Source organism: Poecilia mexicana, unplaced genomic scaffold (assembly GCF_051168715.1).
Source record: "Poecilia mexicana isolate PSO_F unplaced genomic scaffold, ASM5116871v1 scaffold_14, whole genome shotgun sequence".
Classification (NCBI taxonomy): Eukaryota; Metazoa; Chordata; class Actinopteri; order Cyprinodontiformes; family Poeciliidae; genus Poecilia; species Poecilia mexicana.
This window is the reverse complement of record NW_028263383.1, coordinates 18112628-18392310: the sequence shown is the minus strand read 5'-3', so window position 1 is coordinate 18392310 and position 279683 is coordinate 18112628. Positions and strand designations below refer to the sequence as shown.

Below are 279683 nucleotides of genomic sequence, written 5' to 3'. Positions count from 1 at the left end.
AGGCATTGCAATAATAAAAAAAAAACCCTGCATGGCTGTTTAAAAATTATAATCTATTGAAAACAGTGATTTTATTTGTTAAGTTCTTGATCTTTTTCTAGTACAAACTGAAGTGGCTATAATTTAAGTGTAAAACCTGCATTACTTGTAGTAAAAACATTATTAAACATTTTCCAAAAGGTCCTTGGTATCAATATTAGGCTACAAATTTCATTTCTGTAAGTGGTAAATCTTTTGCGTTTGTTCATTCATCGCTGATTTTTATAAAGAATGTCACTTCAGTTTGTTTAGTCACAGTTCTAACGTTTTTCATTTTCTCCCCCCACAAATTTCAGTTTAATGTTCATAGAGAAAATATTTCTGTTACGTTAACCTCTGAGTACTTTGACATGAGAATGTGTTTTTATTGAAGTTGGCTCGAGAACAGGGAGTTCAGCACTAAATTAAATACTATTAGACGTTTCTGTACTGTCGGAACGTGCTACAGTAAGCTAATTTAGATGTAAAAGCAGGAGGCTTTTACAGCAGTGACATCTACGTTACTAGGTCAGATCTGTGACTTTAATAAATTGACATCAAAATTGTTTTAAGAAGGCTTTAAAATAAAATTGAACCCGGTGAACCTTTCATAAACCCTGCTCTTTGCTCTCCACCAGGAGCTAAACATCTGCAGGCCGTGCTGTATTTGTTGACCTTTTTAAATGTCTGTGCTCAGGCTGCTACAGGTAAAATCTCAGGTGTGGCCTGTGCGTTTGAGCGTGAAGAACACATCCTCCCTCTCTAAGCAAAACAAGGCATTCCCATAATTGACCTCTGCAGCAGGCTTCCTGTTTAATGTCAAGGTCCTGTGCTGATATAAGAGCCGTGGCAGTCTTGTAATCATATCCACACACGGCTGGGATTTAACTACACTTGCAGGAAAGACAGAGGGGCTTAAATGGATTTCATTTCAAGGTTCTCTTTCAGGGAGATTTGACAGCACAGACCGCAACGCAGACCCGTCAGCAAGCAGAAAAACTTTTGGTTTGAGTTATTCAGACGTCAGCTTGTTCATTGTACCCTCAAGAAACACTTCATTTTTATTTGCAGTTGTAAAACTGTACGATTTGAAACAGTAAGTGAAATGTGAGGGATAGTGTAGGTATTGTTGGTGAGATGGGATCGCATAAATTACCCTCTGGATCGACAGTAAGAGGTTTTTCGATTTACGAGGGATCTCGAGGTTTATCTAACTCCAAAGTTATTGCTTTCAAATCCTAGATCTGGATCCGCATCCGTTAGCGGTTATTTTTTGACTCTTGAGAAGTCTCCACTGAGCAATGTGAATATACAGAAGAGGAACGTCCAAATCTTTTGTAATCCTTAAAAACCCAAGCTTTAATCCGTTATGAGGATGTTTTGGTGTTCCGGTCTAACAGTGTAAATATTCACAAGAACCAGATGTATCTGCACAATTTATCTAGCGTGGTGTTTAGAAGCCAGTGGCCCGGTCGATGGCGAGATTAGTGATCCTGCCGTCGCTCCTCGGCTTTGTGTTTAGCAGGAAGTGTGGGAGCAGAGACATCTGTAAATGAATGGAGTGTCTGAGAAGGTTGGAGTCGTCTCCCCACCCCTCCTGGCCAATTCTAACCCCCAAGGAACTTGACACATTTTGCTCCTCTTCAGAAACACCTTTAGACATAGTAGGGTGTCGTCGTACGTTGTGATGAAGGACCTGTATGACTGATGCTCTGACAACGGGACCTCAAACCTCGAGTTGGACTCACTGAGATGTAAACGGCACCGTGTTGGCAGGAAGATACTGATCCCAATACTCCTCTATCAAGAATGTAGACAGTATTTTCACCCATAACGTTTTAATTTAGCATGTAAATATCAATCGTAGCAACACAATGTCGGCTTTTGTTTACAAGAAGTATTTGTTGAGTGATGATACAGGTCTGAAATGGGCTGCATGGTGCCGGAGTTCAGTCTGAAGTGCTTGTGAAGGACCTCATGTTGAGTTCTGAAGTCTTTCCCCCATCTGTCACTTAAAAGCATCCCCATCTGTCCATACTCAAAGCACAAAGATGACGAGGGTGTATAATGATGTGTGTGAGACGACGACTGGACGACGCTTGTTGTTCCTGTGGAGGTTTCAGACACAACAAAGTTTGGGGATTTTCACCTGGTGAATGCGAGGCTCTCGTCACTCAAAACTAAGCCGCGATCCGCAAAAACATTTCGAAACCCAATCTGAACCTAAGCTCCGATCCAGAATGTTCTTGTTATTTGTCAATAACCAGCTGGCAGCACATCCACATGCCTACGTGTCATGCACGAATCGGAGATAAGAGGCTAAATGAAAGCTAGCTGTTACAGCTGCGGTTCGCTGACTGTTTCCATTTGAAAAACCCACTTTTAAGCTCTTGCTTCAATCCAGAAATGATGGATTTTAAGAAAAGTCCTGCTTTTCATTTGACAGGAGAATTATCTACGGTTTTCTGGGGGCTTGGCCGATGATGAACAGCAGGCAACGATGAAGGTATCCTCGTCAGAAAGTGAAATATGTTCGTTTATTAGTTTATTGTTGTGGTTTTCTTGTTGCGGGCACTGACAACATTAAAGGGAAAACAATGTTTTTTTAAATTAAGAAAAATTACTAGGTCCGTAAGCTGTTCTACTCTTCTTCTTCTTTTGAAATTTGAACCTACGGATAATTAATTTTTCCAATGAATATGGACTACTCTCTTCAACCCTCTATGTTGGTTTTGTGAATATATCCTAAGCCATGAAAGTAACTGTGCACCATTCGGGCTGGGATCCTCCTGGGTGAAAGCTGAGGGTCCTCTGCCCCATTCATGATATTATGCTTGATCCTCTTGAGATTACAGGGACAACAGCCTGGAGCTGTTAAACCTCTTCCTCCTCAGACATTAGCACACAGAAAACCTTCTAAATCATTTGCGCAACACAAGCAGTTCCTCAGCAACACTAAAATACAGTTACACATAAAGGGTATGACTGAAGGCTAATAAATTGCAGTTTACATTTTTTTGGTTTCTGAAATATTTCTTTGGGATTTAATAATATCCACCCATCTGAGGGTATTTGTCTCAATTACATGACATCGCAGCTGAAAATAAACTCGAAGCTCTGGATCAAACCGCATCTGATTAAAAATGTATTTGAACATTTCCAAACCGTGGAGCTGGAGCCGAAGTTTAAGAGACACTGATGCATGTTCGCCAGTAATCCAGCCTCGGCTGCAGTGACAGTTTTAAAAACTCCGATGCAAATGTAACATTATCTCCGCAAAGCTGGTTTTCATCTTCGACGTGGATTATCGATCATAACTCCGTTCTGGCCCTGCTCCTCCATGACGTGAATTATTTCGTTATAATAACCCCCACTCCCCCTGCCACCCCTCACATCTCCTGTGTTGCTTGGAAGGTGAGATGTGAAGATCAAGGGGCTGCATGTTGATCCTAGCTCAGGAATGGAGAGCCTGTGTGTAAAAAGTCTGTGGACAGGCCCGGTCCTGCTGGAAGCTCCACAACTCCCACACACACTCTGACCTCGTTGCCCATTCACAGCCGACTGCCATGTAAAACACATCAAGCCTCTCTGACACCATCCCCCCCGCCACGCTGGCCCTGTGTATTCTAAACAAGGTTCATGCATATGGAGCTGTTGTAAAGCTGTTTGGCAAACACATATTGAAGCCAGCGGTGGGTTCCCAGAGGAAGAGGGGGGGATTGTTTTGGTCAAAAGCAGCATGACAACACCTGGCCCGCCGCCGCCGCCGCCGCCACTCCCCGATGGCGCAAAAGGCCAGCAGTGGAAGCTGCAAGGTCAAGGCCTGGACAAGAACTCAGCTCCAGTCACTTCCTGAGCCAAAGCCATACGTCGCATTCCTGCAGCCGCGGTGTATCGCTTACAGCCTGGTTAATACTGGAGGAAAACAGACCGAGCAGGAAAGCTATGTAACATTAGGAAGCTTTTCTGCTCCTTTTTTAAAAAAAAAAAAAAAAAGATTTTTAACAGAACATGTGTTAGAGAGTGTTTGTGTGTCTAAATGTGGACGGACCACAATATCCTGTCACACTGCATTACGGCGCATATACTGTAACTGTTATATATGGTGTCCGAAATGATTAAAGAAAGATGTGCGTCGTCCTGCGAGGAACTCGAGAACGTCGTTTTATATTTTCAAATAGCTTGGGTTTGAAAAATTTGGAGAAAATTAATCTCAGTTGGCATAATCTGTATTTATGTTTCTATATTAGCTTTACATTTTTTTACTTGATTACATCTGAAAATTGGCCTGCTATGATAATACATTTTGCTGGATGAGAAATTGTCCCAGAAAATATTTCAATAAATGATAATATTGTAGTTTTGAGAACATTGAACATTTTGAATTAATATAATAATCATGGCATAATAATGCAAGTTTGCCCTCTCAAAGATTAATACACTTTAATTTGGTACAGAACATTTAACACTGAAACTGTATGACATTTTGAACATCTATGATGAAACACGACAACAAAAAGCAAAAAAAACAAAAAAAAAAACACGCACACACACACACACACACACACACACAACCGAAATCATAAATAAAATGGATTATGAAGTTTCTAAACACTTTAAAAAATACTAATCATTAGACTGGAAATTACCGAGCTCATTTGAGTTCATCATGTAATTAATTGCTCATTGCGACGGGCTTTTGGGAAAGTAAAGACGATTTAGAAAAGCCGAGTCCCTGAGTTCGTTCATTTGTTTCGTATGTGTTCAGAGAATCCAGAAATGCCACAAAGTCTAAATGTAAAAATATTTTTTAAATAGTAAATTAAAAAAAGACATTAATGATAGGAGTTATTAGAGAGTTTCGGTAACCCTTCAAGGCTCGACCATGTATATATATGATCTGACTACATTCATTGTCTGAGTTTGGTGTTTGGAACAACAACGGTACTTTTGTTCACCACTACTCCCGCTCTGGATTCGGATGTAATGTAAAATAAAATAGATAAACTGCATGTCAAGTTAATAGGAATCGTCTCGTTACCTCTATCAAGTTGTTATGGTTTGAAAACTGGAGTACTATTTTTTATTATACTATTCATACAATTTATAGCATAAATAAGATGCCAAGAGTCCCCAGAAAATTCTCCAACTGTATGGAGCACAAAGTAACACAGCACCACCTGTTGCTGTGCACTGCTGGTCAGCTGACTGTAAGAGAACATTTTTATCTTGTCTGCAAGAAAGAGAAAGATATAATTTGGCTCTTTGGAAATGTTTGCAATCATAAGAAAACCTGATATATGTTTGACTATGTGTATCAAAATAGTAAAAAAATATAAACTAATAAATTTTTATAGAAACCTTTACGTAAAAAGTACTCTTTTATCAATTTATAGGAATAATTGTTGCTGCTTCTTTTTTTTCCAGAATTATCAAACCATGAGAATATGATAAAAGTAGAGAATGAGAAATGAACCATTACACAGCCTGACAGTAAAACTGCATAAATATATATTTTTTGACTGGCAGTTGAAAAGACAAAACATATTGTTAGACAGTTTTAGTCCCCGTACAAGGCGTTAGTTACCCTGGTCGTCTAAGGCATTGGTTCGCAAAGTTGAGACTGGGTATAAATGTGGAATGACAATCCTAGAAAATAATAAAAATAACAGTTGGTAATACATATTCCGGCTAAAAATGTTAGAAGAGACAGAAAACCGCTTCAGGGTGGATAAAACAATATATTGGCTTTGCTGTCTTTGTATCCCTGCAGAAATAAATAAAACGTTTAACTGATTCTCAGAGTAATGAGTGTTGTCCTCTGACATTTTGCAAGTCATAAGCTTAACAGTTTGAGAACAACTGATCTGAGATTTGAGTGGATTTACTGAGCTTCAGTGCTCGGAACAATAACAGGACTTCTGGATCGGCTCGGCGGACTCTTTGGACTCGGATGCCTTTGTGATGCAACATAAAATAGACAAAAGTTTCCCCCTTTCTTTACTATAATACTTAAGTCCCAGCAGGGTTTTCACAAATAAATCATTAAAACTTAGTAGTCTTGCAAAACGTTCATTTGCTTTTATTCCCCGAAGAGGACCTTAAGATTAAACCTCTACAGGTGTGTCATTTTAAGAGTAAAAAATAAGATTCTGATCTAATGCATCATATATAAATAACATTTACATTTACAAGACAATATCTTAGTGGTGACATAATGCAAAGCTCGATAAGACACCACTAAATATCCTCGCAGGGATCTGTAATGGACTTTTACTGGCGTTTGTTAATAAAACCAGAGAAACCATAAAGATGTCACTGAGCAGAAACGTGAACGGACTATTTATCATCAGGGGCTGACTGGAAGTCTGTCCTCTCCAGCTCCCTGTGGGAATATGAAGGTGTTTCGCTCCGGGTCCAAACACCGGTGCAGCCCGCGTTCTTATGCTAATGCGGTTCTGACATCAGCAGTGAGATCAAAGCGGGGCAGGGGTATTTTAGAGCTCAGTCTGCCCCCACTCAGCTCACTTCCACTCCAGCCTCTCTGTCTGTCCCACACACACACACAGGCTGCTGGCCGGACACCGCTCTCACACACCATGCGTACCTGTCCGGAGCCGATCCACCGCCCCGTCTTGGATTTTACTAAAGCTTCCGGCTGATAGGAACCAGGACAGCTGACCTGAAGGATAACGCGACCCGCTGAGATTTAACTTTTTTTTCCCCTCCTGGCTGCTTGTGCGGACTTGTGGAGCGGCGCGGTAAAGGTGAGCCGCGGAGACACGGCTGGAGGAAAAGTTCAGCTGCTGCTTCACAGCGCGGTGTTCGGTTTAAATAATGCGCTGCTAAACAGCATCGGCGGAACCGTAGGCTGTAATAAGGTCTTGTTGTCGCGGCGGCAACCTGCAGTTTATCATTTTATGGTAGGTGATGAGACATTCAGATGGAGGTGATTTGAAGTCTTTCGGTAGAAATATTTGGTCTGCTTCGACGGAATGTTTTGTCCTAAAAAGTATTTTTAATTACATTTTGATTCGTTCATTAACTTTTAAAATGTAGTTAAAACTGTTAAAATGACCAAAAAAAAAAAAAAAAAAAAAACACGAAACAAAAAAAATGCATCTTTCCTTTAAAAGTAATACAGCCTACTTAGCTAGTCTCCAATTGTTTATCCTAGATATTTTAACTACGCTTAAACAGAGAATGTAGACTGAAAAGAAAAACTTTCCTCTCTCTCTCCCTCTGTGTGTGTGAGAGAGAGAGTGTGTGTGTGCGTGTGTGTGTGTGCAGACCTACCTTTTAAACAGGAGCTACCTTATTGGGTCAGTCTTGGTCACATGTAAATGTCGGAACGTCATTTAAAACGTAAAAGCTTCAAATAGGCTTTCCTCGAGGATTTCTCGTTGTCCATCGATTAGCTAAAGATTGTATTGTATTTACCTCACAGTGAAAACCTGCAGAGCTTGAATAGCTGCTCCCACACTCTCACAAACACACACACATAAATCTACACCAAGGCTACAATTAATATCACCCAATTTAGTTAAAATAGCTTCCAAAGAGACTCCAACCAATCAGCGCCGAGCTGCGGACCTCGCGCTTTACGTGCGCGACTTATCAGCGGCGTGCACGTTTCACGCGCTCTCTTCAAAGGCTTTGAGTTTATCAGTGGCTGTTTTTATCAGATCAGGCCTCAGAGGATCTGCCCCGTCCCCCTCTCTCTACACAAATCACTGCCTTGATCTGAGCTGCTGTCTTGCTAATGTGATCCTGATCTGGAGCTTCTCACATCTTTCCTTGTGACAATAAATTGAATTAAAGGAGTGAAAATAAACTGAATATACATGGCGTGATGGTACGGAACAATCCCACACTGCAGATTCCCTTAATTAGAATGAGTAGAAAAATTAAAGTATGACACTATTTGTTTGTGTTCAGTTTTAGATTATGTAAACAGTAAAGTCAGTTTATTATTTTTGGTTGTGCCGTTTTGAGCATGTTTACTGTTGCAGAATAAAGATTTTTGTGAAAATGCAAACCGTTCCCTTGTCTTTAAGTTTCACTGCTGTTGCTTTTGTTTTCCCTGTGTTTATTGGCTGGAACGAGCTCCGGCAGAGGATTTTCCGTGCTGTATGATTGAATACTTGGCCTACAACAGCTGCTAGTGGACTCTGCCTTGAGAAATTTTTCCCCATATTTGCTGTATTTATGTAGTTTTTGCTCTTCTCTCTGTTTCCCATGTCAACACCCCTTGATATTTTAGAGACGGATTTCACCAAGTAAAATTAAGCCTGAAAATAAAAAGGCAAAATAATCCAAATGGAAAATAGTACGACTTAATGCACTTAGTTAAATTTATCCTAATGTGAATTCTTCAAGTTGAAGTTGCGTTTTACATCTCATGCTGAATTTCTTGTGTGCGTTGCACTGATATTCTCCTGATTTGCTGCAGGACTTTGTGACTGTGGGCCGGGCCATGCGCGTTGACCTCTGAGTGTGAGCTCTTTGTGTTTGCGTCCCGTGTGAACTGGAAGCCATCATGAGGAGCAGCTCTCACATCCTGCCTCTCGGTGTGCTCACTGCTCTGCTGCTGTCTCAGGTCTGCTCGGGCATCAAATGGCTGTAAGTATCCTCTACAATCCTACCGTCTTGTTCCATAAGCAGAAAGTGTGTGTGTTTTTTTGTTTTTTCCCCCACCAGCTTAACGTGTAAACTGTTTTCACTGAAGATTTGGAACTTTGTTTGCTGGATGTTTTCGGAAAGTGGAAAAGCTCACGGCAGCTTGGAAACAGACACCAGCTTTCCGTGAATTTCCACTGTGTTTTCCGTGTGTTTGTATTCGATGACGGGGGGAGAGCGACTGAGCCGCTGGTTATCGAAATTACAAAGGAAATCGTAATTGTTTCATTACTTGTAATGCGGCCTAAAGTAAAATCTTACACAATTTATGTCGCACGTTTTCACATCGGAGACGGCGAACGTGACGAATTCTGGCGGCAGAAGAAGAGCAGGAGGGCAAAATGAGTTGGCGCCGCGGTGGTGTCACCGCTTTCTGTGTGTAGTCTAGTTAGGCCTCAAATTATAAAAAATGGCTCGCTGTAGCTGGAAGACGCAATGCCGAGGCTGATTGCTTTTACTTGCTGTAATGTGAAAGCAAACAACCAATTTTCACAAGAGGTTTGGAAAGTCCATAAAATTCCCAGTTTGCTATTTTAGATTTAGTTTATGTTTGAGGTGAACGTTTGCTATTTTCTTCTTCTTTTTTGCAGAGTTTACAGAGATGCACTGATGTGATTTCTGATTTTGTTGCAGCTCAAACCCGCTCTTTTTCATTCTGTGTATTTTCCCGGATAACTTTAATGCATATAAACTCATTTGTGTAAAATGAGCTGGTTTGATAACCTTAAGTGAAAACACGACAACGTAAAGTTGTGGTACAATAAAGATTTTTAAAATAATAAAAAAAGGATGTTTATAGCATGACTAAATCACTTTATTTAAATAAAGGGCCAAAAAAATTTCACACTGCTTCTGAAAGAAGACAACTTATTTATTATTACGTTTGGTGCCGTTATGATTTTAATGTGTAGACTTAAGCAAAATGAAAAATGTATTTTTAACTGCTTATTGCACAGAATACGGTCTCGTTTTGCTGTGTGTGTTTTTGGCCGCTCTACTAGTCACACTTTTTGCTGCTTTAGCTTGACAGCCGTGGTTTTAAGGCAGCACTACCTTGATAATGAGGCTAGTTGGTTTTGTTTGAAACTGACAGATTAAGCGATCTGAATCTGTCTTAAAGTGAGGGGAAACGTGTGCAGCAACGGGTTGGGGAGGGAAGCACAGCTCTACTCTCCACAGAGTTGGGAAAAGCGCTGAAAGTCTGAAAGACTGAAACAGGTTTCACAGTTTTGAAAATATAACTTTTCAAGTCAAGTTTATCTGTACAGCACACTTCAGCAACAAGGCAGGTTAAAGTGCTTTACGTCATAAGAACATAATGCATGTTTTTTGCTAGTTTCACCAATTATGAAACCAGAATAAAACATTATATTTTGACAAATGACATCATCACAAACGCCAAAAAAATAATCAGAATCAAATTAGCGGTGAGGGAGGTTGACTTATAATAATAATAATAAAAAATAACAATAAAAGTGATGAGTAAAGCTGTTTGTTACTTCTTTTTTTTAGGTAACTGCGTGGTACGGCTTTCACAGCGCCACAAATATTTCTCCTGAAAAATATTCCTATTTGAAATAAGCTTCTTCAGGACGCCACACAGAGACGTGTGATTTATATCACTACACTGCACATAGAAACGTCATGTAATCATATTTTCGAATTTACCGATATTTGTTGATGCTCTCGCGAAAAAACAGTAAAAAAAACAAAACATTTACATTAACTGGAATTTCTCGTGACAACAATAAATCAAAATTCTTATCATGACAACAAATCTGTCATGATAATTGATATAACCCCTAAATAAAATATTAAAGATATATATTGATCAACGTTCCAGTTATCACAAATGAAGGGGAAAGCTTCGATTTAAAATAACTCAGTGTTTCGACAGTTTTGCTATTTTCTATTAGTGAACCTTAAAAACTGAACACTACCTGCTTGGCTCTGACTCTGGGGATGCCGAGTAGAACTTTGGTATTGTGTAAAATTTGTTTCAACAGAAAAACAACAAAACAAAACTAGAAAATATGCATCAGTTCATGCATCAAAACATGCGTTACTTCCAGTTTCAATCACCGGCTGATTGATTCCTGCTTCACTGTGTGTGTTTGTCGTGAATCCTCGCCGTTGTGCGTTCCCCGTGGCTGCAGGACGCGCTGGCAACACCTCAGCAGGTGTGCCGGTCAGAAGCCTGAATGCCATGTGGTGAATCTAAGTGGGAAAGCTGCAGAGCCCCGATTGCGCTCAGCAGCACAACTCAAAACAGATGCAGCTGTAAACACCTGCGAGTGCTGGCTCGGTTCGAGCCCGGCTCAGTCGCACCAAATCGCCAGGCACATAGCGGCGGCCCCTCTAATGCGGAACAGGCGCTGCGAGCTCGGTCCCTAACCTGCTTTAATGTCTGAGATCGTTGCAAACCGAATCCGTCCAACTTCTCATTGTCTGTGCTCTGCTGATTCATGTCAGACTGAAGCCGCAGAGGACCACACTTCCTGCGCTGGGAGCTTCTCTGGATGTTTTCTTTCACATTTTTTTTTAATTTTTTGGCACATCTTCAGTGTTTGAACAAAAGAAAATGCCTGCGCCAAGACGAAGTCACTTGTATATTATGAATATGCATCTGACTTTACTTTGCAGGGTGTGACAGACCCGTGCTTTTCTGTCTGTGCGTGACAGAGCAGGGGTTAAAGTGCAGGCAAAGACAGAAATCAAACACTTGGCACAATGAAAGGAATAAATCTCGCAGTTTTATCCTCATAAAAGTAATACTTTCGCACATCAAGCAATCAATATATTTTAACCATCACCATAATCAAAATATGCGGAGTAATCCAGTCAACAATAAGCTATAAATCAGTTAATCCCATTATAAATTAAAATGAGAGCAATCATTTACATTTGCGTGCTTGTTTGTCTCGTTTGCTTAATCTTTAAAGAGATGCTCCACTTTAATGTTATTAAAAAGCCGCCATTTTTGAAAAATGCTGCAAACATTTCACATGGTACAAAGTTTTCACATTTTGTTTTGGTTTTACAAAAGTCCAAACAGGCAGTTTTGCCAGTTTTCCCTGGCTGAGCCTCATGTTTTAAAGGGCAATTTTGTATTGTTTTTACTCCATAATCAATTGTACTTATTCTTTCGGTTGTTTCATGTATTTGCTTTGGATGTTTAAAATGTCTACCAGTTTCAGAAATAAATGTCAGAAATCAATGTTCTTTTTTTCAACCTTTGAGAGGTGTACTTGCATCAATATGCCATTATTATTATTATTTTAAGAGCTAGAAAAATGGTCTCAAAACGACAACATCATCGTTTTTTATCTTCCGGCCAAATGCGCTAACATTTCAGGCTTAACACGGAGCGTATCACGAGAACACACTGACTGAAAGTGCGTTTGTTTTTTTTTTTCTCTGGCTGTTTGCAGAGCGCTGTCACACACACCCGCCTCTAGACCCGTCAACCAGACGCAGCACTGCAAGCTGCTCCCCGGCATGGTGTCCTCCCAGGCGCAGCTGTGCCGCAGCAACCTGGAGCTCATGCAGACCATCATCCAAGCCGCCCGCGAAGTCAAGAAAACGTGTCAGAAGACGTTCGCCGACATGCGCTGGAACTGCTCCTCCATCGAAATCCCCGTCAACGCCACCAAGTATCGGCCGGACCTGGAGAGAGGTACGGCTGGCATCGAGAGAGAGAGAGAGAGAGAGAGAGAAACCGCTGTGTTTCAAACATGGATGGGCATTTATCGTATCGTTTATCACTTATCGTGATAAGTTCAAATTATTGCCCATATTATTAGTTTTACTATTTTCTTCACAGTTTTTTTCATTGAGATTATCAATAAACATCAATAAATTTGGAAAATATGATTAAATTAAATTACTATGTGCATTTAGTGACAGTAATCATACTTCTTTCTTTGACTGGTGTCCTAAAGAAGCACATCACACATTTTTTCGAGAGCAGTATTTGTGTTTGTGGAGCTCTGATTGCTGCGCCATGCAGTCACAGCTAAAGTTCCCCTAAAAGAGAATGAATAAATTCTTATTTCCGTCAATTTTATCATTATCACAATAGTACCACAAAATATCGTGATACAATTTTAAGTCCACATCGCCCAGCCCCTGTTCCAAATCAAAGCAAATATTTAAAGCCAGACTCGTTTGGATTAAAAGCACGTTTTCCATGATCGCCGTATAATTTTGCTGCCAGGAAAATAATTCCCATCGCTTTAACACGAAGAACCCCTAGAAAGGAATTGAACCGAGGCTGTTACTTGGTGTGGTAATTTGGCTTGGTATGTCTGAAAGGCTCAGTTTTCTCAGGCCGCATGCCTGCTTGAACTGCAGTTTGATCCAGCAGTTTCCCATCGCCAGAGAACCTTGAAACAGTCAGTGGTAGTTTCAGGGACGGCGCGTCGGGAAAAGCGAGGAGGCGTTTTGGGGCGTACAGCGCTCATTGAACAGGACATGGCTGCCTTGGGGTAAACGAGCAGTCTGCACCGGACAGGAAATGGCTCATCGCTGACCGGGCCTGGCTTTGATCTAACCGTGATTTCTTCCCGTACCTCCGATTGCTCCCATGCTTTGACATAATGTGTGCGCACGTCACTGCCAATCACATCGGCGCTCACTCTACATTACAGCATGAGAACCGGTGGTTGTGCATGCAGGTCTCTGCTTTTTTGCTCTAACAAAACCAAAGAAAGCACATAAGAAAAGTTAGAACAGACATTAGAGAGGCAGAATAAGAAGCAGAGCGGGTTTAAATATGGCAATCAAAAGTGGGCTTTTTATCCTTTTTCCTTGATATTTTCATCTGAGCATCTTTAAATGAGTGAATCTTGTGAGCATCTTTAAATGAGTGAATCGTGATGAAAGCTGCAATGTAATGCTTTTAATTGTTTTTATACAGAGCCTTGCAGAGGCAGGCCTTAAGTCAGGGGTGTCAGACTCATTTTCATTTTGGATCAAATCAAGATTGTGAATGACCTTAAACAGTCGGCTGCGGCAAATTGTATCTATAAAACCCATTAACTAACTGTTAGACTGTTAATAAATAGCTGCCTCTGTTTGATGAGTTCTTAGAATTAAATATTCATGAAAATAGAAACTTATTGAAGATGAAAACATTGATTTCATTCATAAAATGATGTTTAAGCACACAACTGTTTTTTTGAAGTCTCTAGCACAAAGAGGTCCACATAAAAAGTTATGGTGGGCCCGATTTGGCCCCTTTTCTGTGAGTTTGACACATCAGTTTCCTAAGAGTGAAATCTGAAAAGTGTGGTGTGCATTTGACTTTACACCCCAGCTCAGTCAACTCATGGTAGAACCACATTTTGTTGCATTTACAGCTGCAGGTCTTTTAGTGTATGTCTCTAACAACTGTGCACATCTAGGCACTGAATTTTGTACCTAATCAAACCTCAAGCTCAGTCAAGCTGGCAGGAGAGTCTGTGAATAAACGTTGATGAGGTCATCGTAACACCTGAGCATGGATTGATTCAAATATATTTTCTTACTGCATGTCAGTAGTTGTTGTCCTGCTGGAAGGTGGAGCTCTATCCCCTTTTGCAGCCATTTTTAAATCCAGCATAATTATTTGCTTCTCATTTGTGTTTTTCTTCTTGCAATAAAAATAATTGATGGTAGTGGTTGTTGAGTTAACACAATGTGAAAATGTTGCAGGAGTGTGATGACTTTTTCAAATAAAACGTGTCTCCCTATGTCAGGGTGTACAAGTTTTTGTAAACTTGAGGGCACTGAATAATTTTATTGTCTATTATTTTCTTATCTTCTGAACAATTAAATGCAAATTCAATAATTTACTGAAACAAAGTGGAAAAGAAAAAAATTATTGTAGGTAGAAAAAAGGGTATTTTCTCCTAATACAGGGAAGTTGTTCTGTTTCAGAACTTTCTGGGTCAAATGTTTTATAATTTGTTGGTCCAGAAAATGTTTTTAATCTATTTTTAGCAACAAATACAAAAACTTTAAAGCCCAAGTTTGTACTTTTGAGTAAATAGTTGCTGGACGTTTGTGACATGACTTGGGCTGCAACTAACGATTATTTTAGAAGTCGAGACAATAAATCGGTAAAGATATTAGTTAAATTTTCCATTTAACCACTTATGCCTTTTTTATATAATATATAATATATTAGAAACACATACAATAAACCAAATAATTCAAGAGAAGAAGATAAACATTTTATTGCCTAAAATGCTGTGGCAGGTGAAATTAAAACTGTTCCACTTGAGGGGTTTGGATAGAACATGTGTGCAGTCAAAAATGATTTATTGTAAATGCAAAATATATATGCATATATTTTTCAAATTACTGATCTGAATGTGCTGATATCTCAATGCAGCTAGTGGTCAATCGATTAGTAAATTAGTTGACGATTATTTCAATAACTGATTCATCACAATTAATTGTTTAAGCCCTAAATCATGATATTAAAATAAAAGTTAAAAAACAGGTAAAAACATTAGGTCCATTTGTGGCCAAAGAGGCCACACAAACGTTATTGCTAATACTCTGATCCGTCTCTCAGGAACGAGGGAGGCCGCCTTTGTGTACGCGTTGTCGGCGGCGACCATCAGCCACACCATCGCCCAGGCCTGCACCTCCGGGGATCTACGGATGTGTTCGTGTGGCCCCATCCCCGCAGAGATCCCAGAGCCCGGCTACCGCTGGGGCGGCTGTGCCGACAACCTCAACTATGGCCTCTTCATGGGCTCCAAGTTTTCAGACGCCCCCATGAAGATGAAGCGCTCCGGGTCCAGTGCCAACAAGCTGATGCAGCTTCACAACAGCGAAGTCGGGAGACAGGTAAGCGGGTGTTAGAGAGGAGGAGTTCTGCTCAGTTGTTCTTTCTAGATGTGGTGAGTTAATCCAGATTCGTTGGTGTTCAGGCACTGAGAGAGGCGCTGGTGATGAAGTGTAAATGCCATGGTGTTTCTGGGTCCTGCTCCATAAGGACCTGCTGGAAAGGCCTCCAGGACCTCAGGGAGATCGCCATGGACCTGAAGTCCAAGTATCTGTCTGCTACCAAGGTGGTTTACCGGACCATGGGCACGCGCAAGCAGCTTGTCCCCAAAGACATTGATGTCAGGCCGCTGCGGGAGAATGAAATGATCTATTTGCACAGCTCCCCTGACTTCTGCACCAAGAACGAAAAACTGGGTTCTGTTGGGACGCAGGACAGGTAAGAGCAGCATTTGGGTTTCTGTCTCTTTCATTCCTAAAACGACCTGTGCAGCTCCACGTACCGTTACGCAGTAGAAATGGGTCATTGTCGCAGCAGTGCCATCTGATTTACTCAAAAGTATAAAGTGTTAAAGTACTGATCCAAAGGCTTTTATTTAAACTGAAAAGTAAAACTATTAATCGGCTTAATCATGATGATTAAAATAATCAACTAATCTATTATTTGATTTGTAGTTACAGTATATTTGTTAAAAAAAAGGCACTTGCTGAAAAATAACATGTCCAGAGCAGTAATTAAGCCAAAACTGTAATACATTTTGCACTACTGATAAAAAGAAAGCTTTAGTTTCACCAAGTCTTGTAAAAATAAATTTAAAAAAAATAAAATAAAATGTTCCTATTAAGCAACTTTTGCTTTCTAAATACGAATCAGTTAATCTAAAAAAAAAAAAAAATTAGCCTACACTGTATTGATTAGTGCATAAATTTGAATTTGTTTTTTTTGTATGTGCGTCTTTTAATCTATTTTTGTAACCATCTGCTTAGCTTGTATCGATCAAGAAATGTTTCCAAACAGCTGATTTATTTTCTTCTCATTTTTCTAACCAACGATCAGGGCTGAGTTGTTTTTAACCAGCAGTGCTCAGAAAACAGGTGGGAGACGGTGTTGGCACCAACTCACTGATCCACAGGAACTAACTTTTATCCCCTTCATCGCAACATGAAAACTTTAGCCGTTAATGACTGAAACTGCAGAGGCGTGTTTTTCAGATCAGGATAAAAACTCACCAGCCTTTTGATAACTTGTGGACCTTTGGAGTTTTGTGGAGGGAGAGAGCAAAGCATTTCTAATGGGCTGCATTTTTCCAAAATAATCATTTTGTCATATCACTTTGAAGTAGTCAGTTCATATTTTATGTTAACTTGAATCATAATGGATTTTAAACCATCAGCGCTTGATTAAAGCCATCTGTGGAGAAGCAAAGAAAGAGAGAGAGAAAGAAAGAAAGAAAGAATGAAAAAGAAAGAAAGAAATAAAAGCCTCCTCTGACTGAACTGATTATAATACGGTTTCACAGTGTAAATGCTGTAAAATAATCACATTTATGGCTAAAACCTCGGGATTTAATCACGCCCACAGCTGTTTCATCTCTTCTATCGCCACAAAAACAAAAGAACACGGAGGTCTAACATGTATTTTCTATAACAACATTATCACTTATAGCTTTATTACATAAAAACACGACTCTTAATCTCGTGATTTGCCTGTACGGCTTTGTGGCTCCGTCTCGGACTCCCCGGTGGAAACGTTAACCACGTCGAGCGTTTGTTTTTTAGCTCGCCCAAAGAACCTTGACGAGGTCCGGAGATAAACGCTACAGTTTTTAGCACAGCTTTTTGCTGGAGGCGTCACTGTTCAAAGCAATGTTTGAGGTAAAAAAATAAAAAACAAATCCATCATAACCTCCGATGGGTTCTGGGTTAGATTTGTAAGCGTGACTCATATCAGCACCAGACAAAGGAGGAAATGACCAGTCCCGAACGTCTGCTCATCCAGGAAGTGAGCTCCAGCGAAACGCCGCCCGCCGTGCCTTTCAGCGGCGTTTATTTTCCAGGCCCGGCTGATAAAAAGCGGAGTGCCGTCTGCGATCCCCGCCGCCCCCCCGTCTGAGCATGTGCCGCTGAAAAGGCCACTGTGAATGGAGCGCTTGTGTTGTTATCTAAAACAATTACTAATGGAGTTATTCTTAGCGCCGAGGGCCCCTGGAGCTGATACTGCTCTGAGTGGGCGGCAGAAACGGGGATCTAGCCAACGGCGGCCAGAGATAAAGATGGACCCACGCCGTGCTCGTTTTCGGAGAAGACATCAGGCAGGAGAGAACCCGTAGAATCACAGATTTAATTAAAAGTCGCTAATTTAAACGTCTCTCTGTTGCAGAGGATTACAAACAAAGGAGTGGAAGCAAAAAGTCCAGATTGGCTCCTGTGTCGACGTTTTGTTTCCTTTTTTTACGGATCACAATGAATCTTTCATCCTTCAGGAGGCAGAGGATGGTACCTTGGTACGGACACCATCACTGCCATATTAGGCCGTCTGAGCAGCTGACAGATTTGTTTTGTTGTAAATGTCATAGAACACATGACTGTTAAATCATGAGTCCTGCAGTCTTGTGCCACTTATCACAGATAAGCAGAGGACCGGCTTAATGTGGAGGACACTTTCAGAGTGCAGTGCATGGTGATAACACACCAGAAACACAGCTTATAACATCATGCTTTATACTCACAAGTGTTTACACTATGACTGCCACGTTGTTACTGGCTGATTCTCGACCTGTTGGGCATGTGTGACGCTCTCGTTTTCTTGAGCTGAGATTTGTTTTTAAGATTTTAAAGAAAGCCAGTAGTTCTTATCCTGAAACTGAACTTGAAGAATGCACTTCACTTATAACTGTTATTGTTTTTTTGTATTTCATTCATTTATTCATTTGTTTTTTGACTTCTGAGGCCAGGTGAAATCTGTGGTGAAAAAGCACCAGGAGCCTCAAATAGACCCCAGAAATTTGCATTTTGGCTTGATTGTAATGCAGCAGGATTGTCATTCAAGGTAACATTAAAAAGATCTAAAAACGTTTTAAACTTGACTTGCTGAAACTTGCAGATACCATATATAATAGGCCACAGCTAAAAGTTAGTTGTTCTATGTTATTTCAGAGAGGTCTGCAGAGCAATGGATATTGTTCTGGGAGTTTTTGGGGGGCAGTCCGGTCTTGGGAAAGTTCACTTTTGTGTCATGATTTTTAGTGATATTTTAGTGACTAAGGTCACCGAGAAGTTAAAAATTTGACTGTAAAATATTTTTTAAATGATTTTTGTTCTGTGTTGCTTTATTTGGGCCTATGACAGATGTCTGAAGCACAGAGGGGGTATTATGTATTTTCCAGACACACAGTGCCATTTTATAGCACAATCAATTAACTATGTGACCTTCAGTTGTTATGAAAATACTGTCTATACAGAAAAACTATTTTAAAATATTACGGCCATTTCTGACGCCTTGAAATTGGCCTCTGTCTCTTTAAGAAGCTCCTACTATTTCCGACACTCCATCTTTAAAATGTCAGCACAGCAATACCTCTCTGTGATGCCATTTGCAGTTGTTATTAGGAATGTTGTAGTTTGTATGATAAGCTCAGGTGTTTGCTAACCTGTGGGTAAATAGGCGGAGCATTGTATGAGCAGGCATTTAGGCACTTCTGATTGGTTGCCATGGGAGATTCAATGATTTCTGATACATGCACAAATGTATCAGAGCAAAACTCCAGTTAAGTTTTTGAAGAGGGAATAACGTTATAAAATGACATAACGCTCTAAAAAGTCAACTTTGCATAATACGCCCCCGTTAAGAGGACATACATGAAAAAATAATAATAATATTGGATGGCATCTATTGATACCAAAGCTAAAATTGTCCAGAATTAAACAGTTTGTGTTCTCCCACATAAAAAAATCACCAGAGGAAATTGCTGCCTCTCTGTAGCCATCTAATTTCTGATTTCAAGCGTGCCAGCAGTAATCTGCGTATTTCTTTTCTTAACACCATAGTTAACTTCGTTCTTCCCTTTCTGCCAGGAAAAAAAAAAAAAAAACTATCGCCTGCTTAGTGAAAATCCAAGTGGGATTCTGCCAGCATTCCCAATAGCTGAAATGGGATCACTTGCTGCATTGGCTTGTCATGTCCTGGAAAGACCTGATATTTTGACCTTGAGCAGAATCCTGATGTTTGCATCTAGCCATGCAGATGTTTTGTCCTCTTACTCCTGACTCTACTAACGTGACCAGTGTGGCGGGCCGCTGGCTCCCTCTGATGCAGCAAACCTGACGCTCTCAATCCTCGCTCTCCCTGCCTCCCTCCTGCAGCGGTCATTAGTTTAGAGGCTCTTTTACCCGGCTGGTCATTAACACCCCGCCACCATAAAACCAAACAGTTACGTTCGGAGGGGCGAGCCAAAGAAAGGGAGGGTCGTGTCCCGTTTGATTTATGACAGGACTATTCTTTGCTCATTCGGGATGCCTCCGGGCCTCTGGAATGAGAGGCGCCAAAGCAGCCATTGCTCAAAGACAACAAAATGGACGAAAAAAATGTCTGGAATAAGGAGAGCACGAAAGGTTAAAGCCCAACAGTCGGTCACAACCTCTCAGAAGATTATTGAAGGGCCTGCAAGGGGGCGCAGGAGGGTTTTTTTTAGAATTACAGTGTAAATTAACCCTGTCATGCATGAATTATGATCCTTTGTGTCAGGATATTTTTCCAATTTTTTAAAAATTATTTTCTTAAGGCATAAAAAAGGTAGGAAAAATAAATAAATAAAATGTTTTCATTTTATTTTTTTAGGTGATCAATTGTAATTTTCTCCAAATACAAAGTTGTTATCTGAAACATACATTAGTAGTGTTGTTCTTTAGGGCTTATCTGATGTCACAATAATTTTTTTTACCTGCCAGAGTCATCTACAATAGAAGGAGGGACCGGGTCGGTTGCCATGCTTTTTTGTCTGTCGGCCATATTGGATTTAACAAAGATAATTTCTTGTATTTGCAGCTGATGGCCAGTAGTTGAGAGTGTATTTTATGATGCATTAGCGTCCACTTCATTGGTCATTTAAAACATAAAAATCCACAAGAAGCCCAAGAACATGGCTTTTAGACAGCTGTCCACTGTAGTGCCCATTATTTATGAAAGGATTAATTGGGTTGAAAGGGATTTAAAAAAAAAAACATTCATTCACCTCTTTCTAACTAGAGATAGAAAAATCTATTTTCCAAAGACAGAAACATTTTTAGGTACAATCCTTTGAAACCCCTTAAAAAGTGTTCAGAGATCAGCTTCTGCTATAATTCAGACGTTCTGTAATTGATTCCAAACATAGGAGCAGTTTGTAGCAAAGACCTCTTCCTCAGTTCAGATTGGACCCTCGGGACCACGAGAAGGTATAGGTAAAACCTCACCGTCTGGTGGTCGATTTAGCTTAGCAGATACGTACGTAGATTTCCAAAAATGGATTTATAAATCTGTGATTTAGTCTTCTGGTAGAGACCAGCTCAGAGAAAAAAAAATCTGTGGAGAGAGCTTTGAGATTTGTTATAAGTCTAAGACAGCCATGCTGGGCCGAGTCTAACATGCAGACAATGAGATGCATGTTTCCAACATGTACAACCTCTTATAAGCTATTCTTCCCTGGCTTCAAATGGGAACAGGGTTGATTTCTGGGGTTGCACTGATTACAGTTTTCTGAATACCGATTTTTTTTAAACCAATACCAAATTTGGCTGCCGCAGATTTTTTTGTTTGTTTGAAAAGTGACTAAATATAGCGACAATAGTTGCAAAGTTGGCATCGGTGGGGTGACTGTTGTTAACCAGACGTGTTAAGCATTCTTAAAACAAACCTGCTTATACAATCAGACCCATTCAATAAATTAAAACATTAAAAAGTTAACTTATGTCAGAGACTGTATCAGTCTTTATGCATGTTAATTACAATAATTTTCTGCTTACGGCCAATAAAAACGTTTAAAATTAGAATAGTGCATAGACCATTAAAAAACTACTTTTAAAAACAGAAACGTTAATGAAAAGTATGTTTAATACCTGGTTAAAGGCTATTTTTGTAGTTGTACTGTCATTGTTTGCTAAAACCAAACGTACCGTCAGTACTCTTTGAGTTTGCTTTTATTTGTTGTGCCATAATGTATTTTTATTTTTGCTATTTTAGATGTGAAAATGTTTCATTTTAAAACATTTTCACTGAGGGGGAGTCTTCCCATTTTTTTATTTTATTTTATTTTTTGTTTTTGCAGGCAGTGCAACAAAACATCCGTCGGCAGCGACAGCTGTGACCTGATGTGCTGCGGCCGCGGCTACAACCCCTACACGGAGACGCTGGTCGAACGCTGCCACTGCAAGTACCACTGGTGTTGCTACGTGACCTGCAAAAAATGTGAGCGCAACGTGGAGAGATACGTCTGCAAGTGATCCACCGGCGGGCGCCCCCCCCGTCGAGCCCTCTCTCCCTCCCCAGGCTACAGATTAACCAAAGCACTACAGTACCCAGAAGGCTCCAGTCTTCAGCTTTAGCATGCGTATCTCGACAAGAGTTGGTATATTCTTGTGCAGTATCCGTATCACGTTTCATCTCCAAAACTTCCAACTGGGCTTCAAGGTTTGTTGATGGGAAAAGTGTGGAAAGAGGACCATCCTAACGGGTGTTATCCGCTGTCATGTTAGTAATCGTAACCCCTCACCCTGTGACAGAGGTACGGAAAGCCAGTTTAAACATATCTCTAGTAAAAAGAAATAATATTGGATATTGGATTTTATGCTGGAGGATATGTTTGGCCTCCTTCCCTGGATATCAAAGGGCTCTCATGGATTCAGATTTTTTTTTTAGGTACTATCGAAACTATTTTTTTCTTTTCCTCTGGAGCAATACCCCACAGAGGAACACAAAGGGAAAACCTCACATACTTTTCAATCACGGATCATTTCTGTGGTTGATGCCTGGGACTCGTCACGTGCCCCGCCTGGACCATGACGTGCCTGATTCCCTGTGGAACGAGAGAAGAAATCAAAGAACTTTGTGAAACGGTGCATTATCTCAATTTCATGCAGGCAGATCAAAATATATTCTATTTTTCAGAGCATATGAGCGTAACTCATGGGTTTTGTAAACCACTTTTGCGTGGGTGTATATACTGTTATTTTGTATACTGAAATAAAGAAATAAGTATTTATAAAATATCCCATAGCCTCACAGACTCTTTGCATTTTAAATTAAACACCATTAAGAGTCATGTTGTTTCATACCATTTAAAGCAGCTGCAGTATATTTTGTATTAAAGCAGATCATCTCAGCATTTCCTCGCAGACATATTCATACCACTTGACCTTCAATATTATTTACTGGACTTTAATGTGAGAGACCAACACGAGGCAGTGCATGATTGTGAAGTGGATGGAGAATGATAAATGGGTTCAAATAAAAATCTGAAAAATGTGGTTTGGATTTCAATGAATTCTCTCTGCGTCAGAACAATTACAGCAGCAGCAGATCTTCTGGGGTATTTTTCTGCGTGTTTTGCACATCTAGAGAGGGACATTTAAGCCTTTTCTTCTTTTCTAATCAGCGCAGGCTCACTCACGCAGTACAGAGAGATTCTATGAACAGTTGATGTATACTTAAGATTGCTGTCCTGCTGGAAATTTCCTTCTGACCAGCTTCCCTCTCCATGCGGCAGAAAAGCCGCTAAAGCGCTAATAGCTGACATAATTGTTCTCTTCACCTTTGCTAATTTTAAAAACGTTTAGTGCTCTTTGCGTCCATTAATATATAATTTCAGGACAAATCCTAAAATCGCTAATTTCCTTGACTGTTTTGCAAATTTCCCATTTAAAATAAAGTTTGATGTCGGTGTTTAAGTTTTGGTCACATAGACGTTTATATTCATGCTCTTCTTTTTTAAGAGTATGTATCCTGCTTATGCAGCTCTTCTGTTTCCTCAATTTCTCTCTGTTTTTCCCCATATGACTTTATGTCAAATAAGAAATGTACTGGAACAAAATAAAACGTGGACGGTGATATAAAGATATAGAGCATGTAAGTTATAATGTCAAAATTAAACTGGTGCTCGAGTGAGATCATTTGATTTGAAGTTAGCGCTTCAGCATTAGCTTCTGCTAAATAGCGTGTTGATGTAGCACTTTAGCGTTAGCGGAGCTAATGTTTATGAGTTAGCACAACGAACCATTTATTTAGAGGGGCCACCACCATTTTTTATTCACAATTATTCACTTCTTTATGTTGGTCTATCACACAAAAGCCCAATGAAATACACTGAGGTTTCTGGTTCTGCAGTGATGAGACATGAAAAGATTTGTAACTGAGTTGAAGGGTTTAACCTGACAGACTGTTTGGATTACTGAACGTTTTACCTTCTTATAAACCATTAATAAAGCAACTATCTCATCTTTAGCCTTAACTCCTCAGCTTCCTATCTGTGTGAGACCCCCACTTCCGGCTGTAACATGAAATAAGCCAAGTTGATTTTTTTTTTTGCTAACATAAAGGCTTAGTTCTGCCGGCCTGAAACAACAGTCCTCTAAGGGGGCTGCTTATGATTTTTAGTGGTAGATTTCTAAATTTATGAAAGCAGAAAAATTCAGAGTATTTCCCTTCCTTCACTAAAAAGAATCAATCTTATGCGAACCTCCTCACCAGCACTTTTTTTTTAAAACCGCATATTCAATGACTCAGGAGTTGCTTCACAGCTGTAATCATCTTTTTTTTCTCTTTTATTGCGTTCTTGGCTTCAAACCCAGGTTAAGCGGATCCCATTAGGCGGATCTATTTCAGGTAATGAGAAGAAATGTGACTCCACATCCAAAGCCAAGGCCCTGAATACACAAACTTATTTAATGTTCCAACAGGAAAGCAATGACGATGCATGCTAACAATGTGACTGGCTGTTGGAACCGAGCAGCAAATGCTTAGAGGGCTCACACCGACAGAGATGAGTTTAACAGGGAGGGCATCGTTTATTTTGGGGCCGGAAGGGAAGGAAATAAATCTACGTAGCTGAACATAGACAACAACACATTAGCTTATAGGCTATTTGTTAGCAAGCTTAACGTTCTGTATAGCTCGTCATCTTTTAGCTAACATTACCAGCATCCAACAGCTTTACTCAACTCATTCGGTTATTTTGGGGGGAAAACTGTGCCAAGTTCTTCGTTGGTTTTGCAGCCATGATTCAAACACATGGCTGCAGGTGTGTGCAGAGCTACACACCTGCGTAGCTCTGCACAGCAGCAGGGTTACGGAGTGTTAACAACGGATTAAACAGTTTTTGCTGCTGAAAAAAGGGACAGAGGACACAGATATGGGAAGTGCGGAAGCCCCTACTGTATCAAATCGATATAGGAATAACAGAGAGTTGGCCACTTATAGGTAAAAACAACAAACAGCTTCCAGTCCAGGTGGCACGGCTGAATCCATGCCGCTGGGTCTGTACAGCTACAAGCTAAAGGCTTTAGAGGTGGTGTTGAGTCTGGGTGGGTGATTGGTGGGGTTGTTGGGACTTTTTTCTGTCTGTACTCAGACCTGCATCATCAACCCCAAGGACTCTTAAATCATCAGCATTCCTTCTTATGTTCCTATCAGGAGAAAATAGCTGATGACTCCATCGACTGCTCTCAGTCACTTATAATTCATCCTTGTAGAAACTGTTTTAACCCGCCACCTTCTGCACTACAGCTGTATCTGTTATTGACAATGAGGAACATTATTGTACATGAAATTATATTATTTGCATTTAAATATTTTATTGAATGTTTTGGAATATATACATTTTAAATTTATTTTAAATAATTTGCAGTCAGTTTATAGCAATATTCAAAAAATTCCTTCATTCATCCTGAAATCATTTAAACTGCCAATATGGCTTGTGAAAAAGACCCTCGCATTTGATTGGTTAAAGCTGCAGAAGGTAACTTGTAAAAAAAAAAAAAAAAGGTTTTTATATATTTCTTATTTGTTGAAGGGGTCACCATGTAGTATGATATGAGACAGATAATCTGTGAAGAAATTAAGATCCTCTGCCTTCTCCGAGTGCAATTAAAGCCAGGAGGAGGTTCTTAGTGCTGTCAATCACTCCTCTGTGTGCGGCTGCTCATTCCTTTTTCTTCCCGCCTTGTTCTCTGTTATGCTCCAGCTAGCACAGCCTGCCATGAATGCTCAGTTAACATGGCAACCGGTCACGACAGATAAACTGTTTTCCTATAAAGCAAAGTTGTTTCTTTGCCTTTAGCACATTCAGCAGCGAGATTTCTTCAAACAGCTCAGGGAGGATGTGGAGGAGCTCGATCTTTCCACAGATAGTCTCATAACAAACTGTCACGGCATGGTGACTGTTTTAACAAGCGTGTTAAAAACATATATATTTTTTTAAATAAAAGTTACATTCTGCGACTTTAAGGAGCCACTATCATGATGCAAACATGCAAAATTCAATTTTTGGATGTTTTGTCTCCAAGATTACTCCGGCCAAGCCCAGCCTCTCACTTGACAACCCACCCACTTCATTACAAGACAACGCTAAAGTTTGTTCTGTTGTTGTTCTGCATAATGGCTGCTGGACAACAAAAATATTTTATCATCGGCTGCAATACAGAGCACTTGTCCATGCGTTTCCTCCCAGTCACGGAGAACAGAGCTGCATGGCTTCATTTTACTTTTGCTTGCAATGTCCCTGGGATATTGCCAAAGAATGTTGTAGTTTGCACAAATCAGTTTAGGAAGGAGTCCTTTGAAAACTACCAACAGTAGTCGGACTTAGACGGAGGATTCTGTTCCTATTATTCATCACAAATCTGCAGATGGTGGCGATGTAAATATGTAATGATGTCTCGTGTGTCCCACCGGGAGGAGACCCAGAGGAAGACCAGAGACAAGCTCGAGGCCTGGAGGGTCTATGTTTCTCGGCTGACCTGAAAACGCCTCGTGGAGGAGCTGACCCAAGTGGCAGGTGGAGAGAGAAATCTTGGAAAGTTCTCTCTTCTTAGGCTAATGCATACACTTAAGATCCTACAGCTCTCATCCTGAGACGTAATGTAAATTGTTTAATGTTGGGAATGTCTTCTGCCGTGTTTTTTACCCTAAAGCCAAGCATGAGGTTTGACTAATTCCCTCACACCTCCTCTAGATTAGATAGTGCTCCCACCTGACCTGGTTCAGTGTGGAAACGCTGGACATCGCCGAGTTACCCTCCTGAGCAACCACCGTTATCATCAAGCCGTGAAAGTATTCAGCTGACCTCAGCCTCACCCCGCTTAAATTATCGCACCTTCAGATAGTTCACATAGCAACGAGCTTCATGTGAGGCCCGATTGTGCCGCCACAATTAGAACCTGTTGTTACTCAGTTGTATTATTACACTTTCCAGATTTTGCTGAAATGTGAAGAGATTTGGCTAAAACCGTTTAACAAATAGCCTCAAAACTAGCGCTCAGTTGTCCAAAACAGACCCTAAAAATAGAATTACTTCCATTGTTCTAGTTTTCTTTCTGTCTCTCTTTGTCTGAATATCTAAGTATCTGCTCATGGTTTGCGTGACCCCTTGCTCTGTGGGAAATGCCCGGTAATGGAGGAGGAAAAGAGGGCTTTAATGGAGCGGAGTGAAAATATATCGGAGGCTAATGTTGACCCGGACAATATATTGCCGATTGCCTTTGTGCAGCCTGCAGTCTACATTCAGTCTGTGAATGAGGGCCACAAAGAATTTGGCTGCAGCAGTAAAGCCTTTCAGATGTACTGACCCGTACTGTAAATGGACTTTTGTGGACCATCACCCCCAGCCTCACTTTGCAGCCTTTAAAAAATGAGCCCAGCACTGTGTGCTGTTTAAATGGTGCTTATGTGTGTTTGAGAGTCTCTGGATGTGTGTGTGTGTGTGCGTGTGTGTGTGTGTGTGTGTGTGTGTGTGTGTGTGTGTGTATGTTTGTGTTTGTGTTTGGGCAAGTTGCTGGGAGATCACGGATAGTGCAAGGCATGCACCTCTTTTAGATAAAGACAAACAAGTGGACAGCCAAGATACAAACAGCGACACCAGCAGCAGCTGATGGTGCTTAGTCACAAACCAGTTCAAATAAAGACCCGTAAGTGGACGCAAATGAGAAGCCAGAAGTCCACTGTGCCAGATGCTGAGGTTTTTCCTCGTCAGGTCAATGTCACTGACGAACCTAGACGGACATGACCCATTAGTGGTCTTGTGACTTTAAGATCAGAAAAAGGTGGGGTGCTCCTTGCAGATCAGGTTTTCACCAGCGATGGAGGGATTGAGGAGGAGATTGGTAAATAGATGAGGGTTGTGTCTGCCGTAATCTATGCAATTCTGCAGTTTTTTGTAATGAGGAGAGAGATAAGCCAAAACAGAAAAGGTTCGGACTCTCATATGTGGTCATGTGATACAGATAATGACGAATAGAATGAGATCTGATCGGGTTAGTTCTGGTAGAAGACCCTATGGTAGACTCGGACCTCGAGGGGAAATATCCTACAAAGCCTGGAAAGACATTGGGATGCTCTGGACTGAGCTGGAGAGTTTAGTTATTTATTTATTTTTTTTGGTTTAGGTCTAGCTAAGCTGGTTTATCTTGCTCTCATGCAGAAACTTAAAGTTCAGATTGTAAAAAATATATTTTTTAAAATGACCAGTGATTCCAACAATTTAGTATTACATCTTTTACAAAAAAATGACCCATCATTTCAACATCATTTTATCGTTCTACTTTTAACTGAGATTTATTTATTTATTTTTGTTTGTTATATTGTGAATATTTTGACAACTGTGCATGTGATTCATTATTCACAAAAAAAACAACAAAAAAAAAACCATAAAAACATTTCATTTACTTTACAAACTCAGAAAATCTGGGAATGGCTCTCGGTTTAAAAATACAACTCCACTCTGTCTCCAAGAGACTTTTGCAGTATTTTATTATTTTATTCCCTCTACCAGCTGCATTTCTTTGAGTATGATATAAGACACTGGAACAGATGAAACTGTATTTGAGAGATTTAAGACGATGCTAACGTGTGTGGTCGAGCTAGCAAAGGAAAGCCAGAACTGAAGCCCTGCAGGAAAGGAAATAGCAAAGGCAGAATTAATATGAATGAATGAAAGGAAGAGGAAGCTAAGTGTGCTGGGAAAAGTAAACAGCGGCCCGCATAATCGCAGTAAATCTGGTCGGGGGGCCACAGAGCAGTCTGTGCCTTTAGTCAAGGAGTCAACAAACCGGGAGGGGAAAAGCAGCTAGCTAAGCAACATTACTGAAAAGGGTTAAAGAGACTTTATTCATGTGAAGATCAGCAGAACCCTGATGTGTTTGCAAAGAGTCTTACTGGGTTAAACCGGCTAAACCTTAGCAACAGAAATCTGAAGATGACTCTTGGTTCTACACAGTGTGTGTCCGGTAAAATTGTTTTCAAGATAAGTAGGAACTTTTACTCATATTTCTGGTAAAAAATATTTGATTTCAAATTCCAGCAACAGAAACGCCGTACAGCGTGTGTTTCACGTTCTTCGGATATTGAAGCTTGGAGCCGGGAATAACGTCAACAGCTGATCAATCACAGTCTTTGTTTTCACTATGGCACGATAAAAAACCCGAATCATTTCAATGTCATCCAGACGTCTCTTTGCTGCTTTGGGATGATAAAAAGGGAAACTGTCACACTGTGTCCTGGAAACGTATCCTTACAAGAGCGTTATGTAGTAAAACAATTTGTAGAGATGAATTAAGAACACATTCTGTGGAATCTGTGATTTACCATCATACTTTATGTGGAAAAATAAAAGGAAGCAAAGATCATCATCTCCTGCAGCGTGCTATCCAGTCAAAAAACTGACCCAGACTGTGTTGTTTTTATCTCGCTGCTCCACGTCACCACTCTGCAACTCACGTCCTGTTTTCAGAAGCCTCCAAAACCTTCAAAACCAATTTGTAAAGCTGTGTTTTACAATTACTCCGAGTTATATTTGTACCTCTACCTCCTCCAACATAGAGTCAGTGCAGCTTGTGAGATAAGAGTGTTGAGAACCAGGGTTCTCAAGCTGCAGTAAAAGTATCACTTGTGTTCCCTTTTTGTGGTACTAAGCAGAAAGTCTGATATCATTCTCAAGGTATTTATGAAAACAGTGAACCAGAGGTCACCTGGGCTCAATTGGATTTGATCAAATCCAATTGAACCCAAACTCTAAGTTTGAACACTAGTGGGATTTGCTAAATGTTACACTGCATGTCCAGGCTAAATATTAGCAGACTTGTAAATACATAAAAAAATAAATAAATACTTCTTCTAACAGTTTTATATCAGGAGAGCCTTGTTGGACTTTGAGGTCGGGTGATGGTGAAAAAAAAAAACTCCAACTGTACCCGCATGAATTTGAACTTTCTACTTTCTCAAACTTCAAGTTTGGAAATTTCATCTTCATTGTAGACACGGAAAGTATAATTATGCCAGATCCTTTAACCAATCAGTACTGACGCCTACGCATGTTTCTACTTATTTATTCTTTTTCTATCTTTTCTGTTTGGCCTTAATTAATCTCCCACTTACCAGAAAGAGCCGTTCAGGCCCTGTTTTGCTTTCTCTTTAAACACTCTAGAGAAGCAGAAGACTGGAAAACGCAGCGTTCATTAAAGCTGATCTGGGGAATTCGTGTTACCAGCCACAGTCTGGATGCCACCCAGAGCTTCAGACCAGAGAGAAACATTCGTCCATCCAGCAGCTCTGGGATCAGCCAACACAATCTGATAAGTGCAATTGCCCGACCCCGTTTTCCGACCACAGATCAGCTAGGCGGTCGGGCCATTAGTCTGTGTGAGGCATATCGTTAGTCTCCCTGTTGTGCTTTTTTTTTTATTTTTTTATTCTCATTTGTTATTTTTCCCGTTAATGTCTTAATCTAACAGGCTGCAGTCACACAAAGCTGATCATTGTCATTTAGGTATAATCTGTTTGGAGTGAATAAGGAGAACAATATTAAATGAAACATTGTCTGTGATGATTAGTTTTTTTAAATAATTGGTTTTCAAACAGGCAGCTGGTTGGAGAAAACAGAAAAAAACATTCTAGTTGGGGATTCATTTTTTTCTAGCCCAATTCCTTGAAATCCCTTCAAAAATAATTCATTGCACTTTTAATATTTCTGTGCAGGGAGTCACAGACTTTTCTGAGCAGCAAACAGAAACATCTGCCGTAAACAGAGTGTCCCTTTCTTTACTGATTAGTGCGTCTCCATTTGAAGCGATTCCGGTGCGCTCTTTCTGTTTCCAGTTTTATAAAACAAACTGACAACGTTGGACGCTGTCGGGGGAAAAGCTCTTTGTTTGTCACATATACTGACATATTGAAAGCAGATGTGGCTCTTGTTTATTTCTCGAAGAGTACCCCGTTCTCATGGAGGCCGCGCGCGGCCCAAAAGGTCAGCAGACGTAAGCGTCAATCTTTATCTCACGTTCGGGAGGCTGCTGCTGATTTTCTGTTGACCTCCGGCCGAAGCGCGAGGACGCGAGTCCAGGCCCGGCAGCTCAAACTGCGACTAGACTTCCCTAAATTAGAGCGCGTAAACAACGGGAGCCATAAAAGCTGATTCCAATTCCCTTCGATCCGGTTAAGTTGTCCAAACGAATGGCTGGGAACTCAAATTCAGACGTTTCTTCTCAAGCGAATCACAGCAAATCAGCCTGTTGCTCTCACAAATCTTTCAACTTGTGCTCTCATTTGCAAGAACCATATTTTACAGAACAAGCAAGCAATAGATGTGGCAAAGGAATAGACCCGGCTCGTATATTTATCTCATTCTCTCGACCGTTTCTAACATCGGGCTACATCTGAACAGTGGCCAGATTACCCCCTTGATTTAATTGCTTCCATATTTCTCAGCCTCGGTGAGGTAATTCCATTTTATTCGAGCGCGATAGGCAGCAAGCAGAGCCATTTTGTGCTATTAGCCATGCTTGAAGCGCACACTTGATTTGTGACTTTTCTGAATAAGGGAGCTGTGTTGTGGGAAAAATAAAGGTTTTTCCTTTTCCACTCTCCGAGAACATCGAGCAGGAAACAATGTGCCAGCATCGATAAGCTGCTCCTGAATGTGGAGCAGCTGCTGAAAGGGTTCGAGCTCCAGGTAAACACCCAAGGCCAAATCAGCGCTGACATATTTTACACGTTCTGTCAATCCGAAACCTTCGTTCTGGTTCTGGTTCCGTCTGTTTCCATACAGGCTGAACTGATTTCCATCAAAACAGAGGGATATTGAGTTACGAAAGGTTTTTAGAGTGCATTAAAAATTTATTTAATTACCTCAGTAGAACATATAGAACCTATAAATGCTTCAAGTGCTGAAAGGGCAATTACTCACAAAATAAAATAGAAATTGCATTGAAATACTGGGATTAAATGTTCTTTTACTACTACTACTACTAATGTCAGAAATTATAACATATATCATCAAATTAACTTAATCAACGTGAATTTAAAGCACAATTCACATAGTTTTTCATTTTAAAACAAATCAGGTTTTTCTTCTGACGTATTTTTAGGAGGTTTTCATGATTGATTTCACGTAAGCTTATTTGTAATTTGTTTTATTTGAAACGTGAGTCTGCCTTGAGGAAGCATTAGAGACATGTTGGACTTCCTTTGTAACCGTTTGCTGTCATGGCTTTAGAATAAAAAAATCACACCCAACCAGAACTGAGAGCTGCTCCTGTCAACGTTATTTTCTTATTTAATTTAGCATTATGTTATGTCTGTGCAGCCCACGTTGTTTTCAGGACGCCTCTGAGGACGTCATGTGGTCGAACATGTCATCGTCACAATGTTCAGCAATGTTTCTGCACATAAACACACTGTCTCGTCGTTAGACTGATGACATCATTCTGCTTCATAAATCTCAGTCATGATTAATTATTCATACCTGCATAAACATATTTTCTGTTCCCTGCTGTACAGATGAAAAGAGGGAGGATTTCTTTGAGTTTTGCAACAACAGAGTCGGTTCTAATGATCCAACTTCTAAAATTAAACCAGAATTAAAATATGTCAAAATGTAAGAGCAATTTAATTTATTTTCTTTTAGCACTTTATCACAGGTGGGATTTTAGTTATTGCTTCAATATCTTTCGTGCAGGAAAAAAAAACAATATCCCTCATCTGTTTAATTCATTCATGGCTGTCTACTTACGAAACAAGATGTTAAGTGGAGAATGAAAAAGCCGATTGATCACAATTTCAGAGAAATGCTAATGGAGTTTGGAGACTCTTGTTCTGGCTCTGGACCCAAGTCCACACGTGAAGCCAGACTTATAAAGAGTCTGTAAAATGAAACAGTGAATTTTCTTTCTCTTTTAGCATAATTTGACAGTGACTGCTCATCAAGCACAGCTCCACTTGTATCTAATTTATATACTTTGGATCAGCATTATTAGATTCTTCTTTTTTTGCTCTTTCCTTTGGTTTGTTATTTTGTTTGTATTTCATTTTAATTCACGTAAAGCACTTTAAATTGCCTTGTTGCTGAAAATGTGCTACATAAATAAAATTACCTTAGAACTTGTTAAGACAGAGAAGAGCTCAGTTTGTTGTGTGTTTCAGACTTTGGATCTGAACTTTCCCAGTTAAGTTCTGCACTGTAAAGTATTTTGAAAAACACAAATAAGCAGATAAAAAAAAACAAAAACAAAAACAAACTGACACAATAAAAAAAAGCTGAAAAAATTGTGGTGAAATTACGTTCATAAACTGAGACGCACCAGGAAGCTTTAAGTGATTCTTGGGTGATTTATATGATGCTGGGAAAATCTAAAACAGCTTTTCTGAAGCACATTGCTGAAATTGCTCAAATTTAAAATGCGTCTAAGAAAGAAAAAGAAGCTATAATATGAAGGATCCCGGTCTGTGAAATTCTTGTTGTTTTTTTTTTTAAATATATATATATTTTACTTCTTTACGTTTAACTAATGTTTAACTTTTCCATCTCCTCATATGGAGTGAAAATAACTTGAGAAAAACACGAATACTTTGCAGTTTTCCGAGTGAGGTGCATTCCCATCCTTCCCCCTTTGTAAATACCCTCATATAGGGTGTAGAAAAATGGGCCATCACGATGTTGATGCGCACATTTGTATAAAGTTCATGCGTTTGGTTTGGGTCCCCGCTGTGCAATAAAAACCTTCAGCCGGGGCATCTGAATCTACGCTACCAAGATGGGAGCAGGCAACGCTCAGACTCCCTCCGTCCAACTCGGCATACATCATGGCGGGAGGAACTTGTTTCATCCACCAATAAACATTTTAATGTGTGCGGTCACAGAATCTTGTAGTGATAAATACTCCTGGAAGAGCTCTCATTAAACCTGCACTAAAACATTTCGCAGCAGTCTGTGTGGTCTTGTTTGGACCTCTTGATGAAATGATAACCGAGCAGCTGGAAAGTGTGAACGCACCGGAGCAGCCGGGGAACCCGGGGGCATTTACTGCCCCGCATTAGCTCATGTAATTGTCCCGATCAATGCTCTAAATTAAACGACAGGGTAGCCATTAAAGGTAGGGGAAAAAAAAGCAAAAACAAAATGCAATCGAGTGGTTATAGGGGTATTTTTAAAGGGATAGCTTGGGTTTTCTAAAGCGAGGTGAGGTTAAGCTCATTATCAGAATGAGTTTCTTTAGTAGTGGTGAACAGATGTGAGTTTGTAGGAAAAGTGAGTAAATCCTGACAAATCGGCTGCTTTAGGTGATAGAAGCACATCAAACAGAAAATGTTAATGTCTGAGGGAGAACAATAAAAAAAAAATTATTACCATTGACTCTCAACATTTTGCTAAGTTTAGTCCTGTGCATTCGTCCTGATCCAGCCAAAGTTACAGTAATGGCAACTCACTGCAAAATTTATTCAGCATTTTCTTCATAACGAGGGAGTTGTTCAGCAGCAACGAAGGCCTGTAGGGCATCATCATCCTCTAACTGTATCACACAGATATATACTTTTTCTGTTTGAGTCGTTTTCAACTCCAAATGTTTATCTTAAACAAGTTTGTCTATCTCATTAGCTGTTAGGATTGCAACAGATTTCTTCACTTCTCAACAAAACCACTGTGATTTGATGTCTTTATGTACAAAAAACATTTTTTAAAATTCCTTTCAATTAATCTTCAATTAATTCATATTATTAGTATCCCAAATTTTGTTAAGACATGTAACAAAACTATAGATACATGTGGTGAGCTGCATGGAAGCTTGTTTTTTTTTTTGTCTTTGTTTTTTACTGCAACTGTTGAAATATACAAATCATTCATACAAATTACTGAGGAAAGACACTGCCACCTTCCTTATTGGCTTATTTTACTTTTTTTTTTTAACAATTGCATATGAGAATAGCAATCATAAGTATACTGTGGATATTGAATATGCGAGTATTGAATAGGTGAAGGCAACATTTTGTCCCACAGCTCATCATTATTGAGAGCTGAGAAGTAAAAATTTGTGGATATCTCAGATTTTCTGCCACAGCTCCCGGTTCTCCTCACTTGTCCTTCTTCCCCCTCTCGTGGCCCTGCTGCTCTTTCCACATTTCCAACTCGTTCTTAATGGCCAAATCCTAATATTTACATCTTTTGTTTTTGAGCTGAGGCCAAGCAGAAGCACGGAGCGGTGCATGTGTGCAGGATGCTGGAGGTGGCAGGAACTAATGATCTCATTAGATCTCCAGAAGGGAAATAAACATTTGTCCTTTTTTCAGAGTCTTGCATTACTGAAAGGTGCAGGAGCCCTTGGTGTGTGTGTGCATGTGTGTGTGAGAGAGATTCCTTCTAATGGGTCATGTCGGGGTATTGTCACAGATCTCTGCGCCCGAGTTAAAACAATTCAAACTGCAGCACGGCTCAGAGGATGACACGTTTTTGTTCTTGCTCTGCGCTGAGCCAGTCGCTGCTGTCGCTCAGCACTGAGACATGAATGTCCCTGCAGGTAAAACGTCACCTCGTCCTCCATTTTCTCTCCAAAGAGGTTTTTATAAACACAAGCGGGGCAAACGACACGCTTTTCAGGATGTTCTTTAACACCTAAGTATGCTCTAAAAGTGACAGTCGTGTCCAGAGCAGCAGAATCCCCGGTTCTCCGTGCTGCATGCCCGCTGCAGATTCATGGCAGATTTCTTTTCTCTTTCATCTCCTTTCCACCCTGATCTGCAGCAGAAAACACAGCATGGCTGGGAGGATTGGACAGCGGTGCATTCCTTCACGACTCTCTGCTCCCTGAAGCATTTGCATCACAATCTTCACTCCGCAGCTCAACACAATTCACAGCTGTGCTGGTTCAGCATCCCGCGATCTGAGATTCCAGAGGAACACGCTTGGCTTCCAGCAGATCCTTTCTGATGACAGTTCTTAATGCTGTTGAATAAAACTAGAACAATAGAATAAAAATGTTACTTTTTTTTTCATTTGAAACGATAAGAATGACAAAGAACATTTTCCTCAACAAATAATGGAGCATTGCACTATCCTAAATATATAGTAGTTAATGTTTAACTTCACAGAAGCATTATGTGAAATAAAACAGCACACAGATCTGATCAAACATCAATGTTCTTCTGCGCCAAAGTGAAAAACTAAAAGTTAAGATGTTAAAATGATTCACTATAGCAAACTCCATCAGTGGGGTTGAATTAAGGACTTTAGTTCATAATAATGAATGAGTTTATTCACTTAAAATTACATAGAGACATTTTATTTGGCATCCCTAAGCTAGCACTGGGTTGTGTTTGCTGAGTAGCTAGCACAAGCTCGCGCTAGCTTAGTTTAGCATTCACTTACATCAAAAAGTTAATTGGAAAAAAAACTGTAGTTTACAAAGTGTACACTTACGACAGATTCTTGACTTAATCTGATAGAAAATCTGTGGAGACAGCAAAAGATTAGGGAAATGGCAAGGAGGCCAGCCTCAGAGATTTGGAGTTCATCACCAATGCTAGTTAGCATGCTATTTGGCAACGCTAGCTTGCTAAAGGATTTAAGGGCTTTAATGCCCATAAATATTTTTCTCTTGATAAATACATATTTTAAAGTAGATCATTAAATGTTTTGTTTTGAGTAAAAAATAACTTAAAATGTAAATTTGTAAGGGCTATGAATAATTTTAGGCTTCACTCTGTTTTAAGTATGAATTTTGTTATTCAGATTCAAATGATTGAAAAAGTCTTGTTAGATATAATAACTTTTTTACAGTACATGCTAGGCTAGCAAAATAACTGACTTAACTGGTTTTAACCAACAATTTAACAGAATTTTTCTGACAAAACAATGCAAAATATTATATTACTTACTGGTTAATATTCTAGACATTAAGGACACTGAGTTTCAGATTTAGCTGGCGTCCTCAACACTGAGACCTTCACACTTCTCTCCGGCCGAACAGTTTGGAATTAGCACCTCGGCCTCAGTTGCTCCCCAAATCCCCCCTTTTAAAAACCTCTGCTAAACTTGCTGGTTCTCCACCTGTGTACTCCAAACACACACGTCTGGCTGACCCCCTCCGACCCGACACCACACTCCAGCATTCCTCTTGGTGTCACATGGCTGCCGCTGAGCTCAGTCTGAGTCGAACAGGCCGTTTGATTTGTGTACCAACACGGTGCCAACATTCCAGCCTGTCGGACGTTTTGTTGGAGGGATTTCCTGTGTGCTCTCGTGCCAGCACGTTTCGATCACTGCTCCGCCGTGACAGGTGGACGCAGGGCCAGGGGTGAACTGCTAATGTGGAGGCTCCACTTAAACGTTGAGTGCTTCTCTGGGAGATGAGACTAAAGTGTTGTACCTGCCTTTTGTTTGCAGCTGCAGACAGGAGTGCACTTTTATCCCTTTAAAGACCTTTGCGAAGTTCTTTACCTCGTCAGAGGTCACTTTTTCTTGTCGGCTCGACTGTCGTACCAAACTTCAGCCACACCAGGGCCAAATTAACTCTAAATCAGATCATGTTTAGCTCAGATTAAATCAAGCCAACTCCCCAACTAGCTGCAGCTGTGAGCCCGGCTCTGTTTTGGCTGGCGTTCCTGAGAGCGCTTTGATGAGGACTGTGGCATGGCTCTCGAAACCAGTCATCCCAGTGATATTTCACAGATACGCCTTGAGTCTATCAGACCGAATTGGGTTGACTTCGTATTTAGACTGCTGAGCCTGTCCTGGTCAGAGAGGAGCTGTCTGGTCAAACACACACTGGTAAAGTTTACAAACCGGTCGGAGGTCAAAGCGGTGATGCCATTTAAACAACTACAGCAGATGCTGATCCAGAGATGACAAACAGAGGATTGTTTAGAACGCTGAAAGGAAAGGGGAACCGGTTCTTCGCCCTTTGAATTCGTCAACAGGGCTGCAAAAAGGGGCGAGTTGTTATCGTGAGTACGGTACACGTTCCTGAACGCCCCTCTGTACCGTTTCAGCTTCAGCTTTGTCAGTCTGCATTCCTTCTAGGCTTTAAATTAGATTCAAACATCTGTGTCTGAGACCTTGGCAATGGGAGCCATTCTTTCCTAACTGCCAGTTAGAGATTGTTGCCGAAGGTAAATAGATTACGGGAAGAAGGTTCCGGGGAATCTTTCTCGGGCGCCTAATTCTGGAAAACGCCGCGACCTCAATAGCTCTCAGATTTGTCCTTTGGTCTCTGCCAAACGACACCTGGGGCTTTGCTAAGGCCTGTTAGCTGTGGCACCACTCAGAATAAAGAAGGAGGCTAATTATTTCCAATGACACTTTAAGTTGCGAGCTTAAACTGTTGACCTGAGGGTGTGGAGGAAGAAATTATCAACTATCTTGTCAGTGTGATAGATGTGCCGCATTTGTGGAAGTTGAAGGGGGGCCACGTTGTGACTGTGTGGCTTTTTGATTCAGACCCGTCTTGAGGGGGTCCTGCATGCATGTCTGGAATCTCAGGTTCCCTCTCTGTTTGTTATTTTCTGCTCTTGTTTTGATAGATGATAGTCAGCTTGTGCTAAGCTGCTCTGAGTGTTGCCTACTGAGTTAAATTTAAACAGGTCGAGGGCAAACTTCTCAATTTCCGGGATAAAAGTTTTCACTTTTATTGCTCGTATCAGCGTAGAAAAATGGGCCTTCGAATTCATTTGCACATTTTAATCTGAAAAATGTGCTGTGCATTTCTACGTTGCCCCCTGACTCAGCTTATGGGTATTTTGGGTATGTTACTTTCAGCTTTAAACTAAAGTTGTTTTGCCAACTCTTCTTTACAAAATAGCTTAGTTTCAGTCAGATTTAATGGAAGGTATCTCAGAACGGTACGATTTTAAAGCTACTGATTCTAATTTAGATTTTGGTTTGAACTTTGACTAGACCATACACTCTTAACCCGTGTTTGTTGACTTTACTAGAAAACTGCATGCGAACACGTTGCCTCGAACCATTCTAGTTTTTACACATAGATGGAACCAAGCAGGTTTAGCTGTGGTAACTTTGTAGCAAACACATTTATCAGTCTTTACCAAAAACGGTTTAGCTTGCAGAAATTTCTTCATATAATAGTACTATTTTAAGGTAAACTAACATAACCACATTAAGCAAATTACCAGTATAACATTATTTAAAGCTACTTATAATATTTTGTTTATATAGTAACCATTGAGGGACCCTAAAGATCTAATCATAAACATTAGTTCTTCCTTTGGTAATTTAGTAATTAACGTTGAATCACAAAACTGTTAAATTTTGACTGATGACACACGTCAATGACACATCATGTGTTGTGACCCAGTATCAGTTTTATATTTTTATTATTTATGTATATGTATATATGTTGTGCTCAAAGGAATTTCTTGAAAATTGAAAAACTCAGAGCTATGGATGAACTTGCAGGGCTAAGTTTGAATAGGCTCTAAACCTCTTAGTTATCTTTGTACAACTGGATCTTTACATTCTGCATCATTTTTGTAGAACATTAAAGTAAATTAATTTGATTACTTAATGAGACAACATTTAAACCAAACGTGAAAGAATAGTCAATCACTAAAAACTTTAATTACAATTAATATTTAGATTAAACCTGTATTAAGAAATATGTATGCATTGGTCCAAACCATTCCACTGGAGCTATTGGTGTATGCTTCCCTGTAAAGAAACACATTCCCATAGTATGATGCTACCACTACCATGTATGATGGTGGGGATTGTGTTAGCTTCCTGCCACAGGTTTGGCGTCATCAAATCAGAGCACCATTTGTGTTTTGTCATTAAATATCTACGAGATAGTCAGCGTTTCTGGTTGGTGTGTGGTCAAAAGCTGAAGGGGTGGAAACACTTTGCACACGCCGGTCCAACAGTGAGCCCGATTCCTCCTGCAGGAAGCGGTTCCCGTCCTCCGGGGGCTGGCCGCTGCTCATGAAAGCTCAGTGAGTCAGAAAACACCTCGGCTGCACGGGGAGTGATGTGCCGAGGAATCAAACTGGTTTACTTCCTCTGTCTCCACATGCCTGAGCAATGTGTGTGAGCAGCCAAACCGGAGAGATTTATCAGCACTTATGAACCACTACCCTCTGCCTGACCCCAAGAAACCTCCAGAACAAGGAAACTTAATAAATCAAGGGGTCAAACCTCAACATTAGGCTCCCCAGTAGATGTATGTCATGTGCTTGAAAAGGATTCCAGTATTTACCATAGTTCCTTCCTTCTTTAAACCAACTTTTCCTCTCCCACTGTGTCAAGGTTTTCCTTTTGTGACTTCTTAAGCGTTTATGTTATTTCTCTTCTCAGCGTTTCTCCTCTTGTTCTCCTGGTTGCAGCAGCTGGTCTGGTGACTCTGGCCCCTAACCTGCCTGCATGAGGCCGCGATCATTTCCTGTGGACCCTCCTGGCCCCGTCTGCCTGATAGCAGCTCTAATCCCCTTTGCTGAACTCTGTCTGCTTACCGCCTGCCAGCAAGAAATAAAAAATACGTACATTCAGTCATTTGCTGTCATGAAACAGGGGGTAGGAAGACTGTCATATATTTCACATAAAGTACTTTTTAGGAAAAAAAAATGTAAGAATTTGTCTTGGTGAGATATACGCTATTTCCAAAGCATTTTGGGCCTTAAGAGAGCTTCTAATGTGATAAAGTTAACATGATAAACACATAAAGTCGCTAAAAACAGTATAAAAAAAGTCAAATCACCTTTGACTTCATTTCGCTAAAGAAGAAAAAGGCTGTTTTATGTATTTTCTTGGTGTGATTTCTCTCAGACTCTTACGTACAAATGCAGTTCAGGATGAAAATTAACCGTTACAATTTCACCTTTCACGGCGCAAACTTGCCGTTTTTGCACACGTTCGCCAACGTACTCGTGATACTTTCATAAAACTAAAAGCTGACCATCAGCTGAACGTATAGATGAGGATTGTGTTTCTTTTTTTCTTTACCAGTGACTTTCCAGTGTGTATTTAAAGTTATTGTAGTAGCCTAATGACACCCACACTTCCCTCGTCCATCATAATCCAACGTTAGTCGGACAAACAGTCCAGTTTACTGCATGCAGCCGCTGCCCAAGGAGGATCGCTAAAACACATGTTCACAGAGTCAGGAGAAACATTAATCAGTTGCACCTTCTGCTCCCAGAAGACGCCTGGGGCTGAAATGAAATAATAAGAATAATACATCACATACGGTTCAAAATTATTTGTACAGTGTACATCCGTGGGATGTATGCTAAACCCCCTGATTGAGATTTCTGGACCCGCCGGATCATTAATAACTCGTGCAACAGAAATAATCTGTCAGCGTGCAAATTATATTTACTCAACCACAGCCATGTTTGGTGAAATTCATGTCTTTCATGTCATTTTCACTTTGGAATTTCTTTTTAAGTGGACTGACAAATTGAGATATGACTACAAATTGTAATCAGAGCGTTCTTGTGGTTCTCCACATTCTCCCTGGAAATAACTACAGTTCTGGGGAAACGTACGAACTCGGCTTATGCCATGAGGTCTAACAAATGTCCAAGCTGCACGGAGAAGGAGAGACGCGATTTTTAATCTGTCGATGCTTTAAAAAAATAGACAATCGTCAGTCGTTTGGGTTTTAAGATCTGTAAATGATTTTTTTTTTATGCGGTTTACTCAGCTGGATGCTGCGTGTTTATTCATTTATTAAAGTTTGCTGATTTCATGAGATTGTTATTGTAGTTCTTATTTTGGCAATCTGTCTTCAACTTCTTGTAAGCATATTTAAAAAGACAAATTCAGAGGGAAAACTTCTCTGTGTTTTTATAGTTTTATTAGCTCTGATGGCCTTTATTTGTGAGACAGCAAAGTGAGTTGTGAGAAAAGTGGAAAGATCATTGAGCTTTTTACTCAAACCGCTGACTGCTGCATCAAAGACGAGGCCTCTCCACTAACGCAGCGCATCGAATGTTTTGTGGGGGTTTCAAATAATTTTTTTGGCACCAGTGGCTTTTTTACGACAGCAAACTGACAGAAAAAAAGAGGTAAAACAAAAAAGGAACCAAAGACTGGAGTCTAACTTTGGACAGCAGCGTTGGGATCTGTAGCCTCTTTAACCACTTCAAGCAGTGCTTTATTTTTTTAAAGAAGAAAATCTACCATTTAACTTGTTTTATTTATTAAGTGTAGGAAACAAAAGAAGAAATAAGATATATATATTTTTAGTACCAGCTTTAAATTAATCTTCCATGACTTCCTGCTTCCCTGGTTTGCAAATCTGACAAGACCCAGTGGCCCATTTCCCTCAGGCCTCTGAATATCCACCGTTCTTCCAAAAGTCTCGTCAAACACAGAAGTTTGCATCCCCATACCACCACTGCTGCTGTTTGCACACCTTGCCAATACAAGTTCAGGCGCTCTTCCTTTCTAATCTTTAGCACGTTCAAACCTGCATCCTTATTATTTCACCCCAAAACAAACAAAGCTGAAAAGATGAAATAAGGTTGAAAATAGAGCTTTTCCTGCGTCAATCATTTGACTTTCTTCTCACCTAATGCAGCTTAAAGTTTTGTAGAAGATGACAAACTGCGCTGGGTTGGTGGTTTTTCTTGGTATTTCTGGAGCAATGTGGCTGTATTGATTTGTGTGACATGACGGTTTCTCAGGCGAAACTGTCTCTGCCTCACTGACAATGTGGTGAGCCACAACCAGTGCTTGCTGGGAACTGATGAAGCCCTGATGTTTTTAAATCTAATCCAAACCCGCTCACCCCATCATCAGATATTATATTAATTGTAAAACCTTCAGGACAAACTAACAAACATTTGATAAGCTGTTCCCGTTTCGTATTTGGACGTCTCCTTATTTCTTGAAGGAATGCCAATAGTATGATGTGTGTGTGATAATTACAGGTTCAAGCTAATTAATAAATCAACATTTCTTTTAACTGCGTCAGCGACTGACACACACTCTGAGCAATACACTTCTTCAAGTATTTACTTAATAAAACGAGTGCAATAAATTACTCAGATAATTGCCGTGACACAGTTGTTGTAAAAATATCGCACTGTTAGGTTTAGCTCAACTTATTTTGTCATACAAAAATGCAATTACCTTCCTGAAGTATGTTTTGAGATTGAATCTACTCGTTCTTTCATATGAGTTCTCACAGAAAGTATTCAGACTTTGTAATAACCCAGCGGGGTAATTTAATGGGTCCAGTAGGCGAAGCTTTTTACGTGAACCCAGCTGAGGCCAGTTCAGCACAGAGTGAAACAACCGAGAAAAAAACAAAAAACAAAAAAACCCTAACCAATCTAACCGCTCTGGATACAGAGGTGAAAAAAATTAATAAATAGGCAGTTATTTAAATGTATCAACATTTAATTAAAAGTTAACAGACGTAAATATATATAAATATAAAATTTATATATATTTTATTTCCAAAATAGATGTTTTTTTTGCTATATATGTAACATAAACTAACCATAAATTCATCGTCACTTATCTGATGACCTATGAAAATCAGTGGACATGGCTAATACTGCCTCTGGTTGGGTTAGTCGGTTGCTATGCAACCAGATATTACAGACCATCACTCTATTGCTCGTCTAACTTGTGATGCATTCGGTAAAGAACGACTCAGCTCCTTCATTTTGAATAAATAAAATGATTGCTACAAAAGTCAGTGTGCTGCAGTTTTTAGACAAAAACTTTTTCAGCTCACAAATTCCATGTATCAACATTTTCCTCTGTGCTGTTGAAGATTCACTCACCTCGAGATGCCAGATGCTTGAAATCGAAAGTGATGGCATGACTTAGTTTAGGATTAATTTGGGGAATACCTATAATGGTGGCCAATTAGGGACACTCAGAGGATTTCAAAATTAATTCCCAGATGGTCAGTTAAGAGAAAAGAAAAATGATTGGGTGATGTCACTGTAAAATTAAGGCACTCCACGCTGTTGACCCCAGCATACACGCACTATTTTAATCACAAACTTTGAAGGCATGAAAGGACATTATGTTCCACAAATTTCTCATTATTTATATAATTTTTAGAGCCACTAAATCTGTTTGTTTTTTTATTCTACCAACACACATGGTAGGAATCGGTCTACATAATTGGACGGAAAGGACTTTATTTTTCTGAATATTCACTTTACATGTTTGCCCTGTAAAGTGTATTGGAACAACATTATTTATAAGAGATGCTATGCGAATAAACTGAGTATTCAACAAATAAGTGGCACGTGGGAATGCATAGAAAGAAAGTAATTTGTTTCTCTTAAGGTTTGCAGTTACGACAGACATAGATAACTAAAATATAATCATAAAGATAGTTTATTTATTAATCAGATTTCGTCTGGATTGACTCTCAGTACTTCTTAATGTAAATGTGACTTTGATAGTTTCTTCCATTGGATAAAATGCACCCCTTGAAGCACACACCATTTAAAGAAATCATACATTTGCCCAAATCACACAGTAGAGCAGTGGAGTGTGGTCAGATAATGCTGCATTTTAACGGAAGACACATTCTGGACAAAACATGAAGAGGACCCTTCAGACAGCTATCAGCAGCGACTCCAAAAGGCAGGTCCTGTAATTTTACTGGGTGGTTAATTTATATTTTCTGTCATTTTAATTTTAGGAATTACCCAGGATGGTGGGAATAAAGCAGAAACAGAACAAGGGTTTTCAAAGCAAAGCATGATTACATATTTTTCAGGACATCCATTAACTTTTGAACCCGACAGAGTAAAACCACACCCTGCGCACATTATAAAGGCCCAGGCTGAGGGAGAACAAAATGTACTGTGACATTAAAATAATAGTAGTTAAAACACTTTGTTGCTTAATGCCTGGACGCTAGCTTACTGTCGTTTCTTCATGTGACTCACATTGCAGTTGCAAAGACACGAGAGTCAAAATACATTCAAGAAATCCTGTTTTTAAATTGATTTCTTGTTTTCAAAACTTTTACATTTCAATTTCCATGGCTGGGGGAAAAAAAAGTATTCAGACTCTTTTGAACTTTCCCACAATTTATCACATCGCACATAAACTTCAAGGTATTTTGTAGTGATTTTACACAAAACACACCCAAAAGAAACACAATTATAAAGAGGAAGGAAAATTATAGTAGGCTTTTCACTATTATCTTTTTGCGTCTAATAATCTGAAAAGTGTGGCACGTCACAACCTAAAGATACAATGCCCACGTTTAAATGGATACGGTAGGAAGATGGTTTGAGCTTCATACAGGGGCAATACTTGAACCTGTTACAGGCAGATAAAGAGTCAAGACCGGGGCAAATGTTTACCTTCCTGCAGGACAGGGACAATAGAGTTACAATGAAATGGTAAAGCAGGTGTTAGGATGGCCCAGTCAAAGTCTGGGCCTAAATTCAAATAAGAATTAATGATTTACAGACTATCTCCTTGTTCTTCCAAAAAAAAGGTAATTTTCCAGATGTGCAAAACTGACACATCCTGCAAAAGAGCAGCTGTAACTTCAGTAAAATGAGGTTCTATTGACTCACATTGTATGTCTAAAAAATAGAAGAAAGCATTTAATTGTGTCTCCTCACTTCTACTCTTTACATCAGATAAATCTTGCAAGTTTTAGATTTTGAACTTAAATGTGTGAATTTGTGAACAATAAACTGACAGAGTAGTAAGTTGTGTTACCTTTTTATTAATATGTCTCCAAGAGTAAAGTAAACAGGGGTTTTTAAGTTAGCACTAAAAATAACTGAAAGAAAAAGGCAGGAGTGAGAACTGGCTCAGGTTTCTGGATCCCGTGTTGCACCGTGTGAGGTGGAAGTGGGATACACTGACCTCTCTTGTGTGTTTTCAAGGCAAATATTCATTGTAAAACAGTTTACACTGGTTGAAGACACTGTCCTCTCACGTTGTGTTGCTTCTGAGCAGAAGTCATTGTGATAAATTGTGTTGAATAAAATGGATGAGACATTTTTATTCATTCAAATTGGATCAAGAATGTGTATCCTTCTAACTTTAAATAAATATTAATCTTATAGTACAATTGAAAATAATGTTTAAGTGTGTGCTCGTTCAGCTAACTAACACAGGAGGTTTGGAAGACTTTCATTGTAGCCCAGAATGAAGAACAGAGCCTAATTTAAAGTGATGCTGAACAGAACAAAAGCGGTTTGTTTCTGAGCGATCCGGCTCGGTTTCCGCTGCAGGCCGAGGCCGCCACGACTCACCGATGCTCCCAGCTAACCGGCTCCTGTGGGCCCAATATCTGGACTCTACAAGTGTCCCCCCCCCCTCCTCAGCGGAAACCGAGCCGAGTAATGAAAAGTGGCTGCCGAGACACCCCCCCGCTGACAGACAGCCATTGAACAAGATGTGTTTGTTTGCTTGAAGGATTCAACAATGAAAATTTGCTCATCAGCTGAAGGTAAACACTATTAGCCGTCTCTGATAGCGACCGCAGCTGTACACAGAGCCTCGGCCGTGGCTTTGATGTGTCTTCCATATAGGAATAAACATTTAGACTCCAATTAAAACCATATTTCATTTCTCACACAAGCTGTTTCTGAGTCGTTATACGCTCACGGCACGCAATGTTCCGAATCCCCCCCGTCCCGCCATCCTCCACTCGGACTGACAGCTGGACACTGAGTAGATGAAAGATGGATCAAATATTTACTCTCGCTATTGTTCTCCTGGTGGCCTCCCCTCTTTCACAAGCTGATCTATTCATTAGATGTAAACAGGTCCATATGACGAATCATTAACAAATGCAATCTGGCAGTTTTTTATGGTAGTTTCCTCTGTGTTTGTCCTTTCGGCTTAATGAAGCTTAGACCACTGTCAGCCTGTGATAGAGAGATAAACGAGCCGAGCGGATTCAGACTTGCAGGGCTAATGCGGCGGCAGCAGAACAAATATTATTGCAATTCCTGCTGGAGAACGAAACTCCTCTCTGCTCTTCTGAGCTCTTTACCAAAGAGGAAGAGGTGATAATTAGACGGTTTCAGCTGCTTGCCTACTGAAACTCAGAGTCTGATTTAAAAAAGAAAAAAAAGAAAAACTGCATTCACCTGCAGAAGCCCCTCAGTCGTCTCCAAGGCGACGAAACCAAACATACTTTAAAAATCGCATCCAAAAAAAGGGGGGAAGTCACAATTTTCTATAATAATACACAATTACGTATGTCGTGATTATTTGTCGTTCTGCCTGCAGGGAGAAATTTTATTGTAAAGAATAAAAACGTGACATGAGTCAAACGGGAGCAGTTGTTAGCACCTAATAATTTAGTCCAAACAAAGACTTTAAACGACTACCATTATGTTTATTGGGTTTGCATAGCAAAAATGGTGTGCAACGCTTTTTGACTTCTGAGTGACCTCAAAAAAGAAATGAACGGTTGGAAGCACATCTACTGTTATTACTAAGCTATTCGTGCTATGTGGGGAAAGAGGATTTTTGTTTTCTATCAAATAATAATTTTGACTAAGTCTTAAACTGGATTGACTGTTGATTAAAATCATTTGAATGTATATTACTGAAATGACACATTTTATGTTTTACATTATTTGTTTCCCCTTTCAGTCAACATTAAGGGTTTTAAATTCATTGCTGTTTTTATAATATGGAAATAAACAGATTATATTTGTTTACACCCAGATTGTTTTTGTTTTATCGTAAGATGGATAGAGTAGAATAGAAACAGTGTTTACTGTCATGCAGAGGGGATATTCAGGTGTTACAGTAGCTTCAGGTGTAAAGACTCATGCAAGAAAAAGTTCTTCAAGTGTTCAAAACAATATAGAAAAAACTAAATTGCAATGACAATAACAGTAGTAGCAGTGGGAATAAAATAAAATAAAATAAATAAAATAAATAATAATAATAATAATATACTGTACAAGACTGTAACAGAAAATAATGTGTTTTCATTACAAATAAATCCAAGAAATGTGCAAAAGAGTCAGATCGCGTCTCCATGCATAATGTGCATGTGTGCTGAACACTGAAGAAGTCTGTCATATTAGTAATGAACCCAGAACGAACAGTCCGGTCCCACTGTGATTTACTGCAAATGGCTGACATGCATCCAGAGATACTGGTTCACAAGAATGAGATGGGATGAGATTTCAGCAAGAGATTTGGGAAAAGTTAAAACCACAATTTCTTTGGCTTCAAAACTAAGGTGACCAGTTTCATAAATCCCAACCTGTTTTAAAGCCTCTCTAATTAGTGTAGAGTAATTAAGTGCAGTGGATTTTACTTTTCCTTATTTTTTATTTTAGTGTGTTCTCGTTACCAAAAAAGGTTAAAAAACATTCCTTTTGCGAATCTTGAGCTGTTTTTTAAGGGGGTCTCTGTTCAGTGCAGAATTGATCAGTTCTGTGTTTTAGACTTTGAACAACAGATGATTGAATGTGGTTCAATCATCTGAACTGTTAAAGGACTGAAATGTGAAAAAACTACAAACTGGGAAGCGTCTGAGCACAGAAACTAGCAATAGGACAAGTTCCACCTTTGATTTGTGAAACTGTGTGTACACTGGCCAATGCAAGCATGCAAACAGAGATCTGACAGCTGGAAACTGTTGAGATTTTTATTCCACGTCGCTCTTTATTCATGACTCCAGCTGCTTTGGTGACACTGGAAAACAAGAGACGAGAAAAAGAAAATTCTCTAAAACTTTAATATGAAAGCCTCACAACCGAGTTTTGTTAAGAAACAAACAGTGACGCGAAGATCAAGGGACACAGCCGAAACATCAGGGAGAACGTTGGGGAAACTTTTAAAGCAGGGTTAGTTTATAAAACCGAATCCCAAGCTACCTGCACCGTTTCATACGTCTGAATACGTTTCGTGTTTGCTGTGTCCTCAGCAAACATTCACTGTGTTTGGTGATTCAGAAAGGACATCCGTAGGCCTTTGCAGTGGACGACGTTGAGTTGAGAAACGTTCAGTCTTGATTTACTGTTTTAGCGACGACATTCACCTAACCTCCCAAAATGCAGCTGAAATAATTAACGTAATTGTTAAAACTGCCACAATGAGATCGAACCGATAGGCCGCTGGTTTGGTCGACTCTGTCGTCGTATCCTTGGCTTTCCTGGTGAAGTGGTCCAGGAGACCCTGAGGAAGACTCATGGTTACCCTGGAAATGCCTTGGGATTCCTCCGGAGGAGCTGACCCAAGTGGTCCTGGGATAAGTGGATGATAACGGATGGATGATTGGCTGGGAGGCTGTGGATATTAGCTTATTCGGTAGCTTCTTCACTACTGCTAAGACAGTTTTCATTGAGTGTATTAAGGCATATTTGGTGTTTGAACTACTAAAATAGGCAGAAATAAATGTATTTAGACGGAGTCTCGAGAATTCACGGATTTTGGATGTTCGCTGATCCTAACCCCCTTGAATGCTGGGGTCCGCTGTACCTCTTCATGTTGACATCATCTTGATCCGCGTGAGACAGACGTCCCTTTGATGAGACCCTAAATGTTTCTCTACAAATGACAGATTTGATCATGGTGATATTTTGGGCTAGCGTGAGACATAGCGGTCATATCGTACAACTGAGGAAAGTAAGGGCGTCACTGTGACCAGATGTTGGAACTGACGTCCCCACAAGTTATGTAATCATGAATCACGTTGTTGTAAGTACCCAGCACATGCTGGGCAATTGCACCATCCAACCACCAGGGCTCATACAAACCTTCAGCGACCCAATGAAACACTGGTAACTGACTGATCCTTATACACCCTGGGTCTCAAACTCTGCTGACCTGAAACTTAGAGATGTGTCTCTGCTTGACCGCTCATCGACTGTTTGGCTTTGAGTGATATATGGGAGAGCCTTTACTCTCTGTGGTGTTTATTTGAACAAAAGCAACAATATAGTGTGTGTGTACTGGACCAACACCAACTCTAAAGGCTAGGATGCACAACTGACAATATTGGATGAAAAACAAAATAATTCACTTCAGGCGTCCAAAGCCTTTTGTGTCACCCTTTAAAAATGTGTGATGGTTTTTTTCACACGAGGAATAAGCAGAATGGTTCTCCTTTTATAAGACTAAAAACTGCTTTAAATTAAATGTTCCCAACACGACCGCAGCACTTGTAAAAATCCTGAATCTAAGGGATGGAAGTGAACTCGGCGTCGTCCTGCGCCTGGGCTCTTTAACAAGTTATCACTCAGCTCTCCCTTAATAAACTCAGTAAGAACTCTCTGAGCAGCCTAATAAATCTACACACTCTAATCTTCCCCTTCACTCAGAGCATGAGGCAAACGCAGCCACGGGGTATTTAGTTTCTCTTGAAATCCCAAACCAGAGCATTGATGAGGACCTAAGATGTAGCGCTCCCTGGGGAACAAAGGCATTTTATTGGAGTCCGTCCCTGCAGGGAGTTTCTTCTCTTTCAAGAGGCCGAGCTACCAGAGCCGTCCCCGCTGCTCCCTGTTGTGGTGGGATTACAGGGTGAAGGTCTATCTGCCTGCTGCAGAGAGTCGTTGAGGTCAAGCAGGGCTGTGCTGATGGCCCCTGCCCCCTACAGCATTCCTCTGGAGCCACGTTTGGCCTTGCTTTCGAACTACACCTGAGAGATGAGTGCGATTCAGAGACGTTACGGACACTGGTTTGTATTTGACATCCTGGAAGTCAAAATCATGTTTGGGTTTTGGTGAAAAAGTCATAAATGTGTCTATAGTGATACTTACCGGGTTCCTACAGGGATGAGACTTTTTATGAAGTGAATTGTACCTACATGCCACCAGAGAGTATTACAGTGTTACTCTATGCAAGATCTGTTTACTCACAGAGTATGAAATACAGGGTGCTATTTTTTTCAAGGTACCTACAGCAATTTGGTTAACAGGAAACACTTCTGTAAATTACTTTAAAATATACTTCTCAGTATTTGCAATAAAATATATTTTTTAATTTAACCCTTTCATGCATGAATTATAATCCTTTTGTGTCAGGATTTTTTTTCCATTTTTTTAATTTTCTTAAAGTGTAAAAAAAATTAGTAAAATGTTTTTATTTTTATTTTTTATTATTATTTTTTGGTGATCATTTGTAATTTTCTCCAAATACGAAGTTGTTATTTGAAAAATACATCAGTAGTATTGTTCTTTAGGGATTATCTTCTGATGTCACAATATTTTTTTTACCATCTACAGTAGAAGAAAGGACCGGGTCGGTTGGCATGCTTTTGTCTGTCGGCCATATTGGATTTAACAAAAATAATTTCTTGGATTTGCAGCTGATGGCCAGCAGTTGATGGTGTATTTTATGATGCATTAGTGTCCACTTCAGTGGTCTGTGTGCATTTATAACATAAAAATCCACAAGAAGCACAAGAACATGGCTTTTAGACAGCTGTCTACTGTAGTGACCACTATGCATGAAAGGGATAAATTACGTGAAAATAAGTACTAACTTCAGGTAGCAAACACAACTAATATCAACAAATGTCCCATTAATATCCAGGACTTCCTCTGTATCCATCACACTGGTACCCTGTAAGCATTTAGCTCTATTTTTACCAAATTTCTCTCTCTCTCTCTCTCTCCCTCTCTCTCCATGACATCATAATTAAAAGAACTTCACATGTGGGAGCAGTTCCAGTTAAAATGCTCAATAGCACTTTATCTTCTTTTAATGCAGTTTCCTTTTTTCAACTGGCTCATTTGCTCTCAAACGTCCTCTGTCTTTCCATCTGTTAGGTCACTTATTAGCAAAGCACTGCGGGGATGTTGTGAGCCCAGGACACCCACAGCTGTTAGTTAGGGATGATTTGTTTAGCTTGCTGTAATCAGAGAATGAGGTCAAATGCTTTCACTCACTGAAGAGAGAGAGAGGCACTGAAACGGTGAGCATCCGAAATAGAACCGAATCCAGCAGGTGCGTACCGACACTAACTGTGGTTCCTTTGACCGCATAATTTGACATTTTGAAAATAATTTAGCCTAATTAAAACAAAAAGAAAATGTTGGTGCGAGGATGAGGTGGTTTTTCAAAATCATTTTGCAAAAGTGCAATGGAAACACTTTTTTCACATCACATGAGTCACATGATCAACAACAGGATGTTGCCACTGGCGGAAACCACGAAGAAGAAGAAGATGACAGGAAGTAATTGAAAGATCATAGTTTGGCATGCTTGTTAATGACTTATCGTGTAAAAAAAAAAACATATTTATTTTTGTTTGTTTTTTTAACTTGTGTTTCTTATTTAATGGAAACAACGCAATTGCAAAATTGTGTTTTGTCAACAGTAGTGGAATATTGACAAGGTTTTGCACACGTTTGTAATGGAAACACAGCTGTTTCTTTTTTAAACCTTTAATCTTATGTTTTTTCTTTGAAAACTTTTCCAAAATGACAGGTTAGATTGTTTCTAATCACACCGACTAAGTGTGACTATTGTCTGTAATAGATCTTCAGATGAGCAGGATTAGATCCTCCTTTATTTCTTTCATCTCCAAGAGAGAGCAAGATGATGAGGTGGTAACCGTGGGAGAGCTTGTGCAAACTTTGGTTATTTTTACAGCTCCCTAATGAAATAATATCACAGACATAAGCAAACCTGTAAAAAAAAAAAAAAATACAATCATAAAGTCCAGCGCAGTTATCAGAGGGAACGTGAAACATTGGTTTCCCCATCAGGGCAAGTTACGCTCCACCGCTCGGCCCGCACCGTCCACCGCTTGCCATCTCTGAGTGTGAGTGTGACTTTTCCCCGAAGCTGTTGCGACTTGATTCCTCCTGATCGGCAAAGCAGGAGGTCGTCGTGCCGCGTTGTGTGCGTGTGTTGTGTTTGCATGCCAGCATCCAGCGCCTCTGTGGGGGAGCTGCCGCTATTAGCGCTCAGATCCGGCTCGGTCTGGGGTGAAACTGCGCACAGACACAAGCGCTCGGCGTTTTGGGAACAACTTTTACAGGTCCTAATTGTACGCTCCAAATGAGAGGCTGTAAATCACATCACAGGAGGACAGTTGGGCCGTTCAATGATACAGGAGTCTGTCAGCGCAAATAGGGCTTTGAAGGGACTCCAGTCTGACTGGCATCCTCTGCCACTGAGCATTTGGGTAATTATGGTCTGTATGCGTTTGTGTGTGTGTCCGTGTGTGTGTGTGCGTGTGTTTTCTCTGTTTATTTTTCTGAGCAATAATACATTATAATTTTATGTTGTTATTGCCATGTTGCCACACTGTTGATGGAGAATTTCTTTTTTTGGCTGCAAATTGAAAAGCTGGCTACATACCAAGCAGAGATCAAACAGCACGAGCAACTTTCAAGTTTTCTTTTAGTCATAAATCTACACGAGAAACCCGTCATGGTTAAGAACACGCCGTTTCTCTCTTAATGTTTCGGATATAAATGTAAAAGAGAAAAATCTTAATTTTATTAATTTTGAACATATTATAACCATGCAGACAAAATAAATGAGAATCAATAACTGTCGTGTTGAAAAAGGAAAATTGCTTATTTATTATGCCGCGTCTTTGCTATGTGTCATTAAAAATCCCACAATATTTTGTTTGTTATTGAGTCCTTCTTTATAATTTACTACATGGGTAGGACATATATAGATAATATTTATCGGTTTTAATGAAAACAATACAACATTTGGAGAACAAAATTAAGAAACGTCTGTTTGCTTTGACACAAGAAACTGTGTACAATTAGCTCCCTTTTTACTGTGTACTTGTATTTAATTATATTTTCAGGATTACAGGACTGTGGATTGGTGCAAGCTCCGTGAAATCATAGAAGATCTGTTCGTTCTTCCGAAGCATGTGTGTTTGTTGTTGTTGTTGTTTGTTTACTCTGGGTAAAGAGTAAACAAACCTCAACCAGTAACTGTTACAGCTTAATTATTAACACTATTCGACAAAAACATCATTGAGAGATTGTGAGCTTTATGAAACTGCTGCACTAACTGTCATTGTAGTATATCCACTAAATGCTGAGAAAACTGAATCTGGAAGGAGGAAATGAACAGACTATCTTTCAATATGATCTAAAATTAAAATCGGCAAATCAAAGAATTTATTCCACATCAGTTTGATGGACTTCTATTTTGGGCAAAAGTACAACAATCGGTTCAAGCCAAATGATAATAAACGAAAACTCGCTTGATTCAGTTATTTGTAATGTGGTTCTGATTATTACAAATGGCAGGTTGGGTTTTTCAGTGCTGCATGCTGCGCGGTTTTCTAACAAACACGTCCGCATTTGTCTTCATTTCTGTGAATCCTGACGTCGGACTTCCCTGTAAGAAAGACCACCTCACGCTAACTGAAGCCTGACTTTCTTAAGAAATGCCACTCGATTCTCATCTCCCTTCAGCGCTCCTTAAACCGGGCCAGTCGGCGAACAGGAGGACGGGTTGTGACACAGGTGGGAGAGGAGGCTAGGGACCAGGAAATGAATCTAAACATTAAAAAATAACAGAACTAAACAAGACCTAATCAAAGAAAGAGACTAAAGAACACAGACCCCAAAACCTGACATAGAACCCGCTGACTGGCTGGATTTGACATCATTCCTTGTCACGATGTGAAGCTAACCATTTTTTTTTTTTTTTTGCTGCCGTCTCATTTCCAGTTCCACGTGGACGAACAGAAGACTCCCTGTGCTCGACACAGTGAGCCGGTGCCTGCTAACGACCTCTGACCTTTGACTTTTGTTTTGGTTCAGAACGTGGACACACGCTGCCAGGACCTGAATGGCACCCTGCCCTCCTCTGGTGATTGGAGGGGGGGTCAGGAGGTAGAGGGACTTCTGACATTCCCCTTTGACCTCTCGAGCGCCTCGTGCTGCGTGATCGAGCTGAGGCAACGTCAACAGAGAGATGGACGACCAGGCAGGCTGGCGGTCAGCCGTCTTCGTGCTTTGCGACTCTGTTGGTCCTCACAGTCCTGTGAGGACCAACAGAGTTTAGGTGGACTTTTCCTTTGAAGCCTCGGGGGAGCAGAGCTCTGAGCTCGGCTTTATTGCGGGGAAATGGATGGGTCAGGTACCTGCTGTGACCTGTCGTTAGCCTGAAGATAGCCTTATCTGCTTAGAGTCAATCAGAGCTCCGAGCTACTGTGATTACATTTGCAACCACCTCTGTCGGGGCTCTGCGGCCCATTCTGCTGCCGAACGCCTCCTGCTGCTACTGGGCAAAGTCCTCAGAATAATGGATCCCAGCGAAGCAAAGTAGGAGAACTGCATGGGATTATCAAGCCCCATTAAGGAGTTGTTTGTCAGCGCCCAACATGACATGACTCCCTTTGGTGCTACTCATGCCTCCTCTGAACCACAGCATTGCAGGAAACAGATTAACTTCTGTAATTGAGGCTTTGATTTGATGTTCTGTGAAAGTGGGTAACTAGCTGCTGCTGATTGTCTGCTGTGATGATGACAGGACTGACTCAAATGTGGAGTACTTTTACCCGCTTGACACACAAATATAAAAGCAAACCTGCTCCATTCCAGCAAAATCTAAACTATTTTGACGGTGCAACACCGATGTCCAAACATGGTGCTGAGTCGACAGCCATACTGTTTCCCCCCTTTAATTAAAAAAGATAATGTTTTTGCGAATACTTTACATTTTTCTTTTTATCTGCCTTAATTAAAAATGCATTTTTTTTCATGTAACAAAGAAGAAAACAATTGATTATTGTAGATCTGAAAAGAGTCTCAGACATTTCCCTTATGAAAAGAAAGGTACATTCTGGTTAGTTTTTGGGTTGACTGTATAATGTCTCATGATGTTAAAATAAAATAAAATAAAATAAAAAATCCCCTAAACATGGATAGAATTATAAAAATGCTTTCTGTTGTACCTAATATTTTCCACTTTAAAATAAATAAATTTGACTGAAATTGTAACTAAAATTACAAAAAGTGTCCATCTGCATCGGTTTTTCTGGAGACCCAAATATGAAACATAAGCACAATACCAAAAATTATTCCAACGGTCACAAAGGGTCTCAATCATGAGACCATTATGGTCTCATGATCGAAATGAAGTCAACAGACATCACTTTCATCTTAACCACATTTATGTTTAAAAATGGAGTTTTGTACTGTTTTAAAAAGCAGGTAACTGTCAGGTGCAGCAACAGGAGGAGACGGGCTCTGATGAAACCCTATTTGCCCCAACCAGTTGTGTTCACTTTTTTTGTTTTAAATTACGTGAACCAGGAAGTAAAACCGGAGTCAATATTTTAAAAACTCCTTAGTTCAAAGCTAAGATATTAAGATAAAAGCCAAAGTAATTTCAGTAAATAGTAATCTGAGCAGAGTCTTATCACACTCTAGATGTTTAAAAACTAAGTTTAAAAGTGTCCCTATTGCATTATCTAATGCTTATTTAATCTCCCAGAAAGTACAATCCATTTCTTTTGCACTTTCTAAAGCGTTGAAGTAACCAACTCTCTGTGTTGATTTCTCATCTGCTAACTTCAAAAAGATAGCAGAGAGTTGAGTAACAAGACCCAAAGACGTTACATACGACAGATGGTGGCCATGTAGATTTGTTTTTTGTTTTTTTTCTTTGGCATTGATTTTAATTTTTCTGTTATTCTCACAGAAGTACTTTGCCTCTCATGTCTTTGTTTGGACATTGAAAGAGAAGAAGAAAATCTGCTAACAATTTCCAACTTGGAAAAAAAAAGGAAAAAAAGACACTACTTGTGACAATAAACCAGAATTCTTCAATCAGTGATGCGTGAAGCTGCGGTGCCGGCTCTTTGTAGCAGGACAAGAGCATCAAATATCAAAACACTTTGTGTCCTTGTAGACGTTTAACAGGTCCAAAAATTCCCATTTGGTCCTAATGTTCAGCTCATTCCCAGGGAGGGCGAGTTAAAACGAGCAGACAGCGGGGTGAAACATCTCGGGCTTTCTCTTTCTCGGCTTTATTTGCTTTGGTTTAACATTTCCCATTTTCAGAAAGACCACGCAGGCTGCAGCACAGTTGAGCCAAAAGAAAAGGAGCTGTTGTTCTTTCTAGACGTTTTTTTTCTTTTGTGTGTGTGTGTGTGTGTGTGTGTGTGTGTGTGTGTGTGTTTGCTTGGAATACAAACCTTGTGTGTTTTTCATTTCCATTCTGTCCTTTTTTCCATGCGCTGTAGTAAGAGGTTTAATTTGCAGATAATGCTGGGATGGATTTTTCTGACAAACCTAATAACTGATTAAACACAGCCTGTCAGGGTGATTGGTCTTGGGTTTTTGGCTAATAACTGCCAGAGCTGCGAGTCGCCGTTTCTCTGCCGCTCATTGTGCTTTCAAACAGGCATCGAGTAAATTGTGAGTTGTCCCGATGCCGGAGTTACCGCAGCTTTTCTTCAATGTTTAGCTAGATGTCAGGGTCTGATGATCCGTGACAGGAAAATATAGCGAAACCAATAAGAATGAAGACAATTTTTTGAAAAGCAAAACAGCTGTTTGGACGTTTCATTACACAATACGTTTTGCAGTTTTTTATTTTTTAAAGTTAGGATAAAGATTTCTTCAAACAGTTTATGATTTCTGATCAAAGATGGATTTTTTTTCTCTTTGCTCTAGAGGCTTCACTGTCAATTCTTTTTTTCCTTGTTTGTCTAGAAAACACTCAGAGATTTAGGACTGGCACAGGTTTCAGCACTTCTGCAGTGCACAGACACGGTTCCTCGCAAAAAGCCCCAAACTTCTGTCACACGCATATGAAGATAGATGTGCTTGTGAGGCGACCCAAAGCCCACAGTGACCTGGCAGCGGATTGGAAGAAGCGCTCCACTTGCTCTCAACCAGAGAGGATAAATGGAGATTGAGGAATGATCTGGTGCTATAGTTGGACCGGTGGCACAGCTGGGGTTGGCAGAAAGAGAAATGACTTGAGCAGGAGTCAGCAGGCTGATAACAAGGCAAGAAGAAACAACGTCTAAACAAGGAACAGGTGGATGGAACCTCATAATCAATCCCAATCTCCATGGCATTTTGTGATTGATCAACAGAAAGTAGCACATTCTGATGAAGAGGAACAGAAAACAATATGATATCCTTAAACTCATATCGTTAAACTCACATTGGGCCGTAGCAAGATCATGTATATCCTCAAAGGGCCAGTTGTAGCAGAATGTATTAATAAAATAAGATTACTGTTAATACTTCTTAAAAGGTAGCAATTTTTTAACATCCAGTGACTTTTACTAAAATGCAGATTTGGGCATGACCATTTAATACACTTTAGTTTATTTCACTGAGTCATTAAAATAACACAAAATTAAATCTGGAAAAAGATGATGAACCTGAAACGTTAGGACATAGTTTGCTCTTTTTTTTTTTTTTTAAATCTGCCAAAACTACAGTTTTAAATCCACAATTGTTTACAGATCCCCTGTCTGCACTGCTTTGCTTATGTCAATTAAAATATTGTTAGTTCAGTTTATAATTGAGAAGGTAAAAGTAAAAAGTAAATTAGTTTTTGGAATTATAATTAAAAAGAAAAATACAAAGAATACAAAGTTTCAACTTGACATTTTTGGACACGACTGGTTATTAAAAAATATACTTTTTACATATTTATTGAAACTATCACTATGTTGTGATAGTTTGGTGCAAAACAAATAATCTGTGCAAAAAAATCAAGGTCCTGTGCTTTCTACCAGTGGTAATTAGGCACAACCAATCAGAGCTAGGAGGCGGGTCTTAGTGCTGTCAATCACCCTCGCCTGCACCTTCACACCCTCACTTTTCCCTCCCCTTCGTCTACGAGGGTTGTGCTAGCAGGTTGTGCTATTAGGAGCTCATTCCTAATAGCACAACCCTGTTGTGAATGCTAGGCTAGTTAGAGTAGCCACAGTTTTTCCTGTAGCGGTAAGTCGTTTCTCTGCCATTAGCACGTTGAGGAGCGAGTTCATGAGGTGACAGCGCTAAGACCCTCCTCCACCGCTCCCGCTTTTGGTCGGGAGCGGCGCATTTTTCAGGAAAAAGGTGGAGGAGATAAATCTTCTCACTGACACAACATAGTGATAGTTTTAACAAATATGTACCGGTATGTAAAAACATGTTTTAAAATTAAAAAATGTACTCCAACTTTAAGGAATTGCAGGTCAAGGTAAAACTAAACAGCGAATGAACTCGTCGGGGTGTATATGGGGACAAGGGTTCACTCCACATTCCAGGCAGGAATCCACATAATATGCAGCAAGTTGTCTGCCGTGACTAAAGACTACAGCTCTTCCAATAAATGCTCCCACTGTCCTGCTGTGGAGCGGCCAGGAGACCAAAATAAAAGTCGAAGCTAGCTTCTCCTCCCCCGACCGCAGGTGGAACCACACGCCTTGCCGTGTGCTTGGACAAATGTTTTCACACAGGTCGTCTCCCCTCACGCTTATTAAGATCACAGCTTATGTCACCAAATGCAACAGTGAGCGCGTTAAGGCAACGGGGGCAGAAATCTGTTTATTTAGCATCAGAGCGCTCCGTCGCCATGCGGGGATGACTGAAATGGAGGTCGCAGCTTTAAAATACGCTCACCTCATATTTGACTTGTGCTGACCAGAAGCAGGCATACAAACCTGCTTCTGGTTTGTATGCCAGAAGCATACAAACCAGATATCTGTCAACAAACAGATATCTGGGGCCTTATTTAGGCCTTTTCTTTGCTCTGCAGAGCATTCAGAGCTGATAGCTTCGCATCTCCAGGGCAACTCTGACCTCGTCGTCGTCTCTCCCCTGTTCAAGAAGTGATTGACAGATTGGATAATGATAAGACGGACACAATCAGGTGGTGATTTGTTTGGGTGAAATGCTGCCTGAACCCAGATATGTTTTGGCCCCTGGAGGAGCATTGGGTGCTCTTTGATGTCTCACAGGCCCTCTGTTCGCCTCGGTAGGTGGGAAAAGTAAAACCAGAGCCGGCTGCCGAGCAGTTTCGGAGCGACACTGCAGAGCCTGTTTGGACTTCAGGTTTCATTGCTGCTTTGTTTCTTTATTTAAGAAGCTTACATTTAAATTTACAAGGTTTTGTTTGAGGATACGGCACGGCGCAGGGTTCTGCTAACCATTTAAAACAAAGCAGGCCTCTCATCGGCCACTTTTCCATTCTACATCCTTCAGATGTTTAATTAAAGGAGGACCGTTAAAAGTTCCCCCAGTCAAATATTTAATTTGAAATTGAAGTGTTGGGGTTCCGAATTAAAATATTTTCTATATTGGTGGTGCGCATGAGATGTTTCCATTCTGCGGCAGCGTGTTTTAATCCAGATTCCTTCAGACCCCCATGCAGGAATTAACTGAAGGAATGTCTTAATTCAACATGTACCCGCTAAACGCTGCCTGTTTTTCTGGTTAAAATCTGTCAGCTGAGGGTTTATTTTTGGTGCCGGGCATGCTGCATAATTGTTAATAGCCTGATTTATCCCGGTCCAATTGAACAGGAACCACTCTGGTGGAGGCTGCAGGAACACTCCGCCTAGACTGTTTAATGTGTTTTAAAGCTGACTGAGTCAGATTTCAGTTAAAAGAGAAGTGCAGCCATCATCGTTTTACATCAAGCAGGTCTGGTACGTAGGAAGCCGTTGTCTACATAAAGTGACAGAAAGTTGTGGGACAGATATTTCGTTATATTTTCTAATATCTAATCACAGATAGATAGATTAGATCAATCTCCTCCACCACCTCCCTGAGCTACTAGTGTTGTCTGACGAAAGGCACCGCTCCCGACCAAAAAGAACCAATCAGAGCCAGGAGGAAGATCTCATTGCCTTCAGTCCAACTCATTTATTCTTTCCTAAATGTGCTAATAGTAGAAGAAACAACTTACAGTTGTAAGAAAAACATTTATCCGTTATAGAGTCATCCGTGGCCATGCTAACTAGTCTGAGCCTTCACCATAGGCAGACAGCAAGGTGGGAAAAAGAAGGGCAAATGAGCAGCAGGACACAGAGGATGATTGAGAGCGCTAAGGCCCGCCTCCTGGCTCTGATTGGTTGTTTCTGGGAGCACTGGGAAGAGGCGGAGGAGCTCAATTATTTTTTCCCAGACTATTTGTCTCATACCAAACTGTCACGGCATAGAGACAGTTTCAACAAATATGTAGAAGCTACATACTGCAGCTTTAAGGCAGCACTCTGAAACCAAAGTCACTTTCACAAGCATGGCTGAATAAAAACAAACACAGCTGCGGTTGGTTTTTGTGGTGGAGATAGAGGTACGGTGAGGGGCGATCTATATTCCACCCCTCACCTATAATCATAGGTCCAGACCAGAGTCATGTTGCCACCAGGGCAGAGCTTGTTCAATGCCGGCAGCACGTTTTGATTGAGGAGAAGACTTTTGAACAACACACACCAAAAAATAAAAAATAAAAAAGTCACTTCTGTTCAAGGCAAACATCAAGGACAGGTCCACATTCCACAGGAAGTAGAAGAACGGACGGCAGGAACGTGGATAGGAGTCACTATATTTTGTTGGTTGAATCCTCCCTCTCATCGTTTGGGCCATCTGGAAAATGTCTCGTCCAGAACAGAAAAGGTGAGAGATCCAGTGAGACCCGTGTTGTGCCAACAGTGATGCTCCTGATCTGATCCATGTGTGAAGGTTGTTCCTCGTCCAAGGGAGTGAGCTCACGTTTCTGTCCAGGACCGTGAAATCTTCCCCAACAGCAATGTGTTTAATCAAGAAACAACTTGATGAACTGTTGATCTTAAATTAATAAAGCAATGCAGTAGAATACAATACGGGTTGCTATGGCTACATATGCAAATGTAATGAGTTTGTGAATGTGATTTACTGGCCCTGAACCAGACTGCTAGGAACTCTATATTTAACACTTTTGACAAGAAGGTGTGACTTGTGTGTCTGTGTTCAAAAAATATGAAATAAAAGTAGTAAAAAAAAGAGAAATATTCTCCTGCAACGCACATCTTAATCTTTATTTTGATGGATCGTTACATGTTTCTACTGCTGTGCCCACAGTATGTTGTGCACTAATTTAAATTAATTGTATTCTTCTTATTACTAATGATAATATTATTATTATAATCACGATTATACCTCCAGCATATTGGCTTTCTGCTGCATTTTTCTTTTTATGGCCGCTCTGCTTTCCGACGCTCTCCATGACGACAGACAGTGACTCACACAAAGTCCTCATTCAAATCGGGGGCCGATCTGTAACAACTGTTGCTGCTCTCATCAATTGTGCAGTCAATCTTTGTAGATCGCGTGCAACACACCCACTTACTGCGCATGCCAATTGTTTTTCTTTCACAAAACTTCCCCATCGTTATTTGGGATTTGTGCAGACCAGGCCCTAAGAGAGCATAGTTTGATATTTCAGCTGCTTCCTCATTCAACATCCAACCATTTTCTCCACCTGCTTATTCCTTGCAGGGTCAAATTGTCCCATATATATCTGCTTCCCCCCACACCTTTTTTTTTTTTTAATGACATTTTAAACAATTTCTATATGTTTTGTTCATCCTGCTTTCACCTGAGATTTGGTTCAATCCAAACTTCCACATGAAAGTTGGTTGCTCACGTATCATAACCCTCCATTATGATTGAATTAAGTCACTTTTTCAACTTTGAGACACACTTCCTCCTCTGTGAAGCTTGATGACAATCACTCCATCCAATAAATCAGTTATGTTTCAGGAACAATAATTTTTTTACAGGTTGACTTAGACAGCCTTTTCTTCTTAATGAATGAAAGAAATCTTCATTGAAAACAGAGGTTTGTATTTCCTCAGGTTTTCCTTTTCTGACATTTAGAATCATTTTTGATGATCTGCAACATTTAATTGAGACTAAAAGCAAAAGCAGAAGGAGTCCGTCGGGGCAGAAATATGTTTTCTCAGCGCTGCATTTGTTGCTCCTGGCAGTTCTTAGGCTGCAGTTGTCAAAAAAAGCTAACGCGAGAGCGAGGCCAATTTAGGCTTTGATTGAATAACCAGAACGGAATATCGCTATTAAACTCTAAAAGAGAAACTTTAACAACTGCGGGGACATTAGAGCACATTTCAACAGCTTCCTGAAAAAGGCCACGCGCGCTCTTTATTACTCGAGACTCCATCTTTGGTCAAACAAAGGCATGCCTGGTCTATTTCAGACGCTGCTGCAGGTCACATGCGGGGGGACCTCTTCTTCTCCTTCCTGCAGAAAAAAAAGGACAGGCATGAGGAGGACAGACCTTTAGCAGGGGCTAAAGGAGGAAAAAGATGGAGAGCAGCTTCAGAGACACGATATTACAAAGCAGACATGCTGCAGAGGAACGGAGCATGATTAAAATAAATTAATAAAATATATTGTCGCGGTAATAGGGTGACAACATGTTTTATTATTTTTTACAGCAACAATTTTTTATTGGTGTAACCTTTTTTGCTAAATGTTTATTGGTATAAAGAAAATAAAGTTATTTTTATACTAGCAACAGTTATGGCTGACAGTTTTACAACTGATTTATTTACGTAAAAAACAAAAAAAACAAAAAAAACAACGTCCTTTTTAACAAGTCTAGAACAGGCCATAAAAATGATTAAATCTAAAAACAATACAAACAATATAAACGTTCAGCTTTATATATATATATATATTTTTTTTTTTTCTACAATCACAATTTTGAACGAAGCAGAATTGGAGCCGTTTAAAAATTGACCAAGAAAAAACCCTGTTCTTTAAATATTTAAACTGTTTCTAAAACATTTATTGTTCACTAAATGAAAGTGATGACCCAAGTTAACATCAACACAAAGCTAACATTCAAGGAAACTCTGTGAGTCGGAGGCGTTTGAACCTTAAAACCAGAAATACTTCTTCTTTTTTTTTCTCTTTCGAAAAATTAAAGAATTACGCCGTGTTTCGGTTTACTCTGAACTTGAGCACGTCATCGTGCTGAAAGATGGCAAATGTTTTCCTAAGGTTCAACAGGGAAAGTCTGACTCGGCCAGTCTGAGCCGAGCCTGTTCCCATCTCCAACTTGATTTTAAAGCATTGAACACCTGGTGGCTCCTGTGGTTTTCTTGTGTTGACCTTGGTCAGTTTCCTAACCGTGCAACCACAGAGGTTAAAATACTGCGATGTAGCATACCAGAGCAAGACAGCCAAGTATTTTCCAGTGAAGTCCGTCGAAACCAAAACCAAATTAAGAAGAATATTGGGCATACTTCTGGCCAAAATTTGTCACATTAACTTTATAGACCAATAATAAGCCAGTTTGCCCTGCCCCAAGAGATTGAAAGCAGAAGGCTGAATTAATCTCCAGATAATTATGCACCAATATATTTTTATTCCACCTTCTGCAGCCGGCCATCGTTCATTTTCCAGTTTCACACTGACGGCTAAAAATCCTGACATTTTCAGTGGCACGTGAACGAACCATTCGCTCTAATTGACTTTGTGGTATTTGAGCATATTACCAACCTGCAGGCCGACGAGGTCAACGTTTTTCTCACCGTAAAACCACCGAATACAAGGGAGCACATTGGGAGTGTAATGGAGGAGACAGGGATTGGCTCTGCAAATCTGGAGCAGGAAAAATCTATAAAATGCACTGCCAGTGGATGACAGCGATGCAAAGGAATTTGGTGTTTTATAAGCTTTGACACTTAGAGGGTCTTTTGTTTGTGAGGAATAGTTATGCTCCTATAACGAGAGGCTGAAAACAATTGCCTCCGTTTCCACATCAGACATCTTATGAAAAAAATGGTGTCAATTATGGTAAAAAAAAAAAAAAAAAAAAAAAAGGAAGCAGATCCTCATCTAGTTTTATGATTCTCCTGACATTTATTTTTAAAATAGTCACACTTGTAGTACACCTTTGGGGACAGTAAACAGTTTTTGTTCATACCTGACTGAGTTTCCACCATAAAATCCATGCAGTTCTCAGGTTTGATTGTTCCTCTCATGCCATTCATTTGCTAATGGGTTTGAGCTGGCTTGGCATCTGTCCATTTCATACCTGCACACATTTTCACTACTGCTAATAATCAAATGTGATTAATAACGATTTAGCACCATGCTTAACTTTTTAAGTTTGAAATGTTTCCCAGGTCTTCATATTCAGGACCGTGTTGCTGCGTGTTTACCAGGCGTGAGTCGTTAGCGTCTAATTAGCCTAGTTATGGTTTTTTTCCCTAAAGCTGACGAGGCAGTTTTAACACTAAGCTTTTCAGCTTAATAGCACATGTTAATGTGCTGATGTTCACATGCATAACATAAAACCATTACATACCAGTCTATTTCTTAATCAACTTAAGCATTTTGACAAATTGTGGAGATCAATGAACTCAGACATGTTCAAATATCAGGTGGTTTTTATCTGAACTCTTTGCATTACACACACTTCTCTTTAATATATGTTCTGATCACTGACTGGCCCTGTTGATTCTTCTATAATAGATCATGAACCCACGTTTTACCAACTCCCGGTGCCATTCTGGTGGATATTTTTTATTGGAATCATATAAGCACGTCCTTTTCTTGATCAAGTTTAGTTAAGCTATTGTGTTACTCTACCCCATTAGCATTTTGCAACCTCATTTTGTATTCCTGCGTTGCCCTTTCATCTCTTCCTACTATCAATTTGTACAAAAAGAAACAAAAACAAAAACATTTTGCATCCTTTGTACCTACTGTTTCGCTCTGCCCCTTTAACCATGTCTTACACATTTGAGTTGGACATTTTTGTGAGCTGAGGCGATACATAGTCATAAAATAATTTGACATTTTTTTTAAACATCTAGGCAAACAGAGAGGCAGAGCGGCACATCCACAGACATGATGACAGACCATCATTCCACAATGACGGTCTGTACACAACGTCCTGTGGTACATAACTGCTTTATTCTCAAAACGTCAAGATGCAAAACGGTAGATGTAAAGTAACAACTCAATGACTGCAAGGTGTCCAGGATTAGTGGCTTCAAAACAAGCCCACATCTTCATTATCGCCCCACCGCTATGCTTAGCAGATGGTAGGAAATGTTTTTGGCACGGTAACCCGATTGGTTTTGACCAAACATGGAAGTGGTGCGTTTATGGCTAAGCATCTCACTGTGCTCTTCTCTGTCCAAATTTCTCGATCCAGATGCTTTTGTTGGTTTCTTCAAATGTTTTAAATATAACTTTTGTTGACACATTCTTCTTAGAAGAACGCAGACCTTCTCCAGCCAACTCCTCCAAACAGTCCATACTTGATTCTTTTTCTTTTTTTGATTGTACCGTCATCAGCTTTGATATTCAACATTCTCCGAGGATGGTTTAGAGAGTCTGAGTCGGAGCTACGGTTTGTTTTGTCAGAGCGTTTCACTGTTTGAACTGATAAAGTATTTCCTGCTGAGAAGATTGGCAACTGTCTTAAAAGTTTCGCCACATGTGAGTGATATCTCTTACTGTGGTATGATGGGTTTACGACTGTTGGGAGTCTGCATTTAAACCTTCCCACATCATTTGGCATCAATTGTTTAAGGTCATTGCCATTGTCTTTTCTTCTCGCCTGAACCCCTGACGACCCCAAAACAGCAAACTATTACACCTTCTACGTTTTTACAGGTAATCACTATTGCTGATGTTCAGTCTGTCTGTGAATTTTGTTGCCTGCCATTGCTGTAGAAACAACAGTTGACTTTTTTAACGTGCCGTTTCTAAACTTTGACATGGTTTATTTATAATAACGTCTAATAAATTTGTTATGTGATATGCATTTACGACTGAGGACCATAATACAGTACAGTCAATAAAGGTGATTTATAAGTGTAGAACTGTAATGGAGATTCTTTCCTTTTCTGCCAAACAGTGATGCAGAACACACCCCAGTCGGATTAGGTTTCAAAGTAAGGTGTTTCATTGTGTTGTGAGTGAACGAATATGAAAACCATCTGTACATTGTTGGGAGGGTAATGGTGGACGAAACGCAAGCGGACGGTGCCACCAGCGACCCGGCTTTACACTCGGCAGCAGAACTTTTCCGACCCGCCTGCGTCGTGGGAGCAGCATGAACAGCAAACGTAATTTGTAGAAGATGGAATCGCGCGGGACGTGTTTAAAGTTTTTACACGTTGCGGATTGGGAACAGACTCACACAGATGCGACACGTTTGAACTCCGACGGATCAGAGTCCAAGTGCTTCCCGATGTTGAAGTGCACGCAGACACAACCCTATAACAAACAAGCCGATAGCCATCTAGGCGGCTTCATCTCGCCCTGCCGTTCCCTTTCATGCCAAAGAGCAAACAGAGCTGCATGCTAACCGGAGGTTTTACAGCATGCCATACGTGTTACACTACAGATCCTGTTTAGACAGCCATTTGTTGTAGCGTGAGCTTATTACTAGCTTTGCAGCCTTTTCACAGCATTCTCCAGACTTAGACAGCAATGCCTGCTTTTTATTTGATCCCTCTGTTTGGACTGTAGCAACAGCCTTGTTTCGTAGCTTGCATCAGCCGTCACTTGAATGACCTCTTAATATCGCCGAGCCGCAGGCTTTAATGTCCTTGTGAGTCGGTGTGTGTTTATGTGGCTCTGGCCAAGACCGAGTAAACAGCCTCTGGGACGGAGCCGCGATCCCGACGGAGGAACTCTGGTGTTCCCTCTGTGGGTGAATCCACACACAAATATATATACAGTGCCTTCCAAAAGTATTCGCACCATTTGAACTTGTTCATTCTTGTCGCTACAACCACAAAACCATATTTTCAGTTTATGGAATCAAACGTGCGTCAACGGTCGTACGACGCGCACCACCAATCACGAGACAAAGTTTGGAGTCTTCGCCGTTCAGACCTTGAATTAATTTTACAGCAAGTCACAAATAAAAACACCACCACCACCAACAAGTAACGTTTAACCAGAGGCAAAAATGTACAAAGTGCTGGTAAGACTAAAAAGGTGGACAATAAATAAACTAAATAAATACATAATACTTAAACACACCATTCAAACTCAGTGGTTAAAAAAAATCCAAACTGTTTCCATCGACTATAAGACGAACGACCACTTCCCCTGACAAAATGAAGGAGGGAAATAGCCTGAAGGAAATCTGATGGAAAGGGTTCTATGTACTCAGTCCATCACGTTATTATCATAAAATAAAAGTACCATTCTAGCACATGAATGCTCTTTGTAGCTCTAGCTGAATGTTTATGGCTGTTGTCCTGCTGGAAGGCGAATCTTTTGTTGTCTTTCAGAGCGTCTCTTGGTTTAGCTCCGTCCATCTTCTAGTCGCCTCTGACTAGGTTCTCTCTCCCAGCTCAAGAAAAGCAACCAGACAGCAGGATGTTGCCCCGTTATGTTTCATTACAGGTGTGATGTGTTCAGAAATGACATGCGCTATCAGTCTTCTGCCTGCTTCTCTGATTATTCCTCTCCTTGTGCGCGCTCTTTGCTGCGCCGTCCTCCTTCCTTTACAAAGGATGGACTGAACAGAGCTCAGTGAAGTACTCGAGGCTTGAAATGTCGTTTTCGAAGCTAACTGCGGTTTAAACTCCTCCACAACGACTCCTAAACAACATAAGTGCTTCTGTTTAGCCGTGGTGCCTTCCTGGAGAGGAGGACACAGACGTGCTGCCATCGACCAATTATTCTCCGTCTCGTGCTGTTAACTTCCTGCTTTTCATTAACATAGAAAGTACTCCTGGACCAGTTCTTCTGCGTCTTCCTGTGCTTTCAAATCCCCAGTCGGCCATGGCAGATGTCCGCTTGTACCGAGCCAGGTTCTGTTCTGGTTCTGCTTCTTCCTGTTGAAGGGGAGATTTTCCTCTCAGTATGAGGGATTGCTGTAAAGTCAATGACACAACGCAAGCAATTCTCTGCTCTCAAAGAGGAGTGGATGCTGCAAGTCATCACCTCAATATAATCTGATGGGTTTTCTAATCTTTTAAAACTAATTTAAATAATAAACGTTTAAAAGATGAACTGATTACACTCTAACGCAGCGCTGTGTGTGTGTTCGCTCGGGTGCATGTTCCAAATCAAACCTGGAGGTCGCTTTATTGGCGTTTACGCCATCATGGAAAGTAAAAGCAAATAGCTACGCTGTTTTCCCACCTGTAACTTGAAAGGTGGTCAATGTTGTTTTAATTAAAATAAAGGAAGTTTCTCGCCGTCACACACTAGCTGTTTGTGAACACACGCATGCACTTTTTACCCCCACACTCCCCCGACACACACACATGCTTTCCACTTGTGGACCCGCGGTGCCGACCCGTTCTCGTCTTTCTAACAGCCCGTCGAGGCGGCCTGCGGCGCGGACAGCCCCTTCACACTCCTCTGTCCTTCGCAGATCTCATTACAGTGTTTTATAGCGAGGCACGCTGGGTTTTCCCACGCTGGAAACTCTCACTTTTGTCAGAGTTCAGCTGAAAATCCATTAATTCAGCCTCCTGCATCTTCTGCTGCTATACAGGCCTCCATCCCTCTTGTTTATAATATTTAAGACGCTGACCTCATGCCTGGTGTTGCACTGAGCAGACAGGAGGAGGAGCGGGGAGTGCCGCAGGCCTGGAGGTCTGCATCTCATAACGTTAAAAATACTAATTTAAAAACTGGAAAAGAGTTTTGATAGTTTTTGACTGAAATCTCACAGGAAGTGAGGGTTCCAGCTGTGACGGGCCACACGTAATCAAAACAGGAGATTGGAGGGGCGTTTGTTAATTTGAATCTTTTTTATTTTTTTTTGCTTTTCTCTCTGTGTATTTTTAACGCAGTTCATCAGCAGCTGTCACCCACCTGGGATGAGTTTGTGTGTATACGGCTGCATGTGGGTGAGCGCTGTTATTAGTTCATGGTTGCCTTCCTGGGTTAGGAGGCAGTGACGGCCGGGTGGGGTGAGAAAGTGAGCCAGGCCACACACACACACACACACCCACGCACGCATGCACGGACACACACACTGTGTGGTTTTATTATCAGCCGAATGGGTTACTGAAAGGGTCAGAGTATGACAGTGTATTAGGACCATGATAGATGGAAAAAACAAAATACATTTCCACCAACAAAAACTCCTAAATTCTCTAGAAAAAAAAACTACAGTTTTAAATGCATCAATATAAAAATTACATACAAAAATGTAAAACATAATCTTCCTTCTTTGAAAAACAAACAAAAAACATAATTCAAACACTGCAAAGTAATACTCATGCTGTCTTAATCGCATTGCTTATGGCAATTATTTATTAATTATGAATAACCATAGCTCTTGGTAGTTTTCTTTTAAAAAAAAAAGGAACAAGAAAAATGTTTCTAATCCAGTTTGTGAGCAGCCTGGGCATGCCAGTAACCAGCTTCTCCAATGCTAAAGAAAGTTAGCATTGTTGCATTCTCGTTCGCCAGCGTCGGCTGATCAGTAGCTAGCTTTGGAATGGATGCAGCCTCCTGTGACAAAAATGTAGCCAATTCTGGGTGCGCAATAGTCTAATTTTTGCCCCCTACTGCCGCTAGAATGTTTGGCTCGTTCTTAATATTTTATCTGTTATCTTTCCGATGAATTTATTCAAAAAATTTGTGCGAAAACTTCGGCAAGAGCTGCCTGAACTGCAGAACTTGGACTCAGAGCAACATATTTAAAGTGACAGATTCAGGATGTTTTCAATGCGTTTTACCTGCAGAACTGAGCACAACGTGACGTGCCTGGAAAAAAAAACATTTCCACCTTTTGTCACAATACGAACCCTAAAGCTCCGTGTATTTCGTGGATAAGCAGGTGGGAAGGGAAAACACGTGGCATTCAGTTTGTTTTAAAATACAAATCTGAACCCACCGTTCATGACCATTACAACAGCAAGGCTTTGGAGGTGCGACTCGGCCGTCTCAGTCTCCGTCAGGTTGGATAAACAGCATATGAGACGTCGAACTCATTTTCATTTCTGGCTACATCAAGATCGATAATATCTTTAATATGGTTGTGGTAGAATGTATTGATGAAACTATTAATCTGTTAAAATATGAATTAATTACCGTCTCTCCATTTGCAATATTATTTGATATTAAATAATATTTAACTTCTGGCTTTGATATAATTTGTGCAGATTAAACCACAGCGATTTGATTGATAAAAACATATTTAGACACACAACCATAATAATGAAGGTTCTATTTCTACAGGGCCACATTTAAATTCTGGTGGGCTGGATTTGGCTCACAGGCCTTGAGTTTGGGTTTAGGTTTGGACTGGACTGTTTTTCCAGTTGCTCTGGATGTTTAGTTCTGTTGTCCTGCTGGACGGTGAAGCTCTGACCCAGTCTCAAGTCTGTGGCAGACACTCATAGATTTTCTTATAAAAGTTTCCCATATTTATGTTTTTTCATCTTCCCACCAACTGAACTGAACTCTGACCAGCTTACAACTCCTAAAAGCTTCCCCCAGCATCCTTCTTCCTCTGCCATGTCTCACACTGTGGATGTTTCATGAGTTCTATGATTGTGACAAAGTGTCAGTGCAAGGGATATCAGCACCTTTAACATCATTTTATTGCTTGTGGCAAACTGCTAACAAGACTTCTTATGCCTTCTCTGCATAACAACGATGTTCTTCTGCAATAAAATATGTTGTAGTTCGTACTAAGAGGGGACATGAACGAGTTTAAGAAGACTGAATGCTTCCAATCGAGGACCAATCTGGAGCTCCAATCTCCAAAAGTACATAAAACAATATTTAAGGAAGTGTTGAAACAAACTGGGTTCTGGCTGAAACAGGTAGATGATCTGATAAAGAATGTTTTTACTAACAGACGGTGTGTTTGGAACCCCTGACCTGTTGCGCAGGCTGATCTGGAACACGAAGGTTGAGAGCGCTGCGTCTACAAAAATAATAATAATATGCTCCTCTGCAGCTCCCGCTGTGTAAAATCTCAGCCTGCTGCGCTCACAGGGGCAAGAGTGAATTCCTGACTGGAGATGCCTCAAGCTGTTAGTCTGAGCAGCAAGACTTCTTTAAACAAACCTCTATCTATCGTCATGACTTATAAATATCTGGGAGTGACTTTGGATTCTCGCTTGACTTATCGTGGCCATGAACGAGCCTTGTCTACTAAGCTGAAACAAAATATATATATATGTTTAATTCAAAATTAAATTTCACACCTTCTGTTTTGAACACTTATCTTCATGCTGTAATGCTGTCAACCATGTTGTACTATCTACCCGCCTGCCCTCTCTCACTCCCAATGACATAGCTAGGCTCTTCAACACAACACTCATAACAAACGTCCTAGCTACTATGCTAAGCTAGTGGAAGCCGCTGTGCTTAGCTATAAATACACTTGTATTGCAGTATTTAGACCCAGCCGCAAGATGGGAAAACCATTAGTTAAATCGGCCAGGCTATAAATGTTGAATGACAAAAGGTATGTATATAGTTTTATGATGTCCATAAGCTCTGGGTATAAACTGTAAGCCTTATACAGATTAAGGTTTGGCTCAAGGGTCAGAGGAATGGCCATATGTAGTCCAGGTGCCACTTTGGGCTTGCTGTGAGTTCACAGTGACGTATTTGCTTTGTTTCCTCGACATCAGGTGCCTTGGTGCCACAGTTATAGACATTGTGAAACAACTGATCAAACCAGATGTTGGTTGTTTAAACCCTGTAGCAAAGCGATGCAGCAGTTTTCTACATCTTCCTCTCTGCTTCTGTTATTCAGGGTCATCTTTCCAACCCCCCCTGCAGTGATGTGATGTTGGATATGTGTGTGTCTTTCATGTTCTGCAGAACAGGAACCTGCTGTAAAACAGCAATTAAATGGCTAATCAAATCAATACCTGTATATAGACGACATGAAGTGAAGATGAGGGATATACTTTGCAGGAAGTCATCACAGCTGGTCAAGGGAGCGGTGATGTTTAATTAAACTCTCCTGCTTCACTCTTGCATTTGTTCTCCTCTTCACCTCTCTTTCTGCTCTTCCTCCCTCCCTTCATGTAGTAGGGTTTTCACTCTGGACGGCCCTTTTACGTTCCCTTCATTTTCAGCTGCTCCATCGTCTCCTCTACCATTTTTCTGCATTCCTTCCTTTCCTTTCAGGCCCTTGCTCACGAACGCATCAGACAGCTGAAGTCACGGCTCTTCTTTGGAAATCATGTCGCTGTCTCATGCAGCGACGGATACACACTGAGATGCCGATAGCGGAGTTGCACGCTGAGCCCCATGTGTACACTTTGACAGCTCTTAAACACCCTGGCTCAGTGTGGTGACAGGCTGCCGAGTGCCGAGGCTGATGGGACAGTTGGAGTCGCAGCGACAGATGGAAAATGATCACCGAGAGGCGTTGAGAGCCACTTCACATGCCTGAACAATATGCAGCGCTCAGCAGATGTATTGATATCCCTTGAACCGTTTTGGTATCGATATATTGATATTTTGGATCAATCTGCCCACCTTTATTTTAAATTTCTCCATTAGTCAGGGTTACACTAACTTCCTTTAAATCCCACCTGTTTAGAGTTTTATTTGAAACGTAATCAATTACGAATTTAACGGTGGCACTTGACTTGATGTAATGTGATTGTTGATTCTATGCTGCACAACTTTTTGTTTTAGTTATGATGTAAACCACTTTGAAATGCCTTCTGCTGAAATGTGCTCCACAAATAAAATTTGATTGATTGATTGATTGATTGATTGATTGATTGATTAAGTCAGAAGAGGAAGGTCTGAGTGAAAGATAGTAATACGGTCAGTCAAATTTGAATCAACTTGATTAAAATTTGGTTGCGTTTTCATTCACCATATTGTTTTCTAGCCAACTTTTTATCACTTTGGTCCAATTTTAACCTATCAGCACGACATTCCTCCCTCTCCTTCTTCGTGTGAATTTATTTTTTCCGTTTGTAAACCCAGGAACATACACCACTAAGCTGCCATCTTGAGACTTGATTTACTTGCCCTCTGAGCAGAAGCGAGTCCCACCTGGGAGGATGTTTTGGCACCGGGGCCGTGGCAGGTAGCATGGTGTTACACCGCAGGTCCCTGTGGACCACGCTGCCACCCCGCCACACTGATGTCATCTGACATTCACTCTACCTCACGCCCTGCAGAAGGGACGATCCTGTTACCTTTCAGAGAATGGAATTCAAGCAGAGTAAATCCTCAACTGTAAAAGAGTCTCTCTGGATGTTATTTATCCTCCAGCCAAGGAAGTTCCCATGTGAGCACGAGGCATCGAGGGGTTAACTTAAAATCCTCCGTATTTTCCTTATACAAGATGATTTATTTCTCAGACTTAAGTTGTAGCACATGTGCCTCACATGGACAGAGCAGCACATCGGATATGGCTGCTGCCCCGGCGCTGTGAGAATCATTTGTTAAAGGCCCAAAGGGGTCAGGAGAATTTTTACCCTACAATCAGCCGAGCCTGCCGGCTGTGACATGCATATCACTTGTTGGACACGCACGCTCTTCGTGTTGTTCGACAAACGCGAGCCTTTCATTCGAATGGCCACAGCTGTCACGCTCTCATTCATCCTTGTGTACCAACAGGCAGAACCTGAGAGCCGGCGACTGACAATTGCTTTCCTCTGCGAGTCAACAGTTCAGCCTCTGATCCCTGGCGTCGAACCACAAGGAGATCTGGACGCTCCCTCAGGCGACCAGCGCACCGGGGCCATTACGTTGGGCTGCAAGGGATAGCAATCAGGATATCAAAGCCATTTTGAGCCTTAAAATACATCAGTGCTCCTATTGAGGGTGCTTTGTTCATCCCCATCTCCAGTATCCACTTGGCTTCTATTCTCGGCGCTGTTGTAACTGGGATTATGGTGACATGTTGTCTATTGTGGCTCTTGTTTTCAAGAACACCTCCGTTCCCGCAGGACAGCAGTCTGTGAGTCAGTGCAGGGTGTCTTTACACGCGCTTTGGTCTCGGTAGAGTTCAGTAGCAGCTTCTATGGTTAGCCAGTAGCTAATGGTAGACGTCAGCTTGTTCATTAAAACAAATGAACCAGTCGGCCCCAGTGACCTAACCTCAGTCCTATAGAGAATGCCCAAAGTGGGCAGGAAAACAATTATCTTTCGTGGGATATGCCATTTCTGATAGGAAGAGCTCAAATATCCAGTCAAATTTAGTGCAGGACTTTGAAAAAAAAAAAAAAAAAAAAAAAGTGAGTTGTTTGATATTCCATTGAGGCTTTTGTGAATTGCACTTTTTTTTAAATGTGTTTTTAATTGTAATATTCTATTTCTAAATGTCATGTTTTCAGTAGATCTAAGCAAGGAATCATCATTATTAGCAGAAATAAAGACTTGAAAGCATCGGTCACTTAGTGAATTTGTTGTGTTTGGTGAGTTTTTTGTCTGGACTGAAATGCAGACGAGAGAGAAGGGATCGTCATGAAAGGAAGAGAGCTGGCTGGGAATAATGACAATTGAGGAACTTAAAGTTTGCTGAGGGAAAGTCGAAATGACAAAGGGACCAGAAGAGCTAATCAAAGGTGAGTAGAGGCAGCTGGGGGGAGGAAGGACGCAGAGGCAAACAGGGAAATGAGAAGCAGCCGGGAAGAGGAGCAGAATGGATTAAACTGAGGAGGAGAAACAGAGAGAATGACAGGAAAACTTGAATATAATCTAAATAAACAGAAACACTTGTCTAAAGAAACAAGTCCAAAGCACAAACAATGAGAACAGATGAACACACAAGGAGTAAACTAAAAATGACAAGATATATGAAAATAAGTAATAAATGATCAAAACAAAAACACAAATTAGACCAAAGAGTCCAAACAACTAAAATAAATTAACTTGAGACGACTGTACGTCCAATAACAAAGCAGCCAGTAAATCTAGCGAGTGAACTAATTTAATGTAATTTGCCTTACAGTTTGTTGTCGTTCACTCATTTGTCTGACCCCAGTATTTCCCTCTCTGGGATGTTTGTGGGTGGGAAACATTTCTCATGCAGACGGGAGTTTCGCCGTTAAAGAGGGGAAACTGGGCTGACTTCTCTGGACCCCAGTAAAACTCTTCCAGAGAAGATTCCCACCACACCGTCCAGGACAGGAGGAAGATATACGCTGGACAGACGAAGAAGAAAGCCAACTGCTCTCTGAACACTGTAATACGCTTCTAGATACATTTCTCCAGTGTACATTTCAGGAGTCAAAGTCAAGTCAGCTTCTTTGTGCTACAATCTCTCAGCAGAGACTCCCACCAATGTGATCAAGCAGAATATTTCTCTAGTCAGGAGGCCATTCCTCCTTTACGTTCGGCATCAGGACTAACAGTGTGTCTGTTCACCTGTAATACAATCTTTATACACAACAAGCAAGAAAGGCTTTCCCCTTCACTCAGTTTGACGTCCTCCAGTGTAATAAGGAACGAATGTCGAGTACGTAAGCGACGATATATTGTGCACTCAAAATGCACACCGTATAAATATGAAAGTAGGTGTCCTGTCCTCCAGAGAGCCTCTGCTGTAACGTGAGTTTTTGCCCCACTTTCTGAACAAAGCCATGTCATGTTCACTTTGATGCACCGAGGCTTGAACCGGGACAGCGCAGAAAAGGAAACAGCTGCACTGTTTTTATGAGGAGGGTCTCCGGCGTTCCTGATAGCGGGATCACATATGCCTTTGATAAAAAAAAAGTGTGGGGAAATGAGGGTCAGAGTTGAAATCGCTAAGGCCAACAAAACACGAGAAGACGGAGACATAAATCTGGTAAAGTCAATTTAAGTTATACAAGAGATATCAGGGCTTAGAAGGAGACGTCTCCGGATCAGTGTCCTGAGCTTTGGGGTTTACGTCACCGGGCCCCTCCGCCCAGCCCAACCTCTCCAAACATTTTCTGTCTTACTGGGTCGACTTTCCAGTTTCTGTCTCATCGATCTTTTCTTCACCAGCACTCATCCCTCATCCCTACCTGCCAATAAAAGGTAACTCCCACACCACCTTTTCTGTTAAAGCTCCACTATTCATCTCAGCTTAAGAATGACTCAATGTGAAAGCTGCTATCTTGTCTGAAGAACAATTGAGAGTTTAGAGGAAACCTTAATGAAGGTTTGGACACAATGGAAAACTATGGCAGACATGCTTCAGCAAAGTACAGATTATATAAAGTTAATCTTTCTTGTTGTTTTAATGCATTAGTGCATTCAGTTTCCAGAATGTGACATGGGAAGGAGATGGGGAAAACTTTTTGTTGTTTTTACAGACAGTGTGAAGGTTTCATCAGTTACAAATTGTGTTTTAAAGAATCTCTGAACGGTGAAGATTAACTCGCTGTAGGTTTGAATGCTTTATACAATGCTGCATTTATGAAAGTCATCATTGAAAAAACCTTTTTTGGGGTTTTCACAAATCAAGAAACGATTGTGTAGATCTCGCTGTTGATATTTATTTATTTATTGTTTTACAGAAACTGTTCAGTGTAATGAATATACTTATGTCCTGCAACACAAACCACTTTAAAATGGTGGTAATCTTCAATATTTTTGTGACCAAGTGACTAAGAACTGCTTTTCTTTTTTTATCTTCAAAATGAGAGGATGTAAAACTTTAAGCATTCACCCTAGAATCCAGGACCAATAGCATTCTAGACGTATTTAGACAAAGTTACATGGCAACAATTACCTGATTGGACTTTGAGAGACAGATGAGAAACGTGTGGAGTTGCAAAAATCTCCTCTATAATCTTACTTGACCAGGTTCACACAGGCAGGAAGCAGGAGGATTGATTCAAACACTGCAGCAACATGATGACTAGCAGGCTGTAAAATACCATCAGTGTAGAATAAAAGATTCAGACCATTTTTGTCTTTATGTTCGAAGTTTCCACATGCTGTGTGTGTTTTTTCTGGGCTCTCCAGCTCTTTTCCACGACCCAACAGTGTAAGTTAAGTTATCTAGCCACGGTAAATTGTATAAGTGCGTGCCTGCAAGTCAGACGCAAACAGTTATACTGAATGAAGCCTTTTTGTATCAGCAAATCCTTCCCTGCATAGCAAAATTAACATCAATTTTTTTTAGTTTCTAAGAAAACGTGACAACTATTGTTATCCCTGTGAACATACAAGCAATTTCAAGCCAACCATATTTCACTTCAATCGGACGTGGGAGTGAAGGAGCCACATCTTGCGGCAGCAGTACGGATCGCTCGTACCTCTGCATGACTTACGACATATGGAAACTGACTTTAAAATGAGAAACCTGCTCTGTTAAGCTAAAGAGCAGGTTGGAAAACTCTCCGGTTCTTGATGTTTTCTGCAGCACATTTGTCACTGTGGCGGCCACTAAAAGCGCAAACATCCATGTGCAGACAAACGGACGAGGAATCTGCACCCCCTAAATGGCTCTCCTCATTAGACTGTAATCATACTTTCATATGGCTCAGTGTTGTTTTACAGAACATGTGTGACTTATATGTGACTAGCCGGTTAATCAGTGCGCACTTACTTTAATGTGCTCTTGATAGACTGGACTGATTTCATCTCCTTTGCTCTTGCCATTTCGCCGTCATTAAGACGGTACTGTTATGGCAACAGGAAAGAAATCCTCGGCATGACAAAGGCCAAGGGAGCCTTTAGTTAAATGTATCAATCTCTATTAAGAGCCATACATGGTGTCAGTGCTGCTCATTATACAGAGATGATTAAATCTGCTGCCATGCACATATTCATCGAAAGGAGCATTTATCCATCTTATCATTTCCACTGACACCTTCGTATCTGACACTAAATGTCCTGCGCTGTTTATGAGGTTGTATGAAAAAGTATTCATTCACCTTTGACCTTTACTTTATAAAGTTAGTTGGTTTAACTGGATCGTATCCAGTTGGATTGGTATAAAATGGGGCTGAATACAAAATGAGCTTCACGCTTTTCGGATCTTTATTCATAAAATAATTCAAAAACGATTTAATCCAGTTTTAATGCTTTTCTTTTTAAATGATCACGGTCTACTTTTGTGCTATTTTGTCACATAAAATCCTAATTTTTAAATGTATGAATAAGGAGCAGGAGGAAATATGTTCGTCTTTTCTCACTTCGTTTCCAGCTAAATGTATTATCGTTTACGTCTAAATACAGTATGATGTATATAAAACGTGAGTTTGATGACTCAAGGCAATACCTTGTTCCTACTGTATGTATATTGAAATATATGTTTGTGTAAATATATTCTTTGTTCCTTTTTTAATCTACTAAGTGATACTATACACATTTTTCTTTTGTGTGGCTTGAAATAAAGTGATAAATAAATGAAATAAAATCATAAAAATAATATATTGTAATATATATCAGAGGGTACACATCGACGCATGGTAGTTTTAATACAAAAACTTTCCAAAAAAAATCTACTATAACTTCATTATTTTCAAATACTTGAAGATGGTTTATATTAATAAAAATCCCCAAATATTAGTACAACTCCCCTGATAATGGCTTGTGAGTTTTATTTCAAGTACAATGTTCAATGCTTTCAAAATATACATTGATTAAAAAAGAAAAATATTTGGGCTGCCCCAAAACATGTTAACGCCCTGGGCTACTGCCCTGGAAGCCTGGCCCTGGGTATAATAACTTTATAAAGCACGTGTTCAGTATGAAGGGCTGCCTCCTGAAAACATCAGAAACTCAAGTAACATCTTTAAGCAGCTTTGTTCTCGTTCTCATCTTCGCTATTTGTAACTAAAAGGCGGATTTTGGTTGCATGTTTTCTCTGCTCTCTTTGTAACTCCGCCCACTTTCTCTTACTACTCGCCGTCATACTGGGCCCTCTGTTTTGTTTCGCGCATTGCTTCCTGCAGACTGTTTTCTTTGGCTGACGTTAATATTACAACAAAGATGCCTGATAATATCCATCGCAACTGTTGTCACACACAAACTACATCAGGTTCCTGGCATTGCTCAGCAGAGCTTATCTCGACTTTTGTTTCCTGCTGCTTCTGACTGGCACCTGACGAGTCTGCCTGCAGTCTGACAGAGCAGGGAGAAGAGCTTCACCTAACTTTGTAAATGTGCCAAAAATGACCGGGTTCACACTACAGTGTTAAGTTTTATCTGTCATGGCTCTGATCTTTTATGCAACCAGAAGTTTATGTACAACCAAAAAAGACGAGACATGCACCTTTTTTTTTTTAAAGTTAAATCTCTTGTTTTAGGTCAGAATCACCAAAATGTTTTCTAAATGACAGAAAGAATAAGTCAGAGATTTATTTACGAATTATGTTCAAAGTCAGGAGTTTGCCATTACTTTTGGATTGGTTTCTCCCAGTAGTTTACTGGTATTATGGCCCGTTTCTTCTAACAGAACTGAAGGAACTCAGATCAGCTTCTTCTGCATTGCTAGTACATTCCTCAGCTATATCGTCCATTTGGAATATCAATCTGTGCACCACATAAGCTTTAACTTTCTAGCTGATGTCTTTAGATGTTGCTTCAATATTTCCAACAGCCCCACAACATTTGGTGCCTACAAGCACAAAATGTAACCATAATGCCCAAACAGTTCAGACCACGGGGCATGTGAAGGTCTTTTTCTTGTTTCTTTTGGATTAATAGCTTCTTCTTTTCAGCCCATGTTGGTACAGGATATGATTCACTGTGGATGATGACTCTGTTACCAGCTTCAGCAGCATCTTCATAAGTCAGTTTTTTTTTTCTGGACTGAATCTGGACCAAAACATGTTCATCTCTGAAACACAGAATCTGTCTCTTTCCTGAGCCATACGATGGCTGGACATTTCCATCATCGTGTCTGCAGTTGCGTATGAATGTTTAAACAAATGAACACGCATCTGGAAATTGTTCCAAAGAATGACTTAAAAAAAAAAAACCCCAAACGAACGTTTCTGGCTAGCCTAGTCAAACTCTGGACTCAGATCCAATTGAGATGCTGCGGTTTGACCCTAGGTAACCTCACAGATCTTTGAAGGCAGACTCCCGGCCTTCAGAGATTCCCCGTTTCTGCCGCTTTCGAGAGAAATTATTGGGTTGTGCATGCCAAGAATGAGGATGATCATCAGGGCTGGTATCGACAGACAGCACAACGGCCAGCCACTGTGATGCTGTGAGAGCGCTTCATAGCCCAGGGCATGGCTGACGTTCTCATGTGGTGAGGTATTATTGACGCTGTGTGGGTGCATCAGAATTTTGGACGGGTTTATGCTACCATCAGGGCAACATCTTTGCCTGGGAGGTCTGTGGTTCTTGCTGCAGGACAAAGCCAGACCTCACTTTGCAGGGCCTCATAGGCACAAACTCCTCTTCTGGTCCTCGTGCAGTTACCTTTAACTAAAATAAATCAAGAAGCCTTTGGAAAACTGCTGCAAATGTAATTAAAGGAGGGTTCATGTAACACAAAAACAAATCCCAGCTTTTCCAGGGCGTTCCCACGGTAATGTCTAGATTTTGCAGAACATGGATGCATGAACCTAGAAACTATTGTGGTCGTAGGTTCCACAAAGATGCAACTCTATTACTGTTAAATTACACAACATTGTCCTGGTGTTCTGAGTTTAGGAACGTAAACTTAAATCTTATTCACCAACATGCCAATTTATGCAAAACTCTTACCAACAGCCATCGATAAAACACAACCTAGTCTGACTAGAATTTGGTTTGCACTGCATTTTATTCGATTCATGCTGCACACAGGACAGTCTCAGTGAATTTTGAGAACAATGTGCGATTGTCCAGTTGTCGGTGCAGAAATGGGGGTCTTGGGTTCAATTCCTGGCTTGGGATCTTCACGCATAGAATTTGCATGTTCATCTTTTGCATCCATAGGTTTTCTACAGCTGCGTTCTCACCATCTAACAATATGCATGTCAGGTTGATTGGCCTCTGAGTGAATGTGTGCATTTATGGATTGAATACGTCGAGTTAAATGAAACTATTTTCTGAACTATACAACTCTGCAAGGACAAAATGAAATGAATATCCCTTAATCGAACCTTATGACATCAATAAAGCAATGTTTAAACAGCTACAACACTGCAGTCATTCCATTTATTATTGAGGTACCAGAATAATTACAGTGTTCATCAAGGTGCAGCATTTTCCTGACAGTATCTGTATGAATCTCTTGCCATTCAGTCCATTTCTAAATCACATCCAGTGTTTTAAATCTGCTCCTTATCTGTTCAAAACAAGAGCTGCATTCTTGGCACTAAAGCGGCTTCTCTCCGGTGTGGGTTGATCTAGAAAACGTCTGCCTTTTGTCTCCAGTCCTGTTTCTCATTTTCCTGTAGAGATAGCTGGCACACAAAGGCACAACCAGGGCTTCTGTCTGTTCTGGTGAAGAGAGGAACGAGCCAAAGAGTTTGGTTTACCAATTCGTCTCTCCTACACATTAAGGTCATGGAAAATGGACATGAGTGAATGAACAAGGCCCTGCGTACAAGTGGCTAAGATGAACTTCCTCCATAAGGTGGCTAGATTGGCTCTCAGAGTTAGAGTCTGATCTACCTTTGCCAATTTGACTTCATAATTTAATGCCTTGAAATTGGGCCTCTGTCTCTTTAAACACTCTTGCTCTTTCTGAAACTCCACCTCAAGTAAATCACTACAACATCCTCTATTTACCCCTTAACGATGTTTTTGCCAGTGTTCCACTGAGAAGTAGCTCGTATTATGAGCTCAGCAGATGGGCAGTTCCATTAGGTGTTTGCTAATTACTGCTGGCTAGTCTGAAGGAGCTGAGCGGCAGAGTTGCAGTGGAGGGCTGATCCGTGAGGCGGAAGCTCAGAAGGTTGAAAACTGCAGCTCAGAGGAGGAGCTGTGCCTCGAAGGCGGGGCTAAGTCCACCCAAGCGTTTTGCACAGCTGAATGGTTGACGTGGAGAAATAAAGGATTTCTCAAACATGCATGAAAAAAATCAAAGCAACACTCCAGGTACGTTTTTGATGAGGGAATAACATTATAACATCACGTAAAGCTCAAAAAAGTCAATTTTAGATAATAAAGTCAAAGAAATCTTGAAGGTTTTAGAGTTTGAACTTAAATGTGAGTTTATGCAAGATAAATTTGCAGTAGTAAGTTGTTAAATTATTATTAATTTTGTCATATTTCTAAGAATAAGTATGTAAATGAGGGTTTTTAGGTCAAAAACTATTTCCCAGAGTGCTTAGCAACAGGCTTTTGTAACCTGTGTGGCACCTTGAGTGAGATGGCAGTGGGTTACACAGACCTCCCTCTTGTGTGCCATCAAGGTAAATATCAATTTTAATGCAATTATTGAGTACAATGTCATTGTTCAACCAGTAAATTTGCGGTTTTAATGCTTTTTTTCTCTCCCTTCACGTGAACATTGTACAATTTCCTTTAGAAAGTTTGTCTGCTTTTTCAACTACAGTACAAATCTTGAAGGAAACTGAAGTGAAGGGTAATTTTTCCCTTTAGTCTATAAAGTAAACAACATGTCAGAATCTGTAAAAGAAGCTTATTTCCCCAGCATGAAGGTGGCCAGAAAAATCAGGAGCTTTTCCACAGTCGGGCGGAATGACATAATAGAAGCAGAAAAGTGTTTCTAAGCCTCGTCAGGAGCATTTTGTCTGTCATTATCCACATTACAAAAGTCTTTGATTCTGTGTCTGATTTCAGTGCTAAACCTGTAATGAGAATAATGCTAATGGCTTATTTTCTGATCAAGAAAGAGGAAATTTGGTATCCATTTCAAGGGCCAGCAGTGAAGGAATGTTCAAGGTCATATCTAAAGACGACAACCGCAGAACAATGTAGCAACTTACAAATGGATGCAACAACAAAAGTCGAGTCTTCATGGTTAACAACCAAATGAAGCAGATCAATAAAACACTGGTGGATGTGGAAGATTGTGGCCTTTTCAGTTGACTTTTGGAGCCAAGGAAACAAATTATAGTCAATTCAAAAATACTGTATTTATCATGGTTAGGGCTACTCTATCTTAAAAAGTTCAGTATAATCTTATGATAGTGTTGTAATGATGAAAATATATAAATTCAGTATGCTAAAATACTTTTTTTATTAGCCCTTTCCTGCATAGTGGTCACCACAGCGGACAACTATCTAAAAGCCAATTTTCTTGTGCTTCTTGTGGATTTTTATGTTTTAAATGACCACTGAAGTGGACACTAATGCATCATAAAATACATTATCAACTACTGGCCATCAGCTGCAAATGCAAGAAATTATTTTTATTAAATCCAATATGGCCGACAGACAAAAAAGCATGCCGACCGACCAGACGACTCTGGCAGGTAAAAAAAATATTGTGACATCAGATAACCCCTAAAGAACAACACTACTGATGTATTTTTCAAATAACTTTGTATTTGGAGAAAATTACAATTGATCACCTAAAAAAAAAAAAAAAAAAAAAAAAAAAAAACATTTTTACATTTTTTCCTACCTTTTTATGCCTTAAAAAAATCCTAACATTTTTTTGAAAAAACACAAAGGATCATAATTCATGCAAGAAAGGGTTAAGATACATAACTTGTACTTCTTTTCTTTATTTTGATGTGCAAAAATCACTGATGAATTTGTGAATTTATTACAAATTTAGAAAATTGTACAGCAAAATCCATTTTCATCTGCATTTCCATCACATATGTGCACAGAACTTTGCCACTACTCTGGTAGTGCTGAAAAAACAGTTTCACAATAACAGTGCACAATAAAAATCACACGCAAATAAGTTTGTTCACATAATAAGACATTGTCAACATCTGGTTGTGGATCATGTCTCAAGTGATGTGAAAAGAAAAAAAAACACCTCACATTAGAGCCAAAACTGCTTATCAAAAAATAAGAGGTGCTTCCATTAAGAAAATTTATTTTCGAAAGTGATACCAGATACACTGATACCAGATGCACTGGTATCAGTGTATCTGCTCTTCCTGTGAGATGAAAACTTTTGGACAACAAGCTTGCAACAAGAAGGACATCAGATTATCCACTTTTTCCCCAAAATAAATATTGAAAATCGACCAAAATTCTGCAGGAAGAACATGGATGGACAGCAGAAGACTGGAGGAAAAGCTTCAATGTATGAGGTTCCAGTAAAAAGTTCACAATATGAAGAAGAAAAAGAAACTGACCATGAAATTGCTCAAAATCAAAGCTATTCTCTGATGAATGCTTCTTCTGACTGTTGAGCACATCAGGCGAACCCTTTGTCCAGAGGAGGAAAGGTGAAAGTTACCATCAGTTCTGAGTTCTGCCAACAGTGACGCATCCTGATGGAGTCCATGTGTGCGGTTGTTTCTCATCCAAGCCAGAGGGCTTGATCTTGATTCTGCCACGAACAAAGAGTTGGATCAAAACACCCTCCACGAGCAGCGTCTTCCAACAATACACCCACAACTTGATGAATGTTTCCTATCACGATGGGCACCGTATCACAAAACAAATCAGAAAATGAAGTGACAGAGTGATCATAACTCTGAAAGGTTGGGTCATTTTCACAGGAAACCCAACAGATCTTGTTACTGAAAACCTCTGGCCTCAAAACAGAAACTAACACCAGAACCAAACTTTGGGGGGCAGATAGAGTTTACTTCTGGTGGAAACACAATGAACTGGTCCTTCATAGACACCTGCAGCAGTTAACCACTTGAACCAGTTTGGTGGAAAAGCCGCCTAAAACGATACGAATGGGATAATATTGATAAGATCTGACCTGGGGCGATGTGCTCTATTGTCCTGGTTTTAGTGAGAATGCAAGCAGCAGCGTTCTGGATCAGCTGCAGCTGTTTTAGGCAGACCTGTAAATGTGACTAAAGATAAACTCATGGAAGAGTTTCTAAAGATCTTACTGGGACATTAGTCCTCGAGTTCTGGAAATGTTCTCCAGGCGACAGAAGGCTGAATTTGTAATTGTCTTTATGAGTTTCTGAAGGCTCAGGCATGAATCCAGCAGATTTCAGGCCTGATCATTAATTTCTAGCTGTAATAGTTGTGACAAAAGGACACAACGTTCTTCTGGTCAATCCACAGACTTTCTATCAAATTTAGTTCTGGGCCACTCCAAAACTTTCAAATTCATTTTGTGAAAGCAAAAATTTGTTTACTTGAATGTGTTTTCAGATTAATGACGGTAAGTAGCTACCACCACGTTTCAGTGATCTTTTTAGGTCTTTTGGAATAGCTTTCATGAGCAATTTTTCACTCTTTCAGCCTCTCAGTTCAAATGCGTTTCCAGAAATCTGACATTTAACCTCTTTAAAGTTTCTGCGTTCCAACTATTCCAGACAGCTGCAGTACCATCGACACCATAAAAAGCTCACAAAGTCCTGACGCAAATCAGCCTTTTCACTATTTATATCGGAATATTAATAGAGCCTGGAGTAATAACATTTGTTTAGGTTGCTCTCCAAGGGAAGTTGGTCGGTGAAGGTCAGGGTGGTTACTGCTGTTTGTCAACACCATGGTGGAGCTGAAACGCTGGAACGGGTTTCTGGAAAGGTCTTCAAAACCGAGGACAGCCATGTTTCTTTCCGCTGCTGAAAAACGAGACGACCAGGCCCTCTAGAATAACACCCAAAGCCCGGTGGGGGGAAAGAAAAAAAAAAAGAAACACTGTCAAAACCCACAGTAGGAGAGTGTGTGGATTTAATCCCCAGTACTCCTCTGAAATATGTACAAGTTTATATGAATACTGCCCTTTTTATCATAAATAATATGTGCATAAGCCTTCCCTACTCCTTTATGGCCTCCATCACAACATACAGGCATAAGTGAAACCATACTGAGCATTGGGAGGCTTTGTGTCTGTGCGTGTGGTTTGGGGTTACAGTATAAAGTCACATACTCTGAAAATAGAGCTATTTCCCTTTAATGAGCTAAAACTACTTGAGATTTACAGGCTGATATCTGATCAGCGCAGAGAGACCCACGGAGACGATGGCCGAGAAAGCGGGAGAAGCTGTGGAGCTTTTTTGTTTTTTGTTTTTTTCTTTGAGCGAGAGGACAGCGATTGCTGGATGGGCTCACACATATGGAGCAAGTGCTTTAAGTGGCCGCGAGTGCCATCTATCTGTGCCCTGCAGCTCCATTAATAAACCCATTAAGTCTGTCAGTGAGGGATTGAAGGTCAGTGAGGGGCTCTACATCTTGGGCGAGCCGTTCCCTCCTCTCCATGAAACCTCCAGCAAAAACCCCCCCAAAAACTTCCAATATATCGTTTTCTTGTCAAGTGTTTAATTAGAGTTGATGTGACTGTTCATTGACACTCAGCCGTCACATTGTTGTTGTTGTGACCTGCTAGACTCGGTTCAACACAGCTGGTGCGGTTTGCTTTCACACTGCACTGCGCCAAACAGTCCAAGGTTTCCCTCGGTGTATTATCAGCCTGGCGGGTCACCAGGCTTCCCTTGCATTCCCACCTGGCTGAGCACTGTGTGTTTATTTTAAATAGGGTTTTTGTACACCAGTAAGAGTGACAGTAAAGACGGATTAGGCTTATAGTTGACTCACGCACTATTATTTCCAAATTATAATGTCTGCTCATGCACCTCTGAATTTCTGAAAACATGTTAGGCTGCTGGTGGACTGTCCCAGCGCCCCTACCATCTGGGTCAGCGTGTCTGCTGGGGGAAACCCTGCATCGATCGATCACATAAAATTCTATAAAAACATGCCGAAATGTGTGTGTAAAACCTTTTTTCTTTTCACTTTACAAAGGCCCAGAGTCGGGTGCCTTGTCTATCTGCTGCACTTTCCTGTTCAGGTTGTACCAATAAAAGTTATTATCACTAGCAGTTTCAGCCTGTAATGAAATCTGTCCTCTGACTTAGGTTCTGCTCTCCCTGTGGAAGACCACACATTGGAGCTTTTACATGGATTCATAAGCCAAAGAAAACTGCCGGCTGATGACTGCAAATTTATATTTACCTTCGAGTAATGATAGAGGTATTCAAGCTCTCGTCTACTGGCAGCCTTCAGTAAGAATGAGTCTGTGCCTTCCTGTGATATTAACAGTTTGAAAACTTAAATAAGGAGCCGCTTTTGATCAGACCGCGCAGAGAGAACAGAGCTAGAGACGGATTAAGAGCCGGGAACGTCTGAGAACGCTCATACAGTCAGGGCGAGCAGCAGGAGTCACATCCCAGCCTGGGGTGCTGGCTAATTCTTGAGAGGCGGTGAAACTGAAACAGTTGTTGCCACTATCTGCAGTTAAACAACCTGGAAGGTTCCTCAACTTCATCCGCGATCACGTCAGGCAGACTCATTCGATGTTCTGTTTAGGAAAAACAATATTTAAGCTCAGAGTCAAACCATCACTGCGTTAGCATTGCTGATGATAAAGAGTAGCGGCAAATCGAGTCTTTTTGTAAAGAAATTTTCCAAAAAACAATGCGTTTGTTAAAGTTCATATTGTGACACTTCAAACATTACAGGATCAAATTTGGAAAACTTGGAGGGAAACAAGATTTTCTATACAATGACAGAATTCGTTATACGTTTATCTTCCTTTCTGCTTCCTTGACCATCCTATCCTGTCACAACCTACCAAAAAAAAAAAAGACACTACAAAAAAAGAGTGCAGTCAGAAACCATCTGTGGCTATTTTGTCATGTGACCAAACTTTTCCCAGTGAGATGGTTAATCTGCTCCCACACTGCTATGTTTCTGCCACCAATCCGAGGGCACAATCAGCCTGATCTGCTCCGTCCCTTGTATGTAGTGTGAAATCACGGCCAAACTCGATAAAAACCAACTGAGAATACACACACAGGGACAGACCTTTTTTCCATCCAAGGAAAGTATCTCTTGTAAATCCTGCATTCAGAAGCACAATCTGCTCTGTTTGCCAACGTTGTGCACAAGCAAGGAATCTGACTTCAGTTCTGCTTTGCTCTCAAAAAAGACGATTAAAGTGTAAAGAAGTTGAATAGGTTGGGGGGTTTTATCCCAGGGAAGAAAATCATCCAATATCCATCTACTATTGGTAAATTATTTCAATTGAATTGACCATATCACAGAATGTTTTGTTTTTCACTTCTCAAATAAAAACAGAATACTCCAGCTACCTTTGCCACCACAAACACTTTTGAAGAGCTTGCTGCACCGATGGCAGTTTTCTAGCCGATCACAGATCTTCAAAAAGTCCGATCTGCTGATTCTGATTTTTTTTTTTGTCTGAAATGTTGCTAAATATAGCAAGAAAGTCTAGTTAGTAACAGCAGGGCGACTATCGCTAACCACAAACGTGGAGACATGAGCTGCTGAGGGGGTATGTCTGTCCAGGCCCTCTCACGGGAGACAGAGGTTAACTTTTAAACCTTTGTAGAGGCAGATGAGGTAAAGTGGATAAGATCGGCTTCACGTGATCACCAGTCTCCCAAAATTAAGGAAATTGGGACCGACTTATCAGCTGGCCGGTTTATCTGTGCACCCTAACTTCGACCTTCAAATGTCCTGATGACCAAGCCAGGCTGGTACAACTGGGCCACACACCTTGGATGAGTTACAACTTCTGCTGGACTCTCTGGACCCAAGTGCTTCCAACATGACGATAAAACATCAGGATCTCAGGCCGGCAGGTGTCCGTCACGCATGATGTGGAGAAGAAGGCTGAGATCTATTCTGGTTGGTTTTTAATGACTTGCTGGGTGTTTTGTCCGGAATAAGGAGTAAAAACGAGTTCTTAGAGGTTTTATGATAAGGTTTGCTCGATAGCTTCTTTTTGATTTGTTTTTAAAGTGAGTCCTATTGGCTTTTTCATTGACCCCCTGCAAATCTGTGTTTCTCATCAAGCAGTAAATTATGCAGAGCCAAAATCCAAACTCTAGGAATCACAGAAAGATCATGTAGGAGTTTTGCAGTGAGTCTTATTGTCTCATCTTTTCACTCTTCAGTTTTCCACACATGATGGGAACTGATTGGACATCTGGTTCATCTAAAAGGAAAAAAATTAAGAAACGTCTCTTTAAGTGTAACGGATAGAGTCATCAAATATCGCAAATATTACTGAGATTGATTGCTGCGTTAGTGAAAAAAATCAAGCGCACGCACTGACAACATAATGAATTTTCCCCTTTATGCACAAAACAGTTACTTGTTCAGCCATAAAACATAACACAGAGTTTTATTGTCTGCAAATCCACCTTGAGATTTATTGTGAAGAATTTCACTCGGAGCCAAGTAATTCATCCGGAATGCAATGTGTAACGAGTTTCCCCGTCTCTATGTGTTTTAAAATGAACAGGCAATGGCAAGTTAAGTGACATATTTATAGAATTCCAGCTAAGAGTTTATGTATTCATTAAATGTTAAGCTAAATTTTTAGGGGGGGGGGGAATAAGCAGACTGTATCCACCTCAGCTGTGACACATGGGAGGAAAGGAAAATGCCAGGGGAGTTAAGTAACGGGCCACGGAGAGGCTGAGGATAATGCGGCTTGACCAGCAGTGATTAGCAGCATGCTCCTGTCTGTCGGACAGAGCGAGGATTTCAACTGTTACTGTTCAAGCAATCCCTTCGACACCTGGATGATCCGGAGAAAAGCGAGAAAGCAAAAAAGGAAATATGGGGATTTTAGAACAAGGAGGGGATACAGAGTTCAATGTCATCATCGATAACAACTACTGCTACTGTGGAAGACTTTTCAGTAAGTTTGACAACAACACAAACACCTGTGGGCACCTGGACAGACGTTAATGTTCCCCACACCCACAGTCGTACCCCTGCTAACCTATGTGCCTAAAGCAGAGGAATGATTGTAAGGAACGCACATTGCAACGCATCACGATCCCCTATTTAATACAGTGATACCTAGTTGAGGCTTATAGACGGCGGCAGTGGTGATGGAGATAGCGAGCTCAGGAACCAACCTCCCGACTTTGCCTGAATTCACGCCACGTAATTTATTCCACCGTGTCATGAATGACGTACACCAGAGCAGACTTAGAGCAAACCAATGTGCTAACTAGCTTTTTTTTTTTTTTTTAATACAAAATAGGCTACATGATGGTGAGGCAATTTCCCCAAGGGTACTAATGCTTAGATGCATATCTTCTCCAGAATGCAGTATTCTGTTGCACCTTATTAATCGTACTTATTTATAAAGTATATGAAAGTTAATCTTACCTTGTGAAAAGTGTTTACTAGCAAGACCACAAATACACCCAGGGCTGCCAGTCCTTCCGGCTGACAGCTGCTGTCTATCTCCGTCTGTTTCCCTCATCAAAAGGTTTACAATAAAAAGACAAGTTTTGGTTTCCATCCTTGTTTGTTTGCACAACATCCTATGATCATCTTTATTGTAAAATCTATTGAAATCAATCTTACCTCATTACCCTGTTTTGAAATATCTTAGTACAAATATATTCGAAATGTTGAAATAGCTCAGTGGCTCGCCTGAATTTAGAATAAATGTTGGTTCTTTTGCAAATTATTTGTTTTTGTTCTCACTTTTTGCACTTAAAGCATTAAACAGAAGGTCATGTGTTTTGTTTAACCTGGCAAGCAACAAATGGAGGATCTTGGAGTGCGTAGAGACCTGCTGATTGTCCTCAGTGGCTGTGGCAGGTCAAGCAGCGGCTCTGCAGGCTCCAGTCGCAGAACTGCTGAAACAAAGTGGCAGCCGCAGATCTTCAGCGATGAAGTCTGCCGAGAAAGAATCTGATTACCAACTGGGAACAAACGCCATAAAAAGCACAAAAGAACAAACTAAAACCCCACTCGATTCGAAATTGGACCGTAACTGAATAAAAATTGACAACAAAATAGTCAGACATCTAGAAATATCGAGAACGGGAGGTTCTTTAGCGGGCTAAAAGACACATATTCAATAAATCTCCTGTACCTCGATAATCCTGTAAGTAGACCTTCATCACCACTTGATTTTAACTTTCCCCCGGTGGCTTCCTGGACTCTCCAGCAGAGTGACTGAGCTAAAGGCCCGATCCGGGCTTCCAGCGCCTTGGAGAGGAAGAGCCAAACGCCTCGCTTGAAACCGAGTGCTTTTGCAGGAACTGTGGCCACTACGTGAACGCTTGAAACCAGCTCTGACGGTGTGGAAGTGCACCGGCGGGAACGTGCTGCTGGGAACATGGAGCTCGTGTTGTGGTGCGGATGTGGAGGCTGCGAGGGAGAAAGTTTAACGGTGAGTCGATGACGGATTCAGCAGGATTTATCTGGGCCGAATCCTCCACCGCGTCCAGGAGAAATCCACGCCAATAGGGAAGCCAACGGGACATTCTGTCTTTGTAAAAAAAAAAAAAAGAAAAAAAAGAATTATAATCTAAGCGCCTCTTTTGTGATGCAGCCAGGCAGCTTTTGTAAATCTACAAGCTGGATTGCCTGACCAGCAGGGTGGACTTTTTTCTCTTTGCCAAGAGCACTTGGCCCGGAGCCCTCCCCCATGAATCTCTCCCCTGCTACTTAGACCTCAAGCAGTTGTCTTTTCATTCCCTTTTTGCTTTTGGATGGCTGTGACGGGGCTCCCTGGGAGACAAGGAACCTCAGATGTGTTTAATTGCCGCAGGGATTCAAAGATCTATGGTGTGTAAGAGATCAAAATTGCCTAGATGACAAGGGAATTAAAAAGAACACCAAGATCTTCTTCAAGATCTTCTTTTAAAAAAAAAATTATATACAGGTATGTCGTTAATTCTTGACGACAGCAGCCATGTGTTCTCCATTATTAATGTCCCATGAGAGCCTTTGGTATGGATATGGGGGCAAACTGTATCTACTTTCTAATCTGGGACATTTTTGTTCTGAAACTGAAATTTGGTCGAATGTCCTTCTGATCTGAGCTCCAGGAAGGACGTAGTAAAGAGGACGCTGCGGCTTGTGCTCAATTTGTGTTTACGGTTGCTATGGGAATAAAACCCATATAGGTGACAAAGTGGCTGACCTAGAGCTGTTGACCTTCACTTTTCGGGTTTGGCAATAAACCCTTCCCTGTGAAAACAAATGCAGTTGATATGAGCTGCTGTTGCCCATTAGCATGTTTAACTGCGGGGTCCCGACCGGCTTTTAAAGGGGTTCCTTACACTTTGTCAGGAGTCAGAGTTTTGGTTGGCGAACAACGTACCTGTCGCTGCCTTTTGGGTTCGCGTCGTTGGTGTCGTGTCACTTTGTTCTGTTGTCTTTGGTTCTGTTTATATCCAAGGTTCTCAAATTGTAGCATGAATACTCCTGATGGCGGAGGCACAAGGTAACATAAATCCAAAACAAATTCACTATAATGTAGCACTAATGAACCCAAACAGCCAAAAGTAGGAGCAGGAGAAACACATTTATCTTTCCTGTAGAAAGAAACAGTTGACTCTCTGTGGCCATGGGGGCTCGGGACTACAAGCACCCATAAATACTCAAGACCTAAAGACATTTATGACCACCAGTTCTAATAGTTCAAACATGAAACCTTACCACGCACACAGTAAAAACCATCTTAGAACTGCTAAAGAAGCTAATAGTCTCCTTTATCTATGCTTTTGAGTGTACAACCAATCAGCAGCAAGGAAAACACATACCGCTCCTGGATTGGCTGCTTCGCAAACACCAGCTAATAGCGTGTCCACACCTGTAAGACGGCCCCCAATTAAAAGCTCAGGTGGTTTTTGCAAATTCAGCCTTTTTGTTTTTAGTTAGGAAAAAATATTGCTAATTTAAAGTCTTCCTAGTTTTTACTTTGTCTTTAATTTTCTAGTAGATAGAACCACATCTGTCCAGTGTGTTTTAGTCAAAAACAACATTTTGGTCACGAAAGTCAAACTAATTTATTAAACTTGAACTAATTTATGAAACCTTGGCCACTCACTTTCAAAGAAAGAGTGGCCCAAATCATTGCTGAGTCTGTACTAAATGTTTTTTTTTTTTAAATCAGTCTGACCTAAATTAATCTAGACTTTTATGCTAGACTGATAATCTACTATGATTTACAAATCCCTTTTGTACAAAATAATCAAACTACTTTATTTGATTAAATTGTTCAGAATGTAAAAAAAAGAAAACATATATATATATATATATATATATATATATATATATATATATATATATATATATATATATATATATATATATATATATATATATATATATATATATATTATGTTGATTGTAGCTTTAAAAATGATTTCTCTTTCTCCCAGGAGGGAGCACTTTCCTCCTGTCTTCCATAAAATATGCATTGGTTGGTTTATGCGTGACGGTATTTGTTTTGGTGTGTAGAAGAGGAAAAGACATTCAGAAGGCTTTGGCCTAATCCTCTCTACCGAATAAATCTCAACAGTCTTTTATCTAAATCCTGGAATTTTTCATCTCAGAAGTCACTTTAAATGATTTAAGAGCGCTACAACACCATGGAAGATTTATTCACCGTTCTGAACTTTCAACGTCCTAAGAAGGGTAATGGATTATATCTTCTGCCCAAATCGTGGATGTGAATTCTTCGTCTTTCTCTTGAACAGTTCCTTGAATTAAAACCTGAACGCTGACAGTGATGGAAGTGAACTGCAACAGTTCAGTGATCAATAGTGACACGTATTCCGTCAACACCGTATTTCATTCCTAAAATATGGTTTTACCTTTAGTTTAACTCAAGACAGTGTAATTCCATTTGTTCGTTTTGTCTTATCCTCTGGCCCAAAGGCTCAGTTTAAAAACTGAAATAAGACAGGGAACCTGATTCATGTAGATCAACAATAAAAACTGTCTCTTCTCCAGGCTGTCTTGGTAAATTTGTGAGAAAACAAAACCTCAACGAAAAAAAGGTGCTCAACTTCTTGGTAGCACACCAACATACACGTTTGACACACAAAAGAAACAAACTGTTTTTTATATAAAGTCTCTCACTGAAACCATTTGACATGTTTGACCTCTTAAATATTAATTTTCACAGAGAACTGTAGAGGTGTTAACTTTACTTCATAGGTTAAAGGGACAGTTCCTGTCAAAAAAAAAAGAAAAAAAAGGGGGGCATCTTTAGGAGCCTTTCGAGGAGAAAACCAAACAAACACAAAATGTCAACAACAAAAAAATTAAATAAAAAGATAATGCATTCAGTCAATTAAAGTGGTGGAAAAAACAATCCCAGATTATTAAGACCACACAGCATATTACAGTTTTATTAACAAAAACTAAGCCAAACGGTAGAAGTAAAAACTAATACAAGCCACTGGTTAAACAGGATGAGAGATGCAACATTGCAGTTTTGCTCGTTTGATTTAACGCCAGAATGAGGTTTGGAATATGTGCCATTCCAAAAAGAAAAAGTAGTTCAAATTAAGCTTGAGATCTGTGAAGGTTGACTGATTTGAAGAAGAAAAAAAGCCTCCTTTGATGTGAAAAATTAAAATCTGAGAAGGAAAAATGATCTTTGAAACGCTGAGACATCTGGGTTGTAATGGGGAAACCATTTATACACATCAAAGGCAGGGCATATATATATATATATATATATATATATATATATATATATATATATATATATATATATATATATATATATATATATATATATATATATATATATATATATATCTCTCAGGGAAGTAAAACGTGTTTCCAACGGAGAATGTTTTGGTGCTTGAGAAGGAATCCGTCATCTATTCTACTTTCACAAAGTTCGCTCATGTCCTTGTGGAAAGTAGAAGTGCTCTCTCCTTCCTTCCTGTGTTGCCAGTAAACAGCAGCACGTCCATTCATATCCAACTGGGAGATATTTTCGTCAAGAAAACAATGTTTACGGTTTAAATCAGTGTCTTCTTCAGAGGTTTTCACGTAGTTTCCTTCAGTGGTTCTCGGTACAGCGCCTCCACAGGACAAGAAGGAGAACAGGCTGGTTAAAAGGTTGGGTTTGTTAGACAAAATGTTGGGATTTTGGCTCTCAATTGAACTGAGCTTACCGGACTATCAGGTGTGAAAGCAACCTTAAACTTTCTCCTTGCAGAGCTTTACATTACATAACTTTTTTTTTTTTCTTTTTTTTTCAGATTTGCTGACTATATGAGAGCCAGATGGACAAATTTCACATGATTTGGTTTCTGTTTTTATCCCATATGTCAATGAAACACTAATCCAGTGATATGGACCATGGAATGGTGTCCTAACCTTTGAGCTACCCAGAGGTATTTCCTAAGGTGCAGCCCAGAAACAGCTCCAGGATATTTCTGGTATCGCTCAGGACTCTGCTCTGGACCGGGAATCCAGCCATGGATTTACCTCGAAGGCACAATAAATCACGTCCACAAATAAGAGCGATGATGTTATGTTTGAAAGCACATCCTCTTCAAAAACATGTACAGCACATTCAGCACAAAGCAAAAAGATCAGCGAGCAAAACTCTAACGTTACCGTGTGCGCAGCGATACACCGCCTGTTATTGTTTGCCTTTGTTAGCTGTAGGGGGGAAGCCCATTGTGTGTTTGGGGAGGATTCCCCTCTCGCTCCACATGTCAGGTCTCAGTTACATCATCGAAAGAAGAAGCTGGAAGCTAATCACAGGAAACCACAATATCTATGAGCATAAATGTATGACGTCCTCAAGAGAGATTTCATAAAGCAGAGAAAACCTGGTGAGCCCAGCGCTAGGGGTGCTATGGGGCAGTGTCCAGCGACCTGCCATGTTTTTTGAGTTCAAAAAAGATTTTAATGTTGACAGAAATTTTAAAATATTATGTGTTATTGGAAGACATTATTAAAGATACCTAAATCCCGACTTAAAAACATTCAAACAATAAAAAAATGTAAAATCAGTAAACAACACTTAGCCTGGTGGGGGTGCAAGTAAAGCCTGGTGGCCCGCCAGGCTTATAATATACTGGGGGAAACCCTGAGAGAATAAAAGCTTGACGGTCACAAGGTGCGTCTCCATTACAAATGTGTGCGAGTCTTTGTCGATATTCTGGTAATGTCGAAAAAACACTATTTTGCAACTGCTGCATTTCCATTAAGTAAGAAATTAAATGAGTCACTTCAGGTTGTCAATCCGGCTGACAAACCACCTCATCCTGGTGCAAAAATCTTTTTTTTTTTTTTAAAACTGCCGTGTTTCCGTTAAGCAAATTTTTCTTTATAATTTCAATTTTCTTACTTTTACGGTTAATGCAACTGCTGCTACCGCGGTGCTATTTTTACACAAAGTCCTCTCTCCAGTGCTGAACTTCCTCTACATTTCATGAAGCACCACGACAGACCATATGGAGTGTGTGAGGAATTCCCATAAAAGTCTGAGTTCGCGGTATCTGGGAAAGGAGCTGCCTCTCTTCGTGAAACGGTGAACATGAGGAGTCACGGCGAAGAGTGAGGCTTTCCTGCTGCTGGGGGAAAAAAATAGCCGAAACAGCAACTGGGATTCTGTCCAAGCGGGGAGTTTTAGTGCCTGAGACGGCTTTAAGCAGACGATGAACGATCAGAACCATGACGGCCCGGGATGAACCAAACCACCCGAGAAGGGGAGGGAGCTCTGTGACATCCGAGATGACACCAAAGCTCCTGCATGCGTCCCTCTAACCTTGTAATGCAGTCCTGTAATCCCCGTATTGTGTTTATAATCCACCTATGAAGAGCTGCAGTCACACAGAATGGTCTCCGTGCGCCAATGAAGGAAGATGTACTTCATGATACCTTAATGACTTCATTTCTGATGTCACCGTCTTGCAGAACAAACACACTCGTCTCTCCAGAGCCTGTTTAATGCTGCCACAGCGCAGTGTGTGTGTGTGTGTGTGTGCGTGTGTGCGTGTGTGTGTGTGTGTGTGTGTGAAGTGAAAGCGTTCTGAGGTCAGTAAGGGTTTATGACCGGGCCTGGAATGAGGGACGCTGAAACATCTATCTTGTTGCCTTTGGGCCCCTCAGATGTGGATGTAAATGTTTGGGATCTTTTAACTGCAAAACCCAGTTTTGCTTTGGCTTCAGCTCACCGTCTGATGACCAGATGTTCTTCCAACTAGTCTTTTAGAAAGCAGGATTCATGGTTCCTCCGCATACGGGAGGTCCCCAACGATTCTTACTGCAAGTTTGAAAAGCACCTTTGGAGTGGTCAAACCTCCACACATCAGTCTGCAGAACGTTTTTGTAAAAGGTTCAGAGAGGTTCATCGAAGTCAGATTTAAAGGGACAGTACTCTTTGTTTTGCACAATCCAGTTATGTTACAAAAACACTTTATGTATCAAATGACTTAAAAGAAATTTGACTTTGTAATTTCATGCCTTGGCCTCCGTCTCTTTAAGAACTCCTGCGCTTTCTGAAGCTCTGCCTTCAGGAAGTCATCACAACGTTGCTCCTCTATTAAGCTTTTAATGTTTTTTTTAACCACTGAGAAGTAGCTCCTACAGTGAGCTCAACAGATGCAGGGCTCCACCAGTTGTTTGCTAATTACCGCTGGCTAGTCTGGAGGAGCTGAGCGGAGGTCTGCTCTGTGATGTGGGAGCTCAGAAGCCTGGAAGCTGGATCTCGAACGAGGCACCAGATCCACCCAGGAGTTTCGCACGGCTCAATGGTTGCCACGGGATTTCGTGAACATGTCAGAACGAATCAAAGCAGCACTCCAGGTGAGTTTTTGACGAGGAAACAACATTGGAACATGGTGTAAAGCCTAAACAAAGTGATTTTACAGAATACTACCTCTTTGATATTCCTCCAGGTAGATGGAAACGCTCCTGTTGCCACTCGCTCACGGAGGCCATGTTCACTTTCTGCGTTTCAGATGGGAGGGCAGGAGTTGACCTTTGAGGTGAAAGAGGCCCAAAGCTTCTTAGATCTTGTCTTTGAATCTCCCTTTATGAGACGGTGCCGTGCTTTGGGAGGAATTTTGGAAGGTCGCTAACCTCATTGAAGCTTCGCTGTTGTCTCAAGTCTTATCTGTTTGTAGATTGCAGGACTCTGAGGAGCGTCGGTCGTAGAAATAGCTCTGTAAGTATTCCCAGACTTTATTTCTTCAGGAACAGTTTGACTTTTCGCTGCTGGTGAGACTTTTTCGTCAGCTGAGCAACTGTAAATAGCTACTTCAGATTATTTCAGTCAACTCGAGGCAGAGAGGAACCCGAGGAACCGTTATCGAGTTTAAATATTTAACGCGAGAAGGTCTGTGTGAAAGTTTTGATCACAGAAGAAAAAAATGACTGTCAACTTGTGTGATGTTTGTAACTCTACTGTAAAAAGTATCAAAGCAATAAACCAAATAATAAAGATACAGTCATATCCAATACATTTTTGTGTTCTGATTAGGCTCATTTGTCAGAGTAAAATTGCTAACCTTTATATTAAGGATTGTTTTAATTATATTTCTGGATGATGAATGTTATTTTTATTGGTGTAATGTTATATTCTAGTTTTAAATGTCGTGCTTTTATTAGCTGTAAAATGGAGTATCATAATTAACAAGAATAAAGGCTTTAATTAATCTATACAATATGTTTCACTCAGTAATAAAGTCATAGAAAAAGATGAACTTTTCAAAAACTATTCTGATTTATTGAATGGATTTTTAATGGTCCAAAGCTATACAATATTTGCAATTAGGTGTAAAGGTGACAAATTTTGAAAATAGAAGAAAACAGATGCAGGAATGCATCTCTTTTAACTCTAGAACTAGAATAGTGCAGAATAAGCCCACATCATCACTCCTCCACCACCTTGCTTCACAGATAACACGTTTTATTTGTTTGTGCTGATAAATTGCAATTTTTGATTTTAGAAGTGCAAAGCTGCCGTTTCCCCATATTAACCTCTCACGTCTAAACCTGCATTTCTCATGTATTAGTTGATTAGAAACAAACAGATATTTCTTGTGTGTTTATTTTCATTATAAGCCCCGACAAGCTGAATCCTAGAACCAAGGTGTAAATTTTCGGCTGTGTAAATCATATAATCAAACACATTTTTTAAATTTTATAGGAGTTCTCCTGTCGGGTGGATTAGAAGGTGTAATGTGCTGGTAGGTAGAAACCGTCACAAGCCAGCAGGTAATTTAAAGGAAACGTTTCTGATGAAAACATCAATGAGCTCAGCACTGTAATCAGCAGAAGGATTCCCTAAGGTCTGAACATTTCCACACAAAGCTAAAAAGTAAGAATGCAGGACATTTGAATTTTATTCGTAAATGCTGCTTTGTGATTATTTGAAAACGTAGCGGGGGATCTACGACATATCAGACACGAATCATCTGTGACGGAGAACACGGCAGCTTTTCTTCATTTATCAGATATTTTTGCTCCTCCAGCTTCGGTTCAGAAAACGAACCAAGAGAGAAGCCATTAAACTTCCTCCTCCGTCAGTCGCTCCTGATGGATTAGACAGCTAAAAACTAATATCTGTATTTAAATAAACCTTGGAGTTAATGAGGACACCGCCAGGGGGGAAGGGTTCGGGGGTCAAAGGTCAATTTGTGACACGCCGTATTTTAGAGCGGAGAAGTGGTCTTTGACAGCCAGCGGTACCGGTTTAGCTCGTGTTTATTTTGCGAGGTGCCTGTGATGAGGAGCAGCGCAGCAGATCATACAGAGCGAGAGACGCGAGACGCTTAAAGCACAAGCGAGCGAAGAGAAAACCTGAAGAGGATTCGACCAGGAGCGAAGGACACAGCGTCTGCTCATCCTCAACTCTCACTTCTTTTCTCCCTAAACACAAATACGAATGAACACGACGAAAACGTTGATCTGTGCGGAGAAAGATGAGAATTTCAAAAATGTTTTCTTTACATTTCTCATTGCAATTTCAAGCCACATTGGGGAAAACGCTCATTATGACCTTATATGGAAAACAAAGCCACAAGCGATGACTCCTGTTACAGGGGATGTATATCGGGTGTCATTTTTCTTTTCTTTTCATGAATACCCATCAAAAATATGTTGTAGTTTTTTGCATTTCCTTTTTTTTTTTTTTTAATTTGCACTCTTATTTTGCTGCTATGAGTTGGGACTCCTCTAAAGTAAGGTGTGAGTATCTGAACATCTCCTAATGCCAAACCGCCACGTCTCTGATCAGTACCGCAGATCCATAATATTGTTGTGTGTTTACATAAGCATGAGTCGGTAAATGTAACTGGTCAATAAAAATGATAAAACATAAAGCCACTATGGGAAACAAATGTCTCAAAATCTTGCGTACAAGAGGATGATTGCCAGCGCTAAGACCCTCCTCCTGGCTCTGATTGGCTGATTCCTGTGCATTTCTGCAGCTGGGCAGAGGAAGTTGGTTCTTTGTCACATATTATCTGTCTCGTATCTTACTGTCAGGACGTAGAGACAGTTTTAACAAATGCATAAAATAAAAAAAACAAATAAGCTATTCTGTCTGCTTAGAGACAAAACTGACCTCAGAGAGTGAAGCTTTGAGGCCTTCAGGTGGCAGCAAGGCTCATCTGAGAGAGATAACGTCCAGCGTAGTGACATAATGATGCGGATCTGGAAACAGAAACTCCAGAATCAGCAGCTGTGGGTCACGAGAAACTTTCCGAAGAACGACTAAAGCATCCATCTTAATATCTCCAAAGGAAGAAGGTTTAGAGGGATTAAAGGTACTGTTAGAAGACGACGTCACGGCAATCTGTAATCTGCACAAGATGAGACTTACAAGCTGCCAGCAAGGCTCACACACTCTCAGCGATCGTTTTCCGGTTCTTATCGTGAACAAATTGATGCCTTATCTGCAGCCCCGGCGACAAAACAACACAGTAATGCAACAAGAAGGGGCCGTGTTTGATTCAGTTAAGGGCGTAATGCGGTAAAGGAAAGCAGAAGGGCTCATTTCATTAGAAGCCGATCTCGCAGCAAGAACAGGCTGCACTGTAAGCTCAGTCACATGCAGCCTTTCCCATGTGCTAATAAAGGTGAACAGCAGCCTCCAGGCAAGAGGGAGCTGGGTGAGTTGGTTCAGAGCAGACCTGCTGTGCCGTCCTAAAATGACTTTTTTTCATTTAGATAAATGGAACAAAAACATCAGACTAAAGTGCAAAGACCAAAGCAAATAGCCACTCTGGGAATAACTGGGAGAGAAGGAGTTTAAAGTATTCCTCAAGTCCAAAAGCTTGACAACTGTAATACTTTAAAGGCACGGAAAAGTAAGAAGCAAATGGTTCCAGACTTCAACGGAGCGCGTCGTATTTTTCACACAGGATGTTTTCAAATTGGACAGACCAGCAGTGGATGATCGCTAGTTTGCACCAAAGGTCTGATCGTGATTTATACAGAAGCGTGCGCCTGTCCTCAAATGGCGAGAAATACAAAATGATGCTGAACTTCCCATACGCACATCGATCAAAGTCATGGGAGGAATTTTAGTTGAGAAAGATTTGGTTGTGCGCACATAAAGCGGTTTCAAATTTAACTTTAACTCAACTGGCTCAGTGAAGACAAATCCAGCTGTTTGGAAATATTACATTTCATAGAGAAGCACCGGTATATATATTTTTTCCTTTTTGAAAGCCAACACTTAAAAAAAAACAAAAAACATTTGTCCAATTTAGAAAAGCAAAATAGAAAATAACTAAATTTATTAACTAATAGAGACGGGACACCCTGAAAAGGTCGCCAATCCATCACAATAAAATGTATGATTGAAGATTTTGTGTTAGTTTTTTGAGTAAATACCAGGATACCTTGTTATATCCTGAAAATTTCATAACGGCCCAAACATACCTACAACTTTAAATCCCAAAACCCTTTGCACACTTGTCCAACACACATCATCCCGATATTGTGCGGGGGTTTTTTTTTCAACATTTGCTGCATTAGCATCACTGACATGGTTTTGCAGCCATTCATTAAAGGAATCACAACTCCATCCACACACACACACACACACACACACACACACACACACACACACACACACACACACACACACACACACACACACACACACACACACACACACACACATAAACAAATCCAGTCAGACAACAACTCGTAAAGGAGGGTAAATACACCCATGCCGTTGGACTGAAAGTCTTTAATAACCAAAAAAATTATCCATACAAAAGAATATGTACATTTGTTTAACTGAATAGCAGTTTATGGAAATGATATAACATTGTTTCTTTTTTTTTTCTCTCAATGCTTCCAGTCTAAAACTTTTCAAGGCTGAAGGCGGCGGGTCCATCTTTGTCGTGGGAGATTATTCAGAGGGACTATCCGGGTCCGGCGCCCCACGTTGGATATCAGTCTAAGGAGTTAACAATATTCATGTGCCACATTCAATATTATCAGGAAATAAATCTATGCATCGGTTTACATTTCACATATATTTGTAGAGACATAAATAAAGCAATAATTGAATACCAGTGCAGGAAAGCATTCAGAACAGGGAGACACAGGACTCGATCACAGACAGCAGGATTTTGTTAAAAAAACAACAACAACAACAACAAAAAAAACAGACAGGAGCCTGAGAGGGACATTCCAGAACACAGGATTACATTTAATCAACCGAACGTAAACGTCAGCGGACCGGATGTTAAGAATGGAATTCTTTGTCGGAGAGTTCATAAACAAAAATCAACAACAAAGGTGGATGAAAGAAATAATCAATTGCACCGTTTCCCTGCCATTCGCTGTGAGGTCCCGCCGTCCACCTGTGAAATTCACGTTTAAAGCCTGAAGGAAAAACTGAGCGTGTGCAGAGTGCGCGTCCCGTCGGCGGGCGGGGGATCGGCGAGACGTCTCCGTAGCCGGCCGCCCAGTCGCTGCTTCCACCTCACTGCGCAACAGCAGAAATCCTGCTGTGACCGAAAGCTCATTGGTGGGAGCGTCCCAACTGCGCACGCGTGACCATCTGCATGCTGATGACTGTCTGACGCTCGCTTATGTCAGAGTCCGAAAGCTCCCTGCTGCACACATCCAGTGACATGCACCCTGAATGGAGCTGGGAAATCATCGTGTTCGTCAACGGTGGAAGTGCTGGGACAGTAAGCTGGGAATGAAGACAATGTGCTGAAGATGCTCTCTGGTTGCAGCAGAAAATGGATTTTTAACTGAGGTTGTACAGGGCTGTAATGGTAATAATAGCCAGTAAAGATACACCGATAAGACGACTCTGATCAGTTTCCAGTTTCAGGTTTTTGTAAGGCTTTTCTTGCTAATAACGCTCAGATCTATAATAGAAAGCATTCTACCGACATCCAACCCAGTGGGCTGACATCTGAAACACCAATGGGATGACTGGGTTTATTCCTGACCTTAGAGAGTTACGAAAGTAGCACTTTACACTCAGCCTTCCTGTTATCTGGTGAAAGCTTTGCTCTCTCTTTCTCTCTCTCGCAGCCTGAGTCAACCCCAGCACTGCAAAAACTACCTTGGTACACTTAAAATAAATCAAAACTATCTAACAAGTAACTGTTCAGCAAGATATAGGAGCTTGTTTTAAGTAAATAATTCATAATATTTCATCCATAATTTAATATGGATGAAAAAAGGACAACTTCCACCAGCAGATTAATTCACTTATAACATTGGAAAATGTCTTGGCATCAGTGAAGCGAGTAGTTTTTTTTATTTTTATTACCAATATTAAGGAATTACTTAAAACAAGCTCCTACATCTTGCTAAAAAGTTGCTCATATGTTGGCTTCGTCTTATTTCAAGTGTCAAAAGATACATTTGTTTCGACATGCTCCAACATGTCGCAGAAAACACTGATTTCTTTCAAAACTTAAATCTGCTTCTCCCGACTTCATCTTAAACACCTCAATGACACTAAATCTAGCAAACTTTCAATCTTCTTCTCACAGCAGGAACTTCCACACTGAAGAGTTTGGGTCAAGTTTGTAATTGTACGACTGGCAACCAATGAATAGATTCTGTTTCTCTTTGCATCTCTACTGGAAAACTAGATGAGAGTGGAAATGTCACCTGAGTGGTCCCACGTAAAGTCTCGCGTAATTGTTGAATTCATAAACGGATGTCAAACTTGTTAATTGAAACACCCGATGAGCTGTTTTGGGCCATTTTTTATACAGCTGTGTAGCTGCTGGAATCAAAACAAAAACACTTTCTGTCCCAGGACTTTCATTTGACTTTTCTAACTGGAAAGATTACTGGGGGGAAATGTCATTAATAAGTGCAAATCGGTTCATCCGGGAACAGCTGCTGCTCAGAACCACACTCCAGTCTATTCAGTTCATCTCCCTGCCTTGTATCTGTTCAGACGATGTGCAAGTTTTACCAAGACTCCCTCTGGCCTTCTGCCCTTCTCCTCCCCCCCAAATCTCATTTGTCAGAGTTCTTGCGCGGCCGGCGGAAGCTGGACATGTTCTCGTTTAGTGCATAGATGCGCCTGTTGAACTCCTCGAAGCCCGCCACGTCCAGCTCTCCCAGCACCTGTTCGTCGCACTCCACGGCTACCGCGTGGTCCACAGGAATGCAGTGGTAGTCGTCCAGCCGGGCCTCGTCTGTTAAACCCAGCCCCACCCCTAAGCCCAGCCCCGTGGCCTCTGTGCCCATGATCTCCTCAGCTTGCTCCACGGAGCAGTGCAACTCCGGGACGAGGCCTAACGGCGCCTGACCTGTTGCCAGGGAGCCGTTCATTGCGCCTGTATGGTTACTGGAAACAGTTTCCTCTCCAGCTTCCTGCACTGCGGAGGAACTGGATGCCCCTGCGCTACTGGCCGGCCGTTCCTCAGATTCTTTTTGTTTATCCGCTTCCCACCCTACGCCAGCGGTTTTATTTTTCTCCTCTACCTCTCTGGGCCCAGCCTGCTGCTCCCCCTCCTCCTCCTCCTCCTCCTCCTCCTCCTCCTCCTCCACCATGTTGGCCGTGCTGGCGTCAAGCGACGAGGACACATGCTTTGGTGCCGGTGAAGGTGGTGTCAGGTTAGCTGGAGGCCGCTCTTCCCCTGCGGCTGCCTTGTTGTTTGGGGAAGGCGTTGGCTTGTACTTGAGCTGCGCCTCGGCCTCCGAGCTCGCCCTCTTCCTCGGGCCTCGGTCCGGAGAACTGTTGTGGTGAGGGTAGCCCGTTTCTGAGGTGGCGGACACACCCAGCTGCAACTTGGAGGGCACTGGAATCGAGCTGGAGACGTGATGTCGGTCGCTGCAAGGAGCAAAGAAACAAATGAACAAGAAAATACGATAAAACCGTGGAAATAATGCTTCTGTGGACGGTAGAAAAGTCCATATACGGTTCAGTGCTTCAGTATCTACATCCTAGCACAACACACTCAGCCCCCTTTACTCCAACACCCCTAAAAAGAATCTACTTTGACGTTGACCTGACTTTGTGGCAAGTTGGAGATTCTGTGTGTGTCTGGGCAGAGAAAAGTTAGTTATAAATAGAACAATTTCGACATATTTTCATAACATTGGTTTCATGTGTTTTTGCATGGCTAAACCCACTGCTTCAATAAAGAGTTGCTGACGGCATCTTGTTCTATTTTTGCTTAAGTATTTTGGCTTGTGTTTAAAGCTGAAGTATAACTTTTATAAAAAACAAAATGTTTTTTTTTACATTTTGTTAAAATTATCAATATGTCTCGACAGTTTAAGAAAGATAATCTGAAAAAAAAAATCTAACTCCTCTGCTTTCTCCAAGTGCTAACTGGAGAAATACGCCACTAAGAAACAACCAATCAGAGCCGGGGGGAGGGTCTTAGCGCTGTCAATCATTCATGTAAATGCTGCTCACGCCCTTCCCTGGCTCTACCAACAGCAGAGCACGTCAAGAATGCTAAGGCTAGTTAGCATGGCCACTGCTGACAGTGGATAAAACCTCTTGGCTCTGATTGGTTGTTTCTGACAGGGAGCTGAGTACTTCTTCAGACCGCAACAGTAGCATCAGGAGGAAGTGGAGGAGCTTGATTGTTTTCAGGTAGGGATACCTTCGTAAGGCACTGAACGTTTAAGGTAACCAGAAGAAAGTGAGGTTTCCAGAGAGAGCCGATGCTTATCAGCACCTCGGCAGCGCGGCTCCCAGCTACTTTGCTTCTAATCCAGGGGGCAGCTGCGGCTCTTTGTAAATCACTCCACTTTACAGCATTCAGAAAGCATTTTTGCAGCCTCTGAGGCTTTACTCATGTTCTCTTGAACTGGAAGAGCGCAGCAGGCGTCCACCAAAGTATGTCAGATATTTTCTTCTAAAACAGATAACAGGCTGGAGATGTGGGACACCCCGCCCAGCCCCCAGACTGGAGTCATAAATCTATCTAAATGGGGGCCTCACTGGCTCTCCTAATAGCCAAGGCCACGCACAATTCTCTGGTCTACTTAAGTGCTGTCTTCAATGTGACTCCATGCCACGTTACACGCTCACATGTGTCGGTTAAAAGGCTTGAGGACGGGCCTCTGCTTGTTCAGCTGGACGTCCTGTCATAACAGATAAGTCTCCTGTCACCTGACATTTACCGAGGAAGAGCAGCTCGCCGACATCGAGAGCGCACGCTTTCAGGGTCGGCCGGTCGGCCGTCTGACGGACGCTTTTACTACCAAACGCGTGACGGCTTGTCAAACGGACCCCGAGCCCGACCCCCGCAGACACCCTGCTGAGGTGGTCCTGACCGGGTTCACAGGCAGGACGTCCAGCCCAAGACAGGAGACGCCTGTCTCGTGTTAAGAGAAACCAGTCAACTTCAAAGTGGGTGTGTTGCAGTGAAATCAGAACCATCCGTAGAGTAAGGTTGCAGCGTGGCTGCCGAGCGAGGATGCAGCGAGGCATGGCTGACTGATGGGAAGGAAGCAGACAAACATGCTGAGAAAGGTTCACCAGAGTCGGTGAGAGGGATCGTCTGTGCAGACGGGCATTTCAGCAAAAACACGACGTACAGCGCAAATCATTCGCCTACAGAGAGAGAGGGTTCAGTGCTCCTGCAAAAATAGTTCAAATGGAGAAAGAGTCTCTAGAGACACAAGACACCAAGGCTGAAAAGAAAATGTAAAAAGATTTGTGTTGAAAATAATCATTCAAACCATATTTAGCCCTCTAAAGACTACCCTAAACATTGAAACTTTGTTTATTGGAAAATGAAGGCAAACACAGATTGGCTGTACCTCCAAGAGGCGGGAATAAAGACAACCACAGATATTAGCTCCTGCAGAAGTGTCGAGACAGTTTTCACTGAGCATCCATTCATTTCCCCCCAGAATTTTGCACAGCTGAATGGTTGCCATGGGAGATTATAGGAATTCTCAAACCTTTTATGAAAGAATCAAAAACATTCTCCAGATACGTTTTTGATGAGGGAATAACTTTATAAAATGACATAAAGATCAAAAAAGATGATTTCACATAACACTGCCCCTTTAAAAACAGAATCAAAAAGTATCACGAAAACTCGACTGTGCCGCTCTGGGCGGCGAGCCATCTTTACTCGCATGAATACCGGACACTGATAGTAGCGCCGCGTGCTGCAGGTGAGCTGCATTATTCCCTTCCACTCCACGTGTCAAACTGAGAAGCGGTGAATGAGTAAGTGAGAAGACTGGGTGTGTCTGCGAGGACCTGAGCCAGACAGATCTCTGGCCGGCCATAACATCTGCTGTTTCAAACCAGTTCAACGGTTATCCGGACGTCATGTTTTGCTTGAGTGTGGCTAATTAGGCTACATGCGCAGGATAACAGTCCGCGTTTGAGCAGATTAGGAGAGATGGAAACGCGGAACAATGCCAAACAGTTCCTCAGGGTCGGGTAACTGTGATTCTTGGTCTGCTGTGTGACGGTTCAAGTATCGCTGTTTCCTTTCTACAAGTAAGAACTGCTTAAACAAGCATCTCCTTGGATAAATGAATAACTCAGAAGGTCAAACACATTTTTTTAAAGAGGGAATGTTAAAAATTTTAGAGACAGGAAGTGGATCAACAACTGATCAAACATTCAAGCACTCCCTTGAATCGATCCTTTTGTAATTTGCCCTAAATTGAAAGAAGTAAAAAGTCGACCCTCTTCAGCAGCATTATGGAAGATTTATTGAAATATTGCTCCAAAACTGCACACCAGAACTTGTTCTGTGCAACTTTTGTATCTGTAAGAAACTGAAGAAGCAACGCAAAATCATCATAAACTGGAAAAACGTTCTGCTGGTTTAATATGATTTAGTAACAGGTTAAAGTCTCTAGGAGAGTCAGTCTGTGTGTTGCATATCTTGAGCAATAGTTAGATGGGCCACAAGATTCCTACGCCTAATTCATCACAGAAAATATCACACCAGCTGCGTTTCCACTACAAATGTGCGCAAAACTGTCAATATTAAAAAAAATCCCAATTTCACAATCGCGGTTTTGCCATTAAATAAGAAACGCAATCAAAAACACGCGAGTTAAGTTTGTTCACGCAATGTGTCAATAAAAAAAAAAAAAAAAAACATGCCACACTATCATCATCCAGCTACTTCTTATCGTCGTTGTCTTCAATGTTTGTTGACCACGTGACTCGCGTGATGCAAAAAAGTGGCTCCATTGCAGTTTTGCGAAATAAATCAACCTCGATACGGTCAAAAGTATTTTTTTAAACGTCAAATTGCACAATCATGCGGTCAGTAGAAACGCAGCTACTGAAGCAAGCGCAGACTCAATTCCCTTTATCCTGCTCTCCTCCTTTTCTGCCGATGTAAAACATTTCAAGAGGAAACAAGAATTTGGTAAGCCAAGCCGTTCCAGGGGCCAACCCGCCCTCGACGGGTTCCACAGCACGTCCCCCTGTTCATGTCTGAATCCCGCTAAGAGCCAAACGCCGGGGCCAAAGCAAACAAGAACAGATAAGATTTGGTCCTTTGAAGTGTCCTGGTGATGTCCCTGCAGTGCTACAACAAAAAGCGTGTTATGGTTTCATCTGCACTGCGGTGGGAGCTAGTTTTGGTTTTTTGCTCTAACAGCGCAACGATTACTGACTGTCAGGCCTTTGAAGACGGGGAATAACCACACGGCACATCGGGCGTTGCGATTCAACCATCTGCTTTTTGGATTCGGACGCCGTCTCGGAGCTTTAAAAGAGCTACAGTTGCACACAGACAAAGAAGAGTAAAAAACTATCATGAGAGCAATTAAACTCTTGGCTTAGTGAAGCAATGAAAATTGTAATGTTACCATAGTATGCCCTGGTGTCCAGAGAGTTAATGTACCATCACAGCGATCCAGGACAGAGAAAAAGAAACATTCCTGGTTTCGCCCTTTAAGTCAGCCATTATTAGGAATACAGAAAATGCACAGCCACCTGTCAGGCTCAATGAACCTTGCAAATTGTTTATTTAATATTTATATATATTTCACCTTTATATTTTTCTCAGAGCAAGGTGCAGCTGTCCACATATATCAGGTGTTGAATCAGCACCTTTCCTCTGCTGCCGTGTAAACAAAGCGTCACTCAGGGAAACGCGGCGGATCTGAGGACGCCGAGAACCTCCAGAAAACTCTCGGTGGATTCGGAGCATGTTGAAGCTCTTGGCTTTGATCTTGCAGACTGCGTGTTTTCACAAGCAAAGCGGTTTTCTGGTACCGTCCCTGTCTGCCTCGGGGTAATAGATTCACCATCTTTCCGCTGGTTCTCATCGTGTTCTGCCCGTTCTTTTTGTCTGCACCGAGAGTCTCTCTCTTTTGCCAAGTTATCGGTTTTCTGGGGCAACGCGGTTTGGAAATGTATAAAGATAAGATCAAAAACTTGCCAGAGGAGAGTTAAAAAAACCCAACAAACTTTTGAGCTTTCCATCAAAAACCGTCTCACTCGATTTGCGCACAATATTCAAGATGATCCCAGCTCACTATCAGTGTTCGTCTCGGTGTGTTAAACAGGAATCTCCCTGCAGAAAGGATGCATGCTGAAATACTTAGAAATACAGGGTTGGCTCTGTTTCCAAACCTGCTTTGGAAGCAGCTTCCTCTCTCCCTTGTGGGATCCTCCTTGTTTGGATGCGTGGAAAGAAGAAAAAGGTGGCACAGAGGCAAAGGAAGCAGATTATACCGTCTGTCACAGTCTAAGGGAAAAATTACCTGCAGCTGCCATTTAGTCTTTCTATTCATCCATATTTCATAAGATGGTCCCAAAGCGAGATACTGTATCTGAATTTATTCTCTTCCCCGCCTCCAAACCAAACCACTGGAGTTTATATGGAAAGGAAACGGTGCAAGGGTGCGTGTTAGAAGAATATCTTTCCTGAAAGAAAAAAAAAAAACCGGAGAGCTCTGTGGGACAGGAACCATTTCCCCTGGAGACATGAGAGTCTGACTCCTTTCAAGATTCTCTGAATAATGTTTTCCAGGTTGAACGAAGGACGTCTTTCATTCACGTCAACAACGAGAAGACCGATTAAAAAAATTGAAATATTGCTAAACCTAATTACTTCACATAAAGGTTAAAAGTTAAATTTTATTCAGAGTACCAGATTTAGTATTTTGCTCATCTAATTCTAACAAAGCATAGAAATGTTGTTTTTTTGACCAAAAGAATACAGATTTGATAAATATCAAACTAGTGTTTAGTTATTCAATCCAGATTGATCAGATTTTGACAAGGAGATGAACTTTAAGTTGATTGAAAAACAAAACTGAAACGGCCATTTAGTCCAGTACAGCTAGGAAGTGGACAGCATCAGTATTTTCACAGTGTTGTCAAAAATTGACAGCATCTTTTTTTTTTTTTTTTTTTTTTAGCAAATATAGTTAAAGAAAATGTGATCTTCCATTTTCCCCAGTGACAGAGCGTTCACGTGAACAGACTTGGTTTGAATATTTTGCAGTGTTTATACTGATCTGACATTTGAATAGAGCAGACACGCAGCTGCAACATGTATGTGATTGGCTAATGTTCGTACAAGGCATCTAGCAGGCTTTATTAGCCGCTATGTAATGGTTACAGATGATGTCTTCAGATAGCTTAGTTCTCCTTTCTTTCCAGGAGTTGGGATAAGTGCAGCTAATCACACATTTCTACACAGTTTAAACCATAACCCATATGAAAAACATCAGAGATTGATGGTGTGTTACTCTGATTTTACTGTATAAAGTCATATTCTGGACTCCAGTGAGCGTTGGTCTGTATCCACAGATTACAGCAGCGCTATTACAGGACAAAGGGGTCGTTCGTTTTCAGGATACGTAATCTACGTAAACGGTCCAGGTGTCGGAGTAACAGTCCTAATGCATAAAAAAAAAAGGAATAAAAAGTTGAGAAAATTCAAAGTACATAGCTTTAATAAAAACATGTTTAAAACTGTCATGACAGTATGAAATGAGACAGATCTCCTCCGTCTCCTGTCTGTGCTGCTGCTGCTGCTGCCGTCGACGGTCAAAAACAACCAATCAGAGGGGGCTGGTGAGCGACGAGTGCAAAGAACATGGCTCCTCCTGGATGTGACTGGTTGTTTGTATTTAGCACTGGGAGAAGGCAGAGCAGCGCAGATTATGCGTCTCAAAGATTATATGTCTCATATCATGCTGTCACGACATAGTGACACTTTCAACAAACACGTAAGATAATACATTTTTTAAAGTTCTAGATAAAAAAAATGTTCAGAAACCTGTGGTGGAAAGACCTATATCAACACAAAATGGGCAACGAACGAAGTACTTCCTTTCTTTCTTCACAATAAGAGCCTGAGACACAGAAAGCAGAGGGGTTGCAGCATAAAACACAAACATTGGATGCCCGGCGGTAATCGAGTTTCATCCCGTCAGTCGGACAATGGACTCTCTTCACACTCAGAAAAAAAAATTAAAATGAGAGCGATTGACATTTTCTACTTGAGTAAGACGGGACGGTATGGTGGGGAGTACATATTTCATTAGGTCAAAGTTCTCCTAACTTTGAAAAACTTAAAAAATCATACATCATAGCAGGCAGCGAGTGCAGCTTGATTGTGTAAAACACATGGTTGAGACCAGATGAAATACGGTTTCCATATGTTTAAGCTTATTGAAAAGGTTATGTGATGAAGGAGACTTCAATGCTCCAACTCACAGGAGCACAGCTGCTCCAACGCGGCGATAAATTCAACTTCAACACGGTTTTCAAACGTTTAAATATGCATATTGGCCGAACGCTGGTTGGGTACGAGAGGAGAAGTGTTAATGAGCTGCATCAGACGGAATACCTACGAGGAAAATCCTGGCGCTGAGTGGTTTGGACAGCGCCGGGATTTGTCCATGTAGGGACTAAATGTGGGGAAAAGCAGATCTGCGCCTTAACCTGATGCGCCAGATGGTTCGTTTCACAGAACCATCTGGGAAACCCTCCATAGAAACTGTTTGGAAAAGGTCAGGCACCTTTGAAAATACTTAGCAAGTGACTGAATGAGGAATCTGTCAAAGTCAAAGGAGAAGCTCAACTTATCCCAAAAACTAAGGGGAAGCCTAAAAACATGGCGAACACGAGATCACGTGACGTTACGCTCGTGTTTCTCTTGTGGTTCTGATCTTTTCACTTCTCATGGCACCAAATTCTTCACTTAACACTTAGAAAACTAAAGTTACATTTTTCAAATATTAAAATAGATTGTAATGGTCCAAACATATGCTGCTGACAATGTTGCAGTCGGTGTTTGGTTTAGGCAAGACGGGAGGAAGACGGGGTAACTTAGGAGGACATAGGACTCCAGGAACATTCACTTGTTTCTTCTAATAGGCAACGTTTGTTTAGCCACACGCCTTCAGGTCGATTAAAGCTAACGGAAAGAACGGACAACTGTAAGAGTGAGATACTGAAAGGGAATAATTTCATCACTCTCTGTAGAGTCTCCTCCTGCAACAGCTCAGTCCAAAATTATTCAGATTTAGCTTTAATCTTTTTTTAAAACCAACATGTTTCTTTTGATTGGGAGTGTTAACAATTTTTGGAGCAGCCAAGCAAGAGCCCTGACTTGAATCTGGGGAAGGAGCCAATGATTAGGGTGATGGCAAAGAGCCAAAGCTCATTGCAAAAGACAAAAGCATACAAAAAAAAAAAAGGAAATATACAACAGGGTTTAATTTCTGTAATTTTACCTTGCCATTTTTTGTTCAAAAGAAAACCAAAACGACATTTATGTGGTATTATTTAAAAAAAAAAACCACTAGTTGTATATTTGACAGCTTGGGCATTGCCTTCCTATGCAACTCCAATTGATTCTCATCAACCTTTGGTGATCCGTCTGGGCTTCCTCCCATCGACTTGCATTCCTCCGGTAAAATCTCTACCGGGCCAATCAGCGGACAGAAGACGTTGTGAACGATAACGTTGATCTTCTGCACCGTTTTAGAGTTTTAGTTTTAGCAATGGAGGAGGAGGAAGTGAACAAACTCGTTCAGTCCAAGTATTGGATTAACATCAACAGATGCTTCACTTAGCTTGGAGCTTTTCTCTGCGCAGTGGAGGATGGTTGTTTGTACCAGCCTGTATATTCGACCATAAATGGCTGCACCATTTCCTATTGGACGCAAAATTCTTTGTTGAATGAAGATCGCTTTAAATCCTAATTTGTCAGGATTATTTTTGGCTTAATTGTGAATGTGTCAGCTGTTTGTTTGGCGCGACAGTTTTACAGCAGCCTAAAGAAGTGTTACACCACAAACCTCCATTTTTAAAATATCCCATCCACTCACACTCACACAAACACGCACAGCTTAAGGGTTTTAGGCGCAATGCTTTCATCTCGTGTATCTTTGGGCCCTTCCATTTCCCATTACGCCGGGGGGGTGGAGGGCTGTGCGGTAATGGAGAGCTGATTTGGGAGCTCCGACTCTTCATGGCTTCTTTTCTTTCAAAACAAAAGATTATTCAATTAATGTGTGAAATACACATTTTCCCCTTTGCTGACCCTCGGAGGAGATCAGAGGATCAAAGACAACTTTGTCTTTTATAGGCCGGTGCGGCTGAAGTCTGATTCATACCAACTCCTGGGTTTACTGGGGGTCACTTGCAGGTCAGAAGACGACACACAGAGATCTGAGCAGCGATAATTGTGGAGGGAAGGAATATTGCACTAAGAGAAGTACTGGCTTTTCTTTTTGCATGAGAACAATGTGATAAATCTTAGCTGCATGGAGATTAATTATGACAATGAATTACTACATTGCACTTTAGCAGCCTGAAGGAAGCTGGACATGATTTGTAAGACGTAGGTAATTTATTTGACACTTTTAAGCAACTGGAGGATAGTAAAGATATTATTAAGGCGGATAGGTATCCAGTTTTTGCATGGCTGTAGTAGATGGTTTTAAGAAAACAAAAGTTAGATTAGCATGCCTTGGGAGGAAACGCTGCATGAGTAATTCATTGTCGAACAGAAGAAAAATTAAAAATGAACTGGTGACTGAATTTCAGAGATATTCCAGTCACAGGATCAGAGAAAATTTACAATTATGCATGAAGAAGTTTTCATACCAAGTTAATTCAGACATAATACTTGGTGAAGACGTAAAAACAACTGTTTGGAGATGTAATATTGTTAGCCTAGAAAATATCTTTACATTTTTGTTTACTAATAAGTTTGAATCACATTCCAACTGAATCAACAAATTATTGTCCTTTAGGTCTAAAAGAAAAGGATCAGATTTGTAGCTGTGTTTCCATTACTAACGCGTGCAAAACTTTGTCGATATTCCATTAATGTAAAAAAAAAAAAAAAGAACAACACAATTTTGCAACTGCGGTGTCGCCATTAAATAACACAATTAAAATCACACGCGAATAAGTTTAATAAGTTATTAAAAAACATGCTTCATCATTTTCCTACTATCTCCTGTTTTCGTCTTCTTTTATGTGGCAACATCCAGTTGTCAATCATGTGAGTTGGGCGATGTGAAAAAAAACAAACTCCACTGCAGTTTTGCAAAATAAACCAATCTCGATTGTGCCAGAACCTTTCATCAAAAAACAAGTTGTTTTTTTTTCCCCAAATTTGGCTCATTAACATGAAGCAAATTTATTTTCAAAATGTTGAATTGTGCAACTGTATGCCCAACGGAAACGGAGCTGATATAGAAGACTAATAAGAAGTACAACTAATGCTGACAGCCTAAGGAAAACCTTGCAGGAATGAAAAAAAAAGCTTGGCCTCTGACACACGAGTAGGACTCAAGAGAACCCGCTTATTCTTTGGACTGTTGTGTCTCAGCGATGCTTTGCCAGCTGGACTGGTCTTAGAGCGTTTTTTTTTATATGCAACAGGTTTTATGGCTGAAAACATGCGGTTTCGTATGTTGTCATTGGCGTAACGCCGTGTTATCCTAAGTTGTGTATTCATGTGCCGGTCGGACTTTGAATAATATATTCTCCTTTTAGGCGTTTTCAACAGGGATCTTTAAAATTATTTTAAATCGTGGGGGGGGGGGGAAGACACACACACACACACACACACACACACACACACACACACACACACACACACACACACACACACACACACACACACACACACACACAAAGTATTTGTGATATGCATGTGTGATTAGGCTTTGCCTGAAGAGAAACCTAAATACGAGGTCACCACTGGATCCTTACCATCGCACCATCAGGCCGTGCTCCAGAAAGTTCTTCAGGTTGGGAAGCGTCTGCTGCAGGTCCGGGGTGGTCAAGCCATGCTGATATCTCAGCTGCAACACAAGGGAACAAAACATTATCATTAATGTAAAGCAACACGCTACACCCATTAGGGCCACACATGCAGCACGCGGTCACCGCTCTCACACACGAGCCTGGCATGTTAGGCGAAGAGCGCGAGAGAAAGAGAGAGAGAGGGGGAGAGAGAGAGAGAGAGAGCGAGAGAGAGAGAGAGGAAAAAAAACCAAAACATCCCTTACAGAAAACGTCTGAAGTCTACATTCTTCCACCATGACCTGTTCCTATTCTCTCTTTCAGACTATTACTCATCTGGACACACAATGGGCACCTTCTGCTGATAGCGGGCATGTGTGATAACAAGCAAGGTGCGCTGAAAGACAGGAGATGAGGTGGGGGCGGCAAGAAAAACACTTCTGATAAAACATCTGGATGAAAAGGGTGCAAAGAGCACATTATGGACCTCATTAGGTTGTTCAGCAGCCTCTCCCCCCTCCACTTTCTAATTCTGGCCTTGAACAGTTCCTCCTGCTTTTATTTTATGATGATAGAATCTAATCCAGTAAAAAAAGAGGAGAGCGAGGCCACCTCGAAGCGCCAGATGCATCTAGGAGTGATGTCACAGGAATGCCAGCCGGCGATCATCGCAGGGAGTTTATTTAGCCTACATCCCTGGACGCCGTCCACCGTACATCTCCGAGGCCCCGCCGTCACACGGGCCGCCTCGGCACCTATCTGACATCTGTTTTGTTTCCGCTCGGCTACCACGGCAACCACACTCTCTTTTTCTTCCCCCCCCCCCATTTCCTCTGACACACACTTCTGGTGCCGAGATGAATTGCACACGACTCCCACAGCCCAATAAGTCAGGATAACGGGCTGCGTTTTCATACAGGGACCATAATGGATGACTGACTTAATAATAAGAAATTAAAGGGAAATAGAAGCTCGGCCGGGGTCACCGGTCCTTGTTAAGAGGGGATTGTTTCACACTTAATCAGGAGAAAAATGGCTCTGAGGACGTCAGCAGCCCCTAACGCACATTGATAATGTGGGTTTTTTTTTTTCTTTGACTATGTCATATATCAAAACCTCAAAGAAGTTGGAGATCTTTGTTTTTCTTCATAATTGGAAAGTATTAGGTACAACACAAGTTGATTTTACATCGTTTTGTAGCTTTACAACAGTAAAGAAGTGACAGAACCAACACATTTATTGTTAAATAGAAAATTCAAAACTTCCAAATGTTTAGTACTATATATAAAAAAATGATGCCAAATCATCACAGGTTCTAGTTTTGAAGAAAAACCTTTGATAATAATGAGAGCGCCTCTTCCCCTATGACTGCAGGAGACAGACATCAGCCTCCTGCAGACCCAGCATGAACTGAACTGGTTTAGAAAAATGAAAGACGGATGTATGACGCATTGGAAGAGGTTAAAAGGTAAATGTTTAAGATCCTAGTCAGAAAGATCACACTTCAAATTTGCACACATCAAACTAGCTAAAGCTTTTATACATCTCCCTTGCTTTACAAAATCAATACTTGAAACTAAATTTGTAATTGTATTAGAGAATTGATTTATTTTTTTTAATAAAGCATGTTCCGATCGTGGGACAGGGTCACCTCAAAGCCCAGTCAGTGACAGGAAGGTCCAAAACCCAAACGCCCATCAACACAGAGATCCATTCATTCAGTCAGACCTCACACTCTGGTCGACTTCAGGGCGGAACTGGGTTTGAAACTGAAAGCCAAGATCAATACCGCCACCAGTTTAAAAATAAAACCAATAGCAACACGAGGGAACAGGGTTTGCTTTTTCCATTCCTAGATGTTAAAAAAAAGGAAATTCCAAGTCTTACGAACATCTCAGGGTTCTTGTCTAGAACACAGAAACTATAAATCCTGCATCAGATACGAGTACAAAATAAATGCTGCACTCTCTGCGAGTACAAACGGTTGTTCCACAAACAGCATTGCTCTCTGCAGGAGGAATATTAAAGAGCTTATCTCTGAAGCCCTTTGCGTGGCAGCAGCTCTGAAGTGTGTGTGTGTAATGACCACAATGCATGTCTAACAGGAGCCTCATGTCAGAATCGACCCCAGGATGCCTCAGAGTGAGCAGCAGCGCTTCATGACTCTGCATCTGCACGCCTCGCTCTTTTAGCTCATAGCTCTCCTTATGTGTAAAAATGTTGGCCGGACTCCAAAACAAAAAATAGTTATGAGTAAAGGCAGCAGCAAAGAGGCTGACATCACCGTTCTGGTTCGTACGTCTGAGGAGGATGGGACTGATATAGGGCAACAACTAGTTATTGTTTTTAGCAATTGATAATTATGACAAATATGATTTTAAAAAGATGACAATCTGCAAATTTTCCATTGTTTATATTGCAAAATATATTAAAAGATGCAAATAAACAAATCCTCTGGTTCCGTTTGAAATAATAAAATAATCACCATCACTAAAACTTAACACAGCATTTATTTAGTGAACATATGACCATTTGTACCAAAGGAAGCATCTGATGCTAAAAAATAATACTAACATGTTTCTGCTTTACTTATCAACACAGAGCAGGGCAGATCTGTTGATAATTTTGGGGATTTAATGTTTAAAAAAATGGATAGCAAAAGATGTTTAATATGAGGTTTTCTTTACAGAATTTAAACCAGGTGAAGCTAAAAAGCCACTTGATGAGCTGTGGATGCAACATATTGATCTTGAATGCAAAATGCATTTAATTCTGTACAGTTTTGGCTTAAATTACTGCTCTGAGTATGTTGTCCTTTCAGAAAATTGCCTTTTTTTGGAGTCCGTTTACTCCAGTTAATAATTAATCAATTACCAAATTTTGCTTATTTCAATAATCTACTAATCTAATCAATTGAAATTTATTTTGAAACATGAAAATTTTGAGAAAACTCAATTTTCCCTCTAGAAAGCTTTTGGACTAAGATGAGGTGTTTTTTTGTGTACATGTCAAATGAAATGAAAACTATTTTTTTTTTTTTTTGCATCACGAGTCACATGATCAACAGCTGGACGTTACTCCTGGCGAAAAAGACAACAGGAAGCAGCAGAAGGACGATGGCTTTACTCTTGTTTTTGTTTTTTTGTCGTTTTCTTTCCAGACAACGTGCAGCTGATTCCACCAGAGCTCTCACAGCATTGCACCGTTCAGAAAAACTTGAGTTAGTCATTCAAAAATGTTGAATCCATAGCTCTTCTGTAAAATCGCAACTGCAATTTCCCCAAAAAGTCACATGCATATCCACTCCCAAGAATAAGGGGGTTGTTGCTCCGAAACCCGAGTAAAACGCCGACCTCTCCTCTGATTGATGATGAGCGCTCGTGCTATGACTGAAATATCAATATATCTCATGTAAACCTTTGCATCCGTCACTGCCATGATTTTTAACCCTGCCGGACGGCTACTGACTTATAACGTAAACTGAATTATTCACTTGATTTTAACTAAAACTTTTATTTTGTGGAAAAAAACACAATTGCAAAATGGTGCTTTTTCAACATTAGCAGAATACTGACAAAGATTTGTGGACATTTGTAATGGAAACGCAGCTTGTGTGTCTGTGTGTTGCTTAAGGTCCTCGTCTTATGGAGGCAATCACAGTGTGCGCCGGCTGTCGAATACGTAAACTTTCCTCCCCTTCGTCTCTGCCCGCCTGAGACAAACAAAAACACCAGTGACCCGGCTAACTCGCATGGAGGAACGGAGTACGCTGGAGCAGCAGAGGAAGAAAGCGCAAGACGGCTTAATGGCAAAAAGCTGGGCGTCATTTGCAACTGTCAGCGCCTCGAAAGCTTCGACATCGGGATGGAAACAAACAGAAGAGAGGGTGAGGTTTAGATTCTGGTCTGCAAACCCAAACCGTTCCCTGGGAGGATGTCGCAACGTGTTGTAACAGACACTGAATAAGAAGCAGAGCGGTCCGACTCTTCTGCGCACGACAGAACAAAGAAACAGTCGGTGTTACTGTGTCAGCAAGAAGACGATGTGCGCAACTCAGGACCAGTCGGCTTGAGAGACGGCTTGTCGTTTCCAGTTTCTCCTTCCTAACTCGCCGTGATGATAGCCGGAGTCCTCGGCGTACGTGTGCGCGTGCGTGTATGTGTAAGCATGTTTTCAAAACCGTCCACAGGCTTCTTTGTGATGGGGCTAACCAGATCGTTGTGAGAAATTCCCCGGGCCCATTGAGGACAGCTGAAAGGTGAGAGCACCAAGCAGCTGGGGCTGGGGAGGTGCAGTGGGGGGTGAGGGGGGACACCCACTAGAGTTTTATCACATGACACAGTGGAATAAATCCAAGCAGGGTTGCGCGTTCCTGCTCGCACCTTTTTCTCTGCACCTTCAGGTTCAGAGAAAACCGCAGCATGTGTAGCGTGACGCGTGTGGGGGGGCAACGTCTAAGGAGGGCAGGACTCTTCGCGAAGACAAAGCCACTCTGCAAAGAATGGGGGATTGTATACAGGTTGAGGCTGCCAATCCGCTGGAGCCATGACCACACAGAAACACACTGAGGCCGACTGAGATCCTGAGGGAACCAGTCAGTTTACAGTGCATGCCATCCATCATTTGGCGAAACCTTCCTGCTCGCCCTGAGCCCTGTTCAGAGGCTAAACAAACAGTCTCGCTTATACCGCATATTACAGTTTCCCTGAGTTTGTCAGGGCTAATCACCTTCAGATTAGAGCTCTAATGTGGGCAGGCAGCAGAGAACAGTGAGGCTGATTACCGATGACGAGGTGCCGAGGGGAGGGGGAGGGGTGTAAGGGGAGGCAGGTGACCAAGCCACCTCCCAAGTCTTTCTTTTATGGTAGCAGTCCAGGAAATGCGGCTCAGACATCGTCGGGATTCAGAACTTGTAATGTTACTGGAGACAGGAGCCGGAGGAAGTCTGGGACGCAGTCCATGCATCCACAGATCAAACGTCTTCAAATCAAACTCCAGAAGATCTTGTGCATGTCTGTCCTGCGTGGACGGACAATTATCCTGTGATTTATAGCCGGAGTGCTTTTGTCCATTGGTAAAAATAGAAAGAGCGCCGCTTTTACAGGCTCCCTGGGGAAGGTAATCAGGGGGCTCATTAGTACTTATGACAGCTCATTACAGAGGAGTTAACCAGGTGTTCCCTCTTCCACTGTCCTTTGGACCGGATGCTTCCAGCAGAAACAATAAAAGATTCATTTGTTTCCATTTCTTTCTTCCACTGTTTGCATTTTCATTTATGTTGGAAATAATGATGTTCTAGTGTGCAGCATTTTGGCTAACAGCAGTTGTTATGAAATGTAAATTTGATTAGATTAGATTTGAAGGGTGACACATATCAGTTCTCAGATACAATACTCATGCAGAGAAGCTTATTTTTAACATCTCTCTCTTCTGCTTCTAATGACATAAACGACTACCATTCATGGCAATAAAAATAGAAGATAGAAAAGGATATGGCAAAGATTTTTTATGAGAAATATTTAACAAGTGAAAGCGTTTCAAATGAACTTTTTTTTAGTTCTTCTGACTGACTGGATTGGCTCAGAAAATCCATATCATTGTTCACAACTTCTCCTTCTGTTTGGCCCAGTTGAAATTCTGCTGCAGAAATTCAGCTCAATGGGAGAAACACCCAACAGAGATCTGGAGGGAAATGAGAATCGAGCAGAATTGTGTAATGACCAGGGTATACTAATGCAAACATGGGAAATAAACTAAAATCCAGAATTTTCCAGGCTGCGTAGGAACCCCAGCTGGGTTAATAAGTTTCAGTCCAATACGGTGCAATAAAACGGTACCCGTTTCTTGCCTCATTAGAACCAGTCTGGGCCATCAAGAGTCCCTCTGGCACTGCTTGGCCGCTGCATAAAACACCAACTTTCACCAAGGCAGCAGGTGAAGCTCTGAAGCTTTATCCTTCTCATTATAGCCGTCAACTACAGTATATTTATACGCCTGAGCTTGTTTGGCTCTTGTCAATATGCTTTAACTCGTCCAACAGGCCCGCACAGTGGCGCGTTGCTCCAATTATTGTAAGTTTTTGTTTACAGCTCCGAGAGCCACATACGCCGCTCCGCATCCTTGGATTTCCATTTCGTCCACTTGCCAAGAGGATGATGGTTGCCAGCAGTCTGAGCGCTACATGTAGCTTTGATCCAATAAACAGTCCTTTCACCTCTGTGGCGCAAACATTAGAACATGGTATTTACATTCTGGAGGACCTCCATCCAATCTTTTGTTTTGATGTTTTAATTCGGCTGAAGTTGTCCGGCAGAATTACAGAACACGCCTTTTCTAGCAACGAGTTTTCCCTATAGAGCATGTTTATTTTACTCCAGCAGCTAAGACCCAATAAAACAAAACATTACAAGGAAAGAGCAAATACAGCGCATGTCACATAAAGGTGGAAAACTGACAAACATCCAGGAAAACTGGTCTGCTGAACATAATTGCTGTATACAAAGGGGGGGGGATCTACAGGAAGTTAGCCTACGACAGCACTTCCTGTTTTCGTCAAGCTTTTTCTTTCAATGCAACAACTTCAATAAGAAGGGCAGAAAGTTTCACTGTAATGGTTCTGCCCAACTCAGCCTATGCATCCATCACTCAACCACTAATGCACAAAACAAAATGGCTGACCTAAAATAGCTGCAGATCAGAGCTAAACGGTATAACAAAAAAAACATGCGAAACTCTTCATTTGACATACATTTATAGCGGTGCCTCATTGTTATTTACTGTCCAGATGTTTAAAGACTTTTTGCATTTACAGCTTTTGCTACAGTTGATGGTGGAACCTCACATGGTGCAACAGAGGTTCAAAACCTCAACAATCGTGTGGTGCAGCATGGAATATGAAATCCAATATGATTAATCACTGCAGCCTTTCATGTGTCTCCATAAATATACAGAACAGGGCTGAAAAGTTGTTTGAGTCTGGCTAAGGTCATATAATTCATTCACAACAGAAACTCGCTTCCCTTCAACTGGAAGCAGCGTTCTGGCCTTGAATGCGTGCCACGCTCATCATCATCCACTCTCGAAGTCAAACTAAGAATCAGAACTCATAAACACCACAGGCGTTTGCTTACTGCTGAAAATTTCTTCCCACAAATTTGGACTGTGAAGAATCGCTCCTGACCTAAACATGACTTACAAAGGATATTTCTTTTCCCCCTGATAAATGGGAGCCAAGATTAGAAGTTTTGTTGCATTTCACATCTTGAAGTAGCAACGTTAGACGGTGTGTGCCGTTCTATTCTGGTCACATCAGTCGGCGTAAGAGGTGGGAAGGGAGACCTATCGGTTGAATCGGAACAATGTTATTTTATACTATGGATTTAAAAAAACAAACAAAAACAAATCCTTCAAAGATGTGAAACACACCCACGTAAAGCTAAATATGAACCGATGTTAGCTTAATGCTTTATATATTCAGTAATTAATTATTGAAAGTTCATGTTTAGAGTTGACCAGTTGATAAACTGCTCTTGCTGACAAAAACCTTTAACATCTGCAGTAAATATGGAAAAGCTCAAAATCAAAAGATCACATGATTTAATGCAGTTGTACTACAAGTAATTAAATCAATCACTGGCATCATAAAACAAAACACATGAAGTTTTACTTTTGCTAATTTACTGGTTGATGAAACACAAACGAACATTTTCCAACATTGGCGATCAAAGCTGCTGAACATGAGAGAGACCAGAGTGAAGTAAAACCAGAGTGGCTGAAGTTTAGCTTAGTGTCTGGAGACAAATAAACGGCAAATACGTTTTTAAAGTTCTGACTTTTATCCACCTCTTCCATCTGAAACTCTGCAGCTTGATGGAGACTGTATGGAACGTTTCCTTCAAACATCAAAATCCATTCACCAGACGACCGCCGTAAAGAAAAGAAAGATTTTATAACCAGATATATTGGACGTTTGGATTTGAATTCACTCTGTATGTATGCTGAAAAGATGAGACGTAAAAAAATGAAAAACGGAGCTTAGCAGCTCATGATCAGGGTCGATGATTGGGTTGATGTGAACAGCCTGTTATGTAATGTTGACTCTAAATTTATTTACTTAGGAATTTGTTGAAAGATGTTTACAATCTTAATGGCGTTCGGCAAAGTGTCTAACGATTATTGAGTAAGTAATATGTCAGAAGGACACAGCAAAACATTGCAACGTATTTTAGTTTTCTGGGCCGTTAGGTCCTGCGGTCTGCTTTCGGACCGGATTTGATCCTTTAGTAGCAGCTACAGTCCTTTTGACAGCTCCTTCAAACTTCACACTCAATCAGGAGCACAAACTAAAACGCAGCTCGTACAAGCGACAACGTTCCATGTTCGGTCAGAGCAGGTCTGCTCTGACTACTCTTCTCCCTGAGCACTGCTGCATGTTCTTCCTGAATATACAGCAGGTTCTTCACAGGAACCCCAAATGTTCTCCCACCATCCAAAAACATGAATGTCAGGATAACTGCTCACTCTAAAACGACTTCAGGTAAAAGTGTGCAACGCGCGATTGTTGGTGTTGAACGCCTGTTGATCTGTGCAGAAGCCATAAATCCCTCTATTAAAATTAAACATTTAAAGTAAATAATGATTAAAAGCATGAAGTTAATCAGAAATATTACTTCAGGTTAAGTCCCATTCTTTTCAACCCATTATTTCTGAAACATTACCCTGGAGTTTTTGAAAGAGCAGGTAATATTTATGGGCTTGACACACGGGAAGTGACTAACAATACAGAAAGGCGAAATTTTCCACCACATGCAGTGAAATCAACACAGGACACAGATAAAAGTTGAGCATTTACGCATACAAGCTTGAAATTGCACATGTCCGAATTTGGCTTGGCTGGAGGAGGGACCATCATCACTGTTTAACTTCCACAGGAAATAAACAGAGAGAGAGAGAGAGAGAGAGAGAGAGAGAGAGAGAGAGAGAGAGAGAGAGAGAGAGAGAGAGAAATGTACTTAAATCTAAGATCGGGCTACTTATATTAAATCTGTGATGGAGCCAGATTCCATCAGTGTGTTTGTAACCATCACTGTAGTCACTTATGTCCATTCAGAACAGCTCAAATGAAACGCTGCCTTACTCTTTACCTGGGTCAAAAGCGGAGCAGGAGCAGCATTACGCACTGAAAGTTCCTCCACCTCTTCCACTCTCCTCTGAACAGCAGTAATGCAACACAGGTGTGGCGAGCGTTCTCGGAGCGCGAGTCCAGTTCAAATGCGGCCCTAACTAAAACCAGACTCTTCTGTCGCATTGCTTGTTGTTAGACGTTGCTGAGTATCATATTGCTGCCAAATGCAGTCAACAGATTTACATAATTACGAGAAAGGCTGTGTGAGATGAATAGGAAATTCACTTAGGGAGAGACCACCGGTCACAAGAGATCAGTGGAAGTCTCCTGTGACCCCAATCACCGTGGGGAAGGTCTGAGGTGAACACAGCTATGCCAGCTGTGACTACAACACGCAGTAGTGTGTGTGTGTGTGTGTGTGTGTGTGTGTGTGTGTGTGTGTGTGTGTGCTGGTCAGCAGAGGAGGTCAGAGTCTGCTGGGCTACAGTGACACCTATTGGAAGGGCCATCTCCCCTTATGAGGCCCTCAAGGCCAATCAGTCTTGAGACTGCAACGCGAGAGTCAAACAAAGTAACCCGATAGCCTCACAAGCTAACAAGCTAACCTTGTTTGTGAGGTCAACTTCATGTTAGCAGCATTGGCATGTTGGAATGTCATCAATCGCTCCAGGCACCTCTCACAGGAAATCACACCTAGGCCAGCCAGCTGATTCTCTGATTTACAGTTTTGTAGCAAAATATACAAAATTTGTTCTTCTGGGAACCATAAATTTCCGAGGCAGGACCGGCGAATGGTGCCAAACAGCGGGGTTCAAAGTGGTGTGACGGGGTATTAAGGAGAGACGGAGGGCAGCTCGAGATCAGCGCAGAACATAAGTATTTTTCTCTTGGCAAGAAGAGACGCAGCAACAGGAGGAAGAAAGCTTCTCTCCACAAACACCACGAGCTCCTGCCCAGTAACGGTACACCGCATAAATAAAGCAGACAAATGCAGCAATAAAAGGTTTCTTTTATAGTAGCCAGAGCCTGATCAGACTCTTTTTTATTATTTGGAATTAAAATTATATGTGGTACTTTACAAGGAGGGAAATTGTTTTTATACAAGTTGTGTTTCCACAAGGCCCCTTTGGAAAATAGCAGGGTCCAGTCGAGGATGAATGTAAGGTTTGTGGGCAGGTGCCTATTCTGGCTTTCTGCAGCCCACATGTTCTCTGCTGGTTGTGAAAGGCCATCTTGTTTTCTTTTCCCTCCGTTTTAATTTGTTGGACCTGAGTGACATTTTATATTATTATTATTACTGCAGCAGAGGAGACTGGCAGGCTCATTTAAGAAAAGTTATTTCGTGATAGCAGTAGATCAGCTGGTCAGAGCTGAAAAGTCTCTTGACTTCGTTTTCAATCCATCAAAAAAAAAAGAAAAAAAAAAAGAAAAAGGATTTTCAGGTATGAATGAAATTCTCAAGACAGAATACCCGTATCAGTTCCTCCAGGAATTTCGCCATTGTTTTTGTGAGTTTTTTGCAACCAAAGTCACAGATTTTGTGGCCCAACGGCGCTTTTGAAATATTTGCAATGAATTTCGCTTTATTCTTTCCAAAACAAACTCCTTCCAAAATGTACATATGGAAGAAATAAAGACGAGAAAAACAAAACAAGCCGGCAGACGGAAAACACAAACATTTATATTCTTAAAAGATTATAAACAACTCGATGTCAGCAGACAGCGACACAACCCATAACCATGATTGATACTTTGCGCTTCTGTACGAGGATGAGTGTGATTTGTTACTTGCCGTATCAATCACAGACTATAGATTAACAAGGTTGAGGCAGCAATGTGTAAGAAGTAAAAAAAAAACAACTATTGTAATAAGCAATAAATCAATTAATCAGACAAAAAATGGAAACAAGTTCAATAATTTCTATTTGTATGATTTATCATTTTGCCATTTTCTCTCTCTTTCTATCAAAAAACTGGATGAGAAAAGTCTTCAGTCTGGTGAATTGGCCTCAACTACTTGTTTTTTCTGAAGGACAAGTTTGTTTACAGAGAAAAATTAATTTTGTCGTTTCTGTTTTGTTCATTTTGGATATTTAAAATGTCCTGGTGTTAAATGTTCACTAGAATCTAAAGTTTATTATTCTTTGAGAACGTGTCCTTGCATTATTTTACCGTTATCACTAAATTACTTGAAAATGGTCACAAAACAACAATATCATCATTTATGGCAGCAGCTGCAGGGACAATTCATCATCCTGCAAAGCTGGTTGATGTGATTGGCATAAACTACCTGCAGGTTGGAGTCGGCAAAGTGTTTCACCATTTCTGCTGAAAATTTGCAACAAACTCACAATTATCTGTCACCATAAAAAAACAAAACAAAAAAAACATGCAGGGATCTGTTGATTTTGCGTAAATTTCCACCATCGCAAAAACTGCCAGGACAGACGTATTTCAGACCTTTAGCAGAACTGGACGATTTCAAGCTTAACCGACCCCGATAGGAAATTCAAGGAAACTATATTTCTCTAATCACTGAACACATCCTGTGCTCTGACAACACTTTACCTCAGGGTAAATGTCGTTACTCTTCTAAATAAACTAAAAATGAAATATTTTCAGTGTCAGTGGACGGTGAAGACTGACAGACCCGCCCACCAAGCCATATCTGCATGTGCGAGGTTAACAACTGTTGCCAACTTAGCCACTTTATTGCTACACTTAGCAATAAAGTCAAGTCAAGAAAAAAGAAAAAAAATCTGTATTGGCCAAAATTAACAAGTGTGGCTTTACGCTTGTGATCTGCTAGAAAATGCAATCAGTGCAGTTCAATATAAACCGAAAATACTCTACTTTTGTGGAAACTGCCTACTGTTCAGCATCAGCAAAAGTGTGTTTATGTATACAAATGAAGCTCCATGAATAAGATTATTCACAATAGGCATTAGCAGACATCAAGGTTATGGGCACTAAGATCAACTTTGTTTAGATTCCCACAGAAAGGATCGGAGATCGCGGTCGCTCTCCAAGAGAAACGGCCGAGGATGTTAGGCCTCAGGGAAAAGTAGAACACAAACAAAATATGTTTTCTTAAAATATCCATATTTTTTAAAGCTTTTAAAGGTAGTTGGTAGTTTTCCAAATCGATCTCTGCACGACCAAGAAAGCAATGAGCCCGTCTGAGGAGAAGGTCGGATTAAATCTAACCTCGACGTTCCGAAACTAAGTGACAAATTTGCCTGTAAGCAATAATGCCGTAAAATTCCACCCTCGGCAACCCCCCCCCCCCAAAAAAAAAAAAACAGCTGAACTTGAAAATAAATGTTGGAGACGAGCGGAGAAATTTTTTAAGCGGCATAACAGAACAATAAACAGCAGCAAAGAGAGCCCTGGCTCTCCGTTTCATTGGCTCTGCGGATCAAATTAAAACCTGCCACGGCACTGGGAGAGCCCGGGCTGCGTCCGGTTTACTTTGGAGCGCCCCGAGCATTCTCTGGTCATCTGGGTTTGTTCAACTGTGACCCTGCATAGTGTTAAGGATGTTAAAACATTTTTTGCGCTGCCACAAAGTTTCAGTGTTTGGAACCGAAGCAGTCACAGCCCAATAGGAAAAAGATTTGTTAGGATGAATGAGTGATTAGGGATACTACTGTGTACAACGTGGAATTTTAACGATGAAACAATAAAAAAAAAAAGAAAGAAAGAAAGAATTAAATCCAAACCAAAACCTTACGACAAAACAATCTGTAAAAATTCAATGTTACTTTCAAGCCTCTTCTCTTTCACCCACCCACAGTTGAGCCTTGCTTAATAACAACAGCCCCTGACCGGTTGGCCTGAACGACGATTAGATTAATTTGCTGCACTTCCTCTGCAGCTGCTGCCAGACAAAAATATACATAATCAGTAAAAGTCCCTTCCTTTTCAAATCTGCACGGTTTGCAGAGCCCACGCCGTATACGTTTTCCTCTGCAACGGACGCGTCGTGTAGAGCTTCACAAAAACAGCCGCAGAAAAAAAAAAGAAAAAAAGATAAAAAGAAAAGAGACGTACATAAAAGCGGCAAATGGAATTCGGTTAAATGCCACCTAATTCCTGATTAACCAAATCTGATTAGGATGTAAAGAGAGAGGCAGAGAATGAGGAACAAATCGTCATTGTGTGGTTCTAGTTCCCCGTCGACCTCCCCCCGTTACGTTTCGGGGCCAACTAGTACGTAAGGTTTTCCATCAATTCAGCAACAGGACAAGAGTGTGAGGTTGAACGTGCGGTTTCTAACTCTTTAATGAGCTGGACGGAGGCCACCGCTCGACTGAAATGAGCGTTGGGTGAATTGGATACGGAAGTAAGGCCGTTTCTTAAATTATGGAATCGTTAAAAAAAAAAAAAAAAAAAGCTTAAACTAAAGAGAGACATCCAAGACATCTCAGCAATCCAGACTCCTGGGATAAACGGAGGCGTTTAAATACAGAAAACTAAGCACTATTTCACGTAGGACTGAAGTTATGGCATTCCTGCTTAATGTCTGAGTCCTGCAGCGGCTTCACAGTCATGGAAATGAGAGAAACTCCAACTCTTTACGCTCCAACTTCTGACAGCCGAGGCGGTCGCAAGGCGAAGGCGCCAAACACAACAAAGCTGAACATGTAGACTGACAATAATTACAGCATGTGTATCTCTGTTTGGGTGCAAGTTTAGTCAGAGGTGGGTGTCCCTGCTGTGGGCACTGTCCTGATTGCTCTTAAAAAGAAGGAGCCAGCAACCTGGGTGAGGCGTGTTTTTAATTTTAAAAAGGGCCTGTTTCCATGGGGACGACAGCCGCGCAAGGCAATAATTTGTCCACCGACACCAGATATGCGTCTGCTTTCCATCATAATGTACGGGTAGCAACGTGGTCGACACCAACAAACAAAGCCGTTGATCTGTAATTAGGCCCGAATCTGGACAAATGACATAAGCGTGTCAGATGTAAATGGGACAAATAATCATTTTTAATACACCAACTGTCCTATTTGCTGGATTTATGTTTGAAAATGATTAATTTTAAATTGATTGTCCTAATATTTCAGAGCGGCTGTGCCAAATATAGCCCCAACTTGGAAGAATGAAGGTCCATTTTCCCAGTGGTTCTGGTCGCCAGAAGTCATGCCTGGATCACACTGAAAGATTTTAAAATTAGAAAACCTCAAAGAGCACACGAACGACAATAAAAAAAAAAAAATCTTAGGTGTAGTCAGACAGAGTGCGGCGTGGAGCCATTTCATTTCAGACGGATTTGACTGACCGACATTAAGAAGTCAGACGGGAAATCTCGTGAGTTCAGAATAAACAAACACGGCTGACCGGGAGGAAGAAATGGTGTTAGTTTGAGCAGGAAAAAAACAAGAAAAACAACAAATCTATAACATCCACCAGACTTTCTAGTTCATGTTTGTCCTCATGGAGGACAAATCAGGACATGAGTGAGATTCGTCTCTAGCATCAGAGTGCTTGCACCGCGTACGTCAAAAGTCTTTAAAACACCAAAAATGGGGATCTTCATTTATCCGTTTCACATTTTGAATTCACTTCAGTTCTTGTGATTTATTCGAGTTGTTCTTTTCTCTCCTTTGGACCGAAAAAACAGCGTGTGCAAAGCCATGTGCAGCTTAAATATTTTCAAAATGACATTTGAAAGTATTAGAATTACATTCGGTAAAACGTCCTTCAGCAAGAGGCACTGCAACCACACGCTCTCTGTGTTTGTGAACAAGCTTCTGGTTTATTTCTGCCTAAATATTTGACCACTTTACTTGGCAGAATTAGTAAAGTGCTTTTAAATTGGTTGTTTTCCTGCCATTAACCAACCTCTAAGCACAAGTCCACAAATTCTCAGCAGGGTTGAGGACTTTGGTGAAGTCGGTCCGGGTGCTTAATGGAAACCCTCCAAAACTAGGTTCTGATCAAAGCTGCAAATTTCAGTCCAGTTCGAATGCATTAGTTATGGAGAAGCAGTTCTTGGTCCACAGCCTCATGGTCCATTTTGATGATCAGCTTGAGCCTTTGTGGCTCCTGGATTGGATTGGTTCTGAATTCTAACCAACTTATTTCCCCCCCCCCAAAGGACTAAGGTTTGGGTCAACTGGTTGTTCCAACAGAACACAGATCCCAAACACACATGGTTAAACCACAGCAAACTGAAGACATGACTTCAACCAGATTCCACATTTATGGAGAACTCTTAAAAGGACAGGTCTGTGCCTGGAAACCCAACAATTGAAATTAATTCTTTCAATCCTCCCCCCAAAAAGAAACAGCAGTAAAATGTCCAGAATTATGCCATGACCTCATGAAGTTCAAACCATCTCTTCCACCGATCATAAAATGCAAGGATCATATCCTCGACTCAAAAGTCTCTGCCCGGCTTTCTAACCATTAAAGAGGAGTGGCAAAAGCAAATGTGGAGGATGAGCAGTTCTTGAGAACAACTGATTGTGTCATTCAGATCATGTTACAATGAAGCATTGGTTCTTTTGGGATTTTGGGGTCTTTAGTCAGAGCCTTCTTCATAAAAGTATTTTAAAATCAAGTTTGAATTGAAATGAATGAATCAGTTTAGGGCTACTTTGAACTTCTCACAAATTGCACATTTAATCAGATGAAAATAAAAGCAATTATTTATCTTACTTGTCTCAATATCCTGAGCCCACTCCTCAAAAGCACAATAAGGAAGTAATCTATGTAGCTTTAGAAGATGCAGCGTACATCAATTATTTCCACATGAAAAGGAAAACGATGTTGATTCAGGGCCTTTCTTCAAACCTGAGCAGGTGTTTGCTTTAGAGCTGCTTTCATGAGACACTTATAGCCTCGTTTCCCTCCCAATAACCGTAAAACTGTAATACGACCTCGGGGACGACAGGCCTGAGCCCATCGTAGACGCTTCATTAATAAAGAGAAAGCCGTGACCAGAGGACAGAAATTAAAATATGATAGCATCCTTGTACGCTCCTCCTGGCGCAGCAGAGGAAGCTGGGAGTTTGAGCCGATTGAGGAACTTTTAGATCCCAGAGAAAGGTGTTCATTCAGAAAAACCAAACAACTAGGAGATTATTCAAAGAAGAAAAGAGACCAAGTCTATCGAGTGTCCACCATACTGTGCTATCCAGTCTTTTTAGTTGTGTAGAATAAAATCCGAGTCGAACGGCTTTAACAGAACCCACACACATAGAAAAAAAAAAAAAAGCTGGTTTTGCAGGATTTCAGCAGAACCAGATTTGTATTTGTTCAAACACTGACCAGACGGGGCCAGCATTGTTTTATTCTCAGAGCTGTTTAATTTAATTCAGCCACAATAATGACTGCAGTACCTCACAAACACCCAAATGGCAGCACGCGGGGTTTGATGAATTAACAAAACAAACAAGTTTTTCTAAACTCCGTGACATGAAATATACTCGGTTTCTTCCCTCCACATTCTCATGACAGGCAGGAGGGAGTCGGGGGGGGGGGGGATAGAGGGTCCACCAGCAAAAGAAAATTCTTCTGTTTGTGTGCCTTGGTCCGGTTTCTATCCCCTACTTAACCGAGAGAAATGCACGATGGATCCAAAAACTACAGATATTGTAACACAGTATGACCTAAGTCTGATCAAAGCCGCTGATAAAACTCCCAGTGGAGGAAGCAGATTGTACAGTGAGCAGTCTCATAGGATTGTTTTTTTCTTTGTTTCACGGAGAGAGGTTTCGTTTTCTGAAAGCCAGTGCTTCAGATATGATCATATGACAAAGAAAAACGAAACAAGAGAATTAAGTACGTCCTCGTTGCTAAATCTTAGTGGTTCGAGCACATAAGTGAGATATGGGGAAACAAAAAAAATAAAATAAAATAAAAAAAAGAAAGGAAAACATACTTCAACTACAAATTCCAAACAGCTGGAAACTGCAGACGCACTATTAAGTAAATGACTGAGGAGAGCAGCCAACACTCTCTAAACACCCTGAATCACAGCAAACGTACAGTTTCTGGAACGCCGGGACATAAAAATCCACAGCTTGACCTGTGGGAAAAACTACATTCAGAAATAATCACAACATCGCTGCTCTGATTGATGGGGAAAGATGAGGCACGCAGGCGAATCCCTTTTGTGAGTTTTGGGTCTCAGTTTATTTGTTCCGACTCTTTGAGTCGTTAAACGTGCAACGCAAAACTTGAAAACATTGGGACATTACGGTGAACGCAAATATATTGGATTGCAGTGATTCCTGCACTTACTCCGACTTCTATTTCCCCCCCACTGTTGACAGTATGACCACGAGATATTTTAGCGTTTATCTTGTCAGCTTCATTTAATGCGGTGATTTACATCCGACCCTGCAGTTAAGACTTGCAACATATTCCAGAAGGTAAAACGTAATACTTTGTAATGCTGCCATTTGTTCTCAGAATAAATAGAGCAAAGCACCCAGAGGATTTTTCACACGCTCTCTTCGCCTGGATCTGCTGGAGGTTTCTGGTCGTTACAGGGGAGTTCTTCCTCTCCACCAGCTCCACCTGCTTGCGCAGGACAGGCTATTAAAATAATGAATCACAGAAATCTGTTATTAGATTAATACGTTTTTTACATCCCTATAAACTAATTGAAAAATTACCTTAAAGAAATCACTTTTATTTCCAAAACAGATCTTGGGCCACAAAGTGAGGTGATCAAACTGACTTTGTTGTGAGGATTATTTGGATCTAATGATAATTTTTTTTATCAAATGTTTAATTTTACATGCTGGTTTATATATATATATATATATATATATGAAACTATGACTTTCATATATATATGAAAATGAAACTATGACTTTGTCTGAATGCAGGGAGGAATTTCAAGTAAAAAAAAGGAGCAACAGAAACATGAGTTTGGATTTGTGTTTCAACTCAAATGAGATAAATAGAAAATATTGTTTTAATTCCTGAAATGCAACAAGTAATTTGACAAACGCGCCAAAAACAAATTAGGGCAAAGTCAGGAGGCACCGTTCAGTCAGTCTCCATGGTAACCGACATTCCCACTGGCAATACCCACTACTTTTACTGCTGCTTTGTTGTCATTATATGTTTGCAACAAAGCGTGAGGATTTGGGGTTTGCAACACACCCAACTACTTTGTTATTTGGATGGAAAGACGTTTGCTGCCAGCGTCACTGGCACGCCACAGTGGACTCAGACGTGTTACTATTGGGAGGACTGACTCTCCAAGTGCGACACATCGTGTGCAGTTATACGTGGTCAGCTGGCGTCCTGCTCAGCAGCTGGCCACAGATTTATCCTTCATAAAAATATAAAATAAAATAAAAAAGATATTCTCTTTTCTAGCCATCTTCAAAGGTTATCCTTCTTTCCTTTTGTAAAATAATCAAAAACAACACAGGGCTCAAAATAAATCAGTTTTTCTCATTGGTTACAAAAAAGCCAAAACTCTAGTCCAGATGCAATATACAAAAAAATGTTGAATGATTGAAAATAAACATGATGAGAAACAACTTATCTTGGATTTACTTTTAAAAACAGTTCAGATGAATTCACCTTCTTTGTTTTATTTCAGCTTTTCTCAGCTTTTTGCTTGTTTCTAATGTTTCAGCATAACTAATTTTGCACAAGCTTTCACTCTGCTGCTCACCCAAGGGCTAATTTGGCCAAATGAGCCTAAACGAGATAAAAAAAAACTTTTTAACCAACTTAATTTTCCCCTGCTTTCTCTCAGCTTCACACAGTCGTAGGATTATTCCCTATTAACATTAACTCAACGATTAGCCTTATATGTAGTGTAAGGAGCTACCCTGGATTCCCTTTGTGGTGACGGACAAACCTGGAACAAGTGACCACAAAATGTGGAAAATCAATTAAACCAACTTAAGTGTTTCATAAAGTCATAGGTGGTTATCCAGAGGAATTCCCATAAAGCCAGGAGCTGAAGCATAATCGCAGCACACCAGCAGCCTTCACTATGTACACACACCCAGAAGTGGAAACCGCAGAACAGTGACACACACTTAGAAGTGGAGTCTGAGGCCTGCTTGTAAATCAAATGTTCTGGCTGACAGAAGGTAGGAGCTGGTCAGCATGGGAGCGTCCAGTAATTCAACTCGCCTTTCTCGCCATCGGAGGCGGCTGAACTTGAGACCGAGCGAGAAGATGACAGACAAAACAACACGGCCAGTCTCCTACTTTTGGTGACACTTTTTTATGGAAGAAGAAGAAGAAAAAAAGAGCTTTCCACTTCCTGTAGTAAAATATAAAAAGGGGGTTCCACCAGTAACAAAGTCTGAGCAAAATGTTGCACTGGATTCAAGCTGTAGCTAACAACAAATGTTTGTGATGGAAAACCGGGACCACACAGTCGGGATTTGAAAACCCACCGGAAGAGAGAGGTGTGCTTAAAAAAAAAAAAAAAAAAAAAAGAAAAGAAAAGCCTGGATTTACTTAAAGGGGCAGTAACACGTAAAACTGACTTTTTTTTTTTTTTTTAGATTTACATCATGTTACAGAGATATTCCCTCATCAAACATATACCTGAAGTGTTACTTTGGGTTTTTTCAGGCATGTGTAAGAAATCTTTTAATCCACACACTGTAGGACCAATCATCAGGTGTGAACCAGACATTACGGTATATTTGGTGTTTGAATGATTGCAAAGGTAGTCATAAGCATCCTTAGAGAGTGGCGTAAGTATTGCCGGTATTTTAGCCATTAGTGACCAGTTGTGGTCCCTAAACCCTGCGATCTTCAGGGGCCCGCTGTATTGTAGTTAAAGATCAGTTTATTTTAAGGCGTTTTAATAAATCTTTACCAGGAGAGCCAAGTAACTGCTTGGGCGTGTAAAGGAACATTTGAGTTGGGCACAGTATCAACGCAACAATTATTGCTACTTTTGAAGAAGCATAAATGAGTTAATGAAATAAACTGGCAATGTAAGAGACGCGCATCACAAATCTAAACCTAAACGTGAAACAAATTTTTCCTCCCGTCTTCTCTCTATGACTTAACGATGGGAGGGCCGACGGCGTCAGACCGAAACTGCTCTCGGTTTTACCACTTTCTACCTGCCGGGGGTGGCTACTACCCTGAAATGTGACAGATAATGAAATGCTTCTCACTGTCAGGGAGTAAAAGAGATCAGAAGGGTTGGTAGGAGCGCCAAAACGATGGCGTTGAAACTTCAAACTTCTCACTGTTCAACATTTGTACGACATGTGGCCGTGCGGGAAGTGACGGTTATTCCAACTATATTTCACCAAACTAAAACAAAAACAGACACCTCAGCGGCTTAGATTACAAAGAATCTCACCTGGTGCCTCACGTCTTACTTTCCCTCCTTCCTCAGGGCTGAATACGAGGCACATTACGATGAGGTAAGTTTTGCATTTGCTGGTGCCTGCCCTCTCTAGTATGCATTTTTTCTTTTTCATATCAATCCCTCAAAAATGAAAAACGGATGCGGCCATCGCAGAGAGATGAAGACACAAAGTGGCAGCGGGCCGTTGAAATGGCCTGATTGCTTCCAGGTCTCGTCTGTCTTTGGGTAGAGATGGTGGCAGAGCCCTGGGGGAAGCGGAGTTCAAGTAAACAAACACCTCACAGTGGGCTGCATCATAATTTCTAAATCCTGACGGGTCTGTTTGTCGAGACGAGGTTTGCGCAGGGGGTAAGTAAACAGAAGAGTGAGAGTTCTGTTCGAGGGGAACAGTGGAGATTTGCCCGTCTGTTTCTCCTCTCTTCTTTCGCCGAGAAGGTTTCTTTGTGGAGCGCACCAGCGAGTGAGTCACAAACCGCAGGCCTCGACTGGACAAAGAGACAACCCTTCCAAATGAAATCCGAAATATTTCTGTCTAATGTGCGTCGTTGCTGAGAAACGTCCCGGGGGGATCCGGTTTCTGCTCGCATTTAGAGGGGATCTGAGCGACGGAGGCAAAAACGAGACGGCACAAACACGGCGCACGCGGTCGACCGAAGGAGAGCTCCTCATCAAAGAGCGACGCCTCGGCGTTCCAACGATGGATCCCAGTTAGCTGTGATCTTTTTCTTCCGCCCCCACATAAAAGAGCCTAAGTAGATTTAGGGTATGAAGTTACACATCACAGTTTCCTCTTCATCTTCAAACGGCTCTGCCGGGTCAGATTGCCGTAAGGAATGACTCCAAGATGTGAGAACAGAAACTGATATTACAATTGTGAGCATTTACATACAACGTATCACACTAGGGAGCGAGGAGGTCGCATTTTATTAGTGTAAATTTGATTTTTGTGTAAAACTGGCTGTGTCCAGATCATTCCGATTAGCCGCAGTGCAGAGCTATGCAGCAGCTGTAGCGACGTTTTAACAGCCAGGAATCTGAAAAGTGTGGCGGGTGGATTGCAATCGTCCCCTTGTACGCAGTCACCCTTTAATCAGAGATTGGGCATACTTCTTCCAATAATGAGCTAAAAGCTTCCTTTAAATTAATGTTACAGGATAACTTTCATTTGGATAAAGCTCAACATCTGTTAAGAATTGTTCAAGCAGTAAGACGTTTACGGTCATGCTCTTATTTTGAAGTAGCTGAAGACTACTTACAGTTTCCCCTCCTCACATTTCCCCATTATTTCCAGAAACTTTATTTCAAATAAACGTACAATGACAAAACACGGACAGTAAAGAACCAGATCTAAACATAAATGTAATATCTAAGGGCATTATCAAACATGTAAGTTATCATGTCAAAATTTAATTTGTGCTCAAGGGTTGCAGTCTTTTTATAATTTGAATTTAAGTTAGCGCTTTAGCATTACCTTCCACTAAATACCATGATGATGATTCTTTAGAGTAAGCAGAACTAACTTTTTAGTTTCCTGGGCCCATAACTACCTTTGATAAAATCCATTTGCTCCAAAATTAATGCACAGATAATGTAACCATCACTTTACATTGTTCTGGTCTATCATATAAAATCCCATTAAAGTTACGGGTTATTCTAGAAAAAATCAATCAATCAAATTTTATTTGTATAGCACATTTCAGCAGCAAGGCATTGCAAGGCTTTACATAATTAAAATAAAAACAGCATGTGACATTGAATAAACAGTGAGAAAGAGAAAGAGATTTTGACAAAGATTAAAACAGATAAAAACATTAAAACCCGCACCCCTTTTAGGACTTTAGTTAAACGTCGTTTAACTGGGACGTTTTCCGGGGGGCTTTATATCATTAAAAACGTAAACAGTGAGAAAGAGAAATAAAAAAAAAATTAAATAGATAAAAACTAAAGATAAAAACATTAAAATCATCGAAGACATCAAAACCCACACTCTAACCCTAATTTAGCCATAAGCAACTCTAAACAGGTGGGTTTTAAGTTGAGATCTAAAGGCACCCAGTGTTTCAGCTGTTTTACAGTTTTCTGGAAGTTTGTTCCTTTGTGAACATTTCAAAGTATTTAAATATTCTAGTAAGACACAGAAAGTAAGAAGCGGACGAGTCGGTCTTTAACGGTGCGCACAAGGTGGGAAGTCTTGTTCGATCTCCAGTATCCACAATAATAAAAGAAGAAAAGGAGCAAAGTAATAGTTGGAGATGGTTTGCATTGGGGAATTTTAACTGTCTTGACCATTTACTCTGAGGTGGAGGGCATCTGCTTAATGTTCACTTTTTCCATGTCTGTGGGTCATCTGGTTTTTATTGAAGCCCAATCACATGAGCTAATGGCAGCAAAGCGCTATGCCAAGACTCTGTCGCATCTCTCCGGTCTGAGGTCACCGGCGTTGCCCCGGAGGTGAAGAAACGAGCCGAGGACCCGAAGTTCACAAAAAAAAAAAAAGCAAGTTGATTTGAAGATGGTACTCGTGCAGAAAGGAGCAGGAGGTGAACGGGTTTGTTTGCACTCTCCTCATCGAAACAGATGACACACTCTGTGTATTTCCACATTCTTTTTTTAAGACGGCAAACAGAGACATGGCTTTCCTGCCAGCTTGTTTTTTATTTACAAATCAAAAATTTTCTCCTACGTCGGTTTGTGTGGACAAAAAGTGCAACTTTTCTTGCATGCTATCCAAACCAACACGGCCTCACTGAAAAGCTTAGCTTTGAAAAAAAATAATTACTTTTATTTCTTTTTTCGGGCTTGAAAGCATTTGCATAATTGCAACATTAGAGGACCAGATTAAACACAGAGCCTTCCCTGTGTGTGACAATGCAAACTCTTCAGAAATGTGCTTGCGATTTTTGCTAAATTAGAGTGAGGATGCTAGCAGCTAAATTTAACAGCAAAACATTATGGTTAATCTCTTAATCCACAGGATTACAGAGGACCCCTAAGGAGAAAACGGCCTCTAACTGATAATTACTGTAATTCGAAAAGGTTAAGTTTACCTTTCCCAATCATGTAAAACCTTTTCCAAACAGCGTCAACAAGAATAACTCCGTTCAAGCAGGTCCTGTTCCGCTCGCTGCCACCTCCTTTAACCACTAACTACAGTAGGCTTCCCCATGAGTCATAGCAGCGCTTTATGGAGCCACAGTTGCCACTCTTTACTGCAGCAGGCTCTCTGACGTATGCATCAGACCACCGCCATGGCACTTTGCCTGTAGATCACGATACGAAGTCGCCAAAGACCTGAGAGGTGGAAGGCTGCAGCCATCTTGCCCCAGTCGACAGAAACAAAGGTGAATCCAGAGGTGCCCTGGCTGTGCCTGCAAAGAATTTACTGTAATAAATTGGAATTCTGTGTTTTCCTACGCTGGAGGCCACAGAGTCTCCCCGTCCAAGTAACTAAGACCTAATTGTTCCCGTAGATGTTGTGTAGCATCAGTTGTCGTCTAATCAGCCCCACATGCCTGTTTCACAACAGCATAGCCAAGTGGATAACTCTGAGAGCTGGAGAATGCAGCAACATGGCCCTTTTCCAGACAAAAGGCTGCTGGTTTTCCTTTGGAGTCAGCCTCGCTAACTTGGCTCATTTGTCTCTGCAAATGGAGGAAAGGCAGGTTTGGCGTTTGTGCCCCCCCAGTGGAAGGCCACTTCAGGCCCAGCTGCAGGAATCAGATGTAGCGGGGGGCCAAGTTTTTTTTTTTAACAAACAGCAGCAGCCCGATGGTAATCATTTAACAACGAAGCCGAACGGGGGGAAAAAATAAATAAATAACAAATTCACATTGCTTTCATTCATTTCATTTCTGCAAATGAGGCAAAGCATGCTTACCAACACACAGAACAGTAGTGAAACGAAAAGGGCGACTTTAGCAGTTGCACTCAGATTTTTTATGTTATTTGATTGCACATGAAATATTTGGAGGTTTGGATACATTATTATGTCTAATTTCACTATTCTGTGTTAACCAGATTTAAGTCAGGCAGCCAGAGGGGCTGTTAACACCTCACAGTGCACTCCATCTAGCTTCCTTCACTTTAAATGTGTTAAACGACATTACAGTACAACTGCGGTTAAATTATATTTGCATTCTCACCCCTCTTTGGGCAGGGAGGGCTGCGTTTTTGATCTCTTATTTTCGTTAAGCAATTTTAGCTTATCCCGATATTCAAAATACTTTTTGGTTCCTGGAGGTCGTCTCTATTAATATCAAGAACAGAGGCAACGTCACACTGTGTGTGAGAGAACAGTCGATGTAAAATAGACTACTACTTTAAAGAAAGATGAAATGATTTTGGAGTTTAAACAATACAAATCATAACGTCAGATTGCTGCTCAATTTGTTGAGCAGCAATCTCAATCTTGGCTCATTGCAAACCGAGTCGAGAAAATGGTGATTTTTCTTTGATCAGCTGGTTTGGAATGAGAACAGAGGAATTCAAACCACATGCTGAGGGAAAAGGATCTCGTCTTTACTCAACTCAAATTTGAGCTTCTGTGATGCAATTGATCGATTACAAGCTTGCAGAAGTTGGCTGAGAAGCCTTTTCCAGAGTTCATCAGAAGTGAGGCGGAGGAGAATCGTCTCCAGCGGCTTCTCCTTTGTTGAAAGTGACAAGCTAACCACCTCTTCGGTTTTAAAAACGCCGACTTATTATCACTAACATATGGAGCTGCACCATTTTGGCCACAAAATGATATTACTTAGAGGCAAACCTGATAACTCGCCGTTAAGATGGATGGACGGAGGGACACGTGGAATGTACATCACTGAGTTCTAAAAATGAGATGAAATTTCACCCTGAGAAAGTACCGATGTTCTCCTGAACTCTGTGCATTACTGCTGCTTCAGAAAAAAATGCAGCAGGAAACGGCGCATCCAGAAAGTATTTGCAGTGCTTCACGTTTTCCACATCTTGTTACATTCCAAATTGTATTAAATTAATCTCTTTCCTGAAAAATATACCCACAAATATCCCGTTATGACGATGTTTACGTATGTATTTACAGATTTTGCTTTGGCAGAACTCCCAGCCTCAAATCTCTTAGAATATGATGCCGCAAGTTAAACTCACCTATCTTCAGGCAGGTTGGGCCAGTTTCAGATCTTTTCATATATGTTCAATCAGAATCATGTCGTGGACTCTCCTCGACATTCAGAGAGGTTCTGCAGCCACACCTTTGAGATCTTGGCCAAGTGGTTTGGGCCGCCGTCCTGCTGACACATGAACCGTCGCCCCAGTCTGAGGTCCAGATGCTCTGGAGCAGCTTTTCATCCAGGATACGTTTGGGACATTGCTGCATTCATCTTTCCCTCTATCCTGACTAGTATGACAGTTCCTGCTGCTGCTAAACATCCCTACAGCTTGATGCTGCCACCACCATGCTTCACTGTAGGGATGGTATTGGCCTAAGAGTTCAGTCTTTGTCTCATCAGACCAGACGATCTTGTTTCTCCTGGTCAGAGAGTCCGTCAGGTGTCTTTTGGTAAACTCCAGATCGGCAGCCATGAACCTTTCATTAAGGAGTGGCTGCTCTGCCACCCAGGCTTGACTGGTGGATCTTGGTCTCCTCCCTGACTAAGGACCTTCTCCTCCAATCACTCAGCATAAATGGCTGATCAGCTTTAGAGAGAGTCCTGCTGTGACAATCGTGTCCTGTGTGCTGGATTCACTCCGAGTGGTGGAAAACTCTCTCCTTTCGATTTTGTTCATCGCTCCCTGTGTGTTGACCCCACAAGATTGTAACAACAAATGTGGAAAAAGTGAAGAGCTGTGAATACTTTCTGGATGCACAGTGTTTCTCCTATTCAATGAAACTGGTGCCACATTTATTAAAACTGTGAAAAAAAAGATAACGTTCCTTCCCCTCCTACCACTGTGATTATTGCCGTCTGAAGAAATGCACCGCTCCCGGTCAAAAACAAGCAATCAGAGCTAGTCAATCAACCTTGTGTACACGCTGCTCAATGTACTAATGGCAGAGAAACAGCCATTACAGGAAAACTGTTTATCCGCCGCCATGCTAACTAGCTTGAGAGTTCGTGACAGGCTCTGCTGCGGATGTGAACGGCGAATAAGAACGGGTTCTGTGTTTTCGCAGTTAACACTGAGATCACGAGGAGAAGGCATAGGAGCTTGATTTGTTTCACACATTATCTGTTGTACACTGTCACAACAAAGTGATAGTTTCAACAAATGTGCAAAAAACTGTTTTATAAGTTACGTACCGTAGCTTTAAAGTGCCACGTTTAGTTTGCATAAATAACTGTGCCTGAGAGCAAAGCTGTGTTGCCTTAATCCGTCCTTCCAGATGTATCTCTCAGTTATCATTCACCCCTCACATGTGCCCACCTGTGCCACAGCTGATTGTTTCCATCTGACTTTAAGAAGCCTGGAGTTAGAATCTTTCAGCAGAGGTTTCATGAACACTGGTGAGGACATCCTGCTGAGTGGATCTCATTTTTCATCTTCAGCAGACCAGATTCCTTCAAAAGCCCCACATTCCCGCTCTTCAATACGACTCGTTAAACTGTCTTATAAATTGACGCCGGGGGTTCTTTCTTGATAACCTGAAAAGACCTTCAACCCATAGATTATGTCACCAAAATCTGGCGAAGGCGGCCTTGGCATTATTATTTTAGATTTGATTTGCGACGCGCCGACTGCCGTCAGGAGTATTTCTCCCGAAGTTACTTCCATGTGCCTTCTATCAGCAAGCAAATTAAAGTTTCAGCAAGACTGAGCACGCAGTCTGATGGCAACACATGGTCGAGGTTCGTGAAATTGAAATCTCAGAGAGCTCGGGTCACGAGGTGTAGCTTTGATCAAAAACGGACTGGGCGTGTGTGTGTGTGTGTGTGTGTGTGTGTGTTGGGGGGAGTTAAAAAGTGGGAATAAGAACTTAGATGACTGCACACCAAATGCTCTACACATAACAACAGGAACAGTCTGCAGAGATCCGATGAACTAAGTCCTGGACTAAAATCTGCACTGAGAGATTATTTTGACTGTTATTCAAAAAACATCTTGAATATTTAAAACAAGACGGATCGTGTGGTTACGTATCAAGACACTTAATGAGAAAATGACGTAGATGCATTTAGGCTCGTTTCGTTCTTTTTGTGCAAAAAAAGTTATTTTGTTCTAAGCATATCAGGGTCAAACTAAGCGACGTTCACATTAGGTTCACATCTTAAAGTACTTAAGCCAAACCTGTACAAACAATATATGGACATATTGAACTTACGATTAAATTAAAAAAAAAAAAAAAGCTTTGTCAGTGATTAAGTTCTACACACAACTCAAGTGGCTAGAAGTAGATTTAGCTTCACCTGATCCAATAAAGTTGAAAAAATATTCTATTGAGCACCTCTTGCTATCCAATTATTAACCGGTTAATCCAAAAAACAGTCTTCAGATTAGGACTACGCTATGCTGATTGAGGAGTATTTGTTTTAGTTGCAGATGCATTCTTTGCTACAATTGATGGAGCGCACAATAAAGAAATTGGTAACACTTTATTTGAAGGGGGTTGAATAAGACTGACATGACACTGTCATAAACACAGTTTATTCATAAGCCTTCATGAATATTTATGACTGTTGTCATAAAGCGTCATTCGGTAAATTATGGCACGTTTAATACAAAGCTGACATTATTCAAAATGTCCTTGTTATGACAACTTGACATTAACCAAGAAATCATTACTGATATAAATTTGTTATAAAAGTATTACTGATTGCACTTTAAAAATTAGGTAACTTTGTTATTAAAGGTAAAGTTTAAACAGTAATGATTTCCTGGTTAATGTCAAGTTGTCATAACAAAGACATTTTGAATAATGTCAACTTTGTATTAAAAGTGTCATAATTTACCGAATGACGCTTTATGACAACAGTCATAAATATTCATGAAGGCTTATTCATGTTCATGACATGTGTTATGTCATGTTTATGACAGTGTCATGACAGTCTTATTCACCCCCCTTCAAATAAAGTGTTACCAAGAAATGTTATTGCATTTTAGGCTAAACAAAAAACAAAAAAATGTATATATGGTCTTATTTCAAGAAGAATTTGAATCGTTTGTTTATTGTATTTCTAATACAAAAAGATGTAATTAAACCTAAAATAGGCTTAGGTAGTTCAATGAATAATCTGCAAGTTGTTCCCTTCCTCTCCACCTAGATAAAAAAAAAACAGGCAAAAGGAATAAAACTGCTAAAAGTCTGAGCTTATAAGTGTCTCACGTATTAAAAAAAAAAAAAAAAAGCTGGCCAACTCACCTATATGCACTTTAATAAGCATAGCGAAGTCACAAGATCAGCGAATCACATGACAAGACCAAAACTATGAATGAGTTGATGCTGCCGACCGGGGGGTTGTGTGCAGTTCATGCTTCACACAGCTCATTTCCCTGATGTCCAAAAAGATCTAACGAGACTCTGGAGTTTACAACCGTGAAAGAAGCCGAGAGGCTGCAGCCGGGCTTTGCGGTCCAGTGTGCTCAGCTTCCTGCTGCTCGGGCAGTTCACACATGGATGCTCCGACATGTGGAAAACACCTTCAGTAAGTTTGCCCACAACACTGCGACGTTAGGCTTTTTGCAGCAAATGACGCAAAAGGTCAAACCTCGTAAGAAAAAGATGATTTTTTTTTTTAATAAGAGGTGAGACATTTTGACAGGGAACCAGAAAGAAAATGAAGACTTATGACAAATTTATATTGCATTTTATCTTATAATTTTCAACTTACTTCACTGAAAGACAACTAAAGATAAATTAGATGTAAGAAAAAAAAAAAAAAAAGAAAAAGTTAAATAGTTGATGCCAAATGTTTTGAGAACACGTCAAAGAACCTAAAATGCTCACCACAAAAACAAAAATGGCTAATCCAAGACATGTGAACATCAAAGATCCTCCATGCAGATGTTTAATTTTTGTCCATTTTTCCTACAAAAGGGATGTAAAGATCATATTTGGACTAGAAACATTACAAACTGGCCACAGAGTCACATAAAAAAATATTCAGAATAACCTCAGGATCTTGTGAAAATCAGTGATAGGAACATGAAACTATGGAGATGCTGAGGTTTCACCAAACCTCAGCCAGAATTGTTGAACCTGAGGGCCACAAATGGCTCATGTAGGAATCATACATAAATATATTTTAGGCATTATGGTCATTTATCTTCTGATCAAATTGTCAGTTATTTGCAACTGTTTGCTCATTCCTTACCTGGGCGATGTTCTTGTTTAGCAAGTAGACGCCATATTCAAAATGAAAGCGCTCTCCTCTAGGATACAACGGGAATCTGTAAAACACAGAAGGACATTTAATTGGAGAGGATTACGAGATTTACCGTTTATGATCGATCAGATGATGATTTAATGGCTCAGTCTTTGCAATAAAACACACAATTAGGTATTGACCTTTGAAAGCTGAAGCTTTGCAGACTTTGAGAGTCAATGCAGAGACAAACTGAAACTGAAACTTTATGTTTCTCATCTATGCAATGAATCTTAAACCTTCCTTCACTTTCTCAGAAACAATCACAAAAAAATAATGAAAATACAGAAAAATCTAATTATTTTCATCAAGCGAAAAACTCCCATTTATTTTCATTTTAAGAATGCATCAACCCAGAGTTTGTACTTTTATGCATTTCTCTTCATTTTTATTAAACTCCAACAAACATTAGGAACATATGTTTCAATGAGCCGACGTTAATCTAGTCATACCTTCGTTTCGTGTGATATTAAAAGCTGCTGCATGTGTTACAGATCTTAGAAAAAAAGTTATAGCTCAGATTGCAAAAAAAAGCTTCATTTTAAAAGTGTCTGATTGGAAACATATCCATTTATCACTTTGCATATTTGTAAGTCTAGAGAACACACGCTGATAAAAAAAAAACTAGAAAAAAAACTTGAACATTTGGAAAAGTCAAAAGATTTGCTAGCAAATTCGAGATAAATTTCAATTCAAACTTTCAAACTTTTGAAACTCAGAATATTTCCAAAAGTCAAACATTCCCTGAGTTTGTTTTTCCAACCAATTTTAAAACTTAGAAATTTCCAAGTTTTTTTCTAGAAAATTTCTGAGATCAGTTTCAGAATTTCTGAGTTTTTTTTTTTTTTGTTTGCCAGAATTTACTCCTTTTTTTTTACCGTCCCTAGTACACCTTCACATGCTGAAGCATGTGCTCATGCAGTCTGCAGCGTTTGCATTCGCTGACAGATGCAGACGAGGTAAAAAGCTTCGTCTGGATCCATAGATACCCAGTCAGCACCTTGTTCTACTGAAGCATCAAACAGGAGCAGCGCAGCACCATGTTTCCGCCTCCAAGCACAAACAAAGGAAGCTTTTGCTTTCAGCGCGACGGGAAAGTCCCATCAGTGAAACCCAGATGTCTCGGTCTGGGCAGAGACGGAGCAGCGGATGCTGACATGAAGTGGGAAGTGCTGTGAAACCGGTGGAGTCGTCCCTGCCTGTCATTAACAGCTTATATCGGCCGATCTCCCACCGAGAGAATATTCAGAAAGCTACGCCGCAGTTTTTACGTTAGAATGCAGAGCATTAAGTAGGACGGCCAGTGTCAAAGCAGCGTTTCAGAATCGAGTGTGAAGGCAGTAAAAAAAAAAAAAAAAAAGGAGCTTCCCGGAGTTTCTTTGTGGTCTCGTCCAAAAATGTCAACAAAATACACAAGCTCTACGAAGGACAATGGTTTTATTTAGAGTCAGAATGAAGCTGTTTGCATAAAACCGCCTCACACAGCTTTGTCCTCACAGGCGACCATTAAAGTCATCTGTTGCTATTAGCAACACATGTGCTTGTTTTTAAGTACGGGTGAACCGGCCGACGTCTAGGTGTACCACGGCTCTTAAAAGGACATTGTCCGTCGCATCATTCGCTACAGTTTAAAGATTGTTCATTAAGACATTCAGACTCTGCTGCCGTACGGAGCAGAGAGAAAGGTCAAAGTTCAAACCATCGCTTCCATCCATCACAATGGGCAAGGATTATATTCCCAATTCCAACACATCTCTGTCCCACTGTTGCCAACTTACTGACTTTGTTGCTATGTTTAGCTAATTCTTTTCCCCCAAAAGAAGACTAGCGACAAATCTAGTGGCTTTTTTCTGTGTGCAGAAAGGAGACCCACTGCACCACCATGTCGAGAGACATGGAGACATATCCAATCACAAATGTTGAAAGCTGCTGGTGATTCCACTATGAATTAAGTTGATGTAAATCTCATTTCTCATGTTTATCGATGTTTCCCTGCATTTGATGCACCGATTTATCTCCTCCACTGCGTGTGTCTCCGTTAGCCGTCTTATTGTTCAATTTAATATTATACAAAACTGATTTATGTAGCGTGGGTTCAGACAACGTATCTAAATTATTAAATTGACATTCTTGAGTTATTTTGCAAAAGTTATTTGTAGAGACGCACCGCAGAGATCATTTCTGTGTCTGTTACGGTATTGAAAAATCTCTAGATCAGGGACAATGTCTATTCAGTCTAACTCTATGTTTTATGCTTTGAGTGACATAATTTATTCTACATTATATTATAATTGCACGTTCTGATCCATTTCAAATGAGGTTTAGCTCTGAGGTGGAGCTTCGTCCTTAAAGGCGCTCGGTCCACGCAGGCGTTTTACTCAGCTGGTCAGTTGCCGAGGGAGATCAACAGTTTTCTCACACATGCATGAAAGAATCACGGCAGCATTTCAGGTATGTTTTAGACGAGGGAACATTATAATATGATGCAAATCTCAAATCACACAACGCTGCCCCTTTAAATAAGAGCAAATAGATCATGGTTAACATTTTTCACAAATGTTTGTGCTAACAACGTAAGATCATGGTCTTTTTATTCATAGTTATCATAGAAAGTTATATTGACCTATACGTACTTCAACTATGTTCTGCAGGATAAGAGCATCTGGCTTACTTCCTCTCTTCTTGAGGGGCTGGGACTCAGGTTTTTTTTTTTTTCCCATTTACAATTCCTTAAAAGTCCCTCATAACTGGGTAACTGCATATTAAATCAAAACACAAATCCTCCATAGTGGACTCAGTCGACTGCCATCACATTAATAGCAGTTGGAACAGGAGGTTAAGCTGCGCCCATAGCAGATTACTGCAAGGCCTTGACGTTCTTAAACCACAAATCTTCAATTAATTCCACATTTGAGCATTTATAACATGAGCATACCTCAAATCCCTTTCTTTTATTTGGCTTAACTAAAGGTCCTGTGTGTTTTATTATCTCAGCGCCTGTCTTGAGGTCTTAGAATCGTGCAGCGGTGATGGCTGTGAACACCTCATCACTCACGCCGTGGCTCTGGGAAGTTTAAAAGGTAAACCCTGAACAGATGGGGATCACTGCAGCGGTGGATTGAACCCTAACAGGAAGTTGCTGTAAAAAGTCTGGCAGAGTATAAAAAAAATAAATAAAAAAAAAGAAAAAAGGACGACATAGGCTGGAGGCCACACAACCATTTTAGATGTTCATCCTCCGTATCCCTGACGTTTGAGGGAAAGCGACACGCCAGAGGTCAAGCCTGAGCAGTCGGAAAGAGCCACCGGAGACGGGAAGAAAAACAGATCTTCCCTTTGCTCCCACTGGCACAGCCGCTGCGATTTCCCCACAAATAGATAGGATGTGATCGCTGATGAACATGCTGCATATGAAAAGGAAAAACAGAGGCGCTTCCAAAGTCCACACACGTAAAGTCATGAACGCGCAGGTTCAGTCGCAGCGCAGTGATTAATGAGCGCTGTCCGCCACGTCTTGAAATCACTCTGGAGAGACTCCGGTTCACCAAACACTAGGAATTTCTCCCGGGACGTCCAGTGAAGTCAAATATATTGTTACACAGGCGAAACGAGGATGGTGGAGGAGTGGAGGGCAGGAAGGGGGGGGGGGGGGGGATCTGGACATAAGGAAGGTGAGGAGCAACTACAGGAGGAAACCATTCATGTTGTGGAGCATCCAGCTAGGACTGAAATGAACGATTATCATAGTAATCGACTATTTTATCGATTATTCTGATGGATAAAAGAAAAACTGCACATTCCACAGATTTTTCACTGAACTTCTTAAACCTTATTTATTCAATATTAGAAATGCATTAAATACATTAAAAGACACAAATGGATAATTTCCCAATTTTCAATGCAAAATGCACATTTTTTGTACAGTTCTGGCTTAATCACTGTTCTGGTAGTGTTTTGAGTCTGTATGCTCCAGTTAATGATTATTCAACAACTAAATTAGTTGACTGTTTCAATAACTGATTAATCCGGATTAATCGTTTCAGTCCGACGTCCAACCTGATTTTATTAGCCAGCGAGGTTTTTATTTTTTGTGCAAATGCGATCTTAAACGACCGACGGCATCCGTCGTGTTTGAAATTCTCCTCACGTTCTCTTTTGTGGCCATCTCGTTCAGTACCTATACCATCCTCTTCCTCGGCCAGGCCTTTGTTATGTGTGCAGAATGCGGTTTCTGTATGGTTGGGATAAAACAGAAAAGAAACGTCCTGCAGAAAGCAGTGTGCATCGCTCCAAGATCTCTGAAATCTGAATTAATTAAGCACGTGGCTTTCATTTGGTTTCAACAGAATGTGGAATACTGATTCGTCCGACCACAGTCCACTCGTTTCCACTGTGTGACGGTCCTCAAACTCAGAGGAGTCCGTGCCAACTCTGGGGGAACAAAAAATAAAAAACACAGAACTTCGTATTTGCATAGTAAAGTTTGAAGTGGCATCTGTGACTCTGCTCTATTGAATGCATTGCCCATGAGATTCTATCAGCTTCTGATTAATGACAGATCGTGCTGTGGAGTCCTCAGAGATGGACATCGCATGTGTTCATTTCATCTGAATGTTTTCTGAAATATGTCTGCACAAACCAGAGGCAATCTGCCCATCTCTGGTGCTGAAATCTCGAGCATTTTGCAGATATTCAGACCACCAGCTCAAATATTCATTGTTTACATGGTTTTCTATAATGTGCTAGGTTGCTTGTTGGACAGGCAAAAACACATTTATATGAAAATGAAACAGTTAATTTGAAACCTGCTCTATTTATATGCTTCAATGCACTTTGGAGTGGCATTATGTGGCAATAAAACTTAAACCGCCATGAAAACAGCCAGGCTGGTGGCGTCTTGATCTGATTTTCATAGACACCAATGTTGAAGTGTGTGTTGACCTGTGACCCCAGATGAAGGCAGAACCCCAGCAAAAGAAGGACTTGATCTAAATAGCTATGGCTGCACTAAATCCAGTTTTCCGGCTGATCGTCAATCTTTTAAAAATGCCCGACTTGTCGATTCAGATTTTGTCCAATTCTGAGGTTTTTCGCTGGGAAGTCACTAATTTTGTGAAAAAGTCACCAAGTTGGCATCAGTGGGGTAACAGCTGTTACCTGCACATGTGCAAATGTGACCAGGTGGACAGGTGTTTTCAGTCAGCCCTCGTTCACAGCACAGAACAAAGGGACAGTGTTTGATTTAAGCAACAAGATCGGTTTGTCCTGAAAGGATCGGCCGATCGCAGATCTCAAAGAATTAAGGAAATTGTTTCCGATTCAATAGTGCACCCTTATAAACGGCCCAATAAAGAGGAAACTGACTCACCAAAAAAAAGTACAAATGGTCCTAAGACATAAAAAAAAACATGTTCAGAACCATGTTGCAGTTTTATCATCAGAAATGTTTGGAGATTTATCATTTTGCTATATGGGTACTCTTCCAAACCTTAAATGAAATACGATGCCACACACTATTGCTTCATATTTATACCCGAGGAAAAAAGACTTCAATTACTAATGAAAAGTTCCTAAAAACTCTTATAGCTAAACTGAAACGCTTTCAAAATGTTAGTCTACCTAATGTAAATTACAGAGATTGTTAAAATTTGTGATTTTACCCCAAAATATTTCTTAATATAGATGAACTATTGTATTGAATTTAAAGATTGGATAAAAAAAAAAACAATCCCAGTAACAACATGCAAGAGAATATTGCGATGAAAGACGAATTTATTGCAAGTTTTTTTTGTTTATTTTATTACGTCTGTGCCAGGAATGACACTTAATGAATGTGATTCTTTTTATGATTTGGCCGACTTTTCCAAATTTTCCTCTGATTTGGCGCCGTAAAGGGGAAAAGCCGATGATTTATCTTTTTTTATCAAAACCTCTGGCCGTTGCGTCTGCTACGACAGTAAAGAGTTTTAGTAGTTTACGTCTGGGAGAGATATAAAAGCAGAGGAAGAGGAGATGAAGACCTTTTACAATCACTTAGCCAGGAGCATAAAGTCAAACAGTCCTCCACTCTGGACCGGATGAAATAAATTACATTCCTAGTGGACAGGACAAAATCACCACCATGTTTGTCCATCAGCATGGAAACCCCCGAGTAAACAGATGAAGCAGAGAGAGTCGCCCACAGATCTGGAGGAAGACGCTGGTCACGTCTGCCCCGTTTCCGAATGAGCTGGCCGAATTGGCGTGACCTTATCGTTTTCTTTCCTCCGTTTCCTGCCCAGCCTGCGTGGCATTTTGTTTCATTTTGTTGCGAATTTAAAAATCCCGTCTGATCTTTTCTGATCCACTCAGCCTCTCCACACATCTACGCTGCGCCCCGCTCTGACGGAGCCACGCGTCGGCCGCTCAAACACGGCAAACCGAATATGACAGGCGCCCATAATCAACACCCCCGCTCACTTCAACGTCCACTCAAAGACTGATTAGTGAAACCTGAAATCTGTTTCCATTTAGCCAATATTCAACGCAGCGTGAAGCAGATGGGAGGGAGGGTGAAAAAAAAAAAAAAGGAAGAAATGACAGTGATTTGAGAAGAGAAAAATATCCTTGTTTCCCGTCAGAACAACCACAGGACAGGCGAACGTGTGAGACCGAAATGTGTAATTAATAAGAAGTGTGCAGCCCTGACACAGTAAAAAAAAAAAAAAATACAAAAGCAGCACCTTGTAGGAAAGTCCCCTGACTTTATGGGCGAAAAATACAGTAAAAAAAATGATAAACACCCCGGGTCTGCCAACATTTTTTTTTTTTAAACTGCCGGCTCTAGACACCAGTTATCCACGCAGACAGCCTCGTTAAAAGCAGAAAGCAACCAATAAACAGGCGACTTCAATGATGAGGCGAAGCCAAAGGACATACCCCGCTCCGTCTTCCTGTCCGTGTTCTTTTTAAAACCCCCCCTCCTTACCACGGGTCTGTTATTTCTGCTGAGGGATATTTTAATAGCCGGCTGAGTTATACGTCTTTCATCTCGGGTTAATCGAGCATCACTGTCTCCGCCGAGGCCACGGACTCCACCTCAGGGGCCTTCTGGCAGGTGTCAGCAGCACATGATGTCTTTTAAAGCCTCCAGTTAACTGAACATATTTGCGGGCGATTTGTGCCAAGAGAGATTCAAGATTCAAGATTCAAGATACTTTATTGTCATTCACATCACGTATCACATGAGGTGGAACGAAATTGAGAGTCACAGCCCCAGTTACATCCAAATATAAAAATATAAATATAAAAGTATAAAATATAAAGTCGCTACAAGAGCACAATATTATAGGTAGGAAAAGTGTATAGCTAAGGGGAAGGGGAAAAAAGAGGCTATGATGACGTAAAGACTTTAAGACAGGGGTGTTTAAACATTTTGTCAAAATCGCCGAGTCAAAAGTACTCGGGGGGGGGGGGGGGGGGGGGGCAAGGAAATAAAAAGAACTGAAATCAAGCAAATAAAGTAATCTGAGTTTTTCTCTTCTTTTTTTTTTTTTTTTTTGTAGGATGGGACGTCATTCATTGTAGATCCAAAAAGGATTTTGTACGTTTGCTGTATGAAATTAGTCTAGTTTGTAAATTATTTTAGGGGGGCCTTGAGTGAACAAATTTATTCTCAGTTATAAGAGGAGGATTTGGGTCACATTCTTTCAAAAACACTTGCTATATTTAGCCATATAAGGAAAAGTTGATTTAGGTGCAGCAAAGTCAGCTTTTCAGTAAAAGTTTCTGGACAGAAGTGGTTCTACTTTTTATTTCTACTGTAAGAAGATTATGTCAGTTATAATTTTAACCTGATTACAAATAAAAAGTCTCCATCTCCATCAACCCCCTGTGACGGACAGGGTGTATTTTTTTGTTTCTGTTTTATCATGAATTGCATTTGAGGACCGCACAAAATCAGTCAAATGGCCACAAATGGCACCAGAGATCTTGGACACCCATGGTTCAACATAAAGCTTTATAAATGCATTAAGCTCTGTAAACAAAGATTTTTAAAAGCTAAAAGATGGTTAATGAGTCGATTTTTGTTCTTTTTACATACATACATATACATATGTATATATATATATATATATATATATATATATATATATATATATATATATATATATAAAAGCATGTCTGATGAAGCATTTTCTAACGTCTTGGACTCTTGGTTCCCCTCTGGGTTTATTCTATCGAGTGGAGGAGTTTAAAGAAGGACGCAGTGTTGTGGGTGGTCGACCTCTGCTAAACCGCGCTTCACCAGGATACGTGGGAACTCTTCCAATGATTGACTGACCTGCTCTAATGTATACAAAGTCGCCACATGTGTTGGCGTGCTTGTTTAGACGTTTTAATTAATAGTCCACGTGTGCAAAAAACACACAAAAAGAGGCAAAGGAAGCACATCCTATCTTTTATAGTGGTCAGTTGGATTTATTTTTTGTGGGGGCGGGGAGGCGGGATTTGGTTTGGGAACATAAATACTTTTGGTTTGATTTAAGAAAAAAAAAAAAGTTCTAACCTCAAATAGATGCAGTTCAAACATAACTCTAAGTTTCCTGTAGCTTTCAGTATCTTGAAGCACCTGTTTTAATGACTGCTGGACCACAGCCTGATCATTCTGTCATCACTGGTCTGTTCCTGAGTTGTACAGTAGACCCTCGCTCACGTCGTTCTGCTTTGTCGTCTCGGCTCCTAAGATTATCCAGAGACCCCAGCTCCTTAACCAGCAGCCATTTTCTCTTTGCAGTCGTTTTGCTCCTTTGTTTGGACGCACATGTGAGAATGGAAGTTCATTCTGAGTCCCGTCTTCACAAGTATAAACCAGGATTTCAGTCAATGTTCATCATATTGTTTAAAATCACCTATCAGAATGTTATGTCACTTTAAATGAAATTATTTTAACTTCAATCTGGGTAGAGTATAAATGTCTAATGAAGCTGGTATTAACAGGACTGTAGGTAATTTTGCAAGTATTCAGTCCCAAAACAGAGCAGAATACATTTAGGAAGAAAATGTTGAACAGGATGTGAGGCTAGACCCCATGACGTCATTGATCAAGTCGAATTCAATGACGAAACTGATTACAACAGGCCTGTTTCTGTGCTAGTTATGCTCCTTGATTCATTACAAAGCCATCGCTGAGCTGCATGTTCGCCAGATGACCTCCGAGTCTGACCATTACGTCTGGCTGCTCCACCTTTTTCTTTGAGTTTCTTTTCAGAAAGGGGAATTTGTCATTTTAAATGAAAAAGCTTTTTTTTTTTTTAGTTCAGTCTGGGTCTGTTGACAACTATCACTAAATGGACGTTACATTATATTTACAAAATTCATTTCAAGTATTTAACAGTGCTATGTCATTAATATTACGTAACCCAATCACAAGATTTTTAAAAAATAGACTGTGAAAAGATCAACCAATAGGTATAGGAAAAACATTATTGGTCATCAATAAAGTCAACCTGCAGCTGCTGTGCTTTTGTGACCAAACTAATGGAGACCTATTAAGATGTATATTAAATATATATATACCGTATTTTCCGCACTATAAGGCGCACCTAAAAACCTTCAATTTCCTCAAAAGCCGACAGTGCGCCTTATAATCCGGTGCGCCTTATATATGGACCAATATTGAGCCATAACAGGTCCAGCAACGGACCTTACCACAGGGGCCGCGTTTCATTGGCTAATGCCCATTTTAGGTCACAGTGCAGCTACCACGTGCGTGACCGTCTCACAAACACAAGCTACAGTAGTAAACATATGCTAATGTACATTGTGGACCATCAAAACCATGAATGCCGACTTACCCAGCCTTGCAAGAACAATAGGCATCAGTGATCTTGTCCACAGCTATATTTATGCTGAGGGTGTGAGGATCTGCTGTTTTCCTCATCTATCGGTAGCTTTTAGCTGTGACGCGCACAATGTTGGAGGCATCCAGTGGCTCAAACACCTTGATGTCGTCCAAAAAAGATGACCATGTCCATTGTCGTGGCTGATATGTTGTGAAAATCCGGCAGAAATGCTACGCTAATTAACTCAGATCGAAATGAAAGACGTCATGTTTACACAGACATGCAGTAGGCTGCTTACGTAGTTGGTCCACTACGGTAAGCAGCCGCCAACTTCTTTTTCCCCCGTAGAAGAAGTAGTGCGCGGTGCATGCTGGGATAGTTGTCAGAACACTGGTTTGTTAATAAAGTTTGATAATACATTTAAAGGGGGGGGGGGGGCAGGGGAAGAGAGACAGAGACTGCAGCGGCAGCGTGTCGGTTGGTCTGTGTTACCCAGAAAGCAGTTGGGCATAATATCGCAACACCAACACCGTGAGTGAAACAACGGCTGGGCCAGCCTACTATATAAAGTACTCGGGGACCATTTCTTTATTAATGTGGATGTGTAATAATAGAGTATGACGCGTCTATTCTATGCGCCTTATAATGCGGTGCGCCTAATGTATGAAAAAAGTCCTAAAATATGCCATTCATTGAAGGTGCGCCTTATAATCCGGTGCGCCTTATAGTGCGGAAAATACGGTATATTTTTCAAATCTACAAAACTGGCGCCGCCCTCGTTAAAGGTTCATTTAAAAAGTGATTTATTCTCTTTCAGGGAAACACTTCTACACAAAACGGAGTAACTGCATCTCCTAATTATTTATTTGACTTATATGTTGTGTTCAGGCTCAGATGACCTATTGACACACACTTAATGCTATAAACTCTAACATGTTGACTTTAATCAGGGTTTATTACAAGCAATCACATGCAACACAAACTGCTTTTGCAGACCTTACTAATGAGATGTGGCCAAGAATATAAATAACAACTATCTGAAACATTTAGCCATCTTTTTTTCTCCACTTAAAGAACATGAAATCCTACAGTATTAGACAGGCAACTGATTTTACTCCACAGAATCTTCCAGAAAGCTTTTGAGCACAGATGCTTCTTGTTATCTTTCTAATGAGGAATCGCCAAAGCTCGCTCGACTGGCCTAGACAACGGCGGGACTTCCGAGATGAAGGGCTGCTTATATAACAACCCTGTCAACCTTAGCGAAGACGCCCTCACTTTTCCTGAGCTATTATAAATATACCTCTGCCGCCATTGTCCTGGAGCGATTTGGCGGAAAACCTCAAAAAAGACGAGTAAACAGTCTGACCAGTCCCGGACAGCCTTTGTAGTTGACGCGCGGCGCTAAATCATAGACCGTTTTCAAATTTGATTTAAATCAACTGGCTCCGGAGCTGATTGCCTCGTTTATCTCCCCTGTGGAGAAGAAAGCAGCTGTGCGACTGCGCCACTGCTGAACACGTGCGCATCGCCGTGAAATAACAAATGATGGGATCTGGTTCTATGTGCCTCTAAAGAACGCAGCAGCTTTTTACAGTGTGTACGGGACACGACTGAACATATGGCTGGTTCGTTTTCAGACGGCGCTACACACAACTCGGAAGATCATTTGAAGCTAAACATTTATGCAATTACACTAAATTATAACTCGGTGTTGAAAGAGCGGGAGGGGAAATGTTTCACGTTGACGGAAAAATATGTACTTCCGCTGATCCACGTGATACAACACCGGTCTCATCTGCAGATGAAACTAAACAAACCTGCGTAGATTTCTACCACATGCAAATAATGTTTATAATACACAGCATGTGTGCATAATTTGTTTCAATTAATTAGGCTAAATGGAAGAACCAGCTACTCTCTATATTATTCGAGTATTTCTGAGTCTGTAAGTGTCATTGCTTACAGACTATATAGTGTCTTATTATGCCGTCATTTGGGCTACAAGGAAGTGGAAGTACTGTAGATCACTGACAATCAATCACCTGTTGGCAGCAGCAATGGGAATCTTGTTTTTTGATGTCTGAAACCAACACACTCCCAAACATTTTATTTGTGTGAACCGATTGGACATTGTGTGCACATCTAAAACGCACATGAATCTGAATGCAACAGTTTTGATCTCCACTGTCAAAACAGATTCGAGGGGAGCAGTAAGGTTTTTGCGGTGGCTGTAAAACAAGGGACTGGATAGTCACAATCCATCAGGTGCTGAAGATTGACCGCCTTTGTCCATGTGTGTTGTGTAGACGTGAAGAAGAAATACAACCACGTTTCTGGAGCCAACACCTAGGGCAAAGTTGATGCCCAACACAGGATGCAGCACCTGAAATCGATACGCCGAGCCAATCGGTGGCGCTGAACGACAGAACGAAAGAACTGCAGCAGGTGAGATTGAGGCGCATGCAGGATAGAGAGAGAGAGATGGATCGACACAGTTTGTTTTTAAATCTATCCACTCTGGAACCTGACTTCAAAAACGATCATTTCCGGTCTCTCAGGACGCCGAATCAGTACGGATGGCACAGCCTAAAAAAAAACTTTGTGAATGCACCTAAAATCTGGGCCTACATTGTCGGGGATGCTTTTAAGAACTAGTCTTTGCATCCACAAAGCAAAAGCTGTGTCTTCCATCTTGGCAAAAAAGTCAAGCTTGTTCCCACTGCAAGCTGGACTCCATCAACACTGCTCCTTGCCCTTGATCCTGTTTGTTGTATTTACAGATCATAGAGAGGTGTGCATCTCCCTGCGGCCCTCAACCAGGAAAAGATTGACTGCTCCTTCCAGGTCATGTTCAGTCAGTTTAGGGATCTTGGCGTCTTGATCACAAATGAGGGTAGGATGAAGCTGAGCCAAAAAGTGAAACTTTTTATTTGCCCGTTGGTCGGTGTTTCATCTCTCATCATGAGCTGCCACCGTAAGGTGGCTTAATTCATGTTTGAGGTGAGACGAGGAGCTTCGTTTGAAGTGGAGCAGCTGATTCGCTGCATCAGAAAGAATCAGTTGGGATGTCTTGGCCATGACCAGAACTCACTGGACAAGACTATGCATCCCTTTTGGCCTTGGAGTACCCTGGGATTCCCAGATGAGTTCCAGAGTGACTCTGGGAAGAGGTATGTCTGGGATATCCTGGATGAGCGATGTCTGGATTATTATAAACTCCAGTCACAAACACTGTTGAGCAATGAAAGGCATGGCTGACCATGGTGGGTATGATTGTCATTCCCATCTTGTCCGTTTAATGGTAACTGACATAAAAATAGTCAAGCCCCAGAATAATATTGTTCCCGCTGAAATGAGGTTCCTCTAATTTCAAACTGGCCTCCCTCCTTTGGCGCTTACACAGACCTCAGCACATCCTTGGACGGTTTGTTTTGTGGACCGCCTAAATCCCTCTCACATTCATTGTCCTTTTGCCAGCGATATGGTCTTTATAAGCCATCTTTTCTCCCAATACGTTTGAACAACAATAGGAGGCAGCTCTTGATTTCTAATAGCTGGCTTCTGGTCTCAGTCAAACCCTCGGACATCTGGATCGCATCTCTCCGTTTCTACCCCATGCAATCAGAAACATTGGAACCGAGCTCGCTCCCCGCGTGAGCAAATGTGGGCGCAACATGTCCGCTGATTGCAGAGAACATTTCAGACTGGTCCAATGTCGTTTCTGAGATTGTCAAAGAGCACAAATAAAAAAAAAAATTCCCTGACCTGCCAATACTTCTGTCTACTCCTCTTCCACACCTTTCTCTAAAAACTCTTGCAGGGCCAGTTTGAAATTCTGCCCCGTTTTTTAACGGGGCAACACAGTTCACATTAACACAGGACTTGACAGGTTTTCCTGTTGCAAAATCTGCTTCTATTTGAAAGAAGGCAACCATTGCTGCCAACCCACAGAGGGGAGTGGATAGTGATATTAACCAAACTTAAAAGGGTGGATTATCTTCACATACTTTACCACAATGAAGCTCTGGTGTTTGTAGCACCCGGATTAATGCTGACATAAAGCGACTGCCTGTTGTTCTCACAACAAAACCTGAATAACTCAGTTCCAGCCTCAAGGGTTCTTCAGTAACGATCTGACTAAGGTTTGTGAAATCATCCGAAAATGACAAAGGTTTATGAGAGAGCAGAGGAGGGCAAGATGAAACAATTAAAGGAATCTTCACCGACTGATGCAACTAAATGTGTGCATCAATGCAAATCGTCTGCTTGAGGCTCTAAAGAGCTGATCCTACACCACCTCACTCATCACCTCTAGTTATCTTTTTCCCCACACTTTGATTACCCATTTTTGCACACCTTCAGCGGAAACTAGTTGCGTTCCATCTCCACACACATCATTGCTGCCCACATGGCTCCAGTGGTTATAAACATGCAGAAGGAGGGTAGAAAGTCAACCCAAATGTTTGGCCCCACTCAGGAACACCTAAGAGCAACAGTGACCCGTCACGTCTTTTCAACGAGTTAATGGCTCTCTTTCTTTTTTTTTTTTTTTGTTGCCTGACGTCGATGTAAATATCCTGCTTGGTAGGGCTGGAAATGTGTTAAGTGACTCCCTGTGAGCCTCTCCAGCTGTTGTCGGACATAATCACACACGCACAAAAAGAGAGGTCGATATTCAACACAAGCTCTTTAAATGTTTTTCCTTCACACGCTTTCCTCCCAGCGGCTCATCTTCATATAAAAGCCACTGGTGGATGTGAAAGTGTCTATGCTTATTTGCATGCCAGTTCTGCAAGTGTGTCTTTGCTGGCGAAAGAAAGAAAGAAACACTTCAAGTGCGAAAAGAGCAAAAATTGTTAAACGCTGGAGTTTTTAAAAGAGATTCTCATGTATTATCTTGTTTTTACTACACAGAGTTTTGAGTTTTTGTCTTCAGTTCAGTACGAACCATTTCATTTATTTCACAACACATCATCTCAAGGCAGAGCCAGTTCTATCCAATCATGAAGTCAAATTCAGAATCCCAAAACGTCATTAACAATTAGATAACACACAAAATTTCATCAAACGTTGTCCAAGGAAGTCTAGTAGATTTCTCATTGTTACCGACTTTGGAGCAATGAGTTCTTTTGAATAAATCTGGCTTTTATTTGTTATGGGGATAAAAAATTATTTAAAAAAGGCTTGGACAGGTGAATTGATTATCTGCGTTCACAAAGAAAAATAATCTTAGATAAGAGACGCTTCAGCCTAGAAATAAGTAAACAGCATTGACAGCTCAGGTTGATCAGATTGGAGGCAAAGTTGAGAGAAAAGGCCAAGACGGTTTGGAAGAATGCAGAGGAGGGATATTAGACATCTTTGGCAAAGGATGCTGAGTGTAGAGCTGCCAAAGAAGAAGAAAAAGGAAAAGCATGAAGGTTAATGGGTGAGGGAAGATTTGAAGAGGGATGGTGTGACAGAAGATGCAACAGATGGGAGGAGATGAAGGAAAACAATCTGGTATGTTGAGCAAGCAGCTAAAAAAATGACAAAGATGATGATCAACAAAGCAATGTATAAATATAGGGGGGAAAGTACAGACTAGTGGAAGAACGTCTCTTTATGAAAAAAAAAATAGATTACATCAAGTGTTTCTCATCACTTAAAAGTCTTTATCTACTGATCTCTTGAATGTGAGGAATGTCAAATCCACAGTACAGAAAGTCCATCCGAAGCATGCAATTATTTTCACGATGCTCAGTTGCTTCTTGATGCATGGTTACAAGACCATAACACACACAAATACTATTCATTTTGACCTCTCTGCCATTACAGAACGTCTCTGCATATCGCCCCAGACACCAAGCGCCCAGACAAAAGCACCGGCTGATGTTAAGACCATCAAACCGAATAGTTTTCCTCAATTATGTGCCGGCCTTGAAACAATAAAAAGATAGAAAGTTACATAGCAAGGAAGTGAAGTGTTTACGTCCCCAAGGCACGATGCAAAGACCGTCAAAAAGGCACGCTGTGTGATTTACGTGCTCTGATCTCTGAACACCTGAAAAGACTGCGAATACCGGGAGGCTCAATTTGCTACCAAGGCAACACAAAAACAAATCAAGAGGAGAAGAGTTTATCTCTGTGTGTCTGAGCAATCAAAATTACAAAGGAGAGAAGATTACTTTTATCATTTCAGATGATACTTGCTGTATATGTCCTGGAGTCCTAGTTATTCAGACCTTAAATAGCAGGGTTTGAATCGTTTGCAGAGGTTTTGGTTTGGAGAAAATTCCCCCGGCACTCTTTAAGAGCCTGCAGTCTAATAAACATGTACTTTATTTGGATGGCAGTTGCACGGTGGCGCAGTTAGCAGCACCGTTGCCTTCAGGGAATGAAAGTCCAAGATGTGGCATGAAAGATGTTCTTACACAGTAACATTAGATTGTGTACAATGATGTGCAAAAAGTGTAAGACTAAATGTTTCAAGTAAATTTTACTATCAGACCCGAGAGAGTACAAAAAGGTTTTAGTTATTAAGGAAAAAATGTTCATGCCAGTCTAGTCCTACGTAAAAAAAAACAGTTATTGGGGCATGCCATTAGCAATGCATAAGGAGAGCAGTGACTGACCTGCAAAGCAGGTCAGTCACTGCCTCCATGCATTGCATGGCAGGCACCTATTGTTCTTCACCTAATAGAATGTCTGTTTATTGGGGCATGCCATTAGCAATGCATAAGGAGAGCAGTGACTGACCTGCGAAGCAGGTCAGTCACTGCCTCCATGCATTGCATGGCAGGCACCTATTGTTCTTCACCTAATAGAATGTCTCTTTATTATTGGGGCATGCCATTAGCAATGCATAAGGAGAGCAGTGACTGACCTGCGAAGCAGGTCAGTCACTGCCTCCATGCATTGCATGGCAGGCACCTATTGTTCTTCACCTAATAGAATGTCTGTTTATTATTATAACAACTTCTTCCATTACCGTTAATGCGGCTCGTACCGCTGCGTGCCCACCCACAAAAGTGGTATCAAAACGTGTGTCTCGATCCCGGCATTGGAGCTATTACTTTTATTGGGGATCGGAGTTACGACGGCGACGTAAAAAGCGAAAAACGAGCGAAATTTCCAACTGCCGAAACCTTAGAGTGTAACTGAAACCAACTGCCGCTTTTTAGAGTGAGAAAAAGAGTGGAATTTTGACCCCAAAATAATTTTGAAATCGCTCTCATGGGTGCAAAAATTGCTCTATTGGTATGAAAGTCGGTCATGACATTGATACGAATGCCTGCTCCGGTAAAATGTTTTCAAAATTTCCCTAGGGCTTATGGTTTTCGGTCCAGGTGCTTCAGAGCAAAGTTTTGGGACAGGATAACTGACGCTCCTCTCCAGTGTTTTACATACATTTCTGAAAAATCTCTGAGCTCAGCGCACACCATTTTTCTCTCATCACTGCAATTACTGTGATTGAGCTACAGATATGAATCGCGGTAATAGATGAGATGAGAAATAGCCCTCTCATATGCTTCAAACGGTTTTTGGATCGGACTTACGGAACCCGAACGGGAAGCAGTCGTTCGGACTGCTTTTTCCATTAAAACTGACTGGGTGTCTCATAAAGATAGATAAGTCTGACACACACAGGGCACTTTCATCACTATAGCAACAGAATGCAGAGAGGGAGAACTGCTGGGGTTTGGACTACAAAGACTCTGTAGTTCTAAATATGGCGGAACACTTTAATACAGAGGGCAGAGCAGAAGGTCAGAACTACAACATGGCGGAACACTCAATTATTACAGAGGAGGGCTGAGCTGGCAGTTAGAACTACTTCCTGTTTTGGGCATTATACAGGTGGATTAACCAAACCACTGTTACACATTGGATTAGTGTGGTTATGAAAATTAAGTTTACTGAAAGTTTCAAAATAAAACTCTGAAAATTGCACTGACAAAAGTGCATCGCCGTAGGCGATGCAAAAATGAAAATCTTTTTTTTATGTTTTTTTTCTCAGGATAGTGAACTGCCTTGCGCAGCAAGGCAGTTCATTAACATTAGCATTTCATGGGTGTCTCAAAGATTGAAATCCTTCCCCAGCTTTCTGTCTCACACACAGAGCAGTTGGCTGAGGGCCAATCGCTATAGCAACAGAATCCAGAGAAAGGCAAATCTGCTGGTTTGGACTACAAACCAGCAGCCATAACTGCCATAACTGTAGTTCTATCTATGGCCAAGACTCAGTTAAAACAGAGGCCTGAGCAGCATGTCAGAACTACAACATGGCGGAACACTCAATTATTACAGAGGAGGAGTTGGCTGGTATTATAAACAACTTGTGCTTTGAGCATTATATAACTGATTTAACCTGATCACTATTACACATGAAATTAGTGTGGCAATTTCAAATGAAGCTTATTGAAAATTTTCAAAATAAAAGCCTTGACAATTTTTACATCATGTAATTGCTCTTTTTACATACATTTCTGCAAAAAGTTCTGAGCTCAGCGCACACCATTTTTCTCTCATCACTGCAATTACTGTGAATGAGCTACAGATATGAATCGCGGTACTAAATGAGACGACAAATAGCCCTCTCATACGCTTCAAACGGTTTTCGAATACGTATCACGGTTCCCGAATGGAAAGGAGTTGTTCGGACAGCTTTTTGGAGTGAAACTGGCTGGCTCAAACACATAGAATTGTTTCTCCCCCTGTCTGGAGAAACACAGGGGGAGGCTTGATCACTATAGCAACAGAACACAGACAAAAGCCAAACTGCTCCTTAGGACTACAAAAACACCATCTTTGTAGTTCTAAACACGATGGAACACTTTACTACAGAGGCCTGAGCAGAAGGTCGGAAGGTCAACATGGTGGAACCCTCAATCATTACAAAGGAGGGCTGAGCTGGCAGTTAAGAAGTACATAATGGTGGAACTCTGACTTATTACAGAAAGAAGGTGAGCAGAATGTTATAACTACAGACAGGGCAGAATGTTCTGGGCATTATATATGAACTGGTTTAACCCAACCACTGTTAGACATGGGATTAGTGTGGCCATTTAAAATGAAGCTTACTGAAAATTTCAAAATAAAAGCCTGAATATTCCTCTCAGGCCTTTATTATGTTTTTCTCTCAGGTTAGTGCAGAGAGAACTACAGATTTAAATTGTGGTTCCATCGGAGACAAGAAATTGCCCTCTTATATGCTTCAAAAAGTTTTCGGATTGCTCTTATGGATGCTGAACAGTAAGCCGCTTTGATCAGAAAAACTAACTGCTTCAAAGAGTTGCTGCACTCCTCTCATGCTAGTGCAACGCCGTAGGCGTTGCAATAATATTAAGCTTTTTTCGCAGTTTTTTTCCTCAGGATAGTGAACTGCCTTGCGCAGCAAGGCAGTTCATTAACATTAGCACAAGATTGTGCACAACATTAGCACAAACTTTAGCATTTTACTGCCCCCACTAGTGCACTGCCTTGCGCAGCAAGGCAGTGCACATCCTAACATCCTAACATCCTACATGAATATTAGTCTTCACGCTAATATTAGCATTTTGGCTTATGCATTAATTTCAACATACTGAATGGTACATGTGCAGTTTAGTCAACATGTTTCTGACTCACCACAGGTTATTGACTACATTGAAGCTTTCTTTAGCATTAATGCTAATTTTTTGCATTAGAACGCTTGATTAAAAACCGACGGGCACAGTTTGGCATGCCCCTTAAAATTTCTGCGGAATTTTCTAGTTGGGGCATGCCATTAGCAATGCATAAGGAGAGCAGTGACTGACCTGCGAAGCAGGTCAGTCACTGCCTCCATGCATTGCATGGCAGGCACCTATTGTTCTACACCCAATAGAACGCCTGGATATTATTATTGGGGCATGCCATTAGCAATGCATAAGGAGAGCAGTGACTGACCTGCGAAGCAGGTCAGTCACTGCCTCCATGCATTGCATGGCAGGCACCTATTGTTCTACACCCAATAGAATGTCTCTATATTATTATTGGGGCATGCCATTAGCAATGCATAAGGAGAGCAGTGACTGACCTGCGAAGCAGGTCAGTCACTGCTCTCCTTATGCATTGCATGGCAGGCACCTATTGTTCTTCACCTAATAGAATGTCTCTTTAATATTATTTATTATTCTTCCGTCACCGTTAATGCGGCTCGTACCGCTGCGTGCCCACCCACAAAAGTGGTATCAAAACGTGCGGCTCGGTGCCGAGATGTGAGCTATTATTTTTATTGGGGATCGGAGTTACGATGGCGACATAAAAAGCGAAAAACGAGCAAAATTTCCAACTGCCAATCTTCGATGAATCTTAGAGTGTAACTGACACCAACTGCCGCTTTTTTAGAGTGAGAAAAAGAGTGGATTTTTGACCCCAAAATAATTTTGAAATCGCTCTCATGAGTGCAAAAATTGGTCTATCGGTATGAAAGTCGGTCATGACATTGATACGAATGCCTGCTCCGGTAAAATGTCTTCAAAATTTTTCTAGGGCTGACGGTTTTCTGTCAAGGTGCTTCAGAGCAAAATCAAGTGACAGGGTACCTTCAGGCACTCCACCATTCATTTTCAGACTTTTCTCAAAAATTTCTGAGCTCAACGCACACCATTTTTCTCTCATCACTGCAATTACTGTGATTGAGCTACAGATATGAATCGCGGTAATAGATGAGATGAGAAATAGCCCTCTCATATGCTTCAAACGGTTTTTGGATCGGACTTACGGAACCCGAACGGGAAGCAGTCGTTCGGACTGCTTTTTCCATTAAAACTGACTGGGTGTCTCATAAAGATAGATAAGTCTGACACACACAGGGCACTTTCATCACTATAGCAACAGAATGCAGAGAGGGAGAACTGCTGGGGTTTGGACTACAAAGACTCTGTAGTTCTAAATATGGCGGAACACTTTAATACAGAGGGCAGAGCAGAAGGTCAGAACTACAACATGGCGGAACACTCAATTATTACAGAGGAGGGCTGAGCTGGCAGTTAGAACTACTTCCTGTTTTGGGCATTATACAGGTGGATTAACCAAACCACTGTTACACATTGGATTAGTGTGGTTATGGAAATTAAGTTTACTGAAAGTTTCAAAATAAAACTCTGCAATGTCCACTCACGACGAATATTAAGCTTTTTTATGTTTTTTTGTCTCAGGATAGTGAACTGCCTTGCGCAGCAAGGCAGTTCATTAACATTAGCATTAATGTTAATTGAAATCCTTCCCCAGCTTTCTGTCTCACACACACAGCAGTTGGCTGAGGGCCAATCGCTATAGCAACATAATCCAGAGAAAGGCTGCTGGTTTGGACTACAAACCAGCAGCCATAACTGCCATAACTGTAGTTCTATCTATGGCCAAGACTCAGTTAAAACAGAGGCCTGAGCAGCATGTCAGAACTACAACATGGCGGAACACTCAATTATTACAGAGGAGGAGTTGGCTGGTATTATAAAGTACTTGTGCTTTGAGCATTATATAACTGATTTAACCTGATCACTATTACACATGAAATTAGTGTGGCAATTTCAAATGAAGCTTTATTGAAGCTTATTGAAAATTTTCAAAATATAAGTCTTGACAATTTTTACATCATGTAATTGCTCTTTTTACATACATTTCTGCAAAAAGTTCTGAGCTCAGCGCACACCATTTTTCTCTCATCACTGCGATTACTGTGAATGAGCTACAGATATGAATCGCGGTACTAAATGAGACGACAAATAGCCCTCTCATATGCTTCAAACGATTTTCGAATACGTATCACGGTTCCCGAATGGAAAGGAGTTGTTCGGACAGCTTTTTGGAGTGAAACTGGCTGGCTCAAACAGATAGAATTGTTTCTCCCCCTGTGTGTCTCTCTCCCAGCTGACAAAGAGGCTTGGTCACTATAGCAACAGAACACAGAAAAGCAGAGCTGCTGCTTAGGACTACAAAAACGCCATCTTTGTAGTTCTAAACACGATGGAACACTTTACTTTGGGCATTATATAGTTGGATTAACCCAACCACTGTTACACATTTTATTGCTGTGGTCAATTAAAATGAAGCTTAATGAAAATTTCAAAATAAAAGCCTTGATATTTTTCACATCAGGTTTGGGCTTTATGTGAATGGTTTAAACAAACTACTTTTACACATTGAATTGGTGTGGTGGTTAAAATGAAGCCTACTGGAAGTTTCAAAATAAAAGTCTGCATATTCCTCTCATGCTAGTGCAACGCCGTAGGCGTTGCAATAATATTAAGCTTTTTTCGCATTTTTTTCCTCAGGATAGTGAACTGCCTTGCGCAGCAAGGCAGTTCATTAACATTAGCACAAGTTTAGCATTTTACTGCCCCCACTAGTGCACTGCCTTGCGCAGCAAGGCAGTGCATTAGCATTAGCATTAGCCTTTTCCCTAAAGGTAGCTATTAGATAATTTTCTTACTTATTAGCGATGTTCAGTATACTGAATGGAGTAAATCAATGACAGAAAACATGCTAATGATGCCACACATCCTACATGAATATTAGTCTTCACGCTAATATTAGCATTTTGGCTTATGCATTAATTTCAACATACTGAATGGTACAGGTACAGTTTAGTCAACATGTTTCTGACTCACCACAGGTTATTGACTACATTGCAGCTTTCTTTAGCATTAATGCTAATTTTTTGCATCAGAACGCTTGATTAAAAACTGACGGGCACACTTTGGCATGCCCCTTAAAATTTCTGCGGAATTTTCTAGTTATTATAACAACTTCTTCCATTACCGTTAATGCGGCTCGTACCGCTGCGTGCCCACCCACAAAAGTGGTATCAAAACGTGTGGCTCGATCCCGGCATTGGAGCTATTACTTTTATTGGGGATCGGAGTTACGACGGCGACGTAAAAAGCGAAAAACGAGCGAAATTTCCAACTGCCGAAACCTTAGAGTGTAACTGAAACCAACTGCCGCTTTTTAGAGTGAGAAAAAGAGTGGAATTTTGACCCAAAAATAATTTTGAAATCGCTCTCATGGGTGCAAAAATTGCTCTATTGGTATGAAAGTCGGTCATGACATTGATACGAATGCCTGCTCCGGTAAAATGTTTTCAAAATTTCCCTAGGGCTTATGGTTTTCGGTCCAGGTGCTTCAGAGCAAAGTTTTGGGACAGGATAACTGACGCTCCTCTCCAGTGTTTTACATACATTTCTGAAAAATCTCTGAGCTCAGCGCACACCATTTTTCTCTCATCACTGCAATTACTGTGATTGAGCTACAGATATGAATCGCGGTAATAGATGAGATGAGAAATAGCCCTCTCATATGCTTCAAACGGTTTTTGGATCTGACTTACGGAACCCGAACGGGAAGCAGTCGTTCGGACTGCTTTTTCCATTAAAACTGACTGGGTGTCTCATAAAGATAGATAAGTCTGACACACACAGGGCACTTTCATCACTATAGCAACAGAATGCAGAGAGGGAGAACTGCTGGGGTTTGGACTACAAAGACTCTGTAGTTCTAAATATGGCGGAACACTTTAATACAGAGGGCAGAGCAGAAGGTCAGAACTACAACATGGCGGAACACTCAATGGGCTCTTTGCACCTAAGGCGTTGACGTCACATCTCCAGGAGCTAATGCGGCTCACTTTTTTCCGCTTTGAGTTACCATGACTGGTAGAAAAGACTAAGTTGTATTTCAGATGCAAAAAAACAATACTATTAACATTGTTGTCTCCCTAATATAATGGGCTTTTAAGTTTTCGTTAATTTCCAAGCGATCCTGAATTAAGAAGATGGCTTGTAAATATCTGTCGCTACCAGCTAACGCCGCACAGCAAAGTTTGCAGCCTTCACTTCACTCCGGATCAGCCTAAAACTACCGGAGATACGGATGGTAAATAAAGGAGCTTCCCTGAGTTATTTCCATGGAATCACTTCTATATTCAGCCTGAAAAAGCGAGTTTATGGGAACGAGAGAGCAGACCAGAGCCAGACAGCCGAGCGACTGATCCGCCTGTACATCCTGCTGTAAACACCGTCCTATCTGAGCTCTTCACAAGAAACATGCAAAGGTAATAAAACGAAATAACACGGAGACATGAAGCAACACGGTCATATTTTTCTAAAAGCAGCAACTTTGAACCTGAACAGCTGAACCAGATCTCTGACACCAGAGCTGCGCTACTGTTAAGCTATGAGGCTTGTGCTTCGTCAGGCTTCGGAAGTAAAAAGCCCGAACCGGAACCTCCCCGTTAGTCTGTGACACTAACGACAATAAACACACATAATATACTTGAAAATAAGATAAATACATTGTCCGTTAGAATGTTTAGATACTTAAATAGCACATTTTACAAGAACAATGTCCGAGAATATTGCCTACTAGCATAAGCTAACGTTAATGTTAGCCACAAAGTTTAAGTAAAACTCACCTTCGTGTCAGTGAATGTATAACGAGGCGAACATCTTAAAACCTTTCTCCAGCTGACTTGTTGGGGCTTCGGATCGATGTACAAACCTTGGCCAAGCCCTGAAAGCACCTAGTGTAAATGATATTTGTATTGGATCGGAAACAATCCAGCCGCTTTACCCCGAACGCGGAAGCTGAGGTGCAAAGAGCCCATTATTACAGAGGAGGGCTGAGCTGGCAGTTAGAACTACTTCCTGTTTTGGGCATTATACAGGTGGATTAACCAAACCACTGTTACACATTGGATTAGTGTGGTTATGAAAATTAAGTTTACTGAAAGTTTCAAAATAAAACTCTGAAAATTGCACTGACAAAAGTGCATCGCCGTAGGCGATGCAAAAATGAAAATCTTTTTTTTATGTTTTTTTTCTCAGGATAGTGAACTGCCTTGCGCAGCAAGGCAGTTCATTAACATTAGCATTTCATGGTTGTCTCAAAGATTGAAATCCTTCCCCAGCTTTCTGTCTCACACATACAGCAGTTGGCTGAGGGCCAATCGCTAGAGCAACAGAATCCAGAGAAAGGCAAATCTGCTGGTTTGGACTACAAACTATGGACTATGGCTGCTGGTTTGTAGTTTGGACTACAAACCAGCAGCCATAACTGCCATAACTGTAGTTCTATCTATGGCCAAGACTCAGTTAAAACAGAGGCCTGAGCAGCATGTCAGAACTACAACATGGCGGAACTGTCTGTTACTATAGAGGAGGAGTTGGCTGGTATTCTGAACTACTTGTGCTTTGAGCATTATATAACTGATTTAACCTGATCACTATTACACATGAAATTAGTGTGGCAATTTCAAATGAAGCTTATTGAAAATTTTCAAAATAAAAGCCTTGACAATTTTTACATCATGTAATTGCACTTTTTACATACATTTCTGCAAAAAGTTCTGAGCTCAGCGCACACCATTTTTCTCTCATCAATGCAATTACTGTGAATGAGCTACAGATATGAATCGCGGTACTAAATGAGACGACAAATAGCCCTCTCATATGCTTCAAACGGTTTTCGAATACGTATCACGGTTCCCGAATGGAAAGGAGTTGTTCGAACAGCTTTTTGGAGTGAAACTGGCTGGCTCAAACAGATAGAATTGTTTCTCCCCCTGTCTGGAGAAACACAGGGGGAGGCTTGGTCACTATAGCAACAGAACACAGACAAAAGCCAAACTGCTCCTTAGGACTACAAAAACGCCATCTTTGTAGTTCTAAACACGATGGAACACTTTACTACAGAGGCCTGAGCAGAAGGTCGGAAGGTCAACATGGTGGAACCCTCAATCATTACAAAGGAGGGCTGAGCTGGCAGTTAAGAAGTACATAATGGTGGAACTCTGACTTATTACAGAAAGAAGGTGAGCAGAATGTTATAACTACAGACAGGGCAGAATGTTCTGGGCTTTATATATAAACTGGTTTAACCCAACCACTGTTAGACATGGGATTAGTGTGGCCATTTAAAATGAAGCTTACTGAAAATTTCAAAATAAAAGCCTGAATATTCCTCTCAGGCCTTTATTATGTTTTTCTCTCAGGTTAGTGCAGAGACAACTACAGATTTAAATCGTGGTTCCATCGGAGACAAGAAATTGCCCTCTTATATGCTTCAAAAAGTTTTCGGATTGCTCTTATGGATGCTGAACAGTAAGCCGCTTTGATCAGAAAAACTAACTGCTTCAAAGAGTTGCTGCACTCCTCTCATGCTAGTGCAACGCCGTAGGCGTTGCAATAATATTAAGCTTTTTTCGCATTTTTTTTCCTCAGGATAGTGAACTGCCTTGCGCAGCAAGGCAGTTCATTAACATTAGCACAAGATTGTGCACAACATTAGCACAAACTTTAGCATTTTACTGCCCCCACTAGTGCACTGCCTTGTGCAGCAAGGCAGTGCACATCCTAACATCCTACATGAATATTAGTCTTCACGCTAATATTAGCATTTTGGCTTATGCATTAATTTCAACATACTGAATGGTACAGGTGCAGTTTAGTCAACATGTTTCTGACTCACCACAGGTTATTGACTACATTGAAGCTTTCTTTAGCATTAATGCTAATTTTTTGCATTAGAACGCTTGATTAAAAACCGACGGGCACACTTTGGCATGCCCCTTAAAATTTCTGCGGAATTTTCTAGTTATTATAACAACTTCTTCCATTACCGTTAATGCGGCTCGTACCGCTGCGTGCCCACCCACAAAAGTGGTATCAAAACGTGTGTCTCGATCCCGGCATTGGAGCTATTACTTTTATTGGGGATCGGAGTTACGACGGCGACGTAAAAAGCGAAAAACGAGCGAAATTTCCAACTGCCGAAACCTTAGAGTGTAACTGAAACCAACTGCCGCTTTTTAGAGTGAGAAAAAGAGTGGAATTTTGACCCCAAAATAATTTTGAAATTGCTCTCATGGGTGCAAAAATTGCTCTATTGGTATGAAAGTCGGTCATGACATTGATACGAATGCCTGCTCTGGTAAAATGTTTTCAAAATTTCCCTAGGGCTTACGGTTTTCTGTCCAGGTGCTTCAGAGCAAAGTTTTGGGACAGGATAACTGACGTTCCTCCCCAGTGTTTTACATACATTTCTGAAAAATCTCTGAGCTCAGCGCACACCATTTTTCTCTCATCACTGCAATTACTGTGATTGAGCTACAGATATGAATCGCGGTAATAGATGAGATGAGAAATAGCCCTCTCATATGCTTCAAACGGTTTTTAGATCGGACTTACGGAACCCGAACGGGAAGCAGTCGTTCGGACTGCTTTTTCCATTAAAACTGACTGGGTGTCTCATAAAGATAGATAAGTCTGACACACACAGGGCACTTTCATCACTATAGCAACAGAATGCAGAGAGGGAGAACTGCTGGGGTTTGGACTACAAAGACTCTGTAGTTCTAAATATGGCGGAACACTTTAATACTGAGGGCAGAGCAGAAGGTCAGAACTACAACATGGCGGAACACTCAATGATTACAGAGGAGGGCTGAGCTGGCAGTTAGAACTACTTCCTGTTTTGGGCATTATACAGGTGGATTAACCAAACCACTGTTACACATTGGATTAGTGTGGTTATGAAAATTAAGTTTACTGAAAGTTTCAAAATAAAACTCTGAAAATTGCACTGACAAAAGTGCATCGCCGTAGGCGATGCAAAAATGAAAATCTTTTTTTTATGTTTTTTTTCTCAGGATAGTGAACTGCCTTGCGCAGCAAGGCAGTTCATTAACATTAGCATTTCATGGTTGTCTCAAAGATTGAAATCCTTCCCCAGCTTTCTGTCTCACACACACAGCAGTTGGCTGAGGGCCAATCGCTATAGCAACAGAATCCAGAGAAAGGCAAATCTGCTGGTTTGGACTACAAACCAGCAGCCATAACTGCCATAACTGTAGTTCTATCTATGGCCAAGACTCAGTTAAAACAGAGGCCTGAGCAGCATGTCAGAACTACAACATGGCGGAACACTCAGTTATTACAGAGGAGGAGTTGGCTGGTATTATAAACAACTTGTGCTTTGAGCATTATATAACTGATTTAACCTGATCACTATTACACATGAAATTAGTGTGGCAATTTCAAATGAAGCTTATTGAAAATTTTCAAAATAAAAGCCTTGACAATTTTTACATCATGTAATTGCTCTTTTTACATACATTTCTGCAAAAAGTTCTGAGCTCAGCGCACACCATTTTTCTCTCATCACTGCAATTACTGTGAATGAGCTACAGATATGAATCGCGGTACTAAATGAGACGACAAATAGCCCTCTCATATGCTTCAAACGGTTTTCGAATACGTATCACGGTTCCCGAATGGAAAGGAGTTGTTCGGACAGCTTTTTGGAGTGAAACTGGCTGGCTCAAACAGATAGAATTGTTTCTCCCCCTGTCTGGAGAAACACAGGGGGAGGCTTGGTCACTATAGCAACAGAACACAGACAAAAGCCAAACTGCTCCTTAGGACTACAAAAACGCCATCTTTGTAGTTCTAAACACGATGGAACACTTTACTACAGAGGCCTGAGCAGAAGGTCGGAAGGTCAACATGGTGGAACCCTCAATCATTACAAAGGAGGGCTGAGCTGGCAGTTAAGAAGTACATAATGGTGGAACTCTGACTTATTACAGAAAGAAGGTGAGCAGAATGTTATAACTACAGACAGGGCAGAATGTTCTGGGCTTTATATATAAACTGGTTTAACCCAACCACTGTTAGACATGGGATTAGTGTGGCCATTTAAAATGAAGCTTACTGAAAATTTCAAAATAAAAGCCTGAATATTCCTCTCAGGCCTTTATTATGTTTTTCTCTCAGGTTAGTGCAGAGAGAACTACAGATTTAAATCGTGGTTCCATCGGAGACAAGAAATTGCCCTCTTATATGCTTCAAAAAGTTTTCGGATTGCTCTTATGGATGCTGAACAGTAAGCCGCTTTGATCAGAAAAACTAACTGCTTCAAAGAGTTGCTGCACTCCTCTCATGCTAGTGCAACGCCGTAGGCGTTGCAATAATATTAAGCTTTTTTCGCATTTTTTTCCCTCAGGATAGTGAACTGCCTTGCACAGCAAGGCAGTTCATTAACATTAGCACAAGATTGTGCACAACATTAGCACAAAATTTAGCATTTTACTGCAAGGCAGTGCACATCCTAACATCCTACATGAATATTAGTCTTCACGCTAATATTAGCATTTTGGCTTATGCATTAATTTCAACATACTGAATGGTACAGGTGCAGTTTAGTCAACATGTTTCTGACTCACCACAGGTTATTGACTACATTGAAGCTTTCTTTAGCATTAATGCTAATTTTTTGCATCAGAACGCTTGATTAAAAACCGACGGGCACACTTTGGCATGCCCCTTAAAATTTCTGCGGAATTTTCTAGTTGGGGCCTGCCATAAGCAATGCATAGGGAGAGCAGTGACTGACCTGCGAAGCAGGTCAGTCACTGCCTCCATGCATTGCATGGCAGGCACCTATTGTTCTACACCCAATAGAATGTCTCTTTATTTATTTATATCTTTATTTTTCTTCCATTACCGTTAATGCGGCTCGTACCGCTGCGTGTACCCCCACAAAAGTGGTATCAAATCGTGCGGCTCGATGCCGAGAAGGGAGCTATTACTTTTAGTGGGATTCTGTGTAAAAATGAGGACATAAATTAAAAAAAACGAAAAAACTTTAATCTGAGGAACTCGCAGCATCACTAAGATTTCTCTCTGAAACACACACACAGGACAGTGGAGGTCAGACTCCAAAACTCTTTTTAACTCCCCCTCACAGGCACAAATAGCAGCCTATTGATGTCAAACTTGGTCATGACATAGATACACATGCCTGCTCCTGTAAAATGTTTTCAAAATTTTCCTAGGGCTTATAGTTTTTTGTCAGGGTCTTGTAGACCGACGTTAAGTGTCTCACAAGTATAGAAACCAGCCTGTCTGAAAGAGAGTGCCAGCCCAGGTGCAGATCATTAATTACCATAGCAACGGGCCCTAGACAGAGGCAGTGAGTATTCCCACAGCGCTGAATCAGATCTCACAATGCATTGTGGGAAGAATACATATTTCGTGTGACTATTCATGTTTTGCTTACATAAAATTATTACTTGTCTGAATTTTTGAGTGTAAATTAAAATCTTTACTAAGAAAATTGAAATAGTTTTTAGAAATTAACTATTACCAACTTTCTTCATGTTTTTATTTTGGACCATGAGTAAGAACCACATGTGCGAAGCTTATAGTCGTCGGTCTCAGATTGAATTTCACTGACTTGGGGTTTATATCTTGTTTCCCAATGGTGACTCATATTGTCATAATACACCTGACAATATTTACAGTTATTGTGTTCTAGTGGTGGGATAAGTATGTCAGACATGCTTTTATTTTTTTTCACGGCTAATTTGAAACGCTGGGTTTAAAGCGGAGGGCACACTTGGCAGGCCCCTTAAAATTTCTGCGGAATTTTCTAGTTTATTTATTATTATTCCGTCACCGTTAATGCGGCTCGTACCGCTGCGTGCCCACCCACAAAAGTGGTATCAAATCGTGCGGCTCGATGCCGAGATTGGAGCTATTATTTTTATTGGGGATCGGAGTTACGATGGCGACGTAAAAAGCGAAAAACGAGCAAAATTTCCAACTGCCAACCTTCGATGAATCTTAGAGTGTAACTGAAACCAACTGCCGCTTTTTTAGAGTGAGAAAAAGAGTGGATTTTTGACCCCAAAATAATTTTGAAATCGCTCTCATGGGTGCAAAAATTGGTCTATCGGTATGAAAGTCGGTCATGACATTGATACGCATGCCTGCTCCGGTAAAATGTCTTCAAAATTTCTCTAGGGCTGACGGTTTTCTGTCAAGGTGCTTCAGAGCAAAATCAAGTGACAGGGTACCTTCAGGCACTCCACCATTCATTTTCAGACTTTTCTGAAAAATTTCTGAGCTCAGCGCACACCATTTTTCTCTCATCACTGCAATTACTGTGATTGAGCTACAGATATGAATCGCGGTAATAGATGAGATGAGAAATAGCCCTCTCATATGCTTCAAACGGTTTTTGGATCGGACTTACGGAACCCGAACGGGAAGCAGTCGTTCGGACTGCTTTTTCCATTAAAACTGACTGGGTGTCTCATAAAGATAGATAAGTCTGACACACACAGGGCACTTTCATCACTATAGCAACAGAATGCAGAGAGGGAGAACTGCTGGGGTTTGGACTACAAAGACTCTGTAGTTCTAAATATGGCGGAACACTTTAATACAGAGGGCAGAGCAGGTCAGAACTACAACATGGCGGAACACTCAATTATTACAGAGGAGGGCTGAGCTGGCAGTTAGAACTACTTCCTGTTTTGGGCATTATACAGGTAGATTAACCAAACCACTGTTACACATTGGATTAGTGTGGTTATGAAAATTAAGTTTACTGAAAGTTTCAAAATAAAACTCTGAAAATTGCACTGACAAAAGTGCATCGCCGCAGGCGATGCAAAAATGAAAATCTTTTTTTTATGTTTTTTTTCTCAGGATAGTGAACTGCCTTGCGCAGCAAGGCAGTTCATTAACATTAACATTTCATGGTTGTCTCAAAGATTGAAATCCTTCCCCAGCTTTCTGTCTCACACACACAGCAGTTGGCTGAGGGCCAATCGCTAGAGCAACAGAATCCAGAGAAAGGCAAATCTGCTGGTTTGGACTACAAACCAGCAGCCATAACTGCCATAACTGTAGTTCTATCTATGGCCAAGACTCAGTTAAAACAGAGGCCTGACCAGCATGTCAGAACTACAACATGGCGGAACACTCAATTATTACAGAGGAGGAGTTGGCTGGTATTATAAACAACTTGTGCTTTGAGCATTATATAACTGATTTAACCTGATCACTATTACACATGAAATTAGTGTGGCAATTTCAAATGAAGCTTATTGAAGATTTTCAAAATAAAAGCCTTGACAATTTTTACATCATGTAATTGCTCTTTTTACATACATTTCTGCAAAAAGTTCTGAGCTCAGCGCACACCATTTTTCTCTCATCACTGCAATTACTGTGAATGAGCTACAGATATGAATCGCGGTACTAAATGAGATGACAAATAGCCCTCTCATATGCTTCAAACGGTTTTCGAATACGTATCACGGTTCCCGAATGGAAAGGAGTTGTTCGGACAGCTTTTTGGAGTGAAACTGGCTGGCTCAAACAGATAGAATTGTTTCTCCCCCTGTCTGGAGAAACACAGGGGGAGGCTTGGTCACTATAGCAACAGAACACAGACAAAAGCCAAACTGCTCCTTAGGACTACAAAAACGCCATCTTTGTAGTTCTAAACACGATGGAACACTTTACTACAGAGGCCTGAGCAGAAGGTCGGAAGGTCAACATGGTGGAACCCTCAATCATTACAAAGGAGGGCTGAGCTGGCAGTTAAGAAGTACATAATGGTGGAACTCTGACTTATTACAGAAAGAAGGTGAGCAGAATGTTATAACTACAGACAGGGCAGAATGTTCTGGGCATTATATATAAACTGTTTAACCCAACCACTGTTAGACATGGGATTAGTGTGGCCATTTAAAATGAAGCTTACTGAAAATTTCAAAATAAAAGCCTGAATATTCCTCTCAGGCCTTTATTATGTTTTTCTCTCAGGTTAGTGCAGAGAGAACTACAGATTTAAATCGCGGTTCCATCGGAGACAAGAAATTGCCCTCTTATATGCTTCAAAAAGTTTTCGGATTGCTCTTATGGATGCTGAACAGTAAGCCGCTTTGATCAGAAAAACTAACTGCTTCAAACAGTTAGAATTCTCTCTCCCTGTGTGTCTCACTAACATGATAGTTGAGCTGCTCTTTAGAACTACAATGACTGAAGGTCAGAACTACAACATGGCGGAACTCTCAGATACCACAGATTAGGGCTGAACTGGCATTTAGAACTACTTGCTGTTTTGGGCATTATATAGTTGGATTAACCCAACCACTGTTACACATTTTATTGCTGTGGTCAATTAAAATGAAGCTTAATGAAAATTTCAAAATAAAAGCCTTGATATTTTTCACATCAGCTTTGGGCTTTATGTGAAATGTTTAAACAAACTACTGTTACACATTGAATTGGTGTGGTGGTTAAAATGAAGCCTACTGAAAGTTTCAAAATAAAAGTCTGCATATTCCTCTCATGCTAGTGCAACGCCGTAGGCGTTGCAATAATATTAAGCTTTTTTCGCATTTTTTTTCCTCAGGATAGTGAACTGCCTTGCGCAGCAAGGCAGTTCATTAACATTAGCACAAGTTTAGCATTTTACTGCCCCCACTAGTGCATTAGCATTAGCATTAGCCTTTTCCCTAAAGGTAGCTATTAGATAATTTTCTTACTTATTAGCGATGTTCAGTATACTGAATGGAGTAAATCAATGACAGAAAACATGCTAGTGATGCCACACATCCTACATGAATATTAGTCTTCATGCTAATATTAGCATTTTGGCTTATGCATTAATTTCAACATACTGAATGGTACAGGTACAGTTTAGTCAACATGTTTCTGACTCACCACAGGTTATTGACTACATTGCAGCTTTCTTTAGCATTAATGCTAATTTTTTGCATCAGAAGGCTTGATTAAAAAGCGACGGGCACACTTTGGCATGCCCCTCAAAATTTCTGCGGAATTTTCTAGTTGGGGCATGCCATTAGCAATGCATAAGGAGAGCAGTGACTGACCTGCGAAGCAGGTCAGTCACTGCCTCCATGCATTGCATGGCAGGCACCTATTGTTCTTCACCTAATAGAATGTCTCTTTATTTATATATATCTTTATTTTTCTTCCATTACCGTTAATGCGGCTCGTACCGCTGCGTGCCCACCCACAAAAGTGGTATCAAATCGTGCGGCTCGATGCCGAGAAGGGAGCTATTATTTTTATTGGGGATCGGAGTTACGATGGCGACGTAAAAAGCGAAAAACGAGCGAAATTTCCAACTGCCGAAACGCAGAGTGTAACTGACACCAACTGCCGCTTTTTTAGAGTGAGAAACAGGGTGGAATTTTGACCCCAAAATAATTTTGAAATCGCTCTCATGGGTGCAAAAATTGCTCTATTGGTATGAAAGTCGGTCATGACATTGATACGAATGCCTGCTCCGGTAAAATGTTTTCAAAATTTCCCTAGGGCTTACGGTTTTCGGTCTAGGTGCTTCAGAGCAAAGTTTTGGGACAGGATAACTGACGCTCCTCCCCAGTGTTTTACATACATTTCTGAAAAATCTCTGAGCTCAGCGCACAACATTTTCCTCTCAACACTGCAATTACTGTGAATGAGCTACAGATATGAATCGCGGTACTAAATGAGACGACAAATAGCCCTCTCATTTGCTTCAAACGGTTTTTGGATCGGCCTTACGGATCCTGAACGGGAAGCAGTTGTTCGGACTGCTTTTTTCATTAAAACTGACTGGGTGTCTCATAAAGATAGATAAGTCTGACACACACAGGGCACTTTCATCACTATAGCAACAGAATGCAGAGAGGGAGAACTGCTGGGGTTTGGACTACAAAGACTCTGTAGTCCTAAGAATGGCGGAACACTTTAATACAGAGGGCAGAGCAGAAGGTCAGAACTACAACATGGTGGAACACTCAATTATTACAGAGGAGGCCTCAGCTGGCAGTTAGAACTACTTCCTGTTTTGGGCATTATACAGCTAGATTAACCAAACCACTGTTACACATTGGATTAGTGTGGTTATGAAAATTAAGTTTACTGAAAGTTTCAAAATAAAACTCTGAAAATTGCACTCACAAAAGTGAGTGCAATAAAATAATATAAATCTTATTTTATGTTTTTTTTCTCAGGATAGTGAACTGCATCAGACGACAAACAGCCCTCTCATATGCTTCAAACAGTTTTTGTTCTAACTGTACAGCCTTGCGAAGCAAGGCTGTACGTTTATATCAAACTTTCTTAAAATAAGCATTTTAGCAATTCTTTCACTCAGGTTAATTGACAGCCTGTACATTTATATCAAACTTTCTTAAAATAAGCATTTTAGCAATTCTTTCACTCAGGTTAATTGACAGCCTTGCGAAGCAAGGCTGTACATTTATATCAAACTTTCTTAAAATAAGCATTTTAGCAATGTTTTCCTCTCAGGTTAGTGGACAGCCTTGCGAAGCAAGGCTGTACATTGACATCAAACTTTGTTAAAATAAGCATTTTAGCAATTCTTTCACTCTTGTTAATTGACAGCCTTGCGAAGCAAGGCTGTACATTTATATCAAACTTTCTTAAAATAAGCATTTTAGCAATGTTTTTCTCTCAGGTTAGTGCAGAGAGAACTACAGATTTAAATCGCGGTTCCATCGGAGACAAGAAATTGCCCTCTTATATGCTTCAAAAAGTTTTCGGATTGCTCTTATGGATGCTGAACAGTAAGCCGCTTTGATCAGAAAAACTAACTGCTTCAAACAGTTAGAATTCTCTCTCCCTGTGTGTCTCACTAACATGATAGTTGAGCTGCTCTTTAGAACTACAATGACTGAAGGTCAGAACTACAACATGGCGGAACTCTCAGATACCACAGATTAGGGCTGAACTGGCATTTAGAACTACTTGCTGTTTTGGGCATTATATAGTTGGATTAACCCAACCACTGTTACACATTTTATTGCTGTGGTCAATTAAAATAAAGCTTAATGAAAATTTCAAAATAAAAGCCTTCATATTTTTCACATCAGCTTTGGGCTTTATGTGAAATGTTTAAACAAACTACTGTTACACATTGAATTGGTGTGGTGGTTAAAATGAAGCCTACTGAAAGTTTCAAAATAAAAGTCTGCATATTCCTCTCATGGTAGTGCAACGCCGTAGGCGTTGCAATAATATTAAGCTTTTTTCGCATTTTTTTTCCTCAGGATAGTGAACTGCCTTGCGCAGCAAGGCAGTTCATTAACATTAGCACAAGTTTAGCATTTTACTGCCCCCACTAGTGCACTGCCTTGCGCAGCAAGGCAGTGCATTAGCATTAGCATTAGCCTTTTCCCTAAAGGTAGCTATTAGATAATTTTCTTACTTATTAGCGATGTTCAGTATACTGAATGGAGTAAATCAATGACAGAAAACATGCTAGTGATGCCACACATCCTACATGAATATTAGTCTTCATGCTAATATTAGCATTTTGGCTTATGCATTAATTTCAACATACTGAATGGTACAGGTACAGTTTAGTCAACATGTTTCTGACTCACCACAGGTTATTGACTACATTGCAGCTTTCTTTAGCATTAATGCTAATTTTTTGCATCAGAAGGCTTGATTAAAAAGCGACGGGCACACTTTGGCATGCCCCTCAAAATTTCTGCGGAATTTTCTAGTTATTATAACATCTTCTTCCATTACCGTTAATGCGGCTCGTACCGCTGCGTGCCCACCCACAAAAGTGGTATCAAAACGTGTGTCTCGATCCCGGCATTGGAGCTATTACTTTTATTGGGGATCGGAGTTACGACGGCGACGTAAAAAGCGAAAAACGAGCGAAATTTCCAACTGCCGAAACCTTAGAGTGTAACTGAAACCAACTGCCGCTTTTTAGAGTGAGAAAAAGAGTGGAATTTTGACCCCAAAATAATTTTGAAATCGCTCTCATGGGTGCAAAAATTGCTCTATTGGTATGAAAGTCGGTCATGACATTGATACGAATGCCTGCTCCGGTAAAATGTTTTCAAAATTTCCCTAGGGCTTATGGTTTTCGGTCCAGGTGCTTCAGAGCAAAGTTTTGGGACAGGATAACTGACGCTCCTCTCCAGTGTTTTACATACATTTCTGAAAAATCTCTGAGCTCAGCGCACACCATTTTTCTCTCATCACTGCAATTACTGTGATTGAGCTACAGATATGAATCGCGGTAATAGATGAGATGAGAAATAGCCCTCTCATATGCTTCAAACGGTTTTTGGATCGGACTTACGGAACCCGAACGGGAAGCAGTCGTTCGGACTGCTTTTTCCATTAAAACTGACTGGGTGTCTCATAAAGATAGATAAGTCTGACACACACAGGGCACTTTCATCACTATAGCAACAGAATGCAGAGAGGGAGAACTGCTGGGGTTTGGACTACAAAGACTCTGTAGTTCTAAACATGGCGGAACACTTTAATACAGAGGGCAGAGCAGAAGGTCAGAACTACAACATGGCGGAACACTCAATTATTACAGAGGAGGGCTGAGCTGGCAGTTAGAACTACTTCCTGTTTTGGGCATTATACAGGTGGATTAACCAAACCACTGTTACACATTGGATTAGTGTGGTTATGAAAATTAAGTTTACTGAAAGTTTCAAAATAAAACTCTGAAAATTGCACTGACAAAAGTGCATCGCCGTAGGCGATGCAAAAATGAAAATCTTTTTTTTATGTTTTTTTTCTCAGGATAGTGAACTGCCTTGCCGCAGCAAGGCAGTTCATTAACATTAGCATTTCATGGTTGTCTCAAAGATTGAAATCCTTCCCCAGCTTTCTGTCTCACACACACAGCAGTTGGCTGAGGGCCAATCGCTATAGCAACAGAATCCAGAGAAAGGCAAATCTGCTGGTTTGGACTACAAACCAGCAGCCATAACTGCCATAACTGTAGTTCTATCTATGGCCAAGACTCAGTTAAAACAGAGGCCTGAGCAGCATGTCAGAACTACAACATGGCGGAACACTCAGTTATTACAGAGGAGGAGTTGGCTGGTATTATAAACAACTTGTGCTTTGAGCATTATATAACTGATTTAACCTGATCACTATTACACATGAAATTAGTGTGGCAATTTCAAATGAAGCTTATTGAAAATTTTCAAAATAAAAGCCTTGACAATTTTTACATCATGTAATTGCTCTTTTTACATACATTTCTGCAAAAAGTTCTGAGCTCAGCGCACACCATTTTTCTCTCATCACTGCAATTACTGTGAATGAGCTACAGATATGAATCGCGGTACTAAATGAGACGACAAATAGCCCTCTCATACGCTTCAAACGGTTTTCGAATACGTATCACGGTTCCCGAATGGAAAGGAGTTGTTCGGACAGCTTTTTGGAGTGAAACTGGCTGGCTCAAACAGATAGAATTGTTTCTCCCCCTGTCTGGAGAAACACAGGGGGAGGCTTGGTCACTATAGCAACAGAACACAGACAAAAGCCAAACTGCTCCTTAGGACTACAAAAACACCATCTTTGTAGTTCTAAACACGATGGAACACTTTACTACAGAGGCCTGAGCAGAAGGTCGGAAGGTCAACATGGTGGAACCCTCAATCATTACAAAGGAGGGCTGAGCTGGCAGTTAAGAAGTACATAATGGTGGAACTCTGACTTATTACAGAAAGAAGGTGAGCAGAATGTTATAACTACAGACAGGGCAGAATGTTCTGGGCATTATATATGAACTGGTATAACCCAACCACTGTTAGACATGGGATTAGTGTGGCCATTTAAAATGAAGCTTACTGAAAATTTCAAAATAAAAGCCTGAATATTCCTATCAGGCCTTTATTACGTTTTTCTCTCAGGTTAGTGCAGAGAGAACTACAGATTTAAATCGTGGTTCCATCGGAGACAAGAAATTGCCCTCTTATATGCTTCAAAAAGTTTTCGGATTGCTCTTATGGATGCTGAACAGTAAGCCGCTTTGATCAGAAAAACTAACTGCTTCAAAGAGTTGCTGCACTCCTCTCATGCTAGTGCAACGCCGTAGGCGTTGCAATAATATTAAGCTTTTTTCGCATTTTTTTTCCTCAGGATAGTGAACTGCCTTGCGCAGCAAGGCAGTTCATTAACATTAGCACAAGTTTAGCATTTTACTGCCCCCACTAGTGCACTGCCTTGCTGCGCAAGGCAGTGCATTAGCATTAGCATTAGCCTTTTCCCTAAAGGTAGCTATTAGATAATTTTCTTACTTATTAGCGATGTTCAGTATACTGAATGGAGTAAATCAATGACAGAAAACATGCTAGTGATGCCACACATCCTACATGAATATTAGTCTTCATGCTAATATTAGCATTTTGGCTTATGCATTAATTTCAACATACTGAATGGTACAGGTACAGTTTAGTCAACATGTTTCTGACTCACCACAGGTTATTGACTACATTGCAGCTTTCTTTAGCATTAATGCTAATTTTTTGCATCAGAAGGCTTGATTAAAAAGCGACGGGCACACTTTGGCATGCCCCTTAAAATTTCTGCGGAATTTTCTAGTTATTATAACAACTTCTTCCATTACCGTTAATGCGGCTCGTACCGCTGCGTGCCCACCCACAAAAATGGTATCAAAACGTGCGGCTTGATCCCGGCATTGGAGCTATTATTTTTATTGGGGATCGGACTTATGACGGCGACGTAAAAAGCGAAAAACGAGCAAAATTTCCAACTGCCGAACCTTCGACGAATCTTAGAGTGTAACTGAAACCAACTGCCGCTTTTTAGAGTGAGAAAAAGAGTGGATTTTTGACCCCAAAATAATTTTGAAATCGCTCTCATGGGTGCAAAAATTGGTCTATCGGTCTGAAACTCGGTCATGACATTGATACGCATGCCTGCTCCGGTAAAATGTCTTCGAAATTTCTCTAGGGCTGACGGTTTTCTGTCAAGGTGCTTCAGAGCAAAATCAAGTGACAGGGTACCTTCAGGCATTCCACCATTCATTTTCAGACTTTTCTGAAAAATTTCTGAGCTCAGCGCACACCATTTTTCTCTCATCACTGCAATTACTGTGATTGAGCTACAGATATGAATCGCGGTAATAGATGAGATGAGAAATAGCCCTCTCATATGCTTCAAACGGTTTTTGGATCGGACTTACGGAACCCGAACGGGAAGCAGTCGTTCGGACTGCTTTTTCCATTCAAACTGACTGGGTGTCTCATAAAGATAGATAAGTCTGACACACACAGGGCACTTTCATCACTATAGCAACAGAATGCAGAGAGGGAGAACTGCTGGGGTTTGGACTACAAAGACTCTGTAGTTCTAAATATGGCGGAACACTTTAATACAGAGGGCAGAGCAGAAGGTCAGAACTACAACATGGCGGAACACTCAATTATTACAGAGGAGGGCTGAGCTGGCAGTTAGAACTACTTCCTGTTTTGGGCATTATACAGGTGGATTAACCAAACCACTGTTACACATTGGATTAGTGTGGTTATGAAAATTAAGTTTACTGAAAGTTTCAAAATAAAACTCTGAAAATTGCACTGACAAAAGTGCATCGCCGTAGGCGATGCAAAAATGAAAATCTTTTTTTTATGTTTTTTTTCTCAGGATAGTGAACTGCCTTGCGCAGCAAGGCAGTTCATTAACATTAGCATTTCATGGTTGTCTCAAAGATTGAAATCCTTCCCCAGCTTTCTGTCTCACACACACAGCAGTTGGCTGAGGGCCAATCGCTAGAGCAACAGAATCCAGAGAAAGGCAAATCTGCTGGTTTGGACTACAAACCAGCAGCCATAACTGCCATAACTGTAGTTCTATCTATGGCCAAGACTCAGTTAAAACAGAGGCCTGAGCAGCATGTCAGAACTACAACATGGCGGAACACTCAATTATTACAGAGGAGGAGTTGGCTGGTATTATAAACAACTTGTGCTTTGAGCATTATATAACTGATTTAACCTGATCACTATTACACATGAAATTAGTGTGGCAATTTCAAATGAAGCTTATTGAAAATTTTCAAAATAAAAGCCTTGACAATTTTTACATCATGTAATTGCTCTTTTTACATACATTTCTGCAAAAAGTTCTGAGCTCAGCGCACACCATTTTTCTCTCATCACTGCAATTACTGTGAATGAGCTACAGATATGAATCGCGGTACTAAATGAGACGACAAATAGCCCTCTCATACGCTTCAAACGGTTTTCGAATACGTATCACGGTTCCCGAATGGAAAGGAGTTGTTCGAACAGCTTTTTGGAGTGAAACTGGCTGGCTCAAACACATAGAATTGTTTCTCCCCCTGTCTGGAGAAACACAGGGGGAGGCTTGATCACTATAGCAACAGAACACAGACAAAAGCCAAACTGCTCCTTAGGACTACAAAAACGCCATCTTTGTAGTTCTAAACACGATGGAACACTTTACTACAGAGGCCTGAGCAGAAGGTCGGAAGGTCAACATGGTGGAACCCTCAATCATTACAAAGGAGTTCTGAGCTGGCAGTTAAGAAGTACATAATGGTGGAACTCTGACTTATTACAGAAAGAAGGTGAGCAGAATGTTATAACTACAGACAGGGCAGAATGTTCTGGGCTTTATATATAAACTGGTTTAACCCAACCACTGTTAGACATGGGATTAGTGTGGCCATTTAAAATGAAGCTTACTGAAAATTTCAAAATAAAAGCCTGAATATTCCTCTCAGGCCTTTATTATGTTTTTCTCTCAGGTTAGTGCAGAGAGAACTACAGATTTAAATCGTGGTTCCATCGGAGACAAGAAATTGCCCTCTTATATGCTTCAAAAAGTTTTCGGATTGCTCTTATGGATGCTGAACAGTAAGCCGCTTTGATCAGAAAAACTAACTGCTTCAAAGAGTTGCTGCACTCCTCTCATGCTAGTGCAACGCCGTAGGCGTTGGAATAATATTAAGCTTTTTTCGCATTTTTTTTTCCTCAGGATAGTGAACTGCCTTGCGCAGCAAGGCAGTTCATTAACATTAGCACAAGATTGTGCACAACATTAGCACAAACTTTAGCATTTTACTGCCCCCACTAGTGCACTGCCTTGCGCAGCAAGGCAGTGCACATCCTAACATCCTAACATCCTACATGAATATTAGTCTTCACGCTAATATTAGCATTTTGGCTTATGCATTAATTTCAACATACTGAATGGTACAGGTGCAGTTTAGTCAACATGTTTCTGACTCACCACAGGTTATTGACTACATTGAAGCTTTCTTTAGCATTAATGCTAATTTTTTGCATTAGAACGCTTGATTAAAAACCGACGGGCACACTTTGGCATGCCCCTTAAAATTTCTGCGGAATTTTCTAGTTTCTTCTATACTCCTCCAAGAGGTCACAAAAAAACCAAAACATCTAATGCACTGCAGCTCTTTCACTTCGGTCCTGATCCAGCAATAAGAAATAAGGCAAAGAAACGTGAAGGGTCACATCGCATAAAACAAATCTATCAATAATTCCCAAGATTTGGGGAAATATTCTTACCAAGTATTTTTGGTCTGGTTTCCAGTGCAAATATCTTAGTACACTTGAAATAAGGCAGCTTACAAGTAACGCAATATTTCTTAGTATTGATGAAAAAGACGTTTTTTCCATCTTAAAAGTGAACTAGCGCTTTTTCATCAAAATTAAGGGATTAGTGACTAAAAACAAGTTTCTAAAGTTTGCTGGAAGTTACTTGGAAGTTAGTTTTGTCTTATTTCAAGTGTGCCAAGATTTTTGTATTAGAAGCCAGACCAAAAAATGCTTTGTAAGATTTGGCGTTTTTGCGCTGCGAGAAGGTGTGTGACATTACATCTTGTATAACGGGAACACACTGTTACATAATAGAGTTTGGATAGGGCCTAAAACAAAATCCAGCCTGACCCAAGGCTGACGGCATCACGTCCAAGCCCGATCCAAAATAAGTAACTTTAGTTATACACCGAACCTGATCTAAATCCAACATATTTTAACTAAGATTTTACCGCTTTCATTTTTGGACCATAATTTGAGTAAGGAGTGTAACTTCTGTGTTTGTTTAACATCTTCCAGGTCCATTTTCTCACTTGTCGTAATCGCAGGGCGAGTCGAGTGCAAATCCTCTGGGATATGTGACTGATAGGAGCGGAGTGGGGCAGATTTACCCTTTTGGTTGTGCAGTGTGCTGCGCTAATGAACTTTTGCACCTTATTTCATTTCCTCAACAAGTCAAACTACTCCTCAATTTAGACTGTAACGCGTAGCTTAATGCAACTTTATATCATGCATTCTGGTTTGATTTTCTCTGTGCTGAAGGTTTAGTGAATGCAGCACAGAAGCCCGACCCGACCATCAAGCAAATCATTTTGTCTGACTCGGCCTGAATTTTGAGTTGGGCTTGGCTTGGCCTATAACTCTAACTCAGTGATCTCCAAAGTCGGTCCTGGAGGGCCGGCATCCTGCATGTTTTAGTTCTCTCCCTGGTTTATCGCACCTGGACCAAATAATGGCTCGTAAGAGGCCTAAGAAGAACATTGACAAGCTGGAAAGGTTGTTACTACCAGCAGGGAGAGAACTAAAACATGCAGGATGCAGGAGATCGAGGACCGACTTTGGGCACCCCTGATCTAAACTAGTTCATAAAAAGAGTGTCATATATCATTGGTTTAAAACATGGGAGTTGTAATGTGATGCTTTAATGCTTAGGGATCTGATGCTCAAGCTCCAGTTGATTTAGCAGCAGGACAACAACCTAAACCACACCTGCAAGTCCATCACCGAATGGCTCACAGACAACAAAAGAAACGGTTTAGAGGCACCTAGTCAAAGTCCAGATCTAAATTCGATTGACATGCTGTTGTAAGACTCTAAGTGGGTTGTTTGTGTTTGAAAATCCTTCAATGTGGTGGATTCTAAATAATTCTGCAAACAAGAGCAGGCAAAATTTAGCCACACGGATGTAACAGAGCGCATTTAGATTTAAGGAGCCATTACTTTTAAGGATGACGCAGGCTTCTTTTTTTTCTCTCCATGAATGAAATTCTGAGCTGAAAACTGTTTTTAAATGCTCTCTAATTGGGCCACCTTTCTTTAACTGATATTAAAATCTATTCAATGATCTGAAAACTATAAGTGTAACAGAGGGGCAAATACTTTTCAGGAACACTGTGTTGTTCTAATTCCTTTAGTCTAGTCCGAAGGAACAGAATCGATTCGATCACAAAAATCTGTCAGCAATGAATCACGTATGGGAAAATTACACCGTCGATTTTGTGAACTCAACCGATTGGCAGTAGACACACTGTGCCGAAGTTACGTTTTTTACCGCACCGGCCCATATCTGACACCTGTCTCAATTTTTCACCTCTGCTAACAACCAGTCTGGCCTTCCCAGTCCATCTAAGCATAAAATAGTTTTTGTTCTTATTCTTCATGTTTAAGGGCTCAGAAAAACTTTTTTCAAGTCAAACACACAATCATGTCTGCAACTGCTTTCACACTAAACAAATGTGGATTAAAGTAAATACACATTTCCAGCTGAACTGCGTTCTGCCAAGTTATTTCAACTCGAATAACGGACAGAGAAAGAGCAGATAACTACTTAATGGAGGGAAAAATTGGACGCAAGATAAATGGGCCACACTTTAGCTACAACTGCTTGTAAAAATCAAACCAGAGTTGCTACTTCAACCTGAACACAAAGAGGCTGTGCTTCCTCTAAACGATGGGAAGTTTCCGAGGTGTATTTTGTAGCGTTTCACAGCCAAACCAAAAGATTTCGGCGTCTGACTTCAGTCCATCTGCTGTCATAATCAGAGAAGACGAGCAATTTACAACTCTGTACATGTTTGTATAAAAAGGAAAAATCCCCCCTGATAGTTTATATGACAGCACTGTGGAAATGTGTCTTTTTTTTTGTGGGGGGGGGTGCGGGGGGGGGGAGTTCTAGATCAACAAATAATCAGCATCCTGAGTCGCCGCAACCAAAGCTAAACAGTCATGATTACACTTGATCCCACAAGATCTATTTTATTGGGTTGAAAAAATTTATTGTCGGATTGTAAAACAAAGATTATTCACAGGATGTTTGCTTCGTGCAATTAGGTGGTTTGTCACCATTATGGGATTCTGAAGTCAAAGACGTGTCTCCTGGCCAAAGCCGCCCTACCAAAAAGCAAAACAATACCCAAGTTGAAGTCGATTAAAAAAGGGCAAAATGTTGAGTTATAAACTAGCATGAAACATTTCAACTGCGCAGACCTTAAAGGGGCACTACCACATATCTTCAAGCCACATAGGGCTACATAAGAGCACAATCGAAAAAAGTATGTTACCCTCAGTTGTTACAAAAATGCCGTATATATCAAACATAACTTCAAAGAAATTTGATTTAAAAGTTTGACAGCTTGAAATTGGGCTTCTGTCTCTTTAAGAAGCCCCTGCTTTTTCCGACATTCCGCCTTCAACTTGTCATCACAACGATGCTTCTCATTTTACCTTTTAGAAATGTTCTTCGGAGAGTTGAACTCAGTAGTTAGCAAGCAGCAGTTGGCTAACTGCAGCTGCTGCTAGTCTGGAGGAGCCGAGTGGTTTCTCTATTTATGTCAAATCAACAGTATATGACAAAAAAATAAAAATATGTCCACTTTAATGATCAGTTGCTGCATATTTTGAACTGGAAAAAAAGTCTTTTTATAATAAAAAAAGAAAAGAAAATGTGGCATATTTCAAAGTAACAACAAACTGGGATTTTTTTTAATGCAGTAGCATTTAAAAGTGCATTAAGTTTTTCCGTTGAAGTGAGGATCTAATACGTTTTGCTTAAAGAAGGTCAGTGTTTGTTAGATCTGATCTGTAAAGTCTTTCATTCCCAACATTTCTGGATGAAAAGGTCAGAAACTGACTGAAACCAGAAGGTACAACAGCAATCCCAGAGAGATCAACAGGAGTAGAGAGATTTCTTGGGGGACAAATTTAGAAAAAAAAAAATTGAGCCAAACTTGAATGAGACATGGAGCAGAGATTGTCAAGAATAACCAGATGCCACTCGGTTTCAGAGTAGCCACAGAAAGATCTCAGGTGGAAGAAAGGACTCTAGGCAATCAGAGCCAGATCAGTTGGATTTTTGTTGTGTGTGTTTTGTGGCATTTATATAAAATGGATCCAACTATTTTTATGCAAGTTGGAAAAAAAAAAAAATCTCAGCTCCAAGAGTGAAAACCGCTGAACTGGAGACAAAATATCGACTGTTTTCTGTTTTGGGTCTGTGAGGCTAGAAGGGAGAAATAGCCCTTCAACAAACAACAAACAACACACACACGCGCACGCACACACACTCACGGATATAAAAAAGAAGCAACATTCTCTCTACAGAAAAACAGGAGTTTTTTTGTAAATTCTGTGCGAATATTTACTGACAGAATCGTGGATTCTCTGGGCTCAGCGGGAACTTTGGAAGCGAACTCAAAGAAACCATCCAGAAAAATAATTCAAGCATAAAGATTTGGATCTTTAAGGAAGATGATGACGCAAAGCGCAGCGACTGCTGACAGGATATTCTGTCCAGGCAAGACGCAGGTCCCTGTGAGAGCCATGTCCTACATTTAATAGACCACCTACGGGATCCATTCCAGAACATTCCTTCTGCACTGGAAAATGGTTTCTATCTCACATGTTTTCACATAAATGCCATTCCTCATCACATACATCAAAAGTCAATAGTCAATTGTGGTTCTCCAGACTCATTTTTTTTACTCTCTCCAACTTACTCTCTCTCCTTCTCGGAGAGTCTGTCAGTGATGGTGTCCTTGATGGAGGAGCGGGAACCCTTGTGGATCACCGGGTACCGCAGAGGGAGCTGGAGGAAGCAGGAGATCATCAGGACCAGGTGTGCCGTGTAACCCAGGGCAACCGCCACGCTCCCATCGTCCTTTGCTGCGGCACAAACAGGATTTAACTCAGACTTGTTAATTCATCCGCTTTTTAAAGAGACAACATTAACACATCAAAGCCTCCGAGGCCGTCGAGCAAAGCGAATCCAAACCCGAGGCGGCGGCGCATTTATTCACAGTCGGGAAAAAAGGTATTTTATTCCGGCCAACACTTCAAAGCTTTGTGCATCGCTGTCTGCTTTGTTTTGGTGTTCTGTTACATGGGGAAATGAATTGCGCTGACATGATGTCCGCAAAGTATGAATCCAAACTGAAAAGAAAAAAAAAATGCATAATCAACCAACAGAAGGCGACTTTGAAACAGAGTATCTGAGGGAAGATGAGCGGCCGCGCTCATGTGGGAGAAATGTTTGGGAAGTTGTACAAAATACGGGGCCAGAAAGTAAAAAAATCCCAGTTCGGCAAATGTTTTCTAAAGTTCTGTCTTTTAAAAACGTCTAAAAAAAACAGTGTGGGGTAAAAATTTCAGACCAAAGAACAGGCCAACTTGCTTTACATAAGAGAAATAAAAAAAAAAAATGTCAACATGTACTCTGGTTCCACTTCTTTATAATGACATACAAACGTCACATGACGAGGAAACCATGAGCATTTAAGAGTCTGAATCAATGAAGGCTTGTCCTTCCTCAGTGCCTTGTTAAACAAAAAAAATGGCTAAATTTTAAAAAATCTTAACTTCTTCACTTAAAAGAAAACGAGTTCAGCAGTTTACTAAAATAAGAAAGTCTGATATTTCCAACAAATCAACAGATGTTCTCTACGGATAAATTTAGGAGATAAACATTTGGATAATTTCCAAAGAGTAAGTGGTACATCCGGGCTCTTTTCCAGCACCAAAGTGCACCAATATTTGCTACGTTTTCAGTTGCTGCAGTTTACTTTCACACTGGACTGAACCAAACGAAGCAAACTCTTCAAAAACCCGGTTAGTCCCTGGCCTGTGGTGGCGCTGCACCAAGAACTACCGAAGAAGACGCCGAGGTCAACTTCCTCCTTCACGAAACGTAAACAAAAATTGAGTGGCGTCAGATTTTAGTGGCTGTAGGATTTCTCTTTTGTCTCTGGCACAGTATTTCTCCCGCCAACGCCAGACTCGCGTGTTTGTTTTGGCTGCATTTACCCAGAATGCCCTGCGCTATGGTTCGCTTCCTGCTTTTGGAGCGTTTTCCACTTGGCGTTCACAGAATTCACTTCAATCGAACCAAGACCTCAGTTTTTAGGCGAACCAGATTGACAAATTCAAGCCGTCTGGAGCGCAAAACTCCCAATTATTGTCAGAGTTAAAGATCCCCAAAATAAATTCCTTCCAGTCTTTGTTTTTATTTTGTCCAACTCAGTATGGAGCCACCTTCTTTGTCTATTTCTGTAACTCCAAAACTAAAAAAAATATGGGAAAATATTGGATTATTTCTTTCCAGTTATTATGATTTTGCAAAGAGAAGAGAAAATAACGAGAAGAACAAAACGCATGAAGGAACTTAAGGGAGCAAATGAACCCACACAGCGTATTTGGAAAAGAACTGAATTAACTGAGCTCTCATTGGAACCAGGTGAGGTCCACTTAACTTTCACAGGCACGTCTGAATAAAACTAAAACAAAAAAATAAAGCCACACTTCTCTATGTTTCCATGATTTGACCTAATAAATAATAATAAAAATTGCCATCCGACTTATTTTGTGTCCAAAACGGGACACACACGCCAGGGTTCAGGTATAATTATCAGTTTTAGAGAGGCGTTTCAGCGGTGGAACGTTCCACATCCTTCAGTAAACATCGATCCACCTTCGCAAGCTTTAAAGGGAAGATAAATAAATTGTCCTCCATGCTTTTCCTTCCCTGTAACCCAAAACACAAACACAGACACGTACTAAATTACCTTGAAAGTCGTCCGAGTTTGGCAGCTTCACTCCACAGATGACATAATCCGACTGATTGACCTGCGGATTTAAATAGGAGGTTTCATATTAAGGACAACAAGCAGCCAGCAGAAACAGACCCACACAAGACGAGGGATCATGCGGGAGGAAACGGTGCGCAGCTGGCAGATGGATTTGCTGTAAATCATCCGGTTATTGTCTTGTGGTGTCCGCATTCCAGCGTTTAAACTCCAGAGCCAAATATCTTACAAAACTGAGTGATTATAATGAGTCTGTGAGGAATCGACAGAAATGTGAGGACTCTGGATGATCTCTGAAAGCAGTGAAATGTGAACTGTGAAACGGACATTAAAGGGAATTAGACATTATTTTGGACTACAAATGGGAGTTTGAGGGGGAGAAGGCACATTAAAAAAAAAAAAAAAAACATTCTCCAGAGCTTTTTTTGTTTTAAATGTGATTATTACTCCGTCTTCAGAGATCAGAAATCAGCTGGTGACAATTTTCGGCTTGATCGGTGCTGACCGAGGACCGGACTCAACAGAGACTCGAGAACTGGATCCTTTTCATGACGTTTGCAATGACTAGAATACGTGACATGTTTAAAATGAAGGGAGAAGTAGCATAGAGGTAAGTCAAGACATTTAAAATACATATTGTGTTTTTTAAGTGACGTAGCAGTGTAGCACATATGGATATTGTGGTTGTTGCTACGTCTGGTCTGTTTTATTTTTTCCTCTCTTTCTGCAGGTGTAGAAACAGACTCCTAGGATGCGTCCTACTTTTCCTTCTGTCCTCTCATCTCTCTTTCCCACACCTTTCTCCATTTCTTTTCTATCTCTGTGTCCACTACATTGAAAATAAACCCAAACACAGGACAAAAAAAAATACATAAAATGAATGGAAAAGGTGTAGAATAGGAGCATGAGGCGGCAGACTTACCACATCGATGGGGTAGATGTAGGAGAGCTCAGAGAGGAGCTGACGACAGCGGAAGGTGAGCTGAGCGTTGGTTTTGAGGAACTGCTCTCTGAGGAGATCAAACCAGACAAAAGACATGGGCAAAAAAACAGCAACAGGCAGGTGAAAGCTTTGACAGGAAGTCATTAATCACAGCTGCATAATATCACAGTGAAAAATGCCAGACAGTCATAACAATAATGCAGAATATCGGCCTCAACGAGGGTCATTTGTCAGATTAAAAGTACCTTTAAGAGGGTGTTAAACATACTTTTTAAATTGGTCAGATGTAATATTCCAATTTCAAATGTTATATTTTTGTAAACTACAAGTGGAAAATAATCACAGTGAACAGAAACAAAGGTTCAAACATTCATCTGTGTGTTTCAGTGTAATAAACTGACTTTTCAATAATATTCTAGTTTGTTGAATGTAAATAAAGATCCAGACAAATTGTAGTTTTTTGAAAAGCATGTTCTTGTCTTTCATTGTGTTGAACTGTGTCTAAGAAAATGGGCCTAATTGTCACATTTGTACCTCAGAAAGAAAGAACAAAAAAAGGATTAGGGCTGAAACGATTCCTCGAATGATTCGAGTACCTCGATTACTAAAATTCCTCGAGGAAAATTTACCTGCCTCGAAGCTTCGTTAATTTATGTTTTATTAGTTAGCGCACCGTGTTCCGGCCGGGACTTCATTAGCGTTGCGCGGAGCTCTCACTTCCGCCTCTGAGTTGTTGACAAAAGCTAAGTCTCAGCGGCATAAAGTCCAATCTTCAAGATTGGCCCGTGGAGATTTTATTGATTGATGATAATGCCCGACTTTTTATCGTTTTTGGGGAACCAATAAGCATCCTTAAAATGACTGGGGGAATGCCTGGAGTACGGCAGCATTTCTCCTCCGGGGCTGCTGGTTGAAAGCGAACGGCGGGAAGAGCGCTGAGGTGAGCGGATAGCCTGAACAGGGCGGGCGGCTGAGTAGCTGATGCTTACCGTGTAAATGTAGCTTTACCGACGAACCGCACAATAAATTTCATATCCCGGTCTGAAGAAACGGGTGGCGGAGCGCATCGTACATGGCTGGTAGATGAGTTTCTGAGTGTGACCAATGAAGGTGTTGTAAATATCCCGTATTGCTTCCCCCCGTGTTCGTCCCCCGGTCTAACGGTTCGTCAGTCCGCTGGTCTATTTCCTCCCCTCCACCCCATGTTCGTTCATTCGCCCTCTCCTCCCACTCCAGGCGGCATTTCCCGTATTTTCAAACCCAAAGCGTGACAGGTTAGGTGGCAAGGTGAGTTTAATTAGATGAATACATAAACTAAAAGCTGGATTGTAGACATTTTTTATAAGCATATTTGTGAGCCTGCCTCTTTGTTATTACATTCAATATAATTTCAGATTTTTCTATAACTTTTCTTCTGGTTAACTTAGAAAGTGAGCTATTATTGTTACAGGTTAGTTTTCTAAACTACAAAAAAGCAACTGTTAGGGATGCTCAAATATGAAAAATTGGACTGATATTGATATCTGATAGTAACACCGGTATTATGCCAGATTTACCAATATTTCATTTTATAATTTTTTTTATCCAATTACTCGATTAATCGTAAGAATAATCGATAGATTACTCGATTACTAAAATATTCGTTTACAACAGCCCTAAAAAGGATTATTGATTAAAGTTTCATCACTGAATATAAAAAAAAAAAACTTATGAGGATTAATATAAAATAGCTTGTTCTCTTCTCTTTCCTCTCTTGAGGAGAAGTTAAAAATAGACATGTTTTTCACATCATTAACAAGCAGGGTAAAAGAAAAAGCTTCCTCACATTACAGTCATCTATTTGGGCTACTTTACCAGAGCAACCCAAATAGATGAGGACTGGGAAGAAACAGAAAAAACACCCCTTTTTAAAACATTCTCGGGGTTTAAAATCATATAAATCTTTGTGTGACCAGGGTCTTGGAGTGTGTATGCGTGTGTGTGTGTGTTTACCCTGAGTTTCCCCCCCCCTGTGTCCAGTACGACACTTAAACCAATCCTGGTGGGGCAGTGTGGGTAATAACCCATCATTTTGTGAAGATGAAAAGGGATTTGGGGTGGGGAAGGGGGACAGTAATTGAAAGTGATCCATCCTCCCATAAATGCTCCCAACCTTTCACTTGAATTTCCTTTCTGGCTTCGCCTGTGGTTAGCCATCTTTTATTATTTCTATTCTCCCAGCAAGAAACACTTTGGTGCAAGTGGGAGAGCAGATAGACTGGTGGGTGAAGAACGTTTGATCTGAAGTGTCCAGCAGGTTTTGGCTCGTATAACTGGCTCTGCCCACCATACCACCTCATTTAAAAGTATTTTCCTAAAGCACGCAAACTCGCCCAGCTGTCCCTTTGAATACCTGCAGAAAAAGGTGATGAGTAGATCCTTTTATCCCCCCCGGATTTTCTTCTCTCCCACTTTGTACTGTCGAGTTAATTTGCAGGTAAACCTTTATACCTCAGATATAAATGAAAGTGGTGGAAATGTCGGGCTGAAAACTAAGAAAACTCTACCAGATACTTCATTTGATCCGCACCTAAAAACTGCACGAGTAAAAACTGAGCAATGTTTAGTTGCTGTTTTTTCTTCCCAAAGAGTTTCGAGGCATCAAGCAAACGGTGTTTATTCTTTGAATGCTGATGCTTTTCTTTACATTTTCCCCTCCAACTGAGTCTGTTACCCTTGTGCCATTTCAATTATACAAATATCAAAAGTATTTGGCTGGGAGTTTTACTAGGAGTGCATCAACTGCAGTTGTCTGGCTGATCACTGACCTTAAAAAACCCTGATCTGCCAGTTCTGGTTTTGGTTGATCCAGATTTCCAGATTTACTTTTTTGGCTGAAAAGTTGCTAAATATAGCGACTAAGTCACTACGTTGGCAACAGTGGATTGTCTGCCCCTCTCACGGCTGATTTCCTTCTCATGGCTGATTTTCTTCTCACGGCTGATTTTTAGACCTTTGCAGAGGTAGGTGGGATCGGTTTCACATGCAAGTATCGGCCGATTACCCGTCTCCCAAAATTAAGAAAATCTGGGCCGAATTAAAGGTCCAAGGCATTTTTAACTTTTGATTCTTTTAAAGTATCTTCCAAACATTTCTCTAACAGAATAAACCGGAAGACTTGGAAAATATGCAAACAGTTGCTCAGAAATTATGAGAACACTTTGATTTGATTTTTCCACCAATTATTAAGAAAAGTATAAATTATTTTTGACAAAATTTTTAGCAAAATATAAATAAAACCAGATTTTTTAAAAATTACTCATTTTACATTGTTTTATTGTCTGGAGTGAAACAAACAAGCTATTTGGTTTATTGAAAATATTTTTTAATCTTAATGCAGAGGTTCGTAAACTGTGGGAACCTCTGTGGGAAGTTCCCACAATTTTTTCTTCATTCATGGATGAATGAAGAAAAAAAAACAAAAAAAAAACAACGATGAACGCTGTGTGTGCTGGGGGTGGTGGAGGAGTATAACAGAGTCTCGTTTCAATCAGAAGACCAAAGTCTAACTCTCCCTATTGTAATCTATATTGTAATCCACAGGAGGAGCCAGAAAATGTTTGAAAACCACTGGGGGGGCCCAGGAGAAAAGGTTTGGGAACCACTGTCTTAATGTGACAGATGTATGAATTAACTTGGGTTCACCTGCAAAACCCTCTACAAGAATCAAGCTTGAAGTAGAGATTTGGATCAGCAGCTTATGTCTGGATACTTCCTGCGTCAGTCTGTATGCACTGTTTAGAAGAAATGCTTCTGGAATAAATAAAGTCTCATGTCATCTGCTTTGATGGCGCATGATTTAGAAGTGATGCACTTAACAAATCACAGCTGAGGTAAACTATTGTGATTTCAAGTTGATTCAGAGTGACAGAAACAGATTCAGGACGCCAGGTTTTGGACTCTCCAACATAAACGGATGTACTTGGACTGAACGATCGCGCAGTTTAACTATTTTCATCCATTCACAATATGGATGTTGGAGCATCAGGCTAATTAACGAAACCTGGGATGAGCCTGTAGAGAAGCTAATCAGCTCTGCACGACCTTTTGAACTGCATGGGTTTGTTTCGATCAAATCAAATCGTTTGGATTTTTCTATTTATTTATTTTTTACCATCTTAATAAAAAGTGATCAGAATTTTACTGGTAATTACCACAATGTCGGGTATTCCAACGCTTTGTGTGAGCTTTAGCGTGTTTTACAACTTTAATCGCCGTCAGATCTGAGGCTGAATATACTGTTAGTATGCAAACTGTGAATTTTTGATACTTGAGCTATAATAACTACCAAACATTGTATTTCAAACAGTCATTTGTAATAATTATACTGCATACTCCAGGGAGTGTGCAATTAAATCACAATTTTATTTTATTTTATTTTTTTGGATCCAAAAAGATCACACAGGAAAAAACAAAAAACAAAACGTATTTGTCCAAGATAAAAGATATATGTGTTGTGGCCCGTTTCTTTTTCCCAGTATGCTCTTATTTTGTAATGCCTTTCGACTGTCGAGACTGAGACTGAAACTGAAACGTGCGGATGTGTTTTGAGTTAGCAAATGTAAAAGAGGAGAGAAGGAGCAGCAGCGTCCAGGAAACAAAAAGTATAGAGGTTTAGTTTGTTTATTTTTATATTTATTTTCTATCAAGTATCTTTCTTCCCCAAAGACGAATTAATTATGCTAAATTTCTCATTTTACTTGTGTGTACAAAAAATATAATTTTGAAAAACAAAAATGTTCTTGGTACTGAACAAAGCTGAGTCTGTTTCAAAGTCAAACAGTGAGGAAAGAAAAGGTGTTTTTTAAAGAGTATGTAGATATTTCGTTTTAGCTAGACATGTAAAATCAGACCCGGTTTTGTTTATTCCTCTGTTTAATCATGTCATTTTATCTGAGCAAGTTTTCTTCTCAATATATAGTAACAGTACAACTGTGCTTACTGAAGTTTTCCTTCTACGGTAAACCAGGCACCATCAAATGGACGTGTTTGAGCTCAGACTACAGCAACTACAGCAAATCCACCAAAGACAAAATCAGAAAAACCTACAGAAGACTCCATCTTGAAGTAAAAAAAGAAATTAAATAACAAAAGAGGAAAAGATTCTATGAAGCACATGAACAACAAATATTTCCACATAATGGATGGTAGACAGATGTGCGAGTGCCTGTGTTAATTTCCTGTCCTCTGAGTCTTTCGGCCCCATTCGGGCCCCCTGGAACCACCAGGTATTGTTCAGATGCAAAAAGCGGTATCCAGTGTCTGCACACACCGCAAACATCCCTCCGCAAGCCAGGACAAAGACGGGCCAAAGGGCTTTTCAGGAATGCAGAGAAAACATAAATAAAGATGCGGCGGCACAAACACCTTCTTGTTTTAAAGGAGCAAAGTGGGACGTGAGAGCGGGGTGTTCTCCTGTCATAATTTGATTTAAACACAGAAACGCTGAGAGTTCAGAGACGTGTACAAATAAATAGAGCTTTCTCCTGTTCCTTCCTCCAAAAATGTCTAATTACATCTTCACACATACCTCTTGGCCGTACATTCCTTCTGCAACTTTGTTAGGGATTCTTTCTCCTCCTTCAGACTTTCGTGCTGAGAGGAAAACGCTTCCTCTGAAAGACACAGAGAGAGAGAAAAAAATGTAAATGATCAGGTTTGTTTGCCTCGATCCGCTGCATCTGAAAATCCAGGTGGCCTCGTGTTGTGCTGGCTTCCCTCCACCATCGAGCTCGCGCAAGATCAAAGGGCCTGCCTTTTTGTTTTTCTAATCGGCGCTCAAACCATTTCCTTTTGACACCACATAAAACCAGACAAACACATGTATGGAGATTATAGGATTTGTCAGACTCTCTAAATACAGAGTGGGTAACGTAAACACAAATTGAAAAGACACCATTAGAGGCGGTGATGATCCAGCCGGAGGAAGTGGAGCAACTACAACACAGGCAGGCTGCAGCGGCGGCGGGGCACGAAACCGCAGAGGTATAATAAGCCCGGGGTTGTAACACAATATTTTTCAGATCTGTGCGCCAAAAATAATTTGCTTTATGTTCTGATTGTGCATATAAAACTCAGCGGGGCTTTCCCGTCGTATTTGTGACATGGTAATAACCTCTGAGCCTGCGAAGAACACGTCTCTACCAAGCCAGCGCCGATTAACGTCGAGGCGCGTCAAAAACAGCAGCGTCGTTTACAAGCTTTTCTGCTTATTACTGCAAAAACAAGAACTTGTTTACTAGGACTTCGGAACAAGAACTTTGGATGCATTCACCATATTACCACAGTATTCACTCAACCAGCCAACAATTTGGCCTCTTACGTCAAGAGATGCCGATAAATCTTACCTCAGCTGCATGATTTGATCACAAATTGAATATTGGTTGTTTGTCTGCATCACTGCACTAAAACCCATTTAAGAGCTTTACAGTATTTTTTTATTATTATTTTTGAATTATTTAAAATTCACTCTCAGGTGGTTTATCACTAGAGGGTTTTATTTTATTAAAAAAAAAGGAAAACTGACAAATAACAGTGATCACTGAACCTCAGGTACCTTTTTAGGAAATCCTTCTTTCAGCTTTTATTTTATAACAGATATTTTTTGGACCCATTTTAAAACCTACTACCACATTGATGTAGGTACCTAAAAGGTTTAGCTGACCCTATATAGTTTTTATTCATTATTTTTATTGAATGGTCTTATTTTTTATTTGTTATGTTGCATTTATCATCTTACCATGATGACAATTTTGATTTATGGTTGTCTCAATAAATTTCAGTAAATAATATGAAAAAAAACATCGTCAGTATTACTGGAAACGCTATTTGTAATATTTCCTTCAATTTTTTCTTCCATGAGAGCATCAACAAAATATCAGTAAATTCTAAAATATAATTAAATGCAGTTTAAAATCACGCGTCTTCAAGTTCTTTCAGTAAAAAAAAGCCATTTCAAATGGAAATGTTTTTCGGGAACTGTATTTTGTCTGTGGCGCTACTAATGCTGTGTCATACAGTCATAGCCACACATTTACCTAAAATATAAGTATTCATCATTATCACAAGAGTACAAAATATATTGCAATAAAATTCCATATCCATATCACCCACCTCTATTGTGCAATAGGCTACTTGTTATTTTTTGAGGTGCTAAATCAACTTTACGTTCAGCAACAGCCAAAAACAAACAAACAAAAAAAAAAAAAACACAAACTTATCAACCCAAGTGTTGGCCAGCAAGCCCTGCACATGTGCACCGACGCTCCAGCGCAGCCAGAAAGGAAGAGTCAAAAGCATAATCTGTCTTTCTACAGTCGACACGTTAAAAAGGTGCTGCGGATGTTTCCGAAAGGAGACTTTCCAGGACCTAATTTGGCGTGCGGTCCAATCTGTTAAGATGCTCTTATTGCAGCTGGCTCGGGAAAAGTAAGTTCGGAGCAATTAAGATCGTCAGACCACATGTCATCAGATGGATCCACAGGAGCTGCTTGTTATCAAATACTTCCACTTACATGCAGGCTTTTCCCCACAGGGACCATAAGGGTGGAAGGTGAGAGACTGATGGGGAAAACAGAGGTTCTAGGAAACATCTCAATCAGATTAGCTGCCAGGGCAGATAGCATCAGACAGAGATCAGACAGGCCATCCCTCTGTTCTGAGTGATGACATGAAAACATACTTTAACACGAACGACAGAGGTCTGTATCACTCTGCCTCTTTCATGTAATGCCCGGCTGGACCCTATCTGGTCTGTCCATCAATCTCCCGATCCTTTCATGTCTCTAACCTGTTCCAGTTTGCACAGCGGTGTGATGCAGACAGACGGTCCGCAGCGGAAGCCGTGGAAGCACATATGCTTCGCTCTGGCTGTTTGTTTCTCAATATATCACCGCATAAAGCTATAAAATATTGGCTACAATAAAGTCTGGAGCCGTTATAGTGAACGCGATATCAAAAAATTATAAAACGCTCGTAACTTTCCTGGGTTTTGACGTGAGCCAGTAAAGGGTGAGGTCCTACTCGCACCAGACGGGTGATTTAGATGGAAATCCAGCAGTAAAATTCAGCCCCAGGTGCTTCTGGTGATTATTTACGTAGTCTGGTTCTCGTGGCTTATGGGTTTTAAATCTGTTCTGCTACTAAGAGGCGCTTAATATACCAGAAATATTGAACCATGCAGTGGTGTCAACAATACATGGTTAGACTCAAGCACTGTGCAGAAGCTGGAGTGCCATACAAAACAGCTAAAGTGTAAAAATGTTCCTGCTCCTTGTCACATTACAAATGAATTCTTCAAGGGCTTCTACTTGTGGTTTCTGTCACAGATCAACATAAAAAAAGTGTGATGCATCTGTACGCAACCCAGTTCATCCGAAGACAGGCCTCCGAGGTTTACAGTCTCACCATATCAAGACCGAGAAACCCAGCAAGACAGCTGAGGGATGCAGTTAAGGAAAGGTGAAGCATGGTTGGGAAAAGGAGAAGAAATAGAAGATACGTAGAGGATGCACCAAATGTGGAAGTAGATGGTCCAATCAAAAATTAAGCTTGGTGGCCTAACTGCAATTTGCCATGCATGAAGCAAACCTTCCTCTTTGACCACACCATCCAAATGACAATCTATAGGAACACAAGGCAACATGGTTTTACATACAAGCCGACTGAGCGTAAGCCATTTCCCATCGAGGAATAAGTACAGAGTTGAAGTCTCTGGATATACAAAGCTGTTGAAGACGTATCACAAACGACATACAGCTGTAATTACAGAAAAAGCTAATTGTACCAAATATTGACTCAGTGAATACAGATGTAGATTTGTTTTTCTTTGTAAAAAAAAAAAAAAAAAAAAAAACATTCTCCCTTCATTTCACACAATCCCATTAAGATGCATAAAATATAAATTTGTGGGTGCAAAGTGACAAAACATGGAATAAACTGAAGAAGAGATCAAAATACATTCTTATAAGGCCTTCTATGTTCATGGAGATTTGGTCTTATGACTGCAGCAGGATAGTTGTCAGTTCTTGATCTCTTACCTCATCTGAGGACAATCTGTTCACTGTTAGTCGGATGAGAAGCCACACAGCCACATAAAACTCTTCAAGACATTCTGCAGAGTTTGGCCGTTTCGCCATAAAGGCTCATATCAAGCCGACAAAGACTGCATTGTACTAAACTATGAAGCAGGGGAAGAGGGAGCAGCTGAAAATGTTTATATGTAATCTAATGGTGGAAATTTCAGCTTCAGGTTAAACACTTTAGGGCACAATTCTTCCTTGTTTTATTTGGCACAGAAGCTGTGAAAAACGGCGACTGACCAAGAAAAAAAAAAAAAAAGACAAGCGGTAGATAAAACCCCGAAGTACAAACAAAAATCACTCCAATTGTTCCAACCTGATTAATTTGATATTATTCAGAGTGTTGGTGTCCACTTCCTGCAAAGCATCAAAACATGAGGGTCTTCAATGATCTGTGACCTCTAATCGCATTGCAGTGTCGCAATGTTATGAGGAAATGACCCCCCAATGTCAACGACGGAATTTTAAAATGTGTTTGTATTTGACACAAGTGGAGATTAACTCAATGCACTGACTGAAATGAGTAAAACAGAAGTAAGCATTCAGATACACATTTGTGAAGTTACAACACCATCCTGGTTAAGACGGGTACAAACCCTTAAAACAAATCCATGTTTTACTGCAGTAGCGTGATCTCACAAAGGGATCTTTAATTTGAGAAACTGTAGTTTAGTGTTATCATAAGCCTCCTTTTCTCCTCAGTTTATAAAATGACGAAAAGGCTAAATTTGCTGTTTTTGCTCAGTCCGATTGTAGAAAGTTGGAGCATGAAGACAGAGGGATTTTTCACTTTTCTATACAAAGAGAGACATTTATGTTTTGTAATAATTGGCGCAAAATGTAACGTTATTGCAGAAAGCATCACAAAATGTGTTCATCTATGTCGTTTTAATGATGCTTTGTTACATTATTAAACTAGAATTTACTACTTTTTAGATTACTCCAGAACCCGATGTTACAGTGTAGGATGAATCAAGTGGGTCTCGACAAGAATTACTCCAGGCCTCATCACAAGTAACTAAAGAATATGATTATAATTCATTCCCAGATGACAATAAAACAAAATAAGTCGTCTTCTGTGACGCATTACATTTATATATCAGAAACACAAAGTCATTGAATATTAATCAGCGGCTCCCAGACACTAACGCTTTAGTTAAATTTATTCTTAAGGGATGCAGCTTAGGCGTACCTGTAGTAGACATTTTAGTAATAGAAATCGTATAAAACAATTATTTCCGAACATGGAATTTTACTTTAGTGTAAGATTTAGGTGCTGCAATAAATGACCGATTTATTTATAAGGACAGGGTCACCAGTTCTGCTATTTTATGACTAACATTTTAACATACAGATTAGGGTGACTGGGGGAAAATTTAAAAAAGAAGCATAAGTAAGTGAAGCATTGAGCCAATAAGCAGAGTATTATTGTCGACGCTTTTCTGACAGCCAGCTGGTAAAAGTCTACGCGTAAAACCGAGCTTCTGCAAAAGGAGCTCTGATGGTGATGGCTTCAATATGAGACCTTCTGTCTGAGGTGACACATACCACACCACAAAATACTTTCGCCAAATTCTGTTCTTCACTTAGGAAAGTCAACTACTGGCATTTATTGGTCAGGAAACCTAGCTGCAGCGCTGCAGACCGTGAGAATAACCACCGCTGCTAAGTACAATAAATGCTGCTCACAGGCCTGATTTATGTCGCCCGCTTGCGATGGAGAGCTGGAAAATAGACAGGAGGAAATTGTGACAAGAGCGTGACCTCAGCAGAGCCAAAGGGATTCCTCTCTGACTGGGGAAATGACTGCTTTTACTGTTAGCTTGCAGCTTTAAGAGGAGGAGGAAAAGTCCGTGGTGGTGGTACCCACACCCTGCCAATTCTAGGGTATGTGGAAAACCTAAAGTAGAGTTATTGTGTGAGCTTTTTGCACATTTTTAGTGTAATCTCACCCATAACTGTAGCTGAAACGGTGCTACAGCTACTCGTCGTCCCTGTTGCTCTTTAAAGTATTTTCCATTGTCGTGCAAGTGATTTATAAATACAGCTGGATTGGATTCTGTCGTCAGGATGATTCAGACGGATACTATAGTGACATTCTAATAATTACTGTAGGGAAAAGGTGGACATTTTCGTCTCAACGTCATGTACTAGCGCAAACCCACACCTGTTGTGCCTCCATCTTTGTCAGAATGATCTAAACTATTAGTTTTGTCGGAGAAAAATGGCTGACAAAGGCGATCTGTTACAGGACCATATGAGAGTGAGAGAGGCAGCGAGACCACGTGACCAGGTACAGATGAAAAGCAGAACAGCGAGGACAGAGGAGTAAAAAACCAACTAGAGATTAGTAGTTGTCACAGCAACCGCTAAGAGGACGTACTGCATAGCAGTGTGTGTACACACACTGGTAAACTGTCAATAACCCTTTTGAGGTTTGCTGGATCCAACAAACACTGGAATGTGTAAAATATCCTATACATTAAACATATGCTACTAATCCAATCAACACAAACACCTAATAGCCCTAATATTAAAACCACCTGCTTAATATTGAGTAGGAGCACAGAGTTCACCAACACAGCTTTAAAAACAGGGTCTCCGTAAGACTTTGTGGTGTTATGTGGCAACACACCAAGACATTAGCAGCAGATCCCTGAAATTCTGCTAGCTACAAATTGGGCTTTCTTGGATTTGGCAGTTTTAAGACATCCTAAAGGCCAGGAGGGAGATTTAGACTTTGGAGTCCAAGTCAGCAACATTTCGGCCCCGAACAGTTAGCTCTATCTTTATAGCTTTTAATTCACATCAAGAGTGCTTTAACCAGCAGCAGTGGTGACCTAGAGGCAAAGCGCGACTCATGTATGGAAGCCCAAGTCCTCAACGCAGGACTTATGCCTCCATGCATTAGGCCGTCACAAATTTGAGTCTCATTGAACTTTCTCAAATGTCTTCCCCCGATATCACAATCCACTCCGTCAAAAAAAGGCAACTCGGGCCAAAAGCAATCCTTAAAAAAATGTCTTACGCGTTTCATGACAGAGTTCCCCACATACTCGGGCGCACGTCACTCTGTGGACGTCCACAAATACTCATTGCAGACTCAAAGCGAATGTCCACCGAACAGATTGGCCCAAAGGTACAGTTTTACAACCGTGTGTTAGTAAACTGCTCAGCAGGAAACAGGGTTCACATCAAACTATTCTGTACGCGACACCAAGCTGACTAGGTTGAGAGTCGGCGTAAAAGGTTGCGAGGATTCACAGCACATCTACTGGCGTAGTGAAAGGAGGCTAAACACAAATCAGAGATGCTGGAAACATTTTCACACCACACCTTTTTCAGATTTCAGCTACGCACCTTTGCACTCGCACTTTGCAATTATGCAGCCGTCTTTCACTAAGCATTTCTATAAAATACACTCGAGTATGTGGTTGTGGTCAACTTTGAACAGCTTTCTACTCTGGCCTTAAAAGTACAATTTCTCTGGCGCATTCCTGTTTGTGTCTGAGTGAGCAGAGCATCTCTGTGCTGCCAGTTGGCTGCTCAGTCTGACTGGGATCACGTTAAGCAGGTACTGAACTCTGGGTGCTGGGAACGCTCTGGTCTGCTTAGACACAAGTGTGGACTTCAGTCTACATGTTCCCACACTCTGATGTTACCATCACATCAAATTGAATTACCTACTATTCATTTATCCACTGTGTTCCACTGATGGCCACTAAACTAATGAGAAAGCTGAAATAACCTTTTTTTATATATTTTGCTAAAAAATAAAAAAATAAAATAAAATAAAAAACATAGAAAGTTGCAGTTTTAGAAGTACTGATTGCTTTTCTGCAATTAGTACTGAATTGCAAAATGACTGTGCAATTCAGTCATTTTGCTTTATTGGTTTCTGTGCTTTTTAATAAGTCAAATTAAACTTAAAGACAAAATCTTAACTACATTAAACAAAAATCGAGCGTCTCCAAAGCAAAAGACATCAGATGAAAACAACTTCAGCAGCTCCATGAAGCACTGTAAACACCTTTCTCCAAAACTAATAGCTTTATAATAAAAACATGTTTCTCCAAGACATGAAACAGGGTAATGCATTTGAGATGATTAGAAGAGTTAAACAACAAACTCCAAAAAAGGAACTAAAACAGCACTGCTCAATAGCATTTGTCTTGTCTATTTCAGGTGGGGAATAAACAACAACAAAAAGAAATCCAGCACAGTCCTATTCAGCAACAAGATGCCAATTCATCCTCGAATACCTTTTCTATTTCTAGCACCTGTCCAGTCGATAAACCGGCTCTGAAAGAGCTGCAAGTTCTTTCAGCTGCAGACAAAGTGGTGCCAGAGGGTCATTTTTAAGAAGTTCAAGCACAAAGGAAAGATTTTCTCTGAATCAGCCTGAAGGTTGTCCCTTATTGTGACTGCATGTGTTTGTATAGGTGAGCTTCATGTTAATTAGCTCTGGTCGGCCCAGTAAGTTGCTCTGGTCTTTGACCAAAAGGCAATCTGACATCAGAGGAGGACGACATGTACTGTCAGAAAACTATATACACAGTGCTTCTTGTATATCTAGAGCAGACGGAAGACAACATGAGAACGATGAAGCTGGTGCACCAAAGTCTCGCTGAAACATAAAATGTGTGAGTTTGTTTCGGTGTTTTGCTTGATTTTCATTCAGTGAAGTAACTGAAGGTGGGTGGAGTAGACCGAAAAGGGGCATCATTATTTAAAATAAACTTTTACATCATGTTATTCCCTCATCGAAAACATACCTAGAGTGTTACCTTGATTCTTTCATGTATGTTTGATAAAATCATTTAATCTCCCATAGAAACCGTTCAGCCGTGCAAAACGCCTTGGGGTACCTTGGGCTGCCTTCCAGGCGCAGTTCCTACTTGACAACATTCAACATTTTCTTGAAGACGTAGAAAGAAAAACAGCTTTGGAGCTTTTACGAAATGGTCACAGCGCCAGACTTTTCTGCATTTTTGTGGTTAATGGAAACGCAGCTATTGTTGGTCTCCGACTTTAAATTTCAATAGACTGTATTAAAGTTAAAATTACAATTAAAATTAAAGCTATTAAAAAGGAATGTAAAACAATGTGAAAAAGCTCGAGTAAAAAGAATATCGACGCAAGTAAAGTTCGCCTGATTTGAAAAACTATAGGGACTAGATTCTTTTATTATTATTATTATTACATTAATTATGAAGAAAAGAAATCTTTACATCCAAACTACGTTCCATTTTCCCCTTTTCTTGTCCTCTTCAGTAGCTGCTGCTGGGCCTTTTGTGGAAAATAGTGAAAAAGATGGGGGCTTAGGTTGGAATTAGTTGCACATGTTTTTACCATAATAACAAGTCGTCTTACACAAGTGTATTAAGTATTTGAGTAATACAACACCACTTGAGGCAAGTAAATGAGTTGCAGAAGCTCTTTTCATTTCTTCCACTACTTGTGTGTCTGTCTTAGCTTTAGCAGTGTCATGGGGTTAAAACAGCAAACACAGCGAGTGCATCAATGGACGGTTGGCAAAGCTGGGTAAGCTGTTGTTGCAGCGGAAAAAGTGAAATGATGCGCTGGGATTTCGTATTGCCTAGCAGAATGAGAAATGGAAAAACGTGTGCGAGTTCACCAGAAACCCAGCTGGTAGATTCAGAGCTGAAGTTGCTAATATTTGGGGGATTTATTATACATTTACATAGTCAAAGTCTTTGCTCCTGTAACCTTGCGCTCCGTTTTAAAACTGAACTGAATACAATGTGGTCCTGGTCTCCTCCAATTCGATTTACCTTTCTTCTGTAGATGTGCCCTCTCCTTCTGCCGAACGTCTATTTCCCTGCCAAGCGCCTTCTTCTGCCGCTGCAGCTCGCTGCAGAGCACAGCTATGCGCAGCTGCATGCACTCCCGCTCCTTCTTCTGCACAAAGACAACAAACAGAGAACACACAAAGAAAGGCTTTGAGCGAAAACGTCTGTCATGTGGCCATAGCAAGGTGTGAAGTTTATTGCGTTTCGTAGAAATCCTAAAATTCCTAAAAGGTTTTCCAGAAACACGCTCTGTTTTTGTTGCCTTATCCCACGTCTCGCTGACTTAATACCTGTCCTCAAAGACGAGGCCTTTGTTTAATGACATAAAATCCAGTGTCAACAACTAATGACAGAGGAGGGGGAAAAAAGAAAAAAAAAAGAGAGAGTGATCTGACTCTTGAAAACACCTCACTGAGCTCTGAGATCAGCATGGTGAAACCTGTCAGTAATGAGCCCCCATCGTGGGAAAGCCTGGCTGCAAGTCAAGTGGTGCGAAGTTCTGGCTTTTGATATTCAAACAGCTGATAAGAGGCGAGTGTTTGAGGCCTGAGGTCAAGCTTTGATTTTGGAAAGACATGTGAGAATTCGTGTTTTGAGTATAGTGACTGATTTCAAGCTGAATACAATTTCATCTGAACCAACCTGAAAGTTAGGGGTGCACCGATTGACTGGCCGATCGACTGCAGTTTTCTGGCCGATTACCGATCTTTTAAAAAGCCTTACATGCCAATTTCGAATTTGGCCAAAATGTTGTTCAATATAGCAGGAAAGTTGCTGAACGGTCAACAGTGGGGTGACTACTGCTAACTGTAAACGTCCTGATGGGTATGTCTATCAATCAGACCTCTCTCACGGAAGATTAGAGGACAGTGGTTGATTTTTAGACTTTGCCAGGTTAGATAAGATTGGTGGATAAAATCGGCCGATCATCGATAAATTGGAGCAGCCCTAATTGATTAATTACCTGATATGACTCTTCCTAATGTCATGAAATTATCTCATCACAAATAAATACAGTAATAGTAAAAACAAAGTACAATTCAATAGTTATACATTTTCAGGACATACAGAAAATGATCTTCTCGTTTTTTTTTTTTTTTTTTTTGTTTTTTTTCTAAAATGCAGCACAAAAACATCCAAAAGATTCCAAACCATTGTTAGTTTTAAAACATAAATGTAGCAAAAAAAAAAAAGTGTTTTTTAATTGTTAAAATTGAACATCTGACTGGCTCTTCTTTATACCTCATCACTACAGGCAGATCACCCAGAGAAACTCTCTCAACTATAGAGCTTATTGCATCTTTGCAAACCTAAATGTTTCTGTCATATTCATTTTAAAGAGAAAGTTTTCAGCGGGCAAACCTTAGGAGTTGACAAAACTGCAGATATACATTTCCCCTCTAGTATTCTGTTAAAATATAACATCTAGAAAATCCTCAACAATCCTCCCAAATTTACCCACTGGTGATTAGCAAGATCTAGCTGTTAATTTCCACCTTGAATCAGGATGAGTGAAGAGCTCCAAAGCTTTTCTATTTTGGCTTCCCTGGCTTCCCCTCAACCTGACGAGATGTCAAGTCAAGCAGGTGTAAACACGAGGCGTGTTTTTAAACTGATGCAGACGGTGGCACTATCAGTGTTTCATCACTTGGAGGAATGTGTTTGGAGTGGCAGCAGAGGAAGTGGAAACTATCCACAGGGAAGTATCGAGGCCGAAGGATGCAGAAATATCTAATGTACAAGAGGGGAAAGAAGAATAGACAGCTTTGAAGGAGTCTAATAAAATGCCATAAAATCCATTCAAACAGAACTCTAGCATTTCTCACACAATGTTCCCTGACTAGAACAAGCATCTGAGTCATTAGTCAACATCTTGTGCTCTCCGTAGGGTGTGCCTCCTTCATGTGTCTATGCAGTGGTGGGCGGTGTGTCTTGAAGAGCGCTAACTATCTAAAAAGGAACAGCTGAATGGACAGAAGGATCCAGATGTGGAATAAAACACACACACACACACACACACACACACACACACACACACACACACACACACACACACACACACACACACACACACACACACACACACACACACACACACACACACAACAGTTGGCAATAAATGAAAAATATTAAGTCAGAACTGCTCCATAAAAGAACTAAGATTTAAAGCTCCAGTATGCAACTTAAAAAAATAAATAACACATTTGTTGGAACTGTCAGTATGTCATGACAGATTATCTGCGTAGACAAATAAACAAAAATAAATAAATCGGAGACAGGAGGAGGGTCTTGGTGCTGTCAATCACCCTCTGTGTGGCGCTTCCCATCACCCCTTTTACTGTCTGCTGTGCTGCAGCATGCTCAGGCTAGTTAGCATGACCTCCAATAACAACAGATTTTCCTGCAAGGGTGAGTTGTTTCTCTGCCATTAGCACATTGAGGATTGAGTACACGAGGATGATTGACAGCGCTAAGACCTTCCTTCTGGTTCTGATTGGTCTGTTTGTGGTCGGGAGCCGAGCATCAGATGGCGATAGCAGCTCAGGGAGGAGGCGGAGGAGATCAGTCTATTTAAGATTATCCTTAAATATGTAAAGAACATATTTGTTTTGTTTTTGTTTTTAATAAAAGTTACGCCCGGCACCTTCATAAGAGCAAAAACAATTGTTGTACGAGTTGTTGGATAAAAAGCGTTCAAGCAGGACGAAGGAGGACCTAGCAGGGACCGAGCTCGTCTTTGATCCTGTAGGGCACGCCCAGCAAGGCGGGACTGTGACATCTCACACACGCAAACAATCAGATAGCGATCGCTGCGTGGATCTAGGTGGAACAGAGATATGGACTCTTCTGGCAAATCGCTGAGGGCCTCGAAGAGAAAACAGCAAGACGACTGATAGAACCTCCATGTCCTGGGTGCTTGGCGACCGTGGCACTCGCATGCTAGCCACCTCTGGCTTTGGCACGAACCTTGAACCTCCTACACTTTCACTGAGCAGGGAGTTGACGAGCGGGTCACAGGCATGTGTGTGTGTGTGTGTGGGTGTGTGTGTGTGTGTGTGTGTGTGTGTGTGTGTGCGTGCGTGCGTGCGTGCGTGCGCATCCCAGGGCCCGTCTGCCTCCTACTGAACATCAAACAGCAGTGGGTCAGCTGAGTAAATAAGCAGTGAGCGTGGGGGGCATGTTAGAACCCAGCAGATTAATGACAGAGTGTGGGTGAGAGGGTGAAAGGGCCACTTTGCCCTCCCTTGATCCAGGCTCAATATAATGTGCATGGGGCTGATACAAAGCTCTGAAAAGGCAAAAACCCTCAGAAGAGTCCGACAATGCCCCGCTCACTCCACTCTACAAGGCTTTTAACAGAGAGCTAGAAGACAGGGATTGTGTGATTTATTAGCTGATTTTGGGCACTGAAAAAAGACTTGAGGAATGTTTTAATATGGAAGAAATATCAGAGACAGGTTTTCGTAGGAGATCCTTTGTACCAAAGAGGATGGAGGCTTAACATTTTTGTGGGAAGGCTGAAGCTAGGAGGGCAGTTTGCATAGTCAAGGTGAGGGTCTGGGAAACAGAACACAAAAGAAGAGAAGTATATCAAAAGAACACAAGGGAAAGCAACAGCTGTAACAGCTGCTCTAAAACCCTTTAAGTTTTAGTATATGTGCAGCAGCGCATAAATTCTCACAGATTCGACTCCAACGATGGACATGAAACCCCCCCCAGCTGTCGAAAATCAGTTCAGCATAAAGGGTACGTAAAGGCATGACCAGCAAAATACTGTTAAAGTATAAAGAGCAGTGATTGACACATTTATTGAGAACTGTGGTAAAGATGTGCATTAAAAGGCCTTGAACTAAATGCATCTTTAATTGCAGTACTTTTGAAACAAAAATCCCCAAATCCATCATTGGTGCCTCCAACAATCACTTCAGAATTACTTACTTGAGTTGAGTTTATTTATTTTTGTTAATACTTTACGTTTTAAATTCAGCGTCTGGCATCGTCATTAACTGCATACCGATTTTATCCTTTAGATAATTCAGCTATAGCTCAAAGCTAATCTGTCTAGCAGATTCACTGCTATAACCTCTTTACACCTTTATTTTAACATAGAAGTACCCAATCGTACGTCTGATGCGCTAATAGCAGAGCTAATTTTCATTTAGCAAAAACGCTAAATGAAAAAATGAAAATTAAAAAAATAATAATTTAATCTTAGTGCACTTAGCCTCCCCTAAAGTTATCCAGATAATTTCTAACATGCTAATTTGGTTCTTCTTTAAGCTCGAAAGTGAAAAAAAAAGTAAAAATTAAATTGGTTCTCGGTTGTAGTCCTTCAAGGGCAGATGCAATCCGAATTAAGGTTAGCGCCTTAGCATTAGCTGTGGCTAAATGCAGTGTTGGTTTAGTGCTTTAGTGTTAGCAAAACTAATGTTTATGATTAGTGCTTCAGGGTTAGCACAGCTTTGTTTGTAATTAGCTGCCGGTGTCCAGCACTGAAGGTACCTATGCCTCTTCTGTTTGCTTTTTTGTGTGTTCCCCCCCCAAGCACCAAGTCAGGCATAACTTGGCGATCACCCAGGTTCTGATGGAGGTTCCTTCCTGCTAAAGGGAAGTTCTTCGCTCCACGTTTCTCTGACCTTTATTCCTCTTTGCAACAGAGGTTTTCTTTGAATTCTTACAGGTGAATACTGTCCTGTACAAAACATGATGCATACAGACGCCAGTAAGTGTGCCACTGGGAGTTTGGAAATGATTACTTGTATTTTTGCCCACATTTATGAACCGAAATCAAATTGTAGCATTTGTATTCGTCTAAAATTATTCTGCTCATAGAAAAGCTTTGAAAACCCATTTACCAGCAGTACCAATACATGGGACTGGATCAGAAATCTTAGCACAGAATTGACATAAATTCAAAGCTGGATTTGGTGCTTTGTTTTCACAGCTGTGCGGCTGCCAATTCCAAAAATGCTAAACATGTTTTCTTGATTTTTCTGTGGATCATAGCCAGGGTTATGACAGGAGGAGGAAACATAAATAGGGGATCTGATTCAGGGCTTTATCAGTCAGGCAGTGTGATATTACTCTTTATCCACTTTGTAGTTTATCCATGAAAACACTGTGAAGCTGCCTTGAGGCTATAATGGCCTCTCACTTTGTATCTTTAGCATACAATTCCATCCCAGACTTTGGGTGGTAAAAAAAATAAAAATCACAAAATCTAAGTACTTGTCATGGCAGACTGTTGATGCTTGTTATGAGAGAAACTAGCTGGTGTAGTTTCCTAATCGCAGCAAACACAGTATAGTATTAATTGGTGCTTGACCCATGTCATATTTGAATTAGCAGCTAATATTTATATACATTTTCAACCATCGATAAAATTGATAAACATATGAAGTGAAAAACAATGAATGTTACTGAAAACAAGCAAATCTGCTCATGTAATTTATATCTGCCATAAGAATATTGTTTACACCCATTCCAAGGTTAACCTCAAGTTCTCTATAATGCCCCTAGGGGGCATTATGGGTTACTGCAAGAAGAGAAAATCCTCATTAACAATAAATACATCACAGAATAGATGCAAGTATGCAAGCACAAATACTGACACACTTGAGAAAACACTCAAGAAATATTTAAAAGGGGCGGCAACAGCAGGTGAAAATACATTTTAAAATGTATGTTGCTTTTTAAAACAAATCTCCGCCCTGATGGTAAAAGCGAAACTCTGAGGAAAAGGTGGATTTTCATGGATCACTAGCTGTTGATCACAACAACTACTTCTGCTTTGTGCTGTTGGGGTTAAAGAAAAACCAAAAAGGGACGATGGATTTCAAACCATTTAATGTTGTCAACTTTCTGAAAGCCACAGAGAGCCAAATAATCATTAGAAGACTTATATAGAACGTAGGCCATGCTGCCAGTTTCACCTTCAACTTTGAATTTCGAGTGGACGATTCTTCTTTAACACAGATGGAGCATTAGAACGGTGTTGCATGATATTAAATAATGTTATTACTGCTGCAACTGCTGCCATATTTGAATCACAGTTGTGTAAATGCTGCAGCAGTGGTGCATATCAGTGAGGCAGCAAACTGACTTAGATGTTGAATAGATTCTGTATGTAACTGTGCTAAACAGGCAGGAAGATAATGTTGGAGCATTCTACCCTGAATCAGGAAATTTTACAACACTGAAATCCAGCGCAGGGCATTGACTAGAGCCTTAGAAGATTGGTTTGCTTTTAAATAAAACTCAGTGATAATTAAAATAGCAAAGACATGTCTAACTGATTGCACGTGAGTGAGAATCAGAAAAACTCTTGGCAGATAACAGCAAGTAAGAACAAAACACAAAATTTATTTTTTTAACCTTTCCTCGCTTCAAACTTCTGTCTCACAGGATGGCTGGGGAACCTCAAAGTGAGGATAAGGCTCTAGATTCCCAAGAAATTTAAATGGGGACTGTAAATTTGGTAATTCTAGCCATGCTTATTGCCAGTTCCTCAATGTTCACACAAAATAATTTAAATGCTGTTCATATTTCTTATTATGCGTCAGCTCTTACACAAAACAAGGTAATGGCAAGTCAAGGAATTCCAAAAATTTATGAACATGTTCTCAAAGATTTTAATTTAAAAAAAATCCTCTTTATATTGTCACTTTTCCATAATATTCAAATCCAAACACATTTACTTGTATTAAGGCAACAAGTTGCTGACACACGTTGAGTATTTAATGGGGACTAAAAGGTTCTGGAAGACCGGCTCACCCGCTCAGTGCAAGCCGCAGTTGTTCTTAGTTTTTCCTCAATCTCCTTGCCGGACCTCTGAACTGTCACTTGGGTCTGCTTGATGGCTCTCTGTGCTGTGTGAAGCCTGCCAGAGGGGAAGCAGAAGACAAAGTCACCATTAACAGCATAATTCAAACACATTGGACCACCAGGACACCCCTAACTTGGAACAGGACCGCTAAGAGGTCATTAAACTGATTAGTGAATAAAAATTGTTATTTACGAGAAGAACTGCAAATAAATTCAAGCTCGGTTTGGATCTTTATTGTGACTGTTTACATGACACAGTAAGAACCATGATTGCTCCCATGTGAGGAACCGTGATTGTGCAGTGTTTGTTATCCCTCTTTGTTTCTTTTGTTTTGTTTTCCTGCAGAGGTTAATGAAACGTTTTGACATTAAATAATGAGCAAAAACAACACGGAGTTCACTCCAAATCCCAGATCGACCAGTTCAACTTGCAGCACAGATGCCCACGACGTTCAATCACCACAGATCTGGCCTTCCTTCAGCCTAAACACTGTCCAGCAGGCCTAAACCCATCAGTCCCGGTAAAGCAAAGACAAACCCCCTAATTAGCTAAAGCCACAGCGATTTCCAAATTCCATGTCGCTGTCATCACTGGAATAGGAAACTGCAACATCAGTACACAAATGACAGGCAAACACATTATTATAACCATCAATCACAAGGAGCTAACGTTTCAGAATGCTTGCTTCAGATCCAAAGGCCATCAAAGTAGAGACGAAGCCCGCTCAGCAAAACCCGTGGGACCGAACTCATCAAGAGGCAAAATTCTCCCATGGTGGGAATGAGCTGAAGAGCAGAAACTGAGAAAGGGAAACTGACAAGTATCAATAAAAGTGTCAGGCTGAAGTTAGATGACCTCATTCCAAGTGGATGTGTCAGTGCTATCCATATGGCGCTGCACAGAGATGGTGGCAGTTCTTTTGTTTTTACTACTGCACACTTCCTTTTTCTTGTGGTTGCTGGAGGCGCCAATAACAACAAACCAAAAACAGGTTTTCGCCACGAAACTGTCTATATGTAAAGTTTCCAAGTAGAAGTGCCAACACTTCAAATATGGTGAACGGATCACATGACAAACAGAAACCAGTGATATAGCAATTATGGCTGGATATATTTTATTGCAGTTCAGCAGGTGCTGATACTGTGCATAAAGCAGAACCTCGGGACAGAAAAACAGATGTGCCGAATTAGGGTTCTTTTTTTTTTCATCTCTTAAAAGAGTCAGCTTCTTTCATCTGGATCAGAGTTTGATTGCATATTCTCACCTCCCTTAACGAGCCGGAGAGTCGAGACAAACGGACTAGAGTTTGATTAAAGCAGACTAAGCATGGCAGATGTGAATGCACCTTTAGTCTACAGATGATACTTACAGTGTCTTGTAAAGGAATTCTGATCACTTGAACTTCCTCACATTTTGTCAGATCAAAACCACAAATATTGACCCATTTTTAAGCAACTTTAGATGTCAGACAATTCACTCCTTCCCCATGAAACAATCTTAATAAATTACCCAACATATCAGAAAGAGAACCATGGATCTCCATAATTGTTTGATGCAAAATATTACACCAGAACAAAAGATTTTGAGAAGATGATGCCAAAAACTGGTAAGGGAGAGTCACGACACAAAGTGAAATGAGTCTTGTACTGATGTAGACTAAAGGGTGGCTCAGTGAGTAAAAATTCATAATGCAAAATGGAACATAAAAAGCCATGTGACACTTTGCAAAAACACTCAGTGACATGGTCTATATTTTGGGGACATGCCCTGGGGTCTAACGGAACTGACATTACAGCATTTGGTAACACCGACCAATGTAGAAATCCATTTCTACTAAATGAATTGAAGAAAGGTTGAAGCTTGTAAGTCCGACAACATCCCAGATTTGAAGTAGCTTTATGATGACAGATGTTACTGGTCATTTTTCTGAGAGAAGAACTGGTGTATTTCATAAAACAGACGGCATCACAATGGAAAAATATGCAGGAAACCGAAGGAACAACTCAAGCAATCAACCAGGAAATTAAAGCTTCGAAAATGGGCAATGACCCAAAACATCATTTTCAAAGAGGCTGAGAATAACAAAGTCAGTGTTTTGAAAGGGGCATCACAAAGCCCTGATCGGAGTCTCAAATATTGAAAATATTTCTGGTTAGATTTGAAAAGGCGTGTGTGATCGAGCCGGCCTACAAAACTTGACTCAGTTACACGAGTTCTTTCAAAAGGACCGGGGCAGAACTCCAGCAAAGTGCTGCGAGAGGCTTTTGGGAGGAAACCCAAAACATTTGACCGAAGCCATACAGTTCAAAGGTCGATTCTAACAGATGCCAAGGAATTGTCTGCAAACTTCAAAATTTGAAGGTTAAAGTTTTTAAAAATCAAATGTATTCCGTGGCATTTTGCAAACAGAAACAACGTCGGTCATCTTTTTGCCCGAAAGCAAGAAAACTAAAGTCAGATTTCTATATCAAAGAATAAGATGATAATGGGTTGTGTCATTTTTAACCATAAATTTTAATATCCGTTTTGAAGTGGATACTAAAGACAAAACCTTCACACTGGAAACTGAATTACAGGCAAGGCTTGTGGTCTGGCCATCAGGGGGATGAGAGGCCTCTCTCTCGGTACGTCCTTACTTTCAGCGCACAAGAATTTTCCCCTTGAGTGGATTTAGTTTAAGAGGCTCTTTCTTTAAACGAGCCCACAATGTAGCTGGGTCATTTTACTAATCCTGGGGGGATTTGTTGTTATGAAATTCACAGAGTAATCTCTGGATATTATTGCCCCGCACTGGCAACCAACCTAGCAAAAAGATTACTTGAATGACAATTCAACCCAGGCTGAAGTTGTTCTTCAAGAAAAACAAACAAAAATCACTGTAGATTTTCAACCCACGTTTTAAATCTGCTTGAAGTGACGGTGATAGCATGCAGAGGTAGATCCTCGGCATATCGAAGTGGATCTGCTTTGACAGCTTCGTTTGTTTGGGTGATTGTGACAAGAGAATCAGATATGGCCCCATTCCTTCAGGTTAAGGTTGTTATCTCTCCTCCACTTTTCACGCATGTCCGCCCTCTTAGTTCCCCCCACCCCTCCAGGTCTTGGCCTAACGCCGGCCCATTGCTATCCGGCATGAAGACCGGTGCAGGGAACTGAGCACCCACAGAGGGAAAGCCCTTTGCAGTAGGGGTATTGTACAGAAGATGCTAATTCATGAGCCTTCACAACTTTTCCTTTGCAGGGAGGCACGCTGCAGCTGTGCCACAGATCATCAGGACGCTATGGCTATGGTTCAACCTTTTGATTCCTGATACACATCAAACAGCTTTATTCAATCCTTTCATCAAGGAACGAGTTTCTGCAACAATGAAGTTCTACTTCTAAAATGTCCTAATTTTGCTTGCAAAAAAGCAACATTAAAATTGTTGTTCTGGCTTTTAAGATATTGTAAAATAAGCATTTTAATAACAAACGGTACTAATTATCAATAACAAAAAAAAAACAAAAAAAAAAAAAGACCTGTTCGGTCAAGATGGTTTGTTTAACATATATTTGTGAGGGTTTCCAGGTTATGGTCCAGCACCTGTGGTTTGGAAAATCAGTTCCAGGAAGAAAATATAAATGTGTCCTCTGGCTTGAAAAGATTAACAAGAGAAAATGTTGTGAGAAGAAAAACTCTGAAGATTAAAGGGACAGAGAAGAAGAGAACATTTTTTTTAATTTTCTTATAATATTTCATAGTAATAATGGCCCCTGGTCCATTTGAGGATAGAGGATAGTTCTGCAAGTACTATGTTGGGTGAAGGAGAATTTTTTTGCCCTAAAGTAGGAAAAAAAATGTGCCTGAAAAAATGTTGTCATGGTATCAAATTATAGAGTATAGTTCTTAGTATCGTGACAAACCCACTCTGCACTGATGAATATTCAGAACTTGTTATGACATATGTTTAAACTCAAATTGACACTGGTAGCATGACCTACTTTCTGATTTATCTGGAGTATTGAAATTAGATTCCAGGATGGTCAGTAGATTCTTTAAAAGAAAAATGGAGAAAAAATGAAAAGTAATATCCCACTTCCTGACACAAACTACCTTTCCGTGACAAATGTGTGCAAAACTTTGTCAATGTTCCACTAATGTCGAAAAAACATTTTGGATTTCAGTGTTCACATTAAATAAACAATTAAAATCACACATCAACAAGCTTGTTCACATGATGAGATTAAAAAATAAAAAATACCACCACTTGATGTCGTCGTTTTCTTTGTGGTTTCTGCCAGAAGTAACATCCGGTTGTTGATTATGTGACTCATAATGTGAAAAATGTTTTCATTTCATTGTTTGTAAAATAAATCAATTTTGATGCAGCCAAAAAAATACATGAAAATCTCAACTTTTTAATCAATTTTTTTTCCATTAAACAAATTTATTTTCAAAATGCCAAATTGCGCAGCTATGTGGTCAATGGAAACACAGCAACAGTTGACTTACACTATTCAAGCATTTAAGCATGTGGCAGGGCTTTATGTTCCATAAAATCCATTAAAATTTAGAGTCACATAATAGCTTTTTCAATACACAAGGATATTATTGCTCATGAAGAAACGTGCTCTTATCCTAACTTTTACCAATTCCTGCCCTGCATGTTTCTCAAAGCATCCTCTTCAAAAGTAGAAAACTCCACACACTGTTGACTCCCGCGAACTCATTTCAGGCCACCACCGTCCAAACAGTCGTGGGTGAACAGGGCCACCGATTAACCAATTCAAAACAACAAAGCAACGCCCACCTTAACATCTCAACCGGGGAACAAAACAACACCTAATCAAATCCAACAACACTTCTGAATTCCATCTTAAATCCCATCACAGAAGAATGTCAACACATTTAACCACTTGTTATTCACATCACCTCACCATTGTCTCCATCTACACGGAATGGAAGATAAGATGGCTGGAGAGGCGTTTCTTTGACAGGCCTTTGGCGTTCCTCCAGGCTGACGGCTTGGGCTCCCCTAACTTGCTAAAAGCCTTGTTTACAGAACAACAAAGACGCAAACTTCAGAAGAAGAGACTCAGAAGAAACCAAGTCAAGTCTCGAAAGGGTCAGAAAGGGTTCAATCACTGAGGCAATTCAAGATAATTATAAGAATGCCATGATGAGCAGTGTATGGAAATCTTCTACATTCAAAACATACCGAATAGTTGATCAAAGTTACTGTCAGTTTTTTTTAACGTAATATTAAACCATTAAGACTCAGGTGCAACGTCTCTTCTGGCAGTGGGTGATATGCACTTAAAGTTTGATCAAGATATTTTACAGTACTGTTGTGATGTCTATAAAAGTCGTGGTAAGAGCTTCTTAATATTTCTTTTTTAGGTAACTGTAAGGTCGTGATTGCATGACACAGCAAACAAAGCCTGACACTGATCATGAAAATCATTCCTATTGATAATACGGTTCTTTAGGACAACAGAACTGAACACAGTAACTGCATTTAATCATATTTTCAAATTTATTGAAATGTATCGATACTCTAGTAATTCTGACAACGTGCAGTTTGGGTGGAAGTTAAACATTACTAATTGGAATTTATTGTGAAAACAAGAAATCAAAACTCTGATCTTGATAAGAAATGATCATGATAAACGTCCTTCTCTACCACTGACTCATGGTCAAGATGAACAGCAAAAATGTCACATAAATACAAGGATTGGACAAACCTAATCCTTAAAATAAATCACTATAACAATAAAATACATAAATTATAGATTAATGATTTGATTACTGATTTGTGTGTCAGTAATCACACACACACAAGTCAGTGTGTGTGTGTGTGACACACAGACACTGTATAAATTGTTTCAAATATCTAAAAATAGCAAAGAAAAAAAATGAAACTAAACACTTGCTGCCTTGATGCCGTTTCCATAAATTGCTCAAAAAAGTCCTGAGCCGTGTTGCACCTCAAGTATTAAACAAGACTCTTCAATTTTCCCCAGACCTTGAAAGTTACATTAATCAAACATCATTTAAAGACACCTAATCTGGATGTCTTAAAAAATAATAAATCATCTATATTTGTAACCCAACATTTGTCTTTTTCATGGTTTTTCACTCTGATGTGATTATGTCTCATATTTTCATGCTTTATTAAACTTTATGATGCATCAGGTGTTTTTTCCTGTTTTATTTTAATCATGTTTGTTCTTCCAGGGAAACACCCATCACCTGTATAAAGTTGACTGTTGCATCCAAACCAACCAGAAGAAAAAAGAAGGAAAAAAATGGCTCCCAACCTTGAGGAGCACTTTTTATCTGTAAAGCTGCAGATTTGCAATCGGCTATAGACACAACTACCATCCCAATTCAATACACTACAAGGTCTGGCAGACTTGGTAAGTGAAGGCCATCATCTTACACAATAATAGCTTAGACAAATCTATGAATTCACAGGACATGATTTGTTTTATTCCAAAGCAGTAATTATGTCACTAGCTGCATGTAAAAAAAAAAAAAAAAAAAATACTGAAGAAAAAATGTAACTGTCAAAGACGTTTTGCATTCAGGTCGTTTTAGGAGTAAAACACAGACGACCACATGACTAAATGTGTGATCTCGGAAGTTTATTTCGGAAGTCTTCTCCAGCAGCGTGAAATGAAAACAGGAGTCTCCAAATTGCTGCAACAGTTTTAAGCTCATCCAGTCAGCTTGGTGCCTGCTGAGACCCCTACGGTCATCCGCAGACTCAGATCCAGCTGCCCTATTAAGGGAGAACCTTAACAGCATCCCACAGCGCCGATCATCCATCCAAGCAGACGAGCGGTCCTGTGTGAAGGAAAACATTATCCCTTCATCAGTCTCGGGAGGCACGGGACCTCCCATAGCGCGTCGTCATTACTGCACACTGCTTCTGTGGACACATACTGTACATAAATGCATACTTCAGACGGTGGATAGCGAGTGGGGCAGCACAGAGTGCATGTGGATTTAATCACAGGAGAAGAAAAGAAAGTCTCTCCCCCTGTACGGGTCCAGGAGTTTGAGGCACTGCACTGATCCGTATAAGTTGTACCTCAAGAATGATGTTTCCCATGTGTCCCCGGAGCCGGTGTTTTAATACAGAGCATGCACACGGGTTTTGTTGTCATTCGAAAGACTACTCAGTGTCTCCGAGTGAGTACATAACACTTAACCTTCAAAGAGCTGTGAGTATCACTCAAGGATTTCCACTCGAAAGGCACTTTAGTCTGCCATTAACGCAGGCAGACGACGACGTCTGAGATGTTTTAAGCTGAAACAGTTCCCAACTGTCAAGCCGCCTTGTTAATATTCAGCCAGTCAAATATGCAGCTGGATGATGTGGGCCAATAATGTCTTTCACCAGCCCTCCCTCTCTTACTGTGGAACATCAAGCGATGCTAAAAGGGAGGGGGAGGGAAGAAGTGCTTTGTTGAGCAGCTGGATCATCTTCGTCACCGTCTACTTTGGTTTTTTTTTCACTCTACCCACACAGGGGCCCGTCTCTGCGTAGGACGCAGTCTGCCCTTCACCTCAGCCTGTGCGAGGGAGACAAAAAGCCGGCTGATTGATGATACGGACGCTCTCCTCTTCATCTCGCCATCTGAGACGAGTTGTGCTCGCGAGCCCACATCGCCGCGTTTATTCACGCGAGCGAAGGATGTCAACAAGTTGACACGCTGAAAAGCGGGCCGAGTCCGCTGACAAATGACTGACATTTTTCTTTTTCGCTGAAGTGGGCTTATAATGTTCTCTGTTAACGGTCAGTTCTGAGAAAGATGTATTTGCTCTTGGACACGGAGCCAAATCTGACGATGAAGTTGTCAAGGCGGAAAAACGCCACTGTTCTCAGAGGGTTTGAGAAAGACACAGGCAGTGTGGATGAGGGGGAAAGATATATATATATTGTCAGATGTTCACATAATTCTTCATCCCACTTCAAGGAATAGTTGAATCCCACCCACATCACACATCAAGTGGAAAGTAATGTGGAGCATAATTCACATTTTATCACTTCAATCTACTTAATGTGACAGAACAATTGTGGTAGAGAAAAACAAGTCGTAGTTGAATTTTTTTTATCCTCATAAAAATCGCATTTTAACGATTGCACTGATTGCAGTTTCCTGGCCGATCACCAATAAGAGCCTAATCTACAGATTATGTATTGGATTTTTGCCCAATACAGCTTAATTCGTCTAATTATAGCGACACAGTTGCCAAGTTGGCCAAAGTGGGGAACTATTGTTGACCGTATTTCAGACGTTTGTGGAGGCAAATAACGTCGGTTTCCCAAGTAAGTATCGGCCAATAATCGATCACCACACACTAAGAAAACAGAGGCCAATTTATTAACCGGATGACTTGCTGTTGCACCCCAAATTAAAACCAATGTATATTTTTCCTAGTGTGGACCAGTCAAAGCCTAGACCTAAATTCAACTGAGAATCTTTTAATATGTTTCGTAATATCACACCTTGAAATTGAGCCTCTGTCTCTTTAAAAACAACAAACTCCTGCCCTTTCCAACACTCCACCTTCAGGAAGTCATCACAACATTACACATCTATTCACCCTTTAGCAATGCAAAGCTTGCATAACGAGCTCAGAAGTTTCACTGGTTGTTTGCTAACTTCTGTTGGCTAGTCTGAAGGAGCTGAATGAGGGAGTCGCTTGAAAGCTTAGAAATTGCAGAGTCCTCGAATGTGCCGCCACCAAGCATGTTGCCGCGGGAGATTCAAGAATTGCTCAAACATGCATGAGAGAATCAAAGCAACACTCCAGGTATGTTTTTGATGAGGGAATAACATCATAACATCATGTAAAACTAAAACAAAAATAATTTTACATAAGACTGCCCCTTTAAAGTTTGTAGTTGCAGTGTGAAAATGTGTGAAAAATAATTTCCAAGAGTCTGAATACTTCCACAAAACTCCGCATGTATCCACAAGCAGCACATCAGCGTACGGAAGGTTAATGCCGTTTGAAAAATGAGGGTCAGAAACTTAAAACCTACAGTTTTGCATCTCAGGCGACGGGGTCGGAGGCGAGTCCCTGCTGGAGTGTACAACATTTAATTAATCATTCTACTGTACATAATCAAAGCCCATGTGTACAAGAATACATTAAGCCAAGAGAAACCTGTGACGGGGAGGGGTGGGTTTAGCGGAGGGGAGTGTGAGGAGCAGCAGGCAGAGGGAGTTCTGTGTGAGTGCGTTAAACTCTGTAGAGTCCCACAGGGCATGGATACAAGGAAGAGGATGTGGATGAAGGCTGTAATAATAGAAAACTTAAGAGCACAGGTCAGAGAAGTTATGACTCAAACTGGGATTTTTTTTTTTTTCTTCTCTTCTTCTGTGAGCTCCTCTGGAGGCAACGGTCTCGGCTGATATAAACATAAACCGTGACCACTTCAGTAATAAAGGAGCGCTGCGAAGGTTCACCAGGCTTTGGCATAATTCCCTTTTTTCCTCGATACTATAAAGTTCTGTGATGCATATCCGACTCCCCCCCAAAGAGGGAAAATGTTAGTGGAAATGTCACAGCTCTCCTAATGACAGGATCCTGGTCCTATTTTACGAGTGTCTAAATAAAACCATCCAGATATACATTTCCATGGGCAAACTGGATGTGATTATGCTGTTATAAGATCGGACTCGGGCTAACAGAGGGTTTCCCTTGAAGGGGGGGGAAACGGGGGAGGAAGCCCTTGGGAATTAAGAAGGTAGCATTTACATGTTACCACGTTTAAATATAGCTGTGGAGCAACAAACCTGTGTTTGTCAACAAATCCTAGGATTTCCTTTTGGCTCGCGTCCTTAACGACAGAAACAGGGTTCCCCCTTCTCGTAAGCAGCAACTTGTCTCTGCGGTGTACAGAGGTGGCTTTAAGGTAACGTTTTCTAAATACCTCCACCCCGTTTTTGGTGCCAGGATACGCATAAGGTGGTTAAAATCTGACATTTTTTCCTCCCCGTTTTGCCCAGTAAACATGATGTAAATTGCAGGCCCTGTCATCTCATATCAGGTTAAAGATGAGACAGTTTCATTCATCGGAGCTTGCTATTGTTAGCTGTCCATATGGCGCCATCTGGTGGGTGGAAATATTCTAACATACAAAAAGTAGAGCTACAGGAAGAAAGTTCAGTGGCTTCAAATGAGAAGAGCAAACAGATAAAGGGTCCAGCTTTACCCAAAAGAAGAAAACGCCTTTAGTAGATTCTTTGTTTAAAGTCGCACAATGCGGAAATTGGATAATATATTCCATTTAAATTAAAAGTGTGCCTGATGTCTTCTAATAATTTGGCAAAAAAAACAAAAAAAAAAAAACATGCGGAAGCGACAATGCTTTTAAAATAATTTAGCTGTAACAAATTTAAATATTTTTATTTTACACAGACTTTTTAGAGCTTTTTTGCATGGAATACATTTCTAAATCAGAATGACAAGTATAAGTAGTATTTATTTATTTTTTCCTCATCAGTGCATTTGGCAACTAAATACTTGGTTGTTGTTTTTTTTTAGATTATTTTCCAGAAAAATACACTTCCCATAGAAGAATCTTATTTTTTTTATTAACGTTTTATGATTTCTTTGTTTCAAAACGTAAAACCAGAAATCAAGTGGAGTTTCTTAAAATATGACCACAAATTTCCTATAACAGATCGATCTGTGGCTCTGAAGTTTTATTTAGCTGGACTGAGGACAAAAACGGCTCTTTGGTTTGTAAAGGTTGCAGAAGCTGCAATCACAACTATTAATGCAAATCTGCTCCGACTTGCCATTTTCACCAGTCATTGCAACTATTCATTAAATCTGACCAATCATCTTAATGTTTTCTGTATTTCCTCCTTTTCCGACCAATCACTGTAACTCAGCAGAATTTTGCCCCCTTCCAATTTAACTTCCTGTTTCACAAAGTTTCCTGAAAGCCAAACCTGCAAGATGAAAGCATGAGTGATGCTAAAATTTGCCTCGTCTTTGGTAAAACCCTTTTTTGAATCATGTTAACATGACCGAGCAATGTAGGATTCTTCTTTTGCACTTCTGACAACTCCTCAGGATGTAACTTTATTTGAATTAAGGGCGTCGTTTCAAGAAAGCACTAGAGAATTTTATTTCCACTTTAAATATTAACTTTGTCTTCTTTGGGAAGATCATGTGCAGCTTTTGATTTTTTGTTGTTTGTTTTTTTTTTTTTTTTAACCAAAATATTTGTATTGAGATTTTCCACTTTGAAAGTAAAATTATGTACCAGTCTGAGTAAGCTACTTTTGTAATTACTACATGACAGCAACAGCAAACTATGAGCCCATTTTGGGGCTGCAACTAATCCAAGTCGTAGAAGAAATGAAGGACAAAATAAAATAATAAAGAAAGAGGACTAAACCAAAAATGAAAACAGAAAAACACAGCTGGGATAACTCAGCATTATCCAACAATTGTTCACGTCTATGCAGCAGGTCACAGCAAAAGTCCAGCAAGAATTTTTACTTTTTTTGTGTGATCATGTCATAGCAAAATTAAAACATAAAAAAGTCATTTTAGGCCTCAAAGATGAGAAAAAAAAAAAAAAAAAAAAAACATCACAACATCCTGGACTGTCTGACTCTACAGCGTGGCGGGACTCTTACCTGAGCAAAGAGAAAACGCTGTAGGAGTTCCTGACTGAACTCTGGTCGACCTGAAGCAGACTGTAATTCTTCCGCTCCGACGAATCCTGAAACGAGTCACGTGTTTAATGCCGACGTCCAAATATAACCAATGACGTTGGGGGATCAACCGTTTCATAATTGTGCAAAATCTTCAAAAAAATAAAAAATAAATAAAAAATCTGAGACAAAGGTTTTACCTTGTGATCAAAGTCAGCTGCATAGTAGCCATCATTCAGCCCAAATATGATCTCATTTGGGTATCTGGATCGAATCTGTGGGCAAAGCGAGGGGGTAAGAGGATGAATATGGGGACCGGGTCGGAGAGAACAAAGTGCAACAGACATCTGGATGTGCATGAAACTGAGTTATCCGTTTATGAGCTTGGAATACGGTCCCACTGAGAAGGAATGGCAAAACCATAGGGTTTGTTCTGAAAGTGCTTGAAGACTGAATTCCCCCCCATTCAATGTGCAAAACTCAAGACAGACACCAAAGTGATTTTCTCCATTGGAATTTTAGAAATATCCCGCCGACTTACAAAATCCATCACGTCCCTCATTAAACTTTTATGCGTGGTGCTTAACGCAGAAGATCAAACAATGCACCAAAGCACCAAAACATCGTGATTGATGACTTCAGCACTGATTTGAAATGTCTGGAAGGGGAACAGAAAATTAAGAGGGGTTTTTTCTATATTGTAAATGTAATTTACAGGAATAAATTTTTTTTTTTACTTTCTAAAACATTTATCATACTAACTTCCCTCAAGTTTAGAATAAAAGCTTACATTATCTTGTTCACATGTAGGAAGGATTAGATTTACCGCAGCATAAAATGAAAAAGGAATGCAGAGACGTGGGATTTACTACGGCGCGGGTTTACAGTGCTCGAGAATCTGAAAGGAATGTGGGATTTACTGTAAGGATTTACAACCCCGCCTCCGACAAAAACAACAATAATACCAATAGTAGAATGACAAGGCCTTACATACGGTGCAGATTAAAACGCAACGCAACAATCTGCGCGTAATTTAAACTCGATATCTGAGGAGCGGTCGAGATCGTGACCGTCTAATATATCTTGAGAGAAGGTACAAATATCCGCAGACGGCTCAGCATTAAAATCAGACACCGTCCCGCGGGGGGGCGGAGGGGTTAGGAACGCTTTTCAGAATTACCGACAGTGAAAACGGGTCGCCTTCGGATCCAACACGTGTTAACGGTTCAACTTTGGTGGACGAGGTTACAATTTTTCAATGTAGAGGAAAAATAAGATTTTAAGAAGATCCAGAAGCAGCAGCGGAGCACCGCCTTGCTTTGGAGTAATAAAAAAAAAAAAAAAAAGAGAGAGAGAAAAGAGGAACATCGTTTGAAGCCAGAACGGCCGGTAAGCTGCACATCTGTGCAAACATGAACGATTTCTACGGATGTATGTATTTAGCTTGTAAATATTTCATACGTCTGTGATAAAGAAAGGGTGGCTCACTATTACGTACACCATGAAGCTACACATATATTTCTCATTATCTTACTGGATTTTAGGTCAAATTCACAACTGAAAGGAATAAATTACGTTGTTTTACACATGGTGTTTGTAATTTTATAGGTCAGTCCAACAGGAAATCGTGCACAACAGAAGAGAAAGAAAAAAGAATTGCGTGTGGAATCTAAATTTGTTTTGTATGAAGTGCTTTTATATTCAGCCCCTTACTCTGATGCCTCCAAATAAAGGAAGTTCAGGTAAAAAAAAAAAAAAAAACAGCACTTTGAGAACTTTTCAATCCATCATCTAGAAATGTAAATAGTACGACACAAATAAGACAAGGTCGTCCAAATAGACTGGGACTAATCAGAGAAGATGCCAAGAGGCATAAAGTAGCAGCGCTGGACAAAACTAAATATCAACCATCAGAAACATCCTCTACTAATCTGGCCTTTATGGAAGAGTAGCTGCGTCTCCACTGGCCATATAATTGTATGAAATGTAATTACAAAAATAAATTTGATAAATGGAAACACACCGTACGTGTGGATGTATGTTTCAATCATACGGTTTTGTGCCAGGATGAGGTGGTTTTTTTACTTAAAAACAGGGGGGGGGGAGTCTTGAGAAAAAGAATCTGCTAATGGAAATTGTACTTTTTCTAGACATATTCAAGGATTATTGACTTCAAGCAAATTTATACATCTTGCTGAAAAGTTACATTTAAAGTTACTTATGTCTTATTTCAAGTGAACTAAGCTATTTACAGTAGAAACAAGACAAAAATACTTGGTAAGGTTTTGTGTTTTTTATCCAGCAGTTGCAAAGAGTGATAGTACTTAGATGTTTTTATTTAGATGGAATGAAAACAAACATATACCAAAGTTTTATGGCTTCATGCTTATCAAATACAATGTTAGCAAAATATGTGGTTGTCATTATTATAATTATCTTTATGTTCTTTAGCTTTCTTAATTTATTTACTGATTTATGTAATAGCACATGTTTTTTCTCATCCTCTTTCCTACTTCTACTCAAATATCTGTCTGACCCTCGATTAATTAAAGAAAATAGAAATAAATCACAAAATAACTCTGAAGATTTAATTTGTGTTGTGACATCACTTGGTTATGTTCTGTATTTTATCTTTGTCTTGTCCTAAACACACAGATTTAAGACCAAAACAAAATTTAACCGTTATTTATTTTTTTATTATTCTTATTCATTTTCTGTTGTTCGCTCTCTTATCTAATTGGCAATTTGTAGATCAATGCCTCTGTTTATTAGTCTGTAATGTTTGTTTTGTATGCACTAATGATGAATTAATTTTTAAAAATCCATCTTTATAATTTAAAATGAAGCACCTGCACTTAGTTGGCGCATTGAACCAGGGTGTCTTAGTGAGAGCAGCATTTCTAAATGTGTGAAAACGGCTCCTTGTTGTTCTACCAAAGAGGACACATCTCCTTAATGAACCCATGTTGTTGTAAACGGGTGGCTCACCTGTTGCCCTGTGTATCTCAGGCCGTCCAAGTTGACCTTCCACTCAATGAGGAGCTGGTACTGCTCCTGCTGCCCTCCCCAAATCCGAACCACAAAGCAAGACACTGAAGTATCCAGGAGGTCCGGGAGCATACCAAAGTCCAAGCTCCGCCAGGTCGGGTTCTGGAACACACAAAAACGCGCAGCTGAAATCTGGCCGACACAACGAGGGTCAGAACAAACAGGCTGATTGAGGTTTCATGATTAAAAGAAAGACATGAATGGGAGCACATTTTTGAGAAAACAAACGTTTTAGACACAGTGAGTGAGAGACGGTTATTAGGAGGCAATGCTGCTGGTGAGAATGGGTTCTTTCTTTGCTGTGCCAAACGAAATGAAGTAACATCTCCAACTGAGGACAGCAGACGGAAACGAAGGTCAAGTGTACTCACCAGTGAGTCTCGAATGACTTCACTCTTGTAAAAATCTGGAAAGAGAAATACCCAGTGAATAAATGCAAATTAAATACAGGTCGCGTGTGAGAGAATCCCAATGATGAACCCGAAAAACATTTTTTAAAAATGTAAAAATCCTTATCCATATAATTATACATCTACTTCTACTTTTCAATCCTGCAAAATTACCTTGACATGGTTTTTCACTTGGTAATATTACCATCCCGATTTTAGTTTAGCTAATTTTTCTTTGCATTTAGAAGACAGAGTAATCTCACACATTGTTTATCAACGGACTCGGTGTGCAGACGAGGAAATGCACCATCTCCTTTCTTAGCAATGCCTTTGGAATGTGTGCTGGATTCAATCTTACCGTATAGAGAAAAGTTTTCTTCAAAGACTTTTGATATAAGGTTTGTGTGTGGAGCAGCTTCAGGTAATCAATAGCCTCTTTTGCCAAACACAAGCAAGCGACACCGCCACTTTTCCAGCCTCTTTTTTGACATGTTTTTAAGACTAGTTGTGGGTTTAAATAGCGTTTCACTGGCGATGTTTTCCTGTAACATATAATTGCCCAGTAATATTTTTACATTTCCTGTCTGCTTAACAAGTTTTAATACAAAAATATGGTGGACCGCTTCGTCGCCCCGACCGCCGGGCTTAGCAAGTTTTCTGGGGGAAACCCCCGAGATGGTCGATGTGACCGACTGATTTAATGCAACAACACATCAGAAACATGGTCGCGTTTTGCTTCAGACACCATTTCCTGTTTCTAGAACACTGGGAGGGTTAGGTGGGTTGTGCTGTTTCAGAACAGATCACTGGACTCCAGTAGTGCTGTGACTTGATAACAGAGCAAAAATTAACGCTTTAGAATCACACAAGTGATAACAAGGTTAACGCTTTATATTTCCTCCGCTGAGTTCGCCATTTAAAACCGTTTAAAACTGCCTACTTAAATAGTTCAAACATCCCCAATATAAAAAGACGTAATAAAGAGTACTTATTAGTTTTATTGTTATCGCAATACCACAAAGTATCATGATGAAACTTTAAGTCCACAACGCCCACAACTAGTTTCTATGCATTATTGCAAACAGTGGAAACCACAGACCCCAATATCTAAGAACAAAAAAGCTAACTTCTACAGTTTTACGTATTTTAGCTCTTGCAGGCACAACCAATCAGCACCAATGAAAATAAATGCAGCTCATGGATTGGATGGCCAACATATACTCACAGCTCTACGGACTTCCCCATAACACAACCACAACACAGAATAGGAAATAAGATTTGCCAACTCAGAGTCTGACTTACGTCCCCGGAGAAGGTTTACAAGTCTGACATGCAGAAAAGTAGGTATATGTTTAAAAAAAGACATAAAAACGGTTTGAACTGTCAGAGTTACTGCACTTTTTTGGCTTCCATTACATTAACTTATTTAAGTTTTTGGGGGTATTTTTAAAGTTACAGTTCAGATTCAGTGATGTTTTATGTTTCCAAAAGTTTCGATATTACAACAGAGAAGGTTTCCACCGACCTCTAGAAATGCGGTCTCCTACGCAGAGGTGGAGGGTGAAGTAAGTGTCCAGCAGTGGAGAACCATTCCTGTTGACTATGTTCCTGGCAGCGATGCTCCGGAGATGACGCAACCGTCTCTGTTTGACCAGGGGGGGAAAAAAAAGAGAGGGAAGGAGAGAAAAACATGGATGCGATTCATCATGAGCAGAAAGCTAAGAGCAGAGCTGAAGTCTGCAGTTTCGGTTTTGTTCCAGGGATTCCTGTAACCTCCACAGACATGCAAGAAGTTGTTTTTGTAAAGATAACCTTTAACGTGGACATGTTCCTGTGTTTCAATGAATTAAACTTTAAGTGGAAGGTTTCACAGAAAGCAGCAAAGTTCTTCGTTTCATCCTTTTGACTTTTCGACTTCTGCCTTTCACAGAACGAGTTGGGTTTTGAAATACTGGCCGCCTTTTAGGAAATATTCGAGTTAAGAGGCTCCACTTCCTAGAGAAAGCGCAGCGTCTGCTGTTTTAGGAAGGCTAGCCCTGCTAATGGCTTGTGCAAGATGCTAAAAACCATGTCGGATGTGAACTTCATAATATTTGTCTTTGTTCTGAAACAGTAGTAAAACCCTGTTATATATTGCAATATAGTGTCGTCCCGCGTCCAATTGAAACAATTTGCAGAAGTTCACATCAGGGAGGCGAGAAGAAAACTTTTTATATCTTCATAAATGAAATTCTAAAATCTCGGACACAGGAATTGGTAGCAAAAGTTCCATCAGCGCATATCTTCTTTTTGCTATGCAAGTATTCATTTTAATGTCTCTCTACGTGGGTGAATGCATGTGTGAGTCAGTGGGGAAGGATGAAGACAAGGAATTACATTTGGCCTTGACCGGTCGGCCCAGCCGGCTTCCTGCAGGCGAGCAGAGGCAGAATCTAAGTCATGAGATTCCCTATAAGATTACTAACCCTAAGAAACAAAATGACTGATTGTTCCACTGGGGACTTTGAAATCCCCTCCTTACAAAATGCCACTGCATATTTCTGAATGAGCTGCGGCGGAGACGCACAAAAAAAGTAAGGGATGTGATGGAGCTACGGCAGGGAACTGGGGTCTTCAAAGCAGAACTACGTGAAACACATGGAGGGCAGCTGAGAGCGAAATGAAGTTGTCTGAAAGTGCGACTCTGGTGTGCATTTGGTGTAACAATCACATTATGTGAGAACTAGCTTTGCTCCGAGTGTCTGAGATGCATGACTGGAAAGGCTCACCGTGGCATCTGAAACAGATTCATTCTAAGAATAGACTCGATATGAAACAACCCGGAGAACACAAAGCGTGCAGATTGCAAACACCTGGAAAAAAGCTTTGCACGAACTCCTCACATGTACGGGGTGCTGTTTGTAAAGTTAGACCGTTAAAAAATAAAAAATAAAAAAAGAACAGTAATAATTTTAGTTTGTCATAGCGGGGAAAATATGTCATTGTTTATTTTTCATAGTCATACTCTCACCATGTTATTCCTACATTCATAAATGCCAGGCTTCCAAATTAAATATTTTGTTCACAAGGTGAATATTGAATTTTCAAACTATATATTTAAACTGCTACCTAAATATTAAACTAATATATTTACATCTGAGCTAAATATTTAGTTTTGAAAATATTTAGTTTGCAAATTGCATTTATTTTTAGTTTAGATCCAAACTAAATATTTGTTTTCCAAACCAAACATTTAATTTCCAAGTATTTAGTTAGCAAAAATAAATATTTCATTTGGAGCCAAGTATTTAGTTTGAAAACTAAATATTTAGTTTGGAAGATAAATGTTTTAGCTTAGAACTCTGATATCTTTAAATGTATGAATATCATGGTAAAGACATTTCTTTAAAAAATGAACAACCTCATTTTTCTTCACTATATAACTGGAAAAATGAACCAAATTATTGCCATCATGTTTTTACTGTGCAACTTTAGAAAGAAAAAAAAATGGCAACACATACACATCACTGAGAATCTGGGCTGTAGAATTTATACTTTTTTTATTTTACATTTATTTTTGGCTCCAGACAATGATAAAAAAAAAAAAATATATATATATATATATATATATATTTTGGTTCCACTTTGCAATTACGCAATTATTTTTTAAGACAATATTTCATTATTTGAAGGGTAGGTTTCACTAGAAGGAAAATGTAATGTTCAAAGCACTTTACTGTTCTTATACACGTAAAGGCCAACCAACAAGACAGTTTATTAAAAGTGACCTTGCTAGTATTAGTTTTTATGACTTTATGAGCACGACGACTGTGACTGTACATCTAATCTATGACTGTCGTTTTATTTTTGCCATCAACATTCTTGAGGTCGTTTCACAACGCAATTCGAAAGAAAACAAACATTCAACGTCGAAAATTTGCACGTGATCACAGACAGATTGTTCTGGATGGACGTTTGCATGAGACGATGACGTCACACTGCAACAAACCGAGGGTTAAACTGTATTGACACTATGCCAATTGTTACACACGGTGGTGGCAGCATCATGCTCTGGTCCCGCTTCCCTGCAATGACAACGGGAGAATTGAAACCCGAGGATGTGAATGTTTTATGTAGGACACTGACCTCAAACTAGATATGGACAAAAATAAAATATATAATTTATTTTCTGAAAATTAAAGCTATAGTTTCAATACTGACTTAACTAGTTGCAATAAGTAATACAACATTAACTATAACTCAGGAATTGTTGGATTTTAGGGATGAATAATGAAACTTTCTCAACCAGCAAAATATGAAAGCGCTGATCCGGTTTGCAGTTCTGCGTAAGAGTGCCAATATGTTGGCGTGCAACCAGAAAATAGTTAAAGTTCACACTACTGCCTGCGATCTCTTCTCCATTTTAGAAAAATGCTGAATAATGCTGACCTCATATTTGGTCTCACCTGTTGCGTTTTAACTTTTAACGCCTGCCTTTATCGATGTCGTGGAGATTTTCTGGTTTTCTGATAGACACTGAAAGCGTTTCATTTCCCAGCACTACACCAGACAAACGGCAAAATAAATTGTGACATTCACCACATAAAATGTATTCAGAGCGGTTTTCCAAGAGACCACCAGAAATATTGTAGCTTTCTCAAAAAAAATAAAACGGTCAAATCTTTTCCAGAGAAATGATGAGTAATGAAAGCAAAAACTTCCCAGAAGAGCACACACAAACTTCCAGCTAATATTTTGCAAGCTACCTGCTGGCAACTAAAGTTAAACTTGCCAAACAAAAGACAATGATGATGCAATATTTTTGAAAGAAAAAATAAGCAGGAGGCACATATGACCGCCGCAGAAATACTCTTTCCTCCATTAACAGTTTCAAAATGACTGATTATTCTCCAGTCTGGCTCTGTTAGCCTGAAACCGTTGACCTTGGTTCTCGATTTGTCACCGTTTACAAATTTCTGACTTGTTGGAGGCTCTTTACTGGTTAACGTTGGTGAACCTCTTTATGTCTCCAGCCTAGAGTAAATGTAGTTTGCGGATTGAGCAGGACGGTCCAAACAAATCGACCGTCCTGCACGTCAATTCAATTTAGACGCACTGTCAGAAACGGCATAATGCTTTTTATTGCACAAATGTGTTCATGAGGTCAACAGCCGTCATGGACTGTGTTTAAATATCCACATGACAACACATGCAGGCGATATGTGGAACAATCTCGTCACAGTTGCGGGTCATTGTAATGTTCTGAATCCGTCACGTTAGAAGGCTTTAAAAAAAAAAAAAAAAAAAGAGCTAGTAAATATTTTATGCATGTTTGGAGAATTATCCCCCCCCCCCCTGATTCTGGACGCTGTGCAACTGGAAACATTTTTGCTTCAGGTTTAAATAAATCTCTTAGATCAATACTAATGGGCAAGGGTTGTATCTAGGCCTGTCACAATAAACAATAAATCAATTAACCGTATGACAAATGAAAGCAAACACAATCATTTCTGCGTAATTTTTTGTTTATTTTTTGTTTTTCCTCTATCAAAAACTAGATGACAAAATTCTTCATTCTGGAGTTTTTGTCTCGACTAGCCCTTTTTTGAAGGACAATTTTGTTTGAGGAGACTTCAAAATGTATTTTATTTGTTGTTTCTGTTAAATTTTTTTTGGATACTTTAAATGTCTTCCAGTTCAAGTGTTAGATGTTAGTTAGAATTTAAAGTTTATTGATGCTTTCAGAATGTGTTCTTGCATTCTTATGCCACCTCAAAACAACAATATTGTCATTTATCGCAATAACTTCTGGGACAATTTATTGTCCAGGAAAACTTGTTATCGTGACAGGCCCAGTTGTATCCCCAACTCTAGCATTTCTGTGTCTAGCTGTACCACCACAAAAGTGAATGAGATGGATTAGCAGTGCTTCCTAACAGCTGATTGCGTAATTGAGCCGTTAGTAAATCATGACAGTCGTGAGGCTGTCATGCAATAACAGCCTTCAGCCAGAGGCCTCTTCAGATTAGCTGCAAGACTGGCTGCTACAGGAGAGCCTTCCTCCTCACAGCATCACCTTCCTCTGAAGACTCCTTGATAATGAATTACAACATTTACTTTCCCTTTGGGATAAATAAAAGTTCTTTTGTGAATCTATTTGACGTTCTTTGATAGAGGATTCCCATTTAAGCATCTTAAATCTTACCTGATTTCTAAAAAATAAAATGCATCAAAACATAGTGTGTTGGTGAAAGTGTTTGTAGAAGTAGAAGTAGAAGAATCCAACTCATATCCGCATAAAAATGTTGCCATGCAAAAACATATTGAAAGGTCCAAAGTGTCAGCCACATTACCATGATAAGCTGACTGATATTTCAGAGGCCTGGTTATAGGAGTTATAGGAAAATTGAGTGAAAGAAAGACGCTTAGGATTGCTGAATTTAGATCGTCATCAGATAGAGGGAAGTGGTTTAACAAAGTAAAAAAAATAAAAATAATAGAACCAGTTCGCCCTTGAATCTTACTGTTTGTTTCGAGCCAAAATGAAGTCATCTGCAGTGAGTACCGAGCACGCTTCAACTAATGGCTTACATTAACACAATGACGCACTGTTGTTTTTAGAGGCTCTGGCAGAATGAATGAATGAATGAATGAACGAATAAGAGTATAATTTTTTTTTACGAACTTCCCGATTTAAATTAGCAGTAAAGCTCAAATAAAGCCTGAAGTTGAGAAAATTGCAATAAAATTGCAGTGCAAACAACACAATGACATACCCTGCTACTTTCCCCCCCTTCAGCTGAGTGACCTGTCACATGCAGATGGGCATAACGTCAAGTTCTGTCACATTTTCAGAAGCACAGCTGCTTGGAACAGAAATTCTAGGCATTTTACGGTAAAGATGCCCCTAAATGGAGCAGCAAGAGGCCCGTTTTCATATTTCAAATGCAGGTGGAGAGGATTAAAAGACACCGGTGTCCCAGAAGAGGTCAGTTTATTTCCTGTGAGCTAGCTGAAATAAGCTAGCTGTGGCTAGCTCACTAGCTCGCAGTCAGTCCGACAGGCCTGGTTTCCTCTGGCAGCAGTTGTAAAACTACAGCAGAACACAAACACATGACTCCGGCCAAGTTCTGCTCAGTCCGACTACCTTCCGCTGGTGCCGAAGAGTATAGTCAGGGGGAGTTTGCGTTTACCTGCTGGGATGTGAGCTCCACATGCAGGGCTCGAGAGGATGAAGCTCCAGAGTTGGTGACAGAGGCGGCGGGGATAGCAAGAGCCCGACCGGTGATGGAGTTCATCCTCCTGTCGGCATCTAGCGACTCTCCTTCTCATTCAACAAAACGCTCCATCCTTAGCATTTCAAAACAAAAGTTCACCAAGTTGCGGGCAACCACGACAGACACGCAGTTACGAACGTTCATGTGCGTAAAGCTTTCCGACAGCTGTCAGTCCAGCAGCGGGACGTAAACAAAGTACGGGCTATTCTGCTACATTTGCTTTCGGAAGTCCATCTTTGAAATGGAAGTACGTCACTGCCGTCCGTGATTGGCTTAAAGTGGCATCTGTTAAGCAAGGGAGGGGCTTATTCCTGGCAAGGTGCATTCCTATTGGCTGAAAGAGCTGTTTGTCGACCAGGAAGGGCCTAGTGTCGGTGGAAATCTGTCAAATCTGCGAAATATGAGGAAGTTGTATGAGCAGCGTGACATGCAGGTGACAGAAAAAACGCTGGTCTTCATAGTTTTTCTATCAGAAAGTCACTGAAATCGAACACAATATTACAAGAGCATGTGAAATATAAAAGACTACCAGAAACGTAAGTTTTTACATATTTTCAGCATTCTTTAGATAAATAAAACTGTGATGGAATTGAGGGTATAAAGAACGTACAATAAGATCTATTTTACCTGAAAGACTAAGTTTAAAAAAATGTAAGTTGTAGTTTTACAGTAAAACGGCTGAATATACAATTTATATTTTATACAATTTTATATATGACTATGCAGTTTTATACAATGTTATTTTTCTGTTAAATGTTACACTAAAAAAGTGTCGTTAGTATCAACATGTAAATAAGTCAAAAATACTCTACAGGAAGTCACGTTATACCAATCAACCACCAGGGGGCGACACCACCACATTGCATCTTTTTACAAACAAGCAAGCTGACCTATTGATTTTTTTTTTATTTTATTTTATTTTATTTTGTTGTGTATTCTTGCACAATGGCAATAGAGGAATTCTGATTTGTTTGTTTCTGCAAGCATGCATATGGAAACAGACTTGTTTTGGTGGTAAAACGGAAATTAAGTACTTTTTGCCAAACAAATGCTGGGATTTAAACATCTGTACTTTTGCCCAAAAGTTTTTTCTATTCATCTTTTTCACACTTAGGTATTGTTGCAACCACAAAATGTAACATTTTATTGTAGGTTAATACTAATATGGTATAAAGAAAATCTTTTTTTAAAAACACTCTTCACTGCCATTACAGCTGCCAGCCTAAAACTAAAGGCTGAAATCTTTATACACCGAGGTTTGTAGCTGTGATGTGACCAAATATTGAAAAGTTGAAATGGTATGAATACTTTTGCACCAAGCCATGTAGATTCTGTGTAGCCATTATCAGTTCCTTCTCATTGAGGACCTTTTGACACGTCAACAGGATGTTCTAATTATCCAAAATGTCTGAGTCTCAGTTATGTACAGGATGTTCAATGGTGCAACTGAAACAGGCAGAAAATGTTTTTGAAAACAAAGGCAAGGACAACCAAGTCTCTTCAAAATATACAAAAATTTAATTTAAATAACAGAAGACAGATGATGTCCATCATAAAGGCATCTCCTGCTTTTTTTATTGCTCTGAGATTTATCACAAGGATTTCACTACTCTACAGGAAGTCACAGTGTTGAGACAAGAGGAAACTGCTCTTCAAGCTTACCAACCATCATCATTCACAAGAAGCAGCCTTACTGAATCAGATGATTCTCTGTTCTGTCGAGGAAGGGGCTAGAAATGCCTGCAAGTGCCAAATAACTTAAAGGGATACTTCCACATATTTGAAGTAAGGTTCTGTTCAAAGGTTGTAAGAAATCAACCTCATCCGCAAAACTTTATTTTGCATAAATCCAGATTAGTTGTCGATGCTAAAGCTAACGGCGAGCTAGTGAGGGGCAAAATCAACCTCTACCTACCTCAAAAGAAAGCAGGAATTTCCTTGGACGCAGTTTCATGTCCCCTTGGACCATCGTTATGCTTGCATTGGGCAACTATGTACACTACGACTGATTTTTATTTACACAGGCAATTCAGATGGGAATCAGAGTGCCATCTGTGATCTTTGTTACTGTGAATTAAGCATGTCAAATGTTGCACACAGGACAATCGGTGGCACACCATCTCCAGCCTCCATTTCCTGTGCAAGTAATCATCTACTTCAAAGTAAATAACGCCCCAAAGCAAACATGACAGTGGTTTAAAGGTTCATGGAAATAAAGTTGGTGTGTTTTTAAGACTGATGTTCTTTTAAGACAAAAGTATGCTTTGGTATTGGTCTCCAAGATTAACAAATACACTAATGGATGTACCAAAAATAAAAAATAAATATTTCAGGTAAGCTATTGACTCCTTGGAAAGGTTTAACAGAACCTCACTTTAAATAAGTACCAAACTCAAAGATGCATTAAGAATCAAGTTAATATCAAGTTACTTATTTTCACTGATCACATCTAAGCTACAGTTCTGCAATGACACACGACATACTGGAACCATCAGCTGTCATGCATTCAGTTCTCTAGTTGACCCCAACCTTTCCACTGGTGCTCTAAACTTAAAGAGAAAAAAAAAAGAAAATTCAGGACAGAAAAATTTCAGTTTTCATTGCAAAATGAGCGCCACCTTTCCCAAATCGAAACCTGGGATGAGAGAAACGAGAACATAAAGCAAAGCAGCAGGAAGGTCACTTCCCGAGCAGAATCTGATTATGAAAGGCATTTTTTCTAAGACAATCTCCAGAGCTTAATCGATATTCAAAAAAAAAAAAAAAAGTGCATGAGAAATATTCTTGAAAGGACAAGTCAAACAGGCTTTATCCCTTCAGCTGAATACAATTAATACTTTATGGCAATAACAATTACAGGCAAATGTGTGCTGTCCATTAACCATGTCGATCCAGCCTGTAGAAAATGTACACTTTCTGTGTATATCTAATCACTGCGTTCGAAGGGGTTGATGGGACAAACACATCTTTGGCTCAATTAACATTTGGGCTTGTCGACCCATTATTAAAGTGGTGCTTTCCACTTGCATTGTTTGTGCATTTAGCATGTTATGTGGTTCTAAAGCATACAAGAAGTAATATATGAACGCACAGGTAATGGAAGATGTTGGCAGGTTTTCCAAATTAATTTACAGCTCCATCTAGTGGCGGTTACCCCCCTCTGCACCGATGAGTCAGTGCACATCAGAAATCTTCTCCAAAAAAGGCACAGCTTTTGATGTGGTATTTGGTGTAACTTTGTCCAAAAGAAAAAGAAAAAAGTTCTGCACTGAGGCCACTGTTCTTGAAATCAGACATTTTCCTGAACTCAAGCTACAGCTGTGCAAGTGTGAAAACTGTTTGTTTTCCACCAGACGTCAACATGTGTACGGTTTCACTGTCCAGACATAAACCAGACCGCTGAGGCAGGGCGAGGAGGGAAGTTCAGCAGGAAGCTCCTCGTCCTCTCACTGGATGTGCAGGATGTCGCTCTCTTTCAGACCGAAGCGGGTCTTGTACTTGTCAAAAAGGCACCGGAGAGACCTGACGTACATTCCATGGTACAGGTCCACCATCTCCTCTGTTGGGTCCTCAATTTTAGGCACTGTGATCGGCTCCCCGACTGTAACAAGAAGGAAAGAAACAGTGATGAGTAAATCTTGAAGAGGGTCTAAAAAAAAAAACTTGAGCGGTGTTGAAATTCTTGTTTCAGCAGTACAGCAACGCTTATCCAGAGCCGGATTTTCAAGTACGTGGGCCTCTGGGCTGAAGCCAGTTTTGGTGCCCCGTCCACTACCTAATAAACAGATAGTCCTGTACACCAGCAGTTATGAACCGATTGATTGTAGATTTAATATGTCCCCTGGCCAGTTGCTCCACGTCATTCTCAAAATATACAATTTAAAAAAGTACTATAACATCATAATTTTCAAATATGTGGGTATCGTTTTTGTTCATAAAAATCTCAAAACATTTATGCAACTCACCTTTTATATAGTGTAAAATATTATAGGAACTAAAAATTCCATGGGGCACCAAAAAATAAAAAAACATCTGGCACAGCCAGAATGACAACAGAAGACCAAAATTCATACTCTAGAATGGCCTAGTCAAACACCTTATTAGGTTGAGTTAAAATATTAGAGCTGAAACTTGAACATTAATGTTCACAGACTCTACACCCACTGTGAGCTTCAGGTATTTTTGGAACTTCAGTTTCTGGAGATGCAAAGCTGGTAGAGACGCATTCCAACAAATTTGCAATGAAACTTTGTTGTGTGAAACATTGTTTCAGGGCATTGAACACAAATTAACACCACATTTTTTTGTCGTAAAACTTTTGAACACCATGCACTGGTCTATCATATAATGGCCAACGTTCATAGCTGCAATGTGATAAAATATGAAAAAGTTCAAGGTGGTGTGAATAACTTTGCAAATCAGCGTGTCTGACATGCATAGCAGACAAACTTGCCTATGGTTGTGATGGGATTGCAGAAGGGCACGATGCCCCAGGCGCTGCCGTAGAAAAGGCACGGGGCAAAGCCCAAGATCTTCTGTAACCTTTTCTGCAGAGCTCTCCAGCAGGTCCCCTCCTCAAAGATCACCTGCTTGTAGGCGTCATTCTCCCCAAACGAGTACACAGGAACCAGGTCGGACCTAAGCGATCACAAAGAAAGTGTTGTAACTCGACCAATTCTTGAAGTCGAATCAGAAACCACAAAAAGAGAGGAACGAAAGAAATATTTAGCATCAAGGGTGTCTAGTGAATGCTGATTTAGCCATTCCTTTAATAAACGTTTCCTTCCCACCAATCGCCATCTGCTGCACTCAACCGTCCAGTTAGTTTTACAGCCTACATTATTAGTATTTATGCTTTTATTGTTATACAACCATTCCAACAGAAAATGACCTGGCACCGATGACAATCATCACACCAGATGGGTAGGGGAAGACGTGGCAAACGTGTGAATTTTAACACGTCTCGACTTAACCAAGCCGTCTGCTTTTATTTGACAACAACAACCAAAAGAAACGCATTCGAAAGAAGGCGGGTTATACTTCTGTTTACAGCTTACTAGTTGCCTTAAGTCAGACTAGGTTGCACAATAACACCGTTGGCACCAGCAGTCCGTTCTGGGGCAAACACTTGAGTTTTTGTTCTGTCGAGGCATAAGATTTATGCAAGGAGATTGCACGAAAGGAAAACTTTCAGGATTAAACCTTCTCATTTTATCTGAGGCAACGTTTTTACTATTTTTACCAGAACATCGTCCTCAAGCTAGTTTCCCCCATTTTATGAGCATTCAACTAGTTCTACAAAATGTGGTTCCAGCACCCTGAACGCAACACTCCTGGCTTATGTGAGTAACAATGCTAGCCTAGTTGTTATGAATGGAGGTCTTCATAACTGCATGTCTTTATCCAGCAACTTCTAAGCTTCTTAGAAAAAGGTGCACCCAGTGATATGATAATCCTGCCATGTTTGGGCTAGAGATACAAACCAAGATGACTTAGCTGTGCGGTTAATAATGGCGCTTAATGTATTGCCGAGCGCAGGTCAGGACCGGTTAACTCAGTTTGACCTTTCAGAAATGGTAGTCCATGCCACGAGGTGCTCAACACAGCGCGGCACATTCATAAAAGATTTGTTAGCGGCTCTCTCTCTCTGGGCCTTTCTAACCTTTCTAAGGTTAATCATCCCGGATTTATCCAGTCCTGTGGTTCACAGTAGAGACATTTTCATAACGGATTTGGCTGAGGCTCGTATTTTGAGACCTTGAAGTTCGTGCGGGTGAGTGGGCGAGTTCGTGCCTGGGTAATACGGCAGACGCTCACCCTTTCTGCAGGGCCAGCTTTACAAAGCCCTTGCGGTTCTTTAAGGTGACTGAATTCACGCCAGGCACACAGTGCAGAGACTCTGCTGCTCCTCCGACAACGATGACCACAGCGTTCCCCGTCCCGTTGCACGAGAGCAGGTAGTCTATGGAGTGCCTGTTCACTGGGCAGATGCCTGCAATGGGGAAGAGATGTGGAAACATCAGATCATTTTTATTATGTCTTGACATGGAAAAGAGGGTTTACTTTAAAGATGTGCAAAAACAGAACTGTGGGAGATCCCTTTCCATCAAAGCAACATGCCCAATGCCCTGAAGTAACCCAAGTGTCACGAAGGTATCGATGAGCAAAGATAACACCAATAGAACAAAGAGCCTCCTCAGAGCGCTTTGAGCTCTATAAAAATCAATAAAATCAGCAGATCGAAGTAAACAGAGACAGCTAAAGCTGGACAACAGGACGTGGGTCAGCTCTCGGACAAATACGCTTATCAGCATCGTCAAACATGACCCCAGCGACTCACCCCCAGACATCAGGTAGTCTCGAAGGACAGGCAAGCGGAAGTTTCCCGCCAGGGTCGCCAGGGATGGCTTGATCCCGGGAAATTTCTTGGAGAATCCCGTCGCCTCCGTACCGAAGTTGCAGAAAGCACCAAAGCAGAAGATACCATGAGGGTGGTAGCCAAATACGTAGTTCCGGTTCGGGAGCAGATCGTGGGTTTTAATGAGCTGCAAGACAAACGGAAAGATGATGAGGCTGGTTGCCACACCTCTGTATAAAGGCTCAACACAACCATAGTCATGTTGGAGCTCAATATAGAGAGGAGGCTTAAAACAAAAGGCAAACTATTAAGAACTACAGTTTACGGCTGAGTTTCATATTAGTCAACATCGATGACTGTCGATAATTAGATTAGTTTTTTTGTTTTAAATATCTGAAGTGCTGCCAAACTGGTGGTATGAGATTTCCTGTTTTAACCCAGTTTTCACTCCACGCCGTTGTTTATTTTTAAGCAGTTATGAGGCTCGACGGTGGCAAAACCTGAAACCGCTGCTGTTACTCAACAGGTTGTTGCTAGGTAACCAAGAATGAGCGAGTTAGTTGATGCCGCCTGCCTTGTCTGGCTCGACATGAGATGTTGAACAGCTAAAGGCTTTTCTTCTGCCTACATGTCCCAGAATGCTGCGCGGTCCTGAATCAGCTTTTTTTTTTCCTTGTTATTTTCTGTGCTGGAAGGCATTAGACAACAAAACGACACCGACTGATCTGTTATTGTTTTTAGAAATCGTCTTTACCGAGGATCTGGGAACTCTGCCAGGGTTTTACTAAAACTAGGACATCGTTATCAGCTCAAACCAGACGGAGCTCTCCTCTCCCTCCTCAAGCGCGGTCATAAAATTACTGACCCAGTGCGCATGGCATCCACCAGCTGAGACTGGAAACTGGACTTTTAACTTTCTGAACTATTTCAAGATCTTTAATTGATCTTCAAGCTGTAAATGTGAACAACCCTGCCAGAAGGTGCTTGAGCAGCTGTGCAGAGTGGATCCCTCCATCGTAGTAAGACAAAGCTAAAGATTTCATTAGGAAAAGGCGATCGTGTTTAAAATTGCTAATGTAGCGCCGTGAGTCGATATATCCTGGACAGGAAGAGGAAAGATGTAGAGAAAAGATTCACTGACTGAAGCAAATGAGTATCAATACCTGAAAAGTTCCTTGGTTCTTTTTGGAGGGTGTAAATATTACACTTTTCAATTGATCCAAATCCAAAACGTACCGATGTGTTTACTTCCACACAAACACATCCTCAGACTTTGACTGGTTAGTCTCCAGCTCATAAGTAACAGCCGCTTGATCACAATAGATAAAGCTCGCTTGCTCTTCAGCTAATTGATTCCTCGGCACATAGCTGGTTTTTTTGTTGTTGTTTTTTTGACTCATGCACAACTTGCGGTCATACTGATATTTCTATCGCAAGACAAACATGAGGGATGCCCGCTGGATCTGAAACGGGCAAAGACGAGCGGCTGCACAGGACAAACAGCACAAATCAATACGATCTGCAAAGTTCAGCTCCCTCGCATTAATGCAACTGAAAACTAGGTTTTTGTTCGTCAAATTTCCTCCGACTGCATCTCCTACATTCGAGAACAGTCTTCCTCCTTCGTGACAATAATCGATATTTCTTCAGTCTCATTTTTCAGAAGAACTCACATACTAGTAAATTAAGATCAATTATAAATTATGACGTCCTCTGACCTACTTAAGCTCAATAAACTTTTAAGGACTCTGATCCGGTTCGACTTACTCTGGCAGTCTCCCACAAATTCTTGAAAGAGGGAAATTATCTGAACTTTTTCAGATCAAGACCCGCAAAAAACGTCAATTAATTTTAAGATTAAAACATAACCTTACATCTGATACAGTAAACTAGAAACTAAAAGTGCAGTTTTCCATCTCCACAATTGAATCACCACATTAACCATCATTCTTCAGTTTCAGCAGCTGATGATTCAGAGAAAGCCTATCGACAGCCGACTGTAACCATCTGATCTGTTTAAACACGCTCCAGCCTTCACCTTTGACCCGTCCAGTGACAGCTACTGTACCACCCTGTGCATGCTGCCAGCGTGAAGGTGTTTTCATGCTAGTGTGATCACACACCCTGCTCTGGTCAGAAAACAACAGCACTATCAAGCAGAACAAAGGCTCAAACTCCAAGCCAACACACACCCTCCATCATTACGACGGGACAAGGGACACCGCTGCAGCACACGACCGATAAGCTTTATCTGTAGGATAATGGCAGACATGCACACAGCTGCCGAAGTCGTACGGCGTGGACTCTGTCCGCAATGTCAGAACAAATAAAGTTTCAACGATTTAGTTCTCTTTTGGTTGAATCGTCTCCTGATGTTTAAAGTCTTGCAGCTGCTTAAATCAGCAACGGTTCACTGGACTGCTGATGTAATTACCCTGACGGGGAAGTAGTCTCGGAAATACGTCCATACTGTCCAGTTCCTCACCCAGGAAGACCTCCTGCCACCTGGAGAGAAAAACGAGACTTCATTAAACATGAAAGAAATGAAGACCAGCACTAATGATGACTCCCAGTCATGCTGGTATTCAAATATTCAAAATACTTTAGATCTGATGGCATCTTGAGCTTTTTTTCCACAGTAAATCAAACCAAACATTAGGTCAGTTAGGATCATCAGAATTATTTCTGTTTCCTTTTTTTTTTTTCTCTCAATGTTCAGAAATGTTTGTACATTTCCCATAAATTATATTTGTATTTGCTGGAATTACCATTTTATATGGGGTTTAAACATCCTTGCACAAGCCTCACGTTGCCATACCTTAAGGCCTTTTAACTGCTTTTATTTATTTTTTCTTTTTACATAAAAGATGCCAACAAACTTACTTTCTCACGTGTAAATGTATCAAAAATGGCTTACTTTATTAAATCATTTCGGGGTTTTTTTTAAATAGGGATATTTTCCAGGAGATGAAAACAGCATCTCAGAAACAGGCTTAAAGTTTACTGGACAATAAACTGTAAAACTGTAATGTACAATAATACTGATTTGAGACCCTGTAAAAGTAATATAGTGTTAATGGCATAACGATGCAAGTCTGCCCTCTGAATAACTAATAAACTTTAATTTTTGTAAAACTGGAAGCGGAAGACATTTTAAATATGGAAAATAGGACAAGCGAGAACAATAAATAAAATGGATTATGATGTTTCTAAACAAAATTGCCCTCAATAAAATATAGCTCCGAAAGTGGAAATTATCAAGCTCATTTCTATTTATTGTTTAACTGATTAATTGTTTAACCAGAGCCAAAGAAAAAAGTAAAATTAAGCCGAATGTTACTTTTCTTCTCTACGGTTGACTATTTGGAGGCTGCAGGCTGAAAAACACTGTTGAATAATTGAGAACAGAGTAAAAAAAGTTACAATTTAAAAGGAAGAACTGTTTTTCTTGTCCTTCAGAGACAAAAAATACCTTTATTTTGTTATATTTCTGATGGGAATTGTGCTTCGCAGCATCACTGACTTGTTTATAAAACAATATAAAGGACATTACAAAATGTATTTTTTTTATAAACGCATGCAAACAGGAAACCAAGAGAGTCGACAGATTGGTATTGACTCTAAAAGCCTACCAAAGTGCACCGTGACCTGACGATTTTGTGAGGAGAAACATTTGACACACAATGCACTCCTTGTTTCCGTCCATCGTTGCAAAACAGCTTACCCAACGCCGTGGAAACACGGAGTTAGTCACTGTACTTTTTAATATGACGTCATGATGAGAACCCAGCAATGTTCCTGCACGCCCTCACGTACGTTCGCTCTGTGCGACGCAGAAGTAGCAGGTTTCGCCATCCTCTCGTGTGTGCGCTTGTTTTCTAACCTCGTTTTGGGGTGTTCCAGTCAACGATGAGCCAGGTGGTGTAAAGGGCGGCAATCAGCCAGCAATCGGTGCAGAACATGTAGATCAACAGCAGCGTGCAGGCGATACCTAGACGCAGAGGGGCTTGAAGTTACCAAAACCTTAAGCCGAGACCAGTGAGCTAACACACACACACACACACACACACACACACACACACACACACACACACACTCACTCACTCACCCATGGCTAAGAAGGAGACGACCCACTGCAGCACAGAGATGACCTGCAGATGCTTTTCCATCCTGGAGCTGCAGGGCCACAGCGCCGACGGGAGATCCTGCAGGGAGGAGAGGATGCTGGAGCCGGTGCCTGGGTGGACACAACGCGTGCAAGATGAGGTCAACGTCAATCCAAGTTCAACCGAGTCCAAACAGGACATGAAACTAAACAAAGAATTAATGATTTCCCAAAAAAGGCAGCGTCCAGTCGTTTCATTTGAAAGGACCAATGCCTCGAATGCTCACCACCAGCTCTTTTTACCGGCTGCTCCAGAACGTCAAAGCTGCCGGCTACTGGGCATGTGAGAACTGACGACAAAGTGACCACATTAACGGCTACTAAAGCTCGTCACGCTGAGAGCCAATGGAGGAAGAGAACCAGGAACACGCAGCCATCTAATCCCATCTAGGGACGCTGAAAATAACCTCCCTCCAGGATTCACAGTTACTAAATACCTGTAAACTAGGATGCTGCAGCTACTTAAGACTCCCACTGGTTCAATGTGCATCAGAGCTGCACTTCCATTTGTACAGGGAGGGATCTCCTCAGAAAGTTTTCAAAGGAGTACGCAGAAGAGGACAAATTTGCCGTTTGTCTACAGAAACCAAAAAGCTGTAACAGAACATCAGGAGCTTTATCATGCTGTGTGCCAGTGTTTATGAGGCGGTGGGGGCTGTAAATAAATAAATAGTTTATTACTGTACACATAGATCAGACTGCACACACACGGTTTTATGAACATAATCATGGAGAAAATCATGGGGGAAATCTATATTTTGGCTCTAGTGTTTGGAGTGGAAATCTATTTACATTTCTGTCCTGAAAGCGTTGATAAGCAGATATCTGGAAAAAAAAAAATTAAAAAGGTGGAATTGCAGAGGTGCAACTCTGTTATGGGGCCCTTACTGCTGATGAGGAAGACGAGGGTTTACATCTGTGAGTGAGCGTCCCGCCCTGTACCCGACGTGGTGCAGAGCCTCGAAGAAGGTGGAGATTTTTACTAAGTTCCTTGAATGCACCAGTCATTCTTCAAACCGACATCTTTTTACAGCACCGTTAATGTCTGACCTTTTATATTTATGTCTCCCCATATGTTCAGTTTTGATCATACAGTTTAGATGCAGCTGTGGTACATTGTGGTTGTTCAAGGTGTAAGTAAGACATGTGCTTTAAAAATCTGTAAAATTTCAAAGCAGTTTCAGCCCATATGATGGTGGATAATAGAAGATATGGTGAAGCTTGTTGCAATAACCAATCAATCAATTAATTGCATGTTACTTTAAAAAGGGATCAATCATTTCCATTCTGATGATTGGTACTTTTTTGATCATTCATTTTATTTATGGTTTTGGGTGTTTCTGTTTTATTTATTGTTTTTGTTTGTGGCGTTTTATTGTACTCTGTACAAAATTCAAGCTTATTAGTCTTTGAGCGGTAAAATTAGCATTATCATGCTAATTTGTTAGTTCGACTCAAAATGACAGTATTATCATTTCTGGGACAGTTTTAACTTCTTCGGTGCTCACTTTCTTTTGTACGTTTGAAAGTTCTTCTACCCACCGAGATGCCAGAGAAAGAGTCATATAGTTTATGGAGTTCCCTCCCCCACCTGTTGCTGCACACGAGCAGTTAACTGGCTGAACAAAGGATTATAGATATCCCCTCCCACTTACAAAATGTCAAATTTGGGATTTTAGAAGGATTTCCAGCTGCTAAAAAGAGAACAACAAGGATCACGATGGCATTGAAACGAAAGGGACACCACCCATCACTCCAGTTCCAGAAAACGCTGCTTTGAAATTAGTGCTGGAAAACTATAAGAACCAATAAAGCATGAAGGAAAAAATTGCAAGAGCAGAGTGAGTGAAACACTCATTATTTATTATTATTCACATTTTGAATGCCACTTTATGCAAACATGAAATTAACTAAACTCAAATACAGCAAAGCAACACTGAACAGAGGTCTTTATTTGACCTGAGTAATGTTTAACTTTGGGTGACACGATAAACATTCAGCGCAACAATTGCTTCTTTTTGTTTCAAACAATCAGCTCAATTTTGCTCTTTAAAATTTACAATCAGCTGCTGCCAAAGACTGGTCTTTAAAAGAAAAAGGAAAAAAAACTATGAAGGCATGAAAGTTAGAGAATACAAATCAAACCCACCAAAACTGACAGTCTCATCATAAATATACCAAAAGTGCAGCATCTTCGTAAAACATTTTAGCACATTTACCTTCCAAAATTAAGCATTTGTGAATAAACGCTCCTGTCTTTATCCTAAAAAAAATCCTAATTGGACCATGTCCGATCTCTTTGAGCACTACTTTAGTATCAAAATTAAATAAAAACCAAGTCTCACCCTTCGGGACTCCAGAATAAGCAGCAAGGATCGTCTTCATGGTTCAGACGCGTCTGACTTGTTTCACAACAACTAACCGTGAGGAGTTGGCTGGCTGGCTGGCTGGCTGTCGCTCCGAGTCTACAGCTCCTCTGACATCACTGCGTCCAGCGGCAGCTGACTGAAGAGCCGAGCGGGCATTTATTCGGGGAACAGAGGCTTTTCACGGGCGAGTCTGAGTGAGAGCGTCCTCGAGGTGCGGGAACACGCGGTGCCGCGCGTGGCAAAACTTGTTAAAGCAGTGGCCGCGAGACGAGGAGTCTCTGTGTATTTATGAAGGGCGGTCACGTGGGTCAGCTCAGCTGCTGGTGAAAACAGTCCGGCCTCCACCTCTGCATCAGGTGGAGGGGAGTTCTTACCATGCGCTAGAGTCCTGATAAGTTTTGCTTTCTTTATTAGAAACCACAAATGAAAAAAAAAACAAAACAAAAAAACATTAGTGGAAATCTAAACTTTGTTTCTTTTTTTCAAGATTTTCTTTAGGCTGTAGTGGCCTATGTTGAGCACTAAATGGACAGGAAATGGGAAGGAGAGACGGGGAATGAACCAAGGACAGCTGCTTTGAGGACTATCCACTAAAATATCAATTAATCGATCTTTATTCCGGACGCAACAGCCAGGGTTCATATTACAAATAGGAAAACCAAACTAACAAACGAAAAAAAAAACCTGCTTAGATATAAATAAGTTAATGAGCTCTAAAACACTACAGCACATTTTGTTCACTGTGTTACAAATGATGACGCCAGTGTGATTCTACAATCTTCAATTATGCAATTGACCCTGATAATCTACACACATCTGTATGGTTCCGGAGCTCAGCAGTATATGTGGGTGCAACCGTTAATATATGTTACAGGCCAAGTTCTATTCCCTGTTTTTTGTTATTTTAACAATCAAATAATAATAATAATAATAATAATAATAATAATAATAATAATAATAACAAAAAACATTAAATGTTTACATTTCCAGATTTCCCTATACAACATGGCAACATGAATAATAATCACATTGAAAGTTGTAGTTATAAACTGCTGTGTTTACTGGCAGTTCTGAGTTGAACCGTGTTTTCTGACTTGCATCCAGAACACACCGATGCACCTTTGACCTTTCACCGACAAGACCTGCTTGCCTCCATTTTTCCTCCAAGACTTTCAGTCAAGTGAAAACACTCTTATTTCAAAGAAATAGCATCCTGATGTATCACAGCAGAACGAGTAAACAGTCGGGTTGTTTTTTCCCCTGTGATATATTGTTTAAATGCATATTACTGCACGTCAAAGTCCTTCTCACAGTCAAAACAGTCGGATTTTATTTTGAACTCAGAGCGATGGTATTTCTTAGTAATAGAATCTATTTTTTTAATGGCTTTATAACATTTTGTAACTTTACATTACCCATCCTTCTCTGATTGGTCGATGCGTTTAAAGACCAGAGTCTCTTAATGTTTCCAAATCTGTGAAATCTATTTAATCTACAGATTGTGAGACAGAATAGTTTATTAGCCTTAAAATGGTTTAACATAGCAAAGGATACCAAATCATTTTTAAATGAATACCATCTATTAAAACAACAAAAAGTCTATTTAAAAAGAGGTACTGATGACATTGTTTTCATATATTAAATCAAACTTTTTCCTAAGCAGAATTTAAAGCAAGTTCGAGTTATCATTCGAAAGAATCTGCTGTACTTTGTATCTGATGCAACTCATCCCCAAACTGACACCAGGATGGGACCAGGCCAAAATTCTCAGCCTCTGGATGAAATCTATGAAACTGACCTTGACACGAAACTGGTGTTGAGAAACAACTTGCCACATCGGGAATGTGACTGTGCATCTCTGCACTTGTGCAGCGTCTAATGTCTTTTCACGTTAGAATTAGTTCAGATGGGATTATTTCTCCATCATTCGAATTTATGAATATTTCATCACTTTTGAGGTGAAATTTAAGGGGCTTTTGTCTCACTTTTTAGGTCAGTTTTCAAATTTCATTCATCTCATTTTTACATCATTCATTATTGATACACTATATCTGCTCAAAATTAAACATTTTAATCATGCAATCTTCTTTCTTCTAAATAAGTGCATCGTTTTTTCTTAAAATCTGAGGATTTCTGCGTCCTGAAAGTGCATGGCATTAGGGCTCTTGGAGTTACTGTTGAATTAACGAGGACCTTATCAAATGTTGCAGTCATTTCATTAGGAAATCATCAGACCAATGCCAAAGCATATGAAAGCCAAAGTTCACAGACAGATAAAATTTAATGTGTTATTTAGCTCTAATAAAACAGCCGATTTATGCTGCTGGATCTTAAGTCCCAGATGTCAACTGAAAGTCAAATTAATCCAAGCTGGAATGCAAATATTTCTGAACTGTTGTCTTTTTTGTGAGAGAGAATAGCTAAGATAAGATGTGCTGCGCGATTCCACGAACAGTGATTTCCTTTGCACTTTGATCGGAGTCTTGGAAAATAAGTCAATAATGTTGTTATCCTTGGGTCATTCAATCCCACCTGAGAGCTGCCTGACATCAGTCACCAGCTTCTCCACACAGCAGATTCCTGAGCTATCTGCCGTATGAATACACGCCTCGTCTCTACGCATAAATCCATTGTTTTCCCAAAGTGGATGCGTATTTCTTGGTGATATGGACCTCTTGCATCGCATCTCAGCTGTAAATTTTCCCCACAGTCAGCGTTTTGTAAAGTGCAGCACAGACGCAGACAGACGCTGTGCCCAGACGGTGTTGTAATGACCGGGGCATTGTCCACTCTGCCATCTGTGTAATGTGGAAACATCGGAGTACTTAACTGCTGTCTCATATTTCACGTTTCTGCCAAAGTTCACAGACGGCCTTATCGCGGCCTAAAGCAAACACGGAATCATTTTTATCGATCAGACGCCTCAGGCAGCGTACGTGCAGATCTTAAGAAAAAATTAGGCTTGCTTTATTGTTCAAGAGTAAATATGACGTAGTATGACGCTGTTGGAAGCTGAAATCCAAAGACAGTGGTCGAGTCTTGATGTGGTTAGCATAAAACAACAACAGCAACCAATATAACATCTGAGTTTGTAAGAGATGCCAGTATAAATCCAGGCAAATTGTTCCCATAAAATCCACAGGTTTGGTGGTCGTAAACTGTGAAACTTCAGACCAAACTGCTATCCGGCTGCTAGCTGTAGCTTCACGTCTTTATTTAATCTAATGCTGTATAACACTTTGAAAAAAGACACTAAGGAAATATTTTTTAAAGGATGTAATAAGTACTAAACCACCCAGAAGAAAATTACAAAAAGGTTAGAATTATGTACATATGCTTATATGAATATCAGCAAAATTATATTTAAAAAAAAAAGAAATGAATACCTTATAAAAAAACAAATTTTGTTCTCATTTAGGTGACAAAGATCATGGGAAAGAAACGGCAAATGTTTGAGGATAATAATATAGAACACTTTAGTTTTCTTTGACAATTTTGTTTAAATGTTTGGTTTATGTTTAAAGGTCTTGCGGTGGATTAAAAAAAAAGAATACCAGGTTCAGAAAAGGTGCAAAAAGTTTTTTTTTAATATTCTAAAGTTTTTTCAGAAAGCTTCTGAAAAAGAGGCACGCATTAACTCCAGAGAATAGATTTTTTTTTTTTTTTTTTTTTACCAAATCAGAGGTTATTGCTGTTCTGGGATAATGTCTCACATAGTGATGCAACTTGATGTCTTTTATGTTGTTTCAGAAAGTTACAGGCCTTGCACAAAGCCCTAAACCCAGACAGAGTCTGTGTTAACACACCAAGTCTGAGGAAACAGGTTTAAAACTTTATTCCAGCTACATGACTGGGGACAAAGGGTCCCAAAACATCAGGCACATGAAAAAATAAAATATTTAGATAAAAACATGTAAAGTATATTACACATTTGATATGTACATATATCAAATATACCTTAAAACAAATTTGACTTTGCGTTGTCCCTTTAAAAACCCCTGCTCTTTCTGAAATTTTGCCTTCAGGAAGTTGTCACATCGCTCCTCTATTAACTCTTTAACAACGTTTTACCTGAGAAGTAGCTCATATAACGAGCTCAGCAGATGCTCAGTTTTACAAAGTGTTTGCTAATTGCTGTTGGCTAGTCTGAAGGAGCCGGGTGGGGGAGTCATGAGGGAGGACTGCTCTGTGAGTTGGAACTCAGACGTTTGGAAACTGCAGCTCTGAGGAGAAACTTCGTCCTTGAAGCCGCCACTCGGTCCACCCAGGCGTTTTGCGCAGCTGAGCAGTTGCCACGGGAGATTAACGGATTTCACACACATGAAAGAATCAAAGCAACACCCCAGGTGTGTTTTTGATGAGGGAATAACATTATAACATGACTCAAAAAAATAAATTTTTACATAATACTGCTCCTTTAAGAGATATAAGTAACATAAAAGTAGCACATTTGCTCCAGAAAAAGATGATTGTTCTTTTTAGGTGGGAAGGCGAAGAAAGTGCCACAAAAAGGTTGTAAATTGACTCGCCTCTAAATATTATGAACCAATATTTGTTTGGCAACTTATATAGCATGTCTGCAAAACGTATTTTCATTAAAAAAAAAAACATTTTAAATGAATTAATCAATTATAACAAAAAGTGAGAAAGTGGACTCCAATATTAGACCAAAAAAACGACAGAGAGCAGCAGATATCACCAGAATTTTCTGTCTCACTCGGAGATTATCTGGACCACATGGGAGCTGAAGTCCTGACAAAGTCCGGTCCATCTCATGTGTTCTGAAAGGGGTCACAACGTTCACGGCCTAATCTGCTTCTCTAAATACCTGCAAAACAGAGTGGGGCTAAAAGGGCATCTCCTTTTCTTTTAACTGTGTCTCTGATCCAAGGGAATTAGCTAAAAACACATTTTACACAGCAGGGAACAAGAGTTAAAGGTTTAATATACTTTAATGATTGTATTCATCTGAATCACATATGGACAGCAACTGTTTGTACATTCAAACTTTATTTTTTTTAAATTGATTCAAGGAATATTTAGCAGCAGATGAAATAAACACAAATGAATTAGCCATACAAAAACAGCATTTATTTAATAAATGTTAAAAAAAAACATTCTTGGTGTTTATTTATCATCCAACCTCAATTACATTTTCATGTAAATTAAAGAAAATGTGGTCAATCTTTGCAGTTTAGCTGAATTCAACACTGACTGACGTACCAGGAAGCATTATTCTGTTAATAACCTCACTGGCAACGTTATGGCAGGTCCACCACTTAGTGCTAATTCAGATCAAACCGTTAAACTATCTGAACCCGAGCTTTAGATATAAATAGCCATTCAATTCCCCGCCTGCTCGGGTCATGGTCAGACAAAGTTCAGATGAACGTCCTTGTCTACTCCGTAGTTGCCTTTGTGCTCGTCGAACAAGCTGCTGAGCTCGTCCATGTACAGCTGGTGGAGGGCGTCGAGGTCCTCGCCGCTCGGCTTCTCCTTCTTCTCCACCCTGATCAGCCGGCCAACTGCAGAGAGGCGACAGGGTGCAGGGCGGCCTGCTGAGAGCCGGTTTGCAGCGTTGCATGAGGCGTGTTTACCTAAAGCACGTGCCGTGCAGGAGGGCGGCGGGCCGTCCAGCATCACAGGGCTGTGAGGACGTCTGTGAGCATCACTCAGTGAGTGTTCATGTCACAAACGACTGATGAGACGCTCAAGGTTTAAACTCCGCAGTAAATGTTACATGCATGGTAATGAACAGTGCCTTGCCATAGTGGCTGTGCCTATACTGATGTACACAAACATGGGTGCCAGTATTGATATCCAATATAAAATTTGTTGTTAATGTGTACTCATATATTATGTGCATATATAAATATAAATCCAGTTAAAAAACACTTTGTTGATCCCAAAGGAAATTTTATTTATTTTAATTTTATTTGTGACAGAACACGTGTAATTTTGAAGTAGGAATAAAACATAGGTTTTGATTTTATTAACAAAAAAATAAATCATTCTTAAAAGTCTGGAGAGCATTTCTGCTTGTCTCTCTTCTACAACAAAAATTAGATGAGTGCATTTAATTAAATGTCTCAACATTTAATTTCCCTTTGGGAAATCAATGGCACGATATTCAGTCTACGGTAAATTCAATGTATTTTGGAATTGAATTTGAATATCACTGTATAAAATCTTGTCCATCCAATCGCCCTTGAAAGTCAACTAATTAGTAAAGAAAGTCCAGATCTCTGTATAAATCCAGAATTATTTAAAAATTTCTTGTCATTTTGAGTCATTTTCTCCCCACTTCAAATTTGCTGTACTTTGCGTTGCTCTGTCACATCTGAAATGAATTCCTTCAAGATTTGTGATTGAAGTGAGACGCTACATAATAATGATGTAGCCCATTGACTTTTTAAATAACTACATATTCTTTGACAAGCACAAAATCTGCTCATCGTATCCCCAAACAATGAGCAGTGCTTACTCACCAACTGTGTAGATTGGTCGTCTGTAGGGCATCAGGCCAAAGGAGTACTGGAAAATACCACGCGCATGGAAAAGAGGCAGGGAGACACCCATGATGCCTTGCAGCCGGTCCTGTGTCCACCGAAGCCAGGTTCCTTTGGGGTTTTCCACTTGGTCATACACTTCATTCTCTCCGAAGGAGAAAACTGGAACCAGGTGAGCTCTGAAACATTTTTGAGGAAATGAGGATGTAATTAATAACACTTAAGATTAAATAAGAACCCCATTTTTCACAGCTTTTTTTTTTATTTTATTTTTTTTATATATATTCTCAGAAGATCTCAGAAGGAAAGTTCCTTTCTCGAAAATATCCTGCAATTGACTTAAAAGTCTTTGTTTTTAGGAAGACATGGTGGGAAACTCAACATAATTGGATTGGCGCCATATTTTGGTAAAACAGAAGGACTTCAGAGAATCAGCCATGGTAAAATTAGCTTTTATCCCGGGGCTTTTTGCGCTTACCCATGCTCCATTGCCATTTTGATGAAGCCTTTCTTATTGGCCAGGAGCACATTGAAGGTGCCAGGATGAGCATCGAGGGCTTCTGGGGCCCCGCCAACAGCAATCACAACAGCACTCCCGCCTTTCTTCTTGCGGAGCGGATAACTAGCGCTTTCTTTGTCCGACGGAATCAAACCTGCAAGTTTGGAACAAGGAACACGTGGGCTAAAGCTAATAAAGTTTTTTTTTTATGTTGCTTCAAAAAGTGTCTAAGTGGGATGTGAAGAAGAAGCAGCAGGATAGAAAATCTGATCAGAAAAACTTGTCAGGGCCTCACCAGAACACATGATGTAGTCCCTGAAGAATGGCGCTCTGAACCACAGAGGCAGCATCAGCAGGTAGCTGGTGAGGCCTGGAAACAGCTGCGGGAAGCCAGTGGCGTCGGTGCAGAAGTTGGTGAAGGCTCCTGCTACCAGCACGCCATGAGGGTGGAAACCCAGGATGTAGTTGTGTCTGGGGTCCAAGTCGGCTGTCTTCACCAGCTGCGAAGGCAACAGTGAGCAAATGAACCTCATTTAATAACAGTTTTCAAATTGTGAGTAGGTACACAAATGGGACTGCTGGTACTTGGACTGCAGTGGTAAGTAAATGCTGCTAATGTGCTCTAAAAAAAAAAAAAAAAAGAAGTGGCAAAATGTGACATAGACAAGCGTACAGTAAAGCTAATGTGATGAAACTACCTGAATTTTCCTTGGTTATTTAGCAAAATGCAGAGCAACAGTAGCTAGGCTAGCTGGCCAAACACGGCACAAATCAAGATTTAGCCTAGCTAGCTCTAACACTGGCTAATTTGTTTGATAAATTGCTTACTTCTTTGTCATTCAGTATCTGTTGCAAGTTCATCTTTGCTATATATTTACCTGGTTAGTTAATTGTCCACCCTTCCCTCACGATTGTATGATGCTAGCCTAGTTGTTTGTTGCATTTAACACTGTGTGTGCACAGACACATGAGTTTTTGATTAATACAAATTAGAATATGTTTATAATTTCCTGAAAAGGTTGTTAAGAAAATAAATTTAAAATATGCTAGATTTAAAACTTAACATGTCTTGATTGAAATAGCCTAATTATAGTTTTGAAATTAGTAACTTATTCTGGCCTATTGACCTTTATGTTACCTGTAGTTACAGCAGATGGTTTGCTAGATCTTTTGAACTGCCCTTTATCTGTCTGGGAAACAATCAGGAGAAGTTCCGGCTTTTCACACTCATTTGTGAAAAGCCATAAAACAGTAGGATTTCAGGAGAAGCTCTGCTCTCACTTTGTTTAAACAATGGGCACAAGTGGTCTTAGATCGTGACTTGCAGGAAGTTTTAAAAAGGGTCTGAGATAGCTCCTGGTCGGATGAGCAAAGATACGCCTTATTTGAATAAATTAAAGACAAGAATACGCCTTTACTATAAAACTTTCTACACAGGAGTAACAAATCAGATTTGCTCTTGCAATTCTCCAAAGATGTCTTTGCACGTCTTTGCTTTTCTTTCTTTCTTCCTTCTTCTTTTCCATTTGTCTCAGGTAAATGAATGTATGCCTCTGTTGTTCTGCAGTTTCTGCTGTAATTTTATGTGTTGTTTTCTATTGGATTAAACTCTGCAATTCTGTGACGTCTGCACTCATTGTTGTTTTCTGTGTGGCTACACGAACCTGGGATTGAAGAGGATTGAGCCAGAGAGTTTTCTTAAGAAATATTATAACCTAAAATCTTCTTCAACAAGGTCTAGAAAACTTTGCCATTTCCAGGACTGGATCATGACTTTTTAATCTCTATGTCTTCTGAGTAAGCTAAAATTAGTTTACATTTAGATAAAGTACTGTAAGCAAACTGAGTGCCCTCATTTTGTCTCATTTAGTTCGTGCTGCACCACCATTTTTTTTTCTGTTGCATCTTGGGTTCAACAAAGTTAGGATATGATGCAACAGAGTTACAGTATTGCTACTTCGGTGACTGTGCACTCTATTACATTTAACCCTTGCCAAATAATTAGACTTGCTTCACTGTAACCCGTGAAGCATGGGGTCATTAAACTGTTGCTACAAAAATCAGGGTGTGCACTCGGGTGACCTGTCTGGGCAGTTTTGGTGTCCTTCATGTCCAATTTTAGCACATGTGCAGAGGACATCAGTTGACTGATTTAAATAAAAAAACATGGCTGCATTTGCTCAACTCTAAACCTGTGCTAAAATACCACTGCACATTAGTGTTTTAAATTCATTTTAACTGGAAATCGGTCTCGAAATCAATGGATCAATCTGGGCACACGCATTATTAAATTCCGAATCACTCTTTGTATTGAAGCTCAAAGGAGAACTTATGTGAATCTCAACTGTCTTTCAATTCATTCTTAACATCCTGAAAGAACACTGCGAAATGGGGATTGTGGCTCTGTGGAACCAATCGGTTAATGAATGACCTTTAGTGAAGAGGACTGGTAGAACTTTCTCTGTTAGACATTGAGTAGTGAGCAGATGATGTCATTTTTAAGTAACACATGACCGTCATAAACGCTAAGCATCAAGCCTTAATATTTATTACTAATCACTGGATATGTTTCTACATGGCTAATGTTTTATTTTGTGTTGACAGAGTAAAGGGGGCTTATTACAAACGGACGTCACAGTTTTCAAATATCTAGTCTTTTTTTAGGTTAGGTTGGGATTCTTGTTCGTTCCAAACCTCCTTTCAGAGGTATAGGTACGATAGGGTTTAAAGTGTCCTTCCTTCTGTGTGTTTGTCACAAATAAGGGTTGCAGAACATGAAACCAATTTAAATACTAGTCCAAGACAACACAAGCTAACATAAAATGCAGTTTTCAAATGAAGGTGCTTATTATTAGGGAGAACCTTTTACCCTAAAGTTCAATAAAAAAAAAGGACCTCTGGTTTTCAGTCAGCATTTTCCGTCATAGCTACATGCGAAGTATGCCCTCTATGTTCCTCAAGCGGTGTGTGAATCTGCGTCACTGTCTTGTCTGCATTCATTTTGGTTCTTTTAAGATGTGAACACACATCTGCAGATCCAGTGGAATTAGAAATGGTGGGTACAAGCACACCAATGCAACTCCCTGGTTGTCCTTGGATGCATGGGCTCTTTGTCAAAGATAATGCGCTGTATAGTCAGATGATGCGGGACATGATTTACTTTAAAGTGAGTGGATGAAAAGGGGTTGGCAGGTTTTTTTTGTTTTTTCCCCCCCATCTGAAATCTCTTAAACTTCAAACTTTTATTTGGTATCTCTGCCCACAGGAGATGAGTGCAGAGAAGAGGCACAGACACTTAGCAAATGCTGTTAATGTCGGTGTGTGTGTGTGTGTGTGTGTGTGTGTGTGTGTGTGTGTGTGTGTGTGTGTGTGTGTGTGTGTGTGTGTGTGTGTGTGTGTGTGTGTGTGTGTGTGTGTGCGTGACGACACCTTGTAGATATTTGAAGATTTTTCTTATCTTCTCCTTATAATGTCAGGGTTTTAAGATTTAATCCTCATGTCTGCTACTATGTATGAAACGCATTTATATATATATTTATGTATATTTGTGAAGACTTTCACTGTGTCATGACAGTATGTGAGACAGATATTCTCAAAAAAAAAAAAAATCTCGGTGATCCTACTGTCTGCATGCACCGCTCCTGGTCAGGAACAGCCAATCAGAGCCAGGAGGAAGGTCTTAGCACTGTCAATCATGCTTGTGTACCTGCTGCTTCTGGTTGCTGGTGCTAATGTCAGAAAACAGCTCACTGTTATGAAATAACTGTTCATCTGCCATCATTGGCGGCTATGCTAACTAGCTTGCTCTATTGTGGTGGTGGAGCTGTAGTTCAGCAGAGAGATAATGAGTGTTAGTGAGAAGTACGTACATTAGGGTGATTGACGACGCTAAGACCCTCCTCCTGGCTCTGATTCAGATTCTCTGTCTCATACTGTCATGACATAGCGAAAGTTTTCACAAATATGTATAAAAACATTTTTTTGTATATATAAAATGTACCTACTGCAGCTTTAATATACTCAGCAAGAACTATTTCAGCACATTAGTTTAGTGGTGTTTTTTTCTTAATGTGTAACTAAGCACAATTAGGGCAGTTGGATTGCCTGTTGTAAAATCTGATCGACTCAGAGGGTCCAGCTAAACAAGTCCATGTAAATTAATGTGTTAAAACCAACGGGTAATTCAGATCTTCATCCACAATTTTTTTTCTACATAATTCTGTTAAAATTGTCGCAGCTGTGAACTGACTGTAGGCATTCTGTTGAAAATAAGCAGCTGCTGCAGGTTTCAGATAGATACTACTAGATACGCATCTAATAAGTACACACCTGGTCTGTGTCAGCTCGTTTTCATCATGCTAACATGCTACTGGACCGCTGTTATTGTTGTTGCACTCGGTCTTATCAGGAAGTCCAAAGTCTTTGCAAGCAACAGAAAAACATCCATGTAATGTTATGAAGTTTGTTACGGACGCAGTAGAGTCTCGATATACTGTTTGTCATTATGTGTGTCAGACAGAGAGATGGGTAGGAACTACTTACGTTTACTTGAGTATCCTTTTGTGGGGAAAAAATCAATTTTTGTTTATAGTTTTACTACAAAATACTTTTGAGTAAAATTCCTGGAAACTCAACACAAGATGAGTCAGTTTGCTGAATACAGAACAAACACATTCAAACCTGAAATGCATTCAGACCTACAGTTTATGTCAGAGTAAGACTCCTTGTTTGTACGTTAGCTTTGTTGTTCTCATCTCATTTTTTTTTTATGTCACACTTGACATTATGGATGTCAAGTGTGACATAAAGTGTTACGCAACAACGTAAAATAAGCAATTGCGTAATTATTTGCCCTCTTTAAAGTGGCTGACCTAATTAAGCAGAGGTCCAGTCAGGTGGTGCAGGTAGTCTCTCACAATGAGTAGAATGGAGATCTAAACAGTGACATTTATGCAATCACCTGTTTTTTGTTGAATATTTTTAATTATTATTTTTGTAGAAATACGTTTTTGTTTTTTTTTAGGTTGACTTTAAAGTTATTTTTGTACATTTTTGTGTCAAAAAAATGTCATCGCTCATGATTGATTTGTACAAAATAACTTTTAATAACTGTGTGAATCCTTTTTTTTATAGGGACTGTATACAACGTTTTAGGGAGGCAACATTCATTCATGACCACCAGAGGGACACAATGAGCTGCAAAAACCCCCCAAAAAAACAAGTCTATGTCATACTCATATGATGCAATTAGTTTTTTATTTAACACTAATGTAAGATCCTTTGGGCTGGCAGCAACAACTGATAGGAAGCCTGAGGAAATCAGAAAACAGGAACCATGTAGGATGGTGTAAGCGGAGTTTGTACCAGACGACTGGTTACAAACTCTACATTTCCTCTGTTTTAGTGCAAAACCTCCAGCACCAAAACAGTTCTAACTTGCCTCTGGCACTTTCTGCTCTTTCCAGCCTTTGCACAAAGTTCCAGAGGTATTTCTACGTTCCCAGTAGTTCCTGGGGATTCAAGAACATGCAGAATTTAAGCCATGAGAAGTTAGGTGTTAAACTCGGAAGAGAACTTTAAATAAAATTAAAAAAATAAAACAATCCAAGGAATGTTCTCATTGCTGAGCAATGATAGTCAGCAGTTTCTTTGTAATTGCTCGAGATAGTGTGATTTGTAAAAACACTTGCATAGTTAATTACTTACAAAATAAATATTGCTTCAACCTTTGTATTATTATTTATTACCATAAATCCAAATATGGTGGTTGGAGATTATAACATCAGCTAAATGAGTTGATGTTGCTTTGGCTTAAAAGCGAGTCGCGTGTTCAATTTGTTTGCTTTTTGACATCGAAAAACCAGCAGCAATGTAAAAAAAAAAAAAAACAGATTATTTGGATTGTGGAAATGATCAACAATCCAAATAATCCTGTCATCCAGAAGCCAGACTTACTGACGTATTTCTCTGAAAATCATCAGATGGAAAACCTGTAAACGGGAATATGAATGGACTTTCACCAGTTCTGCAGGCGGTTATTATCTCTGGCACAGTTGGACAAAAAGTCCGACTCAAACATGTAACATGAATGTCTTGCAACTCAGAGTTAAAACCAGCCGATCAGCTTGATTCTTCTGCCTCTTGTGCTTTTTGTTTGTTTTTGTTTTTTTTTTTGCTGTTAGTGTACGTGTGTTAGTCGAACAAGAAATAAAGCGTCGGTTAGTATCTCTAAAGCAAATAGTAGACTGTTATTTGGTGCAAATGACTAAAATACAGATTGTTGTATCAGTGAGAGCACTTAGAGAATAAACACGGCGTTTTCTAAAGCTTTCTCTCACCTTGATGGGGAAATAATCCCGCATGTACCCCCACACTTTGAGGCCACACAAAACCGGCGCTCTGCGGCCGCCGCGCGCCGGCGTGTCGAAGTCATAGTACCACCAGAGGGCGTACAGCACACTGATCAGCCAGAAGCGAGTGAAGAGTAGGTAAAAAAACAGGATAATGCAGGTAGGCGCTGAAGGGGGGAACAGAAAAAACACGATGAGCTGCATAGTAACATGAGAAACAAGTCATGCTGATCTGTCCTTTCTGGAAAAACGAGTGTGGATTCTTGCACTACAGGATACAGCCAACGGCACCAGATTTGACTGGAACAGTTTACATGAGGAGCATGAAACCGGACTCAGATCTGTTTCAATCGTGAAAACCTAATAGTCAGTGTTCACGTGAAAGTTGGGACTATGGGTGATTCAGCAGGCCCCCGTCTTAAACGTCTGATTTAAAAGGGAAAAAATATATTTCCATGTTTAGTTTTAGCTTTTCTCCACACAAAGTGTTTTGGATGAAGATTAAAGAAGTTCTGTTTGGGTCGAATGCGGCCTCTGCTCACATGCTTGCCGCTTCTCTGACTTGGTTAGCAAACCAGCCGTGGCTGTTGCATGCATTTACATCTGTGATGTTAAAAAATGTTCAACAATGCACTATAATTTTAATGCTTTTCTTTCCACAGTTTCCTTTCTTCTTCCACATTTTCCACCAAAGAGATTTGCATACCACATACTAACAATTGTCCTGCAAACAGAGCTGTGGATCTCTGCAGCTCCTCCAGAGACACCATAAGCCTTTTTGCTCTTTGTCTTTCTTTTTTTTTTTAAATCCTTGTCTGCATATCTGTTTATTCAGACACCCAATGACCTTGAAGTTATAGGGTCTTATTGGTACATAGTCTACATTTACTTCATCACAGAAGTGAATCCTTACCAACTGTAATTATACTGAAAGCATAACATCTTATTTCATCATTTTAGTAGATCATTTTAATGTGACACACATTTCTTTCGTTGCTTACGTTGCATGAAATCTGCTGACAAATAAGTATGTCAGTCTCTAATATCTTTATTGTTGGGCTTTATAAGTCATCTACTCGCTGAAACAGACCTAACAAAGAGCAACTTTTCCGCCACTTTATTTCATCAACCTCAGACCAGAAATAAGTGACAGCTTGAGAGTTTGAAAGAAGGTTTTTGCAAATGGCTGAGTAGAGTTTGCAGAAATCCATCGGCTTCAAATTTTTGTGATATAAGTGCAAGTTTGACACAGATATTGTGGAAAAACATACTTGTTATAGTGCATGTCTTGCAAAAGAGAACCATAAGTCAGCGGTAAACTGATTAATTCAACGCTGATCGATTTGAATCAGTAACCAGTCATATGATGGAGTTGTGATGCAAAGAATGCTGTATGTTATACAATTATTAGCACCTTTACATACATGTCTATATATACAGGTGCTGGTCATAAAATTAGAATATTGTGATAAAGTTCATTATTTTCCATAATGTCATGATAAAAATTAAATTGTCATATATTTTAGATTCATTGCACACCAACTGAAATATTTCAGGTCTTTTATTGTTTTAATTTTGATGATTTTGGCAAACAGCTCATGAAAACCCAAAATCCCTGTCTCAAAAAATTAGAATATTATGAAAAGGTTCTCTGAACGAGCAATAAAAATAATCATCTGAATCAACAAAGTAACTCTAAACACCTGAAAAAGATTCCTGAGGCCTTTAAAAACTCCCAGCCTGGTTCATTACTCAAAACCGCAATCATGGGTCAGACTGCTGACCTGACTGCTGTCCAGAAGGCCATCACTGACATCCTCAAGCAAGAGGGTGAGAAACGGAAAGAAATTTCTGAACGAATCGGCTGTTTGCAGAGTGTTATATCAAGGCACCTCAGTGGGAAGTCAGTAGGAAGGAAAACGTGTGGCAGAAAACGCTGCACAATGAGAAGAGGTGACCGGACCCTGAGGAAGATTGTGGAGAAGGGCCGATTCCAGACCAAATTAAATTTTCATCTCCATAAAACTTTTCAGCAGATGGAAGCATGAAGTGCTCCAAAATCTTCTGATAGCTGCTGCATTGATCCTGCCCTTGATAAAACCCAGTGGACCAACACCAGCAGCTGACATGGCACCCAGACCATCACTGACTGTGGGTACTTGACACTGGACTTCTGGCATTTTGGCATTTCCTTCTCCCCAGTCTTCCTCCAGAGTCTGGCACTTTGATTTCCGAATGACATGCAAAGTTTGCTTTCATCCGAAAAAAGTACTTTGGACCACTGAACAACAGTGGTCCAAAGTGCTGCTTCTCTGTAGCCCAGGTCAGGCGCTTCTGCCGCTGTTTCTGGTTCAAAAGTGGCTTGACCTTTGACCTGGGGAATGCGGCACCTGTAGCCCATTTCCTGCACACGCCTGTGCACAGTGGCTCTGGATGTTTCTACTCGAGACTCAGTCCACTGCTTCCCCCAAGGTCTGGAATCGGCCCTTCTCCACAATCTTCCTCAGGGTCCGGTCACCTCTTCTCGTTGTGTAGCGTTTTCTGCCACACTTTTTCCTTCCTACTGACTCCCCACTGAGGTGCCTTGATATAACACTCTGCAAACAGCCGATTCGTTCAGAAATTTCTTTCCGTTTCTCACCCTCTTGCTTGAGGATGTCAGTGATGGCCTTCTGGACAGCAGTCAGGTCAGCAGTCTGACCCATGACTGCGGTTTTGAGTAATGAACCAGGCTGGGAGTTTTTAAAGGCCTCAGGAATCTTTTTCAGGTGTTTAGAGTTACTTTGTTGATTCAGATGATTATTTTTATTGCTCGTTCAGAGAACCTTTTCATAATATTCTAATTTTTTGAGACAGGGATTTTGGGTTTTCATGAGCTGTTTGCCAAAATCATCAAAATTAAAACAATAAAAGACCTGAAATATTTCAGTTGGTGTGCAATGAGTCTAAAATATATGACAATTTAATTTTTATCATGACATTATGGAAAATAATGAACTTTATCACAATATTCTAATTTTATGACCAGCACCTGTGTGTGTATATATATATATATATATATATATATATATATATATATATATATATATATATATGTATATATATATATGTTCAAATCACTTCACATTTTCATGCACTCTCATGTTGACCTTTGTGCTTCTGATCCAGCATTTTAGCAAACTACCTCCAGCACTTACCCAGAGCCAGGAAACAGAAGACCCACTGGACCACCGCGGCAGTCTGCAGCCTCCTGTGGAGGGGCACATCCACGGGTGCGAAATCAATTTTCATTTTCCTGTGAAAGAAGACAGACGAGCCGACGTGCCGCCGCCGAGTCCAAGAAGGACAGCAAGGGAAGGGAAGTCCAAAGTCTGCTCTTCTCACCCGTACACCATCGCCTCCTACTGACTTTTGGCTTATCTCGACTCAATACATGGTTTGATTTCTCAGGATATATATCAGCTTAAACTAACCTTTGACCCAGAAGGGTGCTTGATGCGTGAACGCAGAGCAATCGGACTCGAAGCCAAAGATCCAAGGGAAAAAATGGATGCCACGCGGCTTTTTCATTCAGATTTTTCCACAATTAACTTTTGCTCTTGCAAAATGTGGCTCTTTATGAATGTAACCGCAGCCGGTTGAGCAATAGCGCAAGAGCGCCTCAGTGACACACAGTGATAAAGGTCATTTGGAGAAGGTTCACACATTTCTTATCACACAATGACACTATTAGCACTGCACAGAATGTCTTAAATATTTTTGCAATCCTGTTAGCAGATAAAGTGGTCAGTTTTCAGGTAGGTGCTGTTAAGAAACAGAACAATTTCTGTTAAATATTTCTTTTTGACAACATCCCAAGATGAATAATAAATTCACTGTCTACTTCTGCTGCCTCATTATGTTGAATTCCTCGTCTCACTGATGAAGCAAAAAAAAAAAAAAAAATATGAGTGAAATAAAAATATAAACATGACGTTTGGAAACAGGCTGTCGGAAAACACATACACCAGTTCTGCATTCAGACGGTGTAAGTGTGTTGTGGCCAGTGTGAAACAAGCCCTCTGGGTGCGTAATCAGCTCATATTATTCATGTATTCCACTGTTTGCTGACAGTGTAAGAAAAATAAAAATTCATGAATCAGTAGGTTACTGATGATCAGCGCTGTAGCAGGAGCTGTTTTACACACTTTTGATTGAAGCAACTCCCCACTTTCGCCATCCAGAATCCACTTTCATTTCAAAAACATCCTCATTATGCAGCAGTTTGTGGCAGCAAAGTGTTTCTAATGTTTTTTTGTGACAAACGTTCAAGAGGATAATTCAATACTTCAGAAGTAGTTGCACCCCTCGGACTTTTCGCATTTCATCCCAATGCTTTATCAAACATGAATGTACTCAATCCGGATTAACACTTTATTTGACGGTGTGAACATAACACCTGTCATGAACATGAAGGAGTCTTTATGAATGTTCATCACTGTTGTCGTGAAGTGTCATTCGGTAAATAACGACACTTTTAATGCAATGTTGCTCTAAAAGTTGCATTAATATTCCATTAACTTTGCATTAAAATTTAATTATTTACAAAATAATGCAAAGCAGGCTCTTTTAATTTAGTTTTAATGCAACTTTTAAAGCAACTTTGCAATAAAAGTGTTGTTATTTACCGAATGACGTGTCATGGGAACAGCCATAGATGTTCATAAATACTCCATGTTGATAACACATGTCATGTCATGTTTATGTCAGTCTCATGTTAATGTTATGCACACTCTGTCTAATAAAATGTTAATCCGGATAGAGTAGGCGAGACCGGGTATGGTTGTAACACTTTTTGCTCCAGCACCTTTAACTCACAGAATATTTTGAGCTAGATGAGTTTTCAAACTTTTATACCAAATAACCAGATTTGTTTACTACAAATGGCACAAATTCAGACCTCTGCAAGAATATCACAGACCTCATGAGTTCATGTCAAATATATGGTGTTCCTTTGTTACAACCTACCCCGCTACCGGGGTAGGTTGTAACAGCTGCTGGGGTAAGTTGTAACAATTAGACAAAAGAAGCAAAAACAGAGGCCACACCATGTGATATGTTTCAAAAAGAGGTTTACTGAATTAAAAGAACAATACAAGAACAATGTCTCTCTCTCTCTGTGACTGACCATAACTCAAATATACTCTGTTTGTGTGCTTGTGGGTGTTTGATGTTACATGTTACTGCCAGTTGATATGCAAACTTTCTGACCTAAAAGAAAGAGGAATAGAAAATCAGAGTACATAGACACAAAAAGTGTTTTAATTTGTCTAGCACCTACGCTGGTATTCAGTTCTTCTCTTGTCTCCAGTGACTAACCTGCCATATGCTTACCTCACGTGGTCCATAATACAGGTCTGCTGCCTGAGTCAAATAGTCAGCCAACACTTCCTCCTGCACCTCAGAGAAGACTTTGTTGCTGCTCCAATAACCTACACTGGGAAGATCACTGGACCCCTGTTTTCTCAGCTTCTGCAGTGATTTGCAGTATCTGTGTTACATGGCAGATCCCATGCGCCTTCGCAACTGATCTGACTGACTTGCTCTTCTTTGTGACCTCATCAGATGCCTTTTTCAAAACATCTGCAGGCACCTCTATCAGTCTTTCGTATCCACTGCCTAGGCACTCTGTAAAATTATTAAAATCAAAATGTTCTTAGTTGCATGTAAGGGGATGGTTGTAACACTTTTTAAAGATGTGTTACAACCCACCCCAACCCTGTCAGCCATGTTTAGCTAGCTGTAGTAGCATAGCGGTTTGAAATTAGCACGGGAACATGCATCACATTTTGCCTGAGAAATTACACTTTCATCTAATGTAAGTCATATGGTTTTATCTGCAACAGTATAAGTACTAAACAAAATGTAGTCATGGTCAAAAAATTTACTTTCTTACCTCAAAATCCGTTTTTTCTACTTAGTATCTGTATGTGCCTGTTTCCAGCCTTGACAATCACAATATGGGATTGGGGAGGAAGCAGGTAAACACTGAAATGATCATGTGACTCCTATCTTATCCCTGATTGGTGGAACTGGTGCTCCCTATGTTACAACCATACCCGGTCTCCCCAACATTAAAGTTTGATAAAGCATTGGGACAGATAGATATCGATATCGTCAATTTTCACTTTTTGTACCTTTTTTTAATTTTTTTTTTTTTTTTTTTTTTTTTTTGTCAAATATCTATATCCATAGAGTCTATCTATACTCGTACTAAAGGGTGCGTCAAATCCACGGTGTGCGTCGAGAGTTCTGTTGTATTTCAAAATTGAACATTCGTAGCAACCGCGTTTCCAGTAGAAATGCTTCCTATTTGTTTCAAATGTAATTTCTTATGCTATCTTCGTTTCTATTTAATAAAAGCGACCGCATTCTCGACTGTAACAGGAAGGTCATCATAGCTTTAATGCTGGCGCTAAACAGGAAGTGAAATTCTCCAGCTTGACTTGTATTTTCCTCTTCGGTTCCCGTCAGTGTCTCCGGGATGCTGAGCAGGCGGGCGGGGCCGTTATTCCTTGCAGTGCAGCCCTGATGTAGCAGGACGACCAGAAGGGACACAGAAGGAGCAGAGGACGGTTCTCACGGTTCGGTTTGTGATATCGTTTTTTTGAATCTTTAGCATTCTTCAGATTAAATAGGATTCATATGCAGTCTTAACGTCTTAAGCGTCGGAACCTTCTCATGCGGACATCTTGATTTTCTCACATCACTGTGTCGGAGAGCGGAACCGTATTTTTCTGTCGTGTCAGCCTGCTTGGAAGTAGCGCTATTTGTGTGTGTTTTTCTTTTTAGTGGAACTCTAAATCCCACAGCATGGCGTGGCCCTGCATCAGCCGGGCGTGCTGCATGGCCCGGTTCTGGAACCAGCTGGACAAGGCTGACATTGCAGTGCCTTTGGTCTTCACCAAGTACACGGACGTGTCGGAAATGCAGCACATCCAGCTGCAGCCGTCGCTCCATCCTCCCCAGGCCCGGGTCGCCATAGAAACGCAGCCGTCGCGCGCGGAAACCCGCTTGGCGAAAGCGTCGCGTGGGCCGCGCAGGTGCGTCTCCGAGGAGCGCGTGTGCAGCTCGGTGATGCGCGAGGACTTCAAACATTGGAAAGTGCGGCCCGAGCCCAGCTGTAAACCCAGGAGCGAGTACCATGAGCCGGAGACACCGTTTAACACCGAGACCCAGTACCAGAAGGACTTCAAGCCCTGGCCCATCCCGAAGAGGTACGACCACCCCTGGATACCCAAACCCCCACCGAGCGCCGGCGACGACCACCGACCCAGGCACGTGAAAAAGCACGTAGCGCTGGATGCGGAATGCGGCGTGGAGAAAGGCGCCATTGCCGACAAGGTGCAGGAAAAAGACCTGCTGCAAGGGCAGGAGAGGAAAAAGCGGTCCAGTAAGCAGGAGGGGCCGAAAAAGGTGGTCCTGAAGGTGGAGGCAGAAGGCAGGGGGAGGGCGGCGGTGGATGCCCTGAACCGACAGATCAAGGAGGAGATCTCAGCTGGCAGCTCCTATAAGTAAGTGATTACTCCCCGTTTGTTGGTGTGTGTTGATCAAAGTGGATGAGACCGGTCGTCAGGTCCATACAGGTGTTAGGTGGTCATAAAAATGCCATAAAGTTTATAATTAACTGCATTTATTGTCAGGTAGTTTGACTAAAAGTGACTTTATTGCACTATTAATATTTCCGATGTTAACTTTATCTGATATAGGTGAATCTTTGCTTAGTACTTTCACAGATGTTTATCATTGGATTGTGAGAATTATGCCATTTTGGCAAAACATACTTTAAACCAGAAGTTTACATACACTGAATTAAAAATGACTTTCTATCTGAAACTGGTTTTCAGACAGAAAATGAGACCAAACGTCTCCTGTTTTAGGTCAGTTAAAATTACCTGGATAATGTCTGTTTGATAAATACCATAAAAACGAGAGAAATAATATGTCAGGAATTTATTTGTTAATAAAAATTGTTTCCAAGGACGAGCCGGACTCCACAGTTCACTTCCTGGCATGTTGGCTGATTTCCTCTGACTTTCCCATTATGGTCCAATAGGAAAGCAGTGTGTGTCAGGTGTGGCCTTAAAATACATTCACAGGTTTACACTGCCACACACACATTTATTTTAAGTCACATTTGATACAACATTTTATAACAACTGAAGGTTACAAAATTGATTATGACTAAATGCCACAGCATTATGAAAAGCACATAATACTGTGTTTTCTGGTATTTTTGTGATATACTGCCCCTTTAATAAAAAATAAAAAAATCTCTGCCCTATTCTTCCTGTCATTACGGTGGGAGTTGGAAAACTGAAATAATCGCTGTTATTCTAACTGACCTGAAACAAGAAAAGTTTTCTCTGATTTAACTTCAGGCAGTGACAAAACCCCCCCCCCAAAATATCCAGATGAAACAGTCCATCATATAACTTAACAATAAATGTTTAAGATGTTCAATAATCTTTACTACACATCTTGTTTTAGCCAATTACCTGAAATCTGAGTGCATAAGTTGAACATTTGCTGCTTTCTTTGACAAGATAAACTGAGTGGATTTTTTTAAGGAAGAAATTGTTGCAGAATTTCTCTGTGCAGGATCACACTAAACTCATAAATCTCCCAACCACTGCGCAAACTTGTCCTTTCACGCCGTGTGTGTGTGTGTGTGTGTGAGAGCGCATTAAATGACAATCAGCTTCAGTTTTCACCTCTGAATGCCACTAGGCTGAATGAAACCGGTTGCAGGATGCCGCTAACGTTCAGGTCCACGAGGCTATAATCTCTGTTTTGTTGTGCACCGTTCCAGACAACGATGGGGACGGGTGGAAGGATGCACGTCAAGTCATGCATGTTACTGCTGTGTGCTGCGTCTCCTCGCTGCATTTGAAAAGACTGGTTTGTGTTTATTTAAGCCTGAGCCAGTGCAGGACGCTCAATTGAGTTTTTTTTTTCTTTGGCAGTTTTTCATGTTTGTCTTGCTATAAAAATAACCAGTGCTATGTATAGGCAGAAAATAATTTGGCTCAGTGCTGCTACTCAGCAGTCTTTGGTGGGAAGTGTGACTCGGTCGGCGTAGGCAAATGGCACCATGTTAGTGCATCAGCAGAGTCCTCCGGCTGTTTGGTGCCTGTGTTGTTTAGCAGTCAGCAGGGAGCAAAGCAGGCTCTCTCCATCAGCGCTGTAATAAGACGGCCTGCGCAGAAGCCAAGTCGACTCTGTTTTCGTCTGCCTGCAAAGACAGTAAGGAGGTTACAGAGTATAGAGACAAAACTATAGTTCATGAGCAAATGGTTGAAATCATAAAGTAGCGTTTTGCAGCTGAAACCATATTGTGCTACTTCCATTTTTGTCAGAAGCAATAGAATGTTAAATTGATTTTTAAAAAGTAGCAGACATGCCTTTTTCTCCTTATTTTATACTCTAGCTTGTTCATGCAAAATCACGTTTTCTACGTTTTATTGCCAAAAGTTTCCACCTGATTGTGTCGTCATAAGTTTATTCCTGTGTGGAACAACCTTACGTGGATTTCTTGTGACCTTGGAGGCTTGGCTACGTTTTTCAGTCACACTGTAGACAACATCAGTCATCTATTGTTAGGGGGTTTCAACTTTGGATTAACCTGCAATGATATTAATTTTCTACTTGCCTTAACGAGAGAATTATGTATCTCTAAAAAGTAATTCAGTCAGGTTGTTTAATTAAATTTTCCTTTGAGATTAATAAAGTACTTTTGAATTGAATTGAATTGTGTTTTGCAAAGCAGTCTCAGTTTGTTTGTTTTTTTTTTTTAAAAAGGATTTTTGTTAAAAAAAAATCAAAATGGCGTATTAGACTCAATTTGGGTCCTAAGTCATTTTATTGTGAGTAACAGTGAAATCCTGTATGGCTGCAGAGCTGTGTAATTCCTACTGCGCTCTCAAATGCAACATAACTATTACAAACAAGTAATGATTGTTGAAGACAGTGTGAATGAAAATGAATGATCTTGCAATCTAAGGTTTAATGAAAAAGTCTTATTTCTCTCGTATTTTTTTCTGTACAGAGCTGTCATTTATTTTGAAAAGATCTTGTCCAAAAAATTGGAGTATCTGGTGATACAGCACAGTTTTTTCATGTCTTAAGTGTAAAAACAAAAACAAAACAGTTGCATTGAATTTTGCAAAGGACTAAATGAGACATAGTGGATTTTTTTTCTTTGCACTGACATCTCTGCAGGAGTTGTTTTAGTTTTTCAGTGGTGCAGATAAAAGCAGTTGCTTTAATTTTCTACAACCGTTTTAAGAGGCCGATTATTTTTAATGTATTCAGAAAAAAAATATTGATTCTCATTTAAAAAAAAACCAATCTGAATCTGCATAAACTGGTGTGAGCAGGTTAGAGATGTGATTGGTTCATCTCTACAAGTATTTGATACCAGTATCAAAATAGATTAAAACCCACTTGTCTTCCTTGCATGACTCTCTTTTACTCCTGGCTATTTCCTGACTTTCTATTTGAGAACACACAGTTCTCTAAAACACAATGGCTCCTTTTAGTACCTGGGAAAATGCTAAAGGCATCTCTGTTTTGCTAACAACGGCGTTCGCCAGGGTGTTTTCTCTGAATTAGTGCAGCATTTTCAACCAGAACTCTTCCATCCAGCCTTCACATTTCCAACTCTCTCCATTATGCTTTAAATGTCATTTTTGTGTGACAATAAACGAGGCGAAAGCTGCTGTTGGAGCCTTTGTTCTTGTTTTCGTTCTGCTACCCACTCTGTTTCAAGACAAAAGCTATTCTTCGTCCTGTGGGCCTCGCGTGCTTTTCTATGTCAGCTTAATAAAAAGCATTTAAAATGTAGAGCGAGGAAACAAGCAGCGAGGAACGAAATGCACCAAAAAACACAAGAGTCTTTCAGGTTCAGCGGGTTCAGAGTTTCTGATATATTTTATAATTTGTGTCACCAATTATTGTTTGACACATTTCTCTGAGCAGTAAAATCTCAGGAGCTTCCTGGGTTAGTTTTTACTTTGTCAGGGCAAACATAAAACCATGAAACCTCACAAAGAGCGTCAGTTAAACTCCCAATGACCACCATCTACGTCACATTTACTAAAGAGCCCTATTAGGTGTAGCTGCATTTACACTGATCCGTCTTCAGGTCTAAACGCTCCCGAGAGTCGACAGACTGTGAACGGAGCAATCCCATACTCTGCCACGTTTTAGCGGGAGGAAAAAGCTTTGAAAGAAAATTGATTTTGTTCCTCAAAATAAAACCCACTCGTGTTCTGCTGTTGCCTCGGTTCAGAACATTCTCTGGAAAAGCTGCTTGTCTTATGTAACTTCTCTAATCTGGTTCTGTCGTATCTGCTCACACAGATTTGACAGTGTCATGTATTCTGATTAAATCTGACGCTGAAACTCTTTAACCCTGATGTCAATTCAAATAGAGACCGGCTCAATCCTCCCTGCAGCATTTCAGTAATTGTGATTCATGAAAATGTTCCCTTTTAGCTGTAGAAGTCGCGAAACCTCAAGCGGTTCTAGAGGTTTTTAGGCGGCACAGAGAGAAAGGAGGGAGCTGCTGAGCAGAAACCAGAAGCTGCACCGGCTGACGCAACAAGAACGGCTGCTGAGAACGAAAGCTGGGGCTGTGCGCACAGGGAGATCGATGGCCTGGACGACTCCGACCAAGGCCGGCTCTCACCAGTGTTTGTGTGGAATTAGAATCACCGAGAGGGAAATTTGTCTTGGCAGTATCAGTGCACAGATTATAGAGCTTCTGAAAGAAGCTGCAACTGTCAGACAAATTGTCATGAGGAGAGGCGAAAGGCTGACCTGTTATCAAAACTCAAATGCACAAAGAATCCAAGCAAAACTGAACAAGAAGGGATGAAATATAAAGGCTGGATCTAAGATGAAGTAAACAACGGGGATATGATCAAATGCAAACTCAAACACCTCACAGTTGTGACAGGAATAACATTAAACTGCATATCAAGCTGATGAAAGATCTAAATAATAGAGAAATAAAATACACCGGGGTTAAAAATACCACATTACAGCATATAAAATAAGCAGAAAGCAGAGCTAATAAGAAAAGAGGACAAGCCAAAAGTGTATGGAAGAACTGTTTTTATTTGTTTTAAAGAGATTTCGAAGTACAGTTACACAGTAACGGTCATGCGGGAGTTTTCAACTACAATTTCTGTAGCAATTTTCCACCCTATGAGAGTTCTGTCCGAAGGATTTCACAGAGAAATAATTTAGTTTTTTAAAGCTTACAACAGCATGTGCAAATTTTTATGCACTATTCTACTATCCAGTTGAGTTTTACAGCTTTGAGCTTTCCGCACAGCGATTATTCCAGATTGTCTGAATCTTTTGATGATGTTATGCACGGTTGATGATGATAACTTAAAAGTCTTTGCTATTTTACGCTGGGTAACACCATTCTGGTATTGCTGCACTATCTTTCTGCACAACAATGGTGGAATTGGTGATCCTCTTACCATCTTGGCTTCAGAGAGACACTGACACTCTAAGAAGCTCATTTTATACCCAATCATGTTGTCAACTGACATAATTAGTGTTAATTGATCTTCCAGCTGTTTGTTATATGTTCAATTTCCTTTTTCCAGCCACATATTGCTACTTGTCCCAACTTTGGGATTTATAGACACTGTGAAATTTTGAATCAACATATTTTTCCTTTAAAATGTTACATTTACTCAGATTAAACTTTGATCTGCCATCTATGTTCTATTATGAATAATATGTCATCTCCACATCAAAAAGTTCATTCAGTTTTTATTCACAATTCGTTTAGTGTCCCAACTTTTTTGAAATCCGGTTTGTAGATGCAGGTGACCGCTAGAGAATGTCTCGTGTTGGCTCAGGTAATCTAAAATATCCTAAAGGGTTGTGCCTTCTTGCACCATTTAATTCCTGCTGTGATGTATTGGCAAGTTTGAAATGCATGAGGGTTACTTCACAACTCCACAAAACTCTAATTATCTTCCCGATCCATTTCTCTAGAACGGCGTCAAATGGGGGAGAGGTAGAATCTATGTAGCACTTTTCTGGTCATACTGAACACACACAATCATACACCTTTACACAGATTGGTAAGTTTCTTACTCGAACCCAAGTTGGTTCTATGTATCCTCCTCATAGTCACCTTTACATTTAGCCCAGTTCTGCGGTTTGCGATGTGTGTAAGCGACTTTGTACCACATTTTATTTCAGAAATTTAACTTTTCCCTCAGTCAAATAAAGGCAGGTGATACCAGGAAGTCACAACACATTGAACATTCAGAGTGTCATGACTGGTAGTTTCAGTCAGAGAAACTATAAGTGTTACTATAAATGTTTGCCTGCTTCAGCACATCAGAATTAAAGGATTGGGTCACCAGCAGAACCCAGTAGAACTGGACTGAAAGCTCAGTTTGATCAGCTGCATCAGATTAGGACACATCTAAAGGTTACAGGACTCTGTCCCTGGAGTCCTGTAAAGTTTAAAATACGGTTTTTATTTTTGTTTTTTTTAGCTTCAATAGTTCTAATTCATGCATAATTGGAAGATATTTGCATTAATAATGTGCTGATCGAATGCTGAGTTTTATACAATGTTGACCTGCCAGCTGTAATTTCAGCCAAATATTGTTTAAGAGCAGTAATGTGAGGAGACATCAGAACAGCTTTCATGGTATTTCTTCCTAACCTTTAAGAACAAATAATCATCTATAGGGATGCACAACATATCCAAGAGTTAATTTGCTTCAGGTAAGCAAATGTATTTATGTTTATCGGCATGACTTAATATATTTAATTGGATAAACTTAATTTGATTACTTATAGCAAATTAACTTAAATTTTTTAATTTTTCAGTGCACCACGAAACAGCTTCTTGCAGCTCTGTGCTTCTTTTGACGCATTTTAAAACGTGCTTCTGCTTCTGAAATTAGCATAACTTCGCATCT

The 279683-nt window shown here is 40.5% G+C and overlaps 5 protein-coding genes and 1 long non-coding RNA gene across 6 annotated transcripts in view; 2 read left to right on the top strand and 4 right to left on the bottom strand.

The window, feature by feature from the left end:
- The first annotated feature begins 6458 nt into the window (after window positions 1-6458).
- On the top strand, window positions 6459-22716 carry wnt11 (wingless-type MMTV integration site family, member 11). Its single transcript, XM_015006823.2, has 6 exons — window positions 6459-6785; window positions 8471-8640; window positions 12129-12373; window positions 15260-15537; window positions 15621-15913; window positions 21777-22716. Exons 2-6 carry the CDS (start codon window positions 8558-8560, stop codon window positions 21949-21951), a joined length of 1074 nt encoding a protein of 357 aa, XP_014862309.1. The 5' UTR covers window positions 6459-6785; window positions 8471-8557; the 3' UTR covers window positions 21952-22716.
- An 11898-nt stretch (window positions 22717-34614) lies between these two features.
- LOC106903656 (uncharacterized) lies at window positions 34615-37481 on the bottom strand. Its single transcript, XR_001414713.2, has 3 exons — window positions 36860-37481; window positions 36402-36432; window positions 34615-35940 (listed from the first exon to the last, which is right to left on the bottom strand). It is a non-coding gene; the product is annotated as an uncharacterized LOC106903656 (long non-coding RNA).
- Window positions 37482-102713: 65232 nt separating this feature from the next.
- On the bottom strand, window positions 102714-239675 carry uvrag (UV radiation resistance associated gene). Its single transcript, XM_088012301.1, has 15 exons — window positions 239344-239675; window positions 233697-233814; window positions 232154-232188; window positions 231723-231884; window positions 228935-229009; window positions 228717-228802; window positions 217010-217115; window positions 210218-210344; window positions 200873-200957; window positions 195283-195370; window positions 194340-194400; window positions 192279-192444; window positions 145963-146038; window positions 116196-116287; window positions 102714-105830 (listed from the first exon to the last, which is right to left on the bottom strand). The coding sequence occupies exons 1-15, from the start codon at window positions 239446-239448 to the stop codon at window positions 105011-105013; spliced, it is 2202 nt and encodes a 733-aa protein (XP_087868427.1). The 5' UTR covers window positions 239449-239675; the 3' UTR covers window positions 102714-105010.
- Window positions 239676-240922: 1247 nt separating this feature from the next.
- dgat2 (diacylglycerol O-acyltransferase 2) lies at window positions 240923-252969 on the bottom strand. Its single transcript, XM_015001274.2, has 8 exons — window positions 252296-252969; window positions 249894-250022; window positions 249669-249776; window positions 248220-248290; window positions 245768-245972; window positions 245245-245419; window positions 243881-244065; window positions 240923-243028 (listed from the first exon to the last, which is right to left on the bottom strand). Exons 1-8 carry the CDS (start codon window positions 252333-252335, stop codon window positions 242874-242876), a joined length of 1068 nt encoding a protein of 355 aa, XP_014856760.2. The 5' UTR covers window positions 252336-252969; the 3' UTR covers window positions 240923-242873.
- A 4283-nt stretch (window positions 252970-257252) lies between these two features.
- On the bottom strand, window positions 257253-269033 carry mogat2 (monoacylglycerol O-acyltransferase 2). Its single transcript, XM_015001266.2, has 6 exons — window positions 268875-269033; window positions 265666-265844; window positions 259623-259827; window positions 259307-259481; window positions 258808-259007; window positions 257253-257844 (listed from the first exon to the last, which is right to left on the bottom strand). Exons 1-6 carry the CDS (start codon window positions 268966-268968, stop codon window positions 257690-257692), a joined length of 1008 nt encoding a protein of 335 aa, XP_014856752.2. The 5' UTR covers window positions 268969-269033; the 3' UTR covers window positions 257253-257689.
- Window positions 269034-271600: 2567 nt separating this feature from the next.
- map6a (microtubule-associated protein 6a) overlaps window positions 271601-279683 on the top strand; it is a 17806-nt gene continuing 9723 nt past the window's right edge. Inside the window, exon 1 of the mRNA XM_015001268.2 lies at window positions 271601-273230. Coding sequence (XP_014856754.2) covers window positions 272530-273230 — 701 coding nt within the window. The 5' untranslated portion in view covers window positions 271601-272529. The remainder of the gene's footprint in view (window positions 273231-279683) is intronic.

Coding starts and splice junctions, on each gene's coding strand:
- wnt11 (XM_015006823.2), top strand. CDS start 8,558: ATGAGGAGCAGCTCTCACATCCTGCCTCTCGGTGTGCTCACTGCTCTG. Junction 8,641..12,128: donor TGCTCGGGCATCAAATGGCT/GTAAGTATCCTC, acceptor GGCTGTTTGCAG/AGCGCTGTCACACACACCCG. Junction 12,374..15,259: donor TCGGCCGGACCTGGAGAGAG/GTACGGCTGGCA, acceptor TCCGTCTCTCAG/GAACGAGGGAGGCCGCCTTT.
- uvrag (XM_088012301.1), bottom strand. CDS start 239,448: ATGAACTCCATCACCGGTCGGGCTCTTGCTATCCCCGCCGCCTCTGTC. Junction 232,189..233,696: donor AGGAGACCGCATTTCTAGAG/GTCGGTGGAAAC, acceptor TTCTCTTTCCAG/ATTTTTACAAGAGTGAAGTC. Junction 146,039..192,278: donor CTCTCCGAGAAGGAGAGAGA/GTAAGTTGGAGA, acceptor TGTGTTTTACAG/ATTCCCGTTGTATCCTAGAG.
- dgat2 (XM_015001274.2), bottom strand. CDS start 252,335: ATGAAGACGATCCTTGCTGCTTATTCTGGAGTCCCGAAGG. Junction 245,973..248,219: donor GAGACTACTTCCCCGTCAGG/GTAATTACATCA, acceptor TTTGTCTTGCAG/CTCATTAAAACCCACGATCT. Junction 245,420..245,767: donor AGACTACCTGATGTCTGGGG/GTGAGTCGCTGG, acceptor TCCCCATTGCAG/GCATCTGCCCAGTGAACAGG.
- mogat2 (XM_015001266.2), bottom strand. CDS start 268,968: ATGAAAATTGATTTCGCACCCGTGGATGTGCCCCTCCACAGGAGGCTG. Junction 259,828..265,665: donor GGGATTATTTCCCCATCAAG/GTGAGAGAAAGC, acceptor TTGCCTTCGCAG/CTGGTGAAGACAGCCGACTT. Junction 257,845..258,807: donor ACGACCAATCTACACAGTTG/GTGAGTAAGCAC, acceptor GCCTCTCTGCAG/TTGGCCGGCTGATCAGGGTG.